Source organism: Mus musculus, chromosome X (assembly GCF_000001635.26).
Source record: "Mus musculus strain C57BL/6J chromosome X, GRCm38.p6 C57BL/6J".
In the NCBI taxonomy this organism is placed as follows: Eukaryota; Metazoa; Chordata; class Mammalia; order Rodentia; family Muridae; genus Mus; species Mus musculus.
This window is the reverse complement of record NC_000086.7, coordinates 104,202,035-104,478,261: the sequence shown is the minus strand read 5'-3', so window position 1 is coordinate 104,478,261 and position 276,227 is coordinate 104,202,035. Positions and strand designations below refer to the sequence as shown.

General features: G+C 38.3%; 1 protein-coding gene and 2 pseudogenes across 1 annotated transcript; all 3 read left to right on the top strand.

The window, feature by feature from the left end:
* Positions 1-64,415: 64,415 nt before the first annotated feature.
* Abcb7 (ATP-binding cassette, sub-family B (MDR/TAP), member 7) lies at positions 64,416-197,697 on the top strand. Its single transcript, NM_009592.1, has 16 exons — positions 64,416-64,605; positions 133,260-133,337; positions 135,682-135,768; positions 154,809-154,928; positions 172,860-172,992; positions 173,862-174,130; positions 175,045-175,133; positions 175,223-175,310; positions 176,294-176,468; positions 177,334-177,491; positions 178,049-178,212; positions 178,364-178,493; positions 182,260-182,431; positions 183,691-183,794; positions 187,032-187,139; positions 194,004-197,697. Exons 1-16 carry the CDS (start codon positions 64,438-64,440, stop codon positions 194,217-194,219), a joined length of 2,259 nt encoding a protein of 752 aa, NP_033722.1. The 5' UTR covers positions 64,416-64,437; the 3' UTR covers positions 194,220-197,697.
* On the top strand, positions 95,756-96,220 carry Gm6238 (predicted pseudogene 6238; annotated as a pseudogene).
* On the top strand, positions 129,757-132,994 carry Vcp-rs (valosin containing protein, related sequence; annotated as a pseudogene).
* Positions 197,698-276,227: the final 78,530 nt, after the last annotated feature.

Genomic DNA, 276,227 nt, shown 5'->3' with positions numbered 1-276,227 from the left:
TCCTTTCCCTTTTCCTTCATTTCCTTTGTGGACTCTTAAAACTAACTAATCTTGAAAGGTTGGGAGGTCAGATCCCAGCAGCTGGGGGAAAGACACAGTCATGACCACCTAAGTCTGAAAAAAGCCAAGTGCACTTCCTGTTTTTGTGTTCACTCTGTCATGCACATACACCTTTTTGGTTAAGAGTAAAGTTGACCTTATTCAGAGACTTCATTTGGATGGTGATCTGCTTTTGTGCAGCGTCAAACTTGTTTCTAACTGATGTTTTCTCTTTCTGTATGATTCTAGCTTATGTCAAGTTGAAAAATAAAAATTAAAAAAAAAAAAACAAAAACAACTAACCAGCACACCCTTTGACCAGTACTTCCTCATTCCCACATCCCACCAGCCCCGGCAATCACCATTTCTACTCTCTAATTCATTATTTTTTATTTCAGCACTATGTCCAGTGTTTGTCTTTCTGTGTCTGCACCATTTCATTTAAAATAATATCCTCCAAGCTAACTGATTTTTACAGGATTTCAAAAACTGTAATGTCTTTTTAAATATATATTGCTTAACCCTTGGAAGTTAGCTTACTTGCTGAGTACAAAGCCTTGCTTAGAGATAGATCCTAAATAGTCCCCCAGGAAGTGTGGGGGGCAGTATATGCAGATCTCATATAAAAGAGCACAGATTATATGTATAAAAGAAAGCAGGTAAAATTGACATGCTAAGAACTGAGGTCTTAGCATTCCAAGCTTATGGCTTCTGGTTAGTTCCCTCACTTCTTGACACCTTAATCATTAATAAAGTGTTTATTTAAAAATCAAAGAGAAAGAGAGCATAATCCTTTTGAACTCTGTCAGAGGCTTTACAGTGAGGAGCAAGGCATGGAATGAGATATATGGAACATGAAAACTATGAAAATGTTCGTACAAGTGAATGGAGCGCGGGGAAGTGAGATGCAAAGAAAGACAAGTGGGATGGATACTGCCATCCATATCTTCTATGAAGAACTTTAATACTAATCCCTTTGCTGTCTGGAATGTTACCTTTCAAGACATGCAACTAATTCCCTCCCTAAGAACTATCCCAGGCTGAGTCTGAGAGATCTGCCCTATTCAGTGTTTTCTTCCACAGGGCAGACTGCATCCTCTGTGAATACAGACAGACTCATGATCTTCTGTGATGGTTAGTTGCAGTTGTCAATAGGGTTGGATTAATGGGCATGGCACCCGAGACATGTGTGTCTACAAGAGCTTTGCCAGAAAGAATTAACTGAGGAGGTGAAGCCCGACCCTGAATGTGAAAAGGTACTATTCCCAGGGGTGTGGTTCAGATTGAACACATAAAGCAAAGAGGGAAGTCAGCCTTCTGCCACTCCACTACTCCTTTCCCTCTTTCTAGAGCTGCTGAAATGTGAGCAAGCAATTTCCCAGTGCACACAGATTAGCTACTCTGCTGCCATGCCATCTCCACCTTAATAGGCTATATTCCCTGAACCCAGAGCCAAAAATAAGTTTTGTTCTCAGAAATTGCTTAAGAGCATTTGCTGTTCTTATAAAAGACCTGGGTTTGACTCTCCACAACCCACATGGCAGCTCACAACTCTCTGTGACTCCAGTTCTAGGGGACCCTAGGCCCACTTCCGGCTTCCATGGGGACTGCATTCACATGGTGCACAAATACACATGTAGGCAGAACACCCATACACATCCAATAAAATTAAATGGCTAAAACAGAAATTGCTTCTAGGAAGATATTTAGTTGCAGCAACAAAAACCAGAGCTAATTTACCTTGACTTGATTTGAAGTGGCCAATCGAAACCCAGACCTTTTCATTTGTTGCAGCTTTCATTCTCTTTCTCTCATTTTTATTTTGTTTTTGTTTTTATCTGCCCATTCCAGAACTTATTATATGGACCAAGCTGGCCTCAAATTCAGGGAGCCTCCCGCCTCTGCCTAGCGGGCAGTCTGGAGGATTAAAGGACTGTACCACCAAGCAGGGCTCAAAAATACTTTTTTATTCTGTGGCAGATATTCTTAACAGCACTCCCCAAATAAATTTCCCTCATTCAAACCTCTACTTTTGAGCCTGCTTCTGAGTTATTCAATCAGTGGCAGAAAGAAACATTATTTCAGGTAACCTCATATCAAAGTACCTGCATGAACTTGATTCAAGCTGTCAAATGAAAATCAAAAGAGATCATGCTGCAGTTGATTGAACGTCTACTTTGGAAAATGCAATATCAGACCTCCTGATCAGTGAGCTGGATTGACAAGATCAATTAAGTGTGTTTCAGCTTTGATTGTTCAACTGGAACTATAAGAATAAGAACTAATATGTACCTGATTACACCTGTACCTTAATTGTGCTGAGATGAAAGGCCCTTGGTAAGTATGGCATCATGTATTATATAGGAGTTCTGCCTTAGTCACAGTTTTAGTCTTCTCAATTTTACTTCTTCCCAATAAACCACAAGATCTTTGGAAAGAAAGAATCACTGATCTCTTACTATGTTTACTTATAAATCAAGCTATTCATGTCTATGAAAAACAGCCTCTCTCTCTCTGTCTCTCTCTCTCTCTCTCTCTGTCTCTCTCTGTCTCTGTCTCTGTCTCTCTCTCTCTCTCTCTCTCTCTCTCTCTCTCTCTCTCTGTGTGTGTGTGTGTGTGTATGTGTGTGTGTGTATACATTGGTCTTGGGATATATTTGCTACAAGTAAGAAGGCACCCACCATACTACATTATATTATAATGTTTTTGCTTATCTTAGGAGTTCTCTTCAGTTGGAGTAGCTCATATAAGACATTAAACTAAAAGAAAAGAACAAAGATGTCAATTTCTCCCTTTTGCTCTATGTAGCAATTTAATCAAGTTTCTTCTGCTCTGTGGGCCTTGTGTTCTTCAGCCATGAATTGTAAAAATGGTGGTTCAGAGTCCCTTTTGATATCAAACTACTCCATTTTTAAGGCATCTATACAATCTATGGAATGTCTGTAGAAGACTCTTTAAATGAGAGACTGAAGTTCTGAGTAAAAAAAAAAAAAAAATGAATGAAACTGATCTGGACTCTGCATCCTGGCCCACAAGATTTATATTCCAAACAACTAGTCACACTGCCTTCACTTTCTCCTCCTAAATGCCATGCATATGCATGTATCCAAAGTCCTGACTATACTAGTTGACAGAATATAAGAGGGAATTTTAAACCAGCCAGTTTATCTCAATTGATTGAAGCTTGTATATGCAGATACTGGGAAAGTTTGTCATGACCCAAATGATTTCTAGGTCAAGTACCTAGTGAGATGATGGGGCTAAGCTGTATTAAACACTCAAACGCTCATTTCCCGATAAACCCAATTTTTAATGAGGACAGAGCTCAAGTTTCTTACTTTTATACTGTATTCTCCCATCCTAGAAAGTGCTTAAATGCTCCCGTACTTCACTTGAAAGCTTAGCAAATATTGATAACCAACTTTGTGCACCGAGTCTTCTAAGATGTTGGATGGTAATAAATCAAAAGGTCTTTATTCTTGTAAGTACTATAGCCAACTGGAAGGAACAAACAAAAGAATTAAGTAAACTGTCCATTCTTTTAAAGGGTAGCAAGCAGGGCAGGAAAATGGGAAGTGTATTAGTTACTTTCATGTCACTATGACCCAAATACTTATCAACTTAAGGGAAGTAAGAGTTCCTTTAAACTTCATTTTCAAGAATTTCAGTCCATCATTGCAAGAAGGGAGGAGAAAGTCATCCTCTGCATCTGTGGGAGCGTGAGGGAGAGGTGCTCACAGGGTCACAAAACAAGAATCTGTGAGTGCAGGTCAGAGCCAGTGGCATATTCTTAGTGACCTACTTTCTCCACCTAAACATGCAGCTTTCAAATTTGTGCTACAGCTGGAAAGAAAACACTCAAACTACAAGCTTTCAGGGAGATTTCTGATCCAAACTAAAACAGACTGATGGCAGAGAGGAGGGTTTAAATGGGAATGATTACAAAAGCCTCCTTGAAAAGGTGGTGTAAGAAGATAGAGCTTAGGGGATATTTGAAATGTAAATAAAGAAAATACCCAATAAAAGAAAAAGAGCTTGGGACAGCGGGATGGGGGTAGGTTCTCATTAAGCCTTCCATCCTTGCTAAAAACAAGAACAAAGACATGAAGGAAGTAAGAATACAATTTGCGGAAACAGGTGAAGGAAGAGTGTCCCTGGCAGACTGAATAAGAAGTGCAGAGGTGCTGAGAGAAAGCACTGTGTAAAGGGGCGGGGTAAATAGGGCGGTGCCCAGTGAGAGTGACAACAATGGTAATGGCAAAGGGTCAGAGGCTGAATTGAACAGGGAGAAGAAATCTATTGTAGATTCAGTGAGGCCATTTGTAAGAACATGGCCTTCTTCTCTGACATCACATGGGTGTAAGAAAAGGAGTGTTATGATACAATTTAAATTTTAACTGGATGTACTGGCCTGTCAGGCAATACAGGGAACAAGTCTGCTGAACATAGGCAAAAGATCAATCAGAAAACTATTGCAGTATTCCAAAGAAGGGATAATAGTGCCTTAGACCTGGTCAAATATTTCTGTGTTTTATAAATAAAGCCATGTGATGTAGGATGAGATTAAGGAAATGGATATAGACAAAACAAGAAAAGATTTAAACACAGACCTTTATTTAAGAAAGTGACTTCTGGCAGCAAGAAGGTGGGCAACTATGCTAACCTGCTCCCCAATACAATTAGTAATATAAGTTAGGTAGTATTTAAAAAATACAGCCTTAGCCGGGCAGTTGTGGCGCACGCCTTTAATCCCAGCACTTAGGAGGCAGAGGCAGGCGGATTTCTGAGTTCGAGGCCAGCCTGGTTTACAAAGTGAGTTCCAGGACAGCCAGAGCTACACAGAGAAACCCTGTCTCAAAACAAACAAACAAACAAACAAACAAACAAACAAACAAAAAAACCAGCCTTGAAAGCCTCTGGGAATGGCCATAAAAACAAATAGGAAATGAAAAATATCTACTAGAATTTGTAGTTTGTGAACCAATATTGTTCTTTCTTCCCCCAGCTCCCAGCTCAATGATGAGCAAACTTCATTCTGGACTGACACTGGCACACTCTTGGCTAGCACCTAACCAACCAGCCAGAGGGTATTCTTCATAGGAAGAGGAGAATCCTAGTGTTAGGTTAAAGCCAGAGCACTATGGTCAGTAAGGGGAACTTCTCTCCTGCCCATAGTAAATTAGAACTTCTAACTTGAGCACCTTCTGAGATCCTGGGTCCATAGCAGGATAGGTAAATGGGAAAGAACTTTGATGACTGCAGCCCCTCCACAATGAATGCTCAGCTCCCACAGTGTTTACTTCACACATGGGGATGGGAAGCTTGCCATCGTCCCCCACTTCCAGCTCAAAACCTTGGCTAACAGATTCTTCCTCAGTACCAGGGGTGATGATGGGGGTGGGGGATAACCAGGTTATAAAATGGATTGTTCCCCATCTCTTAAAGGAACTGAATTCATTTGCAACTATGTTAGAGCTGTTTAGCCCTAAGAGCCCTCACAACGGAATAAGGTTATAATGAAGGGATTTGGGAGGAGATTACTAGATCTAATGACAACAGAGCCTAGAATATTGGCAGCAAACATGCAGGAGACAATGAATGAGTAAAATAGATTGAAAGAGCCTGCCAGGGTTCAAAACAAATATCAAACACTGACTAAAATATTCCTTTGGATCAGGTATTGGTGGGGGGAATAGGATTGAAACCCTGAGGGCCAGCAGAAAGAATGGAAACAGGCAACCTCAGAGGTAGGAGGTTGGGAGGACCCTCCAGAATGCACCAGAGACCTGGGAGGTAAGAGACTCTCAGGACTTAAAGAGAGGGACCTTAGATGAAATGCCCTACACTGGGGAGAGGGAACTTGTAGAGCCCACCTCTAGTAGAAAGACAGGACATCAAGTGGGGTATGGGGTTGCCATCCCACAGTCAAAAAACTCTGATCCAGAATTGTTCCTGTCTAAAAGAACTGCAGGGACAAATGGAGAAGAGACTGAGGGAAAGGAGGTCCAGTGACCAGTCCAAATTGGGATCCATCTCAAGAGAAGGCTCCAAGGCCTGACACTATTACTGATGCTATGGTGTGCTCACAGACAAGACCCTAGCATGGCTGTCGTCCAGAGACCCAACAAGCATCTGACTGAGACAGATGCAGATACTTACACCCAACCAGTGGACAGAAGCTAGGAACCCCTATGGTAGAATTGGGGTAAAGCTGGAAGAAGCTGAAGAGGAGGGAGACCAGATAGGAAGATCAACAGTCTCAATACAGTGCAATGACACTCATAAATTGGTGAGAGCCAACAAGTCTCTATCTAAATGGAGGTACGGTCCACCAATACAGAGGAAAATCATGTTGGATACTGGAAAGGGAGCTAACCACCTGGGGTGACTGAGGTCATGGATCTTGAAGAGAACTTATTGCTGCCAAATCCCAAAGTCAGTATACTTCCCAACTGCATTCTATCCTACTGCATCAAGCCCTGCATATCCTAACACAACTGAAGCACAAGAGATGGCCTTAAATCCAATCTTATAAAGATGATACAGACTTAACAGAAGCTGGGGAGCCCTGTGGTTGAATTGGGGAAAAGCTAGAAACAGCTGAGGAGGGTGACCCTATGGAAAGACCAGCAGTGTCAACTGACCTGGACCCCAGAGATCTCTCAGACACTGACCCACCATTCAGGCCACATATGTGAGCTAGTCCAAGGGCCCCAATGCATATACAGCAGAAGACTACCTGGTGTGGCCTCAGTGAGTGGTGAGGTCTGATGGGGTGAGGGTGGAGGGGTGGGGACATCCTCTTGGAGACAGGGTGGGGAAGGAGGAATGGAATGAGGTACTGTTGGAGGGCAGACTGGGAGGGGGATAACAACTAGACTGTAAAAAAAATTGAAAATAATAATAATAAAATATGAGTTCTCAGTTTCCTGTCCTTCCCACCATGCTTGTAACTTGCTGTTGTGTCTTTGCCTCACCATGATGGACTCTTATCTCTCTGGAACTGTCAGATAAAATAAACTCTGTTTTCTTAAGTTACTTTTGTTGTTTTATCATGGCAACAGAAAAGTAACTAATACAATTAATAAAATTTGATTACAGTAGTTCTCTGATTCCAGGATACCCAGTAGATCATTAAAACCTCAGACAGTAACAAAACTATGTGGGTGGGTGTGTATACATGCACATATAAACATGTATATATTACACATGTACAAACATGTGTATATGCATATATTAATTAGTATGCATAGAGCTTCTCCTCAACACCATGTACCTTCAACAGGTAGCAAGAATGGAAACAGATCCATGCTACCACCCACAGCAGCCTAAGGAAATCCCTTCCTTCTTAAGGACCTCCACTTGAATAAATCAGGACAAGCCAGTAAGAAGTAGAGTTAGAGTTTGTTAAAAGACACTTTTAACATAAGAGCTTAAGAATGGGGTTAAAACAAAGAGTTATCTGGGAAGGAAGGAGGTATGTCTGACATCATAGGTATATACTTCTCAAAGTAGAGTCATATCTCATTTTCCTTACAGTGACTCTCCTCTCTCTCTCTCTCTCTCTCTCTCTCTCTCTCTCTCTCTCTGTGAGAGAGAGAGAGAGAGACAGACAGACAGACAGACAGACAGAGAGACAGAGAGAGAGACAGAGAGAGAGAGACAGACCGAGAGAGGCAGAAAAAGAAGTTGTGAATTTTTTTTTAGTTACATTGTTCAGGGTATAGTTTACAAGGTTAAAAGATTAGGCAAGCTTAAATTTTAAGTAAATTTAAAATGAAATAAAATAAAATATATTGGCTTGTTTGTTTATTTCTTCTACAGAATTTCATTTTGTAAATGAAGCTGTAAGTTGGTTTTATAAGGTGTGTTGTTTAGATCTGTGGACAATGGAAGAGTATTGATGGTAAAAAAAAAAAAAATCAAGGTTATAAACATTCCAAACCTAAGTAGACAGAGTTCTCTCATTATTCTTTATATCCTTATTGGGGATATCCTTTGGAAAACATGCATTGTTTCTGTAGGCAATTTTGTTTTTATCAGTGGTATTAAAGTCTCTTGATTCTTTCAGAAGGAAAGGTAAACTGTAACCCTTAATTTTCTCTTTGTTTTGTCTCAGCCTATCATAAAGTTTAATTTATAAATTAGAAACAGTAAGAGATTGATAAAAAGCAACAACAACATAAAAACCCAGAACAGGTATAACAATATGCTGGCAATAAAGTTGAGTTAGGGGGATTGGAGAAATGGCTCAATGGTTAAAAGCATTGGCTGTCTTCTAAAGGACCAGGCATGATTCCCAGTACCCATATGGTGTTTTACAACTATATGTAACTATAGTCCAGAGGACCCAATAGTCTCTTCTAGTTTCCATTGGCACAAGGAAGGCACATGGTACACAGACATGCATATAGAAAAAAAAAACCAAAAACAGACATATAAAGTAAAAGTCAAAATTAAATGTAAAAAATGTTGTGCTTAGTCTTTCTTTTTTCTTGCAAGGTATCATACTGTATTCACCCTAGTCTTTTTTTAGTTGATGTGATGTCATCAATGCCTATATGATGAAATAAAGTGAGGTGCATGATATAGGCAATTGTGATACAGTACTGGGCTGCTACTTGGAAGTCAGTACTGTAACACTCAACAATTAATCTGATTTTCTTTATAGTAGCTAAGATGTCTGCTAACAAGTGGAAAGTGTTGAAATGTTAGACAAAAGGATTATTAATGCCCTGATAAAGCTGGAGAGATATTTCAACATACTGCTCAGAACATATACAATTTAAATTAAGAATTGTTTGTTTCTGGAATTTTCTATTTGATATTTTTTGGTCACATGATACCGAAACTATTGAACACTCAACTACAGATAAGGGAAGACAATTTTAAAGTGGAACGTATGACCGAAAGGTAATCCTGGAAGTATAGGGCCTTAACTGGCTAGATGTGGTTAGGGAAAGAGTGAAAGAAAATGACAGTACCATTGTCACTATTGTGCCTAGGTATCTGGCATACTCAAAGCTGTATGTATATGAGGAATGCCATGAGATGTTTACCACTGTGGTATACCATGAAGAGAAAGAACAGATAAACTTCATTGCAATAATTCAGCCACTCTAGAAGCAAATAATAAGTGTAATTTGGGAAGTAATACCTTGAGTTGCTGCACTATATCAACTAAGGTCCAGTATCTATCTACCAGTAACAACAACAAAAACAAAGCATAACTGGAAACAGATCAGCCTGAAAGACTGTGAACAGGTACAGGATTTAACAGGATAATAATATTATTATCTAATAAATCTATGGACTAAAGGAAACTTTGATTCAAAAATTAAACAAGGATAAAAATGTCATTGTGGCATCGAATGAAGAATATCAAGAACCTCAACTTAAGCCAGGCGGGGTGGCACACGCCTTTAAATCCAGCACTTGGGAGGCAGAGGCAGGTGGATTTCTGAGTTCGAGGCCAGCCTGGTCTACAAAGTGTTCCAGGACAGCCAAGGCTACACAGAGAAACCCTGTCTCGAAAAACCAAAAAAAAAAAAAAAAAAAAAAAAAAAAAAGAACCTCAACTTACTTGAAAGAAATAAATTGAAGTTTGGGGCTTGAAACGTTAGTAATTATGGCACACACCTTCAATTCCAGCATTCAGGAGGCAGAGACAGGCAGATCTCTGAGTTTGAGGCCAGCCTGGTCTACAGAGTAATTTCAAGGACATCCAGGACTACACAGAGAAGCACTGTCTCAAAAAAAGAAAGAAAGAAAAGAAGAAAAGAAAGGAGAGAGAGAGAGAGAGAGAGAGAGATTAGTAATTAGAGTCAAGCTTGGTAACTCTTGTATATAATCCCAGTACTTAGGAATCAAAGTGATAGGATCAAGAGTTGTAGATCTGCCTGGGATACATAGTGAATTTTTATCCCCCCAAAAGGAGGAGGAGGTGGTGTTAGTAGTGGTTGTGGAGGAGGAGGAGGAGGAGGAGAATAGTATGAAAAAAACAAAATAAAAAAAAAACAAAGAGAAAAAGGAAAATACTCAACACTAGATTGAAAAGGAAGGTTCAACACTAGATTTTAAGTAATAGAAAAAAATGAATGGCCTTGGAGATAGATGGAATGACAATAAGGTTTGCTGACTAGCAAAGAATGAAAGAGTAAAGATAGTCACAAAGAAATGGGGGGAACTATGAATTACACAATGTATCTAGTAGCTATAAAAATAGAAACAGGGCAAGAAAAATATTTAGATAAATTATAGCTAAAGCTCCCTAACTTTATTGACAATAACCTGCATATCCAGGGGACACAATAAAGCATAAGTAAGATAAATGCCAATAATCCATAAACAGTTGTAGTACAGTAAAAATGATGAAAGTCAAAGACAAGAAGGAAATATTAAAGTGGCAAGAGAAAAATCTATGTCACTTGTAAGAGATCTTTATAGCAGAAACAATATATGTCAGAAGATAGAAGATTAACATATTCAAAGTCTTCTATGAGCAAACTGTCAATCATTCATTCCATGTTTAACAAAGCTATTGTTAATAATCACAGTACCTGAGTAGTTATTTTTACTGTGGCTCTATTCAGAATATCCAAGTTATGAAGTAAGTCTAAGGGTCTATCAACAGAAGAATAAATAATAAAAATATGACAAGTATATATACATAATGGAGTTTTATTTGGCCATATTGAAGAAAATATTTGCAGGATAATGAATGAAACTGAAGAGAACAAAATAATCACAAAAATAATAATTTTGTTAAACAAAATAAGCCAGACTTGGAAATACAACTATTAAATATGTGCTCTCTCAATCCAAAGGAACTTACACTTTAAAAAAAAAAGAAGACATGAAAATATAAGTAGGCCTATTTAGGAAAAATAAAGGATATCAATGGAAGCAAGAAGGGAAACATATCAGGTCCTATGTTAATGGAACTGTTTGGGAAGGATTAGGAGGTGTGGCTTCGTTGGAATAGGTATTACTGGGGCTTTTGAGGTTTCAAAAGCTCACACTGTTCTCACCTCTCTCTTCCTCATGGTTATGTCTCAAGATATGAGCTCGCAATTACTGCTCCAGCACCATGCCTGCCTATCTGCTGCCATGTATGATGCCATTATTGTCATGGACTCATCTTCTGAAACTGTAACTTCCCCAAAAAACTATTTTTTCTACAACTTACTTTGGTCACGATGTGTTATCATTGTAAGAGAAAAGTAGCTAAAACATAGGCTTTCCCAGAAAAGCAAAAATTGAGGTAATTTCTTTCTTTTATATCAAGTATATAAGAAAAACCTATGAAAAGTCATGTAGCTTAAAACAAAAACTTCTGACAATATCTCAAATCCATAAGAACAAACAAGGAGTACCATAGTACCCATAGGTAAGCATAATACACTCGTTGTTGATGTATTTTCCTACTTTCTTCTTTTAATGAACTTAAAGGGCTATTATAAAATAACATAAATCATTATTATTGCTGGACCTGTAATCTATAGCATGTTTATACACACATAAAAACACACACACACACACACACACACTGGTTTCAATACCAGCAAAAAGGAGAAAAATAATAATAGGTTAAGAAAATTATAGCATGTGTAAACGAGGAAAATACTTAATTAAAAAAAAAGAAAATTTCAAAAAAAAGGAAAATTATAGCAAATGGTAAAATGTCAATTACATCTCACACTCTTGCCTCTCTCTTGCCTCTTGTCCTCTTTCTCCCCATTCCCTTCACCCCTCTCTCCAAGTGGCCATGGCCGGCCTCTACTTCTCTATGTTCTTTCCTTCCACCTTTCTCTGTCTCTGCTATTCTCTTAACTCCCCTCTCCATGCCCTAAATAAACTATTCTATACTAAAGCAAAATGTCAACTACAACAATATGTTGTTGAGTTTGTAGTGTGAATAACAATGTATATTAGCTTTCTGTTAGTAGAGTAGATACTCAAGTTAATTAACTAATATAAATATAAAGGCTTATTTGGGTCTTCAGGTTTATAGGTTTCAGACCATCATCAATCATCCCTGTTGATTTGGGTTTGTGGCAGTATAAAACTACTCATCTTGTTGGATAAAAAATGAAGGAGTAAGCTAGAGGAGAATATCAGGATACCACACTTCCTTTAGGCATGTTCTCAATGACCAAAAGACTTCGTACTAGCTCATAAAAGTTCTATCACCTCCCCAAAGTATCAAATTACAGATCTAACCTTGATGGTATGAGCTTTGGGGTTATAGTTCAGGTCAAAACTATAGCACAATAGTACTATAAGCCAAGGAAAAGAGGTTTGGAATTACATAGAATTAGAATTACTAATTACTAGTGGAATTAAGCTACAGCAAATCTGAGCTTGAATATTATGTGTTAATATGTATATTACAGTTCCTAGAGCAACCACTAAAAACAGAAAAATGTTGTACAATTATTATTAAAACTAATATACTACATTAAAATTATTCATCTGAAGTTAAAGATAGCAATAAAGAAAGAAAACAAAAGACGTGATTCATGATAAGCAAAGAAATGTAGCAGACATAAACTCAAGTGTATCTATAATAACATGAGATGGGAGTCAATTCAAGAATCCAATCAAAAGGCAGAGATTGTTAAGACTAGGAAGAACCATGGTCCAAGTATGCATTGTCAACAATAACAACAAAAAATACTTTAGATTCAAAGATACAAATAGCTTGAAAGTGAAGGAATGGAAAAAGATACATACTGTGAGAGTAAAACCAGGAAACTTTGGTTATACTAATGTCAAACAAAATATATTTAAAAAATCATTACTAGATGGGTATATACTTCAAGGAATCAAAATCAACACACATTAGAGATACCAGCATATCCATTTTTATCTCAAAACTATTCATAAGACACAAGTTATGGAACCAGAATAGGTGCGTGCCAATGAATGAATAAAGAGAACCTGGCAGATAAATGCTTAAAGAGAAAAGTTATACTTATTTGTAAGGCAGTGAAGGAAATTAGAGGTCATCATGTTAAGTGAGATAAGGCAGGCTCAGAAAGACAAGTATCATGTTTTCTTCATATGTGGGATCCAGACTAGATAAACATGTCAAAGTAAAAGACAATCTGGAAAGAGAATGGGAACTTTTGGGAGGTAGAACAGGTAAATATGGTCAAAATACAATATATACATATCTTAAAATTTCACAATGAAACCCATTATTGTGTACAGTAAGTATAAACGTTATCAGAAATTACGGGAAATATTTTACAATTATAAAAGGATCAAGCTGTTACTAACATGTACGTGCAATAACAGCACTAGAAAATATAAAGCAAAAACTGACAGAAATGAAGGGAGCCAGAAACAGTTTCACAATAGTAGTTGGAGAATTCAAAACCGTATGTTGTGAAATGTTTTTATTATAAGTGTGTGAATGCAAAGTGACTTACAGAATACAGTGACCTGAAAACCAAACTGCTGATATCTAGGATCTGACTGGGCTAAATAGAGAATGAAAGAAGAACACACATACACAAACAGAAACGGTCTGGGCTCTCAGCTGGAGAAACCACAGCAGCCTGGAAGCTCGGCATGTTTATTATATAGAGTTGAACAGAGAGGTGGGGTTACGGCATACAGACGAGTAAAGGCAGGATTTACAGTATACAACTGGATCAAGGATACAGGATTCACTAATCTTGGTAGAAGCAGTCTCTGTGGGGGAGTTGGCTTCAGGCTGTAAACATTCAGGGAAGGGAAAGCTATAATTGGCGTTTTTGTGTACACACTGTCAACACTTGCATCCGGTCTCCAAATGGTTCAGAGCTTTGCCATGCCTCTGAAGTTCACCCCAGGGTAAAAGGCTTTACCATACCTTCATGGATCTGAGGTTCTGGGATCTCTGACACGGCCTATTCATGTTAACACAGAACACATTCACTCAGGGCTTTCTCCACTCCTTTTCAAGAAGATTGGCTAGATTGTAGGGAGCCCTAATAACCCTGTCAAGCATAAAGGAAATGAAGCAAGTAACCCCATGGCTTAGTACAGCACCAGTAACTTTACCCCTTTAACAGTTTATAGACATCTGGGTACAGGGAATGATGTTGTGACAAGTTCCCTGAATTTCTTTTTGCTTTGCTATCTTGGACTAGGTTTGAGAGAGGCTGACAATCCAGAAACACCAATGGGCACAAACCAAAAAAACTCAGATAAAACTCCCCTCTAGCTTCACTTACATAGCAGCTAACAACAAAGAAACCTTTCTCAACAAGGTAGAAAGCCTGGATGGTCTCCCAAAGTTGTCATCTGACTGTACACACACACACACACACACACACACACACACTAACACATATTATACATACACAAATGAATAAGAATCTCAAATAGGTAATCAACGTTCGTAATCAACGTTCTAAAAAAGATGTGGAAAAGTTCTTTTATCCTTGAGAAGAGTTTTTGCTATCCTAGGTTTTTTGTTATTCCAGATGAATTTGCAGATTGCCCTTTCTAATTCGTTGAAGAATTGAGTTGGAGTTTTGATGGGGATTGCATTGAATCTGTAGATTGCTTTTGGCAAGACAGCCATTTTTTCTATATTGATCCTGCCAATCAGATAGGGGACTAATATCAAATATGTATAAAGAACTCAAGAAGGTGGACTCCAGAAAATCAAATGACCCCATTAAAAAATGGGGCTCAGAGCTGAACAAAGAATTCTCACCTGAGGAATACCGAATGGCTGAGAAGCACCTGAAAAAAATGTTCAGCATGCTTAATCATCAGGGAAATGCAAATCAAAGCAACCCTGAGATTCCACCTCACACCAGTCAGAATGGCTAACATCAAAAATTCAGGTGACAACAGATGCTGGCGAGGATGTGGAGAAAGAGGAACACTACTCCATTGTTGGTGGGATTGCAAGCTTGTACAACCACTCTGGAAATCAGTCTGAAGGTTCCTCAGAAAATTGGACATAGTACTACCAGAGGATCCCTCAATCCCTCTCCTGGGCATATATCCAGAAGATGTTCCAACTGGTAAGAAGGACACATGCTCCACTATGTTCATAGCTGCCTTATTTATAATAGCCAGAAGCTGGAAAGAACCCAGATGCCCCTCAACAGCGGAATGGATACAGAAAATGTGGTACATCTACACAATGGAGTACTACTCAGCTATTAAAAAGAATGAATTTATGAAATTCCTAGGCAAATGGATGGACCTGGAGGGCATCATCCTAAGTGAGGTAACCCAATCACAAAAGAACTAACATGATATGCACTCACTGATAAGTGGATATTAGCCCAGAAACTTAGGATACCCAAGATGTAAGCTACAATTTGCAAAACACATGAAACTCAAGAAGAATGAAGACCAAAGTGTGGACACTTTGCCCCCTCTTAGAATTGGGAACAAAACACCCATGGAAGGAGTTAGAGACAAAGTTTGGAGCTGAGACGAAAGGATGGACCATCTAGAGACTGCCATACCCGGATGTCCATCCCATAATCAGCCTCCAAACGCTGACACCATTGCATACACTAGCAAGATTTTGCTGAAAGGACCCAGATATACCTGTCTCTTGTGAGGCTATGCTGGGGACTAGCAAACACAGAAGTGGATGCTCATAGTCAGCTACTGAATGGATCACAGGGCCCCCAATGGAGAAGCTAGAGAAAGTACCCAAGGAGCTAAAGAGGTCTGCAGCCCTCTAGGTGGAACAACAATATGAACTAACCAGTACCCCCCAGAACTTGTGCTTCTAGCTGCATATGTATCAGAAGAGGGCCTAGTTGGCCATCATTGGAAAGAGAGGCCCATTGGTCTTGCAAACTTTATATGCCTCAGTACAGGGGAATGCCAGGGCCAAGAATTGGGAGTGGGTGGGTAGGGGAGTGGGCGGGGGAGGGTATGGGGGACTTTTGGGATAGCATTGGAAATGTAAATGAAGAAAATACCTAATAAAAAATAACAAAAAGAAAAAAAAGAAAAGAGAAAGAGCACTGATATGATATTATGAGAAAATAAACTTCTGAAGATGCCCCCCCCCAAAAAAAACAACTGAAAATCAATAAAGTAATAGCAGGAGGAAAGGGCTGCTTCTTTGAGAAAACGGATCTGATCAGACCCAAGTAACCATTAGAGAGAACAATTGGAATGCAGGAGTGGAATTCCCCCAACCCCCTGTAACTGCCACAGCAGCATTCAGGCTGCCCCTCCCTTTGAAAGGCGGGCCTCATTTCAGACTATTTGCAACATACTCTGATTTGCTCCCAGGCTGCCTGGCCTCTAACATTATGAGTCATATTTCCATTACTAGCCTCACAATTTGGCAGAGCAGAAATAAATGAGCTCCTTAGTTAGAGCTGGATTTTGTTTCCTTATGCTTTCCAAATTGTGAAGCCAAAATAATTGCCTTGAGGCTCCTTTTTCTCCTGAGGATATTGAAAATCATGTGATTTTTACCCCTCTCTCAGGCTTATCATGAGAATGAAACAAAACTGGCATGTACATTATTAACAAATGAAGAACACTCAGCAAATGTGAGTTCTCTCTCCCTTTGTCACAATTGTGACAATGCCAAAAGAATTCATGAAGGCAATGATGTCTTAAAGCAATGGCTAAACAGAAACTGATCAATGCAACTCGCCAGAAGTCTCAAAACGTTGCCCATGATCATCTACTGAATTCCCTAAAGGACAATAGCTCAGCGCTTGCTGACATGCCAATACTTTAACAGACTGTGCCCCTCAAAGACAAGATCATATTTTTTACCTTATGTCTTCTTATGAATGTGTATAGTGGTCTATATGTTAGATCAGTGCCTAGAATGAAGAAGATTCAGAACTGCTTTATCATTCTAACTCATGGTTAATGAATCACTCCCAAATTATCTTCATATTAATAGAATCATTCAGATCATCTTCTTAGACCACCTGATACAAAAATTTCACCCAAATCCATGAAAATTTGCTAAAGCCACAAGGTTAAAAGGAATCGTTATTTACTTGGTCTTTGTAACTAATAAATTGGATGCATTTATTGTCTTTCTAACTACTAAAGATACAGGGAACATCATTGATTAGTAAAATATTTTTTTATCTAGAAGAGGAAGATGTCCAGAAAGTCATAGGACTATTTATTTGTCTATATTTGTTAGAGTCTGAAGAAAGTTATTAATTTAAGACAGAAGAAAAAAAAAACCTTTTGAAATCCATTTAGCATCATCTCTGTTTTACTTAAACCAAGCAAGAATTTTGCTTTCCTCATCAAAGAAAGGCAGTATCAGGACCTTTGCATATGCACAATTATCTTCAAGTTTTTGTACTATTCTCAAAACAGGACCAAAAATATTCTTGCATTTTATTGTACCCAAGGGAAACAAAAATACACACGTATTGTCTATGTTACAAAACCTCTACCTTCAGTTATTTTGGTTGGGAAACATTTGTGGCTTCCTATTGGTTATTAATTATATTGGACTCTATTCAAGGGCAAATGAATGGGAAGTATCAGAGAGAATTCAATTAGCTGGTATTTTACAAATTTGCAAGGCTTTAACTTCCTGTGCAACAATTTCCAAAATTTTTTTTATCGTGAACTCCTGTATTCATAATAAAATTCTTTTATGCTGATCCATACATTAGCCAGCATGAACTCTTTCTCCTCTCATTACCCACAGGTACAAAAATGTCCCTAAAATACTCCACTCATTTCTGAATTAGATCTTTTTACATCATGCTTATCATCAGCTAATTTTAAAACAAACAAACAAAAATGTGGTTTTTATAGGAGAGAATTTCTTAATGTAGGCAGAGTATTATCAGGTGGATGCTCAAACTGAATATACTCAAAGTATATTCAAAGTGTACATCCACAGAAATCTCCTACTAAAATTATGAATGTCATCCTTTTCAATGCAGTTTTCTTTAGAATATATATACGTGCAATGCAAAGTATGCCATTCCATGTAGTTATCACTCACTCTCCATGGCATGTTGGTCTTGCTGCCACTAGCAACAAAACCCTCAAGATGACTTCAGAGAATTATTCAGCTATTTTTTTTTTTTTACTAATCACGCATACTCCTCATTCAAGAGTAGAAATACATATGGCTCAGACTACTCAGAATTTCTATTTCAGTGATCATGTGTGGAGCAGAGAACCTGAAATAAGGTGCTGGGAATTGCTGGCCTTACATTTCCCATCTCAGAGGCATTTCTTACCACCAGTAAGTAACCCATCACATAATCTTCACTGGGGAAGTCACCAGAACATTGCAAAGAAAACTAAGATCAAGGTATGGTAGGACACGTCTTTAATTCCAGCACTCAGTAGGCAGAGGCAGTCAGATCTCTGTGAGTTTGAGCCCAGTCTATGCTACATAGTGAGTTCCAGGACAACCAGGGCTACATAGAAAGACCCTGTCTTAAATAAAATGAAAGGAAAGAAGGCAGGCAGGCAGGCAGGCAAGCAGGAAGGAGGGAAGGAAGGAAAGAAGGAAGGAAGGAAGGAAGGAAGGAAGGAAGGAAGGAAGGAAGGAAGGAAGGAAGGAAGGAAGGAATAGACAAAACATAAGGTAGGCTCTTGGTAGGCTGACCTATACTCCAGTGGAGGGCCACACACACAAGAGTATATGCAAAACTCAAATTGTATTCATTATTTTGGTTTTTTTTTTAATTAGGACACAAAGTTGGATAAATGGGGAATGGAAGATGGTTCTTTGAGGGGTTGGAGGAGAAGTGAAAATGAATAAACTACAAACAAAATTCTGAAAGAATCAAGTGAAAAAGATGTCATTCATAATTTTAGTGGAAGATTACTGTGGAAGTATGTTTTGTGTATATTCCGTTTGACCATTCACCTGATAATAATCTGCTTTGAGTTAAGAATCTTTTACATTTAAAAGAATTTGAACTCAAGTCCTTAAGCATGTATGGAAAATTACAGATATTTTTAGTTTAATCAGTTGCAGGGATCAAATGAGAGGGTAACAATTGATAAATCAGACCTCATAAAACTAAAAAGTTTCAGGGCTGGAGAGATGGCTCAGTGGTTAAGAGCACTGATTGCCCTTCCAAAGGTCCTGAGTTCAAATCCTAGCAACCACATGGTGGTTCACAACCACCCGTAATGAGATCTGATGCCTTCTTCTGGGGTGTCTGAAGACAGCTACAGTGTACTTACATATAATAAATAAATAAATACATCTTTTAAAAAAACTAAAAAGTTTCTATACAACAAAGGAAGTGATCAATCACGTAAAGAAGCTTACAGAATGGGAGAGAATCTTTGCCAGTAGACATCCAATAGAAGATTAATATCCAAAATATACAAAGAACTCAAAAATTAAAAAAAAATAAAAAGAGCAACTCAATTAAAAATGGGCTCTATTTGAACAAAGAGTTCTCAAAAGAAGAAATAAAAAATGGCTACAAAATACCTCTAAAAACTGTTCAGCATCTTGAGCCATCAAGGAAATGGAAATTAAAAGTAATTTGAGATTTCATTTTATTCCATTCAGAATGGCCAAGATTAAGAATGAAAATGACAACAAACGCTGGCAAGGATTTGGGGAAAAAGGAACATTATACTGTTTGTGGGAATGAAAACCAGTACAGCTACTGTGGGGTGGGGGGGGAAGATTCCTTAGAAAACTAAACATAGATCTACCATATGACACAGTTGTACTGCACCTGTGCGTATACCTAAAGGAGTCAGCATCCTACTACAGAGATACTGGCTCAACCTTATTCCTAGTCATTCTATTCACAATAACTAGGAAGTGGAAGCAGCCTACATGTCCATCAACTGATGAATAGATAATGGAAGTATTGTACATACATACAATAGAATTCTATTCAGCTGTAAAGAAAAAATAAATCATAAGATCTTCAGGTAAAAGGATAGAAATGGAAATTATTATACTGAATGAGGTAACACAGACCCAGAAAGATAAACACTGCCTGTTCTCTCTTTTATGCAGATCCTAACTTGAATCTTAAGGTTTGAATATATAATTTGGAGTAACCGTAGAAGCCAGGAAATTAGGAAGGAGCCTCTGTGGGAGGTGGGGAGAAAGACCTATAAAGGAAAGCACAAAATACAAGTGTTATGAGAGGGAAGGAAGAAAAGGGGAAAAACAGGGAGAGGGAGAAATAAGTAGAGAAGAAAGAGAGGGTAAAGTAGAGAGAGAGGAGGGAAGAAGCCTAAATACACTGTGGTTGTTTGAAAAAGCTATAGGAAATATACTACTTCATCATGCATTATACATATTGTGTTATACATATTTTACATATTTATAAAATATATATCACATGTTTATATAAAATATATACTTACATATTTATGTTTTATAAAATATATTTTTAATTGGAGTTACCTCACACGGGGGTATAACACTCCTCAAAAGCCATAGACAAACAAAACCCCTACTGCTAGAGGAGGGATGCCTCCTTCAAGAGACCCCCCAAAACGATACAGGCTATTGCCATTGTTATTGGTTGTCTGGCAGATCTTGATGGTAAGATCCTACTGCTAAAAACACCACATACTTCAATTACAAAACATGGAAAAATCAAACTCATACTGTTCTAGAAAGCCTCCTCCTTCACTGATAGCTTTCATAATGTTGGAAGGTGTTTTTCAAACTGCCAGGAGAGCAAAGTTATGAACACTCAGCTTTAAAGACTGCAAACCAAAATAATGACTGGCCCTGCAAAGTAGACCTAAGAGTGCAATAGTGGCACTAAAGCTTTGAGGGCAACCAATAGCTGTCTGATTGGACTTAAGGCCAATTCAACAGGAGGGAATTCATGCCTGGTACTGTAATCCTAGCCAAAAAAACTCAAGGCTGCAGCAGTCATGGACCCTGTAGGAGAATCTATGGCTACCAGTTTAGTAATTTAAGATGAATTCCAAGTAACCGTCTTCTAAGTATTTATCCTTATACTCATAGGTAAGTGCAGCTCTCACTCACGTCAAAGAAGTTTCATTTTTGCAGAAGATAAGAGGCTACCACAGAGAGCCACAATTAGTCAAAGTGCAGAGAATAAGTGACTGTAGAGTACGCATAGGTCATCTGGAAGCAACCCCTACACCCCCAGAGAACATTTTCCATTTTCTTTGATTGTTGTGCCGATGTTCTCTATGGAGTCTTCTGCACCTGAGATTCTCTCTTCCATCTCTTGTATTCTGTTGCTGATACTGGCATCTATGGTTCCAGATTTCTTTCCTAGGGTTTCTATCTCCAGCGTCGCCTCACTTTGGGTTTTCTTTATTGTGTCTACTTCCCTTTTTAGGTCTAGTATGGTTTTGTTCATTTCCATCACCTGTTTGGATATGTTTTCCTCTTTTTCTTTAAGAACTTGTAACTCTTTAGCAGTGTTCTCCTGTATTTCGTTAAGTGAGTTATTAAAGTCCTTCTTGATGTCCTCTACCATCATCATGAGATATGCTTTTAAATCTGGGTCTTGCTTTTCGGGGGTGTTGGGGTGCCCAGGACTAGGTGGGGTAGGAGTGCTGCATTCTGATGATGGTGAGTGGTCTTGGTTTCTGTTAGTAGGATCTTTACATTTGCTTTTTGCCATCTGGTAATCTCTGGAGTGAGTTGTTATAGTTGTCTCTTGTTAGAGCTTGTTCCTCTCGTGATTCTGGTAGCCTCTATCAGCAGACCTGGGAGACTAGCTCTCTCCTGAGTTTCAGTGGTTAGAGCACTCTCTGCAGGCAAGCTTTCCTCTTCCAGAGAAGGTGGACAGATATCTGGCGTTCGGACCTGCCTCCTGACAGAAGATGAAGGCCCGAAACAGGGCTTGTCCCAGAATCTCTGTAGCTTCTGTAGTCCACACTCTCACCTGTGCAGACTAGTCTTGCTGGGATCCAGGAACCAAAATGGCTCCACCAGGTGCTCTGGCAATACCCTCCCGGGCAGGGCGGACACCTCTCCTCTGGCAGGGAAGTTGCCCGGATGTCTGGAGCCCAAAATGGGGTCTGCCTCAGAAGCTCTGTGGCTTCTGCCTGTCCCAGAAGCTGTTAGCCTCTGCAGTCCACATTCTCACCTGGGCAGACTAGTCTCGGCGGAATCCGGGAACCAAGATGGCTCCCCAGATGCTGTGGCAAAGCCCTCCCAGGCAGGGCGGACACCTCTTCTCTGGCAGGGAAGGTGCCCGAATGTCCGGAGCCCAAAAACGTGGTCTCTTCTTCCTCTAATTTCAACTTCCACTTTTGTGTTACACACATTCCATTAATCAGTGTTTGTCCTCTTCTTTTGGGATCTCTCCTTTCTCTCTCATGCTCTCCTCTCTACTTTTGTTACAACCACTCACACACACACACACACACACACACACACACACACACACACACACACAGAGAGAGAGAGAGAGAGAGAGAGAGAGGGACTGTTTGTTTTGTCCTGTTCTGGCTTGTTTGTTTTTTGTTTTATTTTATTTTATTATTCTTTAGATGCCTGTTTATTTTCTAAGGAGCTACAGAAAGGGTGTGGATTCAGTTGGGAGGGGATGTGGGGAGGATCTTGGAGGAGTTGGGGGATGGGAAACATAATCAGAATATATTGTATGATAATAAATTTATCTTCAATAAAAGAAAAACATCATCTAAAAGTAAGACAGACAAACAAACAAGTTTAAAATCCACATGTTGACTATGTTGAATCCTTCTGTGGGCCATGAAGTAGAATCTGTTCCATGGATTCTAGCTTCTAATTGGTTCCTGGTTTATAGACGTTTCACTCCAATCTCTTCCTTCATCTTTACCTACCTCTCTCCCTTCACAGCATCTGCTTTATTCATGTTTGGCTCCATGTCCAATTTTTTCCCCTTTTTATAAGGACCTAAGTCAAACTGGATTGGGGGCACATGTTCAAATAAATGAACTTACTGGGAACATTTCTCATCCAAACTACCACAGGTCCTGACCAGATGGCTTCATTTTAACTTGATTATCCTACTCCTAAGCAAAAGCACATATAAGACAAGTGATTTACCAAATTGTTAGAAGACACATTGTAGTCCACCTAACACATCAGTATTTTCTTCCTCACCTGATTCAGTTATACTATAGTTATATTGTACATTTGCAGTCCAGTCATGCATAGTTGCTACTCTCTGTACTCCGTTTTAGGCCTTTCCTTTCTCTCTACCTCCAAGATGATTGATTTTAATTATTTAATTTGAAAGCATGTGAAACCTTACTATGTTATTAAGTGTCAATGTTATATAAAAAGGCATAGTCAGACAGGGGTTACTCCCCTCTCATCCGACATATTCTGATTTTCCCGTTATGTAAATCTCATTCACAACTGTACCATACATGTAACAAATCATTTTACCATTTATTCTCTTCTTTTTGTATTTCTTTATACAAATGACATACCGAAGTTCTAACATTTCCTTTACTTTTATAAAGGAGAATGCTCTATAGACACTCTTTTATATGTTGCTTCTTAATTTAACAGCATGTACTAGAAATTATGCCATGACAGTAACTAGCTTCTTCATTCTTTTTGACAGCTACATAGTGCTTGAGACAATAAGATTCAAATGCTGTGCTGTGATCTCTGCCTCCTGAGGTTCATACTTTTGTGTAATTCCCTTACCCTGACTGTAGGAATGCTCAGTAAATTTCCTCTATTTAATAGAACATAATAGAATATGAAAAAGTTAATGGGATGTCACTTCCATAATTATTCTGTATTATTTCAGCTACTAGCTGTGTGTATTGAGTTTTTTTGTTTTTGTTTTGTTTTTGTTTTTGCTAGTTTTGATGATGAATATGAACAGTAAAGGCCATATGCCAGGGCACTATGAGAAACCTCCCACTTCTGAATACAGATTCCATGTAATCTTAGGATCTCCAGGAGAAGGTACAGGAATCATACACAAGGTATCCAGGTTTTAAATAACCTTATTAAGTAAAAGCTTATTGTAAATGTCTTAGTCAGGGTTTCTATTCCTGCACAAACATCATGACCAAGAACCAAGTTGGGGAGGAAAGGGTTTATTCAGCTTACACTTCATGTTGCTGTTCATCACTAAAGGAAGTCAGGACTGGAACTCAAGCAGGTCAGGAAGCAGGAGCTGATACAGAGGCCATGGAGGGATGTTACTTACAGGCTTGTTTCCCCTGGCATGCTCAGCCTGCTCTATTATAGAACCCAAGACTACCAGCTCAGGGATGGCACCATCCACATGGAGCCCTCCCACCTTGATCACTACTTGAGAAAATGCCTTACAGCTGGACCTCATGGAGTCATTTCCCCAACTGAAGCTCCTTTCTCTGTGATAACTCCAGCCTGTGTCAAGTTGACACACAAAACCATCCAGTTCAGTAAATAAAAATCGCTAGTTCCTCAACTCCAAACCTCGGAAGATCTCAGTTGTTGTTCACCATGAAATAGTATGAAAAGAATGTCTCTGGGAAGTATATATACTAGGGCTGGGAGTGGCAGAGTAGCAGAAGGAATCAGGGTTTTGCAATAAATAGCTGGCTCTCAGCCTTACTAAAAAAAAGTGAATTTGATGAATTTTCTGAAACTCAGGGGTTTTTTTTATCCATAAAGATATAAATAAAGTCAATTTTCTGACAGGTTGCTGTGAAGATTAAATTAGGAACTCTCCCCTATGCCCCCTGTGTGTGTGTGCGTGCGTGTGTGCTTCTCATGAATGAAAAATTTATCTCCTCCTTTCATTTTACTTCTCTCATTGAAGAAAAAGATGAGAAAAATAAAAATTATAGAAATGAATAATAAAGCCAGGTACAGAGATGCATGACTTTTAAACCCAACACTTGGGAGGCAGAGGCAGAGGCAGAGGCAGAGGCAGAGGCAGAGGCAGAGGCAGAGGCAGAGGCAGAGGCAGAGGCAGAGGCAGAGGCAGAGGCAGAGGCAGAAGGATCAGTGTAAATTCCAGGCCAGTCTGATCCTATTCCAGGACAGCCAGGGCCACTAAGGCTCTCTCTTGGTGAAAAAAAAAAGAAGTAATAAAATAATTACACATATCCTGGGATTTCAGAAACCATTTCAGAATTTATTCTAAAACACAAAGTTAAACACAGAAATTATGTTCTTGGTTGAAATATGTTCCTCTTACTCTCTACTTCACCATACCTTATTCTATGTAAATGTATTCAATCTTTATAACCATGCCACACTTTTAAATACTTAATCATTTTTATTCATTTGTTCACATAAGAGCTTATTGTGGGAGGCCTTATCACAATCACACCATACAATATCACAGCATAAAAAACAGTTTGGATATGACTTGGTTTGACCTTATCATTTTGACAAACTAAAAGAAATAAGCCAAAAGAAAAGCTTATTTCACTTATCCAATATTCCATAGTAAATTAACAGCAAAATCATAAGAACCTGTGTTCCCTAACATTTGAGCCAATGAGAATGTCTAAGTTTATTGTGGATTTTTCCATGCTTTCTATATAGTCTAAAAGTAATCCATGAAACTTTTTGAGAAGAAAAAAAAAACCCTAAAATTAGTAAGAAGTTAACAGAGGCTGGCTGCCCAGGGCAACACACTGCCTGATAGACGACAATGAGATTTCAACAGATGGATTTCTCAATCCCTTAAGGAAGTCCAGTTTGCTGCTACTACTTCTGGCTTGCCTAAACTTAGGCTATGTTCATTAGAAAAGAGAAGATATATGGGTCTGAGACTTGGCTTCTACACTTTTCTCCACATCAGAGGACAACAAAACATATTTTGGTTAAAAACAGTTTTCTAGAGTCCCACACTCAAGAGGCAGAGGCAGGTAGATCTCTGAGGCCAGCCTGACATACATAACTAGTTCCAGGACACTCACAGCTATGACTCTATCATTAGAAATAAAATAAAATAAAATATAGTTCTCCAAAGTAAAGGTTGGTTTATAACCAGACTGCATCCTGGGTCATTGTAGCTGTGAAAAGAGGCAATGAAAGATAATTCCAGTCTAGGAATTAAATCCTCTCCCAAAGAGTATGTCCAATGCCCATGCACACAGCAGTCACTATAACACTGTCTTCAAGGCACCTAAAATCTGCTTATATTCACTGCCACAAGAACACATCTTTCTGATAGAGGGGGTTTGGAATAGGTGCTACAGAAGAATCCCAAATAGTCTGCTGTAGGAACAGGAAAGGAGGAATAATTACTAACAATTACTTTCCAGTGAAGCAGATAAAATTGGCTTCAAAGAAAGATGGCAGTTTAGTTGGGTTGTGAAAGGTAAGGATTTTGTTGATTACAGAACAAGTAAAAGGACACTTTGCACTTAAGAACCACAGAAGACAGAGACTAGGGGGTGTTAAAGGAACTGACTTTGCTCCAAACAGGAATTATAGACATTTAGGTTAAGTGCAGACTTCTTATATGTGACTCTGGCAAGACTAGGTGATTAAAAAAATATCTAAAAGCCATGCACATGAAATGTTTGGACTTAAATATATGCAGATATTTTTAGAAAAAGAATGTTGTGTCAAAAGCTTGACATCCTGGAGTATGTGAGGCTCTGGGTTTTACCCCAGCACCACAAATATTCTTAATTTTTTATTCTTAATAATGGTGTGCTCCTGTAATCACAGCACTTGGAAAAAGAGGCAGAAAGATTGCAAATTCAAGGCCAGTCTGTGCTATATGTGGAGACCCTGCCAAAAATTAAAACAAAATAAAAATGGAATTCTTTTAACAGCAATGTGGGGCTTGTAGCACAACATATGAAGATTAGGAACAAAAACAAGCTACTACAAGAGTCCAGTGGGGGTGGAGGTTAAGGACAAGTGCAATGAAGGTGGAAGGAAAGATTATGAGCATATTCCAGAAATAGAATGGATGAAGTAGACAAATTGCTCTTGCTGCTAGGGAAAGGAAGAAGCAAAGGATTTCACCCGAATGACCAATTGAATTGCCATTAACCAAATGGGAAGATGATAGAAGGTGATAAAATTCCAAGTTTGGTGGCTATTTTTTTTGTTTTGTTTTGTTTTGCTTTGTTTTGTTTTGTTTTGTTTTGTTTTTTTCTTTTCAGGTTCTGCATATTACCCATTTATTCTTTATTTCTGAATATCACAAACTCCAATTGAATACTTTAAAAAATATTCTTTTGCATGCATTTAACAAATCCAACAAAATGACAGATATTCAGTTTACTTGCATGGTAACTATGAAGTTTTGAACTGAAGAACCAATAAACATGAACATGAAAGTATAAAGTTCAGGAAAGAAGGCTGAAATTCAAGATGAGAGTTATGGGCTGGCAATAAGGCTCAGCCAGTAAAGGAGTGTGCTGACAAGGCTCATACCCAGAACTGAACCGGAGAGAACCTGCTTTCACAACTTGTCTTCTGACCCTCACACACATCCTGTGAAATACCCCCCACCATACATTAAAATGTAATATTTTTTATTTGTTGGACTTGTTTTTGTTTGAGACAAGGACTCACTACATAGTCCTGGCTATCTTTGAACTTACTATGTATACCAGGCTGGCCTTGACCACACAGACAACTGCCTCCTCTGCCTCTTGAGTGGTAGAATTGATGCATATGCCAACACCTCTGGTGGTAATATATTTTTTTAAATGATTTGATAGCTATTAAAGCAGAGTTGAGCTGGATGTATTAGAGCATATCTATAATCCCAGTACTTTAGAGTGGAGGCTGGAGGATTGGGAATATTTGGTTAGACTGAAATATCCATTAAAATGCTGTCTCAACATGAAGGCCAGCACCTAAAGTCATGGCATTTATCACCTGGAAAGAGACAGGATTGTACTCTTCAATGATCATACAAAACTGGATGAGTAAATGAAGGTTGATAAAAACTGAATGATCCACTTTTGCTTTTTCCTTTTCACGGTTATTTACCACTCAAACTTTTCATCATAAGTGTTCATACATTTTAAAAATGAAATAAAAGCATTGTGTCAAAGCAACACATTGTAAAATTTCAAAAAATTACCTGTATCTACACTATATCAATATTGTTTTCTTGTTTATTCATGTTTCTTTCCAGTCTTTATCAACGTATTTTTAAAGACACAGTTATGGATGCAACTGAAAATCATATGCTATTTTCTCTTTTATTCAATTTAGTTTTCCATTTTAATTCATTTTTCTTTTATCTTTTTTTTATAAACTTTGTAATTCCATCTGGTTGATGTATCATAATTTAGGTAGCTATTTTCCTATTAGGCCAAATATTTCAAAAACCATCAGTAAGAACTTGACTGACACACTCATTCTTTTCTTGGGACAATGGCAGGAAGTGGGGACACAAATCTGAAATATTTAGGACATTGAACCCATGTCCTCTGAACAGCAAGTACTCTTAAGTACAGAGCTTCTCTCCAGCTTAATTTACACTGAGATTTACACTGGTAAATCTTTTCAGGCATAAAATGTAGTATAAGAATGATTCACAGGAACAATGCTTGCATTCAATCTCTGCCTGTGAGTAAAGAGTTCCTTCTTCAAGCATCCACAGTTCATGGGCAAGGCCAAAACCTTTATTTCTCTGTGCTTTTATTTAAGGCTTATGAAGAACCTCCAATTCATATCACTCTTTTTTTTTTTTACAGAACTTCAGATTAAGCCATGAAACCACCTGCCCATGCCATCTGCACCAAAGTTACTATTGCTTCCCCCACACCTAACTTCTGACATATGCTCCTGTGCTGGCTAGTTTTATATCAAGTTGACACAAACGAGAATCATTACAAAGGATGGCAATTCAACTGAGTAAATGCCTACATAATTTCTGAATGTAAGCAGGTCTGTCAGGTATTTTCTTAGTTAGGGATTGATGACACTGTGGATGTTACCATCCCTAGGCTTTGGGTTTTATAAAAGAACAAACTGAGCGAGCCATGAGGAGCAAAGCCAGTAATCAGCACTCATGCATGGCTTCTATATCAGTTCCTGTCTCCAGGTTCCTGCCCTGTTAATGGACTACAGTGTAGAAGTATGAGCTGAACAACCTCCACATGCACAACTTGCGTTTTGGCCATGGTGTTTCATCAAAGCAATGGTAACCCTAAGACAGCACCCAATACAATTCTAAAAATCTCTCCTTCAGTTTATGCAGCTTAAGTCCCAGCTCCAGCTTTAGCTCTTTATCTGTTACTGTTTTCAACCCACTGCTTTGTCCCTGCATTTATGGTTCATTTGTTCTCTCTGCTTCCCACCCTCTACTTTCCGGACTTAATAGACTTCAGATCAACTCCTCAGGTTTGGACCTAGCTGTTAGCCTAGAGTTACTTCAAAGATGGACCTCTTGTCAAAGGGTGCAAGCTTTCCTGATCTCTGAAAGTCCAGGTGCTGAAACATATTTTTTTCTTTTCTCCATAAATCAACCTTTTCTCCAAACACCACTTTCATTTGAATTTTATTCCTTTGCATTATCTGACTCTGGGGAATAATTCAGAATGTCAGGGTAACAATGACTGTTCTTCAATGACTGTAGATTCACAGTCAAATCTAATAGATAATACTTTCAGGTTTCAGTACAAGATATAAAATCTAAATGAGAATTTTTATTGTAACTATAATTGCATAATTATAAAACAATAAAAATGGAATATGTTAACAGACGTAACCAGTGCTGGTAGTGTATCTGGGAAGAAATGATTCCAGAATCAGGCCAAATGAATTCACTTGTCTGTCCATATTAAAACTGACACTTTAATTGTTGGGGGGGGAGTCACATTTTTGTGGGAGGGAGGGTTCATACATACAAAGGCCAGCAGTTAACTTGTGGCAGTTAGCTCCTTCCTTCCATCCCGTGAGTCCCAAAGATTGAACTCAGGTTGTCAGGCCTAGAAACAATTGCCTCTACTCACTGAACCATCTCACCAATCCCATGACTTTGTGGGCCAGCCACCCATACTGATTCGTTTCTAGTCTTAGCTCTTGTTAGTCGCCTTCATGTGCACAATACAAACTCTTGTTTACATTTTTTATTTTGAATGCTATTTCTTAATCAGTGGCTTTGAGGTATTTTCCTGGAGTGAGCATTTTACATGCATGAAATCTCAAATAATCTTCATAAGTATTTGCTATGATTTGGTATCATATAATTACCTACCCTTTCCCTGTCTTTACAAATGAAGACGCTGTTGCCAAAAGAGATGAATTGACCCAACATAGGGGATAGACTTAGCAATGGCTTTGGGATTTGAATGCAATTCAATATCACTCTGTAGTTCATATTCTTAAATACATAGTTATTGTATTTATCACCATCTCCAAGGCCTAAATTAAATGGGAATCTATGCTTTAGAGAGGACCCAGTTTTCCTTTGTTAATACTATAATTAGTAGCCCAGGAGGTCTGCTTTAACCCCCTGCTGGAGGAGTGTGATTGTGAGCAACAGACTGACATTTGCTTTTTTCTTCATTTTAGATTGTAACAATTTATATGTTCAGGTTTGAGAAAGCAAGCACTTGAGAAGGCTGCTAATTTTCTTCCATATACTTTGTCTCCAATTAGAACATACTGTCATCAAGTAAATGGTAGTAATTTCTTTATCGTCATATGGTTTCAACAGCTAGACATAATTTAGTGAGGAAAAGAAAGGATTGTGGTTTGTTTTTTTTTTTTAACCTCAAATATGCTTTTCTAATACAACAGAATTCTTAAGATATCAGTGGTCAGCAACCTATGAAGATGTTCCCTATAAGAAGTTGAAATGACCTCTGTAGCTCAGTTTTATAATTTCTAAAGTGGGAGCATGACTTTGTGGGTCTGACACACATACTAAATCTTATCTCTTTTTACTCACCTTCTTCTACTTAATACAAGCTCTTGTTTATATTTTCTATTTGGAATGTCATTTCTTAATCAGTGGCTTTAGGATATTTTTGAGCTCTAATAATCCTCCCTTTATCATAGAGTTATGGTCAGGATTCAATTTCTAAATACATGCAAAGTGAAAAGCATAAATAAGGGCTAATAGCTCTTATTATAAAACACCATAATTATATTTTAAATGTATGGCAAATTTTTGAGATGATATTTGAAGGAATACAGGCACCTATTTAGAAAAATAACCCATAAGTCCATGTTACCTTCTCATTTATGGGAGCAGACAGAATCTTCCCGTGTGGCTCCAAGCTAAGGAAAAGTCTTTTCCTCCTTCCAGTTTTTGACAGTCACCACACAATACCAGAGTGTCTCTAGACTCTGCATTTATGTACAGAGCTGTAAATGACCTAGTGGGCAGGATTCTATCAGCAAACACTGAACATTTGCCTGAACCATCCATGTGGCAGCATTGTCTTTTGCAATTCCACAACCCATGAGCTGATCAACTCGACTCTTTAGTAAATGATAAAAAGAAAGAAAGCTCTCCTTTTAAATCACTACAAAGCCAACATTACTTTATGAAGCAATAACAATGCTTCCTATTTTTATGCCACTATTGTTTTGTTTGTCTGTTTCCCAGACCTGGAGATTGAATGCAGGACTTTGTGAATACTAGCCAAGCACTCAAGCATTGAGCTATGCCCCCAGATTGCTACTGTGTTCTTATTTATGTATTTTATAAAAACATATCTCAACATATTATTTTTGAACATTTGAAGTTTCAAGACTTAACAATTAAATAAATGCCATCAAAATTCGGGATTTTCCAGTCAGAAGACACAGGGAGCTAAAATGAAGCTCCTTTGCTTTATTGCAGTTAAAACAATCCCCATCTTGCAAATAACCTATTCAGAAATCATTGAGAGCATGCCATTGTTCTTCAGTGGGGTATTCATGTACCTTTTCTAGTCACTGTGAGCTTTATTACATTGATGGCAAATATAAAAACAAATACTCAAGCTTCATGAATGACTTCACATCTTTCAATTTTATATTAAATGTTTTATGAAAACCACAACCCAAACAGTCATAAATTAAGCTAGATATTCATATTTGAAATCCGTAAAGAGCCAGCCACATCTTCTGTTTAGTAGCAGCAGCAGGTTGAAGCAACGAATACTGCCTTTAATACAGAGTGAAATAAAACGTTGTATGTCTCTCAACTGTCTGCCGGAGCCATAAATGTTGAAGGCACTTGAAGTATAACAAAGCTTCAGAAGCAGCAGTCAGCATCAAATTGTTTTTTACGGCGTGCTTCCTACTTTAAGGCAGAGCAAAACAATCAGCTGCCATTTGCCATTAAGTACAGAGCTGCAATCATGAACAGTGTTCTATGTAGAATCTGCTGGAATAATCATTGCCCTGTAATTCTGAGTGCATTAAGATGAATACAGATTTGGAAAGACATGGCAGGTAACATTCACATCATAGGCATAAGAGTTGGAGTGTGACTTCTGAGGCTGAAGATAGCTCTGCAATTTTTTCCTTCATCATTGCTTAGTGGTAAAATAAAAAAAAAAAAAAAAAAAAAAGAACATGATCTTACCATCAAAATGTATTAACTGGCCACAGAAACCAACCAGTTAAATAATTATTAAATAATATACATTTAATTTTATATATATACATATATATATATATTCAATCTAGTGCTGGACTTATTATGAGCAAAATGCGAAGAAAATATACTTGCCACAAAATATTTGCATTATGCTCACTTTGTCAGTACACATACTAAGATAAAAATGATACACAGGAGATTAGCATAACTTCTGCACAATAGCAAATGTTTGATGTGATAGATATGCAAATTGCCCTAGCCAGATCATTACAGATTGTATATATATTGAAATGACACACAGTATCATACAAGTATGTACAAATACACCATGTCTGTTGAAAATAAAAAATATTTAAAAAGCTTAAGCACCAAAAATTATATTGTTAGACATACAAGTCATATTCATTAGATAAGGGCAAATAATAGATATAGAGTTAAACTGTGATGTAAGTTATATTAAATAATACTAATTTGAAAACCAGAAACAATTGATAGGATTTTAAGCTTGACTGGATGCAGTCTGAGCTAGCAAAGAAGTTGTAAGCAAAGACAATAGGATAGGTGAGTGTGAGGAGAAAGAATGAGAATGAACTAACAGAATTATTAATAAGCCAAAAGACCACAATTTTGTACATAGTTCAAGGTAGTCAGGAACTCTTGATCCTCCTGCCTCAGACTCTCAAGTTCCAGGATTACAGGTGTTCACCACTATAACCAGATATAGTAGTGGCTCTGAAAAAGTGAGATATATATATAAGGATTTGTCTTAGGGTTTTATTGCTGTGAAGAGACACCATGACCAAGGCAACTTTTATAAAGGACAACATTTAATTGGGACTGGCTTACAGTTTCAAAGGTTCAGTCCATCATCATCATGGTGGGAACAATGGCATCACCCAGGCAGACTTGTATGCTGCAGAAGGAGTTGAGAGTTCTATATCCTGATCTGAAGGCAGCCAGGAAGAGACTGACTCTTCCACACTGGGCAAACCTTGAGCAGTAGGAGCTCTTAAAGGGAGCCTATACAGTGACACACTTCCTCCAACAAGGCCACACCTATTCCAATAAGGCCACACCTCCTAATAGTGCCACTTCCCATGGGGCAAGCATATTCAAACCACCACAGGTTCTCTGGAAGAACAGATATTACAGAAATACAGAGAGAAAGAGAATTACAGGCTTTCAGGCTGTGATTCAGCTAACACAGCAATGTATGTCTACTAATGGAAGGTTCAAGAATCCAGTGGTTGTTCAGTCCACAAGGATGGATGTCTCCACTGTCTTTATGATATGCCAGAATCTCAAAGAAGTAGGATCTTATGCCAGTGAAGGAATGGACTTGCTAGCAAAAGTAAGAGCAAACAGGCAGAGGGCAAGCTTCTTTCTTCCATGTCCTTTATAGCCATCACAAGTCCACCCCTTGTCAACTTGACACACAGTCATATCTCCTTATGTTATACTCAATTTCCAAATGGAAGTAATAACCACATAATTATGTATGACATGATATGACTATCTCTCATACAGCAATAATCAAATAATATATTTTAGACTAGGTGGTGATGCCCTTTGAGGGACATTCTGAAGATATCTCAAACTTACATATGATAATTACTGATATTCTCTTAATTTATTTTACATGATAAAGAAATCAAGGAAAGAGTATAAATATCTATATGAACACATTCTTAACTAAATTTGACTTTTGTGTCAACTACAATCCTCATTTTTGCTGGCATTTTTAATTACTTTCCTACACTGCCCATTCTGTATTTCCTCCACTGTCAGCAAGCACCTCAGCATGTCTAGGCCTTTTTCCTGGAGTAGTGACCAATACCTTCATTCCTGAAGGATCTGTGCCATTTTTCATCTTGCCTAGATTGGGTTGTTGTAGTTTCCTGTTGACTTTAATCACTAGACATTGTAGCACCAAGAGATACCCTGAAGGATCTCTTGCACTCCAAATATAATTTTCCTTACCTCCATTGTGAAGAAGCAATTCAATTTCCTCTTGGTAATCTGGATAAATTATCCCTCCTAACACTCTTATTCCTTTCTGAACCTGTCAGCTTAAGGCCAAAGTGGACAGGTGGAAGTCTGAACTTCCAGCTCAATAAAATATTTGTTGTGTCTCCTGGTAGGAGCACCCCCACCTTTGGGACCAAAACTTCTAAGCTGGCAGAACTTAAGGTCATGGGATCAGGAAGCAAAAATTTTCCTAGTGAGTCACTAGGGGTGATAGTGAATAGAACCATTCCTTTTTCCACTCCTTGATTCCAGATTCATGCAAGCTAACAACCAAGAATAACTATCACAACCAGAAACAAAGAGAGAGGACAGCAAACTCTGCCTTACCACACTATCTAAATGACTTTGGTCAATGCTTAAGTTTGAAAGCCCCTAGTGTGGAAGAGTGGACAATTGATATAAAGAAATGAGGATTATGGTAGAATATGAGCCTTGAAAGTTGAGCAGAGGGTATTTCCTTGAATGTACTAACAAATGATTGTTTGGGGGGTGGGAGAAAGCAAGTAAAAATTATTACCACAATAGCTGACCAGAATATCTGTCTCATATGAGGCTATGCTAGTGCCTGGCAAATACAGAAGTGGATGCTCACAGTCATCTATAAGATGGAACACAGGGCTCCCCATGGAGAAGCTAGAGAAAGCACACAAAGACCTGAAGGGGTTTGCAACCCTATAGGTGGAACAACAATATGAATTAACCAGTACCCCCAGAGCTCATGTCTCTAGCTGCATATGTAGCAGAAGGTGGCCTCGTTGGCCATCACTGGGAAGAGAGGCCCCTTGGTATTGCAAACTTTATATGTCCCAGTACAAGGGAATGCCAGAAGTGGCAGTGGGTGGGTAGGGGAACAGGGCGGGAGGAGGGTATAGAGAACTTTCGGGATAGCATTTGAAATGTATATAAAGAGAATATCTAATTAAAAAAAAAGAAAAAAAATAGCTGACCAGATTAAAGGGAATCTGAGGGAAGCTGTAGTAGTCATTCAGTGTTAAGTTATAAGGGCTGTCTTAGTCAGGGTTTCTATTCCTGCACAAACATCATGACCAAGAAGCAAGATGGGGAGGAAAGGGTTTATTCAGCTTACACTTCCATAGTGCTGTTCATCACCAAAGGAAGTTCAGGACTGGAACTCAAGCAGGTCAGGGAGCAGGAGCTGATGCAGAAGCCATGGAAGGATGTTCTTTACTGGCTTGCTTCCCCTGGCATGCTCAGCCTGCTATCTTATAGAACCCAAGACTACCAGTCCAGAGATGGTCCCACCCACAAGGGGCCTTTCCCCCTTGATCACTAATTGAGGAAATGGCTTACAGCTAGATCCCATGGAGGCATTTCCTCAACTGAAGTTCCTTTCTCTGTGATAACTCCAGCTGTGTCAAGTTGACACAAAACTAGCCAGTACAAGGGCCTACCCTTAGTTAGCAATATCAGAAATGGGGAAAACTTGTGAGCTCAACATTGTGCTAAATCCTTTATACGGGTAAATGTACTTAAATTTCATAGCAATCATTTTAATACTGCTATCATTTCCATTTCACAGAAGAGGAGCTCAGGCACCAGAGTCTGGTTCTGAGGGGGCATAGTAATTAGGTTACACATAATAGTTCTTATATTTAAACCTAGGACATTTTCTTATTTTTTTTCCTGACGTAAACTCTACCACATCTGAAGTATACAGATGACCCTTCCTAGGCCTCCTCCTGCCCATTTCTGAACTCCAAGGAAATATAGATAACCAGGGAATTTAAAATTAATTATTTTTACTTTGGAAAGCTTTTAGAATGTGAGAAACACACCAGAGCATTTTATAATTCAGTTCACTGTTGTTTGATTCAAAATTCTAATGTACTATATAATTATCTCAATTATGGGTACATAATAGATGGGTACATCTCAATATAGAAATGATTCAGAGTTCATATATTTTTAAATGCTAACAAACACACTGGGATTTCAGAATTTAAAAATAGTACAATGTGTAGGGGTCCACAAAACCACCCTCAAGATCAGGGATTAGCTAGAAATATTCACAAGACTCAAAACATAGTTGTATTTATGGCTGACATTTATAACAGCAAAACGATTGAGCAAAGTAATAGAGGGAAAAATTCATGGGGTGAAATATGAAGGAAAACAAGCACAAACTGCTCAGAACCTCCAAGTAGAGTTGGAGAGACGGATGTGATTCCTGCAATGCTGGATTACCACTGTATATTCAAAGTATCTACCAAACAGCCCATTCCTCAGTGGCACCATTTTCTCTTGGGAGCTGGTGGTATAGATATTCACTGTCTAACATGGACCAGGACTCCTGTCTTCCAGAAAGGAGATCAGGGAGCTAAGGCTTGCACATATTAGGATACTTAAGCCAGCCAAATCATCTAAGGTGTTATGGAAACCTACCAGAAGTCTAAACTGCCAGATACAAGAGAAGGGAAAACTCTATAAGCAGTTCTTACTGAAAAAGCACAGCCTCAGGTTGTGCGCCACTGTATTGAACTCTTGCCTGCACATATGGCGTGCTGGAACACCAGAGAATCTAAAACTATAAAGCCATGTCTTACATCCAATCTGCTTGATTCTAGTCTCAGATACCTGTCTAACTATAAGCATTTGATGGATAAAAAAAATAATCAGTAACTCTATGAAACAGTGCAAATAAATTTATAATTGCCTGCTATCCCACTTAACAACTTGTTTGGACACATGAGAATGCCTTTAACTATGGTCATTCACTTTCTCTCTAATACTATAAAGAAGACTAGATTTCTCTGAAATAATAACCAAGATTTGTCTATATGTGACATTCTACTAGATTTATACTATACAATTCTTTTGTAAATTTGATTGTGGAATGTGTGATGAAATTTGAGGCAAAGAAAAATACCTTTGGAGCCATTTTACACAAAAATAACACATTTGTCCCGGTGAGTGTGTATTATACTGATGGGTGCTGCCAAGCTTCTGATAAATGATACAGATGAATAAATTCATGTACTATCAGCTTTCTTCCACCTAGCTCATCCTATCAATCTCTGAAAGACATTAAATATTAGGAACATTGCTGACATTACCTGCTGTTACAAAAGCCACCTAAGGAAACTCTAACTATATATTAATATCCATGTAATCCAATGATTTAAATCATCATTGTAACTCAGATTTAAAGCATTTCACCTGACAATATTTATCTAGTGTACTCTCAACTATAAACCAAGCAAAATGAGGCACTCGTTCCCAAGTACAATGCAGATACCATAGAAACAAGAAAATTGCGTCATTAAAAGTTCAAAATTGTTAGGGCTAAGAAAGAATTTCAAGGTTGGGTGTTTTGTTTAGAGAAGAGGCAATTGTGTCTCAGGATGGTAAAGCAATTGTCCAAGGTCACAGAGGGTTGGAACTTGAAGGTAACCCTTTAGTTTCCCAATTGGGCACTTGAATCTACTATTGGGCTACTGTCACTCACAGTAGGCATAAGTTAAAATGAGCATGGTAACTTAACTATTCTTTCCAATTATCTAAGACAGTTTGGCATCTATATACGGTATTAAATCACTAAATAAATGTGGCTTTTGGATATTTTTCATTAAGGAATATTTGATATAGATGATCTCTATCACATCACGATGTACAAGGATGTTAATGTTGCTTTTTTTTATAAAGAGAGCTCCCATACTGGTGTGAAACTCCTGATCCTCTTGTCTCAACCTCCTAAGGGGGCAGATTACAGATCTTAACAACCATGCCAGGCTGTATAAGAGCTATGTTCAAACTATTTAAAGCAGAGATAGATTTTTCTGAACCCCTAGCCAAGGTTGGTCTCACACGCACAGCACTCCTCTTGCCTCAGCCTTCTAAGTGTTAGGATTAGAGGTGTGCACTACCATGCTAGATGGAAATAACTTTTCAATAGAAACAGACATAAGCCTAGTTAGTTTTCTAACTAGGTATTTTAACTGCACTTCATGTACAGTTACTTGTGTTGATGGGTTAAGCTTTTAAATAGAAGAATCTCAAGTAATTACTAATTTGTTTTATTATTTACCCTCTGTTTGTCTGACATATCACTATTATTTGAAAGGTTCAGAATCTAACTAACTTGGAAACAATCAAAGGACTCTTAAACCACAGGGAGACATTATTTAACATTTTTCAGAGTGTACATAAGCCAAAACAACTGCATTTCCTGTGTATGTAGAGAAAATAAACAATCACAGTTTTTAACTGAGATCCCATGATCAAACATGGCAACATTATATACTTTGAACAAAATTCTTTTTCAGTGAAAAAAAGAATGTATGACTCAGGATTCTTTTAAAGGGTCATTTTGTTTTGTTTTCGTTAGTTTGTTGTTATTGTTCTATGAGATAGGTCTGACCGTGTAGCCCAGGCTGACCTCCAACTCTCATCAGTCTTCTTGCCTCCAACTGAATGCTGTGATTATAGTCATGTGCCATTATGCATGGCTAGACTCAAAAAAACCATTCTATAGTTTTACAACACTGTGGCGAAAAGTAATTAGTGGGATTATTTCACTAAACTCTTTTAATTACCTGAAGTATAGAAATGAAATTATTAAAAATTCATGAGCTCACTCAATAGGAAAATTGTCTCTTCCTTTTCCTGCTCTGAATTAGCTAGTATAGAGAACTCAGCTGATAACACACATGCTGTTCACGGTGCTCTTGCTTTCATTAGAAAGCAGCAACAGCAACCTTGCAGGCTGGTGCATTTTTGTGATTTTGTTATTTTATGTGTAAGTTTCTGGATTTTAAATTCACTTGTTTTAAGAACTTCTGTGTCACTGAGAAAATCTCCTATTAACACATAGGTGATGAATTTTTACAGACATGATTTTATTCTGCATTATGCTGCTAAGCCATTATATGTATCTGTCAGTAGACTACCTAAAACATGTGATCCAAGGAGAGCCATGTGGAAGAACTTGAAGATTTAAGAATAGGGTGGGGGAAATTATTATCCTCTAAAAATGAAGTTTTTATTTCTCTTTATTCTGGGATTTGAATACTAAGAAGGGAACCTTTAGACAGCGATGGGAAAGCGTTTTTCCTTGCCTTTTTTTTTTTTTTGAGTGATAGAAAATGCAGAGGAATGATCTTGCAAATTTGTAATGTTTCCAGTTCTCTTTAATTCAACACAAAAAAGCCCACCAAAATGGGCAAGTATATTAACAAACAAGTTTTAAAACTTGTTTTTATTAAATAATGAGTTGGTGGTGTTTTTAAAAATACATACAGAAACAGTCTTGGGACAGGGAACATAGCACAGTTGTAAAGTAGTTACTTAGCATGCATGAGGCCTAGAATTTGATACTGACCACAAAAAAATCACATATTTCTGAAATACTGTCTCTCTATCCAATTTGTGAGAATCATGAATCCATGCCAAATTGTATTACCTTTGCTCTCTTTGCAGATATAGCTTCCAGCCAAAATTTGCCCTTATTGTTGTTCTGCTTTCCTTCCTAATTTTTCCCATAAATTGCATTTTTAGCTATTTACATCTGGATAAACTTTATAGAAGTAGTGTTATGACACAGGTACTTTGGAAGACCCATTTGTTTTCTCTCTCACTATAATGTTATTAAGATTGGTTCATATCATTTCATGTAGCTATCATTTCATTCATTTTCATTCCTCAAAACACTCTATTTTATGACTACAATACATTATTACAATCAATCCTCTATGAAACTTTGATTTCTTTAAAGGTTTTATCTATTACAAATAGTGATGCTCAATTTCTCTTGATGCATAAATGTACAAGCTTCTCCAGGGAAATAGAGTTCAAACATTTCTTGGTAGCAAACAAACTTTAAGGTAGACCCCAAAATTCAGGTGTTTGTATAGTTCCCTTATAGAATACAATGAATTCTATAATATGGATAAGATTAACTATTGCTATGTGTCTGTTTGTTTGGGTTTTTGAGATAGGGTTTCTCTGTTTAACAGCTCTAGCTATCCTGGACCTTGATTAGTAGACCAGGCTGGTCTCAAACTCAGAGAGATCCACCTGCCTCTACGTCTTGAATGCTAGGATTAGCTTGTGCTAGAACACCCAGCATGTTATAGTTTATATATGAAATATTACATGTGGATTCCTAAGTTGAATGCTTGGTCCAGAAAGTGGCACTATTTTGAGAGATGGGGCGATGGAGTCTAGCTAGAACACGTAGAGGTATATCTTTGAATGTTATAGGGTTTTTTTTTTCTCTCTATGCTTTCTGCTATCGGTGAGTAGCTTCTAAAGCATGCTCCCACTGTCTGGATGCCCTATCTCTCCTGGAGATGTGTCAAGTGATCATTGGGAAGACCCTTTGAAATTGTGAGTCAAAATGAATATTTCCTCTCTTAAGTTGTTTCTGTCAAATATTGGGACATAGCTACACAAAATTTAATAACACATACAAAAATGCAGTACACATCTTGATGGGGGGGTCTTTCTTGTTTTCTTTTATTGGATTTAAGAAGAAAATTGATATAGTGTTAAACCTTACATGGAAAGGACCCGAGGCTGACCAAACAAGAGCAGATGGTGGCTTGTGGACAACAGTCATTAAGAAATGAATGTTGGGATTCATAGCTGTAGTTTCCCTGACAGTTCAAGGAGATGCAATCTTACAGCAGCTTTCCCGTCCCTCCGGTTCTTACAGTCTTTGTGTTCCCTCTTCTGGAATCTTCCCTGAAGGAATGAAGAGAGCCAGAGAGAGAGTTGTCTTCAAGGAAGAGCCTCCAAAAGTTTATCTAATATCAAGTGGCCAACCCTGAACTCATAATATGTGCGTGCGTGTGTGTGTGTGTGTGTGTGTGTGTGTGTGTGTGTGTGGTGTGTGTGTGTAATATATATATTTTACATGCCCCTGTGGCATGGTGGGGCATCTTTTGGGTATATTGCCAAGAGTGGTATATCTGGGTCTTCAGATAGATCTATTTCCAATTTTCTGAGGAACCTCCAGATTGATTTCCAGAGTGGTTGTACCAGTTTGTAATCCCACTAGCAATGGAGGAGTGTTCCTCTTTCTCCACATCCTCTCCAACATGTGCTGTCACCTGAGGTTTTGCTCTTAGCATTCTGATTGGTGTAAGGTGAAATCTCAGGGTCATTTTGATTTGCATTTCTCTGGTCACTAAGGACTTCGAACATTTCTTTAGGTGCTTCTCAGCCATTTGAGATTCCTCAGTTGTGAATTCTCAGTTTAGTTCTATTCCCCATTTTTTATTGTTTTTTTTTTTTGGTGATTAACTTCTTGAGTTTTTTATATATTTTGGATATTAGTCCTCTATTGGATGTGGGGTTAGTGAAGATTTTTTTCCCAATCTGTAGATTGCTGATTTGTCTTATCGACTATGTCCTTTGCCTTACAGAAGCTTTCCAGTTTCATGAGGTCCCATTCATCAATTGTTGCTCTAAGAGCATGAGCCATTGGAGTTCTGTTTAGAAAAATTTCCCCTGTGCCAATGAGTTCAAGGCTTTTTCCCACTTTCTCTTCTATTAGATTCAGTGTATCTAGTTTTATATTCAGGTCCTTGATCCAGTTGGACTTGAGCTTTGTACAAGGTGACAAATATGGGTCTATTTTCATTCTTCTACACACAGACATCCAGTTAGACCAGCATCATTTATTGAAGATGCTTCCTTTTTTCCATTGTATATTTTTGGCATCTTTGTCAAAGATCAAATGATTGTAAGTATGAGGTTTTATTTCTGGGTCTTCAATTCTATTCCATTGATCAACATGTCTGTCTCTGTACCAATACCATACAGTTTTTATCATTATTGCTCTATAGAGAAGAAGAAGAAGAAGAAGAAGAAGAAGAAGAAGAAGAAGAAGAAGAAGAAGAAGAAGAAAGAAGAAGCACCTTTTTGAAACTAAACCATCACAGTAACCCCCAAACAGAGTTAAAACTGCTATGAATGCCACCCTGTTTTATGACTTTTTCTGGTGAAACATTATGAAGCATCTTCATACCAGAAAAGACATTGATACCATACCTAATACATGATTCTTCCCAAGTCTAGCTTAATGAATCAGTGAATATACTGGTGTCAATTACAGGAGTATGGTTGAAGATACTCACAGGAAAGGTACCATGGCTGAAAAAATGTATCACAGAAAAGGCCATCTCAGCATGGGTGATGATTCATAAAATTTTTATCCTTGGAACTCCCTGCAAAACTTTAATCAGCTTGGCTAGTTGGACTATCTTTTCTCCCCAGCAATTGCTTGCTGACCATACAACCTTGGGAGAGTGCTCTTATGAATAATGTTTTCTAGTGCTTCCTGAAGTCTACACTTTACCTTTGCTTTCTGAGACTCATGATCCCCTCTCCCTAGGAAAGAATGTTTCAATTCATAGGAATTAGTTACAATTCATCTCTTTGTGTTAAATGCCTGGTCTCAAAAGTGATGTCCTATTGTTAAGTAGTAGGACATTTGAGAGATAGGGCTTTATGTGAGACTCTTAGATCACTGAGAATATAAATCTAATGGGAATGTTTCAACTATATCCCATCTCTTTCTTTTTATTCCTGCTGACACAAGAAATTTGATGTGCAATGACATACTACCTTTGACATTGGTCTAAAGCATCAAGCTGGTCTGGGATTGGAACTTCTATAACAGTGAGCCAAAATATTGCTATACTCTATGTAAATTAATTTTATCTGGTATTTTGTTACAGAAATGTGAAGCTGACTAACATGCAAGATTTGGACTATATAAGTGAAGAAGATGGTAATTGATTTTGGTGTAGCTTTTAAATGTCAAGGACTGTTTTGCACCTATGAATATTTCCAAATGTAATTTTTAAACTATATAACAATTTCACCCACAATATTTAAAAGAGGACTCCTCTAAATTTTCATGTGCACAATGGTTTCAAGGCTAGAAAGATTTGGTACTCAATTGAAAAGATTAAAAGAAACAATACCTATGCCACAGCTGAAATAAAATTATATTTATTGCAAGATTCACATAAATCTAATCAATACATACAGAGCTCATGTTGATAGTAGTAATTATGTTAAAACAAATGAGGGTCTTTTTGTTGCTTGTTTTCAGAGAAGATCTGCTGTATATAGTGCAAATTGACTTGGAGCTCACCATCTAGCCAAGGTTAACCTAGAAGTTGTAGCAATCCTTTGGCCCCATCCTCTCTGGTGCTGTGATTACCGGTATGTACTACTTTCCCCAGAAAGCCAGAGAAGCTGTAACATAACCAATAATCCTTATTTGAGCAAAACTAGAAATGTGCTAAGATTGTAGAATACCAAATAAGACTGTAGAATACCGAAGTCAAGAAGGCCATTGGGAAAATATGAAGGGGATTTACCAAGTTATCCTTACAATCCCTTTGGCAAGAATGAGTTTCTTATCTTTATCTTTGTACTCATACTGTACAATTGTTGAAATTCATTTGATTGTTTAGATATTTTTCTTTTGATGCCCTTCTCTATATTAGCATTTCCTCTCCTATTGTTTCCTTATTTGTTAATATAGCCACAGAACTTGCCTTACCATTCTTAATTTATTTCCTGTTGCTCTTCTGTACCAGACTTTTTGTGATTTGTATATCTAGCAATTATGGATCATGTTCCATTAAAGGCTAGTGAAATGATGTTGAAATGTGGATTTCTAAACTTTATGATAATTGTACGAGACCTCCTATACTTAAAAGAAAGTATGTAAATATAAAAGATTCCCTTTCCCCCTTAATGGACATTATGTGTTCTTTCTTTCTTTCATTCATTCTGACACTTGATAACAAGGCACTGTAACATTTAAAAAGCACTGTAATTGGTGCAAAAATTAAATGTCACAGTAATGGATCATTGTCCTTTAATGAATTCAAACTTTAGCAAAGGGCATGGAAAAGTAAACAAGTAATGAAAAGCAGAGTAAGAGATATACCAAATAGAAAAGTAAAGAGATTGAGTTGGTGAGAGAGAAGAAAATCATTTTGATGTAAAAAAGTAGTCGACCTAAGTCTGGAAAGATAGAATTCCAATATGAGAAAAATGAGACTGTGTGTTGGGAGGAGCATTCCAGGTTAATGAACCAGAAAAAGTGCCAGTACAAGAATGTTTTTGCAATGCAGTAAAAGGAATGTTGTGGCAGGTGGGGCTGTGGGGGTAGGGCAAGTTAAGATTATGGCAGTCTGATAATTATATTAAAAGGAATGCTTCTCAGTCTTATGCTATAATAAGCATACAGCATGATCTGATGAGCTTTATGGGGTACACATTTTATAAAGGATGAAGCAAAGTTCTGAGAGGTTAGCCTTATAGCTAACAAGGAGGAAGTGCCTCGCAAAGATTCAGACAGATCTGCTTTATTCTCAGGTCTGTGCTCTTAATCACTAGGCCCTGCTACTTCAGGGTAACAGATCTTATTCTGTAATTAATGAGAAGACATCTGAGGAGCATGGCTATGATTTACCTTGTTAGGAAGCTAACTGGCAATAGTGAGAAGGGTGACCACCAGGAATAAGGGATACTAAGGAAAAACAAAGAGCCTGTTTGTAGGCTAGGGAACAGTTTACGTAAAAGATAAGAGGGACTGGAAAATGGTAGTAGTGGAAAAAATGAGAAGGAGAGGGCAGACTGAATATTGTAGGGGTAGATTGGAGATGATTTGGTGACTGCTTAAATATGAAAGAAGTAAGGAGCCTGCTAATCATGATGATGAGAAGATGACAGTATACTTAGTCAAAAGAGAGGCTTATAGAGGAATAGGTCTTGGGGTAGGTGGATGAGAAGTTTGGGGAAAGAGAGTGAGCATCATCTGGAACATGTTGCAGTTAGGGTCTGGCAGACCACATAGCCAAGTATTGGCACCTGAATTCAATGAACCATTTTTAAAGTTCTTTTCTTAAAAACATACACGGTTGCAGAATTTCAATCATAAAAATGTCTTCATTTAAGTCAAAGTAGCAGCTCATTCATTTTCCTTGGCATTTTAAACCACAAAGAGTGTCATGACTGCCACTATCTAAAGGGCCCAATATGCATCAGTTGCAAGTTGCATACAAATGATTCCAGTGTCACACAATCCTTGTTACAATTCCTAGTGTCTGGTATCATTGCTCAAACGTTGGCAAGGATATTGATGATGATGAGTTTGAATCTTAATATATCCAAGGGTTTTAGGAGAAGGCTTTTCTTTAAACATATTCAGTAACTGTGGCTACAAAATATTACCTGAAGTTTTCCCCACACCAATCTTAATTGAAATACCTTGCTTATAATATTATATGTAGTTAATACAATTAAACACAAAGGCAGACCACTTAAATAAGATAATGTACAATAAATTTGAGGAAAGTAAAGAACTCTGAGATAAATGTAGAGAATTTTGATAATCACAAAAGAATATAGACTTTATAGAATAAAAACAAATTTCCTAAGTAAAGGAATAAAGGAACATTATCAAATATTACAAATGAATCCTTGGGGCCTGGTATGGTGGCTCATGCCTTTAATCTCAGCAGTACACAGACCTTGTATCAAAAACAGTAAAACAACAATGAAAAAAAGAATATAAAAGTAAGCAAATGCTATAAATAAAGATTTCAAAGAGGATATATCAATTATGAAAATATATTTTAAAGTGCTCAATTTCATAAAATTCCAACCAAAAACATAAAAATTAGAAGTGTGGAGTTGTCATTATATAACAGAACACAGAGGAGTTATTCACAAGAATCCCAAATGTTCATTTATAAGAAGACAGAGAAACATATGAGGCATATTTATACAAAGGAATACTACACGATAATAAAAATATATAATACAATTTGTGCAAACATCACATCTTCACAGACAGAATGTTGGCAAAAATACTATATGTAACAAAAATCATAATAAAATAAAAATATATGTGAGCCAGGTATGGTGATGGTGGTGCACATATAATTCTAGCACGTAAGAAGATGAGGCAGGAAAACCATGCATTTAAAGGCAGAAATTATGTAGTGAGGCTTTAGCTCAGAAAAAAATACTGGATAGGGTCAGTAAGATGTCTCAGGTCTTAAAATTACATGCTGCCAAGCCTGCTGACCTAAGGTCGATCTCTTCCATATGGCAAAAGGTTTAAAATATCCTATGAGTAGTGAAGAGCACGTACTTTTCTTCCAGAGAACCTACAAACCTACATCAATCAGTTCACAGTCACCTACAAACTCCAGCTCTCTTTGCAGGCACCTGCACTCATATATACCCCTACACACACACCTAAAAAATAAAAATAAGTTTTAAAAACCATATGAAGGACTTGGGAATGTAGTTCAGTTGGTAGAGTACCCAATGTCTTGAGTAGGATCTGCAGTCCTGCCTAATCTGCTTGTTGTGGCCCATGAGTGGAAACACAGCATTCAGTAGGTTGAGAATCAGAAGTTCAAGATCACTCTTGGCTCCATTCCGACTTGAGATCAAGCTGAGATATAAGAGAAAGTGTCTCAAAAAATAAATTATAATCATGCTCAAAAGGCAAAGGTTGGGAGTTCACAGTGAAATGATGGCCTGAGGTAAGGATTTGTCAGATTATGCCCAGACTAGGATGAGCTGAACTACTGCCATGAAAACTCACAACCTTTGCCTTTGTTCCCTTTTCCTATATGATGCTGAGGCCATTGTAAGCACTCTGAAGACAGAACTAATTCAGTTGGTCTGTGTATTTACCTGGGTTGCCATGCTATTAATAAGACTCCTTCTGAGTCCAGGATGACCAGCTGGCCATAGTTCTTTTGTACTCCCTGGTGTCACAACATTTGCATGCACATACTTCTGACATGTGAAGCACCACCATTACATTTGTTCAGGTGTATTCTAGCCTTAGTGTTGAAAATACATTATAGTTAAAATCCTAAATTTACAACATCTTGTATTGATTATACACTTAGATAATGATTTTCTACCCAGAAACACACTATAGAATGAGTTGTGTTTCACAAACTTCTCAAGGCCTGTGAATTCTCTTATCATTTAAATTTATACTTAGTGGTCATAGTAGTAGTGAAAGTGTTTTCGAAACAGAATTTCTGGCACAGAAACCCCTATATCACCAAAAATGCCTGTAAACTTCAGATTCTCCTATTTCCATCTCCCAAATGCCAGGAAAAGACTGATTCCTCCACTCTTTGCAGCCATTAATTGCCTGTAACTCTTTCATCTGCTGCTTAAAATTTTAGAGAATTATAATCACTATAGGATCTTCTTAGTTTTAATAAAATGAAATGTTTCTTCAGCGCCCTCACTCTTCCTTTGACCTTTGCTTTAAACATTACACGGTATAGACAGATTCCTGAGTAAATCTTACTTGTAAGCCTGCAGTCCTTATTTATCTCATATTATAAAAAGATTATATGAAGGGCAATGATATTTCAATTTAGGAGTAAAGGTTAAGGAAATTGGACTTATTTAGCTTTGAAACTGGATTAGTTTATTGATGTGGGGAAGAAGGATTGAGGGGTATTAATAAAAGATTTGGAGTAGATGAAAGCGTAGATAGGATTGGGCAACTGTTCTCCATATCTATTTAAAAATGAAAGGGAACAGACATGTTGGGGTAAGAAGGATCTTTGCCCTGAAAATGCAGAAATTATATCAAGCCTTCAGAATTGATGTATTTGGTGCTGTTATCAAGACAGCCTTTGAAAAGAATTACAGAGATCCTTTCTTGACTCCAAAGCTACAGAATAGAATGTATATTAATTTTAAAATTGCATAGTATTTTGTATGATAATTATGAGTCTTTTTTCTCCTTATAATTACCTACTCAAATTTCATAAAACCTGGGAAGTAGACATTATAACCAATTAAGGACAGTATTGTGTTCACTTATAACCATATAAGGATGAGGAAGCTGAGTTTGAATTTCCAAACATCAAAGAAGTTAGCAGGTAGTAAAATTTGATTATTCAAACAGCTTAAAAGATATAATTTCACATGACATAATTCACCCCTTAAAGCATACAATTCAATGGATTTTAATATATTCATAGGGTTTTACAACCATACCACCATCAAATTTAGAAAATTTCTAGCCAGGTGTGGTGGCACATGCCTTTAATCCCAGCACTTGGGAGGCAGAGGCAGGCGGATTTCTGAGTTCCAGGCCAGCCTGGTCTACAAAGTGAGTTCCAGGAAAGCCAGGGCTACACAGAGAAACCCTGTCTCGAAAAACCAAAAAACAAAAAGAAAAAAGAAAAAAGAAAAAGGAAAAGAAAATTTCTATCACCTAAGAAAAGTAACCTAATCCTAGCTGTAGGCAATCACTAATGTACAGTCTTTATATTTGCTTACTCTGAATCATGCTTTATATGGTTTTCTGGATCTTCTGACTAAGCAGAATGTTGTTAAGTTTCCATCTTGTACCAATACTTCATCCCTTTGTATGGCTGTTTACTATTTCATTGCATGACTTTTTAACACTGTTTATTTAGTCACCTGGAGATAGACATTTGGGATGTTCTCTATTTAGTCTATTATGAAGACTCATCTTCATAATATTTTTTTTGAGTTTTTGGCTTCTATGAACATTCATGTACAGATATTTGAATGGGTATATTTCATTGACAACTCAACCTTGAATATTAGGGTTTTTGTTGTTATGAGCAAAATTTTAAGATGGCTCCAATGGTCCCTACTCCATAGTATCTATGCCATATAATAACCTCCTCCCTTGGACGTGGGTGGGGCTTTTGAATATAAAGAGATAACACGTCCTTGATTTGGTTATACTATATGACAAAGGTGAAGGGAACTTATTGCTATAAGAAATGCTCCCAATCAGTTTACCTTGATGTAATCAAAAGGGGGATTTTTAGGTGGGCTTTTCTTTTCTCTTTTCTCTTTTCTTTTTTTCTTTCTTTCTTTTTTTTTTTTTTTTCGAGACAGGGTTTCTCTGTGTAGCCCTGGCTGTCCTGGAACTCACTCTGTACACCAGCCTGGCCTCGAACTCAGAAATCCGCCTGTCTCCCAAGTGCTGGGATTAAAGGTGTGCACCACCACCGCCCGGTTAGGTGGGCTTTTCTTAATCAGACAAGCCCTTTAAGTGCAGATTCAGGTCTCTCCTGAAAGAACAATCCAAAACAAAAGAATCTTCATCAGGCTTAGTTTTCTAAACACTGACCTCTTACTCAAGCCTTAAAGTTTGCCACCAGTCTCATGAAAATATATGCATGTAATACTCATATACAAAATAAACATGAATGTGTATTAAAAAGAAACAATAAAACACTTATCAAAAAGACAACTATCTGTGATTTTTCTCAGTCTCATTTTCTCATTCTATTTTTCTGCCTGTTACATAATCTTCTTGAAACCACCACTTCACTTTAAAGAAGTGAAAGATAGAGACGTTCCAGTGAACTCTGAATTGGGCACGGGCAAGGACACGATGATGATGTACTCTTGTAATCTCAGCTATTGGGAGGCTAAAGCAGAAGTATCATCAAGTCAAGGCCAATCTGGGACACACAGAGATTCCTATCTCAAAAACAAACAAATGAAGGAAGCAAGGAAGGAAGACCACATAGATAAGAAGACATTTTCTCAGTTCACTGGCTCATTCACACAAGAGTAAAAACAAGGATCTAATTATATCATCAAGAAACTTGAAATCAGAATATACCTAGAAATATGCCAAAGATATTTACCTCATTAATTAATGAGCAATGGTATATGTGGTGTTCAAACGGACATATTTTTAAAGAAAGGGATCTGCTATGTCACCCAGGCTGGTATACATTTCAGGGTTCAAATGATATCCTTTTTGTTCATTTTATTTATCATCACCACCATCATCATTCTGATGTGTCTGGGTGCACAGTGTGTATGTGTGGGCACAAGTACAACAGTGTGCATGTGGAGACCAGAGGATAATTTTGTGGATTCGGTTCTCGCCTCTTAACTTTGTGTGAATTCTGGATAATCAAACTCAGGTTGCCAAATTTCTATGGCAAACACCTCTTCCAGCTGTGCCATCTCAGTGGCCTTCAGATAATATTCTTGCCTCAGCCTTTGAGTGGCTGGGACTCAAGGTGCATGCCATCATGAGTACTAAACAAGATATTTTTTATTGTACCAGCTGTATTTGCTCCCATAATGAATATTCCCACAGTACATAGCTTTGCAAGAACAGGACTGGGGAATGAACTGAGGGCTTTGCACATCCTAGGCAAGCATTTCTATACTGAGCTACATCCTCAGCTTAAGATAATTCTTTCTAATCAGGCGGTGGTGACACATGCCTTTAATCCCAGCACTCGAGAGGCAGAGGCAGGCAGATTTCTGAGTTTGAGGCCAGCCTGGTCTACAGAGTGAGTTCCAGGACAGCCAGGACTATACAGAGAAACCCTGTCTCGAAAAAACAAAACAAACAAACCAAAAAACCACAAAAACAAAAACAAAACAAAACCTCAGGTGACAGCAGTTGCTGGCGAGGATGTGGAGAAAGAGGAACACTCCTCCATCGTTGGTGGGATTGCAAGTTGGTACAACCACTCGGGAAATTCTGAGGCAGTACCTCAGAAAATTGGACATAGTATTACCTGAGAATACAGCTATAACACTCCTGGGCATATAACCCAAAAGATTCTCTGATATATAATAAGGACACATGCTCCATTATATTCATAGCAGCCTTATTTATAATAGCCAAAAGCTGGAAAGAACCCAGATGTCCCTCAACAGAGGAATGGATACAGAAAATGTGGTACATTTACACAATGGAGTGCTTCTCAGATATTAAAAACAATGAACTCATGAAATTCTTAGGCAAATGGATGGAACTGGAAAATATCATCCTGAGTGAGGTAACCCAATCACAAAAGAACACAGGTATGCACCCACTGATAAGTGGATGTTAACCCAGAAGTTCGGACCTGCTTATATCCAAGATATAATTCACAGACCACGTGAAGCTTAGGAAGTAGGAAGACCAAAGTGTGGGTGCTTTGATCCTTCTTAGAGGGACAAAATACTCACAGGAGCAAATACAGAGACAAGGTGTGGAGCAGATACTGAAGAAAAGGCCATCCAAAGACTGCCCCACCTGGGGATCCATTCCATATACAGTTACCAAATGCAGACACTATTGTGGATGCTAAGAAGTGCTTGCTGACAGAAGCCTGATAAAGCTGTCTGCTGAGAGACCTCTGCTAGAGCCTGACAAATACAGAGGCAGATGCTCACATGGGAATGAACCATGGGAATGAACACAGGGTCCCTAATGGGGTCCTTAACGGAGGAGTTAGAGAAAGGACTGAAGGAGCTGAAGGGGTTTGCAACCCCATAGGAAGAACAATAATATCAACCAACCAGACACCCCAGAGCTCCCATGGACTAAACCACCAACCAAAGAGTACACATGGGGAGATTCATGGCTCCAGCTGCATATGTAGCCTTGTTGGGCATCAGTGGGAGGAGAGGCCCTTGGTTCTGTGAAGGCTAGATGCCCCAGTGTAGTGGAATTCAAGGGTGGGGAGGCGGGAGTAGGTGGGTGGGTAGGGGAACACCCTCATAGAAGCAGAGGAGGGGGGGATGGGATAGGGGTTTCTGGTGGGGGGAATGGGAAAGGGTATAACATTTGAAATGTAAATAAATAAAATATTCAAAAAATTTTTAAAAAGAGAAGTGTTCGACATCCTTAGTCATCAGGGAAATGGAAATCAAAACAACTCTAAGATTCCACCTCACACCAATCAGCTAGCAAGGATGTGGAGAAAGAGGAACACTCCTCTATTGCTGGTGGGATTGCAAGTTGGTACAACCACTTTGGAAAACAATCTGAAGGTTCTTCAGAAAACTGGAAATAGTTCTACCTGAAGGCCCAGCTATACCATTACTTGGCATATCATGTAAAAGATGCTCCAACATATAACAAGGACACATGCTCCACTATGTTCATAGCAGCCTTATTTATAATAGCTAGAAGCTGGAAAGAACTCAGATGCCCCTCAACAGAGGAACGGATACAGAAAATGTGGTACATTTACGCAGTGGAGTATTACTCAGCTATTTAAAACAATGAACTCATGAAATTCTTAGGCAAATGAATGGAACTAGAAAATATCCTACATAGAAGGGAGAACAAAATAATCACAGGAGGTAGAGGGAGTGAGGGACCTAGAAGGGAGAGAGGAGGAGGAATGATAAGGGGAGGCAGAATCAGGTATGGGAAGGGGCAGGAGACAGTTACAGAGGGTCAGGAAATTGAATAGAAACATATAACAGTGGGGCATCAGGAACTGGGTGTAGCCACTAGAAAGTCACAGATGCCAGGGAAGAAAGAGGTTCCCAGGACCCGATGGCAATGACATTAGCTGAAATACCCAACAAAAGGGAGATATAACCTGTAGAGACCACCACCAGTAGATAGGCACAGCCGGGGGCTGGTGAGATAGCTCAGTGGTTAAGAGCACCGACTGCTCTTCCAAAGGTCCTGAGTTCAAATCCCAGCAACCACATGGTGGCTCATAACCATCCATAAAAAAATCTGATGCTCTCTTCTGGAGTGTCTGAAGATAGCTAAAGTGGACTTACATATACGTAAGTAAATAAATGAATAAGTAAATAAATATTTTTTAAAAAGATAGGCACAGCCCCTAGCTGAGGGATGGTGCCACCCATCCATCTCAAAAAATTTTAACCCAGAATTGTTCCTGTCCAAAGAAAAGACAGGGACAAAAAAATGGAACAGAGACTGAAGGAAAGGACATCCAGAGACCACCCCACCTAGGGATCCATCCCATCTGCAGACACCAAACCTCCTAGACACTACTGCTGATGGCAAGAAGCACTTGCTGACAGGAGCCTGGTATGACTGTGCCCTGAGAGGTTCTGCTAGCACCTGACCAATACAGACGTGGATATCCACAGCCAACCATCAGACTGAGCCCGGGGACCCCAATAGAAGAGCTAGGGGAAGGACTGAAGGAGCCTTTCCCTCTTTTTTTTTGTTTTTTGTTTTTTGTTTTTTGTTTTTTGTTTTTTCAGACAGGGTTTCTCTTTATAGCTCTGGCTGTCCTGGAGCTCACTTTGTAGACCAGGCTGGCCTCGAACTCAGAAATCTGCCTGCCTCTGCCTCCCGAGTGCTGGGATTCCTTTCCCTCTTTTTTAAAAGAACATATATTGATCATTTATTCTGCTTTAAGCACTGCACTAGGTTCAAGTAGTATCATCACCATTTAACTCTCTCAGAGTTCATACAGAATAGTTTCTGTTATGATTCCTACAGCCAAGGCTACACAGAAAAACCCTGTCCTGAAAAAAAACAAAAGAGATTATATGAGTTCATGTATGTAAAGCATGGAGCAAGTTCCTATTACAGACTGGCACTTTGTAATTAATAGCCGTTATTATACATGAGAAAGATTAGCATGATTATTTTATGTTATAGGCCAATGATGCAGCTCATTCCTACATGTACAGAAAATTTCCAACATCCCTTAAATTAAGAATCAAAATTTACTAAAATATCTAAACTTGTATTAAGCTAACAATATAACTTCAACATTGCACTGGGTTTGGAGATGTAGCTTTGCTTGCCTAGGATGAATGAAGTCCTAGGTTTGTTCCATGGGACCATAGCAACAACAAAAAATAAACATGAATTTTAAAAAAAGATTTATTTATTTATTATATGTAAGTACACTGTAGTTGTCTTCAGATACACCAGAAGAGGGCGTCAGATCTCGTTACGGATGGTTGTGAGCCCCATGTGGTTGCTGGGATTTGAACTCGGGACCTTTGGAAGAACAGTCAGCGCTCTTAACCTCTGAGCCATCTCACTAGCCCCTAACATGAGCCTTAAAAATTGCATTGATTTAGTGTGTGCATTGATTTATGGTGTGAGGATAATTTGTGATACCTGGTTATCTCCTTCCAATGTGTGAGTCCTAGGAGTTGAACTCAGGCTGTTGGGCTTAGTGATTAGTGCCCTCAACTAATTTTTAAAATCCAGTTTACACAACAAAGCATGATTAACAGATAGTCATAGTGATAAAGAACATGGGCTCTGAACTGAGACCTGAGTTTGGATATGCACTCTACCACTTCTAAGCTACTTTGACAAATGTCCTAACCTTCTTTGTCTTTATAAAGTAGGGATCCTAACAGGAACTACTTTGTATGAGCTTTGAGAGGATTAAAATTGGATGACACTACTTGAACCTAGTGTAGTGCTTAAAACAGAATAAATGAGCAATCAATGTTCTTTTAAAAAAGAGGGAAAAGATGATGAATGAAACTTTAAAACACCAGGTATTTATTTTGGATTATACTCTCTGGAAATCCCAAGATAACAAATGCCTATGTATTTTTTGCATCAGATTCATTCAACATTATTTTGTAAAACTCTTCTACATATCAGAACAGATTTATACATACATGTATTTAATGTAATTTCTGATTTTAGAATATTTGGGATGGATTTTCAAAGATACCATTATGAATAAAACTAATGTAAACATCTTTATCACATACAACTAGTTTTTCTTTAGAGTTGATTTTTGGACTTCATTTCCTTAAAGTAGGAATATCAGATTCAAAAGTTATACAATACAGTTTAAGAAAGCAAACTGAAAAATATGAGAAACACTTCACAAATTATTCAAACACTTTGATAAGTAGATTTTTAAAACCCTGTTGTTTAAAATACGCATCATTATGGCTAGAGAGATGGCACAGCAATTAAGAGCACTTGTTACTCTTCTAGAGGACCCTAGTTCAGATCTCAGCACCCACGTGGTGGCTCACAGCATCTGTAACTCCCAGTTCCAGGGGTTCCAACACACTCTTCTGGCCTCTACCTGCACCAGGTACTTACATGGCACACAGACATATATGCAGGCAAAACATTCATACACACAAAATAAAAAAAAAATCTCAAAAATTATTTAAAATATGCATAATTTAACTTGAAAGAAAATGAAAGATTTCTCTGGATTCTAGAAAGAAAGGGTGTCTGGCCTGACCATTAGATTGGATGGCAGACAAAATCTGGGGTTTTTCATTTTTCTTTTAGAAGTTAAGGTATATAAAGTAACATCATACTGTTAGTGTATTGTTCTTAAAATTTTATAATCTAGACATGGAATAGTTTTGCACTTGCCATTCCTAGCATTCTTCCATGGTCTTCCATAGACAAACCCTTCCTCCATTCCCATGTAGCTTGAGGTTAATAGCACATTGAAATGAGTGGGAGTCCACAGATCCTGGCTGTAGTATCATCAATAAGACAATGCTTTAAGTAGGCTACTTTGGCAGGAGGTATATATTATATGAGATCAGAAAAGAGTCTTTCTATAACTAATGAACTATAATTTTAAATCTTGTATACTAATTATATTGAATATCACTTTTGAATTGTGTATTTAATATGATTTTTTTTTCAGGCAGAGTCTCTCTGCGTCGTCCTGACTATGTCACAGAATTCACTATGTGGATAAGCTTGGCCTTGAACTCACAGAGATCCTGCCTCTGCTTCCCAGGTACTAGGAATAAAGGTGTGCCCCACCACTCCTGCAATGATGTCTATTCTTTAAAAATGTGTCTGCTTAGGCATAGTGGCAGTACTTTAATTCTAGTACTCTGCCTCTGGGAAGCAGAGGCAGGTGGATCTCTGTGAGATGAAGGCTAGTCTGATCTACATAGAGAATTCTAGGACAGCTAGGGCAATGTAGAGAGACTCTCAAAAAACAAAAAACAAAAACTCGTGTCTAGTGTAGTAACAATCAGTGATCTTGGTGTAAGAGGCAAATCAGAAAACACTTCCAACAACGACAGACTGTTAATAATACATATATGCTTTTTTATACATTGAGCTAACTCTGATGTAATAAAGCCTACTTGGTAATGATATAATTTTTTTACCCAATATAGAATAAATTTGACATTTTACTTTTTCCTTTACATTCATTAATAAGATTGACTTGTGTAATTCTTGTCCATATTCAATTGATATTATCCTTGAATATGTAAGACAGTTAACCACAGTAAAGCAGATAACCACGGTAAAATAATAAACCATTTTATCTTTTTTCTAGATACCACCAAAATAACATAAATAACAAAACAGGAATATATCTAAAGGACAAAGAAGTTAGGAGAAGAGAAGTATAACACAGAATTTGTCAACTAGTTTGATAAGGTATATGACTAAGCTAGATTAAAGGTACATGGAAGTCTTTATATTTTCTTTTGCAATTTTCAGCCATGATTAAATATTAGTTCCAGAAAGTGATAGGTGGCCTACAAGAGCTTTCAGACTTTAATGGGTATATGAATAATCTGGACAGTTCTTTCCCTCTCCCTCTCCCTTTCCCTTTCTCTCTGAAAGGGTTTCTCTGTGTAGCTCTGGCTATCCTGGAACTCTGTAGACCAGGCAGGCCTCAGACTCAGAAATCTGCCAGCCTCTGCCTCCTGGGTGCTAGAATTAAAAGTGTGAAGACCATGACCTGGCTACCTGAAAAGTTCTTAGCTCTGAATATTGAATCTTTAGATCTAGTTTGAGATCTGAGATACGGCATTTCTAACAATCTCTCAACGATAATGTGAATACTGGTGATTCATGATTAAGAAGATTGTTTTTCTTTGAAAAGGTATCACTCTGTAGCCTAGGCTGCCCTAGACCTAATATAGAGGCAAGTCTGGCTATTGAGGTCAGGCTTGCCTTGAACTTGTGGCCAGGCATCTGCTTCACTCTTCCAGGTGCTGAGCCACTACATGCAGCAAACAACAAATGATTCATTATTTTTTTAACTGTTGTATATTGTATCTAGGACTTTAGGCCATGCCAATGACAGACAAGAGCAATACTCCTGTATTTCTACATTTCCAGAAACGCCTCTTTTTTTAAAAAAAAAATTTCAATTACCATAGATGGAGAAAATAAGATATTCCATAATAAAGTCAAATTTAAACAATATCTATCTACAAATCCAGGCCTATGGAAGTTGGTAGAAGGAAAGTTCCAATCCAAAGAGGTTAACTACATCCATGAACACACAGGAAATAATCTCAGACCAGTGAAACCTAACGAAGGAAAACACACACACACACACTCACATTTACACAATGGAGTATTACTCAGATCTTTAAAAAATTACACCATGAAATCTGCAGGCAAATGGATCGAACTAGAAAAGATTATCCTGAGTGAGGTAAAACAGACCTAGCAAGGCAAATGTGCTATGTATTCACTTATCAGTGCATTTTAGCTCTTAAGTAAATCATAATGAAGCTACAGTCCACATACTCAGAGAAGTTCTGTAAAGAGGAGGGCTATGAGGGAAACATTTATCTCTCTGGGGAAGGGAAACAATAGAGTTTGCAGGTAAACTGGGGGTGGTTGGGAATGGGAACAGGAAGGATCAGGTGTGTGGGAAGTAAAGGGATAGAGGGAGAAAGAGCAGAGAAAGACAACTGGAATTTAAGAAACATTTTTGGGATGGTGTGGAAAACTAGTAAAGTCTAAACTTCTTAAAATCTATGAGGGTGATTCTAGTGAAGACTCCTAGTTATGGAAGATACAGAGTTGGAACTGTTCACCTTTTAGAGCCACCTTTTATAGTTTTGAGTCAACTTGACATAGGCTGGAGTTATCACAGAGAAAGGAGCTTCAGTTGGGGAGGTGCCTCCATGAGATCCAGCTGTGGGGCATTTTCTCAACTAGTGACCAAGGGGAAAGGGCCCCTTGTGGGTGGTGCCATCTCTGGGCTGCTAGTCTTGGTTCTATAAGAGAGCAGGCTGAGCAAGCCAGGTGAGGCAAGCCAGTAAGTAACATCCCTCCATTGCCTCTGCATCAGCTCCTGCTTCCTGACTTGCTTGAGTTCCAGTCCTGACTTCCTGGGTGATGAACAGCAGTATGGAAGTGTAAGGCGAATAAACCCTTTCCTCCCCAACTTGCTTCTTGGTCATGATGTTTTGTCCAGGAATAGAAACTCTGACTAAGACAATCCCCAAATCCAGACTGAAGCTAGGACAGAGGATCACTCTGTGAAAACTGACAGTGAGCGTGCGCAGGCATGTGGGGGTAGGGGTGGGGGCATTGCTAAGGACAACATCCACACAGTTCATTGAACGTAGAGAGGTTGAACTGGTGCCTGAATAGAGACTTCACCCCTACTGTCTAGGCTCTTTGATGACGTACTCTGCAGGCTATGTTGTTAGAACCTAGTGGGGAAACCCCCACTCTATTCCCGATTCAGCGTGCACCCAAAAAATCTCGAAGGACCATCTTGATGTAATTACATGAGGTCGTTTAATGATGGAGCTCTGGACCAACATGCATCCCACACAGGAGATAATGGATGTCGGCCACGAGGCTGGAAAGCTAGGGGGTTTTATGGGGTAAGGGGCTTAGGGGTGTGGAATTCAGCATAGCGACACACTATTGGCTTATTCAAACATCAGCAGAAAAATTGCATGTACGTGCAGGGTGTCAGAGTTCTGTGAGTTGTTGACTCAGTTCAGATAGCCCTGTTATGTCCTCACATTCCCCTTTATCTTATGGTCAAGATGTTCCCAGGAATGTTTTAACTACGGGGCATACCCAGGTTTGTTTTTCTCTTTTCTCAGCTCCAGGCAGCCTCTAGGCTCACAAACAACCAGCAAATTCTGAGTACTTTATATGACTTACAGGTCTTGAAATTTCATCTTTCTTTCAATGTAAAGAGAAACTTGGGCACCAAACCTGCCACAAAATCTTCCACCTATAATCTGTCCTACCTGCAAGATGTGTAGGAGCAAGTGTGGGAGAATGTATGGGAGTAGCCAACCAGTGTGTGGTTTAACTTGAGGCCCACCCCATGAGAGGGAACTCATGACCTACACTACCTGGATGGCCAGGAACTAAAGACTGGATAGACCAGAGATATAGGGTAGAACCAAACATGACTGGGGGAAAAATCAATGAAATGTTTCCTGAAGATATTCTCCTGATGTTCACACATAGATGGTATGTCCAGTCATCATCAGAGATGCTTCCTCCAACAGCAGATGGGAGCAGGCTCAGAGACACAGCCAGACATTGTGCAGAGAAAGAGTCTAAGTTGGAGGTCTTCAACCAGTCTCTCCTTTGGAGCTTGGGAAACTTCTTGAAAGAGGAGAGGAAACGGAGGAGTCAGAGGGGATGGAGGACAGTAGGACACCCACAAAATCAACTAAGCAGGGCTCATACTCAGAGCTTGGGGAACCCAGTGAAAGAGAGGACTGAAAGACTGTTGGAGCCAAAGGGTCAAGGACCCCAGAAGAAAATCCACAGAATCAACTTACCTGGGCTCATTAGGGCTCATAGAAACTAAAGTGGCAAACGTGAGGCCTGCATGGATCTGTGCAAGGTCCTCTTTATCCATTATGGCTGTTTGTTTGGTGTTTTTGTGGGACTAACAGTGGGAGCATGTGTCTCTGACTCTTTTGCCAGCTCTTGGGACTTTTCCTCCTATTTGTTGCCTTGCTTAGCCTCACTATGGGGGCTTTTGCCTTGCCTTATTGTAGTTGCTTTGTCAGGTTTGTTTATTGACTCTTGGAGGCCTGCTCTTTTCTGAAGGGAGACAGGGGGAGTGAATCTGGGAGAGAGGGGAAGTAGAGAGGAACTAGGAGGAGTGGAGGGAGAGGAAGCTGTGGTTGGGGTGTATTGCATGAGAGAAGAACCCTATTTTCAATAATTAAAAAAAAGAACATGAAGTTGCATGGGTGGAGGTGGGAGTGAATCAGGGAGGAGGTGGGGGGGGTGAATACGAACACAATGCATTGTGTGAAATTCTCAAAGAATTAATACAAATAGAATAACTAATTCCCCAGCAGGCCTTAAACTTTCAATCGTTCTGCCTTAGTCTGGTGAGTAGTTTGGATTGCAGGCCTGTGCCACCAAGCCCAGCTTGAATAAGAAGATTTTAATGGAAACAGGGCAATGTGGAGAGGCACTGGTGGCAGGGGGTAGATAAGGTACTCTTAGGAAGCTTTTTTAAGCAGATGACATTTGAGCTGAGACCTGAAGGGCAAGAAAAAGTCATTAACAAATCTGCAGGAGAGATGTTCCAGGCAGAGAGGAAGGCAAGTACAAAAGCCCTGAAGTGAAAAGAACTTCTGGCATTTTCAAGTAACAGAAAGATCCTGGTGGTCTTCACAAAATACATAGTATTTTCTTTAAATTCAGTAGGAAGAAGTGGAAAGAGCACCGTATTTGGAGTCATTAAATCTAGGTTTAGTCTCCATTCCCATTAACTCTGCAACCTCTGTCAAGCTGCAACCTGTTTCCTCATAAATATGCGATAAAACTGCTAATAAATAATACCCATCTTCCAGGGTTGATGTGAAAATTAAATAAGGTATAAAAAAAGGTACTTGATGAGTTGCAAAATGCTATCTACAATTAGATGAAATTATTGCATAAAGTATTATTGTGCAATCTGAGGCTGCAGCAGCTATTTATAGTAGCTTTTCTTGTATCTACTTCAGTATCTCTCTTTTTAAAAATTTGTTATTGGTTATTTTGTTTATTTACATTTCAAATGTTATCACTCTTCCACGTTTCCTCTCTGAAAACCCCCCATCCCACCTCCTCCCTCTACCTCCACAAGGGTGCTCCCTCACCCACCCACCCACTCCTGCCTCACTGTCTTAACATTCAGATGCTGCAGGCCAAGTTGGCCTGTCTATTTCACTATCCTTTCTCTATTAGCGTACAACTTCTATTTCATCTTATATTCCCAGGTACCATGGAAATTATGTTTGGTTTATTTAGTAAATAAATGTTTGCTCCTTTTTTGCTCATTAGAAAACAGCTACTTGAATATTCCAAGGTTACTCACATTTTTTTTAAATTGCAGAACTTTCCTTAAAATGAACACCACTGTAAAATACATTCACTCCCTTTAAAGACCTCAAAACTGGATCTGCAGAGATGGCTCAGTAGTTAAGAGTACTTACTGCTCTCACAGAGGACCAAGGTTTAATTCCCAGCATGCATGTCAGGCAGCTAACACCTACCTGTAAACTACAGCTCCAGGACATCCAATACCCTCTTTTGGCTCCCGTGGGCTCCAGAACTCATGTGTACCCAAACGCATACTAAAGGGACTCCTAATGAATTGATATTATATGAATATATTAGTGCACTTTCAACCCTCATCATAGAATCTTGTCATTTTTCTACTTTTTGCAGTAGAGATTAAAACATATCTGGTTAACATTCAGAGCATAAGATATCATGGAGTGACCAGCCCTATATGGGATAATCCATACCACATGCCTTCCTCCACTGGCTCAGAGATTGCTGTGGAAGAGGAAATAACCTAAAAGTCACAGGTGAGGACACAAGAGGACAACTGCACATATGACATCACAGTCCTTGGGACAGCATGCACATGTCCTGTGCAAGATCAAGTCAGACAAAATCCCAGCATGGAAGAAGGAAATGGTTTGGAAGTCCAGCTCCTAGTAGGAGACCAAGTGGCAGCTGTTAACTGTTGAGGCAGGGAGGGCCAGGTTTCTTCAGATATGTGGTCCATAAGAAGCTGCCCATGTTCCAGTATATGGTCTTAAGCCCTTGCACATATAGACAGCACTATGGACTTAAACAACAAGCACATGAAGTTTGCAGAGAGAAGTGGTGGAAATAGGGGAACATTTGCAGGGGAGGGAATGGGACAGTGGGGGATTAGAGCAAACTACATTATATGTATGTATTTATGAAATTCTCAATAAAGAAGAGGGAAAAACAGTGTCAAGTCAATTTGTGTGTTTGTCAAGTCAATTCCTGTATTTTTTTCTCATTTCATTTCAGAAGAAAAATTAATTTCTTATCACCTTAAAAAATAAATCTTTAAGCTGGGCGTGGTGGCGCATGTCTTTAATCCCAGCACTTGGGAGGCAGAGGCAGGCTGATTTCTGAGTTTGAGGCCAGCCTGGTCTACAGAGTGAGTTCCAGGACAGCCAGGACTACACAGAGAAACCCCGTCTAGAAAAAAACAAAACAAAACAAAATCTTTAAAGACCTCAATAATGTTGCTTTATGTCAATAGTACCTATTGGTATTTCTAGTAAAAGCCCAGATTTTGAGAAATTATCTATAGTATCAGATGTGGGTATTTCATAAATTTAAAATCTTCTTCTGATTGAAATATAGGATTCTACATGGCTTCTTGAAATTTTCATTTAGTTTTATGTTTAAGAAGTAGGCAATGGGGGCTGGAGACTTGGTTTAGCAATTAGGGGCACACTGCTAAATGTGATCTTGCTAAATGTGATCTTTGTTCTTGCAAAGGATCTGGGTTCAATTCCTATTCATACAGATGGTAACTCATGACTAATTATAGGGCCACTGAACCTTTTTCTAATCCAACACTTCCAACTCTTAAGCCAAATACTGTTAATCCAGCATAGTTTGATGGATATACAAGTATGATCATTTTACTCTCCTGATTAAGGCATTCAATAGCTGCAGCACACAGCATTAATTTCTTAAGACAAAATTGCCATCAAGAGTTTCTGTTCACCCTGTTCCATCTCCTACTATTTTGCCATCAAGAGTTTCTGTTCACCCTGTTCCATCTCCTACTATTTTGCCATACACTTTCTGGACTCCTGAGCCTGAAAGTTTTCTTATGAATTCCTTCTTTTCATATAGCCATCTTCTTTACATGTATGGAGGGATAGTCAGCCTCTTTAATCTGAAATTCTAATTATCTTCTTCCCCAGAAACCTGGTGAGTGATATGGATCTCAGAAGAAAGTGAAGCTAGCTGCATGGGCCATATATATCTTTTGTCTTTTGTCATGACATCTCTCATTAGTTTATAATGCTTCTACAGAATTAATTCAAGATTACTTACCTGCCTTGTGTAAAAGGTTTGAAAATGAGCCTGGTGTAGTTATGCCTGCTTTTAATTCCAGCAATCCAGAGGCAAGGACAGGGGGACATTGGAATTTGAGGCTAGCCTGGTTTGCATAGCAAGTTCCAAGTTCCACAGTAGCCAGGCCTTTATAAAGAGAAGGGAGAGAGAGAGAGAGAAAGAGAGAGAGTGGGAGAGAGAGAGGGAGAGAGAGAGAGAGAGAGAAGTGTTTAAGGAGAGATTTTTGAGAATGCATTAATGAAATTGTACCTTCTTGACTCCAGGTTTTCAAGTAGCATTTATATTTGGAAATTGTTTCCCACCCAGATACTTGTAAACATATTTCCATGGTATTTGGTTTGATTATAGTGCTGACAAAATAATACAAATGTGTCTTTAAATATGCAGTTTACTATATAACATGTTCACTTACCATCCACCTAGCAGTTTTTAAATAAGGGACTCTGAAGAAACCAAAGGGAAGAGCTACAAGGAGGCAAATTAATGGAATGAAATATGTGTGTACCCCGAGAGCTCCTTGTCCCAACAGCAAAAGACCAAAGGCAAATCAGGAAAATAAAAGGTTTTACAATGAAGGCGGCGACTCTCACTTGTGAAGCCTTCTCCAGGGGAAAACTTGTCTGTACTTTAATCCTCAACGTTAATGCACAGGGAGAATGAGAGTTATGCAGAGTGGAGCATGGCATTGAGTTGGAGACAAGAAAGGAATCGAATGGCAGACAAGATAGGGTTGTCATATTTACCAAAGCAACACTTGGGACATAATTATCCCAATCATTTGTTTTTTATCTGAAATAACATTTAAGTGGGTAATCCTGTATTTTATCTGGCAACGCTAAGAGAGAAGAACAATGGTAGTCTGATGGTCTGGGCTGTGCAAGAAAAAGCCCGAGTCACTGGGGGGAAAAAGAGTAAAGCTCTACTTAAGCACAAGCATCTTCAGACACAAGCTATTTCCGGTGTCGGGCGCGAGCGGGGGGAGGGGAGAAAGCAATGAAAGCCGCGGCACTCAGTCCGCCGGCGTCCCACAATCCTCCTCTCTCGGTTCCTTTTTCCTCGCTCAAGATGGCGCTGCTCGCGATACATTCCTGGCGCTGGGCAGCCGCGGCGGTCGCTTTCGAAAAGCACAAGCATTCGGCAGTTCTGACCCGGGCTCTAGTCTCCATGTGCGGCTCAGGCCCGCGATGGAGTTCGTCCCAGCGCGGCGCGTCAGGAAGCGCTCGGCTGTCCCAGGTGTGTGGCCGCGCGCTTGGGAGAGCAGGGTGAAGGACAGGGGAACCTGGTAGGGAAAGGGTTGCCCTTGTGACCTCAGGTCAGAGGGAGCGCGCCTAAGGAAGATTGTCAGGGCGAGCTCAAGAGTGGCGGCGAGGGTAGGAAGTTAGGGTTAGGAATTGGAGGCGGAGAGGAAGAACACGTTTGGGGACAGCAGAGAGCCGGGAGGTTTCAGGCACGGGGCACCTGCAGTGCCGGCGTCCTGTAGGGCTTTGCCGCTTGTTTTCTAAGTGGGTGGCAGACGGGGCTGCTTCCAAAAGTTCCTCGTGGAATTTGGTGCTGAGCGGCCCGTGCTTCAGAGTGTACTAAAGCGGGAGTATGCAATTGCGAGTGCACTTCAACAGGACAGAACGCCACCTATAAACAAGTAGCACATTTAATTGGTACGTTAACTCCCTCAACTGACAGGCGAGCTCCCTCGGAGGCAAAAACCATAATTATCCTTTTCTCCAAAATGTACACTGCTCGAAGACAGACGCTTTGTTATCTTTTGCTATGACTATTCAATTACGTTCTTTGTGCATTCCCTTAGTGTGGCAGTGATTATGCTACCTTGGAATATTGGCTACCATTAGCTCATTCAATAAGAGTTTGTTTTAAAAAATCGTCTGTGGTACTTGTACTTCAGTTTGTGGTTTTTTTTCCTCATATATTGGCAATATTTTAATTGCCACCACGTGTTCGTCAGTATAACCTTAACATACTGTCATTTTTGTTTGGAAAGCAGTTTCTTAAATTATGACTCCCTGTCAACAAATATTTAATGTCTACTACTACTATAATCATAAACACTGTTTAGATAACAGAAGTCAAGAGAAGCATACAGTTAGGCCTTCAAGGGTTGAGGTTTGGTTTGGTTTTTACAGACAAGGTCTTGTTTTGTAGTCTCGTTAGGCCTTGAGTGTGTGATCCTCCTGCTTCAGCCTACCGAGTACTGGGATGACAGGCATAAAGTGACAAGGATTGTACAATTTTTAAAATTGAAAAATATTTGAAATCGACAAATAATTGTGTATATTTGTGGAGTGTGGTGTGATATTTAATACATGGATGTAAGTGATCAGTTTAGAGTAATTGGCATAGTTTGCATCCTGAACACTTGTTATTAGTATAGAGAATAATATTTTAGAGATGGAAAGAGTCTGTACTATAATGCTATGGAATGTCAGTGATTAGATCAGCACTTTTTTTTTTCTTTTAGGTGAAATAAAGTAATATAGAAAAGAAACTCTAGGTTTTTCGGATATTAAGGGATGAATAGTTTTGTGAACTTTTGTTCACATATTCCCTATAATGTGATTACTGAGATGGGCTATGAAATGTATTTTTTTTTTTGCATTATGCTCTAGATTCATAGCCACTCGCTTGTTGCGGCCATTAAAATTAAAAAAAAAAAATAGTTTCTTCGGCCTATTAGCCACATTCCAGGTTTTTAATAGCCAGGTGTGGCTGGGATGTGTTGACAACATAGCTAAAGCTGTTGAACAATATGATTTTAAAGAATATGATATCTAGCCCTTCTAATTTTGCAGATGAGGAAACTAAGCCACAAAAATTGATAAATGAAAGCCTTCAAGGCTATTCATTCATTTATTGCTTTCTTTGTGTCAGGTACTTATGAAATAATACTCTCGTAGTCACCAAGGACACAGCAAATGCTGACTTGTACTAATAATGACGAATACTATTAATGGTGGGAAACACCTTAAGTATAAAAATTATTGTTAAAACCAGAGGATTTTTATATACCTTTAAAACTGTATAGTTCCTTATACAGCTGCTTCTGGACTATAGTATTTCTACTAAAAAGATTTATAAATCATGTTGCAGTTCTGGGGATGAAACCCAAGGCCTTATATAAGCTTGGCAAGCATTCTATCACTGAGCTGCATCCCCACTGCATGAATTTTATATACGTTGTAGTTTATATTATTAACATTTAAAATAGTAGATATTGCAGTATCATGTACTTTCTTAGCATGTTTTAGCATTAACCGTCTCTGTTTGTATTAATCCTGACACTCAACAACACCTTGTATTCATTTGTAATTCATCCATTTAAAAGGACATATTAATGGATTCTACATAATCAGTGATATATACCACCATTGCCACATTCAATTGCCTCAAAAAGAAACATGCTTTTTGTCTGTCTTTTTATGCCTTTGTTCTTCTGACCAGGTCTAAGCAACCACTAACTTATACATTCTTTATATATTTGTCTATTCTGGACATTTAATATGAATGGGATTATTTGATATGTGGTCTCGTTGTTTGATGTTGTTTCCTTAAAACATTGTCTCCTGTAACTAAGGCTGACTGGACTTGAAAACCTTCTATGTAGCCTAGTCCATAATCAGTCTACGAACTGATTATAAGAAATGCACTACCCTACCTCTCAGTATATGACCTTTTTTGACTGTTGCTTTCATTTTGCATTATTTTTAAAGGGTTGTTTAATTATGGCACATGTGTCTACTACATTATTTGTTGAGGCCAAATAATGGTTTGGATATACAAGATCATTTTGGATTTTCTTTTTTAATGGGCTAAGTAGCCTTGGCTGACCTGGAATTTGATATGTAGACCATGTTGTCCTTTAGCTCATGAAGTGTTAGAATTAAAGGTATGTGCCACCGTACCTGGCATGGTTAGGGTTAGTCCTGAGTTTCTTTTTTTTTTTTTTCCTTTTAAATGTTTTTTTTTTTTTTTAAATTTTATGTGCATTGGTGTTTTGCTTGCAAACATGTCAGTGTGAGGGTGTCAGATCTCCTGGAAGTAGAGTTATAGACCACTGTGAGCTGCTATGTAGGGGCTGAAAATTGAATCCAGGTCCTCTTAACAGCCTGTGCTCTTAACTCTCCAGCCACATAGCTTGATGATTTCTTGCTGTCTACTCCTTTTGGGTGTGATTTCTTCTTTTGCTGTAGGCCTTCAGTTAAGTTACTAGTATGAGAGCTCTCCAATTTTTTAGGTAGGTACTTGTGTAGGTACTTCATTCTGTCCCATGCATTTGGGTATATGGTGTTCTCATTTTCACTCAACTCTGGAAAACCTTTAATTTTTTTTTAATTTAATTTCTGTCTTGACATGTTCTTTTTCATTCACTAGAGAGTTGCTCAGTTTTCATGAGTTTATAAGCTTTCTGTTGTTGATATCTAGATTTAATCTGGTAGTAAGAGGATTCAGGGTGCTATTTCAATTTTTTTGTATCTATTGAGATTTGATTTGTGTCTGAGTATGGTAATTTTATAGAAAGTTTCATGAGGTACTGAGAAGGTAAATTCTTCTGTGTTTGGGTGAAATGTTCTGTAAATATGCTAGATCCGTTTGGTTAATTATAAGTTGAGTTAGCTCTGTTCTCTGTTTAGTTTCTGTCTGGATGACTCATCAATTGCTTGAAGTCTCCCACTGTCAATGTGTGAGGGTCAGTATGTGATTTAAACTGTAGTAGTGTTTCTTTTATCAACTTGCATGCCCTTGTGTTTGGAACATAGATGTTAAAATTGCAATGTCTTCTGGGTGGTGTTTGCCTTTGAGTATGTCTTCCCCTAACTTTTCTGATTAGTTTTGGTTTGAAGTCTATTTTGTTAAATATTAAAATGGTGACTCAAGCTTAGGTCCATTTCCCTGGAATATCATTTTCTATTTTTTTTTATCCTGAGTTGATGTCTGTCCTTGATGTTGGGTGTTTTTCTTTGATGTAGCAGCAGAATGGATACTGTTTTTCCATCCATTCTGTTTGTCTCTGTTAGGGAATTGAGACCACTGACGTTGAGAGATGTCAATAAGCAGTGCTTGTTGATTCCTGCTATTTTATTGTTTTTCTGGTGGTAATGGTGGCGGTAGTGTGTGTATATCTGTGTATGTGTGCTTCCCCTTCCTTAATTTGCTGGTCTGGAATTATTTATTCCTTTGCTTTCTTAAACGTGACTAACCATTTTAAGTTGGATTTCCCCCTCTAATGCCTTCTGTAGGACTGGATTTTAGATAGATATTCCTTAAATTTGGTTTTGTCATTGAATGTCTTTATTTTCCCTATCTATTTTGATTGAACATTTTGCTGTATATAGAAGTTTGGGCTGGCATCTGTAGTCTCAGAGTCTGTAGACCATCTGTCCAAGTCCTTATGGCTTATAGAGTCTCCGTTGATATAAGTCATGTGTTATTCTAGTAGGTCTTTCTTTATATGCTACTTGGTCTTTTTTCCTTCCTTTTTTTGTTTTTTGTTTTGTTTTGTTTGTTTGTTTGTTTTCAGACAGGGTTTCTCTGTGTAGCCCTGGCTTGTCCTGGAACTCACTCTGTAGACCAGGCTGGCCTCGAACTCAGAAGTCCACCTGCCTCTGCCTCCCAAGTACGCCACCATGCCCGGCTTTCTTTTCTCTTCTCTTCTCTTCTCTTCTCTTCTTTTCTTTTCTTTTCTTTTCTTTTCTTTTCTTTCTTTTTCTTTCTTTTTTTCTTGTTTTCCTTCTTTCTTTGTTCTGTACATTTAGTGTTTTGATTATTATGTGTTGAGGGGACTTTCTGTTCTGGTCAAGTCTATTTGGTGTTGTATGCCTATCTTTAGGTTAGGTAAATTTTTAAAAATATTTATTTTCTCTTTTTTTAAAAAATGGATTCTTTTCTCATCTTATATCTCCTGATTACAGTTTCTCCTCCCTATACTTCTTTCAGTCCCTCCCTCCCTCCCTCCCATCTAGATCTACTCCCTTTCTCTCATTAAAAAGGATAGTAAAAGATAACAAAATAAAATACAACAAGATAAAACAAGGCAAACCAACAGAAGGAAGAGAGCCCAAGAGAAGGCACAAGTATTAGAGATCCACTTGTTCACACACACTCATGAGTGCCATAAAAATACTGAAAGCTATAGCACATATGCAGAGGTCCCGGTGTAGACCTATGCAGAGCTTGAGCTTTCTACTTCAGTATCTGTGAGTTCATATGAGCTTTACTTGGTCGATTTAGAGGGACTTGCTCTCCTGGTGTTGTTCTTCATTCACTTTGGCTCTTACAATCTTTCTACCTCTTCTTCTGCAGGGTTCCCTGAGCCCTGAGGGAAGGGATTTGATGGAGACATTTCTTTTAGACCTGTGTGTTTCAAGGTCTGGTTGGCTGGTGCTGTCTGTCCCCTCCCTACCCCCAGTAATGTCTGGCTGTAGGTCTCTCTGTTCCTACTTGCTGCAAGAGGCCCCATTGCTGAAGGCAATACCTGTACAGCTCATTGAACAGGGAAGGTACTCTGCAGACCAAAAGAGAAACTTAAAACACCAACCCTTCCACAAAACCTTTGATCTTTGTAATGACAGCACAATATTTGTTGGCACAAAGCTTGTGGGAGTAACCAACCAAAGTCTGATTTGACTTCCATGAGATGGAAACTCTATCAGACATTGCTTGAGTTACCAAGAACCAGTAGATGGCTCAGAGACCTAAGGTAAAACAAGTACTACTGGTTTTAAAAACAACAGCAACAACATGTAAGGTAAGCCCAGTGTGGTGGCTCATACCTTTAATCCCAGCACTTGTGAGGCAGAGGCAGGTAAATCTCTTGAGTTTGAGGACAGCAAGTTCTGGTGCGCCCAAAGTTGTTAACAGAGTAACCCTCTTGAAAAACCAAAAAAAAAAAAAAAAAAAAGTAGAGAAATTTGTAATGCTTTAAAAAATATTTCCTGTGTCTTTCATCTTCTTCCTGTTTTGCTGTTATTCTTGGATTTCATCATTTCATAGGGTCCCTGATTTCCTGGATGTTTTGTGCCAGGAATTTTTTAGACTTAGTATTTTCTTTGACTCATGTATGTGTTTCTTCTATTGTATCTTCAGTGCCTGAGATTCTTTCTTGCATCTCTTATATTCTGTCTGTGACACTTGCCACTGAGTTTTCTGTTTAAGTTCTTACAGTTTTCATTTCAGATTTCTTTCAGTCTGGATTTTCTATGCTGATTCTCTTTCCACTTGCAGGTCTTGAAAACTGTTTTATTCATTCTTGCCACTGTGTGTTTGTGTTTTCATAGATTTCTTTAAGGGATTATTCATTTCATCTTTAAGGCTTCCCATCATATTTATGAAGGCTATATTAGGATCTTTGTCTTGAGCTCCTATGTTGTAATACTAAGGGTCTACTTTGGTAGAGTTTCTGGCCTCTAGTGAAAACATATTTATTGTCTTGGCTCTTAATCATTTTTTAGTTTGTTTTTATATTGGCATTTAGGCATCTGGGTTTGTGAAGATTTTAATTCTCAGTGCTAATATCTGGTCTTTGTTGGGTGGGTATTTCCTTGATTTCTGTTGTTCTCTCTGATTCTTAGGAGACTATGGTGGCTGTGTGCTGCCTGGTAGGAAATTCTGAGATCCTGATAGGTGAGGGTACTCTGGGATTCTGAGTAAAATGTGTTCCTGCTTATTGCAACCTGCGTTAGGATGGGCATGGACTGGGGACAGTGGAAGGGCTTCACAAAGAGGGAGGGAAGCAGGGTGTTCTGCCAGGATCTTCTCAGTGCCCTGGGAATGGGGCAGAGTGAAGAGGCTTCAGCAGGAGGTCTGCTTCAGATCTAGGGATGGGACTGGGGGGATTGGATTTGGAGGAGAGGAGAGAGATGAAGGTCTGCAGTTAGCTTACCTGCTCTCCTGGTCGGGCAGGGAATGCTTATTTATCACCTCTAGCTCTGTTCACTGCTCTTGTGTATTTGAGTTATGAAATGGAGTTATTTCCCCAGCTTGGTAGAGCTGGACTTTTACTCCCCTCTTTGTAATGTCATTTGCAAATGCATTGCTTACATGCTAAAATTTTAAAATACACCAGTGACTTTATAGTATTTTTATAGTATTTATATAGTATTTAGTGTATTTTATTACAAAAATACACCAGTGATTTTATATTTGCCTTTTACATCAGATTAAATATGAAAGTTGAAAAATTCTGCATTTATTCCTGAAAAATGTGCATTTATAGTTATATAATTACCTTTTCTCATGCTCTGGTCTTTTATGTGTGTGTAAACCTGAATTATTCTTGAACTTACCCTTTTTTCAGTCCTGAGAAGTTCCCTCAGTTGTTTTTTTGTTTTGTTTTGTTTTGTTGTTTTTTTCGAGACAGGGTTTCTCTGTAGCTCTGGCTGTCCTAGAACTCACTCTGTAGACCAGGCTAGCCTTGAATTTAGAAATTCGCCTGCCTCTGCCTCCCAAGTGCTGGGATTAAAGGCGTGCGCCACCACGCCTGCCTCCAGTTGTTCTTTTGTAAATGGTTCTTTACTAACCACTTCTCCCAGTTTTTGCTCCTATGGGAATATCTTTATTTCACTCCAGACTTTTTTGTTTGTTTTTGTTTTGTTTTGTTTTTGAAATAGGGTTTCTCTGTGTAGTCCAGGTTGTGCTGGAACTCACTCTGTAGACCAGGCTGGCCTCAAACTCATAGAGATCTCCCTGCTTCTGCTTCCCAAGTGCTGGGAACAAAGGCGTGTCCCACCATGCTCGGCTTCACTGCAGGTTTTGAGTGGTCTCTTTGCTTGATAGCTTTTTCCACCCTTTAAGAATATTTGTATGTGGTAACTGATTATGCTCTGGCTTCCTTTTTTACCCTGCCAAGAAATCTGCTCTTAATTTGAGGATTCATTTGTTAGGAAGAAGTTGTTTTCTTGAAGAGTTTTCACCTTGATTTTGGCTTTTAGTATAGGTGTCTGAGGGTGTTTTTGTGTTTTGTTTTTTGTTTTTTTTTCTACTCGTTAAACATCTTGGGTGTGTATGTTGCTTTGGTTGTTAATGAACTTGGAAAGTTTTCAGCCATTTTTTCATCAATCTTTTTTCTTCCACTTTTCTACTCTGCATCTGGTATATGGCATGCTTAAAATTCTTATATTTTCTGGGGTTCCGTTCGTTTTTCACCACTCTTGTTTTCTGTTACTCACTTTGTATAATTTGATCTGTCTTTACAATCACTAAGTCTTTTGCCATTTCAAATATACTGTTTAGCTCATCTAATGAATTCTAAAGGTAGAACACTTTGTACTCCAGTATTTCTGCTCCTTTTAAAAATAGTATATTAGCTGGGCTTCATGGTGCACACCTTTAATCCTAGCTGTTGGGAGGCAGAGGGAACGGATCTCTGAGTTTGAGGCCAGTCTGATTTACAGATGATTTTCCAGGATAGCTAGGGCTACACAGAGAAACCCTGTGTTAAAAAAACAAAAAAGAGAAACCCTGTGTTAAAAAAACAAAAACCAGCCGGGCGTGGTGGCACACGCCTTTAATTCCAGCACTTGTGAGGCAAAGGCAGGCGGATTTCTGAGGCCAGCCTGGTCTATAAAGTGAGTTCCAGGACAGCCAGGGCTACACAGAGAAACCCTATCTCAAAAAACAAAACAAAACAAAACAAAAAAAAAACTAAAAAAAAACAACAAACACCAAAAAACCCCCCAAAAACCCCAAACTAAAAACCAAACAAGCAAAACAATACAAACAAAAATTAGTTTATTGATATTCTTTGACAAGATATTGTCATGGCATCTTTCTTTACTTTTTCAAAATAATTCACTTTAGTCTTTGAGCATATCTATAACTACTATTTTGAAGGCCCTTTCTCTCTAATCTTATAATGTTTCTTTACACCCATAGGCATTTCCTTTTGACTTTTTCCCCCCAGGTCATATTTTACTAGTTCTTGACTAGTGCCATGCTTATTTTTGTTTTTGAAGCCAGACATTTTAGATAATATTTACAGCAAATCTGTGTACTGGTCTGCTCCCTCCTAGAGCCCATTATTCACTTATTTGTTTAGAAACTAGTGGGTTATTTTAGTGCTTTCTGCCTTATGACTGCTGTAAGTAGTAACCCTCGTACTTTGCTTCTCAGGAGGCACAGTCTCTTTATTGTATGCCTGCAGTCAGCCTGGGATGATAATGGTTTGGGCAGGGATCTCTTTGTGTCTTGCCCTGTTACCTACAGTAGTTGCTGGCAGATTGTTTTCAACATGCCCTGGGGCATAAATTGTTGCACTTACTCAAAACTGTTCTTTTGAAGAGATGGTTGCTAAGGTAGGTTTGAGACATTTTTTTTTCTGACTCCAAGCAGGCCTTGTCTGGTTGTCTGAATCCTCAGATTTTGGGTTTTCTCAGGCACACCAGCTTTCCTGGTTTAGTTTCTGAGCTATAATTCTACCAGTCCCTTCCCAATTAATTGTCTTTGCGTTTAAGAAAAACTTTTAGTCTCAAATGTCTTTTATATCTAGTGGCAAACGTCATCAATTATTTTTAAAATTTTGTTTGTGCTATATTAACTCTGCATGTGTATATGCACATGTATATGCATTGTGTGTGTGTAGATATGTGTATGTGTAGATATGTGTGTGCCTGCAGAGACCAGAGAAAGGAGTCATTCCTCTTGAGCTGGGGTCACAGGAACTTGTGTGCTCCCTGAAGTGGGTACTGGGAATTTGAATTTGGGTCCCCTGGAAGAACATTATGGCAGTATGTGATCTTAACCTCTGAGCCATCTCCCCATCCCCTGCAGTCAATTCTTACTCCTAGCAAAATCTCTTACAAACAGCCTGGAGCTGGAGGGGGCAGTGGTTCACTTGGGAGTGATAGCCTCACCAGTTTGGGAGTTGAGTGCTGGGGTGAAGAAGTGGAAGCAGTGGCTTACCTCACATAGCACCAATGTGCTATAAGCCAGGACCAAGGTAGTTGATCGTCCTTCTCAATAGTGGCACACCCAAGGTAGAGAGAGTTTTATTTAGCTCTTGAGCACAGTAGATCAGAGCTTAGCTTCAAAATGCTGTCACTGGGGTCGAAGGGGAGCACTGCCGATGCTCTGCCGTTCTCAGAAAGGTAGCAATTGGACTAGAACCTTCAGGTGTGACTCTGTGCTAATCTCAAGATGACTTTCTAGAATGTGACCTGGGAGGGAAACGAAATGGGTTCTGTGTCATCTCTTAAGTGATTTTACTACTCTTTTTGAGCCCTTGGAGACTTTCTAATGTAAATCTTATTTCATATGCTAAATGGCTCTTTTATGATTTTTTTTACCAGTTTTGCTGGGGGTGGACTACTTCAGTAAGTATGTTCATTTCAATTGTAGAATATTCTTTTTGATCTTATTTGAAACAGCCTCTTGTAATATATCTGGCTAGCCTAGAACTTCTCATATATACACCAGTCTAGTTTCAGACTTAGAGTGATTGTTTTTGTCTTGACCTCCCTACTGCTGGAATTATAGCCATACTTTATCGATAATCTCATACCCTTACTGTATTCAACAAAACAGTCTTGTTTTTTTCTCTTTAGTTTATAGGAGATAGTCTCAAGTGAGGCTTAGGCCACCTTTTATTTTAGTATGCTTACTTTGTGTGTTTCATGTGGAAAATGTTTTAGATCCTGCGGTGGTTTGAATGAAAGTGGCCCTCATAGGCTCATACTCTTAAATACTTGGTCCTCAGTTCGCAGAGCTGTTTGAGAAGGATTAGGAGCTGTGGCCTTGTTAGAAGAGGTTTGTCACATCATCCATCATCAGGCAAAGAGATTTCAAAAGGCCTGCCATTACATATGTTCTTTGCTTCCTGTTTGCATTTTGTGGCGTGAACTCACTGCTGTTCCTGCCACTGTGAGCCTTTGCTTTGCTATCATGAACTCAAACCCTCTGAAATCGTAAGCCTGATTAAATGCTTTTAAAAGAATGTATTGCCGTGATTAGGGTTTTATCACAGCAATAGAAAAGTAACTAAGAAAAAAGAAAAGAAAAGTAACTAAGATTCCTTTTTTCTTTTTTTTTCTTTTCTTTCTTTTTTTTTTTTCTTTTTGAGGAAGGACCTCTATATACCCATGGCTGTCCTGGAACTCATAATATAGACCAGGCTGGCCTCAAACTCTCAGAGGCCTATTTCCCTTTGCCTCCCAAGTGCTTCAGTTAAAGGCATGTGACATTATTCCCTACCGTGCTCATTTGTTGGCCTTGACCCCATGAGCAGAGGGCTGGCGCTTTGCTTTTATTTGGCTCTCAGCCTCTCCCTTGTCATTTTTCCACATCTCACTGGCTTCCGATAGTTAAGCACAGTAGAAAGCTTAACAGACTTTGCTTGTGGATGAATGTAAGTTTACTGAGGTGGGACTATAATAACAACACTGGGCGACAAGCAGTTCCCGTTCTGTTCTCAGAGATCCCAGTTCACGTTCAGCCTTCATAACAGAAGGCACAGATTAGAAACTACAGTGATTCCTGACAAGATCCCAAATGTAATAGAAGTAAAAACTAAAATTCAGGGGAAAAAGCAGGTCTTTACATCTTCCTACAGAATTTGAAAGGGGCGATTTCAGTGACATTTAAAGTACCTGAGAGATGATTATATAAACAAAATTAAAAGTGTGTTTTACTACTTCTGTAATAACTGCACTTACTGGAGACATAGGCTATAACATAGAGACATGGAAGTAGCTGGAAGAGCGATTTAATGTACATACAGAAAAAGAGTGGCTTAGACTAATAACCATTATCATTTGGGCTGTAGTAACAAAAGACCATAAATTGGGTGGCTTATGAATAGTAGGAATTTATTTTCCACAGATCAGGGTACCAGCAGATGCTGTGTCTGATCCAAGCCAATTCTCTGGCTCTTGGTGATACCTTTTAGCTGTATATTCACCTGGTGAAGGGAGCTAGCTGTGTGTATGGCCTCATTTATAAGGGCACAAATCACATTCATGAGGGATCTGTTCTTATGCTCTATTTATTTCCCAGTGTCCTCAGCCTTTTAATTATGTACAAGCATGTGTGTGTGTGTGCACATGTGCATTGTTGTACAAGTTTATTGGGTTTTGTTCTTTAGGTGCTGTCTTAATTAGGATTTCTATTGCTGTGAAGAGACACCATGACCAAAACAACTTTTTGTTTTTGTTTTTGTTTTTGTTTTTTTGTTTTTCGAGACAGGGTTTCTCTGTATAGCCCTGGCTGTCCTGGAACTCACTTCGTAGACCAGGCTGGCCTTGAACTCAGAAATCTGCCTGCCTCTGCCTCCTGAGTGCTGGGATTAAAGGTGTGCGCCACCACGCCGGGCACAACAACTTTCAAAAAGGACAACATTTAATTGGGGCTGACTTAATATGTTCAGAGGTTCAGTCCATTGTCGTCATGGCAGGAAGCATGGTAGTGTGCAGATAGACATGGTGCTGGAGAAGGAGCTGAGAGTTCTACATCTGGATCTGCAGGCAGCAGGAGGAGGGAGTGACTCTGGGCCTGGGTTGTTCTATTCAAACAAGTACATTCCACTCCCTGGACACCATAAGCTTGTAGCCTTATCATAATGCAAAAATGCATTTAGTCCAACTTCAGAAGTTACCATAGTCTGTAAGAGTCTCAACATTGTTTAAAAGTCCAAAGTACAAACTCACTTCTGTGACTCATATCAATCTCTTAATTGTAACCCCCTGTAAAATCAAAATAAAAAAGCAGACCACATACTTGTAACATATAAAAATTATAGAAATTAAATAAAATATGGCACAGAATATACATTACCATTCCAAAAGGAGGGAAAGGTAACATAATCAGGAAATACTCAACCAAAGGAAAACTGAAAGCCAGCTGAGCAAACTCTAAACTCTGGATCTCCGTGTCTGATATTCAAGTACTCTTGTGATCTGCGAGTCCTTTCAGACTTGTTGACTGCAGCGTTCCTCTCTCTCTCTCTCTCTCTCTCTCTCTCTCTCTCTCTCTCTCGGGCTGCTTCTACTCCCCATTACCAGCTTCCCTCAGCAGATAATTCATGACTCTGGCATCTTCAACATCTTGGGGTCTTCAGGACAGTCCAAATGTCACTTTCAAAGCTTCATGAAATGTCCTCTTTGGGCCTCCATGCAGATATCCCTGCTACCTGTCTGGCGTCAGTGGCTTTCCTTAGTCTTGAAGAGAGCCTCCATAACCCTTATATTCTTGACTCCAAAGCCAGAATCAAATAGCTGAAGCTGCCAAGTTCTGCTGCTTGCTGGGACTGAAAAATGTGCATTTTCAGCAACTTTCTGTTTTTGATGTTTTCTTTCACACCTAACCTTTGCTGTCTTAGAAGTTGCTCTGTAGGCCAGGCTAGCTTTGAACTCTGAAATATATCCATATATTGTCTATGCAATGTTAGTTTCTAAAGGCAGCATAAATAGCTATTAACCATAATTTAAATAAGTATTTTTGTTATTTTAATTTGTGTGTGTGTGAGTGTGTGTGTGTGTGTGTGTGTGTGTGTGTGTGTTTGTCTGTTTGTGAGTCTCTGTGTGGGTAGGGTTTGTGCATGTGAGTACAGGAGGCCTTAGAAGCTGGAGATATCCTCTGGAAGAGCACTGATGTCTTACTCCTAAGCCATCTCTCCAGTCCTAAATAGGAGTCTAAAGATAGAATTGTCTTTGTATCATTCAAGAATGCAACTCATTTTGTGGGCTAATTTAGTAGAAGTAACATAGGTAAAACATTGGTCCCAAGAGTTAGATTGTTTTAGGAGATACTAGAAAATATCATTAAATGATATACAATAATTGGAAAAAGATTGTTAGGAAGTGGGTTTTTTTTTCTTCCCCTGGGATGGAGGGTCAGAGTGGGGTGGGGCAAGATCTCACTGTGTAGCTCAGGCTGGCCTCAAACTCATCTACCTTCCTCAGCTTCCAGAGTGCTGGGATTATAGGCATGCACTATCATTCTTGCACTGCTTCATTTATGGAGTAGGCAATGTGCTAACTGCAGCTTTTCCTTTGAGAAAGGCAGGACGGTTCCTCAGTTGTGAGGAAGACGAGCAACAGTGTTATAAAAGTTATAAATAAGAATGAAACTTCCAGCGACAAGAAATGATAAGGAATAGTAACAAAGTTTTAGTGTGAAAATAGCACTGGAGATTGAGAAGATGAATTTTGAAGATGCATTCAGAATAGTTGAATAAGTAACACTTTCTTAGCCTTTGACACATTGTTTTGAATTAGTTATTAAGATTATAAAGGGGAATAGAAGTTTCTTTTTAATGTAGTTTTTTTCATTTTTATTAGATACTTCCTTTATTTACATTTCAAATTTTATTCCCTTTCCTCATTTCCCTTCCGAAAATCCCCCTGTCCCATTCCCCTTCCCCCTATTCACCAACCCACCCACTCCCGCTTCCCTGTCCTGGCATTCCCCTATACTGGGGCATCGGGCCTTCACAAGACCAAGGACCTCTCCTCTCATTGATGCCCCACAAGGCCATCCTCTGCTACATATGCAGCTAGAGCCATGGGTCCTTCCAAGTGTACTCTTCGGTTGATGGTTTAGTCCCTGGGAGCTCTGGAGGTACTGGTTAGTTCATATTGTTGTTCCTCCTATATGGCTGCAAACCCCTTCAGCTCCTTGGGTCCTTTCTCTAGCTCCTCCATTGAGGACCCTGTGCTCAGTCCAATGGATGACTGTGAGCCTCCTCTTCTGTATTTGTCAGGCACTGGCAGAGCCTCTCAGGAGACAGCTGTATCAGGCTCCTATCATCAGGCACTTGTTGGCATCCACAATAGTGTGTGGGTTTGGTAACTGTATATGGGATGGATCCCCAGGTGGGACAGTCACTGGATGGCCTTTCCTTCAGTTTCTACTCCAAACTTTGTCTCTGTATCTCCTCCCATGGGTATTTTGTTTCCCATTCTAAGAAGGACTGAAGTATCCACACTGTGGTCTTCCTTCTTAAGTTTCATATGGTCTGTGAATTGTATCTTGGGTATTCCGAACTTCTGGGCTAATATCCACTTATCAGTGAGTGCATATCATGTGTGTTCTTTTGTGATTGGGTTACCTCACTCAGTGTGATTTTTTTTTTCTAGTTCCATCCATTTGCCTAAGAATTTCATGAAGTTATTGTTTTTAATAGCTGAGTAGTACTTCATTGTGTAAATGTGCCACATTTTCTGTATCCATTCCTCTGTTGAAGGATATCTGGGTTCTTTTCAACTTCTAGCTATTATGAATAAGGCTGCTATGAACGTAGTGGAACATGTGTCCTTGTTATACGTCGGAGCATCTTCTGGATATATGCTCAGGAGAGGTATTGCGGGATCCTCCGGTAGTACTATGTCTAATTTTCTGAGGAACGGCCAGACTGATTTCCAGAGTGGTTGTACAAGCTTGCAATCCCACCAACAATGGAGGAATGTTCCTCTTTCTCCACATCCTCGCCAGCATCTGCTGTCACCTGAGTTTTTGATCTTAGCCATTCTGACTGGAGTGAGGTGGAATCTCAGGGTCGTTTTGATTTGCATTTCCCTGATGACTAAGGATGTTGAACATTTCTTTCTTTAGGTGCTTCCATTCAGTATTCCTCAGGTGAGAATTCACACCATTTTTTAATAGGGTTATTTGGTTCTCTGGAGTCTTAACTTCTTGAGTTCCTTGTATATATTGGATATTAACCCTCTATTGGATGTAGGATTGGTAAAGATCTTTTTCCAATCTGTAAGTTGCTGTTTTGTCCTATTGACAGTGACCTTTGCCTTACAGAAGCTTTCTAATTTTATGGGGTCCCATTTGTCAATTCTTGATCTTAGAGCACAAGCTATTGGTGTTCTGTTCAGGAAATTTTCCCCTGTGCCCATGTGCTTGATGCTCTTCCCTACTTTCTTTTAGGAATAGAAGTTTCTAACAATGTTTCTCAACTTTAATAACATTAGGCCCTTTGAGAATCTTAAAAAATGTCCTTTTTCTTAGAAGAATGGATAATAATGCACGTTTAATTTCTAATGTAGTTTCCAGGGGATTATGAACCCTGTCACCCTGATTAAGAATCCCTGATTGGAATGGTGATATGGCACAGTGGGTAGAAATGCTTGCTGCCTTACAAGCCTGATAACCTGACCTGAGGTCAGTCCCTGGACCTCATGGTGGAAGCAGAGAACCAAATGAAACTTGCTTTCTGATCTCTATCCTCCCTACCACATACTTTAGAAAAAGAGGAACCTCTGGCACTCTGATGTTACATGTATAATAACAATGGCCCAAAACTAGGCCAGAAGCTAAAAATTGGAACCATTTTAATGACTAAGTAGTACTATATAGAGTATGACAGATCTGTTCTGTCTGTCATAACACCACTATTTTGCATATTTTACATACTTACACATATTATTTTAAAAAAGAAAAACATCACCTTTTTTTTCTGTTTTTTTTATTATACATGGAACTTCTCTCCCCAGTTCCATACATAAGAAGGACTTGCTCTTCTAATGCATCCCATACAGCCCTTCTTCCCAAAGCACAACCTTTGCTATGTCACTTCCTTGCTTATAAATTTCAGTGGTCTTTATACTGTAGCTTGGCATTTAAAGTTCTAAAGGTATGTTATGAAGTTATGAATTATGTTATATAGCTATGTTAACTATTTCTATAACATACTTGGATGTGTTATTCACTTAGATTTGCTTCTTGTTTTTTTGGATCTTTGTCCCTTTTCATTTTCTTCCTGTTTGCTGTCCTTGCCTATCTGGTATCCCTTTTTGACTCCTCCCTGCTTGTTTCCAGATCTTAGTTTGAGGGTCAGTTTACTCTAGAGTATCATTTGTATAGGTTCCAAAGACTTTGATTTTGTTTCTCATCTGAGTACCTGTAACACCAGTGCTTCTAAGTAGCTATCATATATGTCTTGTGGAGGAGATAAAATTTTATGGGTAACAGTGACAACTATATTTCTCTCATCTTTCGTCGTCCACAGAGCTCAGCATATTTGCTTTCATGTAGGCATTCATTTGTGAAATGAATGATGAAATCCTTAACTCCACTAAATTGAAGTCTTAACAAAGAATAAATAATATTTACTTCAGTGCTATTTAGAATCAAAGCCTCATTTTGTTGACAAGAGCCTTATAAATATGTCCATTGCATTTTTGTCATTGATATACAATATTCTGGTAGGGTAGCATCACTTTGAATTGGGCTTTTTGTTTTGTTTTTCGTGGCAGGGTTTCTCGGTGTAGCCCTGGCTGTCCTGGAATTCACTCTGTATATCAGGCTGGCCTGGAATTTATGGCTATCACCTGCCTCTACCTGCCGAGTGCTGGATTAAAGGTGTGTGCACTGCTGCCGCCACCATCACCCAGTTTGAATGTGAGTTTTTACTTCTGTAACTAAAGCTCATATACTTTCCTAATCTTTTTGTAGTGCTAAGGCTTGAACCTAGGGCCTGCCTTGTACAGACTAGCTGAGCACTCTGCCTCTGAATTACATCATCACCTATCCCGAATTTTTGGATATATATTTTTGTAGGTATCTTTCTAAGAAAAAAAAGGCTTATAGGATAGATTTCTTTGAAGAGTAGTATGTACAATCTACCCGTTGTAAAAATTTTATCTGTAGGCTATACCTTGTTATGCTCATTAGTCTTCTGATCATATTTTCTTTACTGTTTCCAGAGGGGAAAAAGATGTTAGAGTAGAGAAAGTATATCCTAGGGGTGTAAATTTAGTTTCTCCTGTACTGATGTTTTATGTGAGTTTGCTTTCCTGTTTTTTAAATTATCAATTATTTTTACTGATGTTGAATAACTTGTGCTTTAACTGGTCATTGTTATTTATTTTTATATTTTAAGTGCATCTGTATTTGCCAGATACAAACTCTCTCCAACTATTATAACTGTATTGACTTTACAACTATATAACTGCATATATGTATTTGTTAGTGTTCTATAGCAAAATATCACATACAGGCCTCTTTTGTCTTCTGTGGTCTTCTGTGTGTGTCTATGTCCAAATCTCTATCATTTTTCATTATGTTTTTAAAAAGTATGTTTTTAAATGAAGTCACATTCTAAGTACTAAGGTGTTAGCACTTCCATATGTGAATTTAGGAGGCAGGTATATTTCAACTAGAATGTGTGTGTGCGCGTGCGTGCGTGCGTGCCTGCGTGCATGCACATGCTCACATGCTACAGAAGCAAAGCATAGCAAGTTAAAAGAATGTACTCTAAACCTCTGGAGAAAGGACTGGTTAGAGAAGTAGGCTAGAACACAAACTTCACCTTGCTTTTATAGATACTTGGGCAGTTTAATCTATCTGTTTTTATAATACAAAACAGTTAGGTTTTTCAATTAATGAACTGGCCTTTTCAAATAGGATGTATTCATATGTTAATTTATTTTAAGTCTTATTGGGTTTTATCTCCTAGTAATGCATTTTAACAACCTTGAAGATATCCCTTTTTTTTTCTTTTTTAAAAAAACAACTCAAGGTATTCTTTAACGTGTTTAAGAAAGCATTCCTGGAAGTATTCTTGTGTTTCCTTATTTTTCTGAGTTTTTCTTTATTACTTTATTAGGGGAATTGAGGTACTTTTTAAAGATTGGGGCTCAGTGTTTTTGTTCATATTAGTGGGTTCTTCTATATCTCAGTTCAGACATTTTGTCTTTGAATCTGCCTCTGTGTGTGTGTGTGTGTGTGTGTATGTATGTATATATGTATGTGTATATATATATATATATATATATATATTAAAATCCCTCAAACTGTGTAAATCTACTTCTGGAGTAGAACAAACAAAGCCCCAAAAAGCTCTGCCAGCACTCAGCATACTAGCGCTTAGGTATAACCTGTACTCACAGTAATAGCAGCTCTTTGTAAAATGCTTTCAGTTTTTACTTCTTCCTGTCTCTACTTATTTATTCATCAGGAGTTGAAAAAAGGGTTCCCTACTTCTTAGAGCTTTACTGTCCAGTACTGTAGATAATGGTTTGCACATAGCTATGTAAACATCAGTTTAATTATACTGAAAATTTGTTACTCAGTCTCAGTAGACAGAGTGCTAAGCTAGATATATGAGTGTCCATCATATTTGACCACACAATCGATGAGCGGTTTTTTTTCTCATCACAGGAGGTCCTGTGGTTTATGGGCTATTAATAAATGTAATTGGCTCTTTATAGCTATGGGCTTCGCAACCATGGGTTCAACTAACTACAGATTAAAAATATTCAGCAATAGACAGATAGGTGAATGGCTCAGTAAGTAAAGGCTGCCAAGCCTGATGATCTATGTTTGATCTCTAGGACCTCATGGTACAAGGAGGGAACCAACTCCTGCAAGTTATCCTCTGTCCTCCATACATGCTATACACACACACACACACACAGACACTACACATACACATACACACAGACAAATGCATATAAGCATGCATGAACATGCACACATGTAAGTAAGTAAAAAAATCCAGGAAAAATTTTCATCTAGACTACAGATACACAATATTCATATCCTATTCTTTTGACTACTCAGAATCCCGTGGTTACAGTTGCTAGTTTTAATAAGCTGCTGATTATGAGAGAGGGACCCATCCTCAATGACCCTCCATCCTGCTAAAATCTAAATAGCTTCTTAATACAGAGATGTTTTTCTTATCATTATTTCCCAAACAGTGAAGTATCACAACTATTTACATAACATTCACATTTGTATGAATTATTTTAAGTATTTTAAAGATGAGTTTAAATAAATATATTGCAAAGAAATATGTAGGTTATATGTAAATACTACACTCTTTTATATAAGAGACTTGAGTGTTCTCAGATTTGGATTATATGAAGAGAGGTGTCTTGTAACTAATCCTCTACAGATAGAGGGATGGCATTGTCAAATTTGTTTTAGGAGTATGGTTCTGGTTACATTTGAAGAATATATTAGAAGAATTTGAAGAATATATTAGAAGCAGACAGAGAATGGAGACAGGGATATCATCAGTTAGGTCCACAGAAGTGATAAAGGTCTATACTGCCTGTTATGAGAATTGTCAGGATTTGTCATCAAACATTCTTATATCATGGATAGATGACAGAATTGCAGCAAGAGCGTATCACTGTGCCTGTATCTTAGTGCTTTAGACAATAAAATGGCGACATGAATAGGCTTACTTTATATATTTCATACATTTCTTAGGATGATTAAGTGAGATGAAATATGGAGAAAGTACTTTGTGAGTTGGAATTCTTTCAAGTTTGACATTGCTCTTAGGCTTACCATAGTTTTGTAATAAAATACAACTCTAGAGTAGATTTTGTGGAGATTGTAGTGTGTCATATGGTTGAACTACCATGGTTATTTATATTATGAAAATTTCTCAAGCATTCCACTTATATTCCATTTAATTAGTGACAGAACTATAACCCAGGACTTTTAAACTTAAATTGTATTTTATATGTATGTGTATGAATGTGTTGGAGTGCATTTACCTATGCATGTGCATGGAGACCAGAAAACAGTGACTGTTAACCTCTGCCACTTGCCTTGTTTGTTCTTTGAGACAGGGTCTCTCATTGAACTTGGAGATAGGCTGTAAGACAGCAAGCCCAGTGATCATCCTGTTTCTGTTAACATACTGCAGGGATTACCGGGTCATAACATGACCACACTCAGCTTTTTTCATATGTGTTCTAGGGATTTGAAGACCTAAGACTAGTACAGGTGTCTTACTTGCTGAGTCATCTTAGTCCCAAACCAGGTCTTTTGACTTATTTATTTCTCCTTATCCTGAAAGCTCAATGATTGACAGCTCCTACTGATGGAGTATACTGTCTTATTTATTGTATATGATCCTTTGTATACCCGTTGTCTATTTCCTGGATGAAAAATTAGTTTATAGCTATTTGAATAAACCTGTTGTAAAACTGTCTTTGTTCTATACTAGTAGCTTAGTATATTGAAATGCATACAAAGGTAGCAAAATCATTCTAAACTAGGTTTTATCCGGACCTAACCCAGCTCCATATTTAAAAAGGACCATGTCACTATTATCTTAAGCTATTTTATGAGTACTGGGAAACAAATTAAAATTTTAAACAAATTTGTTAGGCACTTGTCATTTGATAGACATAACTAGTCACTGAGGCTACAGCAATGAATGAATCATAACCTGCCCTTCAACAAATCAAGATTTTGAGGGAAAACAGTCTAGTAAATAACAATTCAAATAAAATGTAACAAGTATTTTTAAAGTGCTGTGTGTAAGATTTTAGGGGAACCCAGAAATAGAGAAACATATTTAGTTTAGAGAAGATAGAGAAGAGCTTCTAGATGATAAATTTGTAGATGAATATTGAAGACACATTGGTAGATGTTGGCCTGGTAGATGAATAGGAAAAAAGATTTGGGGGATAAGAAATAATAGCATGTCTTTGAAAAAGTTTTAGTTTGGAAGGTAAACAAGGTTTGAGGTATGGAGAGGTCTTTTCGATAGGAACACAGTGAAGTGTTAATCACGATGTTGGAAAAAAGGAGAGCATTAGGAGGTAAAGTTGGCAAAAGTTAGCAGATAGTTTACAGTAAAGAAGAAGAAAAGTGTAGATAATAAGCTCCAAGTATCTGGGTTAGACATCTTGGGTGGCTAGTGATGCTATTAGTTAAGATAGGGAAGAACAATTTTGGACAGTTTAAAGAAGATGGAGAAAATAAACTTAAGTCCAGTTTGATTTATCTAGACTTTAATGTCAAATATGTTGGGTAGATAAGAAAAGAGGTCTAGGCTTAAGATAAAGTTTGAGAGCCATTGTCAGGGGAGTGTATTTTCATAGTGTATAATTTCTGGAAATTACAGAATAAGAAAAAAAAAGGAGTGAAGAAGCCAACCTCTAGCAATTTCAAATTTCTACACTGATTCATCTCTTTGCCATGGCTGATTCTGGTCCTCCCTTTTCACATAGTGAAATTGCTAGAGGCTAAGGGAGAGGGGAAATTATTAATAGTGTTATGCTTCCCAGAGTGTAATATGAACACGTAAAGTGTTTTTGAGTTTGAAAATGACTAGCTCAATTAGTATTCTGGTAAAAACAGTTCCAGTAGTCATACATGGGCTGAAGCCACTGTATAATGCCTTTACTAGTAAGGCATGCAATATCTTTCTCAGTGTATCCTATCACAGGACCATGAGAGTGCTATACCTACCACTGGTAATGTCCCTCACTTGATTAAGATTGTATGTCCTGGACAGTATTATTTTCTTCTTTGTAATTAAAAATACCTTGGAGAAGATTCTTTGAATATACAAATATGTTTCTCCTTAAAGTTTCACTAGCTAATTTTAGCAAGCATCAGTGGATCTTGTCTACAGCAGTTATTACTATGGTGTTTGCATAATTACACATTCCTATTTCCCTCATTCCTTTTACATTTCTTAATTGGAATTCTTCTGTAAGGAAGAGCCATCCAGTTTCCTTATTTAATTGTTATTTATTTATGTTAGGATAGACCCATGTATGTTAATAAGCCATATTGTGTGACAATAGTCATATATAATGTGTTCATTATTTATCTTACTCTATTGTTTCATTTGTGGGCTACTGAGCACTTTTAAATTTGGCTCCTGTGTCCTTTGGCTATGCCCCTGTCCCCTGCTTCCTGCTCTCCTTCCTTCCCATTCTTCTTTTAAGACAAAGTCTTAGGAGTCCCAAGTCTTAAACTCAACGTGAGAATGTCTTGATCTGATGTTCCTGCTTCCACACATTCACCATCATGGTTTACTTCATTTTACATTTTTAAGTTTTGAGTTGGTGTCTTAGGTAGCTAAGGCTGGCCTTGGCCTTCAATTCCTGATTTTCTTGCTTTTACACACCAAGTGCTGTAATTACAGGCGTGTGCTGCCATGCCTATCTCTGACTATACTTTTTAAAAACAGTAGCAGTGATTGCTACTATCCACAAAGAAACACATTTCTGGCCTTACTAATAAAGGTTTATACAATTTTTACTTACTAGTGTTAATTATTTAATTTCACATAAAACCTATGAAATCCTTTACTCTAAAGAGAGGTGATAGAGAGCATTACCTTTTAAAACATTTGGGTTTTTGTTTGTTTGTTTGTTTTTGTTTTTTCAAGACAGGGTTTCTCTGTTTCTCTGTATAGCCCTGGCTGTCCTGGAACTCACTCTGTAGACCTGGCTGGCCTCAAACTCAGAAATCCACCTGCCTCAGCTTCCCAAGTGCTGGGATTAAAGGCGTGCGCCACCACTGGCTGGCAAAACATTGGTTTTTTTGTTTATTTGTTTTTTGTTTTTTGTTTTTTTTTTTTTGAGATAGGGTTTCTCTGTGTAGCTCTGGCTGTCCTGGAACTCACTCTGTAGACCAGGCTGGCCTCAAACTCAGAAATCCTCTGCCTCCTGAGTGCTGGGATCAAAGGCGTGCGCCACCACGCCCGGCTTCGGTTTTTGTTGTTGTTGTTTGTTTTGTTTTGTTTTAAAAATAAGATTATTTAATTGCTAAACATATGTTCATAAGTGTTGGAGTGTTCATACTTCTAATCTAGCACCTTGATAAATATTCTTTTATAGGTTACTGAGGTAAGAGTTCGTAATTTGAAATTGACCAATTTTCAAGTGAATAATGTGGTTCAACTGCCACATCTGTCTGGTTTCAAGGTGATTTCCATTACTCCACAGTATATTTATTATGTATTGAGCATTTTCTTTCCTTGCACCAATCCCTAATCCCTGGCAGGTAGTCTCTAGAGATATATTTCTTTTTTTTTTTTTTCCTGTAGCAGTTCCAGGGTGTGAAACTAGGTCGTTGGACATGCTGGATAAGAATTCTACTGCTGCTTAGATGCATCCTCAGCCTAGTTCACAGTTTTTAAAAAATATTTATTTTAATGTGTGTGTTTTGTGTGCATGTATGTTTGTGTACCATGTGTGCACCTGTCAAGGTGAGAAGGCATCAGATGCCTTGGAACTGGAGTTACAGCTGATTGTGAAAATACTGTGGGTGCTAGAAACTAAGCCCAGGTCCCCTGTGAGGGCTGTCAGTGTTTTGTTTTGTTTTGTTTTGTTTTGTTTTGTTTTGTTTTGTTTTTGCTGTTAGTGTTCTTAACTGCTGAGCCAACTCTCTAGCCTACACACAATATTTGTCTTGAAGTAGAGTTGAGGATTTTATTAAATGACATTTGTAAAGTAGATTTTAGGCAAGAGGGCTAAAAGAAAGAGGGAAGTATTTGGAAAGAAAGAACCCTGAAAACCCAGGTGTGGGCTTATCTTTGTAGGAGTTATGTAGTATTCCATTTTCCAGTGAGGGCATTTGTGGTACTTGAAGCCTTCTCACCACTGTAAGTGGCACCATTGTTTCCCATTCTCGTGGATGTTTGCCTCACAGTACAACTGTAGAGTGGAAAGGAAATTCTATATTTAACTTACTGATGACTGCCAACCTGTTTTCCACAGCAGCAGAACCACTTTGTATGAAAGTTCCTGTTTCCCCACACCCTTCACAATACTTCTTAATTTCTGAGTGTTTATTTTTTTATTTTTACTTTTTTATTGGATATTTTCTCTTTTTTGAAGTTTCTTATAAGATTTTTTTCCTTTTTCCTTATTTACGTTTCAAATGTTATCCCCTTTCCTAGTTTCCCCTCTGAAAATCCCCCGCCCCCCGCCACCCGACCCCTCATTCATCAACTCACCCCCTCCTGCTTCCTGGCCCTGGCATTCCCCTATACTGGGGCATAGAACCTTCACAGGACCAAGGGCATCTCCTCCCATTGATGACCAACTAGGCCACCCTCTGCTACATATGCAACTAGAGACATGAGTCCTAATATGTGTACTCTTTGGTTGGTGGTTTAGTCCCAGGGAGCTCTGGGGGTATTGGTTAGTTTGTAATGTTGTTCCTCCTATGGGGCTGTAAACCCCTTCAGTTCCTTGGGTCCTTTCTCTAGCTCCTTCATTTGGGACCCTATGCTCCGTGCAAAGGATGGCTGTGAGCCTCCACTTCTATATTTGTCAGGTACTGGCAGAGCCTCTCAGGAGACAGCTATATCAGGCTCCTGTCAGCAAGCTCTTGTTGGCATCTGCAATAGTGTCTGGTTTTGGTGGTTGGATATTTTCTTTATTTCCATTTCAAATGTTATACCCTTTCTTGGTCTTCCCCCGAAACCCCCTATCCTATCCTATCCCCCCTCCTGCTTCTATGAGGGTTCTCACCCACCCACCCACCCACTCCCATCTCCCTGCCCTGGCATTCCCCTACACAGGGACATTGAGCCTTCACAGGACCAAGGGCCTCACCTTCCATTGATGCCCTACAAGGCCATCCTCTGCTACATATGTGGCAGGAGCCATGGGTCCCTCCTGTACTCTTTGGTTGGTGGTTTAGTCCCTGGGAGCTGGAGGCGGGGGGGGGGGGCTGATTGGTTGATATTGTTGTTCTTCCTATGGGGTTGCAAACCCCTTCAGTCCTTTATCTAACTCATCCATTGGAGACCCTGTGCTCAGTTCAGTGGTTGCTGTGAGCATCTGCCTCTGTGTTTGTCAGGCTCTGGCAGAGCCTCTCAGTAGACAGTTGTATCAGGCTTCTATCATCAGGCACTTGTTGGCATCCATAATAGTGTGTGGGTTTGGTAACTGTATATGGGATGGATCCCCAGGTGGGACAGTCACTGGATGACCTTTCCTTCAGTTTCTGCTCCAAACTTTGTCTCTGTATCTCCTCCCATGGGTATTTTGATCCCCCTTCTAAGAAGGACCGAAGTATTCATACTGTGGTCTCCCGCCGATGCACAGGCCTATGTAGATGGTTCTTGTGTCAATTTTTTTTCTTTATCCTTTTACTTACTGGAAGCACTCTAAGGCTTCTCTTTTGCATATTCAAGTTGTCAGCATCCTGACTCTTTTACTTGGGAGCCATTTTAAAGCAAAATAAGGGTTACTTGCAAAATGTCACTGCAGTACCGGCAAAGTCAATATGATAGCTAAGATGTTTGTAATTTATATTTCTAATAGTGAATGAATATTTTAAAGATTTATACCAACTTCAAAGTCTGATGCACAGCTGCAGTAATAGAAACAATATGACGTGCAGTGGTTTGTTTGATTAGTCCTACTTTTTGCTTTTTTACTTTCGCTGCTGCTGGTTTTTATGTTAACTCTTAAGGATTCATTGCCAGATCCACTGTCATGAACTTTTCAGTCATGTATAATTCTAGAATTTTTATTGTGGTAGATCTTCCATTTTATTGTGAATACATTTAAAATTAATATTTGTGTACAGTATAAGGTAAGAGTCCCGCATCATTCATTTGCATGTGCATATCAATTTTCCCAGCAGTTTGTTTCTCATATCTAGTCTTGGACTCTCTTCAAATACCATTTCATCATTATTTTTTTCCTGCTCTCTAGTCTTCTCTATCTGTTCCACTGGTGTGTATGCCTTTATGGTAGTACTACATTATTTTGCATATAGTTCTGTAATATGTTTTGAAAAACTCAGGCTTCAGCATTTTTCTTTTAGGATAAATTGTAGGCAAGATTTTTGGGTACAGATTTCCTGCTATGGTCAAAGCTATTTGACTTGAGTGATTGTCATCATTCTCAGCCCACAAGGAACAGGTTACATTCATTTAAGAAATGGTGTGCGTATTAAGATGAGACCATGAAGTCATTCATTAACTGTTTCAATGAACAGTGGTTCCACTTGGAGGGTGGCACAGACATTAGGTGAGGGTAAGATTGTTGTTCATTGGCTGTGATGATTTTGAAAAGCATTCATCTCAGAATAAGAGTAATTTGTAAAGTCCTCTTCTTCAAAATTGATACAGTAATTATCAACATCAAGCAAAGCCTTCAGTCTCACTCTTTGCTGTTCTCTTACAAGCCACCCCCAAATTAATTGTCTACATTTCTTTTGGCTGTATAAATAATTTTGAAATATGCAATTGTGAAGCATGGTGAGGTCAGACCATAGCCTATATCAAAAGGACACAGTCTTCACCAGATTAGAATAAACACCAAGTGGTCTGAGAGCTACTTTTGCTTTGTTCATGTGTTCCTTTGTATGACACCAAGATTCTTCTTTATTTCTAACAACTTTAACTTTTGTACTTTAACAGCTTAAGTTGTCACTTACTGTAGAAAAACTGTGTGAACAGCAAGTAATGAGGTTTTAGAGCTAATATGGCTTTCAGCTTATTATCATAGCCTATAATATAGCATTTACATTCATTAAAACAGCTGAAAACATAATGTAGTTTTCTTTTATTAAGCTTACTTTGATTTTTGATTTACTAATTTTGAAATTGCAGAAGGCCTTCTTGTAAAAATTCTACTTAAAAATAGAGCTTTAGTGAATAAAAACACAGATTTCAGTGGTTGTTGTATTGGAAAGCCAACTGTTTTATTCTTTTCAAGTTTCATTTAACTAAACTTTGTTAATATTATTTGGATGACATTTTCAATGGCTTGTTAACTTGTGTTTTAGTTGCCAGCAAAGACAGTTGCTTTTTTTAAGTTCAAGAAGTGATTTTACATGGAATCATAAGGGTTTTTTTAATCTCATCACTAAGAGAAACGGTGGGGATAATGCATTCTGCTTTACTAATTATACAGTTGAGAAACCAAAGAATCATGTAGTTGTTAGAATAGTGACATAATGAATGAACCAGAACTGAGCTCCTACTTTAGAGTAAAATGCTTCTCCTACCATGTCATTTGGGGATTTTTGAATTCAGTTCCTGTAAGCAGACATTTATGTATATTAACCCTCTAGTTCTTGACATTTTGACCCAAGGCTACTGCAGTAAAAAATGGCTTAGGGAGTTGAGTGTGGTATCACACACCTTTAATCTTAGCACTCAGGAGGCAGAGGCAGGCGAATCTCTTGAGTTCCTGGACAGCCAGGGCTACACAGAAAAAAACAAAAAACAAAAAACAAAAAACAAAAAAACCAACCCAAGAATTCAGGCACTGGTAAAGCTGTCACTCATGTTCTAGAGTTCACAGTCTTCACAATCCAGTGTATGAAGCTTTCCTCCTATGCTTGAAACCATCTGGAAAGTTAAGAAGTTGAACCATTTTTGTAAAAGATTTGTTAGTAATAGAAATATCAACTTATATCAGATGTACTGTCTGTTCTTTGCTTACTTGACAGACTTTCATAAAAAGACTATATTGTGTGCCAAGAAAGGTGGTCTCTGGAAATCACAGGAGACAGAATTGGTTTTTTTCCCCCTTCATGGATACAGTAAACCAAATTAATGAGGCAATGGACACATAGACATGAAATGATGCCAAAAAGTAAACATCCAGGGCTGGGGTTGTGGCTTGGTTGTTATACGTAACATTTATGTATGGGGACTTGGGTTTAATTTCTCGAATTTCAAGAACAAGATTTTAAATGGGAAATTGGAAAAGTGACAAGTGCTATACACAGAAATACATGCTGCCATAAGACTTAATGCAAAGATTTATTAAGAAAGAGCAAAGTTAGGAAAGCCTTCTTGGCCATAGGGATCCTTAGTTGAAGGGTGAATATGAGTTAATTAGAGCAAAGAAGCAAAAGGAGAGAATTCCAGGTAGAGAAAAATACTTGTATGAAAGCTTTATGTTCTTTTGTGAGTATGATGGCACAGCGTACAGTGGTACAAGAGAACACTGGAATGCTGGAGATGTGGCTTCTTTGGTAGAATCCTGCCTAACATGCCAGAGCCCTGGGTTCAATCCTGTGGACTGCCTAAACTGAGCATATTAGCACTCTAGAGGTGTAGGCAGGAAGATCAGAAATTCAAGGTCATCTTTTATTATATGTTCCAGCCTGGAATATCTGAGTCAGTCTCTCTCTCTCTCTCTCTCTCTCTCTCTCTCTCTCTGAATATCTGAGTCTCTGTCTCTCTCTCTCCTCTCTCTCTCTCTCTCTCTCTCTCTCACACACACACACATACACACACACACACACACACACACACACACACAGAGAGAGAGAGAGAGAGAGAGAGAGAGAGAGAGAGAGAGAGAGAGAGAACGCTCAGTGGTAAGAGCAGTTGCTGCTCTTACAGGGAACCTGGGTTCAGTTCCCAGAACCTACATACTACCTCACAACTGACTGTAACTCTAGTTCCAAGGGATCTATCACCCTCTTCTGTACTCTTGGGAACCACCAAGCACACATATGGCACACAGGCATACATGCAAGCAAAGCATCTATACACATAAATAAAATCTTAAAAGAAAAGTTGTTGTGGGCCTATTATGAGTCACATTAAGAAGCTGACTACTTTTAGTAACTATAGCAACCTATTCTTAGGTAATTATGAGTTATTCAAGATATGAAAAAGAAGTTTTTGCCTTAGGGTTGAAATGAGGGTGAAGATAATTTTTAAGAGCCTCAGTTGATGCTTAGACATGATCTGTGTGTCTTACAACTTGTTTGTTTGTTGGTTTGGAGACTGAGGGTCTCATTCTATATCCCAGGTTTTGAACTCAGGTTCTTTTTACCTCAGTCTCAAAAGTTGTTGGAAATTATAAATATTAGCTACTAAATCCAATTTATATGTAGAGTTTTAATCGATAAATATATAATCAGTATAGGCTAGTATAAAAATTGTTAAATAATTTCATGTCTTGCAAAGATGACATTTGGGTCATAGAAAATATAATGGGGGCATTTTTACAGTATAAGTAGCAAATATGCATATCAATAATAAATTAATGTAGGATTTTGAGACCCATTTGGCCGAAGAAAAAAACTTTAGTGAAGTAAATTAACTTTGAATACATGGAGAAAAATGCTAAATTATTCAACATTGTTGATTTAAAACATATTAGTAGATTTAACAGAGTTTAATAAAAATCCTCAAAGATTTTTTTTAAAGGTGATCTTGATGAGATTATTTTGATAACCTCTCTGGAACAGTAAGCTAGGGAAATAAGCCAAGAATATTTTGGAAGAGTTATATAATGCAGGTGCATTTGTAAGGAGAGAATGATTCCATCAGCTATTAGATTGTATTAATAGTATGTTAATAGCTTATGAATAGGCAGGCACATTAACATGAGCAAATATGAAATGAACTATATGTAAATAAAATATAGATGTTGGAACATTCTTCAATATTCATATCACTAGAGTTAGATGTTAGAACCAACCCCAAACTGTTCATGGATTAGTTAGTAAAGATCAGATCAAACCTTGAAATAATGAAAAGTGATAAACATATTTATTCCCAGAGAAAGAATGGATTTTTTTAAAGATTAAGAAGAAAGGAATAAACAAATGAAATGAACAAATTTGATGAAGTAAAATTTTTGAGCCAGGGTTTCTCTGTGTAGTCCTGGCTGTCCTGGAACTCCTTCTGTAGACAAAGCTAGCCTTGAACTCACAGAGATCCACCTGTTTCTGCCTCCTGAGTGCTAGGATTAAAGGTATGTGGTACCGCGCCCAGCCTGTATAAAATGTCTTTGTCAAATATGACTAGAAAACCTAAATGTTTAAAACCGGCTAGGCCCAGTAACTTGATGTCCACAATGTATAAAGGCCTTATACAAATGAAACTTTTTGAGAATATCAAAAATTCAGGAAGAAACAAAGAATTGGATCATCTTCTGGATATATGCCCAGGAGTGGTATAGCTGGATCCTCAGGTAGTACTATGTCCAATTTTCTGAGGAACTGCCAGACTGATTTCCAGAGTGGTAGTACCAGCTTGCAATGGAGGAGTACTCCTCTTTCTCCACATCCTCCTCAGGATCTGCTGTCTGACTGGTGTGAAGTGGAATCTCAGGGTTGTTTTGATTTGCATTTCCCTGATGACTAAGGATGTTGAACATTTCTTTAGGTGCTTCTCAGCCAATCGGTATTCCTTAGCTGAGAATTCTTTGTTTAACTCTGTACCCCATTTTTTTAAAAATACTTTTTATTAGGTATTTTCCTCATTTACATTTCCAATGCTACCCCAAAAGTCCCCCATACCCTCCCATCCACGCCCCTACCCACCCACTCCCACTTTTTGGCCCTGGCGTTCCCCTGTACTGGGGCATATAAAGTTTGCAAGTCCAATGGGCCTCTCTTTCCAGTGATGGCCCTGTACCCCATTTTTAAATAGGGTTATTTGGTTCTCTGTAGTCTAACTTCTTATGTTCATAGCAGCCTTATATGTCCTTCAACAGAGGAATGGGTACAGAAAATGTGGTACATTTACACAATGGAGTACTACTCAGCTATTAAAAACAATGACTTCGTCCTTCTGGCTGCGGGGACGTTTGGAGTGGACACAGTGGTTGCTGGTTCCCACTATGTAGCCCCGACTGGAATGCTGTCCGCTTTGATCACCATTGGTGTTACCCATCCCTGATCTCCTGGTGGAGGTAGTGTTACAGCCTCTAAGGAGAGAATTCCCACACCCATGGCTGGGGTTCTGCGCTCCATGTTCCAGAGGCCTCCAGGCAGACTACAGACTGTAAAGAAAGGTGCAGAATCTCTCATTGGTATAGAATGGATTTGTCACAAATTTACCAAATCAAGAATTCCAGATAAATTGTTTCAGCCTAAACCTGAATATCATGAAAAGTATGGTGGGGACCCTCAGAACCCTCATAAACTGCACATTGTCACAAGAATAAGAAGTACAAAGAGGCATCCATACTGGGAAAAAGATACCATTAAGATGCTCGGACTACAGAAGGCACATAGCCCTCAAATTCACAAGAACATCCCATCGGTGAATGCAAAGCTGAAACGCATCCAGCCCCTGAAACTGCCACAGAGACTTCCCACAGAAGAGACCATGTCCAGCACCTGCCTCAAGAGCACTGGGGAGTTGGTCGTACAGTGGCATCTGAAGCCTGTGGAGCACGAAGTGAAGTCCTGACTCCACACAGCTTCAGCTCACAGATGCACTTACGGAGGAAACCGGTCTCATTAAAGTGTATGTTCATCCAGTCAAACAAACAAACAAACAAACAAACAAAACAAACAAAAGAAAACCCAATGATTTCATGAAATTTATGGGCAAATGGATAGAACTAGAAAATATCATCCTAAATGAGGTAACCCAATCACAAAAGAACACACATGATATGCACTCACTGATAAGTGGATATTAGCTCAGAAGCTCGGAATACCCCAAGATGCAATTCACAGACCACATGAAAAGAAGAAGGAAGACCACAGTGTGGATACTTCAGTCCTTCTTAGAAGGGAGATCAAAATACCAGTGGGAGGAGATACAGAGACAAAGTTTGGAGCAGAAACTGAAGGAAAGGCTATCCCGTGACTGTCCCACCTGGGGATCCATCCCATATACAGTTACCAAACCCACACACTATTGTGGATGCCAACAAGTGCTTGCTGACAGGAGCCTGATATAGCTGTGGATACTCACAGAGGTGGATACTCACAGCCAACCATGGGACTGAGTACAGGGTCCCTAGTGGAGGAGCTAGAGAAAGGACCCAAGGAGCTGAAGGTGTTTGCAGCTCCATAAGAGGAACAGCAATATGAACTAACTAGTACCCCCCAGAGCACCCAGTGACTAAACCACCAACCAAAGAGTACACAAGGAGATACTCATGGCTCCAGCCAGTAGAGGATGGCCTTGTAGGACATCAATGAGAGGAGAGGCCCTTGGTCTTGTGAATGCTCAATGCCCCAGTATAGGGGAATGCCAGGACAGAGAAGTGGGAGTTGGTGGGTTGGTGAGCAGGGCGAGGGGTATGAGATAGGGGGGGTTTTGGAGGGGAAATGAGGAAAGGGAATAAAATTTGAAATGTAAATAAAGGAGATATCTAATAAAAAGAAACAAAGAGTTATTAATCAAGCTGTTCATAGAGCAAGAACCATGAAATGCAGTCACTGAATACATGAAAAGATGATCAATTTCATTTGTAAAATCAGAAATGAGGTACAAACAGCAATAAAGTAGGCTATTTGGTATTGCTCAGTGGAGAAACATTAGCCTAGCACACACAGGCCCTACGTTTAATCTAGGTGAAATCTTTTTCCATCAATTCTATTGACCATCATGTCTGGCCTCAGTGGGAGAGGAAGTGCCTAACCTTGCAGAGACTTGTAGTGCCAGGGTGGGGGCATATTCAGGGGGAGACCTCACCCACCCAGAGGGGAAAAGGAAGGGAGAGGGGGAAGGATTGTGGGAGGGGGTGGTGGGGGGAGGGGCAGTGAATAAGTAAAGAATAATTTTAAAAATCTAGTATTACATTAGATATAACAGTTCTAATATATTTTAATATATTGTACTGAAAGTTTACAGTGAGCAGTTACTGAATAAATGATGAATAATGATGAAAATAGATCTACATATGCCAGTGTTGGGATAATAATGCTTAGGCGCTGTTATTGGAGATGTATTGGCATGACATTTCTGAGGGTGTAGTGTGTCATTTTCTTCCTTTATATTTTAACTCTTTATCTAGACTGAAGACTGAACAAAATATAGAATAGCTCCCATGTGTTACCACAATAGGCAGTGGGATCACATAATGATTACTTGCACCTTCGAAACTGCTTATTTCAGGGTGTCCCACAGTACTTATATAGTCCTATTATGTGTTTAATTTTTTCATGATCTTCGCTTGAGCACTGGCTGGTTTTGTGTCAACTTGACACAGCTGGAGTTATCACAGAGAAAGGAGCTTCAGTTGGGGAAATGCCTCCATGAGATCCAGCTGTAAGGCATTTTCTCAATTAGTGATCAAGGGGGAAAGGCCCCTTGTGGGTGGGACCATCTCTGGGCTGCTAGTCTTGGTTCTATAAGAGAGCAGGCTGAGCAAGCCAGGAGAAGCAAGCCAGTAAAGAACATCCCTCCATGGCCTCTGGATCACCTCCTGCTTCCTGACCTGCTTGAGTTCCAGTCCTGACTTCCTCTGATGATCAACAGCAGTATGGAAGTGTAAGCTGAATAAACTCTTTCCTCCCCAACTTGCTTCTTGGTCATGATGTTTTGTCCAGGAATAGAAACCCTGACTAAGACATATCCTGATATTTTTTTCTTCTATTTGATACCTTCTACTGGTAAGGCTTCCCTGAATTTTCTAGGTTTTCATTGAGTTTTCCAGTTCCATCTTCATTTCAGCCTGAGTTCTCTTCAGTATTTCTGTCTCTTTACTGAATTCAGTTTTCAAATCCTGAATTTTCTTCATTCTTATCACTTCATATGTTTGTATCCCCTTGTTATCCTACTTAATTTCATTAAGCTCCATTTATGTCTTCTTTAAACTTGAATTCTTTGATAAAATTTATGAATTAAAAAAATTCTGGGGTTCATTAGGGCTAATGGGCTTGAGGGGACCAAATCATCCTGACCTTTCATATTATTTGTATTTCTGTGACATGAGCTGGGCCTGCAGATTCCTTCCTTTAGTAGTGTATCTGAAGTGAGGTTCTAGCCTTCTGCATATTGGGACAGTGCAGGAGGTAGGCCAGGAGCAGCCAGTGCTTGAAGTGCTGAATTAAGAGTTAGGCTTAGGAGTATAGAGATGGCCTTAGGGCTAGTGAGGAACATGGGAGCTTAGTAGGCAGTGGTGGTCATGAGCTACCTTCATCTCAAGTTTTGAAGCAATGTCTCTCAATGAATCTGGAGCTCACTCACTTTAATAGACTGCTGTCCATCAAGCTCCAAGGATCAGCTTGTCTCCCTGCCTTATTCTGGGGTTGCAGATATGGACCCTTACTTACACTGCACTTTTACTTGGACACTGGAGATACAAACTCACTCACAGTTGTGTAGCAAACATTTTCTTACTGAATCTACGCAGCCACCAAGTATGTTGTTTTCTCTCTGTAACATACAAATATGTATATATGTGTGTGTATACACATACATACAGATACACACAAAAAAACAAGAAAACCAGGACACAAAATTCAATAGGCCAAATGATTTTAATATTCAAAATTAAAATCTGAGGTTAGCCTTGAACTCAAAATCTTCTATATTCCCAGTGCTAGAATTACACTGTGTCTGGATCAAAATAATATATATATTTATGTGCATTGGTGTTTTGCCTGCATGTGTGTCTGTGTGAAGGTATAGGAACTCCTGGAGTTGAAGTTAACAGTGATAAGTTGCCATGTGGATGCAGAGAATTGAACCTAGGACCTCTGGAAGAGCAGCCAATGCTCTTAATCACTGAGCCATCTCTCCAGCTCCCAAATTTAATGTTTAATTGACACATATTTATACATATTCATGAGGTGCACTGATAATTCTGTACATATTCAGTGTGTAATGGTCAGAATAGGGTATTTAGCATTCTCCAGTCCTTCAACTATGAAAAAAAAATGTATGTGTGAGAAATAGGATTAAACTGGTTATGTTGGTCCATGCCTTTAATCCTAGCACTTGGAAGGCAAAGGCAGATGGTTCATTGTAAATTTGAGGATGGCCTAATGTGAGTTCCAGGACAGCCAGGGTGATGGAGAGAGACCATGTCTCGAAAGGGAGGGAGGTAGGAAGGAAGGAAGATAGGAAGGAAGTCAGGGAGGGAGGAAGGAAGGAAGATAAGAAGGAAGGAAAGATGGTTAAAAGAAATCCTACCCAACTATAAAAGAATTGTTTGTCTTTTGGTGGTAGGATGATGGATGCTTCTTTTCTGTTCTGTTTCCCAAATGTTCTGTAATGAACCTGACTTGTTTTTGTGATACTGCAGTATGTTAAAATAAACATGCAGTTTAAGAGTCCAGTTATCATTTCCCTTTTGCTGTATCCTTCCAGTTTCTCAGAGAAGCAGCTGCTAGAATCTGAGCTGCTTACCCATGATGCTTGACAAAATTATAAGATGCACACACACAGGAGGTGACTTTCGCTTGTTTGTCCTGTGATCCATGGTGTATACTGAACATATGGAAGTTAAACGTTTTTTAACCTTTATGAGGTTAGGTCATAGAGCTACTTCCTTTCCTAACTCTTAACAGTTCCAGAGTAAAGTTTTAAAGAATACAAGAATTTGCTATAAAGGAATGGAAAATGATAAAGAAATTGCCTTGGTTTCTTTACTCTTGTTCTTTGAAAGTCTCAGCCTGCAGCCCAAGCTGGCCTGGAATTTGTCATCTTTCTCAGCCTCCTGAGTGCACTGGTGTTCCAGGTGTGTGCCATCAATGCCTGGCTTTTGGCCTTGATTTCTGCTGTCTAATGATACTATTGATTCCAGACTCCTTTTCCTGTCCTTTCCTTATCCTGCTTCAAGGGATGGATTCAACTAAATAGCAAAGGAGAAAACATTTTAGGCAAGAGACCTGATGTCTATAGAAGTTCAAAGCATGTTTGAAGGATAAGTGAGTGTAATCGTCCTTCAGCACCTGTGGAGGGTTGGGACCATGATTTAGGGGAGCCCTGGTAAGAGAGCACTAAGATTTTCTAATACTTAAATCCCTGATGTAAAATACCATAGTAGTTGCATCCACAATCATTTTCCTGTATACTTTACGCAATCTCTAGATTGCTATTTGACACATGTAAATGCTTTGTAAGTCATTGTTAGGAATTTGAGGGAATAACACTTTAGGGAATAACTGGGGGAAAGCCTTATATGTTCGTATAAATGCAGTTTGATCCTGGGTTGGTTGAATCATGAGCAAGGAATCTGTTGATCAGGAGTGTCTATTATGTATCAGTTTGAATTAAGTGTTGACTTTATGAAGTGGAGCTAGGAGAAATATGGTTTAAAAGCTTAGAGGCTGGAGAGATGGCTCAGAGCTGTGAAGGACTATAGCTACTCTTGCAGAGTACCCAGTTTGAAGCCCTAGCACCCACATAGCAGCTCACAGTCACCTGTAATTCCACTTCCAGGGGATCCAATACCTGCTTCTAGCCTCTACAAGTACTAGGCATAGGCATACATACATTCAGGCAAAACAACTATACACATGAAATAATTTAAAAATCATTTTAAAAAACAAGTAAGGGGGTTGAGTGATAAAGCACGAATAAAGACCTAGGTCCCAACCTCAGTACTATTAAGAAAGACAAATCTTGGTAATAAGAGATTAATTGGTGTTCAAGTTGGCACAGAACTTGAATAGTAATCACAGGTGTTGCAGATAATAGCGAGTCACTTGACGTAACATAGAAGGGTGAATTTTTTTTCCCTTTTAGAAAGAGACAATTTTTCAGACAGGGTTCCACTATATATCCCAAACTGGCCTGGAATGTCTCTGTAACCCAGGCTGGCCTTGCTCGTAGCATTCTGCCTCAGCCTCCTAAATACTGGGCTATAGGCAGGAACTAGCATGCCTGACTAGGACAGAAGTTTTAAAGGGTTTTAAGAAGATGAATTTTCAGTTGTGTATAGTTGTGGTTCACAAATGTGGGCTTGAGTTTAGGGGTTATAATAGCTAAATCAGAATTCCTTGTGGTCTTTGGATTCATAGACGCTAGATGTAGTGGCTTAGGAGGTGGAGGCAGTGTTGTGAAGTGAGTTCAGGACCAGCCTGGGCTACATCAGGCGTCCTTTTCTCAGAATGAAAAGAAGGGAAAGACAAAGGAAAAGAAAAGGAAGCTGAGGAAAAGGGGGTGAGACATGTTTTATATATCAAATTTTTTGATAATAGCTAGAAAATGATATACAAATTTTCTTTAATTTCTATCATTATTAATACTTTGTTTAGAAGAATATATATGAACACCTTTGTCAAGACTTATAAAGAAAAATTCTTAAGTAGACAAAAGTAAAAGAGACATGTATTTGACTAACCCAATCACCCACTTAGACTTTGTGTATGTGTATATGTATATGTATGTACACATCAAATATGTGTAGTTGCAGAATACATCTTCCTTTTTTTTCTCTCAGAACTTATGTGTATATACCTCCTCATCTACATTTCTATTTTTGTAGTTTCAGTTGTTATCTTTGCTCACTTTCATTCTGAAAATACTAAGGGGGAAAACTCCAGAATTAAATGGCACCAAAGTTTTAAGTGCCATTCTTAGTGTAAGGAAGTCTGGTGCTATCATGCTACTGCATGAATCATCCTTTTTGTTGTTTCAGTTACTTTCCTTTTGGCTATGACAAAATACACATCACAAGCAACTTAAGGGAAGAGGGGTTTATTTGTTTATGATTGAGAGTATTCAGTCCATCATGTCAATGAAAGCCTGGTGGTATAACTAGCTCTTGTCCATGGCAGCGCAACTTGCAGTGGCTTCTTTTCACATGGCATAGACCAAAAAGCTTGGGCAGCAAACAGTGGCCCACTATAATCTACAATACTTACTCCATAGTGGTCTACTTGTGCCCCAAAGGTTTCATTACCTCTCAAAACAGTGCCCACCACCTGAGGACTGAGTATTCAAGAATATAAGCATGTTGTGGGCATCTTGCATTCAAACCATAACACTGGTTTTTCTTTATTGTATGTGCTATTAGGCCATTAGTCATTTAGCTTCCTGGGTTATCTGATAGAGTATCACACTGCTTATCTGAAATTATTCTTATGTAGTACTGTCTTCCAAAACACTAGAGTAGTAATTCTGACAATTTAATATGTTATGCCAATAACATATCAAGCCTCAGAGCACTACCTGTAAAAGATAAAAATTTACAACGTAATGAGGAATAAAATATATGTGTAAGTTGAAGTTGTGAATGAAACTGTTTGTATAAGGTTTGATACTGTTCAGTGGCAGTAGAAATATGCCCCCCCTGGAGATAAAGAAGGGAGTGCTGTGTGTAAAAGGGTTCCCCAATCTAGTTTCTCTAATCCTTGTTAGTATTCATTTGTCCTTTGTATTTCAGCTGTATTGGTAGGCATGGAATGGTGTTTTATTGTGCTTTCAACTTGCAGTCTTCTAATGGCTAATAGTTTTGAGCCTGTTTTCTTAGACTTTTGTAGACTTATTTTGGAGAAACATCTATTGAATGTTTTTTATGTTTGGTTATTCTTTCTCATGTTATAAATGTACATGTTATATTTTTGATATCTCCCTTCCTAGTGATATAATTTTCATGCTTAGTCTCTTGTTGTGTGAATTATCTCATAATTTGAAGCCCAAAGTTTTAAATTTTTGAATATGTTCAGTTTATCCAAATGTTTTCTTTTATTGCTGATGCTTTTGATATCTTGTGTACTAAACTTTTGCCTAACCCAAGGTCATGATCAGATTCTCAGTATGCTTCCTTCTAGAAATTTTATGGTTTATATTCTTTCAGGCTGTTTTGAGAGTTTTGTATGTGGATATGATTATACTGGGAGTATTTGATGAAAAAATGGTTTTTATCTATTTTTCTGATCATGACATCTATACAGAAGTCAACCTAAAATGTTACATATTTATTTCTGAAATCTCAGTTCTATCAAACTATACCACTGTCTTGATTACTGGAGTTTTGTGATAGCTTTTGGAATTGGGAAGTGTCGTTTCATTTTCTTCTTCATGGATATTGTTCTAGGTCCTCTTTGTCTATGTTCAATTTTGTCATTTTATCTGGATTCTTTTTTTGCCATTTCTGATTTTTAACACTTTCTTTTCGCACTTCACTTTTTGTTTTTTGATTTTTTTTTGTTTGTTTTTGGTAGTGCTGATGGTCTCTAGTGCTGATGGCTCTGCTATCACTGAGCATTATCGAACCCCACCCTTCCTTAGAACGGTATTCATTGTTTAGTCTTGTTTTTTCCAGATTTGATCTTCTAAAATATTATTTTCTTTTTTAAATTTAATTTAATTTTTAATTTATTTTTTACACTCCATATTCCATTCTTGCCCCCCTCTTCTCTCTGTCTGCTCCATATCCCACACCTCCTCCCCACCCCACCCTGTCTCCACGTGAATGCCCTCATCCCCCACCCCACCTGACCTCTAAACTCCCTGGGGCCTCCAGTTTCCTTAGGGTTAGATACATCATCTCTGAATGAACACAGACCTGGAAGTCCTCTGCTGTATGTGTGTTGGGGGCCTCATGTCAGCTGGTGTATGCTGCCTAGTTGGTGGTCCAGTGTTTGAGAGATCTCGGGAATCCAGATTAACTGAGACTGCTGGTCCTCCTGCAAGATTGCCCTCCTCAGCTTCTTTCAGCCTCCCCTAATTCAACAACAGGGGTCAGCTGCTTCTGTCCATTGGCTGGGTGCAAATATCTGCATCTGACTCTTTCAGCTATTTGTTGGGTCTTTCAGAGTGCAGTCATGATAGGTTCCTTTTTGTGAGCTCTCAATAGCCTCAGTAATAGTGTCAGGCATTAGGACCTCCCCTTGAGCTGTATCCTACTTTGGGCCTGTCTCTGGACCTTCTTTTCCTCAGGCTCCTCTTCATTTCCATCACTGTAATTCTTTCAGGCAGGAACAATTATGGATCAGAGTTGTGATTGTGGGATGGCAACCCCATCCCTCACTTGATGTCCTGTATTCCAGCTAGAGGTAGGCTCTACAAGTTCCCTCTCCCTACTGTTGGGCATTTCATTGAAGGTCCCTCCCTTTGAGTCCTGAGAGTCTCTCACCTCCCAGGTCTCTGGTGCATTCTGGAGAGTCACCCCAAGCTCATATCTCCTGAGGTTGCCTGTTTCCATTCTTTCTGCTGGCCCTCCGGGCTTCAGTCCTTTTTCCTCACCTAATACCAGATCAGATTTCCCTTCCCCCCCATACCCTCCCTACCCTGTCCACTTTCCCTCCGAGGTCCCTCCTTCCCTCCCCAATTGAGATTGCTTTCTTCTCTTTCCCAAGTAGGACTGAGGCATCCCTAGTTGGGCACTTCAGCTTGTTGACCGTTTTGAGTTCTGTGGACTGTATCTTGGGCATTCTGTATAGTTTTGTTTGTTTTGATTTGTTTAGATTTGTTTTGTTTTTGGCTAATATCCATTTATTAGTGAGTACATACCATGCATGTCCTTTTGGGTCTGAGTTACCTCACTCAGAATGATATTTTCTAGGTACATCCATTTGCCTTCGAAACTCAGGATGTCCTCGTTCATTAATAATAGCTGAGTAGTATTCCATTGTGCAAATGAACCACATTTTCTATATCCATTTTTCTGTTGTGGGCCAGCTGGGTTATTTCCAGCTTCTGGCTATCACAAATAATGCCATAATGAACATAGTGGAGCACGTGCCCCTCTGGCATAGCTGGGTCTTCAGGTAGATCTATGTCCAATTTTCTGAGGAACCTCCAGATTGATTTCCAGAGTGGTTTTACCAGTTTGCAATCCCACCAGCAATGGAGGAGTGTTCCTCTTTCTCCACATCCTGTCCATCATGTGTTGTCACCTGTGGTTTTGATCTTAGCCATTCTGATTGGTGTAAGGTGGAATCTCAGGGTCGTTTTGTTTTGCATTTCTCTGATTGCTAAGGGCTTTGAACATTTCCTTAGGTGCTTCTCAGCCATTCGAGATTCCTTAGTTGTGAATTCTCAGTTTAGTTCTGGACCCCATTTTTAATTGGGTTGTTTGGGCTTTTTTGGTGATTAACTTCTTGAGTTCTTTATATATTTTGGATATTAGCCCTCTATTGGATGTGGGGTTTGTGAAGATTTTTTCCCAATCTGTAGGTTGCCAATTTGTCTTATCTACTATGTCCTTTTTCTTACAGAAGCTTTCCAGTTTCATAAGGTCCTATTTACCAATTGTTGATCTTAGACCATGAGCCATTGGAGTTCTGTTTAGGAAATTTCCCACTGTGCCAATGAGTTCAAGGCTCTTTCCCATGTTATCTTCTATTAGATTTAGTGTATCTGGTTTTATGTTGAGGTCTTTGATCCACTTGGACTTGAGCTTTGTGCAAGGTGACAAATATTGGTCTACTTTCATTTTTCTACATACAGCCAGCCAGTTAGACTTATTTCTGGGTCCTCAGTTCTATTCCATTGATCAACATGTCTGTCTCTGTACCAATACCATGCAGTTTTTATCACTATTGCTCTGTAGTAAAGCTTGAGTTCAGGGATGGTGATTCCCCCAGCTGTTCTTTGATTGTTAAGAATTGTTTTTGCTATTCTCGTTTTTTTTTTTTTTTTTTTTTTTTTTTTTTTTTTTTGCCTTTCCGGATGAATTTGAGAATTGCTCTTTCCATGTCTTTGAAGAATTGTGTTGGGATTTTGATGGGGATTGCATTGAAGATTTTGTTGAAGACATTTTCAGGTCCTTTGAGCTGGGAATTTTTGATCTCCTTTATTCCGATTATCCTTAGATCTAGTCTTTTCATTGTGTCCTGAATTTCCTGGATGCTTTGGGTTGGGAGTTTTTATATGTTTTGAATTTTCATTGACAGTTTTATCAATCTCTTCTATGGTATCTTCTACACCAGAGATTCTCTCTTCTATCTCTTGTATTTTGTTGGTAATACTTACATCTGTCATTCCTGACCTCTTTACTAGTTTTTCCATTTCCAGGTTTGCCTCCATTTGTGTTTTCTTTTCTTTTTTTTTTTTCTTTTGGTTTTTCGAGACAGGATTTCTCTATGTTGAACTCAGAAATCCACCTGCCTCTGCCTCCCAAGTGCTGGGATTGAAGGTGTGTGCCACCACACCCGGCTCATTTGTGTTTTCTTTATTGTTTCTACTTCCACTTTTAGGTCTTGGATTGCTTTACTCAATTCCTTCAACTGTTTACCTGTGTTTTCCTGTATTTCTTCCAGTGAGTTATTGATATCCTCCTTAAATGACTCTATTATCTTCATGAGATAGGATTTTAGGACAGATTCCTGATTTTCAGGTGTGTTGGTGTATTCAGAGTTTGCTGTGATGGGAGAACTGGGTTCTGATGATGCCCACAAATTTTGGCTTCTGTTGCTTAAGGTCTTGTGCTTGCCTTTCGCCATTTAGATATTCCTGGTGTTTGTTGGTCTGGGTAACTGTCTGGAGTCTGCTTCTTTTGTCCCTGGGTTGCTTCTGGTCTCCCAGTAGGTCTGCAGCCCTGGCTGTATGAGACCACCTGTGGGGCCTTTCAACTGGGGCCTCTTCACAGGGTCAGAGAAGGTGCTTATCTGTTGCCCTGGCAGCAGTAGATCTCCTGGGAGGACTTCAGACTCTTGGATCTTCAGTGGAATAGTCAAGGTGTTGTCCAACTGTTCCAAGTGCAGCTTATCCTCAACTGCTCTGAGTGCAGAGGGTCCTCAACTACTCCACTGCTCTGAGTGTAGTGGGTCCTCTAGGATGGATTGGGATATGGAGTCTTCAAGGGAACAGACCAACTAGGGGTCTGCCCCAGTGGCAAGGACCAGGTAGAAGAGGTGGGAGAAAGGGGAGTAGTATTTGAGAGGGCGGGGGTTTTGGTGGGTAATGGGTCCCGAGTCTACCAGGCTCCCAGCAGCAGCTCTGGGACTGGGAAGTGGGTATTGTTGAAGGGTTTTCTTACCAACTGCTCTGAGTGCAGCGGTTCCTCTAGGATGGATTGGGATATGGACTCTTCATGGCAGCATACCAACTAGGGGTCTGCCCCAGCAGCAAGGATCAGACAGAACTAAAATATTATTTTCTAGTATTTTCAAGTTGTCTAATCTTATTCTGAGTTTATACAATTTGGTTTATGTTATATCTTGTATTATTTTCTTAATTTCTTTTCATCTTATTTTGCAAGAATTTACTTTTACTTTTTTAAAGTTTATTTTTTATTTACTTGAATTTTGTTTTATGTATATGGGTGCTTTGCCTGCATGTATGTCAGTGTACCACTTGCATGCTTGGTGCCTGAGGAGTTCAGCAGAGGGCATTGAATCCCTTAGGATGGGAGTTACATTTGGTTGAGAACCACCATGTGGGTGCTGGGTTCTTAACCACTGAGCCATCTCTCTAGTTCTTACACTTTTACTTTTGATCTGTTTTATAAGCAGGTCTTTCTGTTCTATCCCTTGGTTACAGGGCTGTCATTCTTTTTTGTTTGTTTGGTGTGTGTTTGCTTGATATAGTATTTGAGATAGTGTTTCTTGTAGTCAAGACTTTCAACTTGTTATATAGTTGAGTCCACTACTTATCCTACTATCTCGAGATTCCTGTCTTATGATTTTTAACACTGTTGAAAGTATGAGTTAGAAAATGCAGATATCCTCAGTGTACAACTAGATTTATATATTTTTTAATATTTATTTGTTTATTTATTTATTATATGTAAGTACACTGCAGCTGTCTTCAGACACACTAGTCAGATCTCCTTATGGATGGTTGTGAGCCACCATGTGGTTGCTGGGACTTGAACTCAGGACCTTCAGAAGAGCAGTCGGGTGCTCTTACCCACTGAGCCAATGTGTCTATAATGGCATGAAACTAGAAAAACAACTTAGTTATACTAAAAATCTAGTTTCATTGTGTGGTAGCACATGTTTGTAATCCCAATATTTGGGTGCTGAAGCAAGATGGTCTAAAAAGAACAAACAAATTTTTTTAGTTTAATGTTTTTCTTCAGTGATTTGACAACCTCCCTCCATTTTATTTATATATATATATATATTTTGCATCCAGTATAGCAACGCAAAGTTTTGATGTCCTTCTGGTCCTAAACTTAATTTGTTTCTTGCTTTGTGTAGTATCTTTTAGAATATATTATTTTTACTTTGCTTTAAGAAATAATTTTATGTATATGGATGTTTAACCTGCAACCATGGAGTCTGGAAAGAGGGCATCAGTCCCTTGGAGCTGGAGTTATAGATGATTTTAAGCCACCATGTTGATATTGGTAATCAAACCTAGGTCCTCTGGAAAAGCAATAAGTGCTCAAAATCGAGACAACTCTGTAGCCTGCCCCCAACCTTTGATATTTTTAAATATTATTGTGGCTGTGGTTTTTTTTTCCTCTAGGCATTTATAGCCTCTTCTAGGTATGAGTTCTTTCATCTTTAATTCTGGCATTTTTTTGTAAATATTTCTTTCCATTTCAGATTTTTCTTTTTTTTTCTGGCTTCTTATTAAATAGATCCTAACATAGAGTATTGATTCTCTTTATTTATTGTTACTTTCAATAGCTAATATTTCTGTTCTCTGTTCAAAGCCCTTATCTTCTTCTCCTAGCCTCTTTCTTTCTAGGATTTTTAGTGTCTCCTTCTTGCCTCAGGCACATGACTTTATATAATTGTAACAAATGATCATAGATAGAAGGCCAGTCCAGAGTTAAAGAAAGGACTGAAGGAGCTGAAGGGGTTTGCAATCCCATAGGAAGAACAACAATATCAACCAACCAGACCTGCCAGAACTCGCAGGGACTAAACTACCAACCAAAGAGCACACATGGTGGGACCCATGGCTTCTGCTGCATATGTAGCAGAAGATAGCCTTGTCAGGCATCAATGGGAGGAGAGGTCCTTGGTCCTATGAAGGGTCGATATATGCCCCAGTCTAGGGGAATTGAGGGCCAGGAGGGAGGAGTTGGTGGGTAAGTGGAGGAACCCCTTCATAGAAGCAGGGGGAAGGAGGATGGGATAGGGGGTTTCCAGGAGGGGGGAAAACTGGGTAAGAGGATAACACTTGAAATGTAAGTACATACATACATACATACATACATACATACATACATAAATACATAATAAATGAAGGCCAGTCCAGGTTCAGTTTAGTTTGGTAAGCCTGTGAATCTTCAGGAACCTGCCAGGTGAAAATGTGTAACCACAGTTCAGTGAGCACAAGGACCATGTTTTCTCTTGTGGTCCAGTAAGCCATGCCTAAAATGTAGCTTCTATGCCTATGGAGACGGAGCTTAGATGTGAGTAAGCACAAACCTCCTCACACAGTATCTTCTGAGGATTTGCAACAGTTTTTTCTCTCATGGTAGTCTCTGGTTGTTTTTAGTTTTTCGTTAGACTCCAGAGTTCAGTTAAAGTTGATTCATGTCTGACAATTTTTGTAAGCTTAATTATCATTTTTATGAGAGGTGCCTTGTTAGCAGGAAAATCAGCCTAGATGTTACAAGATGACAATTACTAAGTTCTAAATTCACTAGTTAAAGTGAATTGCTGATATTGCTAGTAGTGATAAGGTTAAGGCTACTACTTATTGACAGTATAGCCTTAAGCAAGCAACCTTTGAGCCTGGCTTTCTTGTCTGGAAATGGGAATATTAACAACAGCAGCAGCAGCAACAATAGGACCTTACATTGTAGGTGTATAATTAGAAGGAAATGATATAATATTATGCTTTGTGCTTGCTAAGTAGCATGTATTTAAGGTATAGTGGCCATAGTTATTTCTACTTAAAGTGATTATAGAATAACTATTCCTAATAAGCAGTATATAATGTAAGCATACCTTAGCAAGCTGAGATCAAAGTGAGACTATGAAATATAAAATACTACATTGTTCAACAGTAGATTTGCTATATTGTTCTGAACTGAACTAGTAGGATTTTTAAGGTAGATGATGGTAGTAAGGTAGTCCAAGTACTATCTCATCATAATATTTGTGTTGCTGTGGCATTTATTTCTGCATCTTTCTCTTTTAGGTTGAAAGCATAAAGACCATGTGTTTGAAATCATTGTTCTGTCCAATGTCTAAGACAAAACCCATTGGTTTATTTATATTGCAAAAGTGAGCTCCATTTAACAAAGTTGTTTGGACAGTTTACAGTACTGTTTGCTTAATTTAATTTGAAATTTAATTTGTGTGTGTGTGTGTGTGTGTGTGTGTGTGTGTGTGTGTGTGTGTGTGTGAGTTGGGGGAGAGGGAAAGAGAGGGAGGGAGCAAGTGGATGCATGAGGAGTCAGAGTGTAGCTTTTGGGAATTTGTTGTCACCTTCCATCTCATTGAGACTGGGTCTTATTTCTTTCACTGCACAGCATACTTTAGCTAGCCTGCCAGTTTCTGGGCAGATTTCCCGTCTCATTGTAGGAGTGCTGAAATTACACATGTGAGCCATGGCACCTGACTTTTTGCATGGGTTCAGGAGCTCAAACTCAGGTCATTAGGTTTGTGTGGCAAGTGCTTTTACCTGCTGAGCCATCTCCCAGGTCCGAGGTTTGTTTACCATTAAAGCATTCTAAAGTGACTTGGAGGCTCCAGGTACTTCTTTTCAAGGCAGCTGTAAAATTTCAGCTTTTAAAAGGCTTCTAGGAGAGCTGTCGGATTTCTTCTGACATTACATGAAAACAAGTGTTCTAACTGTTGTATGAATTATGGTCACCTTTGAGAATTTTTGAAGTGCAGTTGAAGAGTTGATATTTTTAGAAGAAAAAAAAGTGGCAGATTTTCAGGGCTTAAATAGACCTACAGAAAAAAATGAGAGGGAGCAAAATTAAGATAATTTTCTATATGTTTGTTTTGAGGGTGATTTTGTGATATATTTTGGAAAGCGCCCCCATTTTTTGATTGCAGGAGCTGACTCGGTTGGTTTGGGTGGTACTACTTTTATCATTTTGTTCCATGGCCTTGTACAATTAGCTATGAGGAGATAATGGAATAAGGGTTAGCACCTTTCTCAGGCTTGAGTGCCATTAGCAACACTAAACTATCAATTAAAAACAAGAAAGAAAAATCAATGAACATTAAATAAAAAGAAACAAAAAATGGGTTAGAAGGAGACAGAAGGTACCATTTTGAGGGGAATAGCAGATTGGTATCAGAAATCCATCAAAGGCCTGTTTTTCCCTATTTCTTTAGTAGAAAGGAGCTTTCAGAATGCTGTGAACACTCTGTGTATATGTACGCTAAAAGCAATGTAAAATTCAAGAAACCAAATATCATCTTTAATGTTCCTTCTCATTTTAGTGCTAATCAGGAACTCATTAGGTACCATTTGTAACCCCTGATCTTAGATTTGTGTTTATATTGATAATCTCCTAGTCTACATCTCTTCTAAGCAAATTATATCTTGAATTTCATACCAAAAGGATGCTAAGTAGCAACATTTGCTGGAATGCTTATAAAGAGAATGAGGTATTTTGGATATGACCTGTATAGTAAGCCTGGTAGAATGATCCACATAAAGGAAAAATGTTGTCTTCTATGAATTTAGGGTAATTTCCCAGGTAATTCAGTACTTAGTTGCACTGTGACGTGTGCATAAAAAGCAACACACATAAATGAGCATTTATAGAAAAGTATAACTAAACAAAGTGGTAGATCTTCCATAACAGCTATGGAAATGAGAGTTATAAATGTTGTTTGAGGATTCTCTTTTAAATAAACACAAAGAGTAAAACTATCATATTGCCCAAATGTAAAACTGTTAAGTACCAAAAATAGGCCCAATTCCATATCCTTTGATTTTTTTTTTCATATTATCTCAAGATTCTGCTGCTGATGGAAATGTGTAATAAGTGTAATAATGTATAGAATGTGTAATAATGACTCCATTCTCTATATAAACATAGTATGGCTGGAAACTTAGGAGTAGTGTGAGATTGATAAGAACTTTCTAAAATTCTTGAGATCTTAGCCTAACTGATTGTTAACTGGGCTCTTGGTAAATAAATGTACATGCTGTGGTAGTTTGTATTTGTTCCTTAGTTTCCTTCTTTAGAATAAGTTGGTTCTGACTTTTGGACTATTTGGTTATTTTTTTTTTCTTGTCTTTTCATACTCTTGGGAATTTGTCAAATGAACCAAGAGCCTTGCATATGCTAGGCAAGCCAGCACATACACCACTGAGATCCAACCTCAGCCAGGTCACTAGTTTTAATAGACAAATGGTTTGTAATTTATTGTTAGTCTCCTATCAATCACTGTGGGATCTTATACCATTAGCTAAAACATAAGGAGTAGTGGTTACATTTCATGTTACTTTAAGCAGCTTACTTCCCAGAAGTTTACCTAACTAAGTATTCCAAATTCTGTGAAGAATCTTTGATAAATAGGATTTTTTGCTGATATTATGTTTCAAAAATAATAAAAATTAGAAAATAAAAGGAAAAATACTTGAGGAAGAGAGGGAATCTGTACGTATTTTTATATTTTGGAGTTTTTGTGATGATATTTTCTTCTTTTTATTGCATTTATTTGCTTAAGATCTCAAGAATTTTAGAAAGTTCATATCAATCTCACACATGCTGTGACACACATTTGGAGGTCAGAGTGTTAATTCCACAGATGTGAGAAGAAAGACCACCGACCCAAATATGGCCAAGTTAATTAAAGCAAGCTTTGTTATGTACAGGGCTGTGTTTCCCTAAGGTGGGGCTCAAGAGATCAGCATTGGACAAGGGGAAAATAAAGGTTTTTATAGCTCTGGAGTAGGAGGCTTCCAAATGGGGTATTTGACAGGCAAATAGGCAGGGTTACAGAAGCAAAACATTAGCATAATGTGGTCCTAACAACCTCTTGAAACAAATACAGGGCTACAAGGTGCTCCTCACAACTATTTGAAACAAAGGCATGGCTGCTATTTCCTGGAATAGACAGTACAGACCATTTGTAGTTAATGTTAGAAGTGGGCATGGCTTTAAACAGGAATGAACTTAGGTTGTCTTGAGGCAAGCTGGTTTATCAGTGGGAATCAGTTCCCTTCTAATGTGTAGAACCTGGGAATTGAATTTAGTTCATCAATCTGAACCATCTTGTCAGCCTGCTAATGCTCCTTTTTTTCTTTTTCAGAAAAATTTTAGCTTATCATATAAAGTGATAGGTTTCACTATGTTCATACATATGTTGTTACACACTTTTATTATTTGTTTCCTTTCCCTGCTAGCAGAGACTTTCAGTCGTCTTCCTCCCCCCCACCCCCCCTGTATCTTTAGAGGTCGAGGAGATTCTCTAGAGCACAGTTCAACAACTCAGCAATTTATAGCAGTTGTGTCTGATTGAGTTTATATATGATTTATGTGTTAAGCTGTTTTAAAACAGTTTTTAGTAGTCAGGGAAACAATCAAAAGAAAATATATTATGATGAATTATAATCAAATGAAAATCAGGTTTCATTGCCCACAGTTTTTTATTGGAACTCATGACATATTCATTTATGTATTATCTGTTGCTGCTTTAATACCACAGTTGCCATGATGAGTAGTTGTGTAAATGATTATATGCCTACAAACTCTCAACTACTTACTACTTGGAAAAGGAACTCAAGAACTCCCATTTACTATAGCTTTTAAAAAGTAAAACACTTCACCATGAAATAGATACAGGAATAAATAGAAACATGGAGATGAAAGATTATTCAAAATTCAAAATTATTAAATATTGATAAAAGAAATAGATGACAGAAGTAAAAGGAAATTATCTTGTGTGGTATTCATTGATTAGAAGAAGAAATATCACCAAAATTTCAAGACTGTCCAAAGCAATATTATAGAGTTAGCTAAATCTATACCAGAATTCTAATTCCTATATTGGGAGGTAGCTTAGTTCTAGAATGGTTGTCATGCACAAGCCCTGAGCTTGATTTCTGAACACACACACACATACACACATATGTACGTAGAATCTTAAAAACCAAATTTTAAAAAAGCAATCCTAATGTATGTATGGAGCCATGAAAGACTCTGATGAAGGAAAGCTGTCTTTTTTGTTTGTTTATTTTTGGTGTTTTTTTTCTTTGTTTGTTTTTCTCTGTATAGCCCTGGCTGTCCTGGAACTCACTTTGTAGACCAGGCTGGCCCCGAACTCAGAAATCTGCCTGCCTCTGCCTCCCGAGTGCTGGGATTAAAGGCAGGTGCTACCACGCCTGGCTAGGAAAGCAGTCTTGAGAGGGAAAAATAAAGTTGAAAGCACCATGATTCTTAATTTCAAGTTGTATTGCAAAACTAAAGTGATGAAACAGTAGGGTACTAGCATGAATACAGACCTACAGACCAATGGATTAAAACAGAAAGGGAAGAATTGAACCTATAATGTTTTAATATTTTCATTATTTAAAACAATTTTAAATTTTATATATAGTTTGAACATATTTTCCCTCCCTTAAATTCTTACATATCCCCTCCCACTCTATTCACTCAACTGTACAACAACACCACCCTCCCCCATACACAAAGGGAACAAAACATAAACCCAGACATAAAAGAAAATCACCAAACTGTAACCAAATAAAAAGCATACATGCACACACACAAAAAAACTATGGAGTCCATTATATGTTGGTCAGGAGTAGTCTCCTGAGCATGAGACCTTTCTTCATTGGAGAAACCCAGTTTTCCTTCTCTCAGCATATATAAATGACAGTTTAGTTGTTACCTTTCTCTTAGTCACTACATTCTCTTTCTCTTTCTCTCCCTCTCTCTCTCCCTCTCACTCTCCCTCTCCTCTCCGTGTGTGTGTGTGTGTGTGTGTGTGTGTGTGTGTGTCTGTTTGTCTTTCTCCCTCTCTCTTTCTCTGTCTCTCTCATTCACTTCAAAAAATATAACAAAATAATATATAAGATAAACCAATAAACTATCATATTGAAGTCGGACAAGACAAACCAATAGAAGGAAAGAGACACAAGAAAAGGTACAAGAATCAGAGACCCACTCCTTTGCATACAGAATCCCATAAAACTATACTAGAAGCCATAATGTAAGGACAGAGGACCTAGTATAGACATTGCAGGCCCTGTGTATGATGCTTTATTCTCTGTGAGTTCATATTAGCATTGATCATGTTGATTTAGAGGGCCTTGTTTCCTAGGACTGAGTCTTCCAATGTCTCTCACTGTCTACATCATGTCTAGCTGTGGATCTCTGTATTTGTTCCCATCTGCTGCAGAAGGAAGCTTCTCTAATGATAGCTAAACAAGGCACTAATCTAGGAGTATAGCAGAATGTCATTAGGAATCAGTTTATTGCTATGTTCCTTTAGTAAAAAAGCAGTACTGGGTTTTCCCCGTAGGTCCCTGGGTTTCTAGTCCCAGGTACTTGGTCACCCAAGCACTGTCAGATATAGTTCTATCTTAATGGAGTGAGCCCAGTGTCAATTACTCCCACAAGCTTTGTGCCACCACTGCCCTAGCATATCTTGCAGGTAGCACACCATTGTAGATAAAGGGTTTGTGACTGGGTTGGTGTTTACATTCCTCTTTTGATAGTCTGCAGTGTACCTCCCTGAACCAGACATTAGAATATAGGGATGAAGCTCTACGTGAGTACCAGCTTGACATCTCCATGTTCAATAAGTTGTGTGGGTGTTGTCTTCAGCAATAGGGTCTTGCTGTCAGTTTGTGGAGAGCAATGTCTTGGGAATCGCCTGAGTTGTTTGGGAGTTTCCATGGGACCTTTTAGGGTGCAGCTCAATTCAATATAACCCAATCCTAGAACAGGAAACTTAGTTTGGTGCTGAGATGGCTAGTTGAGGAATATCTCCCCTATTACTTGTATGTCCCTTCTTTTAATTTTGCTGTTCTAAAATTATTTATTTCTTGTGTTTTCATGCTTGTAATGAACTTCTTTAGGTTGGAGTTTGCCTACTCACTGTAGGGCTGGATTTGTAGATAGATGGCATTTAAATTTGGTTTTATCATGGAATGTCTTATTTTCCATCTATGGTAATTGAATGTGTTGCTGGGCATAGCATTTTGGGCTGGGATCTGTGGTCTCTTAGAGTCCACAGTACCCGGGTCCTTATGGTTTTACAGAGTTTCCATTGACAACTCAGGTGTTATTCTAATAGGTCTGCCTTTATATGGTACTTGGTGGTTTTCCCTTGTAGCTTTTAATATACTTTCTTCGTTCTGTAGGTTTAGTGTTTTGATTATTATTTGCTGAGAAGATTTTCTTTTTTGATTCAATCTATTTGATGTTCTATATACTTCTTGTTCTCTGACAGCCATCTCCTTTAGGTTAGAGTGTTTTTTTTTTTTTTCTGTGATTTTATTGAATGTATTGTCTGTGCCTTTTATCTGAATTTCTTCTCCTTCCTCTATTCTTACCATTAGATTTGATCTTTTCATACTGTACCAGATTCCCTGGATATTTTGTGGCAGGAATTTCTTAGATTTAACATTTTCTTTGACTAGGTATCCAATTTTTTTGTCATGTCTGTAATGCCCTACACTCTTTATTCCATGTCCTATATTGTGTTGGTAAAGGTTTCCTCTGTGGTTCCTGTCTGCATTCCTAAAGTTTTTTATTTCCACATTTCCCTTGGGTTGGGTTTACTGTATTGATTTCCACTTTTGGGTCTTGAACTTTTTATTCATTTCCTCCCTGTTTGTGTTTTCATAGATTTCTTTAAGGCATTTATTCGTTTCCTGCTTTAAGAGCTACTACCATATTCATAAAAGCTAATTTAAGGTATTTTTCTTGTGCTTCAGTTATGTTGGAATATTCATGGCTTGCTGTGGTTGGGTTGTTGAGCTCTAGTGGCTACCATATTGTCATGGTTGTTATTCTATTGTGTTTTTATGCTGACGTCTAAGCTTCTGGGATTGGAAAACTTTGTTATTCTAGGTGCTGATATCTGGTCTTGTCTTTGTTGGGTAGGTCCTTCTTCTCTTTCTTCTCCGGATTTTAGGAGTGTATGGCAGCTGTATCTTTTCTGTAGGAAAATTTTCTGGGGTCCTGATAGGTGTGGACACTGGGTGTTTCTGCTTATTGCAACCTGAGACATAGGAATAGGCATAGGCTGGGGGCAGTTCAAGGGCTTCACATGGAGGGAGGGAAGCAGGGCATTCCACCAGGATCTTCTCAGTGCCCTGGGAATGGGGTCAGAGAGTGAGGAAAGGCCACTGCAGAAGAACCGGGGATGAGACTGGAATTGTGCTTGGAGAAATGGAAGGGAAGGGGAAGATCTCAAGTTAGCCTGCTTGCTTCCCTGGTCTAAGTGACCTCTGTGCTCTCAGGGTGTGCCTGCTGGAGTTGGGCGCTGGGACAAAGCAATGAGTGGGGAAAAGTTTGAAGGTGGAGATCTCTGTGGTCCACTGAGATGGGTGCAGGAGGGGAAGAGAGGTTTGTTGTTCTGCTGCAGAGCTGAGGTTAGAAGTAGTGGATTTGTTTTGGAGGACAGAGGAAGAGGTGAAGATCTGCAATTAGCCAACCTGCTTCCTTGCCCAGTGTAGCCTGAGGGTCCCTAGGGAGAGCCTGATAAAGTTGTGGGGTGGGGCCAAGCAATGAGTTGGGGGAGGAAGGTTAAGAGGGGAAGATCTATGAGGTCCTCTAGAGATGAGGTTTGGGTTGGAAAGCTGCCACTGCTGTTCTATTACAAAGCTGGGCATGAGACTGGGGCATTTGGTTTGGAGAAGCAGAAGTAAAGGTCTTCATCTGGCCTATCAGCTTCCCTTGCTGGAGTGGCCTGTGGGTTCCCAGGGAGAGTCTGCTAACATTTGAGGGCTGTGGTAAAGCAATGAATGTTGGAAGACACTTTAGGGGAAGATCTGTGTGAACCATTGGAGATGGGAGTTGGGGAGGCTGCAGCAGGTTTTCTGCTACAGAGCTGGGCATAAAACTGGGGACTGGATTTTGAAGAGTGGAGGCAGAGGTGAAGATCTGGACTTAGCCTACCTGTTTCTATGTCCAGAGTGGCCTGTAGGTTCCAGGGAGTGAAGCTAACTAAACTCTTAAAGGAAAGCAAGAGAAAATATCGTTGACTTAGCTTCAGCAACGACTTTTTGCATGTAACATCACAAGCTTAGACAACCAAAATTAAATAGACCATTAACCAAAAAGATATTAGACCAAAAAGCACGTATGCAGTAAAAACAACCAAAAATCTGATAAAGGAATCTATGAATTGAGAGAAATTATTTACAAATTATATATCTAATAAATAGTAAATAGTATAAATCTGTAAGGAGTTCTCTTACAATATAGTAGCAAAACTTTTAAACTTAAAAATGAGCATAGGATCTAAATAGACATTGTTTTAAAAAAATAATGTAATGGCCAACAGTTATATGAAAAAGTGCTCAAAATCACTAATCACCAGGGAAGTTCAAATAAAAGCAACACTGAAATCATACTTATTAATGGTGGCACATGCCTTTAATCCCAGCACTTGGGAGGCAGATGCAGGAGGATTTCTGAGTTCAAGGCCAGCCTGGTCTACAGAGTGAGCTCCAGGACAGCCAGGGCTGTGTACAGAGAAACCCTGTCTGGAAAAAAACAAAAGCAGAAAGAAAGAAAAGAAAAAAGAAAAAAAGACTTTTTTTCAAGAAAATAACAGATAATAAATGAATGAGGTTATAGAGAACAGAGAACCATTGTATATTGTATATAGGATCATAAATTGTCATAGCTGTTATGTGTAGGGTTTTTGATTTCATCAAAATTGAAACTGTCATGATCCAGCAATCTTGTTTATGGTTATATACCATAAGGATATGACTTTGGTATGTCATAGAGATGCTGGCACTCCCATATTCATTGAAGCATTGCTTACAGTACTGAATATATGAAGTATTAGTAGATGAATACACGGAAACAGAAATTGGTATGTGTATATGTGTGCACAGTTGTGCATGCATGTAATGGAGATTATTTAGCGTTAAACAAATTGGAAAATTGGCCAGTTGCAACAAAGTACTTAATCTGGAGGATATTATGTAAAATCAAAACAGACCCAGAAAAATATGACACAATTTCACTCCTGTATTGAATTCTAAAAATGTGAGTATGTAGATACACATTGTAGGACAGCAGTTATTGGAGGAGCACGGGGAAGCAAGGCAAATGGACAAGTGTTGGCCAAAAAGTGCAAAAATGCAGTAATATAAAACAAGCAAGGCACATCACTGTTAGTAATAATTCCATATTGAGTTTTGGGTTTGCTTTTCTTTTCACTAAAATTTTTTAAAGCTTTTATTTTATTTTAATTATTGTATTGTATATATACTTTACCTGCATGTATATTTGTACATCATATGCATGCAGTGCCTACAAAGGCCAAGGAGAAGCATTGGATCTTCTGGAGTTGGAGTTAAAGATACACCAGAGCTGCCATGTGGGGTTTGAGAATGGAACCTCAGGGTCCTCTGGAAGAATAATCAGTGCTCTTAGTCACTGAGCCATATTCCTAGCCACAATAATTCCATATTGTATATAAGAAATTTGCTAAGGGTAGATTTGACGTACTATGACCACATACAAAAAGGTAACTGTGAGGAGATAGCTACATGATTAATTAGGATACCTGTAATTATCTCCTTATTTACCGTATTGTACATGATGAGCACTGAATGATGCTGGGCATAGAAATTAGAGGGAAATGCTTTCCTTTATATTTAACTTGTATGTGATATTCTTCCATAAATTGAGCTGTACCCTTACTATTTTTATTGAAAACATTTTTCATATATTATGATTATGCTTTTCCTCTCCTCAGATCCCTCCTGCCCATTCATCTCCATGCCCTTTCTTTTCTCCTAACAAAACACAAACATACTGTCTGTCCCTCCTGTCTCTGTCTCTTTGTCCTTGTCTCTGACTCTGTATCTTTCTCTGTCTCTGTATCTCCGTGTCTTTCTCTGTTTCTTTCTCTCTGTTTCTCTCTCTCTCTCTGTTTCTCTCTCTCTCTCTCTCACACACACACACACACACACACACACACACACACACACACACATATGCGCACACACACACAGCCCACAAAAAATGGAATCTGAAATATACAAGCAAAAGACCAACAAGACAAAAAAAAAATGCCCAAACAAAGCAATATGACACAGTCTACAAAAATACCATTGAGTTTATTTGTGCTGGCCAACAACTCCTGAGCATGTAGCCTATCCTGAACTGTGGTTAATATATCCAGTGAAACTCCTTACCACCGCCTCTCAGCACTGGGACCCCATTTGGCTGGAACCTGTGCATGCTGACAGTCTGTGAGTTCTTTTGTGTCTCAGGTCTTAACACTTTTAATTCTTCTTCTAAAAAATTTAAAAATACAAACACTTATTCTAGAATCATGGTTTTGTGTAAGTGATGATTGTTCAAAATTCTTTTTTTTTTTAACAAACATTTTTCTATTTATTTCATGTATGTGAGTACATCAGAAGAGGGCATTGGATCCCATTACAGATGGTTGTGAGCCACCATGTGGTTGCTGGGGATTGAACTCAGGACCTCTGGAACAGTCAGTGCTCTTAACCGCTGAGTCATCTCTCCAGCCCTGTTCAAAATTCTTAATGCTGTGCTACCATTTTTCTATGTATTCATCAGTCATTTTGAGTAAAAGTCCTTTTTCTGGTCAGCTTTCATTTGAGAATTATAATTATAAAAGAAGCTTGCCTGCTGTTTATCTCCTCTCCCCGCCTCTCTGTTGCTTTCACTCCCCCCTACTCTTCACCTCTAGTTTCTCAGTAGTTGGAAAGAAAACAAGATTTTATGGCAGTTGCATTTTTAATACTTTAAAGTTGATTAAATTTAAAATAGGTTTGTATCACAGCTGTTTTTCTTTAAGAATGCACTGAGAGGTTAATTTAAATGTTTTATATTTTGATCACAGATGACTAATGATCAGATAATAATAGTATTCACACACGACTTATAGATAGTGTTAAAAATTACAAGCATCAAGGATACATAATTGTAAGCTTACTTTTTTTTTAAAGTTTCACGAATGGAGAATATGTAAATGACTCAAATCCCTTGTGGTTTTTACTCCTTTATTTTCTCCAGTGCTCAGAATCCATCTTAGGGCCTGTAAATGTCAGGTAGTTTGTTTACCATTGACCTACATACCTAACCTTTATAATCTCTTACTATTAGTTAAATCTTTAGGTATCATCAATAATGAACATGAGTTTAATTATAAAAGTTTACTATTATAAAAATATAAACAATAATTATTACATTATTTTTGTAGAGGTTGAATTTTGCCTTAAAGAGAGAACATAAATGTAACAAAAAGAAATTTTGATTTTGTTACTCTTTTCTTTTGGGTCTTGGTCACATTTATGTAGAATTAGTTTTGCCTAGTAAGTCTTTGTTTTTAGTATTGGTATTCATTTTTTTTTCCAGAGAGAAAAGGTTTTTTTGGGCTTATAATTTTCCTCTGTCTATCTTGGTAGGGAAGCCATGGCAGTAAGAGCTTGTGGCAGCTGATTGGTCACATAGCATCTGCAGTCAGGAAGTAGAAAGGGATAAATGTCAAAGCACAGCAAGGATCCAAGTCCAGGGCTTGGTCAACTAATTTTATCCTACTTCAGTTCATCTAATCAGCATAGCCGTAGACTAAGCTAATCTAGACAATCCCCTGGAAACTCAGAGGGTTGTCATGTGATTATCCTATAAAAATCCTTAATGACCATTTACATAAAGCATGGTACATTTAATGATTAGTAGATGAATGCTATCAGTGTGAGAGGGAGTGTATGATATGCTTAAGTCATAGATTCCTTAAAATTCAGTTCTTCCAGTTTTTAAAAGTTGAAATAAACACAGATCTCCAGGGTATATAATTTTAACTTACCTGTCTCCTAAAGTGGAGAGACAGATTACCATTTTTTGCATATTGAATTTCTTTGGTATTTGTGCATGTTTGTCACGTCCATTATCTTCAGTAGTATGTGATTTATTGTTTCTTTTGATGTCCAGTTTCCTGAATTCGAAGCTTACAAGAAACTGGATTAAAGCTTGCATATGGTCTGAATGTGGAGAATGGTGAGGAAAGAATTAAAGTGCCTGAAACACATTGTGATGGTTCATTTTCATTATTGACATGAAACAACCTAGAATCATTTGGGACAATGTGTCAGTATCCACAGGGCCTACACAGGTTCAAGCCAAATGGGGTCCCAGTGCTGAGAGGGGGTGGTATGGAGTCTCACTGCATATTTTAACCACAGTTCAGGGTAGGCCACATGCTCAGGAGTTGTTGGACAGCACAAATAAACTCTTGGTCTGTAAGCATGCCTGTGTAGAATTGTCTGAATTAAGTTAATTGATGTGGGAAGACCCAGCTCACTGTGAGTGGCATCATTCCCTTGGTGTGAGGTACTGAACTGTGCAAGAGTGGAGAATTTAAGCAGAGTCCAAGCAAGTAAGCATGCATGGATTAATTAATTTCCCTCTACTCTTGACTGTAGATGTGATTTGGCTAGATGTTTGAAGTTCCTGCTTTGATTTCCTCACAATGATAGGCCATGGCCTGAAATTGTGAGCTGAAATAAACCCCTTTCTACCCAGGGTTGCTTTTTGCTAGGGTATTTTATCACAGCAACAGAAACTGATCCCACATTAAGAGTGGATGGTTTGGTTAGAGATTATCTGTTAGAGATTATCTGAAATAAGAGAGGTTTGTCATGACACTGCATATAGATATCATGAGATTCCCTGGTTTTATATGTACAAATGAGCATACTTTCTCAGTCACATATGTCATATTTTCATTAATTTAGATCTTTTGGTATTTTGTAATGTATAACATTGACATATACTCCATTTATAGCTTAAGGAAATACTATTGCTTGCCTTTCGTGAGACTAGACCTAAGAAACATTCCTTTTCACTGAGTTGATGTGTATTTCAGATATATATTTGTCAATTTTACAGCTATCCATCTGGTGTTACCATAATGAAATTATTTTTTCATTTGTTTCTATTTAGAAAAATTAGTTTCTTAAGTTAGCATACAAAGTATTGATTTTATTATGTCATTTTTGCACATATTTTGTTGCACAAAATCCTTAAGGTTGATGTGCTATGCTGGTCTGGTTGTGGTTCATTGGAGTTATAGCAGGGTAGGACTATTAGTGACCTCTCTACCTTAGTTACTTGCACGGCCCCTTCTGGTACCGTGGGAGCCAGTCTTCAGGGAAGAAGCTTTCAGGTCGGATTGAGCTTGGATCCTCTAGGTTCTGTATCCAAAGTACATGACCTCTTCAGCAATAGGGACTTTCCTTCACTCTTAGAAGGCAACCAAGAGCAACTGCAGTAGCCTGTAATATTCTGGGCTTATCTTGGACTTCTCTGGCCAAGAATTCAAAAGGCTGACCTCTTATTGGTCCATTTTATCCCACTATTAGCCCCCCTCTGAGTACATGTTGTATGTATTTCATTAATTTATCCGCTTCCCACCCCTTACTTGTGATTTCTTCTCTCATGGTCCCTTATTTATCTTTCTGAGTCTGGCTTATTTCACTTAACACTATGATTTTACTTTTTTATTGTTAAATGTGTGTGTGTCTGTGTGTGTGTGTGGATATAGATATAGATATCACATTTTCTCTATCCATCAATCTATTACTAGACATTTAGCATGGTTCAACTTCCTGGCTATTGTGAACAGTTAAGCATGAGTTTCAAAGTATATTATGGTAGGATTTAGAGACCTGTCCTGGTTTGCTTCTCTGTTGCTGTGGTAAAACAGTGACCAAATGCAACTTGGGAAGGAAAGAGTTTATTTCTTATGGCTTAGACACCATGATCAGGATTGGTGGGTTTGAGTAGGAACCTGGAGGCAGAGACTGATGAAGAGACCATGGAGGAATGCTGATTACTGGCTTGCTCGCTCATGACTTGGTCAACCTGGTTTCTTTTTTTTTTTCTTTTTTTTTTCCATTTTTTATTAGGTATTTAGCTCATTTACATTTCCAATGCTATACCAAAAGTCCCCCATACCCACCCACCCCCACTCCCCTACCCACCCACTCCCCCTTTTTGGCCCTGGCGTTCCCCTGTACTGGGGCATATAAAGTTTGCAAGTCCAATGGGCCTCTCTTTCCAGTGATGGCCGACTAGACCATCTTTTGATACATATGCAGCTAGAGTCAAGAGCTCCGGGGTACTGGTTAGTTCATAATGTTGTTCCACCTATAGGGTTGCAGATCCTTTTAGCTCCTTGGGTACTTTCTCTAGCTCCTCCATTGGGAGCCCTGTGATCCATCCATTAGCTGACTGTGAGCATCCACTTCTGTGTTTGCTAGGCCCCTCAACCTGGTTTCTTAAACAACCCAGGACTACCTGCCCAGGGGTGGTACCTGTTCACAGTGGGCTGAGCCATTTCACATCAGCCATCAAGATAATTCCTTACAGACCAATCTGATGGAAGCAATTCCTCAATTGAGGTTTCTTTTTCCTCGGTGACTAGTTTATGTTAAATTGACAAAAACTAACTGGTACAATTGAACCCTTGCCAACTTGACACTCTAACACGTAACTACTAAATCATAAACTTTCACTTCTCATTTATCCTCAAGTTCTAATATTAACATTATAGTACAAAACATAGTATAATTTTAAAAGTCCTACAGCCTTTAAAATTTTAAACACTTTAAAGTCCAAAGTTTAAAAACAAAACAAAACTAAACTAAAAACAAAGTTGTTAACTGTAAGTTCCCGTAACGAAAACAAGTTGAATACTTTTTGAGTCCTAAAGGGAATAACCAGAGCACAGTCATACTTAATCCTAAGTAAAACCCAGGTCTAGCAATGTCTCATATCCAGGACTTACTCAGAGTCTTCTTACTTCCAAGGGGCTTAGGTAGCCCCATCTCTCCAGCTCTAACATCTGTCACACAGGCTCATACCAACCAGCTCCTCTCCACACCTGCTATTGTTCTTGGTTGTCATCCCAGTCTTGGCATTTACGGTATCCTTAAGTCTTGTAGTATCAACTACAACCTAGGCTTCCCCTTTACCAATGGCCTTCTGACCTCTCTTCAGGGACTTTGACCCTGCCACATGGTATCAAGCCTCAGCTTTTCTCCATGACTTCAATCATGAAGTATCTATGCTACCAAAACCAGCATCATTGGGAGCCTCTTACTACCACTTTTGGCTCCCAGTATAAGATGTAGCCATGGCTACACTGGACTATACTTTCTGTGTTCTCACCCTGAGGAAATACTCCCCAGAAGATTTTACCTTAATGATTCTGACCTCTTAATCACAGCTGATTCTTCAACTTAGATGACTAGCATCTAATGTCATAATGAAGCAAAGGTTTTACTTCTACCGATTTTTCATCCACAACACCACACAAACAGTCCCAATACAATCTTTGAAGGACTTTCCTTTATAAACTTCATAAGTCAAGTCTCCATCATTTGCATTGCTTTCAGCGTTCTTATCTTTCAAGCTCCCATAAACCATCTCATTCAACAACCTTTTATATCCCAAAGTTCTAAAAAACAATTCTTCCAGAAACCCCACCCCCACCCCCAAAGAAAGCACAACATAAGACTATCACAGCAGTACACATCACCTATTAATCAAGAAAATGCCCAAAGACTTGCCCATAGTATATTGAATATTTTCTTGATTTACTTTGGTAGGTTAGATGTGTTTGTACATTTATTTGTTTCTCCTAGATTTCCCAGTTCTTTTTAGAATATATGTTTTACAGATATTTTCTAATTACCTTTCTAACGCACTGGAGTCTGTTATAACATGTCTCTTTTAAATTTATATGTTTATTGTAAGACCTTTTTGTTTCTTTCAGCTAGTTTGGTGTTTGTCAGCTGTGTTTACCTTGTAATAGAACCAATTCATGGTTGAATGAATCTATGTAACTTTTAGTGTCTATTTCATTAACTTCTGTCCTTATTTACTGCATCCCAGTTTGGCTTGTTCTTTTTTGGGGACCTTGATATCTATCTATCTATCTATCTATCTATCTATCTATCTATCTATCTATCTATAGAGAGAGGGGGGGGGCTTTTTAAAAAAAATATAACTCCCCTAGCTGTAGACTTTCTGCTTAGAATGCCCTTAATTGTACCACAAAGTTCCAGATAAGTTGCACCATCATTTTCATTTGACTCTGAAATTTTTATTGTTTTCCTTGTTTCTTCAGCGTCCTATACTGTCAGTTTTCAAATACATTGTTCAGTATCCGATCAAGGATTTTGTAGTTTCTGTGATTTCTCATAATACTAATTTCTAGTTTTAGTCTACCATGTTCTGATTAGATATAAGAGACGGATTTTTCTTTTTATTTGTTTAGGCTTGCTCTATGACATATAATGTGACCAATAATAGAGCAAGTTCTGTAGGCAGTAGATACCTGTTTCCATCCAATTGATATATGGTGTGATTTATCTCTGATGGTCTAAAGATGAGAATGTGATAATGCTAACTCCTGTTGTGTCAGGACCTATATGACCTTTTAATCCCTTTCAGTATTTTGTTTATAGAAGTTTTGAGTGCCATAAACACCTATAGTGATTTTATATTCTTGTTAAGTGGTTCATTTTATCAGTATATAATGGCCTTCTCTACCTCTTCTAAGTAGCTTTGGTTTGAAGTCTACTTTATTACATAGCAGAATACCTTTTCTTTTTGGATTCTATTTGCTTAGTAGGTTAATTTCCATCCTTTGATTGTTAGTTTGAGGATGTTCTTATGAATGATCTATGTGTTTTAGAGACAGCAAATAATTAGATCTTGGTTTTGTGGTATTGTTTAATCTAGCCACTTACACTTCATCTTTTAAATGGTAGGTTAAAGCCATGTCTTTAAGACTGTTATTGAGAGAGATTTGATGTTATCTATGGATTTGCTGGTTATTATTCCACTTAGTTAGGCACAAACTAGCAAACTTCTTTCTAGCTCTCCTTTGTTCATTTATTTCTCCCATGAGATTAACATTTCCTGTGTTGTTGTGGATAAGATTATCTTTCTTTTTTCTCTTTCTATCAAATTCCTATTCAGTTTTACTAATGCTGGTTCCTGTGGTGTGAATTGTTTTTGCACTTCTTTTGAAATGTTCTAACTTCTCTATGTATTTTAAAAATTACTTTTCAGAATATGGCCATCTTTGTTGGCAATTATTTTACTTTCAGATCTTGGGATAACTCATTCTATACATTGGTGATTTTAAGGTTGATAATGTGATTTGATAGGTGAGTTAGCATTTTCACATTGTTGCTTTTCATGTTGATTTTTTGATTTATGTTTTAAATATTTTGACTATGATATGGTTTTGGATTTTTGGTTTTGGTTGGTTTGCTGTTTGTTTGTTTGTTTGTTTGTTCGTTTGTTTTGGTTTTGGTTTTGGTTTTTTGAAACAGGGTTTTTCTGTATAGCCCTGGCTGTCCTGGAACTCACTCTGTAGACCAGGCTGGCCTCAAACTCAGAAATCTGCCTGCCTCTGCCTCCAGAGTGCTGGGATTAAAGGTGTGTGCCACCACTGCCCGGCTTGACTATGATATGTTGTAGTGAGGTTGTATCTAGCCATGTCTAGTTGAGTTTTTATTTTATTTTTTTTATTTTGATGCCATTTTTTTCTCCAGGTTTAGGGAAATTTCTATCATCATTTCGTTGACTAAATTCTGTATGCTTTTAGTCCTTAGTTCAGCTTCTTCTTTTACCTAGTAAATTCTTAGATTTGTTCTCTTAAACTTATCCCACAGTTCTTAGAAATTTTGGTCATACTCATTAAAATGCATGTCTAAATAATACTCATTAAAATGCATGTCTAAATAATACTCATTAAAATGCATGTCTAAATAAATTATTGTCTTCCACTCCTGAATTTTGTTCTTCTGTATGGTCATGTCAGTTGGTGATAGTTTCTGCTTTTTCTTTTTTATATTTGATTGATCTTTATTTCCAACACTAATTATTTTTCTCAGAGTTTCAGTTCCTTGCTGTATTTTTTTCTCTATGTTTTAAAATTTGCCCTCTAAATTGCTGAGTACTTTATCAACTTTCTCATCTAGGTCTTGAATAGGTTTCTGAATTTCACTTATTTGTTTGAATCTTCTATATTGCCATTGAGCCTTTTGAATGTATGACTCTGAAATACTTTTCTCATGTTGCTTTCCAGTACTGAGGACTTGGGAGCTTCTGGCCATGACACAAGAAAACACAACAAAGAAACACCCCCCCCCCAACACACACGGGGGCAGGCATCAGTCCTAAAAGTTTATTCAGGCATGATACAAGCTGAAATAAAACAATGATTATAGTATAAAAGTCTAGAGTAAAATAACAAAAATAACAAGTAAAACAAATAGAAGATATAACCACAGTCATTATCATTCCTAGTCAACAGATGTGGCTTTCTCTCTTCCTGGATTGTCTTCTGTAGCAGTGTGTAAAGATGGGGAAGGTGGGGAAGGATGCTTATCTCAGTAATTCAAACAAGTTAGAGTTTTGTGTGTATATTATACTTTCCCATAATTCCCCAGAATGAGACTCTTCACCTACTAGTTACAAGTTCATCTCTGGTATTTTATGAATTATTCTTTCTACTGATTGAATTTACTGTGACTTTGAGGAAGTGTGGAAGGCTCACCCACTCATTAGCTTCTTATGGCAGCATCCATCCTTTGGCTCTGCCATGTTGAGCATCTTTCTTCTCCCATTCCCCTAGCTTGCCCAAACAGTGGGAGGAGTAGTGTCTTCTTAAGCTATTAACTCTAAGATGTATAGGAAAACAAATTTCAGCTCCAGGCTCCTGTATCTCACTTCTACATCTGTTACCCCAATCTGTGTTCCAGTAGCCATATCTCTGGTTATATTATATCCAAAACCTTGTTGTGTGTCTTTAGCCAAGTCTGTCTCTCTGCAACTTTTTCTTCTTGTGAAACCCATGACCAGGAGGAGAAAGTACCTGCCTGGCAGGTTACCCAAACTCTGGTCTGGCAGTATGTTGTGGCTAGGCACTGATTGGTGTGTAAAAGCCATTTAAAAGAGAAGTAATGTTAAAGACTTGGAAATTTTTAAAAACAAAGATATAAAATAATAATAACAGGGCTTTTCTCGGTTCAGTCTCCGTGAAGCGTTTGCAGCCGTCGTTTGATTAGTCGCTGCCCCCCTCGCGGATTAGGAGCTAGCGTCTCCCGCCCGCCCGCCTGCCGCCCCGGTGCCCCTGGGAGGAAGCGAGAGGGAGGCTGCCAGAGGGTTTGTCACTGCTGTTGCTCCTCCGCCTCAGCGAGTCCAGCCCGGGCCTAGTCGGTCGCCTGCCTTTCTCATAGCCGTTACCCTCAGGCCGCCACAGCCGCCGACCGGGAGAGGCGCGCGCCATGGCCTCTGGAGCCGATTCAAAAGGTGATGATTTATCAACAGCCATTCTCAAACAGAAGAACCGACCCAATCGGTTAATTGTTGATGAAGCCATCAATGAAGATAACAGCGTGGTGTCCTTGTCCCAGCCCAAGATGGATGAACTGCAGTTGTTCCGAGGTGACACGGTGTTGCTAAAAGGAAAGAAAAGACGGGAAGCTGTATGCATTGTTCTTTCTGATGACACGTGTTCTGATGAGAAGATTCGAATGAATAGAGTTGTTCGGAATAACCTCCGAGTTCGCCTAGGAGATGTCATCAGCATCCAGCCATGCCCTGATGTAAAGTATGGCAAACGTATCCACGTTCTACCCATCGATGACACAGTGGAAGGCATCACTGGCAATCTCTTTGAGGTATACCTTAAGCCGTACTTCCTGGAAGCTTATCGGCCCATCCGTAAAGGAGATATTTTTCTTGTCCGGGGTGGGATGCGTGCTGTGGAGTTCAAAGTTGTAGAGACAGATCCCAGCCCTTACTGTATTGTTGCTCCAGACACAGTGATCCACTGTGAGGGGGAGCCAATCAAACGAGAGGATGAGGAGGAATCCTTGAATGAAGTAGGCTATGATGACATCGGTGGTTGCAGGAAGCAGCTAGCTCAGATAAAGGAGATGGTGGAGCTGCCACTGAGACATCCTGCGCTCTTCAAGGCGATTGGTGTAAAGCCTCCTCGGGGAATCTTGTTGTATGGGCCTCCTGGGACAGGGAAGACCCTGATTGCTCGAGCTGTGGCAAATGAAACTGGAGCCTTCTTCTTTCTGATCAATGGTCCTGAAATCATGAGCAAATTGGCTGGTGAGTCTGAGAGCAACCTTCGTAAAGCCTTTGAGGAAGCTGAAAAGAATGCTCCTGCTATCATCTTCATCGATGAGCTTGATGCCATTGCACCCAAAAGAGAGAAAACTCATGGGGAAGTGGAGCGTCGCATCGTGTCTCAGTTGTTGACCCTCATGGATGGCCTAAAGCAGAGAGCACATGTGATAGTTATGGCAGCAACCAATAGACCCAACAGCATTGACCCAGCCCTACGGCGATTTGGTCGCTTTGACAGAGAGGTAGATATTGGAATACCTGATGCTACAGGACGTTTGGAGATTCTTCAGATCCATACCAAGAACATGAAACTGGCAGATGATGTGGACTTGGAACAGGTAGCCAATGAGACTCATGGTCATGTTGGTGCTGATTTGGCAGCCCTATGTTCAGAGGCTGCTCTGCAGGCCATCCGGAAAAAAATGGACCTCATTGACCTAGAAGATGAGACCATTGATGCTGAGGTCATGAATTCCCTGGCAGTTACTATGGATGACTTCCGGTGGGCTTTGAGTCAAAGCAACCCATCAGCACTTCGGGAAACTGTGGTAGAGGTGCCACAAGTAACCTGGGAAGATATTGGAGGCCTGGAGGATGTCAAACGTGAGCTTCAGGAGTTGGTTCAGTACCCCGTGGAACATCCAGACAAATTCCTCAAATTTGGCATGACTCCCTCCAAAGGTGTTCTTTTCTATGGACCTCCTGGCTGTGGGAAAACCTTACTGGCTAAAGCCATTGCTAATGAATGCCAGGCCAACTTCATCTCCATCAAGGGTCCTGAGCTGCTTACCATGTGGTTTGGGGAATCTGAGGCCAATGTCCGGGAAATTTTTGACAAGGCACGTGTACTCTTCTTTGATGAGTTAGATTCAATTGCCAAGGCTCGTGGTGGTAATATTGGAGATGGTGGTGGAGCTGCTGACCGAGTCATCAATCAGATCTTGACAGAAATGGATGGCATGTCTACAAAAAAGAATGTGTTTATCATTGGAGCTACCAACAGGCCTGACATCATTGATCCTGCTATCCTAAGACCTGGCCGTCTAGATCAGCTCATTTATATCCCACTTCCTGATGAGAAGTCCCGTGTTGCCATCCTAAAAGCCAATCTGCGAAAGTCCCCAGTTGCCAAGGATGTGGATTTGGAGTTCCTGGCTAAGATGACTAATGGCTTTTCTGGAGCTGATTTGACAGAAATTTGCCAACGGGCTTGTAAACTGGCCATTCGTGAATCTATTGAGAGTGAGATTAGGCGAGAACGAGAGAGGCAGACAAATCCATCGGCCATGGAGGTAGAAGAGGACGATCCAGTGCCTGAGATCCGCAGAGATCACTTTGAGGAAGCCATGCGTTTTGCCCGACGTTCTGTCAGCGATAATGACATTCGGAAGTATGAAATGTTCGCCCAGACACTGCAGCAGAGTCGAGGTTTTGGCAGCTTCAGATTCCCTTCAGGGAACCAGGGTGGAGCTGGTCCCAGCCAGGGCAGTGGAGGTGGCACAGGTGGCAGTGTGTACACAGAAGACAATGACGATGACCTGTATGGCTAAGTGATGTGCCAGCATGCAGCGAGCTGGCCTGGCTGGACCTTGTTCCCTGGGGGAGGGGGCGCTTGCCCAAGAGGGCCCAGGGGTGTGCCCATGGCCTGCTCCATTCCTCAGTCTGAACAGTTCAGCCCAGTCAGACTCTGGACAGGGGTTTCCTGTTGCAAAAAAAAAAATTACAAAAGCGATAAAATAAAAGTGATTTTCATTTGGGAGGTGAAGAGTGAATTACCAGCAAGGAATTGGGTCTTGGGCCCACACGGTTTCTGTCGTAGTTTGGGGTGGTGCAGGTAACCTGTGTGGTGTGAACCAAGGCATTGCCACCACCATCACCACAGTAAAGCATCTATACTCAATGCTGTCCAAGTCCTCTCTTACCCTAGCCAACCTGGGTAGGTGGATGAGGGGCCTCAGTTTGCTGGGTGTTTATATAGAAAGTAGGTTGATTTTTATTTTACATGCTTTTGAGTTACTGTTGGAAGACTAATCATAAGCAGTTTCTAAACCAAAAAAAGAAAAAAAAAAAAGACATGTTGTAAAAGGACAATAAATGTTGGGTCAAAATGGAAAAAAAAAAATAATAAGAACAAATAAAAAAGCCAAGTAAAGGAGATAGGATATGTAAATAAATCTACTTGGATATTTTAATAGGTAATATAATATAAGCCTTATCCACATTTTTGTCTTTTTAGGCATATGTTAAAGATGTAACCATCCCAGTTAACATTGACAATGATTTTAATTTTAGGTTTGCTTTTGAACAAAAGAGTAATCTTAGAATATTAAGTCTCCACTATGAAATGCTATCTTAACTTTTTAATCTCTTCATTAGACTACAGAATCATTAAGAAATACTACACAGCAGAGATGGGGAAAAGACAACTCCAGACAGTTACTAGATGCTACAAAGGTAAGATTTAGTCAACATTTCTAAAGCTAGTAAGAAAAGTTTGCAAGCGCATGGGGCATTTACCAATTTATGCTGCATATTTACTACATGGTTTACATTTCAGAAATACTTTCCTTTTTCTAATTTTTTATATAAATACTGGCAGGAAGGTATGTTTCTATTAAGAATGCAGAAAGAAATCTTGGTATTATCTGCCACTGCAGAAATCTGTCTGAATCCCTTGAGATTAGTGCCAACTAGAGTAACATTTTTAGAAAGCTTTTGTAAATGTAATGGCAGCTTGTTGACATCCAAATTTATCCTAATTTGTGACTGATACATAGAATATTGACATTTTTTCAAATGCGGAACATTCCTTTACCTTAGAAGATGTTCGGATAGTAGAATGCCATGGGATTTTAAGTTTGCTAGAGCCCCGAGGATAAGTGATGTTGAGTTTAAATATTGATGAGGCTTATTTTCATTGTTATTTTACGTGAATGATAGCTTTCATGATTATCACTGCTTCAAAATGAGACATGAAAATCTCTATGATTAAAAAAAAGAACAAAAAACTTATAAGGCTATTTGCATCCTGGGTACTTTATTTTTCCCTTTGTTTAGTAATTGTTTGCCATTAAGGCACAAAGCATTGTTCTAATTTATGCAGAGACTGTATAAATGAATTTGTTTTCCACTATTAAATTAAATCTTTAAGTCGAAAATATGTTCAGTCTTCTCATTATCCAAGATATCACTGAATTTGTATTTCAGTCTTCTACTTCATTGAAGACCATATCATCTTATGTGATAGTCACCAGAACCCTTACTAAAACTGTTATGTAGCCTTTTAGAGGAAAAAGGTCAGAAAAAGATGCTGCCAGAATAAAAACCCCTTGATGTTTTCCTCTTATCAAGTGCTTTATGAGTGTTAATCTAAAAATTGATAACATTTATGACAGTTATTTTCTGTCTCATTAGTAAGAATAAAAAGATACTTTTGCCTGTTACAATTATATTTCCATACCTTGGCTGTAAGCTGATATAGTTATACCGTATATAGTATCAGTATATATATGTGTTCATAAAGAACTATGCACTCAGCATTAATTATTGTTATGAATACTGCAAAAACATCATTAAATATTCACTTCATTTAATACTTTTAATCATAAAAACTTTCAATATTAGAAAATCTAAATATTAAGCCTAATTGTCACTATCTTATTCTTACATCTTTTTTTTTTTAAAGATTTATTTATTTATTATATCTAAGTACACTGTAGCTGTCTTCAGTCACTCCAAAAGAGGGCGCTAGATCTCGTTACGGATGGTTGTGAGCCACCATGTGGTTGCTGGGATTTGAACTCTGGACCTTCGGAAGAGCAGTCGGGTGCTCTTACCCACTGAGCCATCTCACCAGCCCCCTTCTTACATCTTTCTAAATGATTTTATTTTATATATCTCTGATTTTAGCAATAATATTAAAGCCTTTGAAATTTTATAGTAGGCAAGATGTTATATAAGACTATTTCGCCGGGCGTGGTGGCGCACGCCTTTGATCCCAGCACTTGGGAGGCAGAGGCAGGTGGATTTCTGAGTTCGAGGCCAGCCTGGTCTACAAAGTGAGTTCCAGGACAGCCAAAGCTATACAGAGAAACCCTGCCTCGAAAAACCAAAAAAAAAAAAAAAATTTGGGAAAGTGTATGTAGCTCTTATTTTCTAAGTGAATCCAAGAAACATTTGAAGTCTATTTGCCTATATATAATATGTACATATAGTATTACCATAGGAGATAAAAATGACTCAAAAAGTATTGATCTTAATTTTAAGAAATTTACTGTGCAATAGAAAAAACAAAAACATGTATGCAAAATGTTAGATCATAAGTTAGATTATTAAATATTAAATTAAATATTAAGTACTTTGTAAATATATATGTAAGATACAATAATAACATAAATAATCAGTTGTATAAACTTGATTTTATTAATTTTAAAAATATCAAAGAAAAGCAAGTGAAATATGAATCATTAACTATATTAGCCTTGCTTGCTTACTTACAGCATTATAGTGAGTGATAGAAGGGGAGTCAGGATAAATTGAGTAATACTAATGTTAGCTAAATCACTTAAACTAATTTCAAAAGCTATTTAGAGAAAGCAATTTGAGTATTTATTATATTTGAATATTCTTTGTATAAATGTATCTGTATGCTCATTTTAAAAGTGTTTTTGCTTTACTATGCCAAGCTAGATGCAATCCCTTGAGTTTATTTTAGGGACAGTTGTTGTATTAGATTAAGACAATATCTGAAATTCTGTAATACCTAATAAATAAATGGTTTGTTATCATTTTTAATAAGGCTCTCCAGACATGGCCATTGATAGAAAAGAGAACATGTTGGCATGGGCACGCAGGAGGAGGACTCCACACAGACCCAAAAGAAGGGGTAAGAGTGACTCTCAAGCCTTCCTATGCTAACTTTACAAATAAATTCTAAAAGGAGTGAATGACAGGTAACTGGAAATTCATGCTGATAACTGTATTTGAGTAGAAGATAGGTCTTTAACATTGTCATAGTCTAATACTGTTTGATTGGCTCATCTAATGATGCTTTCTCATGCAGAAAAATCCTATCGAAATTGGCGAATATTATACAGAGGAGATCTATGACATAACAAAAATGCATGGCTGTGTAAAATTTTTAAAAAGTATTCATGGGGCCAGACAGTAGTGGTGCATACCTTTAATCCCAGCACTAAGGAGGCAGAGGCAAGTAGATCTCTGAGTTTGAGGCCAGCCTGGACTACAGAGTGATTTTCAGGATAGCCAAGTCTACACAGAGAAATCCTGTCTTGCACCTTCTCACATCCCAGATAGACCTTTATTATTCACTGAGAAGGGGAAAAATGTATTCGTCAACTTTAGTGTTCTATTGTGCTTGCTATTATTGTTGCTTTGGGTTTTGGTTTTTTTTTTTTTTTTTTTTTGAGACAGAGTCTTACTATATGCATCTCATCCTCACTTTAAACTCAGGATCTTGATGTTTAAATCTCTCAGGCACTGGTTTATGTTATCATAACCAGTTCTAAATGTTTTAGATCTCTAAGATAACAGTAACTGACTTTGTTATATAACCTAGCCTTATAAATAAGTAGGCAAATTAGGTTTAGTAATTATAAAGAATTTATGTGTGTTAAGGTCAGTATTTTCCCTTTACATGCTTAGATCTTAGAATATCAGTTAGCTTCATAGTAAATCTCATCTATATGATCCAGCTATTACTGATATTCTTTAACATTATTATTGTTATTATCATATAGGCATGTTAAACAGTAGCGCCTCTGAAATAAAAAGATTTATTTGGACCTCACTTTAACTGAGTGAGTTAAAATGTCACCAGAATACTGTTACATATTTCTCCATCTGTTCTTTGGGGGGGGGGGCTTGCCTCTACCTAATTGCTTTCCTCTTTTTTCTCCTTTTTTCTTATCTCTCCTTCTTTGTCTCTCCTTCCCCCTTCCCTCTCTCATTTTCTCATATAGACAGACATATGGTATTTTGAAGTAGCAATGAGTTAAGGAAACAAAATTTTATGAAGAATGTCTATAAAATATAGATGCTAAGTGAATATGAGTTGTCTTATTGATAGTGGAAATTGATAAGAGAACTTTCTAATTCTTGATGTCTAGTGTTGCTCTTTACTTTCAAGCAAGTGAAAGCATATTGCATCCATGTCCCTTTTTTTATACGTCACTAACCCTCATGGCTATCTTTGAAACAAACACAGTGTAATATGACAGAATTTTTAAAAGTTAGCTAAGTAATGATATTTGTTTATCTATCTGTTACTCTTTGGCATGATATTTGTCAGTTTTCAGGATCATCTGTCAGTAAGGACTCTTAAGGATAGTTGCTAATAATGAATGCTCTATGACCAAAAATATGTTGACTAATAAAGGAGAAGCAGGCACTTCTCTTAAGCTGCACTAAACAAGAATTTTATATATTTTGTATTGTTTAAATGTTGATAATATTTTCTCATCCAACAATAAAATTTTTATATTGGTACATTAAAAAAGGACACAGAATAAACTCTAAGATAATTTTACAGAAAAATCAGAACAAAGCAATTATAATTGTAATATTTTATATTGTTCTTTACAGTTCTTTTTCTCTTATTATCTTTATATAACTTTAACTTCATAAATCATAAAATAGGGTTTTCTGGTCAAATGGAAAAGAAAAAGAGACATAGTATGTAATTGTTGTTGATAGTCTCAGCTCTAGATTGATACTGGGTTTGAGTGTGGGCTACATCACTTCCTAATGGAATGGCCTTAAACAAATCCTGAAATTCTGGATGCTTCAGGACCTTCTATAAAATAGGTTAATAATTACACTAGAAGGGCTTTAAATGAAGTAATTCTTCTCACCATGTTAAAACTCTTAAATGCTGTCCAACATATAGGAGGTGCTTAGTAAATGTTAGGTACTGTTATAGTGTGAGATTGTAAGACCTTCCTCAGCCACAGTGTATTCATTTAAAAAGTATATGTCTGAGCCAATACGATGGCTCAGCATGTAGAATTGCTTACTGTCAGCCTGACATCCCTTGTGTTGTTCTGGCTTCTGTGCATGTGTGCATGTGTACAAACACACACTCAATATAATAAGAAACTTAATTTTTCAAAGTACTTGCTTTGTGCCAAACTTTATGATAGGAATGGAGGATACTGTACTTAACAAGACAAAGCCCTTCCTATCTAAAATTTAACTGTTGAGATGTTAGAACATATAAGCTACTAGATAGAATGTTTACTAGCATAACAAATGATAGAAACCAAAACATATACATCTTGATTTTTAAATTAACTTCCACTTGTATATTCTTTATAAATATTGCTATTAACAATTACAATCAATTTTAGAGTATATTTAGGTGATCTGTTTATCTCATGTGGTTGTTATAAAGGGTTTATGAAAAAGGAATGGTAGTTCAATACTTGAAAATATTGCTTCTTAAAATAGATGAATGAATTGTTTGTTTTATAATAGAATATTGAGATTCTTTAAAAAGACTTGAGATTTTAAAAATGATTTATTTCTGTGTGAATATGTATGAATACATGCAAGCATGCACATTGCATGTTGCACATGTAGAAAGAAGTTAGAGGACATCCTTGTAGAGTGTATTCTTTTCATTTTGATCTGGGTGTGGAGGATTTAATGCAGATTGCCAGGCCTGTATGGCTAACACATTTACCTCCTAAGACATTTTGCTAGCCAGGATTGGGGTTTTTACTCCTACATTTAAATATTTAGTGATATCTTTCTATAGGATCATTTGTTCTGTATGGTCTGCAGAATGATCTACAATAGCCATATTATTATTTTTTTTTTAATTTTGATTGAGCAGGTTCATTAAGTGTATAGCAAGCCACAATAAATAATAGATGGTAAGTGGGAAGTAAGTAGGTAGGTATATAGGTAGATAAATGGTCAATAGATAGATACATATACATATACACATACATTACCAGATCAAGTGTTTAAAACATTCAGCAGAAATCAAAAGGGAAAATTCTGTTAAGACAGGCAGCTGGCATTCTCAATAAAGATTATGGGTAGAATACCCCCTCAGGTAAGGCTTCAGAGTAAATGAACAAATAATAACATAGAAATAACAGCATCAAACACACTATCGAACAAAAACCAATTAGTGGGGTTGAGGGCGTAAGCTAGATTTCCTGATTAAGCTTTCTCTTCACAACCGAGCCTGCTATGGCTCAGCTTCTGGCTTCTTTCTTACTGTAGGCATTTTTGTATCATGGAATAAACAATAGTAACCTCTGTTGAAAATAGCTTACCTTCTAGATGTTTTCAAGGACACAATGTTTTTTTTATTCTTGGGCTGCTTTGCTGTTGTCATCCCTCCCTGTCACAGAGTTAGCAGGGTCATTCCCCTTGGATGCCATGGAGGACACTTGACATGAACATGCATGGGTCTGAAGGGTGCGGGTAGGGAGCAGAGTCCTTCTCAGTGAGATAAAATATGACAATTTACCAATATAATATACATCATACTGTTAGTGAATGTAGTTTGAACTCAGTGAAAGGACTACTTACTGAAGAAGTACTCTGCTTCATAGTCTTTTTTTATGTTAGAAATAATTCCTCATTGATTGGATATAGTCTAAAGTCTGTGATAGTAAGAGGCACTTGCTAGAGCAATCAGAGAACTTTAGCATAAATCTTGATATAACCAGAAGATGTGAAAAGACATCCTGGGGTATTGAAAATTGGAAGATTGGGAAAATAATATCTAAGCTTGCTAAAATGAGTGAGACTACAAACCAGTGCACAAGAATGCCTGGAGGATATGGGGAGCCAGTTTTCTGGTTCTGATTTCATACATCATCAGGCAGCCTAGGATCTTCATTTGCTTTATGAACTTGACTGACTTTTGGGATAAAGAACTCACCGACTGGCCAGTGTGAACATCAGTCTACTTGTTAGTTACTTTTTATTATAAGTTGTTAAATGGAGTGTCAGGTACAAATCCATCTCATGTGCAGCATAATCCATCACCTCAGGTCCTAATCACTACTGCATAAACTCTTTATTGAGATCTCAAACTAACCGAGCTTAGAAAACAAACCCTGAGGTAAAGAGAAAATAACAATACTTGCCAAGCTTTTTCTGACAATTTATATTTTCCTCTCCTATTCCAAACACATTACAGTTATAATAATGTAGGAGGACTTCTCTGCTTGCTCTCTGGGGCTTTCTGTTAGACATCAACTGAACTTGCTTTTCTTTTGACCTAGCTTTTATCAAGTCACTGTTATGTCTAACAGTACTGTAGTATCCTTTTTAATTATTCCTTTAATTGAAGTTTCCTTTAGCTTGAGACAGTTTTCTTCCCTGAATGGTTTTTTTTTGTCCCTAAAATAATACTAAATTAGTTCTTTAGGGAGATGATATTCAGCCTATATGCCAGATTTTACAGAACAGAGACTATTCCAAAAGTTTGGGTTTGGGGAACTTTTTCCCCCCTGGGTGGGGGAGTCCTTCCTAACCAAACGTTTTATCTGCAGATAGTTTATTTTAAATTAGTTTGATTTTGTAAGTTACATTTCCTACTACTAACATTTAGGAATGTCTGGGGCTGGAGAGGTGGCTCAGTGTTTAAAGAGGGTTCTATTCCCAGCACCCACATTCTTAGCACCCAATTCCCAGCTCACAACTGTCTGTGACTTCAGTTTCAAGGGATCTCACACTTTCATACAGACATACATATAGTGAAACACCAATACACATTAAATACAAATAAATTTTAAAAATAGAAATGTCTGTAAAACCAGGATTCTTACATTCTTCATCAGCTAAGGAAAGGACAATTCTGCTAACCTTGTCAAAATACTATTTTCTTATTTCTTAGTTTCATTTTGTCAAAGCTCAGTGGACTGGATTCTCTTGAAATAAGTGAACTTCTTATGGAAACATTTGCTATTTATGCTTAACAACTTTTTTGGCAACCAATACAAAGCTTCCTGAACAGCAAAATATATATATAGGACTTATTAATATAGTTATACTTAATATCTGAAAATTCTTCCAAGTGAACCAATTTAGATGTTTTGGTTTTTAAGTTCTTGTGCCCTTTTTATAGTTATTAACTATAGGTCTTCTCTTGTAGTGCATTTAGTCATGAGATTTCTCTCCTACAGTTAAGTTGAGTACTATGCCATGTTGAAGATCCATTGTTATGATAAATACTATTCTATGTAATAAGTATGATTTGTGACTATAAACTATAAAGTTATACCCTACTAACTCATATACTTCCACATTTATTTATGCATGATCACATGCCCCATAACGAGGTTCTGGTCAGCAAAGGATAGTGGTGGTCTCATAAGATTTTAATAGAACTGAAAAATTCCTACTTCTTAGTAAACTTATCTTTCAGAAGAGGGGGCAAGAGAAAAGAAAAACACAGGAATAAAAAGGGGGAAAGCCTCCTTCACTGGGATTTGATAATTAAAGAAGAGATCTTTAATTTGAGATGGAAAGGGCACAAAAGGAGATGGAGAGAGAAAGGAGATGTAATACAGTACTCATGTATCCAATTCTGAAAACAAAATATATTTTGAAAATATGGGATATATGGGAGTTGTGGATGTGGCTCATTGGATAAAGTACTTGCTGGTCAAGTATGAGGACGTGAGTTCAGATTCTTTGTACCCATATTAAAAATAAAAACAAAGCTTATAGTAATGATGTAGTAATGACTATTGCCCCGGTGCTGTGGAGTGGAAACAGAAAGATCTGTGCTCACTGGCCGGCCATTCTAGCCAACTAATAAGCTCCAGGCTCAGTGAGAGACACCTCCTCATAAAAGGTGGGGAAACAAATTGAGGAAGGTATCTGGTCATTACCTTCTGGCTACCCTATGTGCACACATATCCCCCGCCCCCCGCCCCAAGTTGAAAAACACGCACTGTAAAGTTGGCTCTAATAGAAAGGAATGTTTATGGCATGTTATCTCATCACATGCAAGTTTTTGATGGAAAAAGAAATAAACTAATTATTTATCAGAGCCTGACAAATGCAGAGGCAGGTGCTCGCAGCCAACCATTAGACTGAGCACAGGGCCTCCAATGGAGAAGTTAGACAAAGGACTGAAGGAGCTGAAGGGATTTACAACCCCTTAGGAAGAACAACAATATCAACCAACCAGACACCCCAGAGCTCACTCTTGACTAAACCACCAACCAAAGAGTACACATGGAGGGACTCATGGTTCCACCCACATATGTAGCAAAGGATGGCCTTGTCTGGCATCAATGGGAGGAGAGGCCCTTTTTCCTGTAAAGGGTGATACCCCAGTGTAGGAGAATGCTCGGGCAGGGATGCAAGAGTGGATGGGTGGATGGGGGAACACCTTTATAGAAGCAGGGGGATGGGGGTGCAATAAGGGGCTTTGGGAGTGGGGACTGGGAAAGGGAATAACATTTGAAATGTAAATAAAAAAAATATCCAATTTTTAAAAAGACTCATACTCAATACTAGTTTTGCAATATAATGAGGCTTGAGTATCATTTCCATGTTTTAAATGTGAAGCTTTTTAGCCTCAACTAAATTGTATACATTCTCATAGTGATGGAGGAAAGAAGATGCACTTCAACTTTTGTAGTCCTTTAAAATACATTTTTATGGCACTCAACCTTAGAGAGCTTTTGCTGTCATGTTAGAGTCATCAGTATATTTTATTTTGGATTTTTATTTTTTATTTAGAATCTTACTAGAGAGTCTGGGCTGGTTTCAAATTCATGATTCTCCTGCCTCTATCTCCAATACTATGTTTCAAAATTGCGTTTAAATTCTGTTGTGAAAACTTTTAGAAAATGAATTTCATAGTTTTTCCTTATGTAAGGGATACTGTACTGGCTAGTTTTGTGTCAACTTGACACAGCTGGAGTTATCACAGAGAAAGGAGCTTCAGTCACAGAGAAAGGAGCTTCAATGGGGGAAATGCCTCCACGAGATCCAGCTGTAAGGCATTTTCTCAATTAGTGATCAAGTGGGGAGGTCCCCTTGTGGGTGGTGCCATCTCTGGGCTGGTAGTTTTGGTTCTATAAGAGAGCAGACTGAGCAAGCCAGGGGAAACAAGCCAGTAAGTAACATCCCTCCATGGCCTCTGCATCAGCTCCTGCTTCCTGACCTGCTTGAGTTCCAGTCCTGCATCCTTTGGTGATCAACAGGAATGTGGAAAGTGTAAGCTGAATAAACCCTTTTGTCCCCAACTTGCTTCTTGGTCATGATGTTTGTGCAGGAATAGAAACCCTGACTAAGACAAATTGGAACAGCATAGTGGGGTATTCCTGTGACAACTGACCATGTTTTGGGGAGGACTGTGGAAGGACTTTGGAACTTTAGGCTAAAAGATCCATTCAGTGTTAAGAGCTCTGTGGGATGTTGTGTAGGAGCTTGGAAGATAATGTTGAGAACAGTGCAGAAGATGGAGGCCTGGCTTGTGAAATTTCAGAGGGAAGATTAAAGACTCTTTTCAGGGTCATTGCTATTTTGATTGTGAAGATTCTGTGGTTCCAGTTAGCTGAAGAAGAATCAGCTGTGATTAACAAGATACCAGAACTACTAAAGTGAAACCTTTGCATTACTGGGACTATTGATGCTGGTTAGCTGGAGCTAAGAAATTAGTGGTAATTAAGGAGAGACCAGCATCATTGAGGTGACATCTTCTGGGAAGTGTTTTCTGAAAGCACAAAGAGGCTGTGTTCCAGAAGATAACCAAGGTTTTACTTCATCTGCAGCGGGACTTGGTAATGTGTAAGGGTCACCCAGGTGGTACTGGTTTTGAAGGCATGAAGGGATCACGCAGAGCAGCTGAGGCTCGGCACTGTGAGAGGCCATGGAAGGCCATTGGTGAAGGTGCAGCCTCAGTTGTAATTGATGGCCCAGGACTGAAGGGGTCATGCAGTGTTTTGGAGATGCCAGTACCATGAGATGACCACCAAGAACAGCAGCAGCAGTGGAGTACAAGCAGCTGGATCCTAGAAGACGTGTGTGCTACAAAGGGCATGGCTGGAGATGTGTCCCAAGCCCTTGGAGGAACCCAGAAGATAGTGAGTTGGATCCCAGACATTGGATGGTTGGAGATTGATTTTTGCTTTTGATTTTGTGTCCTGATATTTTTCACTCTTGAAGGAAGAAAGTATTTTAGTGGAGCCCACAGTTAAGAGACTGAATTTTAAAAGATATTGGACATTTTAAAGGGATTGAACTTTAATATACAAGACTGTGGGACTTTTAAAATTATTTACATCTTGGGGATGAATAAGAAACTAAGGGTAACTAGTGATGTGTCTGTGTGTCAAGTTGACAAGGGGTCAATTGTACTGGCTAGTTTTGTGTCAACTTGACACAGCTGGAGTTATCACAGAGAAAGGAACTTCAGTCGAGGAAATGCCTCCCTGAGATACAACTGTAAGGCATTTTCTCAATTAGTGATCAAGGGGGAAAGGCCCCTTGTGGGTGTTGCCATCTCTGGGCTGGTAGTCTTGGTTCTATAAGAGAGCAGGCTGAGCAAGCCAGGGGAAGCAAGCCAGTAAAGAACATCACTCATGGCCTCTGCATCAGCTCCTGCTTTCTGACCTGCTTGAGTTCCAGTCCCGACTTCCTTTGATGATGAACAGCAATGTGGAAGAGTAAGCTGAATAAACCCTTTCCTCCCCAACTTGCTTCTTGGTCATGATGTTTCTTCGAGAATAGAAACCCTGACTAAGACAGATACTAAAAGAAAAGCTGTTAGAATATCTTCGGTTTCTTCAGCAAGTTCTACCCTTTCATTTCCTTTAATTATTGCTTGATAGTTTTACTATATTTTATATGCAGTTACTCCTTAAAAAGTATTTTTTCATCTTTAAAAATCCTTTTGTTATTGTGTTTTTGTGTGTGTATGCCTCGTGTGTGTGTGTGTGTGTGTGTGTGTGTGTCTGTGACCACGTGCCTACCTATGTGTGTGTGTGTGTGTGTCCCATGAGATATGTAAAGTTCAGAGAACCACTTTCTGTTGATGTCAGTTCTCTCCTTTGACCATGTTGGGTTTCTGGGATTGAACCCAGATATCAGGCTTGGTTGCAAGCACCATCTCACATTTTTCAAAGACCAATTATTGTAATCATCTTGATAATTACATTTCCTACCCTTTCTTTAAGAATGCGATCTTATAGGGGTATGTATATTACCTCCAGCATTATTTATTTATACTTGACTGAGTTGAAGTGACAATGCGTAGTTGATATAAAGGTGATGAATTAGTTTTAAGCTATGGGCCAGTCTCTTTCTAGCTGTAGATAAAACACATTTGTTTGTCAGGATTACTACTGGCTGTCTAAGATGAAATAACTGGTGATTTTGGAAGGTGGTATATTATCTTTCCGAGGCTATATGATGGTCCCCAATTTTATTTTATCAGGTGCAGTAGGAATAAAGTGCTTTAAAATCCTTTAAAACTATCTCAGGCCCTAAAACACTTTTTTGACTTGGCCTCTACTTTTTTTAAAAAAGTAATTTTTCAAACTTTATAGTTTATCTAAACTCTAACTGAAGTCATGTCCTTTACAGCTTAATGGACTCATAATGCATGATTACACAACTTCAGAACCCATTTTGTTAAATGAAGTGGTGACATTTTATGCACTATTAAGCCAACTAGAATAATTTTCTTGCTCTTAGCTGTAACTTCTCTGTGTCCTTATTGAAAATTTTCTGGGGTGTGTTGTAGAAGGTTTTGACAGGAGGGAATGTTCCTAAAGATATGTAGAAACAGGGCCTTTTTTCCATTACTCCATCAAGAAAAATTAGGCGGACAAAACTTGTGAAATGGGAAAATGGTTGAAATGCCCCCTGTTTGTGTTATAATGCATTAAATTATATTTATTTTGTGATTGTTTGTTTGAAAAAAGTGGTTTTTAATATTATTGCCTCATTCCTTTTTAAAATGCCTTACTAACTTATGAGTATATATGTATGTGTAAAATAAAGCACAGGAACTATAATTTTGGCATTTCATACTTTTGCCATCTTAAAGATTTGAACCAGCTCAGGATAACAGTCTTTCTGTTTTTTGTATAATATGAGCAGTTTTATTTCTCTTCCTCTTTGCACAATAAACTGCCTAAAATGCAAGCAAGGTACTATGCTGAACTTTATGAGGGTGATCATAATATAGAAGTACCCTGTGTTTTATGATATACTATGCTGGGTTTGTTGTATCTTAGCTTCTGCCCACTCAGAGCTATACAAATTCACATTAAGTTGTATAACTTTTTTTCTTTTTGAAATCAACTTGAATTTGAATATAATAAGGATTACAGGAAATATGAACACGTGAAGAATATAAACTTTTATCAGTTATTCTCTTCACTTGAGGTACTAATATTAATTTGTATGGAGTATTTTTTTGAGACAGGGTTTCTCTGTGTAGCCCTGGCTGTCCTGGAACTCACTCTGTAGACCAGATTGGCCTCGAACTCAGAAATTCGCCTGCCTCTGCCTCCCAAGTGCTGAGATTAAAGGCGTGCACCACCACCTCCTGGCAGGAGTATTTTTTTAACTTTGTTTCTATCAAAACAGCCCAGGCATAAACATTGTTATAGCCAGATTTTTGTTTCCTTATTTAGTATTTTTAAATTTTAGTTAACTGTGGTGTAAAGCTTTCTTTATTAAAATTTTATTTTTACTCAGCATTCAGAATAATGAGTTTCATTATGAGATTGTCTTGCACATATCTCACTGTGCACAGCTTGTACTTGCTATGTATCAACTCCTCTTCCCTGTCTCACTGGTCCCTTTCCTTTCACCAACCAGTTCTCCTGCTTTCATATGTACAGACCTATACTCAATAACATGTTTAAGTTTACATTGTTCAAGTGAGAAAAACCATATTTTTATTTTCCCTTATGTCATTGTCTTCCCTTCTGGTAGACCCTTTCCTTTTAGCACTTCGTCCCACTTCTAATTTATATATAAAGTGTATGTTTGGGCTGGAGAGGTGGCTCAGCAGTTAAGAGCACTGACTGCTCTTCCAGATGTTCTGAGTTCAATTCCCAGCAACCACATGGTGGCTCACAACCATCTGTAATGAGATCCAATGTCCTTTCTGGTGTGTCTGAAGGCAATTACAGTGTACTTACATAAATAAAATAAATAAATCTTAAAAAAATAATAAAGTGGCTTCCGTTTACCATCTGTGCCAGGAGCTAATACTATGCCACAGCTCTCCATACCTGAACACTGCCTGGAGAGAGCTGGTCTCCCAGGAGTGCGGACATGCCTGTGAGCACAGGTAAGACCATCACTTCTGCTCAGAAGAACACGCCCAGAGCCCTCAGGACACAGGAACTGAGGAGCAGCCTGGGACAGGAGCCTTCTGGTTTCAGTCTGTATGTACCCCGGAGCTGACCCTGTGCCACAGCTCTGCATACCCAAATTCCTCCAGGAGAGAACTGCTCTCCCAGGAGTACTGACACACAGGCTTGCAGTAGGGACAAGCCACAGTCAAGAGACAGCAAGACCAGCTAACACCAAAGATAACGAGATGTCAAGAGGCAAGGGCAAGAAAATAAGCAACAGAAACCAAGGCTGCTTGGCATCATCAGAACCTAGTTCTCACACCAAAGCGAACCCTGGATACCCAAACACACCAGAAAAGCAAGACTCTGATTTAAAGTCACATCTCATGATGATGATAGAGGACTTTATGAAGGACATAAATAACTCCCTTAAAGAAATAGAGGAGAACACAGGTAAACAGCTAGAAGCCCTTAAAGAGGAAACACAAAAATCCCTTAAAGGATTACAGGAAAACACAATCAAAAAGATGAAGAAATTGAACAAAACCATCCAGGATCTAAAAATGGAAATAGAATCAATAAATCACAAAGGGAAACTGGAGATAGAAAACCTAGGAAAGAGATCAGGAGTCATAGATGCAAGTATCACCAACAGAATACAAGAGATAGAAGAGAGAATCTCAAGTACAAAAGATAGCATAGAAAACATCTACAAAACAGTTAAAGAAAACAGTTTTACAAAATGCAAAACGCTCCTAACCCAAAAAATCCAGGAAATCCAGGACACAATGAGAAGACCAAGCTTAAGGATAATATGTATAGAAGAGGGCAAAGATCCCCAAATTAAAGAGCCAGTAAATAACATCAACAAAATTATAGAAGAAAACTTCCCTAACCTAAGGAAAGAGGTGCCCCTAAACATACAAGAAGCCTACAGAACTCCAAATAGATTAAACCAGAAAAGAAATTCCTCCCATCATATAATAGTCAAAACACCAAATGCACAAAACAAAGAAAGAATATCAAAAGCAGTAGGAGAAAACGGTCAAGTAAAATATAAAGGCAGACATATCAGAATTGCATTAGAATTCTCACCAGAGACTATGAAAGCTAGCAGATCCTGGGCAGATATCATACAGACCCTAAGAGAATACAAATGCCTGCCCAGGCTTCTATACCCAGCAAAACTCTAAATTACCATAGAAGGAGAAATCAAGACATTACATGACAAAACCAAATTTACACAATGTATTTCCACAAATCCAGCCTACTCTAATAATAGATGGAAAACTCTGACACAAGAAGGGAAACTGTGCCCTAGAAAAAGCAGGAAAAGTAATCTTTCAAAAAACCCAAGAAGATAGCTACACAAACATAAAAATAACATCAAAAATAAGAAGAAGCAACAATCACTATTCCTTAATATGTTTTAATATCAATGGAGTAAATTCCCCAATAAAAAGACATAGACTAACATACTGGATACGTAAAATAGGGCACAGCATTGTGCTGCATACAGGAAACACACAAAGATAGACACTACCTCAGAGTAAAGGGCTGGAAAACAATGTTCCAAGCAAATGGTCCCAAGAAACAAGCTGGAGTAGCCATTCTAAAATTGAATAAAATCAACATTCAACCAAAATTTATCAAAAAGGAAAAGAAAGACACTTCATACTCATCAAAGGAGAAAATCTACCAAGAACTCTCAATTCTGAACATCTATGCTCCAAATACAAGGGCACCCATATTCATAAAAGAAACTTTACTGGCCAGGCGAGGTGGCGCACACCTTTAATCCCAGCACTTGGGAGGCAGAGGCAGAGGCAGGCGGATTTCTGAGTTTGAGGCCAGCCTGGTCTACAGAGTGAGTTCCAGGACAGCCAGGGCTATACAGAGAAACCTTGTCTTTAAAAACCAAAAACCAAAAAAAAAAAAAAAAAAAAAAAAAAAAAAGAAAGAAAGAAAAAGAAACTTTAGTAAAGCTCAAAGCACACATTGCGCCTCACATAATAATAGTGGGAGAATTTAACACTCCACTCTCATCAATGGACAGATCCTGGAAACACAAACTAAACAGAGACACTGTGAAACTGACAGAAGTTATGAACCAAATGGGTTTAGCAGATATCTATAGAACATTTCATCCTAATCCTAAAACAAAAGAATATATCTTCTCAACACCTCATGGTACCTTAACCAAAATTGACCATATAATTGGTCAAAAAACAGGCCTCAACAGATATAAGAAGATTGAAATGCATCCTATCAGGTCACCACAGTCGAAAGCTGGTCTTCAACAGCAACAAAAACAACAGGCCACATACACATGGAAGCTGAACAATGCTCTACTCAATGATAACTTGGTCAAGGAAGAAATAAACAGTTAAAATACTTTTTAGAATTTAAAGAAAATGAAGACACAACATACCCAAACTTATGAGACACAAGGAAAGCAGTGTTAAGAGGAAAACTCTTATCTCTGCCTCCAAAAAGAAACTGGAGAGAGTATATACTAGCAGCTTAACAGCACACCTGAAAGCTCTAAAACAAAAAGAAGCAAATGCACCCAAGATGAGTAGAAGGCAGAAAAATAATCAAACTCAGGGCTGAAATCAACTAAGTAGAAACAAAAAGAACTAACTATACAAAGAATCAACATAACCAGGAGTTTGTCCTTTGAGAAAATCAACAATATATATAAACCCTTAGCCAGACTCAGCAGAGGGCACAGCAACAGTATCCAAATTAACAAAATCAGAAATGAAAAGGGAGATATAACAACAGAAACTGAGTAAATTAGAAAAAGACATCAGATCCTACTACAAAAGGCTATATTCAACCAAATTCAAAAATCTGAATGAAATGGACAATTTTCTAGAAAGATACCAAATACCAAAGTTAAATCAGGATCAGATAAATCATGTGAACACTCCCATAACCCTTAAAGAAATAGAAGTAGTCATTAAAAGTATCCCAAACAAAAAAAGACCAGGACCAGACGGGTTTGGTGCAGAATTCTATCAGACCTTCAAAGAAGACTTAATACCAATACTCTTCAAAGTATTCCACAAAATAGAAAAAGAAGGGACACTACCCAATTCATTCTAGGACACCACAGTTACGCTGATACCAAAAGCACACAAAGATCCAAAAAGGAAAGAGAACTTCAGACCAATCTCCCTTATGAACATTGATGGAAAAATACTCAATAAAATTCTTGCCAACAGAATCCAAGAATACATCAAAACGATCATCCATCATGATCAAGTAGGCTTCATCCCAGGGATGCAGGGATGGTTCAATGTACGGAAATCCATCAATGAAATCCACTACATAAACAAACTCAAAGAAAAAACCATATGATCATTTCATTAGATTCTGAAAAAGCATTTTACAATATTCAGCACCCTTCATGTTAAAAGTCTTGGAAAGATCAGCAATTCAAGGCCCATACCTAAACATAGTAAAAGCAATATACAGCAAACCAGTAGCCAACAAACTAAATGGAGAGAAACTTGAAGCAATCCCACTAAAATCAGGGACTAGACAGGGCTGCCCACCCTCTCCCCATCTATTTAGTACTTGAAGATCTAGCTAGAGCAATTAGACAACAAAAGGAGGTCAAAGGAATGCAAATTGAAAAGAAAGAAGTCAAAATATCACTATTTTCAGAATATGATAGTATACTTAAGTGACCCCCAAAATTCCACCAGAGAACTCCTACAGCTGATAAACAGCTTCAGCAAAGTGGCCGGATATAAAATTAACTCAAGCAAAGCAGTAGCTTTCCTATATTCAAAAGATAAACTAGCTGAGAAAGAAATTAGGGCCAAGACACCCTTAACAGTAGTCACAAACAATATAAAATATCTTGGTTTGACTCTAACCAAACAAGTGAAACAAGAACTTCAAGTTTCTTCAAGAAAGAAATTGAAGAAGACCTCAGAAGATGGAAAGATCCCCCATGCTGGTGGATTGGCAGGATTAATATAGTAAAAATGGCCATCTTGCTGAAAGCCATATACAGATTCAATGCAATCCCAATCAAAATTCCAACTCAATTCTTCATAGAGTTAGAAAGAACAATTCTCAAATTCATTTGGAATAATAAAAAAACGAGGATAGTGAAAACTATTCTCAACAATAAAAAAAAATTATTGGGAAATCACAATCCCTGGCCTCAAGCTGACTATAGAGCCATAATGATAAAAACTGCGTGGTGTTGGTACAGTGACAGGCAGATAGATCAATGGAATAGACTTGAAGACCCAGAAATGAACCCACACACCTACGGTCACTTGATTTTTGACAAAGGAGCTAAAACCATCCAGTGGAAAATAGATAGCATTTTCAACCAATGGTGCTGGCTCAACTGGTGGTTAGCATGTAGAATGCAAATTGATTCATTCTTATCTCCCTGTACAAAGCTCAAGTCCAAGTGGATCAAGGACTTCCATATAAAACCAGATACACTGAATTTTGTAGAAATAAAAGTGGGGAAAAATAGGCACAGGAGGAAATTTCCTGAACAGAACACCAATAGCTTATCCTCTAGGATCAAGAATCAACAAATGGGACTTCATAAAATTGCAAAGCTTCTGTAAGGCAGAGGACACTGTCAGTAGGACAAAATGGCAACCAACAGATTGGAAAAAGATCTTTACCAATCCTACATCCGATAGAAGTTTAATATCCAATATATACAAAGAATTCAAGAAGTTAGACTCCAGAGAACCAAATAACTCTATTAAACAGTGAGGTACAGAGATAAACAAAAAATTCTCTACTGAGGAATACCAAATGGCTGAGAAGCACCTAAAGAAATGTTCAACATCCTTAACCATCAGGGAAATACAAATCAAAACAACCCTGAGATACCACCTCACACCACTCAGAATGGCTAAAATTAAAAATTTCGGTTACATCAAATGCTGGCGACAATGTGGAGAAAGAGGAACACTCTTCCATTGTTGGTGGGATTGCAAGCTGGTATAGCCACTCTGGAGGTCAGTCTGGTGGTTCCTCGGAAAATTGGACATAGTATTACCTGAGGACCCAGCTAGATGCTCCAACATGTAATAAGGACTGATGCTCCACTATGTTCATAGCAGCCATGTTTATAATAGCCAGAAGCTGGGAAGAACTCAGATGTCCCTTAACAGCAGAATGGATACAGAAAATGTGGTACATTTACACAATGGAGTACTACTCAGCTATTAAAAAGAATGAATTTATGAAATTCCTAGGCAAATGGATGGACCTGGAGGGCATCATCCTGAGTGAGGTAACCCAATCACAAAGGAACTCGAACAATATGTACTCACTGATAAGTGGATATTATCCCAAAAGAAGCTTGGAATACCCAAGATACAATTCACAGACCATATGAAGCCCAAGAAGAAGGAAGATCAAAGTGGCGATGGTTCAGTGCTTCTTAGCAAGGAGAACAAAATCCTCACAGAAGGAAATATGGAAACAAACTGTGGCACAGACACTGAAGGAAAGACTATCCTGAGACTACCACAACTGGGGATCCATCCCATATACAGTTGTCAAACCAGGACACTATTGTGGATTCTGGGAAGTGATTGATGACAGAAGCCTGATATGGCTCTCTTCTGAGAGGCTCTGCCAGAGCCTGACAAATACAGAGGCAGATGCTTGCAGCCAACCTTTGGACTGAGCGCAGGGTCCTGAATGGAAGAGTTGGAGAAGGGGCTGAGGAGCTGAGGGGGTTTGCATCCCCCTGAAAGGAACATCAGTGTCAACAGGTCAGACCCCCAGGTGCTCCTGAGGACTAGACCACCAACTAAAGAGTACACATGGAACGACCCATGGCTCTGGCTGCATATGTGGCAGAAGATGCCCTTGTTGGACATCAGTGGGAGGAGAGGCCCTTGGGCCTGAGAGTGCTTGATGTCCCAGGGTAGGGGAATGCCACAGCAGGAAGACAGAGGTCCATGGGTGGGTAGGGGAGCACCCTCATAGATGCAGGTGGACGGGGGATGGGATAGGGGTTTTCCAAAGGGAAGACCTGGAAAGGGGAAAGCATTTGAAATGTAAATAAAGAAAATATATAATTAAAAAGAAAAAATAAGAAAAAAGTAAAGCGTATGTTTGAATATGTATTCTTCATTCACTATTGACTAAATACATGCTGTCAGCCATTCCATTTGTTATTGAGTTATAACTATGAATTCAAAATATAGTTAATGTTAAAATGGAGTTTGTGTTCTAGTAGAAGCAGATGTCAAATAATTGTACTGATACACACACACTCACACACTCACAGTTTCTTCCTCTGTCTCTCTCTGTTTTCTTTTTGATTCATACTTTACCTTCCTCCCCTCTGTCTTTGCTCCCTCCCTCCCTCCTTTCTTACAGGGTTTCATGTATCCCAGACTGGCTGTGGATTCTATGTAACCAAAGATGACTTTTTAAAAACACTTACTTGTTTGCTTAATTTTTTATTTGTGGGTGCATCCATTGGTGCGTCTGGGAAGATCCAAGATAACTTGCAGAGGTTAATAGTTCTCTTTTTTTTGTAATTTTTAAAGATGTTTTCTTCATTTACATTTCCAATGCTATCCTCAAAATCCCCTATACTCTCCCCCCCCCCGCCCTGCTCCCCAACCCACCCCCTCCCACTTCTTGGCCCTCGCGTTCCCCTGTACTGGGGCATATAATCTTCACAATACCAAGGCGCCTCTCCTCCCAGTGATGGCCGACTAGGCCATCCTCTGCTACAAATGCAGCTAGAGACATGAGCTCTGGTGGCACTTGTTAGTTCATATTTCTCTTTTATCTCTGTGGATTCCAGAGATAAAACCTACTTCATGAACCTTGGTTGCAGGCCTCTTTACCTGATGCTAGCTAGCACTGTATATGTAGTTTCTGACTGAAATACATACTCTCAATGAAAGGAATCATGATATATGAGAGCAAACAGATAAGAGGCCTTTGATTATCAGGTAAACTTACTAGATATGGAAAAAAGTGAATACAGGGAGATAAGTTAGGAGGTTATTGCAATGGTTTCGTGTCTTTTTAGGAGGTAAGAATTAATGATAACTTGGATTATAGTAGTGATTAGAAATGGAAAGAATTTGAGAGATTCAAAAGATTTTTCAGGTAAAATAGATTCAATTTAGAACACAGCTTCACATTATTTTTATCAGAAGTTCTCGGAAGTGGGTATTTGCAATGTTTGCATGCATTTCCTAGATTTTTATATAATTCTGCATTACTAAATTTTGGTTATAACTAAATGGGCAGTGAATAAAGGTGTTTGTTGCCAAACCTGAGAACCTTATTTCATTTCCATGAACATGCTTGGAAGAAAGAATTGTTGAAATTTTCATCTTTTGACTAACACATGCATGCTTTTTCTTGCATGCACCAACACACACACACACACACACAGAGAGAGAGAGAGAGAGAGAGAGAGAGAGAGAGAGAGAGAGAGAAAGAGAGAGAGAAATTTGTGAGTGAGTGAATGAATGAATGAATGAATGAATATACTATAATTTCATTATAATGTAGGGAAAAGTGTTTACATTTGAAATGGCATTACTTACTGCTTTGTTTTTCTCTCTTTCAACAGTTAAAGGATGTTGATACTAGAAAAATCATCAAAGCCATGCTTTCTTATGTGTGGCCTGAAGATAGGCCAGATCTACGAGCCAGAGTTGCCATCTCCCTGGGATTTTTGGGTGGTGCAAAGGTAAGGATATGTTTTGTTAAAAGATACTGTAACTTTTTCTAGTGATCAGCTCTGGATTAGTTTAAGCAAGTTACTTTCAATGGAACATGGTCAACTTTGAGGACTTTCATTGCTTTACATAACTATTTCATTCATTGAGCAAAAATTGTATGATAAAAGGTGATTTCTGAATCAAAATCTGATAGTCATAACTTAATGGAATTCATTCTTAAAACAAATATATAAGATGTAGAAACATTGTCTGTAAGAAAGCCTATTGAATTTTATAAAAGAAGTTCCTCGGAGTCTTGTTAGAGATTATTTCTGATAAATTGAAAAGGAGAAGACAAAGCACATCTGTAGCCATAAGTGCCAAATAAGAGCTTGAATTCAAGGGAGAAAGGAAAAGGAAGACCCGCAAAGCCTGAGTGCTTTCAGTGCACTGAGTGTAGAGATATTTTAGAGACCCCCCTCAGTTTTAAATTCATGTGTCCTATTATTTGATCATTCTTTCCCCTGCCCTGAAATATACTGAGAATCTATACAAAATCCTGTTTTGTTATTCACTGTATAGTATTCAAATGAAAAAGTTAAAAGAGTCATACAATCTGAAGAGAAACCAGAGTATAGATATTCAAATGTAAGTGAGGTATGTAGATAAGGCATATTTATTCCCTCAAATCTTACAGGGGCAAGGTAATGTTATTTTATTACTGTGAGACAGATGGGTCATAAATGATTTAAAGAAGTACCATTCTACTGTTGTGGGGTTTTAGAGGAACGATAGAAACAGCTACCATGGTGAGGAGTGAGGCTTTTGTAGTGGAAATGACATCTTTTAGAGTCCTGTATAAGTTACTTGTTAGAAAAGTAGCAATAATTTGGACAGTGGCCAAATGAGAACATATAGTATGTGTGAGAAGTGCATAATCCATCTTGGATCCATTGAAAGAGTAGTGCTTCCAAGGAGTTAAAAGGAAATTTAGAGAGATTGTGTGTGTGTGTGTGTGTGTGTGTGTGTGTGTGTGTTCACCATACTAATGTGTTTAATAAGTTAGCCTGGCTCTGTTGTAGAAGATGGATTAAAGTAGCACCAGATCTAGTCTAGGGATACCAGCCATCCATTTCATGCTTTCATATGGCAAGTATTTTCAACTAGTTATGAAACTAGTAGTAATCTAGGTAATGAGTAACAGCAGACTGTACTGAAGTCATGGTAGAAAAATGGTTACGAGAGGGAAAGATGCCAGAAATCTTGTTAGAATTAAGACATAGCAACAGCTGACACCATTGCATACACTAGCAAGATTTTGCTGAAAGGACCCAGATGTAGCTGTCTCTTGTGAGACTATGCTGGGGCCTAGCAAACACAGAAGTGGATGTTCACAGTCAGCTATTGGATGGATCACAGGGCCCCCAATGGAGGAGCTAGAGAAAGTACCCAAGGAGCTAAAGAGATCTGCAACCCTATTGGAGGAACAACATTATGAACTAACCAGTACCCCAGAGCTGTTGACTCTAGCTGCATATGTATCAAAAGATGGCCTAGTCGGCCATCACTGGAAAGAGAGGCCCATTGGTCTTGCAAACTTTATATGCCCCAGTACAGGGGAATGCCAGGGCCAAGAAGTGGGAGTGGGGGAGTGGGTGGGGAGCATGTGGGGGACTTTTGGGATAGCATCAGAAATGTAAATGAAATAAATAGCAACAGATTGGTTATTAGGAATAAAAGTCCAAAGTGATGTCAGGAATGCAGTAATGATACTGCTTTCACCACAAGTAGGTAGTAAGTCAGCTCTGGTTTGTATGATGGAAATAGCACTTTTGGACATGTTGAGATGCTAGCACATCTAGGTAGAGAGCAGTGCATTCAGGGATATACCTGCAGGGCAAGCTCAGAGACAGCCCAGGGTTGGAGAAACAAAGAGATGATAGTGGAAAGATTACAGATTTAGAAAATTGCCAAAGACATGAACAGGACAACTGAGGACAGAACCTTTGTTCTATACAGAAGTAAGCAGAAAGATAAAGTAAAGCCATAGCCAGACTCTTCGTTTTCACATCTTTCTCAACTGTGGGCTCTCTGTTGAGGACCCTGCCACTTAATCTGACCCCTTCCTCAAGCAATTGAGCAACAGATCAGTAGTCCATAACTCACTGTATTTGTTTAAGCTGAATAAAGAACAGTATTAGAAATTAAGTTCTCTAGTGAATTGGTCTTTATTTCTTTCTTAGCTAAGTGTACATCCCTTGTTAATAAGTAAAAGGCAGGTGGTTTTCTGGACTTTCTTATGAATTGAAGAGGGCAGGTTAGAACATGACTAATTAGTCTAGCTAAAGGGAGGAGCCTTCAGTAATGACAGTTACATTAGGATTTATTTTTAGTGAATTCCAGACCTTCAGAAATACAGATTTCTGTTGCTTGGTGACAGGTCAATATCAAGGTGTGAAATTTAGCTAAGCTAACATCGTTGATGATTAAAATATTTTTAGAACACTAATATTTGATTCTTTAGCCAACGAACTCATAGAATGAAAATTGCTGTTCCAAATTCTTGCAAGGTAATAAGAAGGAAACCAAAATGTATAGAGAAACTCTTGTAAAACTATATTTTACTTCTCTTAGATCTAGAAAAGGAAGAGGTGAATGGAAATTATGAGTGCCTATAGAAAATAGCATATGGAAAATAATTTTTTAAAACTGAAAATAGGTTCTTTTCTCATACAAAATATCCCAACCAGTTTTCCCTCTCTCCACTCCTCCCAGCTCCTCCCCACTCACCCCTTCAGATTCGCTCCACTTACATTTCTATTCAGAAAAGAACAGTCCTCCAGTAAACAACAGTCAAACAAGATACAATAAGACAAGGCAAGAGCCCTCCTATTCAGGCTAGACAAAGCAACACAATAGGAGGAAATGTCCCAAGAGGAGCCAAAAGAGTCAGACACATGCTTCCACTGTAAGGAGTCCCACAAGAACACCAAGCTACACAACCAGAGCTTATATGTAGAAGACCTAGCTCAGACCCAGATGGGCTCCCTGATTGTCTCTTCAGTTTCTGTGAACCCTTCTTAAGTGATTTTGTTGGCTGTGTTCTTGTTGTGTCCTTTATCCCCTCTGATTCCTATAGTGTTTCCTCTCCCTTTTTGACTGGGTACCTGAGCTCTTCCCTTCCTCCCTCTTTTCCTCCCTCCTTCCTGCCCCCTTTCTCCCTATCTCCCTCTCTCCTCTCTTCTTTCTCTGCATGTCTGGCTGTCTCTGCATCCACTCCCATATGCTGCTGGAGGAAGCCTCTCTGATGATGATAGGAAAAGTCACCCATGTATGAGTATTTTCAGTGACCTCTCTATATTCAGTGAGCTGAGTAGAAGTTGTCCTCAGCAATTGGGCCCCTGCTGTCAATTTTTAGAGAACAACTTTGGCCTAGCATCATCCTGGGATATTTAGAGATCTTCATAGGAACCCCTTAGCCAACAATTCAACCAAATGTAACCTAGTCCCACCACTGGACTTTGTAGCCTTGCCTAGCTACAAAAAAATGGCTACTTCAGACTGTATCCTCTATTACTTCTCACTAGGGTCACCCTCATAGATTCTAAGAAGTTCCTATTGTACTGTTTCCACAATACCATCAAATACCACCAATTCCAGCTGTCTCCACACTTTCTCTCCATCCCCTCACCTGATCCCTTCCCCTTCTGTTTCTACCCAGCCCTAGTCCACTCTTAATCTCTTTCCCTTCCCAGGGACATCAGTGCACTCCCCCCCCCAGAGCCCTCTCTTTACCTATCCTCTCTGGGTATATGGATTATACATGATTATCATTTACTTAACAGCTAGCATCCACTTATAAGTGAACGCATAGCATTGTCTTTCTGGGTCTGAGTTACCTCACTCAGGATGATATTTTCTAGTTCCATACATTTGCCTGCTAATTTCATAGTGTCATTGTTTTTGTTTTTTTTTTTTTAGATTTATTTATTTATTTATTTATTATAAGTACACTGTAGCTGTCTTCAGACACACCAGAAGAGGGAGTCAGATCTCGTTACGGATGGTTGTGAGCCACCATGTGGTTGCTGGGATTTGAACTCTTCAGAAGAGCAGTCGGGTGCTCTTACCCACTGAGCCATCTCACCAGCCCAGTGTCATTGTTTTTAATAGCTGAGTAATATTCCATTGTATAAATAACACATTTTCTGTATCCATTCTTCCAATGAGAACATCTAGGTTATCTCCAGTTTCTGGCTATTATGAATAAGGCTGCTATGAACATAGTTGAGCAAGTGTTCTTGTAGAATAGTGGAACATCTTTTGGGTATATGCCTAGGCATGGTATATCTGGATCTTAAGGTAGATTGATTCCCAATACTCTGAGAAACCACTGTATTGATTTCTATAGTGGGTGTATATGTTTGCACTTCCACCAGCAACAGTTCGTCTTGCTCCATATCCTTGTCAGCATGTGCTGTCATTTGAAAAAAATATATAGTAGTATCATGATCTTTCTAAACAACATTTTCTAGTTTCTAAAAGTTATCAATGTTCCAAATCTTTAAAAAAAATAAATGATAATTGTTTTCCTTCTTACTTGTACAGTTGTTTTGTAGTTGATTTGCAAAGATGGATTGTTTTGTTTTATCCCATTATTATTTTTCTTCAAAACTGAATTCATATTTTGACTTATGAATACTTTATACTGATGTAGACTGTATATATTATATGCTAGTTTTTTCTTTCTTTTTTTTTTTTTTTTTCAAGACAGGGTTTCTCTGTATAGCCCTGGCTGTCCTGGAGAAATCCGCCTGCCTCTGCCTCCCGAGTGCTGGGATTAAAGGTGTGCGCCACCACCGCCCAGTGCTAGTTTTTTCTAACCTCCTTATAATCTACGTTTTTTAGTGTTAGGTTCATATTCTCAGTTTGAATTGAATACCATCCAGATTAGATCTTTTATAATATATGCTTTGAATTATATAAATTCCTCTGTATTATTTCTCTGTGTCCTACAAATAATGATAAATTATAAATTCTATTTTATTGTTTTGTTTTGGGATTTTTGAGACACGATTTCATGTAGCTCAGGTTGACCTCCAATACTCAAGGTAGCCAAGGCCGGCCTTGAACTTCTGATCTCCCTGTTTTTACTTTCCAAGTGTTGGGATCCTAGCTGTGTGCCTTAGCACTGAGTTTCTTCAGTACTAAGGATGGAGCTCAAGCCTTTCTATATGCTAGACAAGCACTCTACCCACCAAGCTTTATCTCCAGCCTGTAACTTTATTTTGTATAATTCAAAATACTTTAAAGGTTTTCTGGAAACTTTTTTAACCTATGTGCTATTAGAAGTGTGTTGGTTAATCTGAAATATGCTAGCTATCATTTTGATACTGATATCTAAATTTAATTTTGTTGTTATCTAAGAACAAATGATATGTATTCCATATATATATATATATATATATGTGTGTGTGTGTGTGTGTGTGTGTGTGTGTGTGTGTGTGTGTATGTATGTATATATATATTCCTTTTATATATATGTATATTCCTTTTATTTATATATATATACATATATATATATTCCTTTTATATATATATATTCCTTTTAACTTGTTAGAATTTATTTTGGGCCTAGAATGTACTTTATTTTGATAAATGATTTTTGTAAACTTGAGAAGAATATGTGTTCTGCTATTGTTGGATGGAGTATTAATATTTTATATATCATTGATTGATAATGTTTACTTCAACCATATCCTTAATTATTTTCTGTCTGTTACTTCTAGTAATTAGTAATGAAGTGGTTTTGGAAGTCTCCAACGATAACAGAAGATTCTTCTATTTATGTATTTATTTATCTATCATCTATCAGTCAGTCAGTCAATCAATCAATCAATCAATCAATCCATCCATCCATCCAATTTTACCTCAGACATTTTGGCTTTTTTTTTAATTGTTGTTGTTAAGTGTCTCCACATTACTATTGCTATAATCTTTAGAATTGGTCATTTCAGCACTTGGGAGGCAGAGGCAGGCGGATTTCTGAGTTCGAGGCCAGCCTGGTCTACAAAGTGAGTTCCAGAACAGCCAGGGCTATACAGAGAAACCCTGTCTCGAAAAAACAAAAAAAACAAAAAAAAAAAAGAATTGATCATTTCATTATGACAGTGACCCTCTTTATTTCTGTTATATTTTTGATATAAAAATTGCCTTTTAAGATGAATAAAATCATTTCAGCTTTTCAAATTAATTTTGATTAATATTACTATGGTATGTATTCCTTTATTTTCTTTGCATACATTCTGTGCTTTACTTAATGTAAAGCTGTGTCAGGATGCTTGTTATTTAGCTCATTTACATTTCCAATGCTATACCAAAAGTCCCCCATACCCACCCACCCCCAATCCCCTACCCACCCACTCCCCCTTTTTGGCCCTGGCATTCCCCTGCAGATTTGTGTGAATTCCCCACATGGGTACTGGGAACAGAATTCAGGGCTTCTATAAGAGTCACAAGTGCTCCATCTCTCCTTTTAAAATGGGTTCTCAAAGATGAAGTCTGTTCAGCTGTAATCCCTTACTACTCTTAAGGAGCTCTATTGATGAGGTTATAAGTGGTTTAAAGAAAACACTTCTATAATCCCATGATCAGGTCTTAGATTTGGAATGAGTCTCTGACCCTTTGATGTAACCTTTACAATTTCTTCTCAGCTTTCACCTCTGCAATTAGCTTAGAGAAGCTGGAGAGGTAGAGTGGCTATCTCCCTTCTTCAGGGTTTAGTATATATTTACAAAACTCAAGTCAATCAGTCTTTAGTCAAATAATTTCCCCCGAGGAAAAACTTTGTTTAATGAGAACCCAATACTCTGGACATATTTCAGAACTTTTACTTTTCCTCCTCATCCTACTCTAAATAATGAGGGTATTTTTTTTTCATCTTGTAAAGCTTGGGTGTTGAAGGCTTGTTTCCCAGCCCATGGCATCACATGAAGATGATTTTAAAGAGGTAGGGTTTATTTGGAAATCTTATGGCCATATGAGGGCTGAAGATTTTGGTCCCTCTTCCTTTTCCCTGCTCCACTCTCCCTTTCTTCCCTGGCCTTCAATGAGTTGAGCGGGTTATTCCTCTGTGTACACCTACCATGATGTACTTACTATCACAGGCCAAAATCCGGTGGTGCCAAACAACCATAAATGGAAAGCTCCAAGACTGTGAGCCAAAATAGACATTTTCTCTAATTGAGTCAATCACCCACAGTCCATAGAAATATGACTTACAAGTCTCATCCCTAGGAGTCTCATCTCTTAGTCTAGCCGTCCCTATCTCCAACAATTATACTTTAAGTTTACCTGTGGATTTTTTTTTGTTGTTGTTATATAGTTGCTTCCTTAAAGTTATGATTTTGTATGCACATCTGTCTGTCTCTTAAGTTTTGGGGTGATAGATTGCCCTTTGTTCTCAATTCTCTGTTAGACCTAATAAAAGTTATGGCTATTTGGTCTAACTTTCATAATTGTGAGTATAAGAGTGATTTCTGTATTCTTTATATATTAAACAGGAAACTAGAGTCCTACCTATGACAGGATGGTTTATATTAGTAGTTAATCCAAATGCTAATGTTGCTTCAAACAAATTAATGAATGAAGTAAAAACTTCATTTAATTTTTTTTGGGGGGGAGGGGGTTTCGAGACAGTGTTTCTCTGTTTAGCCCTGGCTGTCCTGGAACTCACTTTGTAGACCAGGCTGGCCTCGAACTCAGAAACTTGCCTGCCTCTGCCTCCCGAGTGCTGGGATTAAAGGCATGTGCCACCACGCCCGGCTTCATATAACTTTTATAAGATGCTTACATTGTGAGGTTTTTGTTAAATATCAGTCTGATATACTCCTAAATTTTTGTATCCTAGATGACTTATATAAGAAAATATATTTACTAGATTTGATTATTAGAAGTAAGGATATATGAGCTAATTGCTTTCCCATGTCCTTTAATTTGTTTTTGGTTCTGTGCTCTAGCTATGAAATCAAATAAATGATTTTCTTGTGGCTATTTTGACTCAAAGAATTTTGACTTGTCTGTAGCATGTTTTTGGTATCTGTTATTTGACAACAAAAAGCAGATACTTTGTGGGTTTTTTACTATTGTATGTTTAATACTTTCTTGATCAAACTCTTATGTTAAGTAAAACATTGAGCTAATTTCTTACAAATATAATGTTTCACTTTCATATAGAGATCTGTTGTATATGTTACTCATGCAAATCATTTGTACATCACCTTCTCAAAGTCCATATTCAAATATGTTTCAACAGTCTGATTCAGTAGGTTGTTTACTGTTCTAGTTACTCTTTAATATGCAAAGTAAACCTTTTAAAACATTTTTCATTTATTTATTTGATTGTACATATACATCTTTGTGCATATATGTGCATACCTGTGACATCAGAGTACAACCTGCTGGAGTACAACTCTACTTCTATTGTGTGAGTCCCAAGGATTGAAGTAATATTACCAACCTAGGTGCCAAACACCTGTCCACTAATTCATCTTGTCAATCCCCCAATGTAAAATGCCAGTGTGCTGGCTAGCTTTATATTCTATTTGATACAAGCAGCAAGAGTTATCTGAGAAGAGAGTACCTTCAATTGAGAGTACCTCAATTGAGAAAATGCCTCCTTAAGAATGGGTCATATACACACCTATAGGGTCCTTTTAAAGTTAGTGATTGATGGGGAAAGAGGACCCAGCCCATTGTGGCTAGTGCTGCCCTTGAGCTGCTGGTCTTGGGCTCTATAAGAAAGCAGGGTGAGCAAGCCATGAAGAGCAAGACAGTAAGCATCACTCCTCAGTGGTCTCCACATCAGCTCCCGCCTCCAGGTTCTTGTCCTATCTGATTTCAGTGATGAACTGTGATATGGAAGTTTTAATGAAAGTCTTTCCTCCTCAAGTTGCTTTAGGTCACATTGTGTTTTTATCATAACAATAGTATAGTAACCCTTACTAAGACATTAAGCTAGAAGAATTGTATTTGTATGATGGAAATCTTTATTTTTCACATTTATTTTATTGAGAATTTTATATATGAGTACTGTATTTACATCATTTCCATTCAACAGTTTCTCCACTACAACTCTTCCTGAGTGCTCAGTAGTCCCTTTCAGCTTCATATCTTCTCTAATGATTATTGTTACATATGCATGCACACTCACATGGGTATGTCTGTATATATAAGTAAAGCTTGGTGCTTCTGTTTAATGTTGCTTATATGGACATGTGTTTGAAGCGAATCGCTTGAGATTACATAACCTATCAGGGCTCATTCCCAGGGAAGACTGATTCTTCTTCTCGTAAGCAGCCATTAATTGCCTGTAGCTCTTCATCTAAGAGATAGAATTCTTTCAAGATATTTGCTTTATTTCTCAAACCTAATTTTAGTAGTTAATTACTTACTTTAGAAAACATAAAAGATTTTATATCTGTGCTTCGCAAATCATTTTGTTTTTGTTTTATATTTGCCTTGGTTTTTCCCTTTAATATGAATAAAGACTTCAGTTGTGTAAAGGTCCTACAAGTACCTGATAGTCATTACAAAGTGATGACTTTCTCTCTCTCTCTCTCTCTCTCTCTCTCTTTTTTTAATTGTTTTGTCCTGCTAATCAAATATCCCTGTAGTGTTGTGAGTCTTTATTTTTCTTTTTTCCCCCTCCTTTTGTGACTAGAGAGGCAGTTAACAAAGGAACAAAATTCTCTTTCACTTTTTCAGATATTCATTTTTCTTGGCAGCAGTACTTTCATTGCCCTTAGTTAACAGAGGCCACAGTGAACAAAATTAATTATCTAAGACTTCAGATATTGAAGAGTCTGAAAGAATCAGGTTCCTCACATGACATAGTTATGATTAGAAAAAGGAAAGTCATAATTAACTGGCTTTGAAGGACTAAGCAAACTGACTTTATTAGCTAGTAACTTTGGTGTCATATACATACAACATATATTTGGCTGTTTTTTATGGTACCTTTGTCCAGTTTCTGTTGCTACAGTAGAGTATCATCGACGAGGCAGTTTGATACCCAGTGTTGTGGCACTTGTCTTTATCCCAGCATTAGAGAGGCAGAGACAGGTGGATCTCTGTGAGTTTGAGGCCAGCCTGCTCTACATTGTGAGTTCCAGGTCAGCTATAACCATATAGAGAGAGGGGAGAAAGAATAACATTTTATTTGAGACCATGGTTCTGAAGGCTTGGAAGTCCAAAAGCATAGAGCTAGCATCTAGTTAGCTTCTGGCAGTGGCGTCATGCTACATCAACTCTAGTAGATACAAGGGAAGACAAATGCATGTGTATAGAACAGTCACTAGCAGTTGCCTTACTTTATAGGAAACCTATTACAGCTCCACAGTAGCTGCCTCCAGAGTTCCATAAGCAAATTCCCACATGGCTTTTGTTAGAGAGATGGGCTATCTTAGTCACTAGTCTACTGCTGTGAAGAGACACCAATCCAGCTCTTATTTAAAAAAAAACATAATTAGGGGCTTGTTTATAGTTTCAGAGGTTTGACCCTTTACCATAATGATAAGGATCATGTCACAATGCAGGAAATACATAATGATCTGTAGGCAAAGAGAAAGATTCTGAATTTGGTATAGGATTTTGAAACCTTTAAAGCCCACTCCCATGTGACATACTTCCTCCAACAAGGCCACACCTCCTAATCCTGGTGATTAAATATTCAAATAATGAGCCCGTGGGTGCCATTCTTACTCCAACTACTACATTCCCCATAGGTTTGTAGTCATATCATAATGCAAAATATATTTAGTCCAACTTCAAAACGCCTCCTAGTTTTTCACACACTTAGCACTGTTTAAAAGTCACACTGGACCACCAAACAGACAGCATACACCAGCTGATATGAGACCCCCCAACACACATACAGTAGAGGACTGCCAGGTCTGTGTTCATTCAGATATGATGCACCTAACCCTCAAGAGACTAGAGGCCTCAGGGAGTTTAGAGGTCAGGTGGGGTGGGGGTGGGGCATCCATGTGGAGACAGGGTGGGGAAGAGGTGTGAGATGGGGAGGAGGAGCAGATGAAGGGTGGATGGGGGAGAATGGAATATGGAATGTAAATAATAAATTAAAAATTAAATTAAATTAAAAACAAAAAAGTCAAAAGTTCAAAGTCTCTTCTGAGATTCATGTACTGTCTTAACAGTAACCCCCTATAAAATCAAAAGCAAAAAGAAAATCACATACTTCCAAAATAAAATGGCACAAAATATGCATTACAGTCCTAAAAGGGAGGGAATGAAGCATAGTGAGGAAATACTGGCCCAAAGCAGGACAAACTCCCAAATTCTGCATCTCCATGTGTGATATCAAACACTCTTCAGCTCTCCAACACCTTTCAGTGTTGTTGACTACAACACACTTCTTTCTCTTGGGCTGGTTCCAAATCTAATCTGCAGTTTTGCTCGGTAGACATCCCACAACTCTGACATCTCAAGCATCTTGGGATTTCCAAACAATCTAGGCATCACCGCTTTACAAAGTGTCCTCTCTGGGCTTCCATGAAGGGACAACTCTGACACGAGCCTTCATTCGCTTTCCTTAGCCACTGAGGGAGATTTTACAACCCTTTTCTTGTATTCTTGGCTCTAAAGCTGGAACTATGTGACCAAAGCTGCCAAGTTCTGCTGCTTGCTGTAGCTGGAATTTGACCCCCTAATTCAATTATATTTGCATCAGCTTTCTGTTTTTGTTGGTTTTCTTAATTGATAGCGCTTTCCTTTTTAATTCATTTTTATAAGCTGGAAGCTTACCTATGTGAGGTTTTGCCCTGAGGCCACCACTCCCTTTATTCCATTTAAACATTTTATTTCCCTGAGCACTGGACGTGGCTCCAACATTATATTTCCTGGTGCTCCGTCTTTCTTCAATCTGTACATTTTGCATTTATCCTACTCAGCTTACTCTTTTTCATTATATATCTGCATAAGGGTGACTACCAATAACAAAGGCACTCTATCAGCACTGGGCTGTCTTGAAATCTCTGCCCATACCACTAATCCAAAAGCCTTCAATTTAGCTTCAGGCAGATTTTTTTTAGGGCAACAAAACAAACAAGGTCTTCAACAAAACAACCAAAGTCTTCACCACAATCTCACAAGAATGATCTCTAGGCCACTTAACAGTATTCTTCCCCTCTGAAGTCCCTTGGTCTGGGTCCCCACAATTCAAATCTCCCTTAGCACTGCCTTCCATGTGCCTACTAAGATGGCCCTTTAAGCCCCTCTTAAAGTGTACAACTGCTTTTCTCATCCAAATTCCCAAAGTCTTCCATATTCTTCCAACAAACAGCATGGCCAGAGCTATCACAGCAATCAATACCTTGTTCCCTGGTACCAACTTCTGTCTTAGTCACGATTCTACTACTGTGAAGAGACACAATGACCAAGGCAGCTCTTATTTTTAAAATGCATTTAGTTGAGTACTTGCTTGCCATTTTAGTAGCTGAGAGATATGTCCTTTTCCATTTTAACCCATACCATATTACTTTAATTTTATCTTTTCCTTAAATCTGTTCTCTAAGTAACTAGTATCCCCAATTTTATACTTTGGCGTTAGAAATTAAGTAAATTCATTTATTTTGTTTGTTTGTGATGGAGTATCACTATTGTAGCCCAGGCTGGTTTCAAACCTGTGATCCCACTGACCAATTCCCCAAGTACTAAGATTACAGATATGATCTACCCTGCCCATATGAGTTCAGTTTCCTACAGATATAGCAGTCTCTGGAAATTCAAGACTAATAGCAGATTTAAATTTTTGTCTAGGGCTGGTGAGATGGCTCAGTGGATAAGAGCACTGACTGCTCTTCCAAAGGTCCTGAGTTCAAATCCCAGCAACCACATGGTGGCTCACAACCACCCATAATGAGATCTGACGCCCTCTTCTGGTGTCTGAAGACAGCTTCAGTGTACTTATATATAACAATACGTAAACATCTAAAGAAAACTTTAAAAAAAATTTTGTCTAAGAGAGGAAACAGTTTTATAAGGCTAAGTCCTTTTATTTGTCTTATATTAAGTTACTGCACATTATAGTTACGGATTAAATGGGTCTTTTCACATATTTAAATCTAGTAAAAATAATCAGTTTATTTTTTTGAGGAAGGAAATAGAGACATAGGAAGCCAGGTCTGCTGTGACTTATGACAGAACAGTTGTTATTATACATCTCTGGTTTTGAACACATGTGCATGTGCATACACACACACACACACATGGGCACTCACACACGGGCACTCACACACAGGTACTCACACATGTATACACTGTCAATCAGGATGCAAAAAAATGCCATTGCCTTCAAAAATCTCCCTTATGTTACCTTATTCTAGAACCCTAACAGCTGGAAAACATTAATTTGTCCTTTCGTTATAATTTTTCCCATTTTTAGTGTACCATATTTTTTAGTCCATTTTATATTGGTATAACAAAATACCCAAAGCTGATATTTCGGAAAGAAAAGATTATTTATTTAGCTCAGTGTTTTGGAGGTTGAAGAGCAGAGTGCTAACATCTTGTATTCTAAGCCCAGCTCTATTAGCAACATGGTAAATAGCCTATTAGCAGAAACAAAAGAGATGTAGAAAGGAGAGATGACATGGAACCAGGAATATTCAGGGGATAGGCTCACTCTTTCAAAACAAAACAAAGGCAAGTTGTATTATTCTTTGAGAAATTTATGCAATATTTTTTGGGTTTTTATTTTCTTTTATCATTATTACTTTGAAGTTATAATGTAATTACAACGTTTTTCCTTTTGCTTTCCTTTCTCCAAATGTCCCCATATACCCCTCCTCACTCCTTCAAAATTCATGGTCTCTTTTTCACTAATTGTTATTACATGCATATGTATTTCTGAATATAATCTGTGCAATCTGTATGTTATTTATATGTATATTTTCAAAGCTGGCCATTTCTCTCTTCCTCAGTATCTCTTTTTTTCCCTCTAATCATCCCTTTTTTCTTGTTTTATGACCTATCTCTGTACTCACGTGCATAAATATTAAAAGCTACAATTCAGCTGTGAATTGTACTATTTGTGAACGTGTGCTATTTGCCTTTCTGAGCCTGGGTTAAGTCACTTACTAAATTAATTTCTGGATCTTTCCACTTAACTACAATTTTCATAATGTAATTTTTCTTTGCTGCTGAGTAAAATTCTATTATATAACATTTCATTATCCATTCATCTGTGATAAACATCTAGGCTAATTCCATTTCCTTGCTATTGTGAATAGAGCAGCAGTAAATATGTGTGTATACGTTTATTTGTGGTAGGATTCTTTTGTGTATATACCTGGGAGTGCTACAGCTGGTTCCTATGGTAGTCCTGTTTTTATATATATATGCTTCATGCTTATTTTCAGAATGGCTCTACCAGTTGACACACCCAGCTGTGAATAAAGATTCTTTTCCCCACATCTTCGCTAGCATATGTTGTCATTTGTTTTCTAATTATTAGTTCTACTCTTTCCTCCTTGCTTGAGGCAGTCACCCTGGTTTGCTGCTGTGCTGTGTGATTTTGCCCACCAAGCCATCATTTATTTTCTTGTTGATACACATTCTGAATGGAATGAGATGGAATCTCAACATAGCTTTAATTTGCATTTCCCAGATAAGTAAGGATGTTAAACTGTTCTTAATATGTTTATTGTATCCATTATTTTGAGAACTGTCTGGTCATTTCATTAACACATTTATCAATTGTACTTGGGTGTATGTGTTGGTATTTAATTTTATACTTATAATAATCTAGATATTAAAATTCTATCAGAAGTGTCTTTTGAGAACTGTTTATTTCATTAACCTGTTAATGGACTGGTCTTTGGATTTTGGTGTGTATGTGTTTAGTTTTGTAGTTATTGATGTATGATGTACTCTTTCTTTGTTCTATATAATATTTAGTAATGTTTCAACTGTGGTATGCCTTAGGAAGTTTCTGTTCTGATCTTTTCTGTTTTGTGTTCTGTTTGCTTCTTAGATCTGTATGCATATGTTTCTCCTTAATTTGGGGGAGGTTTTCTTCCATAATTGTGCTGAGAATCTGGTTTATGTCATTGACCTGGTTCTGTTCTCTCTTCGATGCTTATAATTCAAAGATTTGATATTTGTATGGTCTCAAATTTCATGCCTATTCCTTTCATCTGTTAACTTTTTAAATAGTCTTTGTATTTGTGATCAATTTTTTTTTTATTTTACCTTCAAGCCCTGATATTCTATCTTCTACTTAATCCTTTCTACTTGTAAACTTAACGCCCCGAGTTTTTTACCTGAGTTACTGAGTTTTTTAAAATTCATTTCATTTTTAACTTGTGTTCTTTTCCACATTTCTCTTTATTGAATTGAGTTTTGAGAACAGGATCAGAGGAGAGTACATGCAAAGATGCACAAAGAGTTCTGTGGTGCTTGAGTAATTCTTGACCTTGAATGTGGTAGTGTTTATTTGAATCTAGGTGTGAGATGCATAGAAACACATACATCATACTCACATATTGGTGAATTCGGGTTACATATGTTAAAAAGCAAAATGAGTTCTATATTTTCCTTCAATAGTAATGCACCAATGTTAAATTCCTGGTTTTGATACAGAACTGGAGGGATATTAGGTATCATAGTAGTTGCTGTTTGTAGGGTAGATAGATTTTAGTCAACTCTCTTCCTATGAGGATATGATTATTTGAAATAAAATGTTTCAATGGGCCGGATGGTGGTAGCGCACGCCTTTAATCCCAGCACTTGGGAGGCAGAGGCAGGCGGATTTCTGAGTTTGAGGCCTGGTCTACAAAGTGAGTTCCAGGAGAGCCAGAGCTACACAGAGAAACCGTGTCTCGAAAAACCAAAAAAAAAAAAAGTTTCAGTGGTTTACATTTGTCTGGATGGTTTAATTTCTAGTTGTGCTGAAGGTGGAATAATACGGAAAGCCATTTGCCACATGTTGCCTCTACTGTATCACAAGGCCAGGAAACCAGCACAAACATACCCTATGAAAGATACATACAATAAATATCTACATGGAAGATAACCTCTCCTACTTTATTAGTATTTAAGTACACATATTTCTTTGCTTTTTGAGAGTATTTTTATGGGAAACTTAACAGTCTTCAGTTTTATTTAGTTTTAGTGCTTGTTCTATGCTATGTGCTATGCTTTTTCTGCCAATAACAACCCAGGACAAATAACATCTACATGTTCTGTGTACTTACGGAAATGTGCTCCCCAAATTGACCAAACCTAAAAAACAGCTTCAAGAAAGTAAAATAGTAGAATTTGAATATGTTAAATTCTGTCATTAGTCACTGGAGCTGTGGCAAAGGTATAATAAGCTGTGTATTAGGAGAATTGCATGGTTGTTTTAACTATCACCTCTCTTTCTACTCAAAATAAATGTATTGGAATGCAGATGAAGAAATTATACTTCATTATATGGAAAATCTGGAATCATCTCAAATTTATTTAAATTACTCATGATACAATTTACAATGGCTTCAATATAGTGAATTTAAAAACACTAATTTTAAGTTACAAAAGAAGTTAAATGTATAAGCCTTGTCTTGTAAGCAGCTGATATAGGTGTACCATACTGGAAATTTTTCTGACCTCACCTCTCATGTCATTAAACCTCATAACATCTGCCTTTCCTCAGATATTGTATATACCACGCACATGCATAATAAAAGTTCATAAGTATATCATGAGCGTGATAATATTGAAGTATAAACTATAAAATGTTCTGCAAGTTCTAAGAAAGTGTTATGAATGATAAAAGATTCGGATTGATTGAGCTTTGGAAAGTGAAAAAATTGTGCGCAAGAGTGGATAATTAGAAACCTTAAAAATTCAAGCCTGGTACCATAGAACAGTAGTACATAGTTCATTGAAATCTTGATCAGTAAGATTTACATAGGTTCTATTAGGAAATAGTTAATTCTTTTTTTGTTTTTTTTTTTGTTGTTGTTGTTGTTGTTTTGTTTTTGTCTGTTTGTTTTTGAGACAGGGTTTCTCTGTGTAGCCCTGGCTGTCCTGGAACTCACTCTGTAGACCAGGCTGGCCTCTAACTCAGAAATCCACCTGCCTCTTCCTCCCGAGTGCTGGGATTAAAGGCATGTGCCACCACACCCGGCTCGAAATAGTTAATTTTTATGTTTAACAAGAGAGTAGCATAGCAATAAAGCAGGTGGTATATTTCCAGTGTGTTTAATAGGCCATATTCATTGTTTGTATTTTTTAAGTCTGTAATTTAACCTTTTCAAAAGTACTTTGATAGTCTGATAAATTTGCTGGACCTAAATGTTGCTTTCTGTATTAGAACTCTTTTTAGTATATTCTAAAAGAAACAGAGGGCAAATCAAACCATTTGATGCTTGTTTTCTATGATAGTAGAACAAAGACTATTGTGAGCTAAACAGATCTGGCAGTGGTATTTTTCCCCAATAGTGAATCAATCACAGACAGTTATCATGTTTTAGCTTTTATGATCCTCTTTGGTATATAATTTCAACTTCAAATTGTCTGGTAAAAAAAATCATGTTGAAATATTTATCCCTTTCTTTATGCAAAACATTAAACTCTATAGGGGTAGGACAAAAAAAGAGTAGTATGATCTAAACCCTCAAGGATATAATTAAAAAGAAAAATATATACATAAATAACTATAATATAAAATATAGGTTGTAAATTAATATTAGCATGGCAGTGTGTCATAGGAATCCTGAAATAGCAGAGCTCCCAGTGCCAAAGATTTTTATCTTTATAAATTAGAAAAATCATTTCAATTCCAGCAAATGTATTCCAGTAAACATTACCAAAAATAATAATTTAAGGAAAATATTTGTACTTTTATAATAAATGTTTTATGTATGATGGGTAATTGATGTTTTTTATATTTTTAGGCCATGAATATTGTGGTTCCTTTCATGTTTAAATATGCTGTAGACAGCCTCAACCAGATGTCGGGAAACATGCTGAACCTGAGTGATGCACCAAATACAGTTGCAACCATGGCAACAGCAGTTCTGATTGGCTGTATGTGTGATTCTTTAATCTGTCTACAGGTGTTGACTTTCTTCAAGAAGGTTTCATCATATTTGAGCAGATGACCTTTTAACTACAAATACAACTTAGCATTTTGGATTTTTATTATTTTATGTGAGATTTTTTTGATCTGTTTTCAAAAATTCATTGTATGCTATGCTTTGCAAAACTTCCGTGATATGGCAGCATTTTCCATGTTTGAGAAAAGGATAATATAAAGCAAGACATTAAATGCATTGCCACCACCTTCACTAGACTTTTTATAAGATAACTCTCTTAAGAAACCCAGTTCTTTTCTCACTGTTAATATTGAATGAAAGTAGCTAATTAATGATCTATGAACATTCGTGCTTTGTTAAAATATACTCAGTGACCATGACAAACAAATACAATTCGAAAATAATAGAATGTTCTGTCAAATGTACTGGGGCCCCATATATTTGAAAGGACATTTTATAATACTTCATAGCAGAAGCGGGGGCTTGCTAAAAGCACTTGACTCTTCAGCATCTAAGCCTTTCACATTTGTTATTTGAGAGAATTGAATTAGATATTGTGCACTTACCCACAATGAGGCCATCTGGGCTATTTCTACATTAAAAGTATTTTAATTGGAAAAAAAATCTTTCAGCATCTGAAATCTAGGGTCAAATAACATGGAAAGGGATTCACGATGATGAAAAGGTTAGTATTCATTAGAGTAGATGAGTTCTAGGCTTCTTTTAGTGTAAATATTCTGTGTTATATTTATTTATTGGATGAACCGTTCATTGTACAAAGATTTCCTGCAGCCTTGTCACTTACACTACTATGATTCTAAAATTTCTGTCCCCCCGCCCCTTTTTCTTTTGTTATGTTAGATGGTGTATCAAGAGCCGGAGCTGCCTTTTTCAATGAAGTTCGAAATGCAGTATTTGGCAAAGTAGCACAAAATTCAATACGAAGAATAGCCAAAAATGTATTTCTCCATCTCCACAACTTGGATCTGGGTTTCCATCTGAGCAGACAGACAGGAGCTTTATCTAAGGCTATTGACAGAGGAACAAGGGGCATTAGTTTTGTCCTCAGTGCGTTAGTATTTAATCTTCTCCCTATTGTGTTTGAGATGATGCTTGTCAGTAGTGTTTTGGTAAGTAATACAGTTTTCATAGTAAGCTTTTATCTTATAGTCTTATTAATAGCAAGTGAATATTTGAAACTGTTATGCTTCTGCGTACCATGATGCCAGAAAGATTTTGTAGTTTGTTTCATTATTTTGCCACAAGCGTCAAAGGACTGTCTACATTCTCTGTTAATCTTTTAGACACCTAGATCATTGATTAGTGCTTCTAATGTTTTTTTTTTCCTCCCAAGAATTTTGTATGTTGCATATTGGATTGATGTGCTCAGAATTTACATTTCAATTTATGGATCCTAACATGTTAAAACAATGTAATCTTTTACTTAATTCCTCTTTAGGCTTAAACTGTTTCAGTGTTAGAATTTGATGGTATAATTGTGGCGGTACCATTTGACTTTCTTTTCTTGTTAACTTGAGTGATTGTCTAAGGTATTTGATTATTGATTAAGGTAACTGGTAAGCATCATAGTTTTTATAAATATCCTTTGACTGAAATTTGCTGCTGTGATGCTTTAAAGTGGGAACATCAACTTTTAAACAAATTGATTCGTTTTATTGTTTTTAAAACAATAATTATAAGAAAAGGAATGCTTTGTATTATCTGAAGAAGTGCATAGTATTTTAAATAACACTTTCAATGAAAGCAATAATATTCTCTACAGGCTTTCCATTTTGCTAAGTTTTAGACTTAAATGAAACTGCTATATCCAGTTATAATTTTGGTTCAAAATATAATTAACCATGATTCATAATCATATTTTACTAAAATAACTATTTTTGCATTTTTATTTTACATGATAGAAAATGTTGCTAGAGTTTTTTACATACATGATAAATCTCTCACTTTTCTTATTTATTGGTAAATGATGAAAGTGAAAGATAATTTAACCCCTTCTTGTTATTTCTCTTGACTTCTTTTTCAGTATTACAAATGTGGTGCCCAGTTTGCATTGGTAACCCTAGGAACACTTGGTGCATATACAGCATTCACAGTTGCAGTTACACGGTGGAGGTATGCTATTCCCCAGAGGCTAGTCAAGAATGCAGAAATTAGTTACACTATAGCATATGTTTCATGCTGCGTAAATCTTTGTCTTACAGAACTAGATTTAGAATAGAAATGAACAAAGCAGATAACGATGCAGGTAATGCTGCTATCGACTCACTGCTGAATTATGAAACTGTGAAGGTAAGCTGTTTAAGTATCCGGTTGTCTGACTTTCACACCAAGATTTAGTGGTCGCCATAAGGATATCAGATTAGAATAGGATCTCTAGGTATGATGAAATATATTTTTCTTTTGTTTAGGAATGTTCTGTCTTTCCTCTTCAGTTTTTATTTGGAAATATCAGAATTTTACCTTCTGAGTTAGTTATTAAATGGTCATAAATATGATTAGCATCCTGATTACAAATGAATATTAGCTAATTAAGCTGATATACAAGTTCTTTTATCCTTCAGAGTGCCTAGTATAGTGTTTTCCCTCAATTATTTCATTCATTTTTACATTCATTAGCTGAGTAATTGCTGAATTCCTCTCATGCAAAAAGCACTATGCTAAGTGCTATAATGGGAAAAGGTAGTAAAAGTAGACCACAATGTCATTCTTGACTTCCCGTGATGTCATAGTATGCTAGAAAAGCAAAGTAAGTATTCAGATGACGACGCATCAAAAAGGCATGATATGGTGAGGGCAGTGGCAACTGGGAATTCCAGGCATCGGGATGAGGATTTGTGAAGGAAATGTCACAAATAGAAAGCATGTTTAAATAATAAGTTTTAGGTTCCAATTGATTAGCTAGGTTCTAAATGGTTATTGAATTTTGAATGTAATCCTTTATTTGAAAACTTTCAGAAATACTATAATCTAATATTGAAAATATATATATACATATACATACAGATAGTCATATATATATATATTTCTGTTTTTATTTTTAACAATTTCATACATGCATATAATGTATTTTTATTTTATTTACCTCCCCCACCCGACTTCTCTTCTCATCCCCTTCCCACTCCTGCTGACCCATTTTTTTCTTCAAAGTTCAATTTTATAAAGGATCTGTAATAAAGTTTATCTATATATCAAATGTAACAAAATTTATACTAGTTACATAAAAGAGTATTTATTCGGATTCATCCATAGTTACTATTTTTATATATTTGTAGTATTTTAATAATGAAAAATATGAAGCACAAAGATATGATGGATTCCTGAAGACATATGAGACTGCTTCATTGAAAAGTACCTCTACTCTGGCAATGCTGAATTTTGGCCAAAATGCTATTTTCAGTGTCGGATTAACAGCTATAATGGTGCTTGCCAGTCAGGGAATTGTGGCAGGTAATGGGTCTATGGGTATCACATTTAGAGAATATTATAAATGGGTTAATGGAAGGAATAAATGTTTTGTGTTAATTGTAAAGTGTGTTCAACACAATATTTAGCCATTTTAGAGTGTTTTTCTTTTCCTATCAGAATGTATTTTATTGATAATTCTTTTATTTCCTTTTGGTTAACACTGACTTACTCATTGAAAGTAAGAATTCTAGTTACACATTTTATGGCTCTGTAACCTGATGCTTTAGGAGAAACATTTTTTTAAAAATTAACCATGTAATTTTATGATACTTTTAAAAATGTTTTTATTAATTTGAGATAGCAATCTTTTTAGTATCTAATGTTTTTAATTTTTCTTATAGACCTGGAAAGTAATGGCATTAATTTACTGTTTAGTTCAAAGGACTTGTTTTATAATAATTACCAGCATCTTTCTTGTAGTTTTTTCATTTACAATTAATATCTGGTGTGACATTAATATCATTATTTTTGGTCATGAGAGCCATTCACTCCAAATTTTAATATATGCTCTTTTACAAATTTTCTTTTGCATACTGTACAAGAAGTGTTTACTTATGCCTTAGAGGAAAAACAGAAATATTTTTAACCTTCTACTTCTACCATTACTTAAATCATTCTTTTTGTATATTAAATATAGCATATAGGTATGCTTTTCCCTTTCCATACAATGTACACCAAGTTCCTGCCATACTTATTTCATGCATTCATAAACTGTACAATTTGTGTCAGTTTAAATGTTTCTGATTATGTATACTTAGAACTATTTGTCATACAAATTGGCTCTAAAACTGTGTCCTAAGCTAGGAACATTTATATCATGTCTTTCTTCTTCTGATTGTAAACTAAGGTGCCCTTACTGTTGGAGATCTAGTGATGGTGAATGGACTGCTTTTTCAACTGTCATTACCCCTTAACTTCCTGGGAACTGTATATAGAGAGACAAGACAAGCACTCATAGATATGAACACCTTGTTTACTCTGCTCAAGGTAGACACACGGATTAAAGTAAGTAATGCATATTCAGATGCCTTTTCAAAAAAACATCAACGCTGTGTCGTGAACATTGGGTTGTTCAGGAACAGCTGTTCTCAACCTGTGGCCGTGACCCATTTAGGAGATCGCAGACCAGATGTCCTACATGTCAGATACACACTAGTAGCAAAATTACAGTTATTAAGTACTAACAAAATAATGTTATGGTTGGGGGTCACCACAACATGAGGAACTGTATTAAAGGGTCACAGCATTAGGAAGGTTGAGAACTACTGTTCTAGAAGAATATTTTTGTATCACTATGTTAGACAAACAAGTTCTTTTCTATCATTTCTTCCCCAACTCCTCACCAAGAAAATGTTCCTAGCAATTGAAATATATAGGAATTTCTTATCCACATATTTGTATGCAGTGAGGAATGAAAAAAGAATATGGAAGTGGCCTTATTCCATTTACATAAATCTCCTTTCCCACAATTTTCCTTTTCTGACTGTTAATTAAAAACTTTGTATACAGAGCTTACTCTAAGTAGTATATTAAGTTGTTTTTTGTTTTTTCTTCCCTGCTAGGACAAAGTGATGGCACCTCCCCTTCAAATAACACCACAGACAGCCACGGTGGCCTTTGATAATGTGCATTTTGAATACATCGAAGGACAGAAAGTCCTTAATGGAGTATCTTTTGAAGTCCCTGCAGGAAAGAAAGTGGCCATTGTAGGAGGTAGTGGGTCAGGGTGGGTAATTTAGTTATTTATAAAATTCTACATTATTGATGTGTAATTCTGGATGTGAATTTTTATCATAGGGAAATAATTAAGTGTAGTTAAATGGAGCTTCCCTAATGACAACAGATGCTGATTAACCTTTTTTCCTCTCCAATTTCAGAAAAAGCACGATAGTGAGGCTGCTGTTTCGCTTCTATGAGCCTCAAAAGGGTAGCATTTACCTTGCTGGTCAAAATTTACAAGATGTGAGCCTGGAAAGTCTTCGGCGGGCAGTGGGAGTAGTACCTCAGGTATTTAAAAACAGAATATAAGTCTTAGAGGGGTGACGTATATATTAGTATAATAATTTGAATCTAAGGAGTCAACATATGCTAGTGACATAGTGTTAGACCTTTCAAGTGAAATTCTGCTTTTTTTGAAACAGTGGATCATCATATAGTCCTAGCTGGCATATGTAAATCAAGCAGTCCTCACAGTGTCCACCTACCTTAATCAAGCAGACATGGAGTCTAATCCGAGGTCTAAGACCGATCACTTCTGTGGGGCTCATCTCAGTTTCCTCGTGATAAATAGATACTATTTATTATTATTATTATAGTCTAGAGAATATACATATACACATGCCAAGCACAATACTCACGATATAAATGTTCAGAAAATTAAAAGTAACTTTGAATAGCTTTTAACATATTAAGTTTATAATTACAAAGTAGTTACTCTACCAAACTTAAGTTTTAAGCCTTATTTGCTATTGTGTGTCCTCTTTGCTATGAGACATACAGTACATGACTCATTGTAATAATTTTAAAATGTCTAGTAAATGCTTTTGGGCCAGGAAAGGAAATTTAAAGTAAAGCCTGAGAAGACAGGAAATAGATAGCCTTATCGGGTATATGGTTTGTTTGTTTGTTTGTTTGTTTGTTTTCTTTTTAAGATTTATTTATTTATTTATTTATTTATTTATTTATTATATGTAAGTACACTGTAGCTGTCTTCAGACACTCCAGAAGAGGGAGTCAGATCTCGTTAAGGATGGTTTTGAGCCATCATGTGGTTGCTGGGATTTGAACTCAGGACCTTCAGAAGAGTAGTTGGTGTTCTTACCCGCTGAGCCATCTCACCAGCCCAGGTGTATGGTTTTATCTTGAAAATCTATAAAGGAATCAGAGACTCTGCCTAAATGGTAGAGTACTTGTCTGATTCATAACACCAGTATCAGATCTCTGGGAGCACAGATCATATGGGGAAAGGAGAGGAGAAAACCTGTAAGAAAGTCATCAGGAAGGATGTGGCGATCACACATGAAATTCCAGCACTTGGAAGGCTATGATAAGGTAATTGCCTTCAGTTTGAGGCACACACCCCAAAGATCCCCAAGTACTCCAGCATATGGCACTCCTTTCTGTCCTGTGTTTTCCTGACAATTCCAAATTTTAGTGAGTATAACACTAGGGAAATTGTTGAAATCCCACTCCTTTTCATATGCTCTGCTTTTGGTGGTGGAGTGCATTGTGAGCCCAGAAACCTGTTTTTTAATATTCATCTTAGATGACTCTGATAGAAAGACAGACAGACTGACCAACCAACTGACTGACTGACCAACCAACCAACCAACCATATTTGCCAAATGAACTACATTCTGGGCTGTAACCTCACTGGGTTCTGTGTTCTAATTCATACAAGTCTAATTCTGCTATTCCGTTAGACTATATAATAGTTTCTCTCATTCTTTTGAAAATAAAACATTAAATTCACAAAAGAAAAAAAGCTATCCATCCTTATTGGAGACATTAGTAATATAAAATTAAGTGAAAATGAAATAACACTTTTACTTTAATCACCTTGATAAAGATTTTGAAATGTAGGATATCAAGTTTAGACACAACTCTGTGAAATGGGAGTCTTGCTCTTCTGAGAGAAGTATATAGCTTTCATAAGAAAATTAACAACACATATCAAGCTCTGGGAAAGTTTTCTAGTAGTTCTGCTTCTATGAAATTTTAGTAAAACATTAAAAGGTACAACATGTGTCTTTACATAAAATGTTTACAATGACACCATTATTTATCATAGTGAAAAGTGGATACAATAGAAGTACCCAATATGTACCCAATTGAAGCTTGAAGTCTTACAGGATCAAGTGATATGTAGTCATTTTAAATCATTAATTTTTCCCAAATTACATTGTTGTTGTTGTTTACTTGACATATATGGGTATTTTGCCTGCATGTAAGTCTTTGTACTTCGTGCATGCCTGGTATTGAGATCAGAAGAGAATTTTGGATCCTCTGAATCTGGGGTTACATATGACTTGACTATGTACTGGGAATTGAACCCAGGAAATCCTCTGGAAGAACAACCGGTCCACTTAACCCCAGTGCTCTTAACCAGTAAATTATTTCTTGAGACCAACATTAAAGTTTTAAAGAATATTGAGTATTGTGCACTGTGTCATAACAAAGTTTGCTGAAAAATATCAATCAAAATATTCTAGCTATACAATATATATTAACACTTGCAAATAGAGAGAACAATGGAATAAATATCAAAGCATTAATGTTTTTCTAGATGATAAAGTAATATATTATTTAATTTCTTAAATTTGTAAAATTTATTTCTATTTATAAGTTGCATACCATGTTATAAGATACCTATAGATAGTAATGTGGTTACTTAATAAAATGCTCACTTAAATAAACTAAATTAACAATTGCTCTATATCCCACAGTTACCCATATTTACTGTGTGCAAAACATTGTGAAAAACTTCCATTTGTGTTGTGGTTTGAGGATAGGGTCTCACTCTCTAGTGCAGGCTGACATCAAGCTTATGGCGCTCCTACCATTCTGTATGCTAGGATTACAAGAGTGGACTACCATACCTTTTAGTTCATTTTCATTTTATCCAATTCTCTTGTATTTTTCTTTTTTTTCAGTTAGCATTTGTTAATTTTTTCAGAATATGAAATATTGTAAAATACTTCTGTGTGTAGAACTTTGAGTTTATTTGATACCAACTCAGTATGACAAATTTATGTTAATAGTAGATATATAAACAACTAGAAAAATTATGAAATAATATCTGAAGTTCTAAACCTGAAATGTAAAAGACCTTATTGGGTTTCCTAGTGAATATTAACAATTAGAGCCATTCAGAGACTGATAAAAGATAGATGAATACTCACTTGAAATAAATTATCTTTAGTATGCTATGTTAGAACAAGTTGAGTTATTAAATGAAAGCTTGCAGTGGACTTCCTCTAAAAACATACAGACATGGTGAAAAAATTATTTGTTCTCTGAGTTTCAAGTCCGAAGTAAAAGCTTCTTACAAATGTATGGAAATATATTTAGCCTCATCAGTAATTAAGGATATGCGAATGTAAACAAAAAGCCCATTTCACTCTAAAAGTCACAGCAAGTGAAAATGTGTAATAACCTGAGTTGCTAAGGATGCGGAGATCTAGAAGCCATGCATACCACTGAATAGAGAGCATGCACATATATTACTAGCTACATTTGCAGGATAGCTAATCAATAATATTATAGGGTAAACATAAACTTGACCTTTGACCTATCAGTTGACATGTTGAACTCCGTGCATAAATACTCAGCTGTGTAAAGCCATTTGAAAAAGCTATTTTACTCCAACATGTTAATCACATTAATGTACATTAATCGAGGAATAAGTAAATTTTACCTGTCATATGAAATACATAACCATTTAAAACAGTGAAGTATGTTTCTGTTATTCAGAATGGACAATCTCCATCATATGTTAAATTAAAAAAGCAATTTATAAAATAATTTGTGTAGACTGAGTTCCCTTGAATTGAAAAAGCATATGGTTAAGCATATAAATGTCTAGAAATAAATCTGGAATGAACACAACAAGTCAGATGTGATACTTAGGTCCACAGAGGGACCTGAGATTTCAGGACCCTCCTCAAATTAAAGGGATTGCCATAGTTTGATATTTACTATTACTTTGTGTCTTTAAATATCTATGTGTATACAAACACACATACACACACGTGTCTATATAAATCTGCTTCAGGATGCTGTCCTCTTCCATAATACCATCTACTACAACCTCTTATATGGAAACATCAATGCTTCACCTGAGGAAGTATATGCAGTCGCAAAATTAGCTGGTCTTCATGATGCAATTCTTCGAATGCCACATGGATATGACACACAAGTAGGAGAACGAGGACTCAAGCTATCAGGTAATGAAAGATTTTAAATCTTTTACTTCTATATTCTATTCAGAGTTAATTATTGACAGAAGTTCCGGTATATTAGTGGTAATGTGAAATCCATAACCCTTATATTTAAGGACAGCAAAGATGTTAGTCACCTGGAAAAGAGGACAAGTAGAGTTAAGTAGATTACTGCTGATAGTGTATCTCCCATCTCATTTCCTACCTTAGGCTCAGTTCTTTAAAACTCCCACTTATGAATCATAAATGTAGATATTCATGGTTTCATGTTCTTAAGTTTTCCAGTTTCAGATATTAGATTTGCCTTTTGCTTTGTTGACTCTTTGCTACTGGAATTTTTATCTAAGGTTGTTGCATATTGAAATACTTGTAATATAAAATAACATATGGGGCTGGAGAGATGGCACAGCAGTTAAGAACACTGAATGCTCTTCCAGAGGCCCTGAGTTCAAATCTCAGCAACCACATTGTGGCTCACAACCATCTGTAATAAAATCTGATGCCCTCTTCTGGTCTTTCTGAAGACAGCTACAGTGTACTTATGTATAATAAACAAACAAACAAATCTTTAAAATAACATATGATAGCCGGGCAGTGGTGGCACATGCCTTTAATCCCAGCACTTGGGAGACAGAGGCAAACGGATTTCTGAGTTAGAGGCCAGCCTGGTCTACAGAGTGAGTTCCAGGACAGCCATGGCTATACAGAGAAACCCTGTCTCAGAAAAAAAGAATCAGAAAACAAAAAAGCAAAAACAAACAAAAAAATACATATATATGATAAACATGTTTCTGGTGAGAATAATTTGAGAATAAAAGTTGTTACTTCTCGTTATTATTTATTTCACTGACATGAATCAGATTCATTAAGATTAAATTTGTATTTCAAGGAATATAGTTTGTCAAAGGATATCATATATAGAATTAAACTTAACAATTCAGTAGGGCTGGAGAGATGGCTCAGTAGTTAAGAGTGCCGACTGCTCTTCCAAAGGTCCTGAGTTCAAATCCCAGCAACCACATGGTGGCTCACAACCATCTGTAACAAAAAATCTGATGCTCTCTTCTGGAGTGTCTGAAGACACACTACAGTATACTTACATATAATAAATAAATAATTTTTAAAAAACAATTCAGTAAAATGATGAGTGATAAAGAGTTGATGTAAATGTTGCAAGTATAACTTGATGGTTTTAATCAACAAAAATGCTAGAAGCAGAATAGTCTTGTATTATATTTTCTTAAATTAACCTTTTTCTTTTCCAGGCGGAGAAAAGCAGAGGGTAGCAATTGCAAGAGCCATTTTGAAGAATCCCCCAGTTATTCTCTATGATGAAGCTACTTCATCATTAGATTCAATTACTGAAGAGGTAAATTAACAATGAAAATAACAAAACAAACTTTTTTCCCTGGAAGTTTCAGTATAATATCTGCATTACTTATGTAGTGGTTCTCTACCTTCCTAACACTGCAGTCCTTTAATACAGTTCCTCATGTGGTGGTGACCCCCAACCATAACATTATTTTCATTTCTACTTCATAACTGTAAACTTGATGTTAAGAATTACAATGTAAAGATACAATGTGCAAGATACCTGATATGCAACCCTTGTGTTAAGATCGTTCAACCCCCAAAGAGGTTATACCTCACAAGTTGAGAACCACTCACTTCATGTTTTGAATGAATTTTAGTAGGAAAATACCTAACCTCTTCTCCTGTACAGCAAGTGTTAATGAATGCTACAAAAGCCAGGTTGTATTGACCCAGTGAATCTGTTCACAAATGTGCTTCCTTTTGAAAGTGTGTGATACTCTATGCTATTATTATAGTCTTGATCTTGCAAAGCTGTACACATTACCCAACGTGCTAGTGAAGGAAGAGAGTTTTATTCACTGTCTTCTTGTCATTTAGCACCCCTTAATAGAAGTCGTGTAAGTGACTGTGACACAATACATACCAGAATGCTTTTCACTTACTATTGACATACAAGCCAAGCACATGCAATCCTTAGAACTGGTATCAGTTTGTATTGATTTCACAAGAGTTGTGTAACAGAAAGATGTTTGTCACGATGATGTCATGATACTACCCAACAAGCACATTGTATCTTATAACAACATCTTTACAATATACACAAGTTTCCACAGCAATGATAATTTCATGTAGATTAATCTACAACCAAAGAAGCAAGTGTCTCCAGTTGCTACTTTTCTCTTAGGACTGTGTTAAGGTAGAGGTCTCCTTTCAGCTTCACCAGCAGGGCAATATAATATTTCTATTTGGAATTAAGTTGTAGGGAACCTCATTATTTTATCAGCAGCATACTTAAAACTGTTCAAAATAGATTCATTTGAGAATTTATTGGGGCTGGGCAGTAGTGGCGCACGCCTTTAATCCCAGCACTCAGGAGGCAGAGGCAGGCAGATTTCTGAGGCTAGCCTGGTCTACAGAGTGAGTTCCAGGACAACCAGGGCTATACAGGGAGAGGGAGAGGGAGAGGGAGAGGGAGAGGGAGAGGGAGAGGGAGAGGGAGAGGGAGAGGGAGAGGGAGAGGGAGAGGGAGAGGGAGAGGGAGAGGGAGAGGGAGAGGGAGAGGGAGAGGGAGAGGGAGAGGAAAGGAAAGGAAAGGAAAGGAAAGGAAAGGAAAGGAAAGGAAAGAAAGGGGACAAAAGGAAAAGAAAAGAAAAAAAAGCAAATTTATTATATTTTAAGTGAGCATTTAACAAAACTAGATCCCATTCAAAAGAGAATAGCAGCCTATTTGTAAGAACTTTATACCTAAATAAATATATGTTGTACAATATATGTTTTGAGCTAACAAGATAGAATTTATAACAGCAGTTTTTAAGTCGCATAGCATTACTATGTTAGAAAATATAACCCACTAAGCATTTACAAAGAATTCCTCAGAGGAAGATTTGAAGGGCTTCAGTGAGCCCTTTTAATAGGTACAGGGGACTCAGAACTTAAGTTTTATATAGGAAAGAGACTATCCATAAACATCAGGGTTTTGTTTCGTTTTGTTTAATATTGGCCCTATACTTGACCATTAGTCTGTCCTAATAAAGCTTAAGGTCGTCTTTTCAGAAAACTGGTCCTCCCAGTAATTATATCTTTTTAAAAATTAAATGTTTAGAAATATGTGTGGGGCTGACACCATTGCATACGCCGGCAAGATTTTGCTGAAAGGACCCTGATATAGCTGTCTCTTGTGAGGTTATGCCAGTGCCTGGCATACACAAAAGTGGATGCTCACAGTCAGCTATTGGATGGAACACAGAGCCCCCAATGGAGGAGCTAGAGGAAGTACCCAAGGAACTAAAGGGGTCTGCAACCCTATAGGTGGAACAACAATATGAACTAACCAGTACCCCCAGAGCTCTTGACTCTAGCTGCATATGTATCAGAAGATGACCTAGTCAGCCATCATTGGGAAGAGAGGCCCATTGGACTTGCAAACTTTATATGCCTCAGTACAGGGGAATGCCAGGGCCAAGAAGTGGGAGTGGGTGGGTAGGGGGGTGGGGGGGTATGCGGGACTTTTGGGATAGCATTTGAAATGTAAATGAGGAAAATACCTAATTAAAAATATGATAAAGAATGGTTAATTATTTTGGCCAACATGGGAGGACATAGAAGGATGGCAGTAACTATGAGGAGCTTGGCCCAATAAGTCCCCAAATCTAACACTTCAATGCTGTATTTTATAACATCCACTGCTGTAAGAAATAACTTATGTTGCTTATAAACCTACAGCTTGTGGGAAAAAGAAAGAAAGAAAGAAAGAAAGAAAGAAAGAAAGAAAGAAAGAAAGAAAGAAAGAAAGAAAGAAAGAAAGAAATATGTGTGGGAAGGAAGCCAATGAGTATATCTTCATCACCTACACTATCTTCTCTACCCACTTGGCTTTGGTTAGGCCCAGGTTTCCAAAGATAATTGAATATATAAGTAATTGTCTCACACTTCATAGGCAGTATACAAAATCTATTTTCTAGAAGGTATTAAAAACTTAAAATGTGGCCAGGTACAGTGACATGCACCTTTCATTCTAGCAGTTTAAGGACAGCCAGATTACATGGTGTGTCTTATGCCAGCCAGGGCTATATACTGAGACTATGTCTCCAAAAGCAAACAATAACTCAAAATGCTTTTTTTGGTGGGGGGAAGCTTCCTCAAGTTAAAAAAAAAAGTGCTTTGCTTTTGAACTAAGGAAGAACAGATGTTCCTACAAGGTTTTAGACTGCTGTCCTTCTTTGAACTTTCTTTTCATGAATGACTCGTCACTTTAATTGTGTTCTTATTGATAAGATTATATATGACTATGTTCCTCGTATCACCAGAGTTTTTTAAAACAGAAAGTATCTCCTGCTTCCACAGAATTTAGTGATAATCTAAATGATCAGTTTATGATGGTGTACTTATATTTACTTCCTAATATTCTTGGATTTTTGTCTTTGTTTTCTTTCCTTTAGTAAGTATTAGAGGTAGAAGTACTTGTGGTGCTATAAAATCCTAAGTTCCTTTAGGAAAGATAGGATTGGTTTCATGTACACTGACCTAATGAGAGCTCTGCTTTGGTTTTCTCCTACTCGTGTCAAACTTGTAGACTATTCTTGGTGCCATGAGAGATGTGGTCAAGCACAGAACTTCTATTTTCATTGCACATAGATTGTCAACAGTGGTTGATGCAGATGAAATCATTGTCCTGAGCCAGGTAAGAGAAAAACTTTAAAAGTTAGTAGTCATTGCTATTCAATCTTAATTAGAGAAGTTTTTGTCCCTTACACTGACCTGGTAAAAATCAGTGGGTCACAAAACCAAGAGATATGAATGAAGGAAATGTAGGGAGGTGGGAGGAGTGAAATGAGGCTATGAGAGGGTTGGGGGAGTAGCAGTACATTTTAAATATATATGTTGACTTATTAAAGAACAAATTTAATAGAAGCTATAAAAATGAAAAATGACAATATTCGAAGAAAATTAGAACTAGATATAGGTACCTGAAATTTAATTATTGTGCCTAAAATAATATTATAGAATCTGTGTTCTTTGGATGACATTGGATCCTAATAGTATACTGGGTTTCGTCCCTTTTGTAGGAAGTAATGCATGAAATTTTGAAGAAGAATAAACTATAGTAACTTGCTCTTCATTAAAGTACTAAAAGTAAATATTTGATCAGGAAAGTATTTTTCATTATGGAAGCATATTTTCAAGGGTTGTCTAAATAAAATCATTTTTCTGCATTCATTTTTGTCCTAAAAAATCTTTGCATGGTGTCTTTGATGTATTTTCATTGTTTTGGTGCTGTACATAACCTTAATGTTCTAAACATTACAGTAAAATAGAAATGATCATTTAAACATGACCACTTAAGCTGGGTGTGGTGGTGCACGCCTTTAATCCCAGCACTCGGGAGGCAGAGGCAGGTGGATTTCTGAGTTCGAGGTCAGCCTGGTCTACAAAGTGAGTTCCAGGTCAGCCAGGGCTACACAGAGAAACCCTGTCTCGAAAAAACAAACAAAAAATAAACATGACCACTTACATTTTTGTTCTCCTTATACATGAAGTAAGAAAATATCCTTTTTGGGGCTGGAGAGATGGACCAGTGGTTAGAGCACTGACTGCTCTTCCAGAGGTGCTGAGTTCAAATCCCAGCAACCACATGGTGACAACCATCTGTAATGGGATCCAATGCCCTCTTCTGGTGAATTTGATGACAACTACAGTGTACTCATATACATAAAATAAATAAGAAAAAGAACCCATCAGATTTTTTAAAAAAAAGAAAATATCCTTTCTGACGTCTTAGGGGTTTGCTATACAAGCTTACTACTATCTATATGATCTCAGCAAATCAAAATACCATTGTTGTGATTGGCAGAGTTGAAAATGTTTACTTATTGTCCTTATAACTTTCTGTAAGGGTCTCTTTCCCTGCCTGTTAGTGATTATTTCTAACACTGTTCACTTTTCCATCATTATCTTTCTCTTCTAATCAATACTTCAGTTCTTTATTGTTTTGAAGCCTGTGTGTTGAGAGTTACAAGATAGGAAGCAATTATGTGCTTTCAATAATTTTGAGTAATCAAGAGGGGTGTTTTAATGATGCTGCAGATTGAACTCAGAGCCTTATACGTGCAAGCAAGTGCTGTGTCATTGAAGTATATTCGCAGCCTGAGAGTATTTTTTTCATTCTCCTAAAGCTTAGACATTGTTTGTATTGTGATGGCTCTGCTCTGCTCTATAAGGGGTTTGTATGCTTCTGACTTTAAGCTTATTAGTTTATTCATAAATGTTTACATTCTTTAGACAAGATGTTTGTTCCCAATATTATTATACCAGAATGTCTTAAATGGTAACTTAAACCTTGCTGTATCTTTGTATTTAAGAACCTGAAATAAAATCTGGTATCTTGGGTCTTTTTAAGTAAGCTTTCCAATTGTATCAATTGTGCTCTCCGAGCTTTTACTAAGTAATGGGAAATGTTCGACTTTCTTAGCAAATAATCTATTTCCATGTGTCTGTGCAGTTATTTCACAACATTGCCCCTTGGGTTTGAATTAGAATTAATGTATTAACACCTTAATAGTATCTATATCTACACACAGTCTTCGTATTTTTATTTGTTGGGTCTCTAATTGCTTAGTTATGTGACCTCATTTTCAATTGATGGTCTGTCTGTCACCTCAGGCACGCTTATCAAAATTTGTTTATGACATTTCTATAAAGATGACCTATCTATGAGACATCTGATTGAACATAGAAGATTAGACATATTTGTCTCCCCTCCTCCATCCAAAATAAAATAAAACTGAAGGGATGAAATGAGTATAATTATAAATCAACAAATGTACTAGAAGAGGACTTAACATTGGACAAAGGATATCAGCAAATATGGGGAAGATGTTAAGTGGGTAGATTAAAAGGACTAAGAAATTTGGATAGTATGACTTGCCAAAATAGAGAGAAAGCACTTTTAAAAATGACTTGGTTCATACTGTAGAACCCTGAAATGGCTCAGAAAGTGGAAGCATCAGGATATTATAAAAAGTGAAGATGACTATGAGGCTAAAATAGCAGAATTCATGTTTCTATAAGAAATAGAAGCCAGGCTTGTAAACACAAGCCTGTCATCCCAGCTATTAGGGAATGGAAGCCTGAGTAACTTAGTAAGACTCTAAAAATAAAAATATAAAAGGGCCTGATATATAGCTTAATGGTAGCACGTGTAAAGCTCATTGCGAAGCTAACTAAAATCATGAAAATAAATCAAGGGGGGATATATATATATATATATATATATACATACATACATATATATATATATATAAATGAACAGTAACAGGAAGCAGCACTGTCACATTGATAATAGAAATAATCCATGTAATTTTTAACATAGTACTTCAACTATATACTCTTATTATTAAATGTCCTAATTTGCTTCTTTGTTGTGATAAAACACTGACCAAAAAGAATTTACTTGGTTTACAAGTTCCAGTCTGCCATTGAGAGAAACTAAGGCAGGAACTGATGCAAAGACCCTGGAGGAATGGTGCTTACTGCCTCCCCCTGCTCAGCCTGCTCAGCCTGCTTGTTTATTCACCCCAGAACTACCTGCACAGTGATGGCACCACCCACAGTGTGCTGGGGTCTGCCACAATAATCAATCAAGTAAATGCCCTCCAGTCTTGCCTACAAGCCAATCTTACGAAAGCATTCTCTCAGTGGAGGTTCCTTCTTCCAAGATGCCTGGGATTGTGTCAAGTTAGCATAAACAAAACAAAACAACGACAACAACAAAAACCCCAGGATATTTTTTAATCTAGCACAAATGTATTGCAAGGCTAACTAGTCCAAAAGAAATAGTTGGTGATTTTGTAGAAGTACCCAGTTTGAAATTATTTTCTATACAAGACTGAACAGCATATGCTAAGTAAATGCACTGCTCTTAGATCAGAGCTCTTACTTAGGAGAAGAAAGATGCAAGTAAAAAAAAATCATCAAAGGAAAGCAAGACTCTCACAAGGTTACGTTTTTAACAGAATTATCTTTATAAATTTCTGATACGAAAAGTATTCTAATTCTGTCCACTGAAAAAGCCCGGAAGCGATGAAAGTCTGTAAGTAATGAGCATTCCTGGCACACAGATCTTGGGTACTAAATTACTGTTTCTCACTAAAAGGAACCAAACCTCCTTCGATAAAAGCTGATCTGGGGCTGGGAAACTAATGAACACATGTCACAGGGACACAGGAACCACTTTGAATGACCTCCCACTGGCCAAATGTGGGATAATTAGAGCAGTAAAAAGAATAATGGCACTAATGAGTTGTAACACAATGAGTAAAAAACTAATTTCTGTATTCATGATGATACTTCTAAAACAAGAACTACCAAGAGGAAAAGGAAAGCCCTTTAAGAATACCACCAGCCAGCTTGTAGAAGGAATGATAAATTCAGGGAGTCAGATTTTGCAACCAGCATTGTAGTAATTGATTAAGAAAACAGTCATCATAGACTGAATAAACTATTGAGGAAGAGACTATTCAGTCAGTTTGAAAGTAAATCACTTAGATTACATATTATTACAAAGATAAAATTTGACGGTTAATTTGAGAAATTGGGTAGATATCCTTAAGCATGTGATCAAATTTCATATCAGTAATGGAACAAATTAGTTTGTGTACCTCCTGGTGTGATGGTACATTGAGGACATTTTTACCCTTTTTAAAATTGACTATTTTTAATTGTGTGTGTGTATGTGGGGGTGGGGAGGTGGAGATTGTCCATGTGAGTGCAGTGTCCAAAGAAGACCGAAGTAGGCCATGAATCCCCTGAAGCAGGAATTACAGGCCATTATGAGGTGCCCAAGGTGGGTACTGGGAACCTGGCTCAGATCCTCTGAAAGATGTGCAACAGTAGAGCCATCTCTGGCTCCACATAACCTATTTTTAATTTAAACAAAAAAGGTTTCACCTGGATCTACTAATCTGGAACAACTAGATGAATCCAAAGTGAAAGACAGTCTTAATGAACAATTATAAACCATTTAGACCTGGACATTTGAGAAATATCAGGGCCACAAAGAGAAAAGTAGCACGCAGTTAGAAACTTGGTGTGTAAATTTTGCATAGTATTCAGAACTTTTTTTGGCTATTTTATTTATTTACACTTCAAATATTATCCCCCTTCCTGGTTACTCTTCCACAAACCCTCCATCCCATCCTTCTCTCTCTCCTCCCCTGCTTCTATGAGGGTGCTCCTCCACCCACTCACTCACTTCCACCTCTCCGCTCTAGCATCCCCCTATACTGGGGCATCAAGCCTCCACAGGACCAAGGGGCTCCCCTCCCACTGATGTCAGATAAAACCATCTTCTATGACATATGCAGCTGGAGCCATGGGTCCCTCCGTGTGTACTCTTTGCTTGGTGGTTTAGTCCCTGGGAGCTGGGGATGGGGGCCGGGTGAAGAGGGTCCGGTTAGTTGATATTGTTGCTCTTCTATAGGGTTGCAATCCCCTTCAGCTCCTTCCATTCTTTCCCTAGCTCTTCCCGGGGTCAGTCCAATGGTTAGCTGCAAGCGTCCACATCTGTATTGGTTAGGTGCTGGCAGAGCCTCTCCAAGAACAGTTATACCAGGCTCCTGTCAGCAAGCACTTTTTTGGCATCAGCAATAGGTTTGGTGTCTGTAGATGGGATGGATCCCCAAGTGGGGCAGTCTCTGGATGGCCTTTCTTCAGTATCTGCTCCACACTTTGTCCTCGTATTTCCTTTAGACAGGAACAATTTGGGATTAAAATTTTTTAGATGGGTGGATGGCCCCATCTCCCAACTAGGGGCTGTGCCTATAGGAGGTGGTCTCTACAGGTTCTATCTACTTTTTGTTGGGTATTTCAGCTAATGTCATCCCCACTGGGTCCTGGGAGCCTCTTGCTTTCCTGGCATCTGGGACTTTATAGTGGCTACCCCAGCTCCCTATCCACCACTGCTACATATTTCTGTTCAATTTTCTGACCCTCTGTACTTCTTTCCTGTCTCTTCCCATACCTGATCCTGCCTCCCTTTTATTCCCTCCCCCTCCTCTCTCCTCCAGGTCCCTCCCTCCCTCTACTTCCTATGATTTGCACTCAGTTCTTTAAAAATTAGAAACATTTAAGTTCAATATGTTAGTTTTCTTCAGATCCTAGATGGAAAAAAGCAATAAAGGGGATTAACTGTAATAGTTAAAAATGTAGTATAGGGCTGGTGAGATGGCTCAGTGGGTAAGAGCACCCGACTACTTTTCCGAAGGTCTGAAGTTCAAATCCCAGCAACCACATGGTGGCTCACAACCACCCGTAATCAGATCTGACTCCCTCTTCTGGAGTGTCTGAGGACAGCTACAGTGTACTTACATATAATTAATTAATTAATTAATTAATTAATTAATTTTTAAAAATGAAGTATATGTTATATTAAAGTAATGTGTCGTTAAATTTCTTGGGTATGATATGATTATACCAGGCATGTAAAAGCGTTCCTTATTTTTAAGAGATACATACTAATGAAATATTTAGGAATATAATATAATTGATATCTACAACTCATGCTCAGATTGACAAATATAGTGTGTTTGTGTATATAGGTAAAGTAATATTAGGTAGAAAAAAACCTGTGAGAAAATGTGTCTAAAATCCTAGCACCTACGTGATTCAACAGAAAATTCATAGTCCATAAAGTAAGCAACACAAAACACTTGAATAGTCATAACAAAATGAACAGAAGCAGAATTTGTAATTTGTGAAGAATGCAGCAGAAGGGGAAGTTGAATCATCTACAACTTCCTTAACAAGTTGATAAATAATGCCAGAAATCAATAAATCAAGAAACAGAAGTAAACATATATGTGTATATCCATATATGTGTGCAAATCCAGCATTTGAGCATTGACATAAACTTTATAAATATTACAGAAATATATGGAAAAATCCTGTCAATAGGAATGCCTGTGAAAGTGACAAATTCTCTCATCGTGTTTAACAAATTAGTTGTGGGTCAATGTATGGAACCCATGTCAAATTAATGAAATGCTGTCTTTAATAGGTATTGTTAGCAAAGAGAGCTACTGAACAGAATAAACTAATTTCATTAAGTTTTCTTTATTTCATGAAATTTTATTTCAAAATTCACATGGATTTCACAATATTGTTTTTAAATCCTTTAAATCCCTACATAAATAACAGTGCTTTTGATTTGAACATTTGCTGATTACAGAAAATATCACCTTTTTAGAATTTTAATCTTCCCTTTATACCTTCCAAAATGAGAATCAGACAGTAAGGCTTCATTTCCTTTACGTAAAATGGTGTTTGTGCTGTTGGGGGTCTCATCATTTCTGTTCACGGGCAGAGGAGCGCGTCAGGGAAGAAGCCTTCCTTCGGCAGCTTTCACGCCGGGGCTATGGGTGAGGACTTAGAAGAAGCAGTTTAATGAACACAGGTCCTCCAAATAGTTCCTCATAAATTACTGTATACTTTTACATATTAGACTAGTTAACTGACCTTGGTCCACATTTACCTTGTGTTTTCTTTGTAGGGGAAGGTAGCTGAACGTGGTACCCACTATGGTCTGCTTGCTAACTCTAGCAGTATCTATTCAGAGATGTGGCATACACAGAGCAACCGTGTACAGAACCAGGATAGCCTCGGATGGGATGCAAAGAAAGAGAGTCTCTCCAAAGAGGAGGAAAGAAAGAAGCTCCAAGAAGAAATTGTCAACAGTGTGAAAGGCTGTGGAAATTGTTCCTGCTAAGGAACACAGACATTTTCTTATCTCTCTTTTTGTTGTCTTGTTTGGTTTTGTTTGGCATTAGCATTTGCACTGAAGTAGAACCAGGTCACAAAAACACAAATCATACATTCCCATTCCTTTAATCCTATTAAATATGATTTATTTAAAGGAGGGTTGGATTTTTATGTCTTTCACCATCTTTTGAATGTGACATCTATAATTATCCCCAAATTATTTTCTTGTTCCTGCCCCAAGCGTGCTCAATACATAATTTTTGTTACCACTTGATTTTACCTTACAACTGTGTTTGAAGTCTGACATCCATTTGATATCAATAACGAGGTGAATTAGAGTGTTTCTGAATTTAAGTAGTCTTTAAAAACCTCCTTTATGCTGACAAGTTGTAAGGAGACCATTTTTTTTCTCTTAAAATTAAACAGGAATAAAAACAGAAGTGTAGGGGTTTTTTTCTCCTCTTTCCTCCTTCCAGTTATATTTCCTTGTCAATCTGAAAATTAGTTTGAAAACATATAAGTTAGAATTTATCAAAAAATGAGCTATATTTGTACTTTGGGCATTTTACTTTTAGATACCTATAATTACAGTTTTTTATTGTGCCCTTTTTAGAAAAAAAGTCATGTTATCTTTAATCACCACTGTTGCTCTTATCTAGTGATTAGTATTTTGTTTTTACCCCCAAAAGTTTTGTTTTAAATGAAAATTAATTTTTCTCTAAAGTCTCATGAACCTTGATGTCATTTGAGAGTTATTTATACTGAGAATGATCCCAAAAGCTTAGGGAGTTAATAGCCTTTCCTATTTCCAACTTCAGTGCACTGCATTGGCTATCAAGTTATACAGAGACAGAAGTAAAATGGATGTTGTACACCCACACATGTGTCTGTGTACACGCTCATACATTTATCTAAACCAGTGTCCACATAACAACTCCTTAAAACATTTGGTAAAAAGCAAAGGATTCCATATATACATACACTGTTTAGATGACCAGGTATCTTAATCTATAGTGATACTTCAGAATTGCTGTTTACTATAAGGCTTTTTCTTATTCGTAATTTAATGAATTCTGTTCAGCCTAATGTAAAAAAAGACTTAAGTGATATATTCAAGTTTTACTGAGATAAAATAGGAAATTATTTTACATATTAGAAATAATTATTAAAACGAGATACACATTTCACTTAAAAAGTTGTTCTTGGGCTGGTGAGATGGCTCAGCTGGTAAGAGCACCCAACTGTTCTTCCAAAGGTCCTGAGTTCAAATCCCAGCAACTACATGGTGGCTCACAACCATTCATAAGGAAATCTGATGCCCTCTTCTGGAGTGTATGAAGACAGCTACAGTGAACTTACATATAATAAATAAATAAATCGGTTTTTTTATTTTAAATTGTTCTTTTAAGCTAGGCATGGTACTATGCACCAGGAGCCACATCAGGAAATTGAAGTCAGGAATTTGAGGCTATCCTGGACAATATAGGAAGACCCTGTCTCTTAAAGCTGAAAAAGAAAGAAAGTTCTTCTCTTGATTCAGTATGAATTAAATTTGTTCAAAACACATGTCTATCGTGACTTGCCACATAATCATTTGTAATGTGGTTTGATTTCTCAGGAAAGGTCCTAAACTGCCTATAACGTTATGGTTTTAATGTTAATGATAATTTAGTATGGGAGAGATTATTATTTTTTGATTTGTAAATTAGTATTAGTTAATGAATATCTTCAATTATATTACAATAGTTTGATAAACTGAGGCCAGTATTTCATTTAGTCTTTGATAGCAAAGTAAGTTATGTGGGATCTTGCTTTTAAAGTTGAAGGTATGTCCTGGACTGGAAACCAGCTTTGGTTTGGTTTGTTGGTATTTCTTACTTTCAAGACATAGGTATGAGTGCTGTTCTCAAGGGGAGATGGAGTACATCCTTTGAATAAGTCAGGTCCGTTCTAGGAGATGTGGTTAAATGTATATAAACGTCTTGCTTCTGTGTTAATTCCTATGTTTACACTGATGCTGATGGAGATGATGAAACTCAGTTACACAGACAAGCAGTGTGTACTAATCATTAGGAAGAATTGTTCTTGACATGTATACAGCAGTGTTCAAAGCAAGTTATTTTGTGATATGGAGAACATTTTACTCCAGGGAAGTAGGAATATTTTCAGGGTAGGGATAATTTCCCCACTAGGATTTTGAAACTTTTTTTTTTCATATGATTGCAGATGGTCCCAAGGCCACTGTAGTCATTAACCTGTTATCAGCTAACAAAACTTAAATTACCTGAAAAAGACACTTGGTGCAGAGGCCATAACTAAGTCTTAAAGACATCTTTTTAAAAACTACATCATCCTTAGGTAGTTCTATAGAGGGAAATAATAGACAGATTAAGATGAAAGAAAAGCTTTCTGGGATGATTCAGTTATAGGAAATGCCAAGAAAAGGGCATTTAATTATAATATCCTAATTTTACATCACAACATTACAGAATTACACAAAAGGATAATGTGTGTATTTTTTTTAAATTAGTGTTGCAGGAATGTTCTTTTAAATGTACTAGGGGATGAATAATTTGAGCTCTGAAAATAGAGGAAGATGATGGGGTTCATTTCTCACCTCTCTTTATTTTAAATATTAAAAAATATATTTTCTTCCTAAAGGAATTCCAGTTTACAAAAGTTAACTTGAAACCAAGGTAATTTAGGATTATAAAAACGGGGCCAGATGCCTTCCTGATCGCTCTTAACATAGGACTGTCTTGGTATGCAGATGGGCTTCTTTGTGATCAGGGAGAGCTTCGCATCTGGACATGAACAAGCTCAAGATATGCATTCCCTTTTCCTCTGCAGGGATTTGCGTCTTTTATATACCTTAAGAGAAACATTTTGTCTTTCCCCTCTATGTTGACAGATCTCAGTTTGAGTGGATGGTTGTTTTTTAAAACTTGTTTTGCTCTAAGTGCTAGGTATTTAAAAACTGTGTGATTCCTTGGTTCTAGAGCCTTTTCCCTGCTGCCATCTTGTTGCTATCCTTCCTACTTGCTGAATATGTCACCAAGTAGCAACCTTTGCTAGAATATATTCCTAATTTCCTCATCTTGTAACTTATTACAGGGTATTCTGTTGTGAATTAGCAGTTTAGAGTGTTTAAATATGTTTGTAATTATAGTTTGTTTTTAATTATAGAAAAATTCCTTCTTTTCCCCTCTATGAGTGTATTGATTTGGAATGTAAATTGTATGATAAATCATAACATTGAGTGAAACACTCTGGATAAAGCTGATTAAGACAAAACATCTCAGCCAAGCATTTACCTTAGCACAGTTCTCTTGTTTATAGCAACCTATGCAGATAATCACTACTGAATAAACATAATGTCTTTGTGCCTAGAAATGAGTGTCTGGTGGAAATCACTTTTCTGCAATGTTCATGGAAGCTGATTTTTGTACCTTATACACTTGAAATAAATACAGGTAATTACTAGCACTCTGGGAAGATGGCCTTGCGGCTTTATACAAAAGGTGAAAACTTGACATTTTTTCAAAAGCAAAGTAAACATTTGCAGAGTTCATTATGTAGATAAAATGGTGGCAAATTATAGTGGTTTTATTTAGCCTTAAGCTGTCATAATTTTTGATAGCCAACCAGTAAAAGGTCCCTACCTAGTTTCTTACTTGTCCCCAGTTTCTCAGTTGGAATGATTAGGAGGGAAAGCTTGGGGTGGAGAAATGTCTTGCCTGCATTTTGATTACCTAGGTAGAATTGGAAACGAACTGTATTCTAATTAAAAACAGATTGGAACTTTAAAAAAAAATACAGATTGTTTCCATATTTCATGTTCTCATATAGCTACAGTAAAATGTTCACTGGTGCCTTTCTGTTTCTCTTTCATAAAACCATAGGGTTGAAAGGTCATTTAATGCATTTTTTTTCTCATTCTATAAATGAGGAAGCTGAACTTCAAGAGAAACTGCTGCACTGGATGAAAACCCCAGTTCCTGAGAGTCAATTGTTGTGCTGTACCACATTTCCACTCAGAAATCACATTTGAAAATAAGTAGGGGGGAGTCAGCATTGAGAATGGAGAAGTAAGGAGCTCCACAGGCCTGCTCGCCAACAAAGCAACACTATAACTGCTTTTTTTTAGAGTTTTTTATTGGTTATTTTATTTATTTACATTTCAAATGTTATCCCCCCTTCCCAGTTTCCCTTCCACAACCCCCCCCTATCCCCTGCCCCATCCCCTCCGCTTCTATGAGGGTGCTCCCCTATCCACCCTCCCACTCACCCACTCCTGCCTCATTGCCCTAGCATTCCCCTGCACTGGGGCATCAATCCTCCACAGGCCCAAGGGCCTCTCTTCCCATTGATGTCAGATAAGGCCATCCTCTTACATATGTGTCTGGAGCCACGGGTCCCTCCATGTGTACTCTTTGGTTGGTGGTTTAGTCTCTGGGAGTTCTGGGGGTGAGTGGGGGTGCGGTTGGTTGATAATTGTTCTTCCTATGGGGCTGCAAACCCATTCAGCATCTTCAGTCCTTGCCCTAACTACTTAATTGGGTTCCCTGTGCTTACCCAGATGGTTGGCTGCAAGCATCTGTATCTGTAATGGTCAGACTCTTGCAGAGCCTCTCAGAGGACAGCTATACCAGGCTCCAGTCAGCAAGCCCTTGGCATCAGCAGGAGTGTCTGGGTTTGGTGTCTGTAGATGGGATGTCCCTAGGTGGGGCATTCTCTGGCCTTTCCTTCAGTCTCTGCTCCACTCTTTGTCCCTGCATTTCCTTTTGGTGGGAGCAATTCTGGATTAATATTTTTGAGATGTGTAAGTAGGATGGGGAACTGGGGGTAGCCATTAGAAAGTCCCAGATGCCAGGGACCCAAGAGGTTCCCAGGACCTAACAGGGATGAAATTAGCGGAAATACAATTTGTTTTAGGGGCCAGAGAGATTGCTCAGTGGTTAAGAACATATACCTGCTCTTGAAAGAGGACCCAAGTTCAGTTCCTAGCACCTACACCAGGCAGTTCAACTGCTTGTAACTCAACTTCCAAGAATCCAACACCCTCTTCTGGCCTCTGAAGGCACCTACCTGTACTCATGTGCACATAACTACACAAGCACACTTTGCATGCACATACTTTGAAAATATAAATACTCAGGAGGCAGAGGCAGGCAGATTTCTGAGTTCGAGGCCAGCCTAGTCTACAAAGTGAGTTCCAGGACACCCAGGGCTATACAGAGAAACCCTGTCTTGAGAAAAAATATATATATACCTATTTTTTCATTGCTTGAAAGAAAAAAAATAGTCTATTGAAAGCTTCTGAAAATGCCCTAAGGACGTATAGGAAATGGAAAAACATTTAAGACAGTCTAATCTTAAGAACAGCAAAAGACTGTGGCCTTTAAAAAATGCTATGTTCCATATGCTCTGTGCTGGAAGCTCTAACCTGCGCGTGCTGCTCTGAGCAGGTGTGGAAAAGACCATGAAGATAGTGGGGGTACCTAGGACCTCATCTCCCAGTTTCCTACTTGAGGCTGTAGTTTTCTTTTGTCATCAGAGCTACCTGTATTTCTTTTTTAATCTACATCCTATCTTTTCCTCTTGTATGTGTGTCTTAGCCCATTTTCTGCTGCCATGGCAAAACATGAAAAAGTGAGCTATAAAGATTTGAATTTTATTTGGCTGTGATGCTAATCATATGATGCTAATATCTGATGAAATCCCTTTTGCTGTGTCATAGCATAGTAGAAGATACACAGGGGAAGAGAGAGGGAGCATATAGCCATGTCTCTTACAAAGACAATGGTACCATCATGGGCTTCACACTGTCATGATCTCATTTTACGTCCCTGGGATCCCACCACCAAATGCCATTAACATGAACTTTTTTCAACACATGAAACTTGAAAGTATACATTCAAACCACAGTTGAGTATTCCATATTTGAGGACAATCATGCTAATTTTTCTTCTCCAACTTATTCACAGGGTGGAAATTTCACTTAAAATTGGACCTACTCCAGTGCAATTCAGTATTGCAGAATTTCTGATCAAGGGGAAATACATGTCATTGGGGGATAGATGGATCCATCTGTGGATAACTGACTTCATTTGAAAGCATGGAGAACTCCGTTAATAAAGACATTCATAGTGAAAAGCAGTAGAGGTCTTAGATCAATTAGGACAGTACCTCTCAACATTTCTAATGTTGTGACCCTCAAATACAGATCTTCATGGTGTGGTGACCCCTCAACTATTAAACTATTTTATAGATACTTCATAACTGTAATTTTGCTACTGTTATGAATCATAATGTAAATATATAGTTCCCCATGATCTTAGGAGACTTCTGTAAAGGATCTCAACACACAAGTTGAGATCTGCTGAATTAGGAACTGGCAGAAAACAAAACAGTAGCCAGGATATTGAGCAGAAATGAAAGAGGGAAAGCCTTCCTGGGAGCAGTCAATTTAGAGGTTGGAAAATTACAAATCATCAAGGAGAAAATTTGTTTCTATAATTGCATAGGAGTCCATCTAAAATATCCAGGTTCCAAGAAGAGCATTGTAAGACACAAAAGAAAACAAGAATTTAGTCCAAACATGGAGAACATAATATTAAGCGCTGCCATAGTGGGCCAGTCATCTTCATATACAAAGGAATCCCAGATTTCTAACAACAGTTGATCAGATGCAAGAAATCCAGAAGACAAAGTAGTGGCATTCAAACTGCTGAAATAATGTTTCATTCAAAAGTATTCCAACCAGATATGCCCACTGGTACAGTGGTGGCATGATTTCCATTACCTTCTGATTAGAGTTATGGCCCATTCCACAAGAAGGAATTCATGTCAGGTACTGTAAACTTGGACAAATGCCCATGTCTAGTTGAGGTCATAGACCCTAGGGGGAACCTCTATTATTGCTTTGCTAAATGAATATTCTGTCAAACTGCCTTCTAGATATTTGTGTTTTCACCTTGGTCAAAAAAAACATCATTTGGCAGTGATCAGTTATTGATAAAAAAAGACTCAGAACTAGCCAAAATACTAAGAATAAGTGATCAACTAGCCAAGATACTGAGAATAAGTGATCAGCTTTAAATGGGAGATTTTATATATCACATACATCACAAAAACAAAAAACTTAACCACCACTGCCCCTACACATGCACATGCATACATGCATGCACACACACACATATGAAAGGCTCAAATACATTGTAGAAAAGGGGACTTGGAAAGAAAGTAAGCTGGAAGATGGGGAGTGCTATGCAATTCAAGATATGACATAGCCATTGCTCTCAAATAGCAACTGTAGTTACCTTCACAAGGTCAAGCCAGTCCAAATTCCCACGTGGATACTGGAGGGAATCCCAAGGCCTCACTCTAATCATGGAACTATTGGTAATTAATGCCTGCTGGGGAAGGAAGAGTAATTTTTATTGCGGAGTGAGACTACTGGTAGGGTACCCATTTTTCTGTGAATGATTCTATATCCATGAGTATATGGGGAGTATTAATTAGACTCAGTGGGTTATAAAGAAACAGGACAGGACATAAAGTTGGGAGGGGGATGTGTTGATTAGAAGGGTCTGGTGGGAATTGGAGGAGGAAAGAATGCATTGCATATATGCATGGAATTTCCAAAGAAGAAAAAGACAAAATGTTACTTGTAATTTCACCTCAAGCTATCATTTTAAATTGAAGATAAAATCAAGGGGGTTCCAGACACCTTGCATTAAAATATATTGTCAGTAAATCTGCAAGAAATACAAATGAGCAAAACAAGCAAAAATGGTCCAAAACAAACAACCCAGGAAGTAATTCAAATCTACAGGAGAAAAACAGTGCTAGTAGAGGCAGTCTAGTGGGTTTGTAAGACACATTAATACTTTCTATAACATTTATAACATTCAAATATAAAAATATAACATTTCTTTTTCTTTCCTTAACTTACAAGGAATACATAAAACAATCTATACCATTCTTTTGTTGGAGTGAAAATAAGCTGTCTTAGAGTAATGGTTTATTAACGATATCTCAGACCCATAGGAACAAGTGGAGAGTACCATACATCTTACATTATAAGCTAATATCACAAGCTTATTTATATCTTCCTTACTGCTTTTTTGTTTGTTTGGTTGGTTGGTTGGTTTTTCGAGACAGGGTTTCTCTGTGTAGCCCTGGCTGTCCTGGAACTCACTTTGCAGACCAGGCTGGCCTCAAACTCAGAAATCCGCCTGCCTCTGCCTCCCAAGTGCTGGGATTAAAGGCGTGTGCCACCACGCCCAACTCTTACTGCTTTTTTAAATGTAGTGATTATATTGTGTTAATTTTTGACAATAACAATAATATAAAAATGAGAGTGTGTAAAGGAGCAACAGAGGAATGTGCTTTCTTTCATTTGGACTGCATAGTTTAATTATGAAGTATATTCTCTTAAGGAGTGCTGTGCAATTCTAGATATGACATGGCCATTGCTCTTAACTCATAGCAACTGTAGTTTGTATATTGGAAGTTCTAGAATAAAACCAAGAAAATAACTCTAAGCATGCACTTAAAACACCATTAAAAGGTTATGAATTACTAAAGAATGCTATAGAAGAGGAATAGGAGTCTTAAAGGAGGAAGCATATAGAAAAAAATCAAAAGTATAAATGTTTCCTAAACAACTGTTGAGATCAGATAACTATCAGTAACAATTCAACAATATAGAAACAAAAGGTAGAGACTGTCAATTGGTTTGAAATATTAAGGTCCTACTGTATGTCAAGTTGTGATTTTGTAATCTGAACACTGTATCAGCTAACTGATCGTGCAGAACACTCTACCCCAGACCAATATATTCCATCTTGTGCACATGGAACATCCTTCTGCATAGCACATGTGGTGAACATAAAACAAACCTCAGTAAATTTAAAATAATTGAAAACATACAATAAGAATAAAATTAGAAACTACCATTACAGAGAACTTGGAGATTACCGAAATTAAACAATGTACTTTATAGGCCAAAGAAAGAGTGAGGGGGGGGAGGGAGGGAGGGAGGGAGGGAGGGAGGGAGGGAGGGAGGGAGGGAGAGGGAGAGAGAATTTAGAACACTCAGTGAGTGAGAGGTCTTGGTCCAGGGAAGTTCATCATTTGCAATGTCTGTATTTAAATAATTTAAACTTCCACCTTAAGAAACTATAACAAGGGGCTGGTGAGATGGCTCAGTGGGTAAGAGTACCCAACTGCTCTTCCAAAGGTCTGGAGTTCAAATCCCAGCAACCACATGGTAGCTCACAACCATCCATAACGAGATCTGACGCCCTCTTCTGGTGTGTCTGAAGACAGCTACAGTGTACTTACATATAATAAATTTAAAAAAAAGAAACTATAACAAAATAAGCGATCATAAATGAATTAACAAATATTACAGCAAAAGTTAAAGAAACAACAGAAACTGAGTAAAAAAACAACAAAATCATGAGTTTTTCTAAACTTCCTTGTATATATTTAGGTTCTGCCATTTGTCATAACATGAGTAAACTTAGAGAACAACAGTATGTTTACTTAAATATACCAGAGACGAAAAAAGTAATCTATGTTCTCACATGGGAAATTTAAATGAATAGCAATGAATAAAACTACTTGCCAGAGTCAGGATTGGTGGGGGGGGGGAATGACAAGATGTAGGTCAGAAGATATAAAATAGAAATAATAAATGAAGAAAGACTCAACCCATCAAAACTTATGCAAGAAGGAATACCCACTGTGAATAGCTCTATAACAAATATGTTAAGTAACTGGGCATGGTGGCACACGCCTTTAATCCCAGCACTTGAGAGGCAGTGGCAGGCAGATTTCTGAGTTCGAGGCCAGCCTGGTCTACAGAGTGAGTTCCAGGACAGCCAAGGCTACACAGAGAAACCCTGTCTCGAAAAAACAAAACAAACAAACAAAAAAGTTAAGTAATGGAAACTACCCACTAAGCCAAACAAGGCTTAGGCAGCTTCATCACTTAATTCAGCCAAACATTTAAAGAAGCAATTAACTAATACCAACACTTCGAAAACTTGCCCAATCAGAATTGTATGCAGTCTCAGAGTCCAGGTTCCAAACTATGCTTATCTATATTAAAGTATCTTCAATATTCATAAAGTGTTTGATGATAGCTTTACATACATGGAAGGTAGCTAAGGAATTTATTGTATGTGGTTCAAATATCCTGGAGGAATTAAAAATAGTGACTTAGTGTCCTTCTGTGTAGTAGTAATGCCTTGTCCCATCAGAAACTGTTCCTTGTTAGCCATGACCAAACCATTTTGTAAACCACTTTCATTTTTATTAAACAATGACATTTACAGAAATCGAAAAAAAAAAAAAACTTGCCCAAAACTGGAAACAATGGAACTCCTCACAGTTCATTGTTATTCTGATACACAACTAAAGACAACACACAGAGAATATATCTCTAACATTAATAAGTACAGATTTTTTTTTAAAGTACTAGCAAATGTGCCAGCAAGAGGGAGAAATGTAGAGCTGTTCATAGAACAGACCTCCAGGTCTGGACCACAGGCCAGGGTATAACCTTCTAGTGACTTGTTTGCTAGCTAGTCCCCACTTCCAAAAGGTTCCACAGTTTCCCAAAATAGCACCACCAGCAGTTACAAGCAGTTTAACACAGGAGCCTTTGGGGAACATTGCAAATTCAAACCATAGCAGACAGAATCCTATAGCATTTCAAAAAGATTGTACAATATGCCTAGTGGGGTTTATCTCAGCTCTGCAAAGTAATCTAGCACCTAAAAATCATTGTAAAAATATTCAAATAGAACAAATTACCAAATTAATATGGTCAATTCGATATTCAGAAAAAATTAATAAATATAGACCCTTTTCATGAAAACAATGCTTAATAAACTAGGCATAGAAGAAAAATGTTTTAATCTGATAAAGGTAGTAAAAACATAAGGACTCACACAGGACTCCCCACGGGACCCTAAGACCTCTGGTGAGTGGATCACAGTGCCTGCCCCAATCCAATCGCGCGGAACTTGAGACTGCGGTACATAGGGAAGCAGGCTACCCGGGCCTGATCTGGGGCACAAGTCCCTTCCGCTCGACTCGAGACTCGAGCCCCGGGCTACCTTGCCAGCAGAGTCTTGCCCAACACCCGCAAGGGTCCACACGGGACTCCCCACGGGACCCTAAGACCTCTGGTGAGTGGATCACAGTGCCTGCCCCAATCCAATCGCGCGGAACTTGAGACTGCGGTACATAGGGAAGCAGGCTACCCGGGCCTGATCTGGGGCACAAGTCCCTTCCGCTCGACTCGAGACTCGAGCCCCGGGCTACCTTGACAGCAGAGTCTTGCCCAACACCCGCAAGGGCCCACACGGGACTCCCCACGGGACCCTAAGACCTCTGGTGAGTGGAACACAGCGCCTACCCCAATCCAATCGCGTGGAACTTGAGACTGCGGTACATAGGGAAGCAAGCTACCCGGGCTTGATCTGGGGCACAAACCCCTTCCACTCCACTCGAGCCCCGGCTACCTTGCCAGCTGAGTCGCCTGACACCCGCAAGGGCCCACACAGGATTCCACACGTGATCCTAAGACCTCTAGTGAGTGGAACACAACTTCTGCCAGGAGTCTGGTTTGAACACCAGATATCTGGGTACCTGCCTTGCAAGAAGAGAGCTTGCCTGCAGAGAATACTCTGCCCACTGAAACTAAGGAGAGTGCTACCCTCCAGGTCGGCTCATAGAGGCTAACAGAGTCGCCTGAAGAACAAGCTCTTAACAGTGACAACTAAAACAGCTAGCTTCAGAGATTACCAGATGGCGAAAGGCAAACGTAAGAATCCTACTAACAGAAATCAAGACCACTCACCATCATCAGAACGCAGCACTCCCACCCCACCTAGTCCTGGGCACCCCAACACAACCGAAAATCTAGACCCAGATTTAAAAACATTTCTCATGATGATGATAGAGGACATCAAGAAGGACTTTCATAAGTCACTTAAAGATTTACAGGAGAGCACTGCTAAAGAGTTACAGGCTCTTAAAGAAAAGCAGGAAAACACAGCCAAACAGGTGATGGAAATGAACAAAACCATACTAGAACTAAAAGGGGAAGTAGACACAATAAAGAAAACCCAAAGCGAGGCAACGCTGGAGATAGAAACCCTAGGAAAGAGATCTGGAACCATAGATGCGAGCATCAGCAACAGAATACAAGAAATGGAAGAGAGAATCTCAGGTGCAGAAGATTCCATAGAGAACATCGACACAACAGTCAAAGAAAATACAAAATGCAAAAGGATCCTAACTCAAAACATCCAGGTAATCCAGGACACAATGAGAAGACCAAACCTACGGATAATAGGAATTGATGAGAATGAAGATTTTCAACTTAAAGGGCCAGCTAATATCTTCAACAAAATAATAGAAGAAAACTTCCCAAACATAAAAAAAGAGATGCCCATGATCATACAAGAAGCATACAGAACTCCAAATAGACTGGACCAGAAAAGAAATTCCTCCCGACACATAATAATCAGAACAACAAATGCACTAAATAAAGATAGAATATTAAAAGCAGTAAGGGAGAAAGGTCAAGTAACATATAAAGGAAGGCCTATCAGAATTACACCAGACTTTTCACCAGAGACTATGAAAGCCAGAAGAGCCTGGACAGATGTTATACAGACACTAAGAGAACACAAATGCCAGCCCAGGCTACTATACCCGGCCAAACTCTCAATTACCATAGATGGAGAAACCAAAGTATTCCACGACAAAACCAAGTTCACACAATATCTTTCCACGAATCCAGCCCTTCAAAGGATAATAACAGAAAAGAAGCAATACAAGCACGGAAATCACGCCCTAGAACAACCAAGAAAGTAATCATTCAACAAACCAAAAAGAAGACAGCCACAAGAACAGAATGCCAACTCTAACAACAAAAATAAAAGGGAGCAACAATTACTTTTCCTTAATATCTCTTAATATCAATGGACTCAATTCCCCAATAAAAAGACATAGACTAACAGACTGGCTACACAAACAGGACCCAACATTCTGCTGCTTACAGGAAACCCATCTCAGGGAAAAAGACAGACACTACCTCAGAGTGAAAGGCTGGAAAACAATTTTCCAAGCAAATGGACTGAAGAAACAAGCTGGAGTAGCCATTTTAATATCGGATAAAATCGACTTCCAACCCAAAGTTATCAAAAAAGACAAGGAGGGACACTTCATACTCATCAAAGGTAAAATCCTCCAAGAGGAACTCTCAATTCTGAATATCTACGCTCCAAATGCAAGGGCAGCCACATTCATTAGAGACACTTTAGTAAAGCTCAAAGCATACATTGCACCTCACACAATAATAGTGGGAGACTTCAACACACCACTTTCTTCAAAGGACAGATCGTGGAAACAGAAACTAAACAGGGACACAGTGAAACTAACAGAAGTTATGAAACAAATGGACCTGACAGATATCTACAGAACATTTTATCCTAAAACAAAAGGATATACCTTCTTCTCAGCACCTCACGGGACCTTCTCCAAAATTGACCATATAATTGGTCACAAAACAGGCCTCAATAGATACAAAAATATTGAAATTGTCCCATGTATCCTATCAGACCACCATGGCCTAAGACTGATCTTCAATAACAACATAAATAATGGAAAGCCAACATTCACGTGGAAACTGAATAACACTCTTCTCAATGATACCTTGGTCAAGGAAGGAATAAAGAAAGAAATTAAAGACTTTTTAGAGCTTAATGAAAATGAAGCCACAACGTACCCAAACCTATGGGACACAATGAAAGCATTTCTAAGAGGGAAACTCATAGCTCTGAGTGCCTCCAAGAAGAAACGGGAGACAGCACATACTAGCAGCTTGACAACACATCTAAAAGCCCTAGAAAAAAAGGAAGCAAATTCACCCAAGAGGAGTAGACGGCAGGAAATAATCAAACTCAGGGGTGAAATCAACCAAGTGGAAACAAGAAGAACTATTCAAAGAATTAACCAAACGAGGAGTTGGTTCTTTGAGAAAATCAACAAGATAGATAAACCCTTAGCTAGACTCACTAAAGGGCACAGGGACAAAATCCTAATTAACAAAATCAGAAATGAAAAGGGAGACATAACAACAGATCCTGAAGAAATCCAAAACACCATCAGATCCTTCTACAAAAGGCTATACTCAACAAAACTGGAAAACCTGGACGAAATGGACAAATTTCTGGACAGATACCAGGTACCAAAGTTGAATCAGGATCAAGTTGACCATCTAAACAGTCCCATATCACCTAAAGAAATAGAAGCAGTTATTAATAGTCTCCCAACCAAAAAAAGCCCAGGACCAGATGGGTTTAGTGCAGAGTTCTATCAGACCTTCAAAGAAGATCTAATTCCAATTCTGCACAAACTATTTCACAAAATAGAAGTAGAAGGTACTCTACCCAACTCATTTTATGAAGCCACTATTACTCTGATACCTAAACCACAGAAAGATCCAACAAAGATAGAGAACTTCAGACCAATTTCTCTTATGAATATCGATGCAAAAATCCTCAATAAAATTCTCGCTAACCGAATCCAAGAACACATTAAAGCAATCATCCATCCTGACCAAGTAGGTTTTATTCCAGGGATGCAGGGATGGTTTAATATACGAAAATCCATCAATGTAATCCACTATATAAACAAACTCAAAGACAAAAACCACATGATCATCTCGTTAGATGCAGAAAAAGCATTTGACAAGATCCAACACCCATTCATGATAAAAGTTTTGGAAAGATCAGGAATTCAAGGTCCATACCTAAACATGATAAAAGCAATCTACAGCAAACCAGTAGCCAACATCAAAGTAAATGGAGAGAAGCTGGAAGCAATCCCACTAAAATCAGGGACTAGACAAGGCTGCCCACTTTCTCCCTACCTTTTCAACATAGTACTTGAAGTATTAGCCAGAGCAATTCGACAACAAAAGGAGATCAAGGGGATACAAATTGGAAAAGAGGAAGTCAAAATATCACTTTTTGCAGATGATATGATAGTATATATAAGTGACCCTAAAAATTCTACCAGAGAACTCCTAAACCTGATAAACAGCTTCGGTGAAGTAGCTGGATATAAAATAAACTCAAACAAGTCAATGGCCTTTCTCTATACAAAGAATAAACAGGCTGAGAAAGAAATTAGGGAAACAACACCCTTCTCAATAGTCACAAATAATATAAAATATCTTGGCGTGACTCTAACTAAGGAAGTGAAAGATCTGTATGATAAAAACTTCAAATCTCTGAAGAAAGAAATTAAAGAAGATCTCAGAAGATTGAAAGATCTCCCATGCTCATGGATTGGCAGGATCAACATTGTAAAAATGGCTATCTTGCCAAAAGCAATCTACAGATTCAATGCAATCCCCATCAAAATTCCAACTCAATTCTTCAACGAATTGGAAGGAGCAATTTGCAAATTTGTCTGGAATAACAAAAAACCTAGGATAGCAAAAAGTCTTCTCAAGGATAAAAGAACTTCTGGCGGAATCACCATGCCAGACCTAAAGCTTTACTACAGAGCAATTGTGATAAAAACTGCATGGTACTGGTATAGAGACAGACAAGTAGACCAATGGAATAGAATTGAAGATCCAGAAATGAACCCACACACCTATGGTCACTTGATCTTCGACAAGGGAGCTAAAACCATCCAGTGGAAGAAAGACAGCATTTTCAACAAATGGTGCTGGCACAACTGGTTGTTATCATGTAGAAGAATGCGAATCGATCCATACTTATCTCCTTGTACTAAGGTCAAATCTAAGTGGATCAAGGAACTTCACATAAAACCAGAGACACTGAAACTTATAGAGGAGAAAGTGGGGAAAAGCCTTGAAGATATGGGCACAGGGGAAAAATTCCTGAACAGAACAGCAATGGCTTGTGCTGTAAGATCGAGAATCGACAAATGGGACCTAATGAAACTCCAAAGTTTCTGCAAGGCAAAAGACACCGTCAATAAGACAAAAAGACCACCAACAGATTGGGAAAGGATCTTTACCTATCCTAAATCAGATAGGGGACTAATATCCAACATATATAAAGAACTCAAGAAGGTGGACTTCAGAAAATCAAATAACCCCATTAAAAAATGGGGCTCAGAACTGAACAAAGAATTCTCACCTGAGGAATACCGAATGGCAGAGAAGCACTTGAAAAAATGTTCAACATCCTTAATCATCAGGGAAATGCAAATCAAAACAACCCTGAGATTCCACCTCACACCAGTCAGAATGGCTAAGATCAAAAATTCAGGTGACAGCAGATGCTGGCGAGGATGTGGAGAAAGAGGAACACTCCTCCATTGTTGGTGGGAGTGCAGGCTTGTACAACCACTCTGGAAATCAGTCTGGCGGTTCCTCAGAAAACTGGACATAGTACTACCGGAGGATCCAGCAATACCTCTCCTGGGCATATATCCAGAAGATGCCCCAACAGGTAAGAAGGACACATGCTCCACTATGTTCATAGCAGCCTTATTTATAATAGCCAGAAGCTGGAAAGAACCTAGATGCCCCTCAACAGAGGAATGGATACAGAAAATGTGGTACATCTACACAATGGAGTACTACTCAGCTATTAAAAAGAATGAATTTATGAAATTCCTAGCCAAATGGATGGACCTGGAGGGCATCATCCTGAGTGAGGTAACACATTCACAAAGAAACTCACACAATATGTATTCACTGATAAGTGGATATTAGCCCCAAACCTAGGATACTCAAGATATAAGATATAATTTGCTAAACACATGAAACTCAAGGAGAATGAAGACTGAAGTGTGGACACTATGCCCCTCCTTAGATTTGGGAACAAAACACCCATGGAAGGAGTTACAGAGACGGAGTTTGGAGCTGAGATGAAAGGATGGACCATGTAGAGACTGCCATAGCCAGGGATCCACCCCATAATCAGCATCCAAACGCTGACACCATTGCATACACTAGCAAGATTTTATTGAAAGGACGCAGATGTAGCTGTCTCTTGTGAGACTATGCCGGGGCCCAGCAAACACAGAAGTGGATGCTCACAGTCAGCTAATGGATGGATCATAGGGCTCCCAATGGAGGAGCTAGAGAAAGTAGCCAAGGAGCTAAAGGGATCTGCAACCCTATAGGTGGAACAACATTATGAGCTAACCAGTACCCCGGAGCTCTTGACTCTAGCTGCATATATATCAAAAGATGGCCTAGTCGGCCATCACTGGAAAGAGAGGCCCATTGGACTTGCAAACTTTATATGCCCCAGTACAGGGGAATACCAGGGCCAAAAAGGGGGAGTGAGTGGGCAGGGGAGTGGGGGTGGGTGGATATGGGGGACTTTTGGTATAGCATTGGAAATGTAAATGAGTTAAATACCTAATAAAAAATGGAAAAAAAAAAACATAAGGACTTTTTAAGATTTATTTTTATTACCTAGGAATATGCGTGTGCCACTTGTGTGGTTGCTCTCACACAGGCCAGAAGAGGGTTTTGGATCCCCTGGAACTAAAGTGGCAGCCAGTTGTGAGATGTCAGATGTGAGTGCTGAAAAATGCACTTTGATCCTCTGGAAGAGCATGTGCTTTTAACTGCAGAGCACCGGGCTATTTATTTATGTATTTATTTATTGGTATTGAGTATGTGTCCATGGTGAGGGCAGAGGACAACTTGGTGTAGTCAGTTCTTTTGTTGTTGTTGTTTTGTTTTGTTTTTTGTTTTTTGAGACAGGGTTTCTCTGTATAGCCCTGGCTGTCCTGGAACTCACTTTGTAGACCAGGCTGGCCTCGAACTCAGAAATCCGCCTGCCTCTGCCTCCCAAGTGCTGGGATTAAAGGGGTGCACCACCACGCCCAGCTGTTGTGGTCAGTTCTTGCCTTCCACTTCTATGTAAGCTCTAGTTACCTCTCCAGCCCTACAAATTAACTCAGACTGAACCCAGGTTGTCAGGTTTGCCTTTACCTGCTAAACCAACTCAGCTAGTACATCTTGCTTTATGGAGAAAAGCCAAATTCTTAGCTCCTAAGTCAGGAGTGGGACAAGACTGTTTATTTCTATTTAACAGTTTCTAGTAAATATTTTCCTGAATGCTCTAGCTACAGCATTTGAGAAATGAAAACCAAGTTGGAGAACCCTTACTTCCTAGTTGCAAAACTTATAATATGGCATCAGCAAGCAGCTAGAAATATATATTGCTGCAACAGAATTTTTATTAGATATTTTCTTTATTTACATTTCAAATGTTTTCCCCTTTCCTAGTTTTCCCTCCGAAAATCCCCTATCCCCTCCCTCCTTCCCCTGCTCACCAACCCACCCACTCCCATTCCTGGCCCTGGCATTCCCCTATACTGGGGCATAGAACCTTCACAGGACCTAGGGCCTCTCCTCCCATTGATGACCAACTAGGCCATCCTCTGCTACATATGCAGCTAGAGCCACAAGTCCCACCATGTGTTTTCTTTGATTGGTGGTTTAGTCCCAGGGAGCTCTGGGGAGGCGGGGGGACTGGTGAGTTCATATTGTTGTTCCTCCTAAAGGCCTGCAAACCCCTTTCCTAGTTTTCCTAGTTTCCTAGTTCCTTGGATACTTTCTCTAGCTCCTTCATTGGGGACCCTGTGCTCCATCCAATGGATGGCTGTGAGCATCCCCTTCTGTATTTGCCAGGTACTACTAGCAGTGCCTCTCAGGAGACAACTTTATCAGGCTCCTGTCAGCAAGCTCTTGTTGGCATCTGCAATAGTGTCTGGGTTTGGTGGTTGTTATGGGATGGACCCCAAGGTGGGAAGTCTCTGGATGGTCATTTCTTCAGTCTCTGCTCCACACTTTGTAACTCCTTCCATGGGTATTTTGTTCCCCCTTCTAAGAAGGATTGAAGTATCCACACTATGGTCTTCCTTCTTCTTGAGTTTCATGTATTTTACAAATTGTATCTTGGGTATTCTGAGTTTCTGGGCTAATATCCACTTATCACTGAATGCATATCATGTGTGTTCTTTTGTGATTGGGTTGCTATAACAGAATTTACAGTCCAAAATAATCCCTCATATTAATTGTGATTTGATTTCTGATAAAATTGTCAGGATCATTCAATAAGGAAAAAATGGCTCTTCAAAAAAGTGTACCAGCTGGGCATGGTGGCGCACGCTTTTAAGCCCAGCACTTGGGAGGCAGAGGCAGGCAGATTTCTGAGTTTGAGTCCAGCCTGGTCTAGAGAGTGAGTTGAGTGAGTTCCAGGACAGTCAGGGCAATACAGAGAAACCCTGTCTCGAAAAAAAAAAAAGTGTGCCAAGACAACTGCATATCTACTTGCAAATTAAGGAAGGAATTGTCCACACAATGTATGAAAATGTCAGTATCAGGATAGATAAGAGACTAAAATGCAAATACCAAAACCACAAACTCCTAGAAGAAGCTACATGAGTAGATATTTGTGACCTTGGGTTAAGCAATGGTTTTGTGGATATGATGCAAGCAGTAAAATTTACACAAAAGAAAAATTGACGGGTGTGTTTGGATGGAGAAGTGCACATGTGTGTGCAAGTGCATGTGGTAGTCACAGATAACTTTAAATATTGTTCCTAAGATACTATCCACATTTTTAATTTGGAACCAAAGTCTCTTGTTGGCCCAGAACTTATTAAGTAGGCTCCCGCTCGTCTGGCTAGCCAGTGAACCCCATGGACTTTTTTTTTTATTAGATATTTTCTTCAGTTACATTTCAAATGCTATCCCGAAAGTCCCCTATACCCTCCCCCTGTCCTGCTCCCCTACCAACCCACTCCCACTTCTTGGCCCTGGCATTCCCCTGTACTGGGGCATATAAAGTTTGCAAGACCAAGGGGCCTCTCTTCCCAGTGATGGCCTACTAGGCTATCTTCTGCTACATATGCAGCTAGAGACACGAGCTCTGGTTAGTTCACATTGTTCATGTTGTTGTTCCACCTATAGGGTTGCAGACCCCTTCAGCTCCTTGGGTACTTTCTCTGCTACAACTATTCAGTTTTACATTAAAAGTATAAAATACGAGCTGGGCATGGTGGCGGCATGCCTTTAATCCCAGCACTTGGGAGGCAGAGGCAGGCAGATTTCTGAGTTCGAGACCAGCCTGGTCTACAGCGTGAGTTCCAGGACAGCCAGGACTACACAGAGAAACCGTCTCGAAAAAACAAAAGAAAAAAAAAAGTATAAAATATACCATATATGATATAAAATCAATTGACATATCTCTGATTCCATAAGGCTTTATTTACAGACATGGGTGATGTCATCTGCTCTGGGCCTAACATTCTGTACACTCCTAGCAAACTGGAGAAAGAACACATTTCAGATATTACAAGCTATTCTTAAACTCTCCTATCTATTTTATTTATATTATCCATTTTGTTTAACCTTATTTGTAGTTTTTTGACTATATACTAAAATCTCTACAGGTTCTATCCTTGGCATATTTGTCTTCCCTGTATGTAAACTTGTCTTTTTTTTTTCTTTATTTTCTTTTTTTTTTCCATTTTTATTAGGTATTTAACTCATTTACATTTCCAATGCTATACCAAAAGTCCCCCATATCCACCCACCCCCACTCCCCTGCCCACCCACTAAACTTGTCTTTTTAATTCTATTTTCAATTTTTGGAATTGGTGTTTCAAAGGAGTTCTTAAATCAAGCATATGGAAAAATACAAAGCTTGATATATTTTAATCATATCTGTTTCACTCAGACTATGTTAGATATTATTCCTCATGCCTCTCAGACTAAAAAACATTGGGGGTTTATATTTTTCTTTAATCCAGTTTGAAATGTGATCAAACAAAAGGATGAGACAGTGACTGGAGAGATGGCTCAGTGTTTAAGAACACTGACTCCTCTTCCAGAGGTCCTGAGTTCAATTCCCATGGACCTTTTTTGTCTCCACCTCCAAGATTTGGTATTGCAAGAAGATAGCACCAACTATGATTTTTTAAAAACAAAACAAAAACAAAAACATGGATTCCAAAGGTTGAACTCAGGTCAACATGCTTAAAAAGTAAGTATCTTTTTGGCAGAGTTACCTCTCCAGCCCTACAAATTAACTTTTGTGCTTTAAATGATACTGTTAAGAATGTAAAATGACAGCCCTAGAAACTAGAAAAGATGTGTAAATTACATTAGAACTCTAAAAAGTCATTTGTCCTAGTTACTTTGTTTGTTTGTCTTGTTTTGTTTTGACAGCTTTACACAAGAAAGAGTTATCTGGGTAGAGGAACCTCCATTGAGAAAATCTTTCCATCAGATTGCCAGGAGGAAGTCTGGAGGGCTTTTTCTTGGTTAATGTCTGATATGGGAGGACCCAGCCAAGTGGGTTGGCTAGGTTTCTGCCTTGAGTTCCTGCTGCGATGGACTGATAGGGAAGTGGAAGTGAAATAAACCTTTCCCTCTTCAAGTTGCTTTTGGTTATGGTGTTCATTACAGCAAAAGAAAGCAGACCAGGATCCCACCCAACAGAAACAGGAGGAAGAACTGAATAGAAGATATGTAAATAGCCAATAAGCCTGAGAAAAGATGTCCAGCATTATTAACCATTATGGAAATGCAAATCAAAAAATGGTGAGTTGCCACTTCAGGCTCACTAGGATGGCTATAATCAAAAAGCAGATAATGAGAATACTGGTAAGAATGTGGACAAATTAGAAACTTTATACACTGCTGGTGGGCACACAGAAGTGCAATTGCTTTTTTAAACAATCTCAAAAAAATTAAATGCAGTTACGATACAACCTTACATATAATTATTTGGTAATATAAAGAGTGAATTGCGACTACATAACATAGCACTGATTAACCTTGTAAACACATTAACTCAAATTAATCACCATTGAAACACAGCTTTCCAAACAGGTCCACTTCCCAGGAGTCTTGGAGTCAGCCTCCACGGTCACCCGTGTCCCCTGTTTTGCCCAGCCTAGCTGGCAGAGCTGCATGCTTCGATCCTTTTGGGATTCTTTTAGTTAATGCCACAGTTGAAATCAAAGACATTTTCCTCTTTTGTTGTGTTTCAGCATTCTGTTCTCCAGCTCTGTCAAGCTCAAACCATGGCCACTATCATCTGGCAGGGCCACTTGTGGCTCAAGGTCTCTGGGGCAGAGGGAAGGTTAGGCTGCTAGGTTTCTTTATGGACTTTGCTAATGGAAAGCAATAACATAAGTGCACTTTAAAGATATCGATTGTTTTGAAAAAAAATTAGAAATGTGTAATTTTGTTCCTCAATACTTTGGTCTAGCAACTGTAGTACATAGATGACAGTTCTGTGATCTTTTCTAATGTAAGTGCAAGTTTTTACAAATACTTTTTTTTAAAAATTGACTCATATACAAACTCATCTTGTATAGTTCATAAAGAATGTAAAGTCTGGTAAACTCCTGGCTCATCACAGTGACTATTCCCATCCTCTCGGAATGGAAAAACTTCCTTATCCCCCACTCCCAGCTGCTCAAAGCTCTCACACTCTCAGCAGTAGTCCACTGTGTACTCTTGCTGAAATGTTGCTTCTGGAAAACAAAAGGAAAGAAGGAAAGAAGGAAGGAGAAACCAGGCACAAAAGCCCACATGCTGTATTCTTCTGAAATTCTATGATATACAGATCTATGGAGTTGGAAGAGAGCTTAGTGCTTGCCTCTGACTGGGGTTTGGGTTAGAGTGTGTTTTGAGAGAATGGAGAGATTATGGCTAACACATATGATGGCTTACTGGCAATGGACCATGCTGTATGTTGTTCATTATACGAAACGTGTTTTGTACATATACTGATACTGTAATATATTGTAAGGATTTCTTTTTAAAAGTCATGCCATTGAAATAAGAAATCCCCTAATAAGACGTCCCAAAATAGGTTTTTCTTCTTATTTTAATCATAATAGTCTCTAAATGCTCCATTATAAGGTTCATTTACAATGCTTAAAATCACCATATGAATGAGTATGGTGGTGCTATTGACAAGGCTTCCTCCATTTTGTTGTCTTGCTGAGATCATTTCTAGGTTTAACTAGACTTTGATCTCCTTGATGGAGAATCTCATGGAAAATTACCCAAAAGTATTCTAGGAAACAAAGGTCAGGATGTCCTAGCTAACTTATCTTAGCCTTTGTTAAAACTGCTTGTTTGTGCGGAACCCCCTACAGCTAACAGTTCATCTTAGCTGCTTGTTTGTGTGGAAACCCCTTCCCGCTGGCTAACTACTTATCTTACTTAGCCTGTTTGTTTCAAACTGCTTGTTTTGCAAAGCTTCCCCCTGAAGATGCTTGGATGGTCTCTGCCCTTAAAAACTCAAGTTCTGTCCGGGCGTGGTGGCTCACGCCTTTGATCCCAACACTTGGGAGGCAGAGGCAGGTGAATTTCTGAGTTTGAGGCCAGCCTGGTCTACAGAGTGAGTTCCAAGACAGCCAGGGCTACACAGAGAAACCCTGTCTCGAAAAAAAAAATAATAATAATGATAAAACAAAAACCTCGTGTTCTGGACAAGTAGGGCCACACCCAGGTTCCTAAACAGTTAGGCGTAGTCCCAGCTGGTTGAAATAGACTACCAGATGGCTATACTTTGGCTGAATAGTCATCCATGCTAAGATCTTCACACTCCTTTGTGCCTGAGATCCTAGGTTTCAGGAAGGTGAGACAGAATAACAGCTAGTGTGAAGATATCCTGGGCTACATAGGATCCGAGTATAATATCACACGCTTGTCTTCACAGAGCTTTGGAAGGTATCACAAGAGGATTGTGAATTCAAGGCCAGTTTGAATACATAGTTTGTAACTAGCCTGAGTCACATAGCAAGACCCTGTCTCAAAACAACAAGCAAAAACAAAATCAGTGTAAGATAGTATGGGCTATATGGAAGGGTTTGGATGGAGAAAATGGAAGAGGGGAATAGTATAATTATTGTTATCATCTCTATAAAAGAAGCAATAGAAAATCTCCAGAACCGTAGTGGTGGCGCACGCTTTTAATCCCAGCACTCTGGAGGCAGAGGCAGGTGGATTTCTGAGTCCAAGGCCAGCCTGGTCTACAGAGTGAGTTCCAGGACAGCCAGGGTTACCCAGAGAAACCCTGTCTTGAAAATGAAATCTCCAGAGATGGTAGCCTCTTTGACTGTAGTCATGAAAAATGAAGAACAAAGACAAGTTACTCATAAAGGAGAGCTATTGCATAAACTAGAAACTGAAATTTTATGCACAGAATGCAATTATAAAGTATGTAACTAATATTTTCATAGTTGTATAGAATATTACAGTAGAAAGAAATCTAAGAGCTTAGTTCAAAAAACTTTTTCTACATTGCATACACTAGCAAGCCTTTGTTGCAAGGACGGTGATATAGCTGTCCCTTGTGAGACTAGGCCGGGACCTAGCAAACACAGAAGTGGATGCTCACAGTCAACTATTGGATGGATCACAGGGCCCCCAATGGAGGAGCTAAAGAAAGTATCCAAGGAGCTAAAGGGATCTGCAACCCTATAGTTGGAACAACATTATGAACTAACCAGTACCCCGGAGCTCTTGACTCTAGCTGCATATGTATCAAAAGATGACCTAGTCGGCCATCACTGGAAAGAGAGGCCCATTGGTCAGGCAAACTTTATATGCCCCAGTACAGGGGAATGCCAGGGCCAAAAAATGGGAATGGGTGGGTAGGGGAGGGGGGGGAGGGGGGGAGGGGGGGACTTTTGGGATAGCATTGGAAATGTAATTGAAGAAAATACGTAATAAAAAAAAAGAAAAAAAAACTTTTGTAGACAGGAACAGATCATATTGAAACTTTACTGAACAGCTAGCTAGTCTGTTTCACAATTACTTGACTTTGCCTTTGTAGTGCAAATGCAGATATTTAAACAGTACAGATGTGAATCAAAGTTACTGGATTCCAGTAAGACTTTATTTACAAAATACACCTTCAAGTACCTTCAATTCCCCTACTTCCCCTTTTAGCTAGCAAAGGCAAATAGAAGAGATAGAACTTTAGCCTGGTTCACCAAGGAAATGAGGAATGTAAGTTCTCTCAGAATCCACTGGCAGTCCTTAGGAGAGAGCTGTTATATAAATAAATGGAGCAAGCCTAGCCCTTGCTTCCTAAAATATGCTTACTCCAACAAAGGTTGCCAGCACTACCATCCGCCATAATGTGTCACACATAAGCCTCCTCCTCATTATTGAGACGATGCAGTAAGTATGCCCTAGAACCTCCCAAACTGGAAGCTACATAAACCTCATATTTTTTGTTTGTTTGTTTGTTTTTGTTTTTTTGAGACAGGGTTTCTTTGTATAGCCCTGGCTGTCCTGGAACTCACTCTGTAGACCAGGCTGGCCTCGAACTCAGAAATCCGCCTGCCTCTGCCTCCCAAGTGCTGGGATTAAAGGCATGCGCCACCATGCCTGGCTTAAAACCTCATATTTTCATTGAGGTAGATATCTCAAATATTTCATTCTAGTAACGGAAAACTGACTAACTCAGAACACTTAACGAGAAAACATTGTGTTTTCAATAATAAAAATAATGACCCCGCTGTCCTGTTAGATGTTTCATCTTGTCAAAGCTTGCAGATGTCATACTAAATATTAGTAAGTACTCGCTGATGCTCTGAACAATTTTTGACACTTTAAAAGATAGGGCTATGTAAGTTATTTCCAGGTACTGCTTAATTGGCATCAAGGTAATAAAGTCTTGGTGTTGTTTACCTATTATAAATGAATCTATTGTCATTAAATGTTACTAGTGTGCAATGCTGAATATCATTGTGTTGTGAATATATAAGAAGCCCAATTGCCTACCTCTTTTTCTCTAATCAAACTTAATATCAATAGGTACTTTTCTTGTCTTTACCTAATGTTTTTCTTCTCACAACATAATCTGACCTCCTAAATGTAGAAAACCCATCCAAATACACAATGCCATGTTTATCTTCCTTAATAGTGCTTATATATTCTAGCCACCAAACACGTTATTTCCTCTTAATGGAGTACCTCAAGCAGTTATCAGATGAATCCATGGGAGTTAAGAGTTCTGAAAAATACATGAAATACATAAATAATCATTAAGACCCATTCACCAATCAGATTAATTAACAAAAGGAAACTACTCAGAATGGGGCAACAAAATGACCAAAGGTCTATCTATAATACAGAGGGAAAATTTGGAGGCAGTAGCAGCCTAGGAAGGAATTCTTAGCTATGCAATAAATTGTCCAAATGAACAAGTTGGTTTCCTGGCAGATATCTCACCTGAAAAATCTCTGCTGGTCAGGCTTTCTGATGAAGATGCAAACACTTTGTTCCAAATGCAGAATTGTTAGGTTGAACACTCAAAGGAAAATGTATATAGCTTTCTGGATTTATTGATGAATGTCCTTTTCAGAACTTGTATTTCAGTATAGAATTTTGGTTTTCCTAAAGTCCTGCCATTTCTTGTGTCTGAATTTAGGAAAAAGAAAAACATGAAAAATATAATATATTCAAGTGAAGCCTTCATCTTAATTTCAAATGGTCATATACAAAGCCTCAGAGGTCTGATACTACTCTTCATATTTTACAATGACATGAAATACATTAACAACCTATAGCTCAGAACTCAACTTATTTGTGTGGTTTCTGCATCTCTCTCTCTCTCTCTCTTTTGTCTTTTGGTTTTTTCTTTGTTTGTTTGTTTGTTTTGTTTTTTTTGTTTTTCGAGACAGGGTTTCTCTGTATAGCCCTGGCTGTCCTGGAACTCACTTTGTAGACCAGGCTGGCCTTGAACTCAGAAATCCTCCTGCCTCTGCCTCCCAAGTGCTGGAATTAAAGGTGTGTGCCACCACGCCCGGCTGCATCTCTCTTTATAGCCATCCTAATTTAATGTTTGAAATTGTAATTAGTAGTCTAAGAAGTAGTGGTTAATATCTGACTCTTAAAAATATTTGTGCAAATTAAGTGTCATGCTGATTTTATTGACTAGATAGATTTTGGTAGAGATTTTCAATAAAATTCAACCTGATTATGAACTGTTTTCAGATTCTAGTAATTGGGGCTTGTGTGAAGAACTTTTCAGTAATATCACTCACTGAGTAAATATCATAGAGGAGAAATTGTAAAGATAAACACAAGAAATGCCTGCAGCTGCCAAAACCCTGAAGACACATTGTCTTGGCTTTGGATTTCTAGCCTCTGGAATTTTGACAAACTAGAGGTCCAGAGTGAATCAAGTAACAAAGCCCAGAGCCAGCCAACTAACACTAAGCAGATGCAGGATCTGTTTTGAATCTCAAATGCCCAAAGGACCTCCAGTTTTATAGGAGTCAGAGAATGCTCTTTAGCTCCTTAATTACGACTACATAGTTAAAGGATCCAGGAAGAGTGAGAAAACTTGACCTAATGTGTCATAATTTCTAGAGATGTGATGAGGATGAGAAAAAGCCACATGAGAATTCATTCTGGTCTGATGGCATCAAACCACAGAGCTAATTAGGTTACATAATTACTAGGATAGGAGACCATCAGTTGCAATGAGTGATCTAATATATTCTCTTGGGCTTTACTTCATTGACTATTTTGGCGCAATCAGTAGCTTATACAATTTAGCTGTATTGTGGCAATAAAACAAAAACAAAAAACAAAAAACCTGAACCAACACCCCCAACTTTCTCCATGCTACGTTACTTCTCTTACTAAGTCTGTGTGGGAACTACTCCTCTATATCTGGGAACATGAAGTCTTTCTTCAATATTTTTGATTTGTTATTGTTTTGAAACAGTGTCTCAGTATGTGACTCAGGGTGACTTGGGACATGCTAAGTAGGCTACCCTCAAGCTCACAGACCTGCTGCCTCATCCACCAAAGTGCTGGGGTTACAGTTGTGCTTCCACATCCAACATCATACAGGTAGTGAGGGAGTTAATAGGTTGAGTTAATTGAGGTAGGAAGGTCTACCATAAATGTGAGTTGCACCATTTGATGAGTTAAGAGCCCCATCCAAATAGAAAGGAGAAACCAAGCTGAGTACCAGTATTTTCCTATCTCTGCCCCTCTTTGTGTGTGTGTCTCTGGACATCTTTGTGTGTCTGTGTGTCTCAGTGTGTCTCTGTCTCCCTGTCTCTGTCTCTCTCTGTCTCTCTGCCTCTCTTTGTTTCTGTCTCTCTGTCTCTTTCTGTCTCTCTCTGCCTCTCACTGTCTTTCTCTCTCCTTAGTGAATACATGAGACCAGCAGCCCCATGATCTTGCTGATAGGCTATGTGGCTGTAACTGTCCTGACAGGAATAAAGATATTTTCAAACAGACCTGTGTGCCCCTACCTTTGATTATCCAATTATTGAAACAATGGACCCCAAGAATTTCATGCTGAGAGAAAAAAAGTTTGAGAAGTCTGAAGCCCTGGGTCAGCTAGAGGCAGAACTTGTCTCCTGGAAAAAGATTTATAGTTTGTCAGATGACCTTTTAGGAGAGATTAGAGCGGAGACATTGGTGACAGGTAGAATCACACCTTGTCCTAACTGCTGAGTTATGAATACCTCTGGATAGCTATTTAAATCTGAACCTCTTGTTCACACCCCGAAGATGGGCTTGGCCTCACCTACTGGTCCTCTTTGTTCTTTAAGTGGCCACATTGAATAAATGTTTCCTGTTGTTCACTATTGTGTCTTTAATTGGCTTAACAAACAGCCATCTGGTCATTCCTCGACCTATCTCCATTCCTGTGTCATCCAACAAGAATCTTTACTCTGTGACTTGTTTTTGATTATTATAAGGGCTCACAGTTGACAGATTTTTTTTAAGTCTTAGAAGAGATTGATTACTTTTGTTTGTTTGTTTGTTTATTTGTTTTTTTGGAGACAGGGTTTCTCTGTATAGCCCTGGCTGTCCTGTAACTCACTTTGTAGACCAGGCTGGCCTCGAACTCAGAAATCTGCCTGCCTCTGCCTCCCAAGTGCTGGGATTAAAGGCGTGCGCCACCACGCCCGGCTTGATTGATTACTTTTGAGCAATGTTGGAACTAGGTGGACTATTGAAGTTAGACAATGTATTTTACTTTATAGATGGCCATGAGCCTAAGAGGACAAAGGATGAAAGTCTATGCCTTGTATCTGGGTTGGGTATCAAATTGATAAAGAGTAGAATTGTGATGCTTAATATATATTTTTTTCTTTTTTTTTCTTTTTTTTTTTTTTTTGGTTTTTTGAGACAGGGTTTCTCTGTGTAGCCCTGGCTGTCCTGGAACTCACTCTGTAGACCAGGCTGGCCTTGAACTCAGAAATCCTCCTGCCTCTGCCTCTCAAGTGCTGGGATTAAAGGCGTGTGCCACCAACACCCGGCTGTGATGCTTAATATTGATTGTCAATTTGAGAAGATTTACAATCACCTAGGAGACAAACCTGTGTGCATATGTATGAGGAAGTTTCTAAAATGGGTTAATTGTGATGAGAAGACTCACCCTAACTCTAGACAAGCATTCCACGTCCTGGATTAGATAAAGAAGAGAAAGTGACCTGAATACTAGCATTCATCATTTTCTAGCCCATGAATATGACTGCTGTCTCACACTCCTGCTGCCACAGTGAACTATATCTTCACACTGTGAGTCAAAATCAATCCTTCACTCCTTAAGTTATGGTTTCCTCTCCTGCTGCTCCTCCCAGTTCCTCCCCACCTCCTCTTCCATCCAGATACACCCCCTTTCTGTCTCTCATCAGAAAACAAAGGAATCTAAGAAGCAAAATAAAATAAAAAAAATGAACAAATTGGAATAGAAAAAAAACCCAAAAGGAAAAGATCCCAAAATAAGGCACAGAGAACAGAGACACAGAGACATATTTGTTAGCACGTTCTGGAATCCCATAAAGTCACAAAACTGGAAGCCCTAATATATATACAAAACATATAGGGTAAAAATAGATCAAATAGAGACAGAAAGAAAGAAAAAACAGCAAAACAAAGACAGACAGGAAGGAAGGAAGGAAGGAAAGAAGGAAGGAAGGAAGGAAGGAAGGAAGGAAGGAAGGAAGGAAGGAAGGAAGGAAAGAAGAAAAAGAAAAATGGAACCGTGGTGGTTCTGACATGACATGAGACAAGGAACCTGCAAAGATGCTATCCATTGAGTTCTTTTTTTTTCCATTTTTTATTAGGTATTTAGCTCATTTACATTTCCAATGCTATACCAAAAGTCCCCCATACCCACCCACCCCCACTCCCCTACCTGCCCACTCCCCCTTTTAAGCCACAACGTACCCAAACCTTTGGGACACAATGAAAGCATTTCTAAGAGGAAAACTCATAGCTCTGAGTGCCTCCAAGAAGAAACGGGAGAGAGCATATACTAGCAGCTTGACAACACATCTAAAAGCTCTAGAAAAAAAGGAAGCAAATTCACCCAAGAGGAGTAGACGGCAGGAAATAATCAAACTCAGGGGTGAAATCAACCAAGTGGAAACAAGAACTATTCAAAGAATTAACCAAACGAGGAGTTGGTTCTTTGAGAAAATCAACAAGAGTTCTTTTTTATTATTATTATTATTGGCCATCTACTTCTGGGCATAGGGCCTACCCTTTTTTCCCCAATATACTCTCCTCCCAGTACTCCCTTGTACAGCTTGACCCCCATTCCCCTCCTCTTCTCCTCTGAGAGGAGGAAGGACCCCCTTGAATATCACCCTACCCTAGCATATCATCTCTGCATGGCTGGTGGCCTACCCTTAAGAGCACTTTGCTTCCTCAGTGAGATTCCCTTGAAGAAAATTAAATTTTCACTTGCAAGTGGTTATCAATTGGAGATAGGAATGTGGGCATGTGATCTCCTATCAGCTCTAAGGCCCCATCTTGACCTGTCCAGCAGGTCCAGTTATTCGAGGATCTCGAGGGGACCTCCTCCTAATAACCAAATGGGGGGTAGAGAGAGACGAGTGTCTTGTACGAATAAGGACACGGAAACTGTTCTGAAGTTGTATCAAGACCCCAATGTATTGAGAAAGGTCCAAGGTTTAAATGCACAAGCAAAAGGGGAAGTACAGATACTTATCAGTGGGAGGGGTAGGGCAATACAAGCAAAAGGAGAAGTACTTATGGGAGGGGAGGCAATAGAAATTCTTTCTTTTGGCAGATACTCGGGGAAGCAGGAACTTGGTGGTATCAGGGTGTGGTCAGGACATCGGTGATGACCTAGGGCTGGAACATCCCGTGGTTCTCAGAATCCATGTGTTGGTGGCCCGCTTTTGACCCCCTTTTCTTCTCAGGGGGAGAGGCCCAAGTCAGAGATCAAGAGTTGTCTTAATAGCTCCCAACACCATCTGGTGCATACTGGTGCAGTTCCCGTGTGCACTGCCTCCCCCTCTGTGAGTTAATATATATGCAGCAGTCTGCTCTGTTTAGAAGGTCATTTTCTTGGTGTCCTCTATCCCCTCTGGATTTTATAATCTTTCCACCTCCTCTTCTGCAGGTTTCCCTGAACCGTGAAGCGATGGATTTAATGGAGACATCTCGTTTAGGGCTGAGTGATCCAAGGTCTCTCACATTCAGTGTATTTTCGGTCTGTGAGTTTCTGTATTTATTGGAATCTACTGTGGGGGAAGTTTCTCTGAGGATAACTGAGCAAGTCACTGATCTATGAGTATAGAAGAATGGTACTAGGAGTCATCTTGTTGCCACATTCCTTTTATAGAACAGTGGGCTATGTAGACTCAGGTTCTTGGTCACCCAAGCTGCAATGGGTATGGGTTCCATCTCATGGCATGGGTCTTAAATCGAATCAGACATTTGTTGATTATTCCCACAAGCTTTGTGCTATCATTGCAATAATGTATCTTCCAGACAAGACACCAGTATAAACCCCAGAGTTTGGAACTCCATTGGTGTTTACCTTTCTCTTTTGGTAGCATGCAACAACATGTTCTTATGGGAACAAGAACACTAACCAGTAGGGGTAAAGGCTGCAAGCAGGTACCAGCTCAATTTCTCCATGTTCAATGAGTTGTGTAGGCATTATTTTCAGCATTGTGGCCTCGGCATCAGTTTGTGGAGTACAATTTATAGCCTGGTTTGTTTTGGGATTCACATAGGATCCCTTTGGCCAGCAACTCAATTTGATGTAATTCATTTCTAGTACTGAAACTTCATACGGTGATGAAAGATATCCAGCTGGAGCTCTATCTCCTGTGTTATTTGGTGATTTCATTTAGATCACTTTCATATAGATACATATTTTTTTTTTGGTTTTTCAAAACAGGGTTTCTCTGTATAGCCCTGGCTGTCCTGGAACTCACTTTGTAGACCAGGCTGGCCTCGAACTCAGAAATCCACCTGCCTCTGCCTCCCGAGTGCTGGGATTAAAGGCGTGCACCACCACATATTTTAGGAAGCTTCTACTGTAAGAAGTTTCCATAAAACCCTTCAAATGCCCCTAAATTTTAGATGTTCCTCTCCATATTTCCTCCCTCATCCCATTCTTCCCTACCCCTTTGAACTTGTTGTTGTAATATTCCATTGTGTTTTCTTTATCCATTCATCTGTTGACAAACACCTGGGTTGTTTTCAATTCTTTCTTTCTTTCTTTCCTTTCTTTCCTTCCTTCCTTTCTTTCTTTCTTTCTTTCTTTCCTTTCTTTCCTTCCTTCCTTTCTTTCTTTCTTTCTTTTTTTTTGGTTTTTCGAGACAGGGTTTCTCTGTATAGCTCTGGCTGTCGCCTGCCTCTGCCTCCTGAGTGCTGCGATTAAAAGCGTGTGCCACCACACCCGGCTAGTTTCTGAAACCTGGTTAACTCTGTAGTATAATGAAGCATCCTTTGGGAATATGCTCAAGAGTAGTACAGCTAGATCTTGAGGTAGATCAAATTCCTATCTTCCTGAGGTACTGCAATACTAATTTCCAAAGTGGATGTACAAGTTGGCAATTCCAGGGCAATAAAGGAGTGCTCCCCTACTCCACGTCCTCAGCAGCATGAGCTGTCATTTATTTGATTGATCTTAGCCATTCTGACAGTTGCAAGGTGAAATCAATCTCAAAGTACTTTTGGTTTGTAGTTTCCTGATGACTAAGGATATTTAACATTTAAGTGCTTCTTAGCCATTTGAGTTAGTTTCTTCTATTGAGAATTCTTTGTTTAGATCTGTATCTCATTTTAAAGATTGAGTTGTTTTCTTTCTTTTTTTCTTTTTTTCTTTTTTTTTTCCTTTTTTCTTTTTTTTTTGTTTTTTTTTTTTTTTTGAGACAGGGTTTCTCTGTGTAGCTCTGGCTGTCCTGGAACTCACTTTGTAGACCAGGCTGGCCTCGAACTCAGAAATCCACCTGCCTCTGCCTCCCGAGTGTTGGGATTAAAGGCGTGCGCCACCACGCCCGGCTTAGTTGTTTTCTTGATATCCAGTTATTTGAGTTCTTTATATATTTGGGATATTAGTCCTCTATTGGATATAAAGCCGATCATTTTTTCCCCATTCTGTAGACTGCCACTTCATCTGGATGATTGGATCCTTGCAGTGCAGAAATTTGTTCGTTTCATGAGGGCCTGTTTATTAGTTGGTGATCTTAGAGCCTGTGCTATTGGCATTCTGGTGAGAAAATCTTTTCCTGTACCAAAGAGTTAAAGGTTATTCCCCCACTTTGTTTTCTTTCACGTTCAGTGTATCTGCTATTATGTTAAGGTCTGTAATCCATTTAGAGTTGAGTTTTCGGTAAGTATGCTTGTATTTGGATTCTTCTATAAGCAGATACCCAATTTGACCAGCACCAATTGCTGAAGATGCTATTGTTTTCCAGTGTGTATTTCTAGCTTGTTTATAAAAAATCAAGTGTACATAGGTCTGTGGAATTATATATGTGTCTTTAGTTTTAATCCATTGACCAACGTGACTGTTTTAATGCTAGTATCATGCTGTTTGTATTATTGTAGTGTAGCTTGAGATCGGGGATAGTGACACCTCCCACAGGCTTATACGTTTTAGGTATTTTCTCTCTCTCTCTCTCTCTCTCTCTCTCTCTCTCTCTCTCTCTCTCTCGTGTGTGTGTGTGTGTGTGTGTGTGTGTGTGTGTGTGTGTATTTCCATATTAAACTCAGAATTGCTCTTTCAAGGTCTCAGAAGAATTATGTTGGAATTTCGATAAAAATTGCATTGAATCTGTAGATTGCTTTTAGTAGGATGGCCATTTTTACTATGTTAATTCTATTGTTCCATGAGCATGGGAGATCTTTCCATCTTCTAGTATTTTCTTCAATTACTTTCTTCAAAAACTTGAAGGTTTTTTTCATACAAATCTTTTACTTTCTTGGACAGAGTTACCACAAGAATTTTACATTATTTGAAGCTGTTGTGAAAGGTGTGGTTTCCATGATTTCTTCCTCAGCCTTTTTATTTCTTTGCATATAGGAGGGCTATTTTGTATCCAGACACTTGGCTGAAAGTAGTTATCAGCTGTAGGTGTACCCTGATAAAATTTTTAGAATTGCTTATGTATACTTAAAAAAAGTCACTGTGTATTGCCTGGTAGGTAATGCTTCTCAAATCTTGCTCGGTGAAGCTACTGGGGTTGCCAGATACAGGTATTATTATTGGAGGCTGACACTTAGGAATGGGGATGGTCTAGGAGATGGGGCTGAGGAAGGTCCACAGGAGGGAAGAAAGAAGAATGGTCCACAAAGATTTGCTTAGTCCTCTGGGAACTAGCAAAAGAACCATGGCTAGTTAGCAGACATTGCCTCAAAACTGAGTAATGTTACTGCAAGGAAAACAAAGGACAATATTTTTCACTAAGGGTGACATTTAAGCTTTCAGGAAAAACCCGAATCTACCTCTGTGAGCCTGACAGCTTCCCAATCAATGACTTTTCTGAAGAGATCAGTGATGGTCACATGTATGGTGTTCTAGATATTTTATAATGGAATGCAGTATTTAGAAGTCTTGCCCAAAGCTGCAAAATGTTTTCCATATAATTAATGTATGTTGTTCCGAAATCACACATGGTGAAAGTGCCACTCAAGGCACAAGATACACCAATGTATTAAATTGTAGCAGAATTGGAACAAAGCTTTGATAGGATATCAGAGTTCATGTTGTCATCTTTCATTTAAAAAGCACTACTAATTTCCAAGTTTGTTACAGAATCAAAAGGGAATATCCAAAATTATCAGACAAAGCTATTAAACTATTTCTCCCTTTTCCAGTCATAAAGTCATTTAAATCTAAATTTTCTTCAAACAAACAGAAGGTTGAATTCACAATTAGACATGAAGTCAAGCTACACATTAAAAGAGATTTGAGCAGGGCGTGGTGGCACACCCCTTTGATCCCAGCACTCGGGTGGCAGAGGCAGGTGGATCTCTGAGTTTGAGGCCAGCCTGGTCTACAGAGTGAGTTCTAGGATAGTCAGAGCTATACAGAGAAACCCTGTCTTGAAAAACCAAAAAAGAGAGAGAGAGAGAAAGAGATTTGAAAAACTATAAAACAATAACACCTTCTCAGTAGCATGTAGTAAATTATTGTTTTCTCCATTAAATGCCACATTTTAATGTTTAAAAAATTATAACTTTGTTAGGTTGTAGATGTCCTATTTAAGTAAAATAATAAACAGATTCATTAAGTTTTCCAAAATTTAATATCCAATATAGAAAATATTTATCTACCTAAACAATCAGCTGTGGTTTGGGATCTCCAAGAAGTCTGAAGGCAATAAAAAGGGTCCTGGGAACAAAACATTTGGGGAATATAAGATGCGGATTTGTGATTTAAAGCTCCAAGCCTTATCAGAAATGTAGCCTCTTGTCAAATATGGAAAGTGGCTTATGGACAGAGACTGTCATCATCTTAACTGTGACTTTGAATGGCATATATGAATGCTGTGCAAATTAAGCAAGTTCATTCTTGAAAATAAATGTATTTTCCTACCTTACATGGCTTCATCATATGCCAAAACTAGAATAAATATACTTACATCAGGAAAGACAGATCATTAACAATAAAAACATTTGGGTAATTTAAGGCCCACTCTAGTCTTTTCTCTATATCAAATTATAGTGTGTCCTCTTCAAAAGGAAGAAAAAAGAAACCCACAAAAACTTATACTTTATTCTTTTTCATTTTACTTGGAATTACCACGTTGTTCAATTCAGTCTTATTTTGTACGTGCCGTATCAATGTAGTCATCAGAAATAATATTTCAAATATATTTATATATGCATTTTCAGTATATATATCCACATGTATATAGTATATATACACTCATAAGCACACAGAAATTATAGCTATGTACATATCATGTTCAAGAATTGGCAGCCCAAGAAAGGGTCAAATGTTTACTAACCCCAAGGTAGGTTTCCTATTCCTCTTTGATTACATGTATACTTGCCAGGTTATAATTTATATCACACCCAGCAGGTAATAGAAACTCAATTTGTTGTCTGAGTGAGTAGTCTCAGAGGAACATGACTAACAAAAGCATCTGGACAATAATTCCCTGCATCAAATGGGATCCAAGTTTTAAGGGAAAGCAGCTGTTAAGGTCAGGTTTTGCCCTACCTTTCAGTAAATTCACAGGGAATATCACACACCTCACACTTTTAAAAGTCCCCGTTATTAGTGAAACTTGTTGAACATTTAGACTGTAAACTTTAAAGGGCTGTGGAGGCTCTGGAATCTGCCTCAAGTAAATTCTGATTGCAGTATCTTTTAAAACGTTTCTGGTGATTAATGTTTGGAACAAATATACTGTCCTAAACAAATTATAGTCAACAGTTTCTAAAAATGGCAATGATTTGACTTAACTTTTTTATAGTCTACAGAAAGAGTAGAAGTGAAGATTAGAGCAGGAGTGAAGAAAGATGCATCCCAGTCCTGGCTCTGCTGTGGGTTATTTCTGAGGATTCCCTAGAGAGATGACTTCATTGTATACTCAAAATCATGTCTGTTTCCTGGAGCCTTAAAGAAATGGCAGAAGAGTGAGAATATATGCAAAAGCATACATATTGAACTTCTTAAGATAAAAAGTTCAGTAATACAATTAGACTGAAGAATAAAGTTCTTTTATATTCTGATGGATAATTTATTTTCTTTACATAACTTGAGAGCTATTAAAATAAAGTGTAAAGTTTAAGGCAGGCAACAACTATGGATCTAAACCAAGAGAATCAAGCAATTCATTATGAAAAAACAAATGTAGTTCTTTTTCTTCCGTCTATTAAAGCATCAGCCTCCTTACAGTTTTCCGGACTTGCATGCTGTGTTTTCTTTATATACTGTTTTGTCCACTGCTGTAATTCCCATATCATATTGTAAGGCCATTGCTATGACAATCAGTAAATGTATGTTACATAAGATTGATTTCCAGTGTAACACTGATTGCAGAGTTTCTTACCTTTTAATTCTTGTAACAGCCTGCCAAGTGTCTTCCCTACCTCCAATGAACAAATAAGGCTCTACTTAAGTTCCTCTTCTTTTTCCAGCTTGTTCTCCTTACTATTAAATTCAAGCATAAGAGATGCTCAGACTTTTACTATCATAAATTGTATGGAGAACTATTTTAAAATATTTGAACATTGCAGAAAATATTCTGTGGATTAACTGCAAAAATGAAAGACTCAAGAAAAACCACAAAGTGCCCAACTAACACTAGAATGAAACTTTTATTTTAAACTCTAGTGCCTGTTGCTCCTCCATTGATTGTCCAAAGACATGTCCAGAATAGGACATATTTGAAACCCCCAAAATAATGTTTTGTGCTTTATTAGATTTGTGGATTACTCACAAGCAAATCCTTCCTTTATTCTTTAACTTGGTTAAAGTCAGCCCCATTGCCCTAATGTCTTTATGACAACTTCAAAATCACTTTAAATACAATATTTTGTCAAAGGAGCCCATTAATTTAACCTTGCTTATTCATTCAGACATTTGCTCCTGTGAAATCTCCAGTTTTTCCTTTCCTCTATATTCTCATTGTGCTTCTGTAATTTAAGCTCTTGTTAACTGAAACCCTGAGCTATATTCACAACTTTTCAAATGGAAAAATCCTGATGAGTTTCCTACCTCTTTTTCCTTCTCCCTTTAGAAAACCGTAAACTAAATATAGCAGAGATTTCTTTCCTTTTTGGATAAGAATAGAGAGAATCATGAAAGCTATATTCAAACAAAACTTATTTTATAAATTAAAGATAAAGATAATCAAGAGCTGGTTGACAAGAAGTACTAAATTCAAATCAAAAGAGGCATCGATGAATGAGAAGGAAACACAAGAAAATAGCCAAGAATATTTCAGCAATTAGTAAATGTCTTGGTTACTTTTCTATTGCTGGGTCAAAATACCATATCTAAAACAACTCAACAAAAGAAAGCATTTAAATTTGGGCTCAGAACTCCAGAGTGTCAGTTTATAACCATCAAGGCCAGGAGCATAACAGCAGGCAGGCGTGGCACTGGAATAGTAGCTAAAAGCTTACATCTTTGAACTGGCTGATTTTGTGTGTCAACTGACACAAGCTGAAGTTATCACAGAGAAAGGAGCCTCAGTTGGGGAAGTGCCTCCATGAGATCCTGATGTAAGGCATTTTTTTCAACTAGTGATCAAGGGGGTGGACCGAGCCCATTGTGGGTGGTGCCATCCCTTGGTTGGTAGTCTTGGGTTCTATAAGAGAGCAAGCTGAGCAAGCCAGGGGAGGCAAGCCAGTAAGTAACATCCCTCCATGGCGTCTGCATCAGCTCCTGCTTCCTGACCTACTTGAGTTCCAGTCCTGACTTCCTTTGGTGATGAACATCAATGTGAACATGTAAGCTGAATAAACCCTTTCATCCCCAACTTGCTTCTTGGTGATGATATTTGTGCAGGAATAGAAACCCTGAGTAAAACAGTCTTGATATACAAGCAAGAGATACAGAGATGGGCTGGAGAGATGGCTCAGCAGTTAAGAGCACTGACTGCTCTTCCAGAGGACCTGAGCTTAAATCCCAGCAACCACATGGTGGCTCACAACCATCAGTAATTAGATCTGATTCCCTCTTCTGGTGTGTCTGAAGACAGCTGCAGTGTACTTACATATAATAAATAAATCTTTAAAGAGAGAGAGAGAGTGTGTGTGTGTTAACAGGCAATGTGGTAGATCTTCGAAATCTCAATGCCTATTCCTAGTGACACACGTACTCCAGTAAGATCACACTCTCTAATCCTTCCCAAAAAGTTCTACCAGTTGGGAACCAAACATCCAAATACTTGAGCCTACAGGGGCCATTCTCGGTCAAAGTATCATAGTAAACAATATCTATTATTAGTAACCTTAAAAGTAAATGCCATCAAGTAGTTATTAAAAGGGGGCTATTCGGGGGGGGGGGGGAGATGGCTCAGTGGTTAAGAGCACCGAATGCTCTTCCAAGAGGTCCTGAGTTCAAATCCCAGCAACCACGTGGTAGCTCCCAACCATCTGTAATGAGATTTGATGCCCTCTTCTGATATGTCTAAAGACAGCTACAATGTACTTATATAAAATAAATAAATAAATCTTAAAAAGAAATTCAGACTGGCTAGCTAAACTGAAAAAACTAGATCTATCTGTTTAGATATCTAGTAATCTGTTGTGTTCAAGAAACACACCTCAATGGTAAAGATTCTGATAGACAGAGAATCAAAGGATAGTAAGGAATCTACCAAAGTAAACCAAAACCAAAACCAAGCTGAAATTGCTACTGAAACCTTTGATGAAGTAGACCTCAAATCAAAATGAACCAAAGAAATAAAGGAGGCAAAGGAGGCTGCTACATAGAAATAAAGGGAATTCACTCACAATTCATCATGAACATACACAGCATTTGTCAATATATGTGCACCAAATATTTGGGTTCCAAATCCATAAAACAAACACTAATGGGTGTAAAGTGTCACGTAAGTCCTGATACAATAAATAAGGGTGGTTTTGTTACTCAACTCTCATATCTGTGTTCAGGGTTGCAAAATAGCTCAATGTGTAGACACTTGCCACACAAGCCTGGTGACCTCAATTTGATCCCCAGAACCCATGTAAAGTTGGGAGGAGAAAACCAAATAGAAAGCTAGCTGCCTTCTGCTCTCTACATGAAAGGAGTGGCATGCCCAGCCCTGGCACATCACCACACACACACACACACACACAGACACACACACACACACACACACACACTTTAATTTTTTTAAAAAAATTTGTAGAGGGCTAGAGAGATGACTCAACAGTTAAGAGCATGAACTGCTCTTCCAGAGGTCCTGAGTTCAATTCCCAGAAACTACATGGTGGCTCACAACCATCTGTAATGAGATCTGACGCCCTCTTCTGGTGTATCTGAGACAGCTACAGTGTCTATTATTTTACTTTACATATAATAAAATAAATAAATCTTTAAAAACATTTACAGAATCAAGTAAAATGTAAAAGAAATACAGTTTACCAGAACTCTGAAGTACAGGTAAAGCATTTCTAACAGGGCAGTTTATATTAAAAATAAAACAAAACAAAATTTAGAATTGAGACTTGATGGTCCATGCCTGTAACCCCAGAACTTGGAAGACAGAGACAGGGTAAAAGAAACTGATGCTCACCCTCAACTAATCAACTATACAACAAATGTGAGGTTAGGCTGGAGGCCTGAGGTCCCGTTTCAAAGAAAGAAACAAAAATCAGTTAGATCACAAACAGAATGTAATGATATATTTGAAAGGTGTTTTTTTGTTAGTTTGGTTGGTTGGTTTTGGAGACAGGGTTTCTCTGTGTTGCCCTGGCTGGAACTCACTCTGTAGACCAGGCTGGCTTTGAACTCAGAAATCTGCCTGCCTCTGCCTGCAAAACTCTGGGATTAAATGTGTGTGCCACCACTGTCCGGCTTGTATTTGAAGGTCTTATATATTACAAATAAACAATGCTTAGTGTTGGGGTTTTATTAGGTGGTCTATGGCTTTTGGCGGGGTGAGGCTTCATTGTCAGCCCAGATGGGAACATTTTATTTAAATTATATATATATATATATACTGACTCACATGTATCATAGGTATTTTAGGCAGATAGTTAATAGTATGAATCCCTTTCAGGCATCCTTATTCTTATCATATCCCATCTCTCCTTTTTTTTTCAATTATCTACCTCCTATTTTTCCCACTCTTTGTTTTGGCTCTCTTGTGCTGTGTTATTCCCCTCTTTATTGCTCCCCTCCTTCTAGAAATGGTCTTCTTATCTTTCATTGTTTCTGCATATACTCCAGGTAATGAATTCACAGCTGAATACTTGAAACTAGTAACCTCAGTTGAGACAGAACATGGAATGATTTTCCACCTATGGGTTACTTTACTTAAGATAATCTTGTTTAGTTTTATTAATGTATTTGAAATGTTTATTTTTCTTTACAGATGAATACCATTCAATTGTGTATATGTGCCACATCTTCATTATCCATTTGTCAGTTTGTTATTCCCTTCCTTAGCTATTGTGAATAGAGCATCAATGAACATGGCTGAGCAAGTGTCTGTGAAGTAGGATGTTGAGTCTTCAGGGCATATACCAAAGAGTGGTAGAGCTGGGTCATATGGCAGATCTATTTTTAGCTTTGGAGGGATTATCTACATTGATTTTCAGAGTGACAGCACTAGTTTAAAATCCCAGCAACAGCAAATGAGGGTTCTCTTTCCCTACATCCTCTAGTAACTCACACAAATCTCAGGCATATGACTACTGTATTCTAAACAGTACCCTGCAAGTTCAAGGCATATTGAATGTCGTAATAAACCTCCAATAAGGAGACATCAGATCTAAGTTCTTAGCACATTTTGTATTGGCCTGAATAGTTTCTTTTGATATTTTTCATGTCATGCACACATCAGGTAACCTGGACCCAGAAGGACAAATGTATGTTTTGTATCGTCTGAGGTTCCTAGATTTAAATTTTACTTCATATATGAGTACATAACCTGAAGTAAATGCAGAAACATGACCCCTTTCACACCATGCACACATAGGAAATTTAGGGATTCTCTCAGCTTCCTGAAGTGTGTAAGGTAAATTATAGTTTGTTTCTGGTTTAGGAGCTTACGTCCTTGCAAGCTCTGATCCATGTTTCCAAGGGCTGAAATAATTGTTCTGGGGTCTATTTTGTTACCTATTGATGGAGAATTGGCTACTCAAAGGCATTTTTAACAGGTGGCTTTGTAGTAATAAATTCCTTTAATCTGTTTTTATCATGGGAATTTTTTTTCTCTTTCCATTTGCTTTAATTTGGATATTAATAGCCTGGATTGACAGTTGTGGTCTTTCATTACTTGGAGTACATCTTTCCAGGCCCTTTGGCTTTAAAGGTTTCTGCTGACTAATCGGTTGTCATTCTAATAGGTCTGCCTTTTTAAGTGGCTTGACCTTTTTCCTCACAGCTTTCAATAACATTTCCTTATTCTGTGGTTTTAATGTTTTGACTACAATATGTCATGGCGAGTTTCTTTCCTGGTCCTGTCTATTTGATCTTTTGTAGGCCTGTTTCACCCGGATGAGCATTGTCTTTCTTTAGCATCATGGAGGCCAGAAACCTGTGACTAGACAGATCATAGCTCCTAGAGAAGAATCTACTACTATTATTCTGCTAAGTGGACACAGTATTAAACAGACTTCTAATGGCTTCTCATTATACCCATAGATTAATGCATCAATCTTCAATGAAGAATTTTCTTTTTGCAGTGGATGGTGATTTACATAGATCCACAAGTGGTCAAGGTACTGAAAATAAGAGTCTTAGGAATGCTCAGCTCTAAATCAGACATTACTATCACACCCCTCTTCCCAAGTCTCAGAGATCATTGTGAGAGAAGGTGTGGGAAGACTTTAAGAACAAGAGAGAAGATGGATGGCAAGGAGACAATTGGGGTATTTTTTGGAAACAGAAGGGCAATTGCATATATGAATTTGTGGCAGCTGAGACAGCACACACAAGACTTGTAGAAGCCCAAGCCAAGCAAATTCCAGTATGGAAAGGGGAGGTGGGCCTAAAGTCTCACCATAGCTAAGGAACTATTAGCAATTGATAGCTGATGGGAAAGGGAGAGTAAGATTTCTTTGATGAAGACCACACATCCAAGACAAGACATCCAAGTATACAGACAGTATAAATTGGACTTAATGAGTCTAAAAAAAGATAAAGAGTGCACAGTTGGATGTGGATGGGGAGGATAGATCTGGGAGATGTAGGAGATAGGGTGAGGCCATGTTATAAAAATAATTTTACAAAAAAATCTTAAAGAACTAATAAAAGTGAGAGGGGGGAAGGATTTAAAAAAGAAAGAAAATGTCCCCATATCATGGTGCATACGTTTTAATATTAGCACTACAAAGGCAGAGGCAGGCAGATCTCTGTGATTTTTCAGGCCAGCCTAGTCTACATAGCAAGTTCTGGGCCAGCCAGTGATACATAGAGAGACCTTGCATTTTTTTTTTTTTTTTTTTTTTTTTTTTTTTTTTTTTTTTTGGTTTTTCAAGACAGGGTTTCTCTGTGTAGCCCTGACTGTCCTGGCACTCACTTTGTAGACCAGGCTGGCCTCGAACTCAGAAATCCACCTGCCTCTGCCTCCCGAGTGCTGGGATTAAAGGCATGCGCCACCACGCCCAGCTGCATTTTTTTTTTAAAAAGCAAGTCCTATATAAACCAGGTTTTTAATGTTTCCCATAAGGTTGCTCTTCACCTCAAGTACATTTCATATATAAGATTTCCAGAACTGGAAAATAACACATATTCCTTTTGTGATTGTGTCATGTGGCACAAATAATCTCAGGGTAGAGAGATTGGGGGGGGGCAGTAAAAAAGATGTGTTTCATCTAGCCTGGAATAAAACAACCATCTCTATTGTGATTTTCTTACGGAGAGAGACAGCCCAAAGGACTTGAGGACACTCCCAGCTAACAGCTAGCAGGAAAAGTATGGACTTCTGTCATATAGCTGCAAGGAAATGAATTCTCCAATAACCTGAATGAGCTAAGAAGCAAATTATTCCCCAGAGTCTCCAGAAAGGCATGCAGCCTGGCCAATATTCTTATTTCAGTCTCATGGGACTCTGAGCAGAGAACTGTAACTCCACTATTCCCGGACTGCTCTAAAACTGGAAAATGATAAGTGTTTTCAGCAGTTAAGTTTGTGGGGATTTTTGTTGTTGTTACACTGCAAGTAAAAATGAATATAGTCTTTTCTCCTGGTCAGTTTATATGTATAGAGAAGAGCCTCTTAGTGCAACTTTGAGTCACTATTACTTTATGGAAGTCTATACTAGGATAGTTTAACATGGCTTTATGTCACTACCATATTAATTACTACCAGAGGCCTCATCTACATGACAAGAATATAGGTTATGTTAGCCACCAATTACTTAGATTAAAAAGTCAGGTGGGAAACCATACCTAGAGGATAACTTATATAGGATTTAAGAATAGTCATTTCACAAATAACAGGATATAGATTGGCACCTGCCATGTGGAAATTTGGAATGCAAATGAGTTGCCCAGGTGTCTAAGAAGTTATAATGCAATACAAAAAAAGGATTGAAGGAGAAACATCTAAAAAAAAAAACAGAATTAACTGTCAACCATGGCTTGAGACACTTGGATGCAAGTTAACTAATGTGAAGTGAGAAGTAAGTTATTCGGATGATTGATGTGCATGTGTGCATGTATGGCATATTTTACTTTCTTTGTATTCTTTCTTCATATATTTTTCCAACTCTTAAACCTGTTGCCCCAGCGTAGGGGGATGCTAGAGGGGTGAGGTGGGAGTGCATGGCTGGGTAGGGGAGCACCCTCATGGGAGCAAAGGGGAGTGAGGAGGGAATGGGGTGTTTGTGGAGGTGAGACTGGGAAGGGGGTCAGCATTTGAAATGTAAACAAATAAAATAACCAACTAATAAAAAATGTTAACCCTTTTCTTTACAGCTTTTCGAAGGGAAACCAGCAATATAGAAACTGTTCCTACTTGTACCAGGGATATAATAGAAAAATCTTGCTCTTCTAGAGGTCAGGTATGGCTGGCTGTTTGACCTGGGAACACAGTTTCAAGGGAGTATTTCTTGACAGAGGCAATCATATCAGAGAGGTTAAAACTTAGTTCAGATTAAGAACTCCTGTTGGATTACAAAAGGAAAAGGGGGTTTCTTTCTGGTGATAAAAATAGTTTCTGAATCCAGATGATGGTAATAGTTATTTGAGATAAAATTTAATTTAAAAACTATAATTCCAAGGGCTAGATTTGCCTACTATGTGTGAGACTCTGTGTTATATTCCCAAAACTGTAAAAAGAAATATACCCCCCTCCATACATACATACCAATGAATCTTGAATGAAATCTGAGTTCAGTTAGTAGTCCTGTGGCACTCTTGAGTTTCCTGGGTCTGATTATGCTCTATAGTTACATTGTTATTTTTTGAAACACTGTGTGAGCCTTGATTTATTTGACAATTTAAAATATTTAATTGAAAAAAAGTCTGAACACACTGAGATTTCTGGCTCCACACGGAAAATCGCTAGCTTGCTACACTTCTGATCTTGACAAACAACTGTGAGTCACCTGCTAAAGCCCAACCCTGTGACGGGACCACGGAGTACTTAGCTGCACCTTTGACTATTTTGTGAAGATCAGGGTTATGAATATGCTTTCAGTCTACTAAGTCATCCTTCTCTCCCATTGCTAACCTGGTCAACTCTGCTATGGAACTTTATACCCGGAAGTTCAGAACAGACTGTTAAGAAAAGGTCAACAGGTTCATTGTTGAGCTCATTGTAAGCCATAGCCTTCAGGGTTCTGATTTACTATCCTGCTGGTACATGCCATGCATTGCATGGCTTTCCTTATTGTCATCTCTCATCTAATCATCTGTGTGACTTTACACTATGGTATACTGTCTCACAGGCTAGCGCATGAGGTAGAAACAAAGAGAAAACCACACAGCAGAAGGCTCTGCCTTCAGTAAGCATCTGTTTATCAGGTCTAGCTCCCTCCCCTGAGAGAATGCAGACACCTGACATACCTGCAAGTGTATCAGAACTTGCAGATGTACGCATTTTTCTTCCGTATTTCCTTTTGTCTCTTCATTTTCCAAATAAGACAAACTCAAAAATCCACCACCTTTGCTCTTCTTCAAAACCTAGGTTCTAAGAATTGTACCAAATGCACCATTCACCTCAAGATATGAACAAAGGGAAATGAAAAAATGCATTTTAAAGGAGGACAGGGGTGATAACAGTAAGAACCTTTTGCCTAGACTAGTATCAGTGAAAGGTATGTTTTTTCCCCTTTAAAAAAACACAGCTTGAGTTCTAAACTTAACCAGATGGAAATGTGCCTGCTGGAGAGTTGGAACTATTTCAGAAAAGATTGTTAGCCAATAGATGAGCCAATTTAGACCAGCATATGCCAAAAATGGTCAATCAAGTTGTCCCAAGTGTGACTCCCCCATAGCAGATGTCACTGTCTCTCTAAAGGGTTTTGAGTGCCATCCTTTAACAAGGAGGTAGTTTTTATACATGCACACACAGACATAAATAAAACCTGGGCTTGTCGCCACCCTTCATTCTATAGCATCATGGCCTTATCACTCTAACAGCAAAGAGCATAAGCCCTTCCTTCAGAGGTTTTAAATGAACACAGATTTTTGAAATTAAACACAAGCTATGAGTTTACATACTTAATTCTACGAAACTTTTCTAGTCATTCCATGTTTCACTCTCATACAAACACTATAAATTCAAGATCATGATTGCTTATGCATCAATTAAAAGTCTGTATTTTGTTTGCATACTTTTCCTTCAACTACTTGCCTCTTTGCTTGTTCAATTTTGACATTTCCAGTTTTCTTTAATGTAGATGAAAAATAGAAATTGGCTCATCTGAAAATAATCCCACATTCAAAAGGGTCTGCTTTGCCAAACAGTGATGTCACAGTTCAAGGGGCCCATTTCTATCCATTGTCTCATATTTTCTGATAAACCAGTCAGCTGATAGGACTTTAGGAAACGAACTCAATAAAGTACAGGTTCTATTGTTTCCTCTGTCCTTGGAAAAAAACATCACAAAAGTCCTTCTTGTGCCAAAGGGAACTTTGAATGGCACTTAGATGAACAGAGTAGGTTGAAGTCACTTATAAGTGAACTGGATGACATTTGACTGGAACTCAGAAGACCAGGGGTAGCAGGAAAGAGAACAGAAGACATCACCACCAAGACAGCTGTAAGTTAAGAAATTATGTGACATAGTCAATAAACTGTTTGCTGGAGCATAAACTTTGTGAAGATAAGGCCCAAGAATCAAGACTGTGGAAATAAGCTGGAACCAGATCATGGAGGCTCTTGAGTGACACACACACACACACACACACACACACACACACACACACACACAGGTTTTGTTTTTTGGTTTTTTTTTTTTTTTTTGAGACAGGGTTTCTCTGTATCGTCCTGGCTGTCCTGGAACTCACTCTGTAGACCAGGCTGGCCTCGAACTCAGAAGTCCACCTGCCTCTGCCTCCCAAGTGCTGGGATTAAAGGCGTGTGCCACCACGCCCGGTACACACACAGTTTTGAAGAAGAATGTACCAGAGAAATTTCTTTCAATATTTGTTCGGTTACCCACTAATGATATGACTTTAAGGACGTCAACCTCCCTGTGCTTCACCTTCTTCATCCCTAAAATGCATGCACTAGTTTTTACTACTCTGAAGTTACTGGGATCAGGGAGAATGGAGCCAATAAATGAGGCAGACTAAAGTCTCATGCAATAGCCAATTTTCTCAGAGCATCAACCAATTTATAATCTGAAGGTTAAGAAGTCACGTGAGGACTGGTCTACAAAGTGAGTTCCAGAACAGCCAGGGCTACACAGAGAAACCCTGTCTTGAAAATCCAAAAAAAAAAAGTCACATGAATAAATTAGACAGTCACAAGGATAAGCCGCACGAACAGTAACATGTTTTTCCATAGAGGTATGAAAACAACAAGTCCAAGAAGTGGTGATGTACACCTTTAATTTCAGCACTCAGGAAGAAGAAGTAGGAAGATCTCTGTGAGTTTGAGGCCAGCCTGGTCTACAGAGTGAATTCTAGGATGGCCAGAGCTATAGAGAGAAACCCTGTCTTAAAAAACATGTAGCAGAGGATGGCTTAGTCAGTCATCAATGGGAGAAGAGGCCCTTGGTCCTGTGAAGGTTCTATGCCCCAGTATAGAGGAATGCCAGGGCCAGGAATGGGAGTGGGTGGATTGGGGAGGCGGGGAGGGGATAGAGGATTTTCAGAGGGTAAACTAGGAAAGGGGAAAACATTTGAAATGTAAATAAAGAAAATATCTAATAAAAAATTAAACAAACAAACAAACCCAAAAGAAGAGAAGGGGAGGGGAGGGGAGGGGGAGGAGAGGGGAGGGGAGGGGAGAGGAGAAGAGAGGGGAGAAGAGAAGAGAGGGGAGAAGAGAAGAGGGGAGAGGAGAAGAGAAGAGAAGAGAAGAGAAGAAAAGAAAAGAAAAGAAAAGAAAAGAAAAGAAAAGAAAAGAAAAAAGAAGCCCTGGCTTCAATCCTGAAACCTAAGGCACCACTACCATAAACAAATATGTGACGGAGACATAGGACAGATAGAAAAATGTAGTGGTACATGAGCTATGGAGTGAGGAGGAACTGGGAGGAACTGGGGACATGATGTCAGCGACGGGCTGTGGGTGACATGCTGCCAAGTAGGGTCAGCTGGATGGTGTACAATGGTCTGGAGCTTATGCAGATGCAGCTGGATCCTCCTGGTTCAGAGCTAAGATGACAGCCTGAGATGAAGAAAGGTTTACTTCCTGGATTGGGCCTCCTCAAAGGACCATGGTGGTCCTTGAAGCCACCAGGTGATGAATGTGACCCATGCTGCTGCCCCAGGGCTTGATGAAGCCTGAGATCCATTGTATGCAGTTGGTGGTGTCCTCTGGCTTTACTGTCTTGGGCAGGGGTAGGGAGGCATACTGATGTGAGTGGCCATGTATAGCCACTTAAGGCCATGTTAAGACCTATGGCCAGTTCGGCTAATGAGTCGGTTGGTGGTCCTGATACAGCCAAGGGCCATGTAGATGTATGCAGCCTTTATTACCATTGAAGCCCATGTGGATGTCTATGGTCTGGGTTGCTCCTTGATGCCAATGTTCTCAGGCATGGGAGAGCCTGCCCCACCTCTCACAGGAGAGCTGGCCCCACCTCTTGAGGCAGAGCTGACAGCCACATGTCTCTTATTAGTTGATGACTCTGGTGCAGATGCAGGTGGAGAAAGAATAATTCTCCTGGGTGGGGGGGGGGGTAGGCTGGCCACTAGGAATTTGATCAGAACATGATTGGAATGCATGATGTGAGATTCCCAAATAATCAATTAAGAATTTAAAAATGAGAAGAAAACAAAACAACAACAACCAAAACCCAATTATAATGAATAATCTGAAGTAAACTCACTCCTATCTGATACACCTGAAGGGCATGAAATCACATTTCAAGAACAATTCTGTTTTTGGAAGAAGTCAAGGTCATAAAACTCTTGTCTTGCTTTCTTGGAGTTTTTTTCACAAGCACTCAGAATTCTCCTCACATGGCACCACTCAGTTGAACTGTGTTCTAACACACTAATCCTTATATTAGGGAGTTATCATGAAGATTAGATAATGTACATCAAGCCCTTAGAACAGGCATATAGAATATAGTCAAGCAAATACTATTACAGTTCATTTGTGTCATTTAGCACTGTTTTTTAAGCTTAAAATGAGAACATTGGACGATATTGATTTAATTTCTGAAACTTTGATGTCTTCAGTATTCATTATCATCATCATCACCATTATCATCACCACCCTCATCACCATCATCTTGCAGTCTCGTTTATTACACTAGCCATAGTCCTACCTTTTAGCTGTTTAGCAGTTTTGTCTTTCACAAAAAGATTATAAGTAAGTCCCAGTCTCTTAAATATTTCATACAGATGAGTAAACAAGATGCGCCAAAAATTTGTCAGCTTCTTTTAAGATAATCATGACATCAACTTAATAAAGAATAGATCTAATTTATGCTGGGCATAGTAATGCACAAATGGAATCCCAGCACTTAAGAAACAGAGCCATGTCAGGCAGTGGTGGCACACACCTTTAATCCCAGCACTTGGGAGGCAGAGGCAGGCAGATTTCTGAGTTGAGGCCAGCTTGATCTACAGAGTGAGTTCCAGGACAGCCAGGGCTACACAGAGAAACCCTGTCCCAAAAAACCAAAAAGAAAAGAAAAGAAAAAAGAAAAAAAAGAAGAAACAGAGCCATGTGAATCTCTGTGAGCTTGAGGCCACCCTTAAACATGTAGTTTAGACATGGGCTGGGCCGGTTAGGGCTACATAGTGAGACCCTATCTCAAAAAAGAGAATAGAACTAATTTAGGTAAGAAACACAAATGATGTTTATAACACAGATCTGGTAAGAATTAATGTATAAAATATATAAGGAACACAAACAACTCAATAAAGAGTAAAAGAAAACCTATGTAAAGGACCCAAACAGAAGACATACAAATGACCAACTGATACATGTTTACCCTCCTTAGCAGGAAAACACAAACCAAAACCACAATGAGATATTGCCTCATATATGAGAAGATGAAAGCTCCAAAGCATTGGTGAAAATGAAGCCTTTGCACATCATTGGCAGGGATGTAACTTAGTGCAGCTCTTCTGCATTAGGGAGAGCCTTCAAAAAACCTGAAACTTATAGGTACAGTGTAATTCCTCAGTCCCCCTTGTAGATTAGATCCAAGCAAATGACAGGCAATGGAAAAAGAAAGGTGGGGTCCATATACTGAATGGGATAGCATTTAATCCTTAAGAAGACTATGAGAAACTTTCATAATTTAATCTCATATTAGCTCTATAAAATTAGTATTACTATCCCTATTGTGTCTATTTACTTATTTACTGTGTATGGTGTGTGTGTGTGTGTGTGTGTGTGTGTGTGTGTATGTATGTCTATTTACTTATTTACTGTGTATGGTGTGTGTGTATGTGTGTGTGTGTTGCACATGTAGATTCTCACTGATACTTGTTTTAAGGTAGGATTTCTCTTGATTCTGTTACTGTCTATCTGGTCCATGCATTTGTAGCTGACTCTCCTGTCTCTGCTGCCCCCTGTCACTGTAGGAGTACCGGAATTATAGATTTGTTTTTGTGTGGGTTCTGAGCCTCAAACACGGGGTGAAAGGCTTGCCAGGCAAGGGATTTTACCTACTATGTATATCAGCTGGTTAGTGATGGAACCGGCACTTAAATTCAGGTATCCAGTTCAGTGTTTGCCTTTCCCAGAACAATTCACCCTTTGATCTTTCAGAGACCTAGAAATGTGTTAATACATTCAAGTTAATAAAAAAAGAAAAGCATACTGAATCTTCCAGAGAAATGAAGACTGTGTGGCCCTCTATTGAATAATAATATTTAACAGGGTTTTGTGAGAGAGAATTTAAAACCACTACATAAATGGGACACTTTGTTTATTTGAGGACTTTCTGCTTTCCTCATTGGCATGGACGACTAAAGTATTTTTGTTTTTAAGTAGATGGGAGAGAGAATTTCAGTCTTAAGTTAGGATGAATATTTTAAATAAGTAAAAAACAACAACTCTGCTATGTCAAAAGCTATTTCCAGACGTTAGGAAAAGCTGACTCTACTTTGTATTTACTCCTTAGTTGTTTAGTACATAGGACCTGCCATTAAGTAGTGTTTATTGAACTGGAGGCTCTTTGAGAATTTGTGTCTTTTAAAAATTTTTAAAATTTGTGTTTTCTATGATGGTAATCTGCCCTGAACTTAGAAAACAATAGGTACAATAACCACACAGCACAGACACAAATAACTACCCACTCAGTGAATCGACTGGCTGTTAATTAGACCAGTGATTTTATTCCTGTTTCCTAGTTTTGAGTATGTAAAATGAGGGTATCTGGCACCTCCTATAGTGAAAAGCAGTCACATGGTGAAGTTTGATTTGTGCATTTAGGTGGGCAGCTAGTATCTCTAGAGGCTCTAACTGAGTATCTCTTGAGGTTTTCAAAAATCCCCGTGCTCAGAGATCAGTGAATGCAGCTTGTGATCTGTAAGAAAGCTTTGCTCGGTGTTCTGGGGTAGTTTCCTCCCAGGCCAAAACACTCCATCCGGCCTGGAAGCTCCCTAAAAAAGAAAGTAAACACTCAAAATATCTTCAGGAAGTCCCTGAAAGTAATCAGACTCAGTAGGCACCTCTCTTTTCAAGAAGTCTCTGAGGCCAGACCTGCTACCTGCAAGAAGCAGAAACCAGCAGGTAGCCTGTTAAAAAATAAAAAAAGCAGAGACCAGCTGAATTTCCTGGAAGAGGCTTAGACCAACGGAACCACCTGGTAAGGACACTCTCCAACATGCAAGCTGCCTGCAGGCTGTGCAGTGTGCTCCAGATTCCCAGCTTTTGTGATCTGTCACCCGTGCTGGGGTGGGCTTTGGTGATGCAACTATCTCAGAGCCTTTTCTGCTCCTATAAGTAAACCCTTAACCACAATTCTGTAAGTAACCCCAACAAAAGTCTTTGATTCACCAAGTTGAACTTTTGCCGTATCTATACTTTGGTCTGTTGTAATCTCCCTATCTGGGGTGAGTAGATTGTGTGCGTGTGTGTGTGTGTGTGTGTGTGTGTGTGTGTGTGTGTGTGTTGTTTTTCTCCAGAAAAGTCTGTCACACAAAAAATGTCTTTAAAATCCCTGTCCTCTTTTGTTTTCTCTTTATGCTAAAACAGTAGGCAAAGTCACCCCATGAAAAACTTAAAAGTGAAATGTTTATAAATTAAAAGAGCATTGGTGAAAATCTCAGAGTTCCAGATGTTAATTATCATTTGTGGACTTCAGCAAAATAAATAGTGATCATATTATTTGAAAAACGTAATTTCACTTAATCCCCACTACATCCAGTTTATAGCTACTGAAACTGAATTTCAGTTAAATTAATGAGCCTGCCTAGGACACAGGGGACTTTAAATCCACAAAACTGATTAGTATCAAAGCCTGTGAGTTTTCCAAAGATAGGTGCTTCTTAAAGCTTTGTTCAAGATATTTCTTTTGTTGTTGTTGTTGTTTTTGTTTTTGTTTTGTTTTGTTTTGTTTTGTTTTTTAAGACAGGGTTTCTCTGTATAGCCCTGGCTGTCCTGGAACTCACTTTGTAGACCAGGCTGGCCTCCAACTCAGAGATCTGCCTGCTTCTGCCTCTGCCTCCCAAGTGCTGGGATTAAAGGAATGCGCCACCACCGCCAGGCTTCAAGACATTTCTATATCTAAGACAAAGGCATAGGGAAATTATCCCTAAAAGAAAAACATGAGATAAGGGATGGTTCTTTCAAAAAGTGTCCTGAGTATATTTTAAAATTTTAGAAAATATCTTCAAATTACAAACATTTCAAAAAAATTAGTGCTTGGGGTGGGGCTGGGGGTGTTGACTGTGTAACAGTGGAAGCCTTGAAAACACAATGACATAACGTAAATTCCCAGAACTCACATAAAATGCTAGACTTGGCACATCCACAGCCCCAGAGCTCTTTTCTGGAGGTTGAGCCTGGAGAACCACCCAGAAGCTTGTGGACCAGGGAGAGCAGAAATCAGAGATACCCTGCCTCAATATGGTGGAAGGATAGAACTGACTGTTGAAAGTTGTCTTCTGCTCTCCATACATGCGGAGGTTGATGTAGAATGTCTTAGTTTTGCTCTACCTTGTATTTTGACACAGGGTCTCCCACTGAACTTAGAGGTCACCTATTCAGCCAGACTGTCTGGCAAGTGAGCTCCAGGGATTGTCTTGTCTTCTTTCATGTCCCAGATTGGCTTTTATGTGGGTGTTGGGGATCCAAACTCAGGTCCTAATGCGTGCTTATCAAATCTTTTTACCAAATAGCCATCCTCCCAGTACTATATTTTTCTGAGACAACGTTGCACTGTATAGCCCAGGCTGGCATGGCTTTCATCTATGTAGACCATGTAGCCATCAAAATTGAGGTAATTCTCATTCCTCTGACTCCCAGATATGAACCATCACACTTTGCATTTGCGTTTTTTAAGACAAGGTATCTCTAAACAACTCTGGCATGCTTAGTATTCATTATATGTAACCCAGGCTGGCCACAGACTAACAAGGATCCTCCTGCTTCAGCCTTCCAAGTGCTGGGATTCTAGGTTTGTACCATCTTATTTATCTCAGTGTTCTACATTATTGAATATGCTTTTTTTTCTTGTGGTGCTAGATATGAAACTCTCAGCTTTGTGCATGTTTGCAGTTGTTATACCACAGAGTTCTCCTCCTTACCACCAAGACCTAGTGTGTGCTTTTAAACTGATTGTTGTATTATGAAAGGTATCCTTTGGTTTTGGTTTTGGTTTTGGTAATGGAAGACATTGACAATGTGATTTGATTCACAAATGTGGTTTGTGGTGAGGTAGATTTTATTTAAAGTAAATATATTTAAATCACAGGTTAGGGAGATTTTATTTTATAGACCATAAAATATTGGCATTGAAATGGAAATCAGAGGTCACTGAGAGCAACCTTCTATCTGACTCATGAATCAGATTATTAACTATAACAGTCCTGACATTTTTCCTGGAAAAGTGCTTTTTTGTTATTTGCTAGAGTCTTAATGCATGTTCTTTAACTTAGTGGTAGAAACAGGCTTTATTTTAGAAGGTACACTCTAATAAAACTTAAAGTAATGACTCATTTTTTAAAATTCTTTTTAGACTATTTTCACATCTACATAAGGAAAGTAAATAATGCATTTTTTTCCAAAGCTAATTGAAGCAGATACTTGGGAGGTCATCCAGAGGAAATCATCTACTATTCAGCAGGTTAGTAACGAATAATGGTGAAGAGTTCTTTTGCCAGACTATATTTAAAAAGAAAATTAAGATATTTCATATGAACAAAACAACCAACTTATTATGGGATTTTTTTCTTTGCTAAAACATATATAATTGCTTTAACAAGATGTGAATATGAACTCTCAAATTGTTTACCTAATGAGATGTGTGTGTGTGTGTGGTAACCATAATTTTGAATAAATCAAGTTTCTTGTCATTTCTTAAATTAAAAATATTTTATGTAAAAATTCCAGTGTTCATCCACAGCTTCCTCTTTCGTATAGTTGAAAGCATGGCTACTGTTTTTCTTTTCTTTCTTTCCTTTTTTTTAAAGCTCAGATAAAAATAAATTTCTCTGAGCACGATGTGGTGGCCTATGCCCTGTAATCCCAGCATTGTGAGGTAGAGGAAAAAAAGCTCAAGAATTCAGCACCAGCTACATGAGACTATATCTTTTAAAAACATTATGGGCGGTATGGTTGTTTGAGTGAGAAATGTACTCTATAGTCTTGAGCATTTGAATACTTGGTCTTCAGCTATTTGGAGCTGTTTGGAGCAGTTTATGAGGTGCAGCCTCGCTTGGAAAATATATGTCATTGCAGGTTGCCTTTGAGAGCTTAAGGCTTTGACTCATTCTTCGTGTGCTCTCTCTGCTTCTTGCTTGTAGTCCAAAATAGGACTCCTCAGCTTCCTGATCCCATTGCCTTCACTTTGCCATCATGAACTTTTATCTCTCTGACCATAAGCTCAAACAAGCTTCTTTCATGACGTGCCTTAGTCATGGTGTTTTATCAAATAACAGAACAAAACTAATAAGGGAAATTTTCCCTTTATTTGTATATAAAGGGTCCTATTATTAAACCCTGTATCCATCGCTGCGGGCATCTAAATACAAGTGTTTTTGAAGTGTTCATTCATTTGCCAGTGTAATTTTGTTGTAAATCTTTTTGTTTTGTTTTGGTTTGGTTTGGTTTGGTTTGGTTTGGTTTAGTTTGGTTTTGGTTTTTGGTATTTGTTTTTTCGAGACAGGGTTTCTCTGTATAGCCCTGGCTGCCCTGGAACTCACTCTGTAGACCAGGCTGGCCTCAAACTTAGAAACTCGCCTGCCTCTCCCTTCCAAGTGCTGGGATTAAAGGTGTGCACCACCACGCTCAGCTCTTTGTTGTAAATCTTAACAAGACCATATTAATGAGCATTAACAAGTTTTTTCAGTATATTGAATCTTTAATGGCTTCTGCACCAGAACCTGGTAATATAAAGATGATTTCAATCTAAATCCACTCTAGAACTTTGAATTTAGTGAAAGTGTCATAAAAATTTTAAACTATAGTAATAAAATATATTATTATTGAGATGTATATAGCATAAAAGACAAATTGCCTACTTCTGCCTTAGGAAGTCATGAAGAACTTGACTTATGAATTGAGAGGGTGAATAAGTAGGTATATTCACTAGACAGAAAAAATGGAGATGCCAATTTGAGCAAAGAGATCAAAATGTGAAAAAGTATGAGGACACTCTGAGATAGAATAAACATAGATGATGGAGATGAAAGAGGAAAGGATGAGTTTGGGGTTCAGGGGACACAGGGTAGAATTATCGAGAAGACATATGTAGTCTGGTGTGTTTGTAGGAAACAGGTAAAGAGGTCATGTTGGTATGTTTATTTGGTTCAGAAATATATTTGAGATAGTTTATAGCAAGATGCTCACATACATTGGTGCCAGACTCTGTCTTTCACCTTTGCTAGGATTAACTATTAAAACAAAAGATAGAGTTAGTCACATGTTCCAATACTTTACAAACCTTTGAGAACTGGTGATTTGCAAAGAAATTTTTCTAATTTGTTCTACCTTAGATAATTAGAAACTATCATTCATATTCCACTGAGTCTTCATACACAGTCAGTGCATGTACATTGGTTACCAATGGTCAATAGGTTAAGTGCTTACTTTTTAGGCTAGGACTTGAAAGGGTGCAATAGAGACAGGATTAAGTTCTAGTCCTCCAAATGACCAGAATCTAGTGAGATGTATGCAGGCATCTTCCTGATACTCTTCCAAACACTGAGGTCATCTTTTTTATTTTCCTGGAGTTTTACTCTGGTTTTAAGAAAGGCTGTGTTAGTTTTTTTAAAAGTAAGGACTATTGTCCTTCTAACCTAAGGTCATGCCAAGGTGAAATTTTCACACAGAATATCTTTACTTTCATCCAATTACTTTGAAAACTACAATATATACCCACATCCCTGAGACTTGGCCTCTTAATGAGGACAAAGGTTCCCCCTAATTCTTCTTGATAGCAACTTCCAGCCTTTCCTTCTAGCCCATCTCCAGTCCTTTTTGACTCCACTGACTCACAGAAACTCTCTCTGTCCAGGGATCCACAGCCATAACACTTGGTTATGACTCAGTTTGAGCAACAACAACCAAAGAATGAAACACCCACACACCAAAGAAAAAACCAAATATCTACACCAAGAAATATCTCAAACATCATAACTCCAGATGCCTAGATACCAGTACAAAAGCACAAGCATGAACAACCAAGACAATGTTGCCTCCTGAAGAAGCCAGCAATTGTGTTAGGCCTCGAGGAAAACAATTTAGCTGAGTACAGCCACAAACTTCAAAATAGCATGAATATGTTCAAAGACATTTAAAAGGATATGAATAAATGCCCTAATGAAGACTGTGAAAATACAAATAGTTGAATGAAATAATGAAAATAATTCAAGGCACGAAAGAAGAAATTAACAAAGAAATAAAATCACTAAAATATACCTGAATGGAAATAAAACTGGTAATGAAAAACTCAGGAAACCAAACAAAAACCTCATCAACAGATTACAAAATATGGATGAAAACATTTCAGATCTTGGAGAAAAAGTAGAAGGTGAAAAAGGTCAAGTCATATATGAGGGCAGGTCCGTTAGAGTAATGCTTGACTTTATCACTGGAGAGAGACTCTGAAAGCCATAAGAGCCAGGGTGGATGTTCTGTAACCTCTAAGAGACCACAGGTGCCAGCCCAGACTACTATACCCAGCAAAACTATCAATCACAAGCAACAGAGAAAGAAAAACATTTCATGATTAAAAAAAATTAAGCAATTTCTGCCCACCAATATAGCACTAGAGAAGACACAAGAAGGGAAGTTACTACATCCAAGAGGATACAAGTAATAAATATTCCCAGGCCAATTACTCAAAGGAGTAAGACATCAGAATAACAGGATTAATAAAAAGCTTATTAATATTAATGGTCTCAATTTCCCAGTAAAAAGAGATAGATTAACAGATTTGATTAGAAAATAGGATATGCTGGGCATGGTTGCACACGCCTTTAATCCCAGCACTTGGGAGACAGGTGGATTTCTGAGTTTGAGGCCAGCCTGGTCTACAAAGTGAGTTCCCTGTCTCAAAAAAACAAAAAAGAACAGAACAGAAAACAGGGTCCATCTTTTTGTTGCATTCAAGAAATATACTTCACCATCAAGGACAGTCATGACCACAGGGTAAAATGATAGAAAAGTATATCCCAAGCAAATGGAAGAAAGAAACAAGACAGTGTAGCTATTTTAATATTTGACAAAATAGGCTTCAAACCAAAACTTATTGAAGGTACCACATAATCATTGAAGAAAAAAATCCACCAAGAGGATATTGTAATTCTAAACATTTATGAACCAAATCCAAGGATACCCAGGTTCACAAAGGAAACACTACTACTGCTAAGATCAAATATTGATCCCAGCACAGTGATAGGGAGTGACTCCAATACACCACTCTTCTTCCCAATATATAGGTCATCTAGACAGAAACTAAAAAGAGAAATGCTGGAATTAAATAACATCATAAACCAAACAGAACAACAGATATCTATAAAATATTTCACCCAAACACTAAAGCATATATTTTCTTCTCAGAAGGACAAGAATCTTTCTCTAAATTGGCCACTTATTGGGACACAAAAAAAGTCTTGGCTTATGTTTTTTTTTTTATTTGGTTTGGTTTGTTCTTTTTTCTTTTCTTTCTTTTCTTTCTTTCTTTTTTTTTTTTTGGTTTTCCAAGACAGGGTTTCTCTGTATAGCCCTGGCTGTCCTGGAACTCACTTTGTAGACCAGGCTGGCCTCGAACTCAGAGATCCGCCTGCCTCTGCCTCCCAAGTGCTGGGATTAAAGGTGTGTGCCGCAACGCCTGGCTTGACTTATGTTTTTTAAAAATAAAATAGCATCCTGCATCATATCTGACCACTATGAATTAAATAAGAGAAAAAATTAAAAAGTATATAAACTTATGGAAGCTGAGCAACTCACTACTAAATAAAATTTGGACAAGACAAAAATCAAGAAGCAAATTGAAAACTATCTTGGAATTACATGAAAATAAAAACACAACATTCTCAAACCTATGGAACACAATGAAGGCAGTTTGAAGAGGCAAGATGATGGCACTAAGTGCCTACATTTAAAATATTAAAGAGTAACTTGACAGCACACCTGAAAGCTCTAGAATAAAAAGAAGAAATACATGCAAAAAATTAGACAAGAAGAAATAATCAAACTCAGTACTAAAAGTGAATGAAATGGAAACAAAAGAACAATATGAAGAATTGGTGAAATAGTTGATTATTTGAGAGAATCAACAGGATTGACAAACACTTATCAAAATTAATTTTAAAAAATGGAGAGAGTAGATCTATGTTAACACAATTAAAGATGAAAATGACCACTATAATAAGACACCAAGGAAATTGAGAGAATCATAAGGGCATACTTTAAAAATTTGTACTTCACCAAGTTAGAAAAAGCAAAAAAGAAAAAAAAACCCCAACAAATTACTTGATATACATGATCTAAAAAGACAGTTTAGGTAGGCTTATAACCCTTATAGAAATAGAAGTCATAATTTAAAACTTCCCACCTAAACAGCCCAGAGCCCTTTGGATTCATTATAGAATTCTACCAGACCTACAGAGAAGAACTAATGCTAATAGTCCTCAAATTATTCTGCAAACTAAAAACTGAAGAAAAACTTCCCTCTTCTTTGATATTTTCTTTATTTACATTTCAAATGTTATCCCTTTTCCTGGTTTCTCCTCCAAAAATCACCCTCCTCCATCCCCTCCTCCTCCCCCTGCTTACCAACCCACCTACTCCTGCTTTCTGGCCCTGGCATTCCCTGACACTGGGGCATACAGCCTGAAGTTAATTCATTTTAAAAGACTACTATTACTCTGATACTAAAACCGCATTAATATCTCTTATAAAATAGATGTAAAAATTCTCAATAAAATACCTCCAAACCAAATCCAAGAACACATAAAAAAGATTATCTATCACTATCAAGTTGGTTTCATCCCAGAGATACAGCCGTTCGGCATATTATATTAATAAATATAATCCAACACATAGACACACTCAAAGACAAGAACCACATGATCATCTCATTAGATGTAGAAAACACCTTTAACAAAATCCAATATTCCTTCATGGTAAAAGTCCTGGATTGAATAGGAGCACAGGGGACATACCTCAATACAATACATTTACAGCAAACTCGTGGACAGTATCATCAGAAAGAGAGGAACTCAAAGCACTTCCATTAAAATTATGAACAACACAAGGATGTCTAATCTCTCTCCATACCTCAACTCCAAATAGATTAAAGACCCCAAGGTTATAGGACATAGGACAGCAGTTATCATCCTGTAGGTCAAGACCCCTTTTGGGGGTCAAATGAGGTTTTTTTTTGTTTGTTTGTTTTGTTTTGTTTTTTGTTTTGTTTTGTTTTGTTTTGTTTTTTCAAGACAGGGTTTCTCTGTGTAGCCCTGGCTGTCCTGGAATTCACTCTGTAGACCTGGCTGGCTTCAAACTCAGAAATCCGCCTGCCTCTGCCTCCCGAGTGCTGGGATTAAAGGTGTGAGCCACCACACCCGGCTCAAATGACTCTTTTACAGTGATCACATAACAGATATTCTGCATCTCAGATATTTACATTATGATTCATAACAGTAGCAAAACTACAGTTATGATGTCAGAATGAAAATAATGTTATGGTTGGGGGTCACCACAACATTAGAAATTGTATTAAAGGGTCACAGCATTAGGAAGATTGAGAACAAGTCCATCGAAGAAAAAGTAAGGAATAGGCTTGAGCTCATTGACGAAAAGGAATTTCTGAACTGGATACTGATAGCACAGGCACTAAGACTAACAGTAAAAGGGACCACATGAAACTAAACAGTAAAGGACACCATCTCAAACCTATTTACTGTAGTTCTTGCAAGCTTAGCTAGAGCAATAAGACAACTGAAGGAGATCGAGGGGATACAACTAGGAAAGGATGAAATTAACATATCTTTTTTTGACAAATGATAGGATACATAAGTGACCCTAAACGCTTCACTAGATAAATAAACTCTCTCAGCAAAGTAGTAGGATACAAAATTAATACACAAAAATCTAAAGCCTTCCTACGTACAATGACGTGAACCAAGAAGGAAATTAGGGGAAAATGCCTTTTACAAAATATTTTGGAATGACAGTAACCAATCAAGTGAAAAACTTGTATAGTAAAACACTTGTAAGATATCAAAGAAAAAAATTGAAGAAGACAAAGAAGATGGAATAATATCCTGTATTCATGGGTATATAGGAATAATATGAAAAAAGACCACCCTACCAAAAGAAGTCTACAAATTCAATACAATCCTCATGAAAATTCCAACATGATTCACAGAAATTTGAAAAAAAAAACCCTTCATATGGAAACACACACAGAGAGAAGAGAAAGACAGAGACAGACAGACAGACAAACAGACACACACACACACACACGGGGAGAGAGAGAGAGAGAGAGAGAGAGAGAGAGAGAGAGAGAGAGAGAGAGAGAGAGAGAGAGAAGCAAAGACAATTCTGAATAATAAGAGAATATCTGGAGGTATCACCATCCCAGATTTTACATTGTACCACAGAGCTACAACAATAAAACAACATGATATGGGCATAAAAACCAGTTATGTTGATCAATGGGATAGAAGTTAAGATACATACATGATTCCACACACCTATGGACACCTGGGTTTTTTTATAAAGAAGCCAAAAATTCACACTGCAGAAAAGACATTATCTTCAACCAATGGTGCTATTTGCATAGCTACAAGTAAAATAATAAAAATAGAACCATATCTACCACACTGTATAAACTCAACTCCAAATGCATCAAAGACCCCAATGTAGTACTAGATACCCTGAACCCAAGGGAAGAAAAAGTAGGAAATAGAATAGAGTTCACTGGTGAAGGAAATGACTTTCTGAACAGAACACTGATAGTAGTCTTTAAGACAAACAATTAACAAATGGGACCCCATGAAACTAAAAATTTTCTATATAACAAAGGGCACTATAATTCAAGCAAAGTGGCAGCCTACAGAATGGGAAAAAAATCTTTACCAAGTATAGAGCTGAGAGGTTCAGCTCTATACTTGAATTTATAAAAATTAGCATCCCTCCTGAACTTTAAGAAAAAAAAACAATTTAAAAGTGGAGCATAGCACTAAACAGAGTTATCAAAAGGTGAAACGCAAATGGTCGAGAAACACTTAAAAATGTTCAACATCTTTAGTCATCAGGGATACACAGAATAAAACTACTTTGACATTTCATCTTATCCCAGTCAGAATGGCCAAGATTAATAAAAACAAATGACAGCACAGGCTGGCAAGGATTCAGGAAAGGGGAGAGAGTACAAACTGGCACAGCCACTATGGAAATCAATGTAGCCATTTTCCAGAAATCTGGGAATATGTCTACCCCAAAATCCAGCTATACCACTTTTGACCATATATTCAAAGGACTCTACACTTCTACAGAGACATTGCTCTGTCTTTATGTTTTTGCAGAGTGTTTGTTGCTACTGTATTCATAATAGCAAGAAATGGAAATAGATTTGATGTCTATCACCTGATGAATGGATAATGAAGATGTAGTTGTATATTTACACGGTGGAATACCATCCAGCTGGTAAGAAAAATGAAACTCTGAAATTTTCAAGTTAATGGATGGTGCTGAGGAAAAAAGTCATCCTGAGCAAGGTAATTCAAACTCCCCTCCCCCAATACAAATATTGCACGTTTCCCCTTATATGTGAAGGTTCACTTTTAAGCTTTATATATGTGTGTTTTGATTTAAATAACCACTGAAGTTAGGTAGCTAGCAAGTGATGGGGAGGGGAGAATGGGGACCTTCCAAAGGAAGGAGAAATAGAGTGTAGTTTTATAAAAAGATAAAGGAGAAACTAAAATAGAGGTATTATATGGGGAGGGAGATGGGATTCTAGGGTAATGAAAGGAATAATGGAGGGATAATTAAATACTAACAGCCCTTTAAAAAGCCATGTAGAAACCTACTAACATAGAAGCTTCCTAAAGTATGCACATTTATGAAAGGAATTTAAATGAAACAACAATATAATGAGGAAGGTAGTGCCTAAAATTGGACATCTTACACCACAAAGTAAAATCTCCATTGCTAGGAATCTCAAGTTGTTGGCCAAAGAGCTTTCATATACCAACAGGATACTGCCATGGCTATTGGTTACTCTTCTTAACCTGATGACAAGGTCATATCACTGACAACTAAACTTACTTATGTAATCAAACCCTGAGAAATCTACCTGTTGTCCATCTGGAAGCTTCACTCCTACAGATTGACATTCATAGTGCTTTAGGTACTTAGAACTCTACTGGAGGAGAAAAGTAATCATCAACATTATTGAGTTACATACAAACTCTGTGACCTACACTGAGACATGACTGCAGTATACACTGGTGCTATAGTGGCACAAATTCTATGGGAGTAACCAATCACTTTTTATTGGATTTAAGCCCCACACCAGAACCCAGATTACATGTAACCCACATTACACTGCTGAACTGACCAAGAACCTAAGACTATATAATTCATGTGCCCAGGGGAAAACTTACTACTATTGTTCTGCCAAAGAAACATAGCAATAAAATGACTCTGATAACATAGAGGTATACCCATAGAGCCAAGCATCAATCAGTCCCCACCAGAGAAGCTTCTTGCAGCAGATTGGAATTAAGAAAGTGATTCATAGCTGGACAATGTGCAGAAAGTGACAGACTTTGGATCACTCAGCCCTAAATTAAAGTGGTATTTATTAAATCACTTCTTACCAATGCTCTGGGATCTATGCAGAAATGAAGGTGGAAAGATTCTAAGAGTCAGAGGTGACTCCAAGAAAAATGTCTTTCATACACAACAGGGATGATGCATATGTGAACTCATAGAAACAGTGAAGGCATGAACTAAAATCTACACAGGTTCAAACCCAATCAAACCCTGCACTGAGAAGAGGAAGTGGACAAAACCCCCACCCCTAACCAAGAAACAATCTGTATTTGATATCTTTTGGGAAAGGGAAAAAACAGTTTTCTCCAATGACAATGAAATGTCACTGGATATATAGCAACCATACTCCAGGGTAGGTATTATGCCTAGGAGTATCTGGCCAACACAAAATGTACTCCATTTATAGACTTTATGTTTCATTTTGCTTGGTTTTGGGATACATGGCATAACATGCAGGAATGTGGAATGCATGTTAAATGAAAGATGGAAATCAAAATATCATATCATGAATCATATAAAAAAATTTCCAGAATAGGCAAATCTGCAGATTCAGACTACAGATTCATGGTTGCCTAGATTATGTGTGGCCAGAGGACTACTTTTGGAAGTTGGTTCTCTCTTTTCACTGTAAATCCAGAGTTTTGAATCCAGGTTGTTAAGTTTATGTGCCAAATGATCTTACCCTCTGAGTCATCTTACTTTTCTGAATTCTTTCAGAGCACTGTTAGGAAACAAAATCTTTTTTTTTCCATTTTTTATTAGGTATTTAGCTCATTTACATTTCCAATGCTATACCAAAAGTCCCCCATACCCACCCACCCCCACTCCCCTACCCACCCACTCCCCCTTTTTGGCCCTGGTGTTCCCCTGTACTGGGGCATATAAAGTTTGCATATCCAATGGGCCTCTCTTTCCAGTGATGGCCGACTAGGCCATCTTTTGATACATATGCAGGAAACAAAATCTTAAGCACAGTTTGTTGTCTACCATAGTCTCCTTTCCTATAGAACTTATCTGCAGGTCTCTAGTATTCCAGCACAGCTGTCATTACAACCACCACTGTCAATATATATAAAAGATGGTGCTGCCATGAAGAGAGGATGTAGGTGACCATGTTGTCTGTCCAATGGTTTGTCTTTCTAGCCAGGCCATGCCTCCATTTTCATGCTGCATTTAAAAAGAAAGATCTCGGGCTGGTGAGATGGCTCAGTGGGTAAGAGCACTGACTGCTCTTCCAAAGGTACTGAGTACAAATCCCAGCAACCACATGGTGGCTCACAACCATCTGTAATGAGATCTGACACCCTCTTCTGGTGTGTCTGAAGTTAGCTACAGTGTACTTATGAAAAATAAATAAATAAATAAATAAACAAACAAACAAACAAAAGATCTCCAAACAAACCTTGTGTTTTAGTATTTGGCTTGTTTTCATTGTTATTCTTCATTTCCACATTTTCTTTCTGATTCAGGCTTGAGTGTTCCTAAGATCTGTATCAAAGAACAAGCAGAATTGTAGGATCCTACAGCTAGTGCTCTAGTTACCCTCACTGTTTACCTGGTTTTCCTATTTCTGGTTTATGGCATTCTTCATTAGAAGGCTTCTCAGTCACTCTCCTAAAACCATCCATTAAAAGACCACTCAGTCCTATATTTAATGTCCAAATTCAATAACGAACCATAAGTGTTTGAGCTTAAATGTCCTGTTCCAGTGAGTAACTGACTAAATTACACAAGACAGGCTCTGTCGTAGGCATTAGCAAATGAATGCAATCCCTGCCTTTGTGGAACTTCTGTCTTGAATGGCATAGAAGACAAACAAGAAAACATATTTATTCTTTCATAGGAAGGTATAGACTTCTGTGGCAGAGAATCATTCCAGGATAAGGTGTAAGATTCAGGAAAATCCCTGAAGATGTAATGAGTCGGCTATGAAGAAGTTAACCAGGTAAAGGAGGTTGAAAGAAAGAAAGGTACTTCTTGAGCAGAGTGAAAAATATTCTTTGATTTGTTCACTCCTTCAATGATTGTTCATTAAGTATCACTATGTATTGTTCCAAATAATAAGGATGCAGCAGTGGGAAAGAAACAACACTCAGTCATGTTCTCATGTTGCTTATATTTTTATGGAAGAGGAAGAGGAAATAAATAAATATGTAAAATAACAGGTATGTTAAGTAGTAAGTGCTGTGGAGTTTTAATAAGAGGAATAAAGGATCGGAGAGGGTACTATTAGAAAAGGGGGTTAAAATGCAGTCTAATGAAAGATTAAAGTAGAAGCTCTTAATTCTTCCTATAGGCTGGGAGGAGGCAAGCATAGCTATGCAACCAAGAGTGGATCCTTGTCTTGTTGCTAACTCCTCGAACTGTTTTCTATTTATGTATCACTTTGTTTTTATGTACATCATTTCTCACACTGTCCAATCTTGCCCAGCCCTTGCCAACACAGCAGAGTTGACCCTTCTTCACCAAAAGCTTTTGATTCAGTGCGTTTTGGGGACAGTTTCCATGGGAACACGCCTTCAACTTTATAGCAGGAGTCAATAGAGAATCAGAAAATTAGGATTCTCTGTACAGAAATGTGCTTTTAGCAAACTTTGCTGTGTTGCAAATGTGTTTGTGGACATTAATATTTTAGAACTTTAAGTTCTAGTTTATTAGGTCAGACAAAGTTTCAAGCATGTTGATGTAATGACCAAATGTGCAGAAGAGAATTTTCATATCTGTGGATAGGCACTATTCTATGACTTCTGCTAGACAAGGAACAGTATACCTGGCTTTTATAGGAAGTGATATGCAGCTCAGTGTTTAGAAGCCACATCCCTTCTAACAAGCAGGCAAGTCAGATGCCATTAGCATGTTTATCGAGAATGAACCTATACTGCATATCCAGAATGAGTTCTTGAAACATTATATGGTATTCCAAGAAAAGCACTGAGAAATAGAGTAGGCAATAGGGCTTAGAGTGGAGGACAGGGCACCAGATGTGGTGATGTTTGCCTGTAATCCTAGCACTCAGGATATGCAGCCTCTGACAGCATCATAATAGTAGCTATCATCAATTGACTGAATATTTACTAAGTACTTCATGTACAGCACCACTAATCTTCATAACGTAGATAACCTTACACAGTAAATATTATTACCCTCATGTGACAGATGAGGAAAATGAACACTAGAGAGTGTTACTTGACAATATCATACAGTTCCAGGTTTAAATCCTAGCACCAAGACAGAAAGAAGAAGAGAAGGGCTGATTAGCTCATTTACTTAATGGTCCACAGTAACTGGCAGAGCTAAGATTAAAACTGCCGAAATTGTACTCCTAACTTTCATACAACTCTGCAAGGTAGCAACTGAAATAAAGGAAGGAGTTAATTTCTCTGAGAGGATATGAAATCCAGCTAATAAATAGCCAAAACATAGTTCAAATAAAATTTGATTCCAAAGACTGTTTTTTTTTCCTCTTGGGCAGCTTTCTGACTGCATCATAATAGTAAGTAGCTAGTGTCAGTTGACTGAATACTTACTAAGTACTTCGTGTACAGCACCACTAATCTTCATAATCTAGATAACCTTACATGGTAAATATTATTATCCTCATATGATATATGAGGCAAATATGCCTCAGACAGTGACTTGTCAACATCACCCAGCTCAGGATGTAAATTCACATCTGCTTCACATCATAGCCTGTGTTTACTGCACTTTGCTACCAATCATATGCAGTGTAAGGAGCACAGGAGGTCATCACCAGCACTGTGTGGGTGGGAGTGTGTAACTAAATGCATCAATTATATGCTTTGGGAAGTTCAGTTAATGCTATTTTACATGAAGGTGGTGTCAATTAGCTGGCACCTTCAAACTCCCATGATGTCCACTTTATGAATTAAAGAGCCACATCTGCTGCTTTCTGGTATCCCTTACCTTCTAGCGCTTGTCTCTCTCCCTTATATCCATTGTTGTCTCCTTTCTCTTTCCTTTCCTACTCTCCTATCTCCCCTTCTTGGTTCCACCCCTAAACTCTCTCCATTTCTAGGACTATCTGAATTCAGGCAGAGAGACATGAGGACATCTTCTGTGGGACGAGTTGCCTTCAGGGTCATATCAACCCTGAAACTTAATGAACCTTTTACAGAGATAGTGGTCCTGGTCAAAGTGACCTCATATTGAATGAGGAACCTGGCAATTGGTCCGGATTCGTCAATTCTTTTTATTAATTTGTTGACTGAGTCATGTACAAGAAAGAACTTTGTGTTCTTTAGTGACATTTCTTAAAAGCAGTCAGCTGTGGGGCTATTGCTAGAGTTAGACTGTGCAGGAAATTTTTACTTCATTCACTTACTTAGACACCTAATTTTTGAAATGTTTCTGGGAACATCTAAATAATGGAGAAGTAATAAGAAGAAAGCATGGTCCTTACCCTCAGGAAGCTAGGAATTCTTAGTATAGAAAATATGATCAAATGCATATGGTAAATATTCTAATAAATATTTATACTATACAAGACGGCATAAGAGCCCTGAGGAAATAGCCATTCGTTGTCCTATTTTTAAAAACTGAACATATTAATTTTTCCATTTATTTTTCTTGATGGTGTAAGAGGCCAAAGAAAGCATCACTGAGGCTATGGCATTCAAATTAAGTCTGGACAGTGAGCAGCAGATCACCAGAGAAGGAGAGAAAGGCGTTCCAGGCAGAGCAAAGTGCTTGTACAAAAGTGCAATGGTATGAAAAAAGCACACAGCTTCCGGCAGCAGTGGTTACATCCTTCTGGTAAAGCTTCAGCTCTGCCACTTATCAACTGTGTGACTGGGAACAAATCACTTGCCCCTCTTGCTTCCCTTTCTGCTAACTGTTAAGTCTAATAATGCTGATAATAATAATAATTTTGTCTACATTATATATCTCATAAAGATTATATGAGTAACAAGTGCAATATGGAATTTTAGTACTGTGTGAGGGTGTGGATTTCTCTATTCTTTCCATCTTTTAAACACTACATGAAAGTAGGTGTGAAATAGCTATAATTGGAAAGCACTGTACGCATGTGGACTGGTAATCCTACAGATCTTCTGGGCCACAACCAAAGCCCCAAAGGAAAGTGTATGAGTACTGTTTTCAGATTTTTGGCTCCAATTCCTTCTTGCCTAGCCTAGTGTTGGGGCTCATCACTCCATACTCTCACCCTCATGGGTACTTTTCTTCAGTATATGTTGGAGAATGTGTGACAAGAACATTTCCCTTCTCCTGTCCAAATATTCTGTTCATTCTCTTTCTTTCTTTCTTTCTTTCTTTCTTTCTTTCTTTCTTTCTTTCTTTCTTTCTTTCTTTCTTTCTTTCTTTCTCTCTCTCTCTCTCTCTTTCTTTCTTTCTTTCTTTCTTTCTTTCTTTCTTTCTTTCATTTTCTTTCTTTCCTTCTTTTCTTTCTTTCTTTCTTTCTTTCTTTCTTTCTTTCTTTCTTTCTTTCTTTCTTTTCTCTCTCTCTCTCTCTCTTTCTCTCTTTCTTTTTTCTTTTTGGTTTTTCAAGACAGGGTTTCTCTGTATAGCCCTGGCTGTCCTGGAACTAACTCTGTAGACCAGGCTGGCCTTGAACTCAGAAATCTGCCTGCCTCTGCCTCCCAACTGCTGGGATTAAAGCCCGGCTTCTTATTTCTTTCTCTTTTTTTCCATTTTTTATTAGGTATTTAGCTCATTTACATTTACAATGCTATACCAAAAGTCCCCCATACCCACCCACCCCCAATCCCCTACCCACCCACTCCCCCTTTTTGGCCCTGGCGTTCCCCTGTACTGGGGCATATAAAGTTTGCGTGTCCAATGGGCCTCTCTTTCCAGTGATGGCCGACTAGGCCATCTTTTGATACATATGCAGCTAGAGTCAAGAGCTCCGGGGTACTGGTTAGTTCATAATGTTGTTCCGCCTATAGGGTTGCAGATCCCTTTAGCTCCTTGGCTACTTTCTCTAGCTCCTCCATTGGGAGCCCTGTGATCCATCCATTAGCTGACTGTGAGCATCCACTTCTGTGTTTGCTAGGCCCCGGCATAGCCTCACAAGAGACAGCTACATCTGGGTCCTTTCGATAAAATCTTGCTAGTGTATGCAATGGTGTCAGCGTTTGGATGCTGATTATGGGGTGGATCCCTGGATATGGAAGTCTCTACATGGACCATCCTTTCATCTCAGCTCCAAACTTTGTCTCTGTAACTCCTTCCAAGGGTGTTTTGTTCCCACTTCTAAGGAGGGGCATAGTGTCCACACTTCAGTCTTCATTTTTCTTGAGTTTCATGTGTTTAGCAAATTGTATCTTATATCTTGGGTATCCTAGGTTTTGGGCTAATATCCACTTATCAGTGAGTACATATTGTGTGAGTTCCTTTGTGAATGTGTTACCTCACTCAGGATGATGCCCTCCAGGTCCATCCATTTGGCTAGGAATTTCATAAATTCATTCTTTTTAATAGCTGAGTAGTACTCCATTGTGTAGATGTACCACATTTTCTGTATCCATTCCTCTGTTGAGGGGCATCTGGGTTCTTTCCAGCTTCTGGCTATTATAAATAAGGCTGCTATGAACATAGTGGAGCATGTGTCCTTCTTACCAGTTGGGGCATCTTCTGGATATATGCCCAGGAGAGGTATTGCTGGATCCTCCGGTAGTACTATGTCCAATTTTCTGAGGAACCGCCAGACTGATTTCCAGAGTGGTTGTACAAGCCTGCAATCCCACCAACAATGGAGGAGTGTTCCTCTTTCTCCACATCCACGCCAGCATCTGCTGTCACCTGAATTTTTGATCTTAGCCATTCTGACTGGTGTGAGGTGGAATCTCAGGGTTGTTTTGATTTGCATTTCCCTGATGATTAAGGATGTTGAACATTTTTTCAGGTGCTTCTCTGCCATTCGGTATTCCTCAGGTGAGAATTCTTTGTTCAGTTCTGAGCCCCATTTTTTAATGGGGTTGTTTGATTTTCTGAAGTCCACCTTCTTGAGTTCTTTATAAGTATTCCACGACAAAACTAAATTCACCCATTATCTCTCCACGAATCCAGCCCTTCAAAGGATAATAACAGAAAAAAACCAATACAAGGACGGGAACCACACCCTAGAAAAAACAAGAAGATAATCCCTCAACAAAACTAAAAGAAGACAGCCACAAGAACAGAATGCCAACTTTAACAACAAAAACAACAGGAAGCAACAATTACTTTTCCTTAATATCTCTTAATATCAATGGTCTCAACTCCCCAATAAAAAGACATAGACTAACAGACTGGCTACACAAACAGGACCCAACATTCTGCTGCTTACAGGAAACCCATCTCAGGGAAAAAGACAGACACTACCTCAGAGTGAAAGGCTGGAAAACAATTTTCCAAGCAAATGGTCTGAAGAAACAAGCTGGAGTAGCCATTTTAATATCGGATAAAATCGACTTCCAACCCAAAGTTCTTATTTCTTTCTTATGTTTTTGAATAAATACTTTTAAATTCGCTTCATTCTACCATCTTCCACTCGGGGAATTCTAGGAAGCCTTTAGCCCAGCACCTGTATTCTTAATCCCAGAATCTGAAATCCTTATGGTCAATTCCAAAGATTTAGTCCCAGTGTTCCCCCAGAGTTTTATGGGCCTTGCAGACATAACAAATATACCTTCTGTGGCCTTCTGTAAGCTCACATGCTTAAACACATTCTGGTGTTTAAAGGGTTGGTGATTAGATAGAATCTTGTAAGCAAATATGTTTTCTGATCCAAGCAAAGGGTGTACAATATATACCATAAGTAATCAGTATTGTTTCATGGGGAGCCCTCTCCCCAAATATGGATGTTGTGTTGAGAAAAAAAACGGTAGGTATTGGAGCAATGGGCTTTCCCATTTATCATTGACAGTATTTCATTAGTTGTACCTCTTGATAGATGATGTTTACCTCAATAAAATTGCATGCATTATACTTTCTTGAATGATCACTTCCATATATATATATATATATATATATATATATATATATCCTTTTCATAGCTATACCTGGAAATCGTCATTGAAAGATATATTAACATTCAGAGACAGAATAGTTTGAGTTGGGGATTCTGTAGAAACCCTTCCTATTTGGGTTATAACATCATAGAAAGTTAGAGTTGCCTTCTATAGAAAATCTGCTCATTCTCTGACTCTGTAGGATAACCTGGCCCATTATTGATATTTCCTGCCTGCCTTTTATAGCCATTTCCTTGTCTCCTGAAATCGGAAGAAAAGCCAGCCATCTTAAAATTTAAGCAATAATTAATACCCATGTGTGTCAAATACTGGGATTAGCAATGTGTTTCATGGAGATGAATAAGATACTTTCTGCCCAAAGGACCTTGTATGTATGAGAGAGATGGTGGGATTGTATTCAACATACTTGTTATGAAAAAAGTACAGCCACGTCAAAATCTTATGAGCAAAAACGTGTGCTGCAATAGGCCAAAAGATAAGAATATGAATTTGTTCTAGAAAGGGTAGTAAGTTGAATGTGGATATCTAAGTGTGTCCAAGTTCTAGTCCCTGGCACTTTGGGTATAAACTTATTTAGGAAAAAGAAATTCTATAGATATAATTAAGTGGCATCTTTTGAGATAAGCGCATCCTAGCTTAACACAGTGATGCCCAAACCCAATAAAAATGCCAATATAAGATAAGAAATACAAAACACAAGGAAGAAGGTCAGAAAGATGGAGGGTGAGATTGTAGTTATGTAGTCATAGAATAGCAGGAACTACCAGAATCTGGATAGTGTGTGTAAAGAGTCTTCCCTTGACACAGGGAAGGAAGTGTGCCTCTTCTGGCAACTTCTGACCTTTAGCACTATGAAATAACAAATTTTTGTTGTTTAAAGTCACCACGAGTGCAGTAATTTGTAGTAGCATCCCTGGAAAAAAAATCAAGGAAAGGCTATAGAAAGGATATGATATTTCAGCTAAATCTTAAAGGAAGGAAAGCATTTTAATGTTGGAAGGGACAGAAAGGGCATTTTAGACTGAGGAAATAACCAGAACAAAGACATGGAGATAGAAAATGGAGACTGTCCCTGTATTTGGAACGCCAGCTGTTTGGAGCTGGAAAAACAGGTTGGGGCTGTTTCATGGTTATTAGCTTAGGGATTTTGACATTTGTTTTTGAGTCTTTTAGAGCCACTGAAAATTTGGGAGGCATGAAATAAGAAAAGGGAATTTCCTGTAACTTAACCAAGTTATAGACAAATATTGTCTTTTCTGAGCAGATAGTCACATAGGGTATGTGTTAACTCCACATGTCATAGGTGCCAGTAGGCTGGCTTGTATATGGCCAAAAACATTGCATTTTTTTTGTTTGTTTGTTTTTTAGAGATGAATAAAAACATCCTTTTCCTTACCTTGTCCTGCACTTACTCCTTTGAATCACACCCTTCATTCTTGGTAGGGGTTTCTTAAGACACATTTTGCTTTGCAATCCCTAGTGTAATATTCTTGGGACTTTGGCTTGCACGATTATGTGAATGAATCTAGGAGGCTAGCTTAGAAAAAGCCAGATCTTAAAACTGGACAGAGATTCTGTTTCCTTTCTAAATTAATCTTTTACTGTCTTTTATTTGGTGTCATTTAGTCCATGGTATCAGACAGTCATTATTCTCCAGAGTGTACCATCATTATTATCCCCATTATCAACATCAACAGCTACTAACAGAGTAAAAAGAAAACTGATTAAGAATTTCAAGTACAGACAGAAACAAATTCACACCTTCTGCACAAAAAATATCGGGGAGGCCCCCTTGCAGGAAGGGAGATTTCAAGAGCTTCTGGAATTTTTCTATAAATAGACATTTATTCTATGCAAGTCTTTCACCATGTGTGTTTGCACATAGGTATATAGGAGTACACGTGTGTGTGTGTGTGTGTGTGTGTGTGCAAACGCGCGCGCGTGTGTGTGCACACATGTAGAGTTCAGAAGTCAGCATTAGGTATCTTCCTCAATCACTCTCCATTTTTTTTAAGATTTATTTTTTGTTTTAGTTATGTGTACTTGTGTGTGTGTATGGGGGGGGGTACACACAGAATATCCAGAAGAGGGGGTAACTCCTGGAGCTAGAGTTACAGGTAGTTGTGAGCCATCTAACATAGGTGCTGGGAACCAAACTTAGGCCTTCTGCTAGAGAAGTATGAACTCTCAATCATTGAGTCATCTCTTCAGCCCCATTACCACTTTGTTTTTTTGAGACAGGACATCTCACTAAACCATCAATTTGTCTAAAATGGCTTACCAGAAAGTACCAGGAATCTTATTTCTGTCTTCCAAACAGTGGGCTTACAGGCGTGTACTCTCGTACCCTGATTTTTGTGTGGGTATTTAGAATCCAAACTTAGGTCCTCATCCTCATGTGCTAAGCTCTTTATTGACTGAGCATCATCCCAGCTCCTTGTGAGATGTTTTATATACCTTAACTCATGAGCTTCTTTTACAAGTTCTTTGTTATATAGAGATTATTTCTATCAGTTTTTTTTTCTAATGGGAGGACTACATAGCTTTGAGAAAACTCAGTAAATGTCCAAGATTATATTAATAAGGGGCAGAACACCAGATTATTTGATTCCAAACCATGTAAACACAGCTCATTCTCCTTTCCTTCATGTGGGTTCTTGTTGTAAAGAAGGGTGGGGTATTTTGAGGTGCTGGTTTTTACATGAATAAAAGTATTTGGAGGTACTTTCATTAATGGTATAGAAGCCCTAGGCCAGAAATAGAGCTGAGCTTAGTCTATTTGTTTCTTCACTTTAGAACTATTCTTCAACCATGATACAACATTGTAATTTCCATGAGTGCACATCCAACACTATGAATGAATATCTCCTATACCAAATAAAGTCCACATCATGCTAGAGAGAGGAATAAAGAGCTCACATTGTGCATGGTGTTATGGAGGTGCACAACCCAGGGTAGCCCCAAACTGATACTACACATTCAACGCATTATCCTCAGAACTGCAGTGCCACTGAGGCACAAAGTTTCAAGATGGATTGATGGAGATTTGCACTTCATCATGAGATCTTGCAAATGAGGCCTGCTGATCTCTGTCCATGGTCCTGGCCCTGGGTCTTGATAGTCCCTAACACTACCCCTACTCCTAAAATTTCCAGTGCTGCCAGTCCACAAACATCTTTGGACAGTGTCTGGAACTGTGAAACGGGGCATACTGAACTGCTTGTGCTAGCTTCATCTGGAGATTCTTCCAGTGCCCATTTGCTACTGAAGATGGAAATAGTTTTCCCCACATCTGAGTTTTCTAACTTTAAGTCACCCAGCTTGTTCCAGTATGTTTCAAGGTCTCATCCTGTAAGGCAGTTCTCAACCTGTGCGTCAACACCCCTTTGAGGGTTGAACCACAGTTTCACAAGTGTTTCTCAAGACCATCAGAAAACACAGATATTTACATTATGATTCATAACAGTAGCAAAATGACAGTTATGAAGAAGCAACAAAAATACTTTAATGGTTGGGGGGTCACCATAACACGAGAAACTGTATTAAAGGGATGCAGCATTAAGAAGGTTGAAAACCACTGCTGTAAAGGAAAGGTTTCAAGTAGCAGGAGCTGTCCTTTCTCAGACTGATTCCAAACACAGTATTCAAATCATCTAAGGAAATGGGGATAAGGGGATGGGAAATTTCAGACAGTTGATTTCCTTATCCATTTCTTTCCTTATGTGGCTTGACTTGTGGGCCCCACCATTGTCTCCTCCTTCAGCAATCGAGACTTAGCTGATTTAGCAGCTTAGGATAGTGAGCTCAACTTGATAATTATAGATGTTCATTTCAAGGAAGTAGGAGCATAGAGACTAGATTCTCTCCAGCAGGGCCTTTGAAAAGATGGTCATGAATAGATAACATGATGTTTGTAAAAACACATCACAAATCACAAAGTTCATCATTGCTATTATCTGAACCCTAAAGGTCATTCACTGATTTGACCACTGATCTAGTGTGTATCCATGATCTTTCTTTTACACATTTATAAAGCAGAGAATGAGAATTTAAGGGTAAAGTATTCTATGGTTCTAAAGCCTACCAAGTGGGTCTGACTTATCCCCTCCAAGATTTGCTTGTTCCCTGGAGCAAGTTCTTGGTTTCAGCCATGCTGGAAATGTCACTAATTCCCAAACACATTGCTTGCCATCCTCCTCAGCATTTCCTAAGCCCATGCCTTTTCACATGCTCCATCTGCTCTTCTCACTATGTAGCATGCTTCTACTTCCCTGGGGCTATCATACTTGCTGAATGCTCAAGGATCTTGAAACCTCTTTGTTCCCATGAAGATCTGAGATACTCTTACTTCTCACTTAGCCCTCATTCTGTACAGCCCCCCAAGAGTTTAGCTTTCCAGTGTTTACATTCCATCCACTAGACTGTAGGCCTCTTTGAAGCAAAAAAGGGGGGATACTTTTAATTATTTCTTTCAGCTTTGGAGATCTAATAAATACAGGCCTCAAACAGTAGTATATGAATAACCCATAGGGTAGAAATACCTTGGCACCTCCAAGGTCTGCTGAAAGGGAAAAATGGAAACTTTTGTTCATTGTGAGGAGGACAAGGTCTATACATTTCCAGTGCAGTTTAAGACAAAGGAGGGGATTATTGGGGGCAGCTTGTTGGTTCCACTGCATTTAAATGACTCTCTCAACACGTCAGGTGTTTCAGTTCAAGCAACTGGAATAGCTAATATTGGTTTCAATTTGTTGACCTTCTGAATCTGAATGCCTTTGAGTTGTTTTGTCTCGTTTTTTGAAAGTAATCAGGGAAAGGTCCAATAAATCCTTAGCCAGAAGCCATTACTATGTCTTCTATATAGTCTCTGGGTACCATGGCAGTGTATTATATGAAAAATAATACGATGGCTCCCTTCATTGTAAATGTATATGATAGCAAATAATGTTATTTATGTCATTCAACTTCTACCCTTCTGGCACTACCAATTCGATCTGAATAACACCCTGCTTCTATCCTCAGCACGATAGAAAGATGCTTCTGGACTTAACTCCAGGATGGCAGCACCTCTTGAGCCCTCAAACATTTCCAGACACTGTACCTCCTTTTACTAAGAGCAGGTGGTATTGGGGAGGTGATAAAACCAGCAGGAAGACATTGTATTTTTGGCTTTTGGTTAGCATTCTGAAAGGCTTTGGTTACTTTGTAATACTAGTTCCAGAGTCTACAGATTTAAAACCACCTAGATATGAAATATGAAAATTATAAAGGAGTTAAATATTTCCTCTAAAAAGAAATTACAGTAAACTCTACTTTTTGTTACCAAGCTCTAATTTTTAGTGAATACATAGGTTGTGCTCTCTACATGTCTCATAGAAAAACATACTCTCAAAGAGGTCTGGCTAATTGAATATGACACAGCTTGGTTTTGACAGAATTAAGGTCAAAATACAAGCTCTTATGGCCTACTCTCAGATTCTTTTTATCCTACCCAACCCTAATAGATTTGCTACCAATGGCTCTTAAATAACAGGGCCCATTGACTCACAGAAGAAAATATCTTTCTTTGTAGTCTCACAGTGATTTTGTCATTTGGATGTGCTTTGTAAGAAAGATCACTCTATAAGAGATTCTCTGCCACCTCTTTAGTCTTAAAAAACATGGAGAGTTATGAATAGTGCAAAGACTGGCCTGATATGAGAGCCACCCTAGACAAAGCAAAGAACATGGTGAAAACCCACCCAGTGTCTTTATATTATTTCTGTTGTGTTAGGCACTGTGCTTTGACATGAGCATTGAAATTGAAGTGCTTGTTCTCCTCTCCCAAAAGGAATAGTTTAGAAAGGGAAGAAGAAACACAAGCAATGTTAATATCCCATGTAATTGTACAGATTAAGGTAAACACAGATGTTATATAAGCCCACAGGAGGATACCCAGGCTAGTCTATAGACAGGGATGGGGTCTCAGAAGTTTGCTTGGAGTAACAACATTTAAATCTATGCCAAGATCATTGAAACTACTGAGCAAAAATTAGCATATTAGTTGCTTTTCTCACCACTGTGACCAATACCTTATTAAAAAAAAAAAACAACTCAGGGAAAGAAGATTGGCTCACATTTAAGGGTACACTCTCCATCACAGTGGGGAATGTATAAGAAAAAGATTATAAAGCTTTTAGTCACATTGTGTCTATAGTTAGAAAGCAGAGAGTGATGAATGCAAGTAGCCTGCATCCTTTCTCTTTTTTTCTCTTTTTACTCATCCAGAGACTCCAGGCCATGGTATGGTGATGTCCACATTCAGAGTGGGCGTTTTTCTCAGTGAAACTTGTTTGGATTACACTTATAGAATATGCACACATGTATGTCCCAGGTGAATGTAAATCCAGTCAAGTCGACAATCAAAATTAGCCATCATCACTAGCTATTATTAATATAATAATATCTACTTCCCCTGCTCTCAAAGAGCTCACAGTCTATCACAGGAGAAAGTATCAACGCAGATGCATAATCATATAATTCATGCTATGATTGACTGTTGGAGAAAATAGACAGAAAAGAGCTCACATTTAATGAAGGCTGCCTATGTGTCAAGCATTTTTCTAAAGACTATGTAGTCCTTAGAATATATATTTATAAATAATTTTATAATACAAATGTACAGTAGATGATATATAACAGATTATATCATATGATTGTATATTTACATTCAGCTCCCATAACAATTTATATTTACTCTCATTTTCCTCAATCACAGATGAAGAATTGAGGTACAGAGAGGTGAAAAAAAACTCACTTAAAACTACAAAGCTAATGGATGGCGTTAAGATGTCACAAGTGAGAAAGAAGCAGAAGCTTCTAACATCTTTTTTATTTGTTTACTTTGGTTCTAGGGATTGAACCTAGGGATTGTTCTAGGGATTGAACCTAGGGATTGAACCTAGGGCTCCGTGTATGGGAGGCACATACAACCTCTGGTCTATATCTCAATAATTTTCTTTTTTCTTTTTTTGTTTTTTCTAGACAGGGTTTCTCTGTATAGCCCTGGCTGTCCTGGAACTCACTTTGTAGACCAGGCTGGCCTCAAACTCAGATATCCACCTGCCTCTGCCTCCCAAGTGCTGGGATTAAAGGCGTGTGCCACCACGCCCGGCTTCCCAATAATTTTCTATATCAATAATTTCCCCATACTGTGGCTGAAGCAGGTTTTCAACTTTTGATCTTCCCACCATAGCCTTCCAAGTATCTGAGATTATAAGCCTGTGCCGTGAGATCCAGCTTGCCTCTGGCACTCATAGGCAAACCAAGATTTTCTGTTGGACAAAACAACCTTTAAAAATACCAACATCAGATGAAGTTCCTCTGAGAACATGATAAAGACAGACAAAACAAGACTGGCTCATAGTGTTGTCTAACCATAGACAAAAGGTCATTGTACCACCCATAGAAACCTTGTTTTCACTTTAGTTTGACCTCTATATAGATAAGACTTATTAAAATGGCATTTCATACATATCCCTTCCTTTATGACTGTATTTAACATGGAGCAGAACTCCACTTTCCTTAGACCTCTGTCCTAAATTGTCCTGCTTGACCAAATCTCAAATTGTATAATAAACCCTTTATTCCATCTCTTTACTGTTACCCCATGATTACTTATTACATTAGCTTGCTTGGGGTGCCATAACAAAATGAGAGTGGCTTAAACAAAAAAAAAAAAAAAAACAAAAAACAAAACTGTTTTCTCACATTTCTGAAGATTATACTGGCAGGAGCCTGATGTGGCTGTCTCCTGAGAGGATCTGCCAAAGCCTGACATAATATAGAGGCGGATGCTCGCAGCCAACCATTGAACTGATCACGGGGTCCCCAATGTTGGAGTTAGAGAAAGGACTGAAGGAGCTGACGGAGTTTGCAGCCCCATAGGAGGAACAACAATATCAACCAGCCAGACTCCGCCCCCCCCAAAAGCTCCCAGGGACTAAACCACCAACCAAAGAGTACACATGGAGGGACCCATGGCTCCAGTTGCATATGTAGCAGAGAATAGCCTTGTTGGACATCAATGTGAGGGAAAGCCCTTGGTCCTGTGAAAGCTTGATGCCCCGGTGTAGGGGAATGCCAGGGTGAGGAGGTGGGAGTGGGTGGGTGGGGGAGCACCCTCTTAGAAGCAGGGGGAGGGGGATGGAATAGGGGGTTTCTGGGAGGGGAATTGGGAGAGAGGATAACATTTGAAATGTAAATAAATATCCAATAAAAAAATCTGAAAGCAAGCTGTTGACAGGTTTGCTTTCTCCTAAGGCCTCTTTAGCTAGCAGATGACTGACTTCTAATGGTGTCCCACATGTTCTTTTCCCCAGTGTGTGAGCTCCTGGTGTCTCTGTGTGTGCCTAAATGTCCTCTTCTTAAGTACACTAGGAAGACTGGATTGCAGCCCACACTTTGGCCATATTTTAACTTAATCACTTCTTTAACTATTCTATTTCAAAAGTAGCCACAGCCTGAGATCCGGAGGGTTAGAACGTCAGCACAGTACTGGGGTGGGACACAGTTCATTCATAAGTAGACTTATGATGTATGTTCTCCTTCACTGTAACTAGTAACACACTGAAACTGTTTCATTATAATGTGTGTTCCTTGCTGTCTTTGAGTGGAGACACTGACAAAATAATAACTGATAGCTAATAAACGACCTTTATACATTCATTTTGTGTGTGCCTGTGTGGGGGCATGTACTTGTACATACTATGGCACGTGTGCAAAATCAACAGCCACTTCTGGATGTTGATTTTCTTCTTCTACCATGTGGGAGCCTCAGGGGGATGTTGGAGCATCAGAATTGAAGCATCTGCTTTTTATCCAGTAAGCCATCGCACTGGCTGGCAACTAACTTTCAAAAAGAATAACAGCATATGTGGTTAGCCAAGGTGAAATCAAATGGCAAAGAGCAATTCATTCTGGCAATTGAAATCCAGCCATACATGGTGGCATTTTTATATGCTTGACATTTGTTTCTGCACTTGAGGGTGGATGTCAAATTTTATTTTATTTTTTATTTATCTCATTGGCCTAAAAGAGGCAAGTGTACTTGCACAGTAAGCAAGGTACATAAAGCACTATTCCTCTTTTCAAGATGTGCATATTTTGTCAGGGTTCAATATTCTAACCTGTAAAATGGAAGTAATAAAAATGTGTTTATTATGAGGATTAAACAAAAGAATTGGTGTAGGTTGCTCACCATAGTGGTTGTCACACAGGTAAACACTCAGGAAGTTTGGATTCTTTGAGAAATGAGCCATTATTGAAGGATGAGTTTCTGTAATATAAGAGGGGACTGACAAGGAGTATTCCAAGAAGGTGAAATGGTAGGTGGCCTTTAGCTAAACCTCCCTGAAAACACACCCAGAAGTGTGTCCCCTAGGTGAGTGTAAGTTTTAAAAACCTGCCCCCACCCCACACAGACACTCCATGGCAAGAGGATGAAAGAGTCAGGACTGCGTTCCTTTAACTTAAACCCGACCCCTGTATCTTTTACTTTGCCTTGAAAAATCTCTCCCCCTACCCTCCTGACCCATACACATTATCCATGTCTGTGCTGTTTCTGGGGAGGGGTTAGGTGACAGGCTAGAGGCCCTGGGAAGGGTTAGAGGACTTACACACTGCAGATCTCGAAGTCTGACCTTAGAAAATGAGGCTGTAGGGTGGAAACAGAGAAATCTGAAATTGAGCTCTCCATGACTGGGAAGCTGGGTTGTGGCAAGGACTTGCTGGAGCAAGTGCACACAAAGTAGCTAGCTTTATTCTCTCCGCTCTAGCGTCAACACTTAATCGTTCTCCCTGGTTTCTAGTGGCACTGACCGTGGCTCTCAGGCCCCAACCCTACACCCTGGGCTTCATTGAATACTACGTGTTCCCCGGTGGGTCGCTTTCCATTCCTGTACTGTTGATTCCCAGGGCGTCAAAAGG

Coding starts and splice junctions, on each gene's coding strand:
- Abcb7 (NM_009592.1), top strand. CDS start 64,438: ATGGCGCTGCTCGCGATACATTCCTGGCGCTGGGCAGCCGCGGCGGTC. Junction 135,769..154,808: donor ACACAGACCCAAAAGAAGGG/GTAAGAGTGACT, acceptor CTCTTTCAACAG/TTAAAGGATGTTGATACTAG. Junction 178,494..182,259: donor CAGTGGGAGTAGTACCTCAG/GTATTTAAAAAC, acceptor AATCTGCTTCAG/GATGCTGTCCTCTTCCATAA.